Source organism: Moschus berezovskii, chromosome 24 (genome assembly GCF_049115385.1).
Source record: "Moschus berezovskii isolate FMDL1 chromosome 24, NW_MosBer_1.0, whole genome shotgun sequence".
Classification (NCBI taxonomy): Eukaryota; Metazoa; Chordata; class Mammalia; order Artiodactyla; family Moschidae; genus Moschus; species Moschus berezovskii.
The window spans coordinates 8,098,465-8,346,578 of record NC_142483.1 but is presented as its reverse complement, the minus strand read 5'-3'; the positions used below and the strand labels follow the sequence as shown (position 1 = coordinate 8,346,578).

The following is a 248,114-nucleotide window of genomic DNA, read 5'->3' as shown; positions in this document are numbered from 1 at the left end:
TGAAGAGACGACCTGTAGAGCAAGCATTGTAAAATCATGTGTATATTCAGTTCAGTTCAGTTCAGTCGCTCAGTCGTGTCCGACTCTTTGCGATCCCATGAATCACAGCATGCCAGGCCTCCCTGTCCATCACCAACTCCCGGAGTTCACTCAAACTCATGTCCATCGAGTCGGTGATGCCATCCAGCTATCTCATTCTCTGTCATCCCCTTCTCCTCCTGCCCCCAATCCCTCCCAGCATCAGAGTCTTTTCCAGTGAGTCAGCTCTTTGCATGAGGTGGCCAAAGTATTGGAGTTTCAGCTGTAGCATCAGTCCTTCCAATGAACATCCAGGATTGATCTCCTTTAGAATGGACTGGTTGTATCTCCTTGCAGTCCAAGGGACTCTCAAGAGTCTTCTCAAACACCACACTTCAAAAGCATCAATTCTTCGGCGATCAGCTTTCTTCACAGTCCAACTCTCACATCCATACATGACCACGGGAAAAACCATAGCCTTGACTAGACGGACCTTTGTTGGCAAAGTAATGTCTCTGCTTTTTAATATGCTGTCTCGGTTGGTCATAACTTTCCTTCCAAGGAGTAAGTATCTTTTAATTTCATGGCTGCAATCAGCATGTGTATTACCTAGCTTTAAAAACACATAAACTGGAGAATGGTTTGTTAGGGCAAAAGTAGAAGCAACGAAATGAGCGAAATGAGCAAGGAATCTTTTGTAGTCTTCCAGGAGACAAACGTTGTCCTGTTGGGGCAAAGGGAAATGAAACACGGGCAGGTTTGAGAAATGTTTGGGGGGAAAAACGTGGCAGAACTTGGGATGAATGGATGTAGGAGATTGAGAATCTAAAAGATTATTTCCAAGTTTCTAGCTGGTATATACCTGAGTGGCTCCACAGCTGTTTTCTGATGTAAAATAGGGAGGAAGAGGTTTGGAAGAGAAGAACAAGGGTTCAGAACTGTCTGTGTTGAGCTGGATATAGATTCCCTTAAGTCGTTCAAGAGAAGATGTGGAGGATACCATGGTCAAAAGAGAGGGATCACCCACAACCAAGGGCCCAGGTCCCCTTTGCAATCCAGGATCTACCTTCATGCCAGCTGGAGTTAGAGCAAAAGGAAATGCAAGTACACAAATGTTCGCAGCAGCATTATTTATAATATCCAGGAGGTAAAAATAAATCAAATGCCCCGTCAATGGGTAAGGGAGATGTGGTACAGCATACACTGGACTGTCCTTCAGCCTCAGAAAGGAAGGACATTCTGACACATGCTCAACATAAATGAACCGTGAAGACATGATGCCAGTGACATAAGCCAGACACCAAAGAACAAATAACGTGTTAGATTCTGTGTTAGTCGCTCAGTCATGTCCAACTCTGCCACTCCATGGACTGTAACCCACCAGGCTCCTCTGTTCATGGGGATTCTCCAGGCACGAAACTGGAGTGCTTGCATTCCCGTCTCCAGGGGAATCTTCCCAACCCAGGGATTGAACCTGGCTCTCCTGCATTGCAGGCGGATTCTTTAACATCTGAGCTGATTCCAACTAAATCAGTTACCTTAAGAGTAGTCAAACTTATAAGAATAAAAAGTAGAATGGTGACTTCTCAGGGACTGGAAGGAGGATGGAAGGGGGAATTAGTATTCAGTGGGCACAGAGTTACAGGGTGGGATGATGAGAAAATTCTGGAGATGGATTATTGCACAACCATGTGAATGTATTAATACCTAATGCCACTGACCTGTGCACTTAAAATGGAAGTTTGTTTTTTTTAAATGTAAGATCTTGCAGGTAACTTTTTTTTTTTTAAGGAAAAAGAAAATTTTACCAGCATCTTAAAAAACTTGTTTCTGGAGGACCATCTTGGGGTCACCTGCTCAGAGGCAGAAGAGCAGACTATGGTGTCAGCACGGCTGGTTTATCCTGAACCCTTGCTTCTTGGTTTGTAGGTGGATGTCTTCTGCTTGCATCTTCACGTGGTTTTCCTTCTGTGCATGTCTCTGTCGTAATCTCCTCTTATAAGGACCCCAGTCACCTAGGATTAGGGGCTACCCTCATGACCTTAGGTTAACTTAATTATCTCTTTAAAGGTTCCACCTCCAAATACAGTCAGCCTCTGAGGTACTGGGGGTTAGTACTTCAGCACATGAATTTTGAGGGACACAATTCAACCCAGAACACATGGTCTCGGTGACATGAAGGGCAGTTAGCATGAGAGGCACCAAAGAGGCACCAAGGGGCACAGGGGCATGGGATACCAAGACCCTGGGGTGAGGCGGGGCCACTGGAAGTGAGGCAGCAGAAGAGATGTCTCTGGGCTAAGTGCTGCCCTCCTGCTGCTGCTGAGTCGCTACAGTCGTGTCCAACCCTGAGTGACCCCACAGGTGGCAGCCCACCAGGCTCCCCCGTCCCTGGGATTCTCCAGGCAAGAACACTGGAGTGGGCTGCCATTTCCTTCTCCCATGCATGCATGCATGCGAAGTCACTTCAGTTGTGTCCGACTCTGTGTGAACTTATGGACAGCAGCCCACCAGGCTCCTCTGTCCGTGGGACTCTCTAGGCAATACTGGAGTGAGTTGCCACTTCCCACTCCAGGGGAATCTTCCCAACCCAGGGATCGAACCCACGTCTGTTGCATCTCCTGCATTGGCAGGTGCATTCTTTAATACTGCGCCACCTGGGAAGCCCTTGTATGGCACATTTTTCCCTAAGCAAAAAAAAAAAAAAAAGCTCATACATCCTGGCTCCTCCCTTACATCTTTAGAACAGTCCCTCTGAGCTGAGAGACTACATCGCAGGCTTAAGTCTTCAGTAAGGCTTCTGAATAAAACATAATTCTCAACTTTTAGGTAGTTCTTGTTTTTTCAGTTGACAACTCTCCATGCCCCCTGTGGAATTCCTGGGTGGGTGAATATAGGGTATTCAGGATATCTGAACAACTCCTGCCCAGGGAACACCAGGAGGTGTGTCCAGAAAGAAGGGTCATAGCCACCCAAACAGGAAACATGGAGTCCTCCCCCGGGGCCAGCTTTCTTAGATGTGAATCCAGAATCACTGCATTACGGGTGGGGAAACTGAGGCAAGGGTAGGGGAAAGAGGCTGCCCCAAACACCATGGAGCCTCTGAGGGAAGGTCAGAGGAGAGGTCTGGTGTGGCCAGGGAAGGGAGAGGAGAAGAAGGGTTAAGGGAAGAGGGAGGACACCTGGTCTCAGACCTGGCAGGCTAGAGGCTAGAGATGGAAGAATCCCATTATGTCTCTTCTGTCTCAGCCAGCATCCGTGTTCCTGGTGCTCGGGGAGGGGACACTGAGGTGGCCCCCTGCTCCCCTGGTTCAGAAAGAGCAGCAAAGAAGTAGCTGCTCCTCCCTCCAGAGTGTCCAGAGCCCTACAGGAGCCTTCGAGGCATTGGTTACTTTCTCCCTATAGAAAAGATTCCAACAAGACAGGTTTGCAAATATGAAGAAGGTTGGGGGTCTCTGAGGCCCAGTCACAAAACCGAACCTCTCCCGAGAGCCCAAGTTGCTTGGCCAGCAGATGGCAGCAAGACCACAGGGTTGGAGCGACGCAGCTGCAATCCTGGAAGTCACTGACTGACTGCACAAAAGCCCTGTAGATTGGAAATTAGGGACGTGTTTTGTTTTGCTCAGAACCAGGTTTACTTCTTGGGGTGTCTGTGAGTGGAAGGAGGGCAATGGGGGATTCGTTCCTCCCCTGCCAAGGACAGATGTCCTCATTCAGGCGTTGCCAGGGAGAGCCTCAGGGTAGATAGGGCCTTTGGGATGCCCCAGACACACCCTCCCGACTGCATGGTGCCAGGCTGTAAGCAGCAGCACCGCCACATGGGGCAGAACTTTGAGACATTCTGGCCTTGGCAGTGAGAGCCTGGAGGCTGGGTGGCACCCCCTGGCGGGGGGGTGGAGCAGGGCAGGGGGAACAAACCTGCTGGCTCAGGACTGAGGTCACCCTGTGGGACTGAGGCTACAGGCTTCCTAGGTCTCTGTGTCTCTGGGGCAGCTTGTATCCAGATTGCTGGTTCTAGAACATCAGATGTGTGTCCCCGGGAGACCAATGTGGCCACAGCCGCTTTCTTCATACCCTATTGGACTTGCACAGGTCACTTGGGCAAGGGCTAAGAGTTTCTGAAATCTGTGCCCCCTTCCTGACCACCCTGTTACAGCAAGGAGAAAGCTGAGGCCCGTGAAGGGCAGAGCTTGCCCAATATCCCACTAGGCTTCTTTCTTCATTATTTCAGACCTTGTGAAAACTTTTGCTCCAACCATCTTTTCAAGGAGGCACGGAAGCCATGGGGTCATTCAGGAGGAGTCGGGGGGTCTCAGCTGCCTGTGGTTCTGGCCAGTAGAATGTGCAGTGGAAACAGTCACTCGAATGGGATCTCGTACCTCCAGCATGTGGAAGATATTTCCCTGGAGTGTCCACTTCCTGCTCCCTGCACCCCCACTGCCCTCCAGAGCCTCACCCATGCCCTGCTCCAACCTCGGGCCCCAGGGTCCAGTCACAGGCTGGGTGGGTCTTGGAGAGACCTCCTGCTGGACACGTGGAATCCTGCCCTCACCCTCTGCAGCTCAGCTCCCAGCATCCAGGGAATAAGACATGCAGCCTCCAGGCTGAAGGCAGAGCAGCATGGGGGAGGACACGACCCTGGGACCTGGGGTTGGAATCCTGGCACTTCCACTGACCAGCCCTGTAATCAGGGTCTCTCTGCAGAATTGAGTCCCTCTGTCAGAGCCTGGAGGGTTGAGAGCTCCATGCTTACTAATGGTCTCAGCTGCATCTGACTTATCATGGCCTTAAAAACCACACCTGAGCTGCCTCCACTCACATTAGCCTTAATCCTCTCACCGCACTTACAAGGTAAGAGTTGTTATCTCTGCTGCAATGATGAGACATACTGAATACCAACAGTGGTTAAAAAAAAAAAAAACCCACCTGCCAGTGCAGGAGAAGTGGGTTCGCTCCCTGGCATGGGAAGATCACCGGAGAAGGACATGGTAGCCCACTTCAGTATTCTCACCTGGGAAATCCCATGGACAGAGGAACCTGGAGGGTTACAGTCCGTGGGGTCGCAAAAGAGTCGGACACAACTGAGCAATTGACAACAACACTGAATCCCAGAGAGACTGGCCAAGAACCAGTGGAGATGTGGCAGCAGTTGAACCCAGATCTTATGGAATCCTGAAGCTGAGGCAGGGCTCAGACAGCTGTATTCTGCATTGCTCTAGGTCAATTATTGAACACAAATTATTGAAGGATTTTTATGTGGCTTTCACAGAGTGTGACCTTTTGAACTCATACTCTGTAAAGTCTACCTGTCAAAAAAAAAAAATCCCATTTTTTTTTTCCCACTGAGGAGCCCCCAACCTGAGTCCCAGCCCTGACTATGCCATCCAACCTCAAAATTCTGGACATGTCAGTCTTACGATTATAAAGGCTACATAGTCTGTCCCTGTGCCCCTCTCCTGGATGCTGAACCCTAAATTTGTTGCAACAACATATTGCAAGTAACAGAAAAGCCCATTCAAAGTAGCTTAAATGGTAACACCCAGAGGCCCTCCACCTTCAGGCGAGGTGTGACCCAGCAGTTTAGTGATGTCATAAGGAGCTGTTTTTCTCTCCTCTCTGTCTTCTGTGGTGCTGACCTCATCATTAGGGGCCTACCTCACATCGCAAGATGTTTTCTTTGTCACCACTAATCACTCTTCCTAGTTGATTTCCAGGAGGAGGAAAAGTGCCTAGTATTCCCCCCGAAAGTTCCGAGATGCATTCTAAGTGGAGCAGCTTAATCACATGCACACCCCGCATCAACCACCGACAGTGGTGGAGAGATGACAGGCTCTCTCGACTTAGACCAAGTTGAGTTTCCCTCTCTCAGAACCATGCAGATCCTTTAAGGGGAACTGGGCCTGACTGGTAGGGAGAAGCAGGAGGGGAAATGGATGCTGGAGAAGCCAGGTGTCAAGTGACCCTTCAAGTCTCCTACAATTTCCCTGCCAAGTGGTCTTCCAGATTCAGTTCAATGTCTCCCAGGCCTCCTCCACCACGCCGCACTCTAGCTTTTGTCAAGGGGAACTTTCATGGATTTGAGACCTTTCTTGTTGACATGTCTCCTCCTGGGAATCCAACCTTTGGCTCTGTCTCCATCCTCTGAGTCCACAAGAACAGTCTGGTCCTCTTGTTTATGGCAGCCTTTCAGAGACAGAGCAGGGAATCAAAGTCACCCTGTCAGCCCTCTCCTCAAGGTAAAACTTCCCAGTTTCCCATCGTTCTACACAGGACTCAACTGTACCTTGGGCACGTTTACTAACTTTTCCATGCCTCATCAGCTTCACTGATCAAGGCTGGGGACAACTGGAGCTTCTCAGACTGATGGGGAGCCGTGTGATGGGGGTCTGCAAAGTCCCTGAGAAAATATTCTACACATCTAAAGCCTTGGTTTTACTGGAGGTTTTTCCACTCCAATCGAAATCTAAAACATTTTCATTTTAAAAACATTATGTGAACAACTCAGCAATATAAGGACAAGCAACCCAACTAAAAATTGTAGAAAGGATTTGCAGAGACATTTCTCCAAAGAAGATATACAGACAGACACAAAGAGATATTCAATGTCATTAGCTCTTAGGGAGATACAAACCAAAACTATGATGAAATATCACTTCACACCCACTAGCATGGCTATAAGAAGAAGAGAGACAATAATAATTGTTGGCAAAATGTGGAATACCACAGACTGCTGGTGAGAATAAACAGTACAGGCTCTTTGGAAAACACTTTGATAAATCCTCACAAAATTAAACACAGAGTTACCATATGACCCAGAAATTCCATTCCTAAGAATAGGCCCAAGGTAACTGAAAACATATGTCCACATAAAAAATTAGTATGTGAATATTCATAGTAGCATGATTCATAAAAGCAAAAATGTGGAAATAATCCAAATGTCTATCAACTGATGAACGGAGCAACAAATGTGGTTTATCCATATGATGAAACCTTACTCAGTCATAAAAAGGAATTAATCTACAACATGGATGAACCTTGAAAGTATGATGCTAAGTGAACAAAGCCAGACACAAAAGACCACATATTTTATGATTTCAATTACATGAAATGTCCAGTAGAGGAAACCCATAAAGACAGAAAGAAGATTATTGGCTGCCAGGGGCAAAGGGGAAGGGAAAATGGGGAGTGACTGCTAATTGGCACATGGTTTATTTTTAGGAGGATAAAAATGTTATGAGTTGTACACTTTGAAAGGGCAAATTTTATGATATGTGAATTTCATCTCAATAAAAAGAGCTCCATTCATCTTTAAAAAATAACAGTTGAAGATATGGAATAAAACATAGACTCCATATGAGTATTTTAAAAATATTTTTGTTGTTTTCCCACTACAATATTGTAATGTAATTAGGCTCCAATTAAAATTAATAATTAAAAAAATAAAAATATTTTTGTTGTTTTTGTAAAACAAAGATGTTTACTGTAAAACATTTTTTCAAATAATAAAGTTGGAAAAGAAACAAAACCTCAGAATCCTTTGCCAGCTCCATACAGAGAAAGCCACAGTGGTAATCATTACTAACATTTTTGCAAACATCCTTTCAGGCACCTTGCTAGTGATGTTGTCATGGATACTGACCAGTGTACATTTTTCTGTACAAGAAACTGAACCTCACAGTGGGGGCTGTCTTGGTCTGTGTAAGCCCCCTCTCCGCCTTTTTACCCTCCCATACCATTTCCTGCCCTCTCAACCATCATTCATTTTTACCCGTGCCTTGGAGGTGTTGTAAAATGTTTATCAGTTTGAAGGATGTATTCGGATGTATTTTCCACACATATACATGGCTAGAGAGAAGTGGGCAGGGGGAGTTGTTCCATATCTTGTTCTATTTCTTTCCTCTCTCGCCAGGTACCGTGTGTTTAAGATGATCCGTCCGGCTGCTATATGCTCGCCTGGTGTGTTGCTCTATCTCAGGATTTCTCGGCCTCGGCACTGACACTGGGGCTGGACCGTTCTTCCTTGCGGGGGCTGCCCTGTGCACTGCGGTGTGATTGCAGTATCCAGTAGCTGCTAGTTGTGTCTTCTCCCGAGCTGTGACAATCACAACTGTCTCCAGACATTGACAATCATCCTGTCCTGGGGGTCCAGGGGCAAAATCTCCCCAGTTGAGAATCCTTGCTTCTGTTCAACTTGTTGGACCAGAAATAGAATATGTGCTGCAGATAGACATCCAGAAAAAGAGGCCTGGCTATAACAAAATTCCATTCCAGATGTTCTGAGAGTCAGAGAACCTTGCTGCCATCCAGCTGAGCCACACTGGGTGGAAATGTGTGGGGTATGAACTAGTCTCTGAGCTATGCATAAAATTCTTCAAGGGCAAAATCACTTATCCCCTCAGCCAGTGTTTACTGAGCAGCTGCTATATGCCAGATATTCGTCTTGGCACTGGGTAAACAATCAGCTTTCAAGGAGCTTACCCTCAAAGTGGGAAATAAAATAAACAATAAACAACTGTTGCTACTCAACAGCAAGTGCTGTGAAGAAAGCTGTATCTGAATCAGAAAGCAGACGAGGGCGTAGGAAGGCCTGAGGAGGAAGTCCTCCTGAGGACTGGAAAGTGAGATAGGATGCCAGTATGAAGGTTAGGGGAAAGCTTTCTTGAGATCACCAAAATTAAAAATGAACTGTCCTTTTTACCACACAGATTCTCATCGCATTTTAACTCGGAGGGGAAAGTAGGACATTCACGATAGGAGGAGCATAGGATTCTACAGTGAGCACCTGCTGTCTCGCCTTATCACACTTCCCGGGATGGACAGAAGAGCAGCTGCAGCAGAACCTTCACTCTCCAGCTAAGAACCTCTGATGAATGCAATCCCACTGATAACTGGATACGTATTCCAACCAGGAGTGGCAGTATTCCATGAGTAGAAATATCCCAATGCTCTGACTGAATTGCTCTTGAAGCCTGTTTATATTGTTTCTAACTTGTCACCATTATACACCACGGCTGCACGCATCTGATGCCGAGACTCGGGCCTTTGAGGACCTGTTGGGTCTGCCAAGGACTGCTCTGTGCCCTGCCCCCGCTCCCTACTTCCGGCTCTGTCCTCCTCAGCTCCACCCTTAGCTCTTGGAGGAAGGGCGGACTGCTCTGTGCCCTGGTCTCGCCACCGGCGGGCTTCGGTGAGAACACCTGGTAGCCGCTCTCCTCCTCTCAGTTTCTGATTCTCCTGCGGGACAGGGACCCAGAACCAAGGGTGGGCTGGCAAGTCAACACGCCGACCCCAGTAACAGAGGGAGCCCTCGGAGGAGGGGGAGGCTCCTGCGGGTCCCCTTGTGAGCTGCTGCCTGGGGCCGCCTGTGTCAACAGCCAGGGTCCCTCCCTGGATCCTGCTGGGGACAGCCTCCCCTCTTCGCCTGCAGGAAATGGCCTGGGGGATGGGGGATGTGGGCAGCGAGGCTCTCCCTGGAGAGGTTGCTGCCAGCAAACCCAATGAGAGCGACTAGTGAGCCATGAACTGTCAGATCTTAATGATTGTTTTTGAAGTCAGTCAGGCATCCAGATTCTTAAGGATTGACAATCAGTATTTTAGGGCTTCCCTGGTGGCTCAGCAGTAAAGAACCCACTTGCCAACGCAGGGGATGTGGGTTCGATCCCTGGGTGGGCAATTTCCGCTGGAGGAGGAAACGGCAACCCACTCCAGTGTTCTTGCCTGGGCAATCCTATGGACCGAGGAGCCTGGCGGGCTACAGTCCAGGGGGTCACAAAAGCGTTGGACATGACTGAGCAACTAAAACAACAACAATCAGTATTTAAAAATATATGCAACATGGTAGGTGTCAGAAAGAGTACAGCCTTCGACTGGACCGTCTGTCTGTGCTCTTGGCTGAGAAACGGTCACACAGAGAACTCAAGGATCCCAGGCAGCCATTTTGGAACCAAACCACACTAACCAGGCAAGAGATGGCATGGGGTCCTGGAGTGTCAGAGCCAGAGGTGGCCTCCCTGTGGCACAGGGTGGGGGGAGAGACGGACACTGAGGCCAAAGTGAAGGGATGTGCCCAGCATCGCACCGGTCTCCTGCCCCCAGCTTGGGGCTGCCTCACTGCTAGGCCTATTGCCCAATCCTACCTGCCTCTTAGTCACTGGTATTTTGGAATGTTGGCTAACACTGGCTGCCTAGCAAAGGAGAAGACAGGCCCCTTTCAGGAAGGCCTCAGCCCCCGGATGTCGCCAGCAGACCTTGGGCAAGGCTGCGTGATTACCACTTAAAAGGGACCGCGAGTGGCAGAGGATCCGAGGAGGGACGATGGCAGGGGTTTGGAAGGCCCTGGTGCTGGTGGCAGGCTTGGCAGCCGTGGCCTGCGTGGCCCAGCGTGGTCTGAGCTATGAAGAGATTGTCGCCCAGGCCCTGAAGTTCTTCAACCAGGGGAGGCGAGGACAGCGCATCTTCGGCCTGCTGGAAAGCACCCCGCCGCCACCTGATTTGGTGAGTGTCAGGGGCTCAAGCCCGGGGAGCAGGCACCACCTACCTCACAGCATCCCGTGAGGCCAGCAGGCAGGAGCGAGTGCCCCAAACAGGCACAAAGTGCTTGGTTAACAGGAGATGCCATTGTTATTACTATACTGTTTCTCCACTCAGAAGGTGAAACAGAGACTGTAATCTCTCTCCGGCCTGACAGCTGGCTAGCTGATCAATGCCGGGATTTGCCCAAGGATGGAATGTGCAGTCTGGGAGTCCCTTCCACACTCAGGCCCTGGACTTGAAGGCATAAGCAGAGCTGTTTCAAAGGATGGACAGGAGACAGACTGGTCCCACCAGAAGACACCTCACCAGCGCCTTCCAGGGTCCCCCTTCCCACCCCCTTACCTCTCTCTTGGCAGTTGAGCGTGGGAGGCAAGTATTCTAGGTCCTTTGTCACAGAAGAGGAGGTTGAGGTGCAGAGGTGGGAGGTGACCCCTCAAGGTGGTCCAGCCATGAAGTGGTGGCCTCCGCTGGTTTCCAGAAGCCCTGCACGCCTTCAGTCTCTGCTGAGGCAGTTTGAAGCGGCCGCCTCTCTTAGGTGGGAAGTGCAGACCTCGGGCAAACCCTGTCCAACTTGAAACTGTGACCTCTTTCCTCCCTGCCTTTGTTCTCTCCTGTGTAAAAGGGAGATGACCGTGACTCTTCTGCTTCTTTAGAACTCCACCACGATCCCGCTCAACTTCAGGATTAAAGAGACCGTGTGCTTTCTGTTCCGGTACCGCCGAAGGCCCCGACAGTGTCCTTTCCGGGAGGGCGGGGTGAGTCTCCCACCCATCCCCTGGCTCCCCGCCCCAATGAGCAGGACAAGGAACCTCCTCTTTCTCTCACCTCCTTCCCTCCTTCCCGGAGGCCGGGATTGCTTCCACCCACCCACAGACAGGTGCGGTTTGACTGTGGAAGCTTTTTTTAAAAATTGGGGTTTTCCTTATGGCTTTTTCTTACTACAAATTATCGATCCTTATTAGAAAAGCAACAGACGCTGAAGAAGCGACTAAATATTAAAAGAGAAAGAACAAAGGGGGCCATAATCCACCTCAGTTCAGTTCAGTCACTCAGTCGTGTCTGACTCTTTGTGACCCCATGGACTGCAGCACGCCAGTCCTCCCTGTCCATCACCAACTCCTGGAGCTTACTCAGACTCATGTCCGTGAGTCAGTGATGCCATCCAACCATCTCATCCTCTGTCGTCCCCTTCTCCTGCCTTCAATCTTTCCCAGCATCAGGGTCTTTTCCAATGAGTTAGTTCTTCAAATCAGGTGGCCAAAGTATTGGAGTTTCAGCTTCAGCATCAGTTCTTCCAATGAATATTCAGGACTGATTTCCTTTAGGATGGACTGGGTGGATCTCCTTGCAGTCCAAGGGACTCTCAAGAGTCTTCTCCAACACCACAGTTGAAAAGCATAAATTATTTTTCAGTTTTTGTTGATGTTTTTATAATCCACCCAGATAACTGCTGACTTTATTTTTCTGGGCTCCAAAATCACTGCAGATGGTGATTGCAGCCGTGAAATTAAAAGACGCTTACTCCTTGGAAGGAAAGTTATGACCAACCTAGACAGCATATTAAAAAGCAGAGACATTACTTTGCCAACAAAGGTCCATCTAGTCAAAGCTATGGTTTTTCCAGTGGTCATGTATGGATGTGAGAGTTGGACTATAAAGAAAGCTGAGCGCAGAAGAATTGATGCTTTTGAACTGTGGTGCTGGAGAAGACTCTTGAGAGTTTCTTGGACTGCAAGGAGATCCAACCAGTCCATCCTAAAGGAGATCAGTCCTGGGTGTTCATTGGAAGGACTGATGTTGAAGCTGAAACTCTGATACTTTGGCCACCTGATGCGAAGAGCTGACTCATTTGAAAAGACCCTGATGCTGGGAAAGATTGAGGGCAGGAGGAGAAGGGGAGGACAGAGGATGAGATGGTTGGATGGCATCATCAATTTGAAGGACATGGGTTTGCCTTGACTCCAGGAGTTAGTTGGTGATGGACAGGGAGGCCTGGCATGCTTCGGTTCATGGGGTCGCAAAGAGTCGGACATGACTGAGGACTGAACTGAACAGATAACTGCTTTTCTAAAATTAGGAAAATACTATATTATAGCAAACTAACAAAATTTAGAGAAGCGAAGTAAAAAACAAAAAGTCTGCAACCGCACTACTCAGGAGACAACATTGACTGCTGGTGTATCATCTTCGGTACCTTCTGGATGTACACAGGAGTGTTTTAAACTCCCTCTCGGCTAATTTATGGAGACTCTTTCCCGTGTAAGAACTGGCATGAAAGTCCTTAATGCTATCGGGTGCGCACGGAGCCTGCCCGGGCGTCCCCAGAGACCGCTGCTCCCTCCGGCGTCTAGCGGGTGGATTGGAGTTCGGGAGCCGGGGGACCCGGGCGAGGGCGCCGTCCGCTGCAGCCCGTGTGCTTGCTCCCTGGCAGGAGGAGCGGAACTGCACCGGCGCCTTCTTCATGCTGCGGCAACTCCGCCTCCTGTCGCTCAACTGCGTGCCGGACCGTGAGCTGGAGCCGGAGGTGAGCCCCTGCGCCCTTACCTGCCCCAGTTCCCGTCTTGGCGGCGCTCTGCCCGGTGACCGCCAGTGATCGAGGGTCCCTCACCCGGGCCACTGACTTAGGCGCGTGGAACCTCAATTCTGGAGGTCCCAGACCTTAGACCTGGAAACTGAACTGGTCTAAACGCAAGTAGTCGGGAGGGAGGAGGCGTGGCCAGACCTTGATGATTGATGGCTAGTCTTCTGGCAGGAGGGGATGGGGGCCGGAACTGATGGTCTCCTCCTGGAGCTGGGAGGGCACTCAGTCTTCCACCGGCTGTTCTCTGGGCCTTGAGCTCTGGTAACCCGCCTCCCCATTCCACTTTTGGGAAGACAAGCCGGAGGTGGAGCCTCCTGGTAAGTGAGTGCAATAGCCGGGATGGACAAGAGTGGCAGGCGTTCCTAGCCCCTCTGGGCTTTTGGGGGAGGGCCTGACTGGGGGCCCCTCCAGCGCCATCGTAAGGTCATTCTCCGGGCCTCAAGACTCATCCCCACCTGGGGGGGGCGGGGAGGGCGGCGATCGATGAGGGCGCTCACCTCAGCATCACTTCCGCAGCCCCGCCGGGTGAGGCTCTCTGCTGGGTCCTCTGGGGAAGACCCTCCAGAACTTGACAGCTCCAGTCTGCCACCTGCAGCCAGGGACCTGTACGAGAGAACCAAGTACGACATCCTCTCCAACATCCTGAGGAATTTCTAGGGCTGGAGAAGGGAAGGGATGCCCTGCAAGCCCACAGCGACCTGCGATTCCCACCCATTCTCTTCCTCTGCTCCCCTAGCACTCCCTGGCCTGCAAATGAGCCCACCCATACTCCTCTGCCTTTGCATACCTGCTTCCCTCTGCCGGGGGATTTCTGCCCATCCTGTGTCTGTGGATGCTCCATATCCTTCCAGGCACAGGTCCAGAGTCACCTCCCCGGGGAAGTCTCTCTGCTCTTCCCTGAGCAGCACAAGTGTCCTTCCCTTCTCTGTGGTGCAGTCACGATCCTCAAACTATGCTGGCAAGTACCAGCTGCATCCCGGGCTCCAGAGCACTGTCTCTCCTCCCAGCGGGGCACTCCTGTGCAGCTGCAGGTGGCTGGGGAGGGAGTTTCTCTGCCAAGTGCTCCTGAATCCCGGGAGGGCAGTTATTTCTGGGCAGGACCCTGAATGCCCCCATTCCCTGCCCAGCCACTGTGACAACAAAATGTCCCTTCATATATCTAGCACCGCCAAGAGGGGGCCAGCGCATCTTCCACTGAGAGCGAAACTCAATAAAACGTTTCTAAGTTAAACAATTATGTGAATAAGTGAATGAATCAAGTGTCAGGGATGAGCCAGCTGGACTTGGGAGGAAGAGACCAAGGAGGCAGGTCCTGGGGGTGAGATTCCACTGTATACCCTGGGTACACAGATTCCCCATGGTCAGGGCAGAGACAATGACAAGAAACAGGGTGATAATGAGGGGTGCCATCTGAGGGCCATCGTGGGAGCTCAAGAAGGCAAAGTAACCTGTCCCCAGGTTATTCTGGAACCACCTTTCCTTCTTTTCAGCTCCCTTTATTCTTCCTTCTTTATCATAAGGCTCCAGCCAGAACCTCTTCCGGATCCCCAGACTCACATGTCAGATGGCCTCATAGACGCCTTCCCATGGACGTCCCAGGGGTACCACCCACTCAGAATCTTCCCTCCAGACGGCCCTTCTTAGTGCCCATCCCAGCCCAATCTAGCTGATGGCAGCCTCATCCACCCAAGGACCTGAGCCTTGCTCAGACTCTGCTGTTTCTCAGGGAGAGTCTGGTTTTGGAGAGAGTTGGTCTCGGTTCCTGATCCATCCAGCCCTGAGAAGAGGGCCTGGCATATGGCAGTTGTTCAGTAAATACCTGTTGAGTGGACAACAGCCCTTTTCTTCTCACCAGTAGGCCCCCGTTTTCAAGTCTTTGCTAGAGAAATATCTGTGGGAAACTCCCTCATTTGAGTAAAGTGTAGAGCCCCTTGGGGGAATGGGTTTTTTCAGCCAGGGCTTCCCTGGTAGCTCACCTGGTAAAGAGTCCGTCTGCAATGCTGGAGACCCTGGTTCACTTCTTGGGTCAGAAAGATCCCCTGAAGAAAGGAGAGGCCACGAACTCCAGTATTCTTGCCTGGAGAATTCCATGGACAGAGGAGCCTGATGGGCTACAGTCTATGGGGTCGCAAAGAGACAGACATGACTGAGCGACTAAGCACAGTACAGGGAAGCCAAGGACTCCTATTAATGATAATAGCCATGATTTATGAACGCTACTTCCCAGTGAACGGAAACACACTTCTCAGGTCTTAGAGCAGTATTGCAAGGTGCATGCATCACCAGCAACTTTTAGTGAGAAAACTATGCCTCAAGGAAATTGGTTGACTTGACTGTAGTCCACACTCCAACCCCCTTGTAATCTAAATCAAGGAGTGTGTAATCTAAATCTAAATCTAAATCGAGGGAGTGACCCTCGGGTGGGAAACGGGCAGGTTTTCGTGGACCAGGATAAACTAGACCTCAGACCATCTCCCTGTGGTGGGGCGATGATGTTCACCTGGAGAAGGCCCTTGTAGCTTTTGGAGCCCCACAGAAGGTGCCAGCAGCTGAGCCACACCATGTATCACCCCCTTGCCTGACCTCCACCCCGAGAGAGTACTCCCAGGCCTCATCCAGGTCTTCTGTGGGGCTCTGGACACTGATGGGGCTCAGCAACTTCTCCCTGGAAGTTCAGGACTCATCTGTGGTGGTCAATGCTGCATCACATGAGGTCTGGGGAAGCCAGCCCATCATACTGTACCCAGCGAGAGGCAGGCCTATGGGACCAGCCACCAGGCTCTGCTGGGCGGCCCTGCTGTGTTCTCCTAGCCCCAGCATGATCAGGCCCTGAGACAGCACCAAGGCACCAAACACAGCTCAGCCTCTTGGCCTTGGCAGCTTCTGAGTCTTCAGAGCCATCAGAGCAAGACTGAGAAGGGAGAATTCACTGGGGTTGGGCGTGGGAACACAATGGGTGAACAGACCTCTAGGTTAACATCGAAAAGACTGCAGGAATCAACTTTCTCTCCCTGTACAGACACTTGTAGCTCAGCTGATAAAGAATCTGCCTGCAATGCAGGAGACGTGGGTTCAATTCCTGAGTCGGGGAGATTCCCTGGAGAAGGAAAAGGCCACTCACTCCAGTATTCTTGCCTGGAGAATCCCGTGGGCAGAGGAACCTGGCAAGCTACAGTCCATGGCGTCGCAAGAGCTGGACAGGACTCAGTGACTAAACCACCATCACCACAGACAGATACAATGTGAGCTTTATTTTTAAAAGAAAAAATGACCATAGTCATTTTATGTCCCATTTTACAACCAGCTTATTTTCATTTAACCTATCAGCCAATACACTTCAGTCACTATTGGCTCATGTTTTTTTTTTCTTTCCTATCTTATTCTCCATTGGGTGACTAGACCTCCATTTATTTAAATTACTCCTGCTGTTGAAGTTGTTTCCGGTTTTTTTGCTTTGTTTTAAAACAATGTTGAGATAAAAAAAGTTCCTAGAATGGAAATAGTATCAGGGTCTACGAACATGTTAAAAACTTAATGTATTGCTAAATTACTATCGAGGATTGTAGACAGTAGTTAAGCAACATTGCTCTTCTGGCAGTTTTATTTATGCTACTTGGAAACAGGGAGTGGCCTGAGTGCCCAGCTACTAGAGGAATGGTTAAGTAATTTGTGTTATACTCACTGGATTGCATATTGTACAGCCTTTAGGGTAAATCTGAAGACAATGTTATATCAAGGAAAACGCTTGTGTTAGACTCGAGCAAAGGACTTGCTAAGCTGGGTTTGTTCCCACGTGATGGAGACCACAGTGCCCTTGGAGTCCACAGGTCCCCTCATCATCTCGGCCTGAACTGCACCCCAGGATCTGGCGCCCCAGAAGAGACAGTAAATCTTGGGGACTTAGAAGCCACAGTGCAAATCAGTGTCCAACTGTGGTTTGTTTTTTTTAAAACAGCTTTATTGAGCTGTAACTGACATAGAATAACTTGCACATATTCTAAGTATACATTTGATAAGTTTGACATAATGTACATCTGTGAAACCATCCCCACAAGATAGTGCACATACCCACCATCCCTCCAAAGTTTCCTCAGTTCAGTTCAGTCGCTCAGTCGTGTCCGACTCTCCGCGACCCCATGAATCATAGCACGCCAGGCCTCCCTGTCCATCACCAACTCCCGGAGTTCACTCAAACTCATGTCCACAGAGTCGGTGATGCCATCCAGCCATCTCATTCTCTGTCGTCCCCGTCTCCTCCTGCTCCCAATCCCTTTGGGTCTTTTCCAGTGAGTCTGCTCGTCGCATGAGGTGGCCAAAGTATTGGAGTTTCAGCTTTTGCATCAGTCCTTCCAATGAACACCCAGGACTGATCTCCTTTAGAATGGACTGGTTGGATCTCCTTGAAGTCCAAGGGACTCTCAAGAGTCTTTTCCAGCACCACAGTTCAAAAGCATTAATTCTTCGGTGCTCAGCTTTCTTCACAGTCCAACTCTCACATCCATACATGACCACAGGAAAAACCATTGCCTTGACTAGACGGACCTTGGTTGGAAAAGTAATGTTTCCTCACACCCCTTTAAATTCTGATTCCTCCCCAACACCCTCCTCCTCAACCCCGCTGTCCTCAGGCAACCAGTGACCTACTTTCTGTTGCTACATGTTCGTTGACATTTTCTACTTGTTCACTCAGTCATCTCCAACTCCTTGTGACCCCAGGAACCGCAGCACGCCAGGCTTCCCAGTCCTTCACCAACCCGGAGCTTGCGCAAACTCATGTCCATCAAGTTGCTGATGTCATCCGACCATGTCATCCTCTGTCGTCCCCTTCTCCTCCTGCCTTCAATCTTTCCCAGCATCACGGCCTTTTCTAATGAGTCAGCCCTTCCCATCAGGTGGCCAAAGGATTGGAGTTTCAGCATCAGCCCTTCCAATGAATATTCAGGACTGATCTCCTGTAGGATTGACTGGTTTTATCTCCTTGCAGTCCAAGGGACTCTCAAGAGTCTTCTCCAGCACCACAGTTTGAAGGCATCAATTCTTTGGCGCTCAGCCTTCTTTATGGTCCAGCTCTCACATCCATACATGACTATTGGAGAAACCATAGCTTTGACTAGATGTCTGGACTTTTGTCGGCAAAGTAATGTCTCTTTTTAATATGTTGATCACTGCTTTTCTTCCAAGGAGCAGGTGGCTTTCAATTTCATGGCTGCAGTCATTGTCTACAGTGGTTTTGGAGCCCAACAAAATAAAGTCTGTCACTGTTTCCATTGTTTCCTCATCAATTTGCCATGAAGTGCTGGGTCGAGTTCTATATAAAGGGAAATCTGCTACAGACTGGGGGTTTGTGTTCCCTCAAAATTCACATGCTGAACTCCTAACCTCTAAAGTAATGGTATTTGCAGACTGGGCATTTGGGATGTATTGACATTAGGTCATGAGGGCTCTGGGATAACTGATGTTATAAAAGGGACGGTGGAGAGCTCCCATGCCATCCCCGTCACATGAAGACACACAGCAAAAAGGCAGCTGTCTGTGAACCAGGAAGCGGGACCTCACTAGACACTGAATCTGCCAGTCCCTTCATCTTGAGCTTCCCATCCTCCAGAATTGTGAGAAATAAACTTATGCTGTCTATAAGCCAGTTGGTCTTTGGTAATTTTTACAGCAGCCTGAACAGACCAAGACAGAGCACACAGCAACGTCCTCCTCTTTTGACCGGCTTCTTTCACTAAGCATCATTATTTTGAGATTCTTTCACGTTGTATCAAAACATCAATCATTCCAATCTCCTAAGAGAAGTGGGTATCCACCCTCAGGGGACCTGGAGACAAGTGAAAAAACTGAATTAGAAATTTAGAATTATCCTTCAAATAATAGGCCCAGATGGCTTCACTGGTGAATTCTATCAAATATTTTTTAAAAATAGTACTAATTCTTCACAAACTCTTACAGAAATAAAGAAGGAGCAAACACTTCACTCATTCTATGAGGCCAGTACCACAGGCCAAGGACATCACAAGAAAAGAAAACTACAGAATATAGCTCCAGTGAACACAGATGTATTATAAAAAACTACTTTAAAAAAATCAGCAAGCCATTCAGCAACATAAAAAGGATTATACACCATGAGTGACTGAGATTTATTCTAGGAATTCAATGTTGTATCAGTATCTTGAAAATCAATTAATGTTATATACCATATTAACAGCTGAAAGGACAAAAACCAAACCATGTGATAATCTCAATAGGTGCAGGAAAAGCATCTGATGAAATCTAATACCTATTCATGACAAAACCTCAGCTAAGTGAGAATACAATGCAATTTCCTTAACTTGAAAAAGGTCACTGATGAAAACCCCACAGCTGAACACATTCACTGGTGAAGGACTGGGTTTTCCGACCTCAGACTGAGAGCAAGGTAACCATGTCTCTGTGTGTCATTTATGCACTACACTGTACAGCAGGCTCTTTTATATATATATATTTTTAGCCAGGTCATGCAGCTTGTGGCATCTAAATTCCCCAACCAGGATTGAACCCAGGCCATGGCAGTGAGAGCTCTGAGTCCTAACTACTAGGTTACCAGGGAACTCCCTATACTGGAGGTTCTAACCAGTGCAACAAAGCAGGAAAAAATTAAAGGCATCTATATTGGAAAGAGAAAAGCAAAACTATCTTTATTCACAGATGGAATATCATATGCGTAGAAAATCCCAAGGAATACAGATATGTGAAAAATTGTTTTAAAGATAAAAACTTTAAAGGGAATTCCCTGGTAGTCTAGTAGTCAGGAGTTCCCCAGTGGTCTAGTAGTTAGGATTTGGGGCTTTCACTGCCACGGCTCAGGTTCAACACCTGGTTGGGGAACATCCCTCAAGCTGTGCAGCACAGCCAAAAAGGAAAGAAAGAATAACTAATGAGTTTGGTAACGTCACAGGATACAAGATCAATATACAAAAAACCAATGGTATTTCTACATACTAGCAAAAAACACCTCCCCAAATAAAATCAAGTCAGTGTAGTTCCATCCACACAGCACAAAAAACAAAAGCAGTCAGGATCAGCTTAACAGAAGGAAGTGCAACACTTCAAAAATGAGGAAATATTGCTGGGAGAAATCAAGAAAGATCTAAACAAATGACAAACATTCCATGTTTGTGGACTGGAAGATTCTGCACTGTCAGGATGCTAATTCTCCCCAAATTGATCTCTACATTGAACACAGTATCTATTAAAAACCCAGGAAGCTTTTGTAGAAACTGACAAGCTGACCTATAAAAGCTAATAGGAATGCAAAGTACCTAAAATATTCAAAAGGCTTTTTAAAAATAACAAAGCTGGAGGACTTACATTATCTATTTTTAAGACTTACTTTAAAGCTGGAAAACTCAGTGCCATACAATCATCATGGTATTGGCTCATGGACAGGCATATAGATCAGCGGAACAGAACTGAGAGTCTAGAAATAAACCCTTATATTTATGGCTAACTGATTTCAACAAAGGCACCAAAGCAAGTCAATGGAGGAAGAGACAGTCTTTGCAGCAAATGTGCTGGGAAAAATGGATACACACACACAGACACAAAATGAATTTTAAAATTAACTTACATGGATTCTACACCTACACAAGAGCTAAAATTATAAAACTTCCAGAAGAATTTCTTCATGACCTTGGGTTAGGCAAAACTCTTAAGATATGACACCAAAAAGTACAATCCATAAAAGAATTCATAAAACTAAACTAAAATTAAAAACTTCTACAACACTATTAAGAAAATGAAAAGATGAGCCATAGGCTGCGAGAAAATATCTGCAAATCATTATCTGATAAAGGATTTGTATCTAGAATATGTAAAGAATTCTTTAACTCAGTAGGACATATGACCCAACTTACAAAGGGGCAAGTTTCCATTGATATTTTATTACAGATATACAAATGGCTAACAAGAACATGAAAAGATGCTCAAAACCATTAGCCATTAGAGAAATACAAATTGTCATTTTCTTAGAAGGTTCCACATAAGCTTACCGTATGTATGATCCAGCAATTCTGCTCCTAGCAATCTACCTGAGGAATGAAAACGTATGTGCACAAAAACTTGTACATCATAGTAGTACTGTTCATAAAAGCCCCACATTGGAAACAAATATTCATCAACTGGTGAAAAAAAATGGATAAACAAAATGTGGTATTTGCATACAGTGGAATACTACTCACAGGAACAATAAAATAAAAAGAACAAACTACTGATGCCTTCTATGACATCAGTGAGTGTCAGAAACAGTATTCCAAGGGAAGAAGCCAGACACAAAAGACCACATATTGCATGATCCCATTTACATAAAACATCTAGAACAAGGAAGTCCATAGAGACAGAAAGCAAAATAGTGGCTGCCCAAGGATGAGGGTGCGAATGGGGACTAACTGCATATGGGCACAAGGAAACTCTATGGAGTGATGAAAATGTCGTAACATGGGGCAGTGGCAATGGTTGCACGACTCTGAACGTTTACTACAAACTACTGAACTGCACACTTACAGTGAGTGAACAAATTATACCTCAATAGAATTATTTTTAAAAACCCAGTGATGCAAAACAAAGGGAAACTAGGAAGCATGATTAGGTGAACTTTGGATCTGCATATACCTGACTGCCCTCAAGTTCTTCAAGAAAACAATGGTTGTGTCTCTTCTATGTGTCTGGGGCTGGCACACAACAGGGGTGACTCTTAAGGAGCTCACCAGCTCGTGGGTGAGACAAGCACACAGGCCACTGCCCAGCTGGGGTTCAGTTAGAAACAAGCCTGGAGGAGATGTACCAGGCCGACCAGACAGGCCAGACCACAGCAGCCTTCTCTGCCCTGCTGGGTGCTTTGCATTTTTACCCTGAACTGCAAACCGAGAAAAAGAGTTAAACAGGGAACCGAGCTCCATTAGAGAAAAACATTTCATGTCATCACTTGAGATGCAATAGGGAACAGTAAGCCCGGGAGATAACTGGTGAGAACCGTGCAATTCCCCTGCCATTTTTCGGTTGGGTAAAACTATGTTATTGTCAGCAGCAGTAAAAACCAGTGCTGCTGGTCTTTGGGGTGAAGAGGAGTGGGCTCTGTTGCTAGTTGCGAAGGCAGAGGAGTTCAGTGAACAACAAGAGAAATGAAAAGTCAAGCAGATGAGTCGAGCTAGAGCTCCTGGGGCCACCCTGTGCTCCTAGGGTCTTCGGTTCTGAGCAAAGTGGTGTAGGTTACACGGCAAGGGCTGCCAGCACATCACAAGCATTTGACCTTTCTCCCACAGCTAATCTGGTTTCCTGTTTCGACACAAAGGTACCTCTTTCCATAATCCAAACATGGTTTCTTCTCTCTCCCTTGCTGCCCAGCCTGCTTCTCGAAGGCCCGTTGGGGTACTGGGCAGCAGACCTCTACGCTGGGGGCTCGCAGGCTGGATGAATCAGCTGCTCCAGAGGACGAAGACACTGCTCCCCTCAGCTGAACTGGACAGTGAGTGTGGAGATCTGGCCTCAGTTCCTGACAACACTGTTGGTTAGTTGATGAAATCGGGTCAGTTGCTCAGACCTTTGGAGATCATTTCTTTATGCTAAAATGAGTCACGTCAGCTGGTAGTAATAGGCACAAGGGCCTGAACATGGAGGTTACTTACTGAGAGGGCCAAGTGAGGATCCACAGTGCTGGTGGTGTGTTTGTGGGAGTGGCACACCCTTCCAAAAACTTTTAACTGTCATCCGAGAGTGTAACCATTACCCACTGGATGAGGCTGGCTAACAGCTGACTTTAGGAATACTGTGAATGCAGAGTTTCCAAGGACCCACCACCACAGAAACCAGCGTGCAGTCTCAGAAAGACAGATGTGGAATGTGGCTCCATCGGGGCAAGTGGAAACTACACACAGGGGCCCAGTTCTCACACAGGAATGCGCCTATGAACCACGGCGGAGATTTGCCTGCATAAGGACCTGAGCTGTACTCCAGTCCGAGGGAACTGGTCTCTGGGGAGGGGTCAATCTGTGGTTTAAAAAAATTTCCAGTGACTTCCACGTGCACCAAAGCTAAGCACCTCTGCCTTGGAGTATAAAAAAAAAGAGCTGGGTGCTTTGGTTCCAGGCAGTCACAGGCCAGTCACATTCTGCTGAGGAACTCTCATGGAATTTTACGGCAGGGAGTGAAGAAACGGGGGGAGATCCAAGAAAGGGGTGATCTGGACAGGCGCAAACACGCAACATGTTCATGAGGTTTTTTGCATATCTTTTCATTGGAACCCATTCTTATAAAACACACACACGTCTCTTTGAAGACTACGTCTGCCATCCAGTTGGGCTTTTCTCTTATTTTCACAGAAACATTTTCACTTTGTCCAATATTTCACTGAAGTACAATAAAAATATGATTCCCCTCTAATTTAAAAAAAAATCAGAGAAGGGCAAGAAGGTATTAGGAGTGTACTCTTTATTTCTCTTTGGTTTCTTAACACAAAAGACATGCGTTCTATAAATAAAAGGAATGAAGATTTTCTGGGAAACAATAAACTGGGGGGAGGGAGAGTCAGAATTCCTACCTACTCACATCTCCGTGGCCAAGTCAAAAGGCTGGTCTTCAGCTCCCATCCTGGCTGTGCTCTCAGACGAAACCCAGAAGAGAAGGCTCCTTGTGTTATTACCTAAGGGGAAATACCCAAGGATGGCTGATGCCACGGCCCTCTGCTCAGAGCTGGGCTGGACCCCAAGGCTCACTGTTCGTAGTGTCTGTCCCACATCCTTTCCACAGTATCTCTGGGTGATGTCTTTTCATGGTTTTCTTGGAAAGGCTCCAACACCAAAGGGTGAGACCAGCCACCTGTGAGAAGTTATGACCATCAGACTGAGGAACCTACCGTGGAGCGTGAAATGTTGGTGTCGGCTCGCTTGTGCTCAGAGCCCAAGTCAAAGCACTGGCTTCACCTTACTCGGAAACGCTGAGCCCAGGCATGGCAGTGTAACTTCCACGCCGGGAGGTGGGAGTAGGTACAGGAAGGCTACCACAAGAGCCTTGGGATCTTGGGAAGATCATGGGAAACTGAGCTCTCAACCCCAATGGCAAAATCTGGGTCAGCATCCTAAGGACCTGGCGAGGCCCACTTGCTGATTCTTAACACATTCACAACTCAGGCTTGTCAGTGCTGTTGCAAATTCACAAAAGGAAGGGGCTTATAATAAGAAGATGTGCATTGGAAACTCCTCTCTTAACAGGAAACACGGACCCCACCCTCCTTCCGAAGTCTACCTCGAGAGGTAAACAGACAGGGAGTGAGAAATGCTGGAGCTCCACCGTGAGCCTGAGCTTAAACTGGATCAGGTTGTTAAGTATTTTAAAATAAAAATACCATTTTCGGGTGCTTTTAGCAGAGGCCCAGCTCCACCTAAGTGGCAGGTGTCAAAGGTATTTCCTCTGGAAACATGGCGATTGAACACTCTGGTAAACCTCCTGGTCCCAGGGTAGGAGAGATGTCTCAGAATGCCACGTTGTGCCTTTCTGAATGGGCTTCCAGGACACCCAGGCAGAGGCGACAATGGGCAGGAGACCAACCAAGTAGACTGGGACCCTGAGACCCAATCTCGCACTGGAAACGTATCTTAAGTCTCTACTGGAAGAATTTTAGGAAAACCTAATTTTGGCAGCAGCAGTTGAGGAACAGCTCCCCTGCCCAGCGCACTGGTCACAGAAGTGTCCTCCCATCGGTTTCCCGCTGTGCAACGTCAAGGTCCCATCCAGGGAGGGCAAAGGAAGAGCGTGGAGTCTCTTCAAGAGGTTGTTTGCTAAGATCATAGGAAGAAATATAAAATCTGTTCTTTGCAGCAGCAAGAGATTCTTTCGGCTTTTACTTCTTTGGGTCGTAAAGCCGGCTTTGCGAGAGTGTAAAGGTCCACCTTGCTGGTCGGTCTGCCAAGGGCTGGAGGGGAGGCCAGACCCCTGGAATTGGCGAGTGGATGGGGGAGCAGCGGACTGGCAGGGGAGAGGAGGCGGCTGGACCAAGCCAGCCGCGGGGCTGGTGGAAGGACCAAGTCCCTGGTTAGATTCTCGAGGTACAATTGGTCGATGTGCCTCAGAAGCGTCATGATGAGGAAAACTATCCGAGAAGGACAGGCGGGCAAATGAGCATCTGGCCGGACCTGCTGTTTCCTGCTGGTCAAGGAAGGGAGAAACGCGAGTGGGGAGGCGCTCTGCATGAGCGCCATGGTGGCAGCAGGAGGGACCACCGGGGCACGCGGGGCCCCTGGCGACGAGCTGGGAGCTCCCCCCAAAAGGGGGGTGGTAACTTAGCCAACTCGCTAAGCCTACGATTAAAAAAGTCCTCTGACAGTGGGTGTGGAGACGAACCCCGTGAGCACCGTGCTACAGGACTGGGTGACAGTGCACTGGTTCCAGACACGCGGGGGGAGCTCAGAGGGAACCCCGCGTGCCCTGCGAGGCCTCGGGACCCTGGGATCCGAAGAATGTGGGAGCGGATACCACCCTTTTCATGGCAGGTGGCAGTTTTCCATTTAAACACGTAACTGCCTTTAGTGTCTTTTACGTTTTCTTCTTGCAAAAAAAAAAAAAAAATGCTCACTTGAAAAAAGTATGTTTCCTTCCAGTTTCTTTCAAGTGTTGCTTTAACTTTCCTTCAGTTTCCTTCAAGTATCTTTTTTTTGTTCTTCTCCCTCGGTTTCTCTCAAATAAGATGAAAAAGACTTCATGGCAATCCCAAAATTAGACACAGGAAAAGTTTCTGTTCTCCCTGCTTGCTCAGCAATGTAGACAAGAATCCTCGGATGGAAAGAGGCGCAGGGGCCCATATGCAGCTGGCCCTGCCATGCTGCAGGCTTGAAGTGAGGACCTCTGGCCTGTGTCCCCTCTCCCCCGGCCGCATCCTGCAGTTTCCAGCAGCCTCGGCCACTGCAGCCGCCCCATCGCAAACTGGCCACGATACGGCTGGCGCGCGGTGGGCGAGGACTGTCAAGATGGAAAGCCCTCTACAGAGGGGCGGCCCACAGAGCTGTGGCGGCTGGGAGGTGAGCTTGGATGGAGCCCGCGGATGTGTGGACCAACCAAGCTGCCCCATGTCACCGGCGGCGGGACCCAGAGGGGCTTCTGTCCCCCGCTGTGTATCTTGGTCACCCAGGCCTGAAGATCACAAGGGCTGCACAGCGAGGGAGGACTTAAGCACCTGAAAACCTGGACCTCCGGCGAGCTCACATTTCACCCTGTCGTCTGGTCCAGCACCTCTCCCCAGGGGGATGGTCCCCGGGAGGGAGTGCTGCCCGTGTTTGTACCAGATCCCTGCCCCACCATGGCCCACCCCTGCGCCTTAGATAGTGAGCAGAGGGATGCAGCCCACACCGACCCCGCCCTCGTGACAGGCCATGGGGGCCATGAACGTCCAGCGGTCCGTGTCCGGGTCGTACATCTCCACCGAGCTCAGGTTGGACTGTCCGTCGTAGCCCCCCACGGCATAGAGCCGCCCGCAGCTGGCCACCAGCGAGACCCGACTCCGGCGCGTGAGCATGGGCACGATCAGGCACCACTGGTCCGCCACTGAGCTGTACACCTCGGCGATGCTGAGGAAGCCCGAGCCGTCGTAGCCCCCGCACACGAACATCTTGCTTCCCAGGGAGGCGGCCCCGTGGCGGCAGCGCTTGTTGAGCATGCTGGCCGCCGGGTGCCACGCGGCCGTGTGGGGGTTGTAGTGCTCCACCTGCAGCGGGGAGAGGGGCGGTCAGTGCCCAGGGAGAGGCCGGGGGGGCGAGCAGCTCTGCCGGGCTGGGCCTGGCCCCGATGCCCGCGTTCCTCAGCTGCCCACCCGCTCGTGAGAGGACAGGGAGACAGCCTGGCCTCACCAGTTCTGTCGACACCTGCGGGAAGGAACCAAGGAGCTGCCCGCAATGCGCTCACTCTCTGTGGTGGCAGAGCAGCGGGAGTTCGGGGTCTCCCGAGATACCCACTGCGTGTTGCCCCTGCAGCCCTGACAGACGGCGGAATGACCACTCAATGGCTCTGGAGCTCTTTTTAAAATAAATGCAATTTCAAGTCAAGTGGCCGGAAGAACGCAACCACCTGAAAGTTCCCACTCTATGACTACACTTCCTCTGGGCAGGAATTTCACCAGGTCTCATGCACTGTTCACTGAGGAAACGACCAGGGTTGGGGTGAGAGTGCTAAGGCCACACTCTAACCCTCTCTGTGCACACGGCGTCCCACGCTCAGAGGCAGCATTTCAGAGCACGTGGCAGATGGCCTGAGGCCCCAAGATGACACTTTCCCTAGCAGTGGCCAGGCTGAGCCTTTTTCCAAAGAATGTCCTTTCAAAATAACTCTCGCAGGTAAAGGGAGTATAGGTGCGCTTAGCCCAGGAGGAGCCCAGACTCACACTGCTGAAGATCTGCAAACCGTCGTGGCCGCCCGACACGTAGATCCTGCCCTCGAAGACTGTAACCCCTGCGGCACTGCGGTTCGAGCTCATCGGGGTCACCACCGTCCACCTTCAGGGAAGAGGCAAAGGAGAAATGGAGCCATGAGATCTGGGGGTCATGCCCTCCCAAGACAGCGGAGGAGGATCTGGAGGAGCTGTGCTGTGTGCTGTCCCACCCTGGACAATCACCCCAATTCTTATGGCCTCCTCCACCACCTCTGCTCAGGTCACTCTGGCTGCCGCCTTTCGCTTAAGCTTCAGGCCCACGCACTCAAAGTCAGGACGCCCAAGAAAGGCCTCTCTGACAGATCTGCTCCTCCCTGATACCTCTGGTCTTGTGAATGGGACCACCAGCCATCTAGCTGCTAGATTTATAGTTTCGGAATTTTCTAAGACCACTTCTCCATCATCAACATTCTGTGGTCACCATATCTCCGCTGGTTTGCCTCCTGGTCACTGCTTGTCCCCACTTCACTACTGTTGCATTGACTCTGGCCTCTTGTGGGACTGTTGCAACTGCCTGGTTTGGGGGGCCTGGATTTCAGATCATTCCCATCTCAACTGGGCACGGAATGTCCTCTGACGACTCCTATTTCCTCTAAGGCGGACTCCAAGTTCCTTAACGTGCTTCTTTGCCACTGGGTCCTCATCCCCTTTCCAGCTGTACCTTCTGCCACGTGCCACCCACACATGCTCCTCAACCTCACACAGCAGCTCTTTCTTATTTGCAAGCCCCTCTCCCCGCTGTCTCTTCTCCCGGGATGCACCTTTCCCCTTAGAAGGTATCTCTGCAACCTGACTCTGCCCCCCGAGCCGTGGGAAGATGGAAGCCCTCCACACTCTGTACCCAAGAGCTCCAGACACAGGCCCCCAGAGGAAGACCATCGCTGTGTGCAGTAGCCCCACAGACGAGGTGCTACTTAAGCATCTTAGACATCCTGCTCGCTGCCTGACACTTAATAGGTTGGTTAAATGTGTGGAATAAAGGCTTAAATGCTCTGTGATGGATCCAATGTGTTTATACTGTAGGATTCAAATACTGAATACAAGCAGATTAAAATACTGAAATGAAAAGCTTGGGCTAACCTTGCTGGTGTTTTTCAATGAGTGTTACACAAAATGAGACCACAGGATGGTGACAGATACAGTGAAATTAAAGAGGTTTCTCTACTGCATAATTTTTTAGTCTTTTAAAATGTTATGGGAAGATGAGGTCTCCGGTGGTACAGACATCAATGTTTCCCAAGCTTCTTTAACCATTTAATGTGTAACTTTTCCCCCCCGCCAAATCATATATTACCCATTTTGGAAAGTGCTAGTCATCTATTTCCCATGCCCTTTCACCTGCATTTCCATTAAAATGAGTTGATTTATTTAAGTGGTACAGAGGATTAACAAATGTTTCCAAGTACCTAAGCAGACTATTTGTTTTTAAAATTTATTTAATCATTCATTCATTTAATCAAAGGTTATTAAATACCTATTACCTACTACATGCAAGGAAGTACAGGCGCTAGACTTCCCTGGCGGCTCAGACAGTAAAGACTGCCCGGATTCTTTACTGAATGCAGGAGACTGGGGTTTGATCCCTGGGTTGGGAAGATATCCTGGAGAAGGGAACAGCAATGAGTCCCTCCACTCCAGTATTCTTGCCTGGAGAATTTCATGGACAGAGGAGCCTGGAGGGCTATAGTCTTTGGGGTTGCGAAGAGTCAGACACAACTGAACAACTAACATACACCACAGGGGCTAAATAGGATAAATCTTCCTTAACCTTGAGAAGCTTGAGTCAAGCAGTTCTGATTTTCATCCTCTGTCTAGCAAGCTCCAATGCCCCAGGGGAGCTGAACTCCTTACTTGTCTGTCTCAGGTGAGTAGGTCTCCACAGAGCTGAGAGAAGAGTTGCCATCGTAGCCACCACAGACGTAGATCTGTCCGTCCAGCACGACCGTCCCCATGGCACTGAAACAGACACAGCTGTCATCCCGAGGGCTTCAGACTTCCCAGGGCAACCTCTCACGTGCAGAGAAGTAAGTCAGGCCCCCATCTGCCTCCTTTCAGAACAGACCTAAATCCCAGGAATAGTCCTAAGCAACGGTGTAAACTGGAACCACAGGGAACTGCCCTGTGGCTCCTCTTGCCTCCTGCCCTTCCGGCTCGAGGTGCCTCCTCCGCCTCCTCCTCAGTCCTTGATACACTCTTGCCCTGCTGTGCTCAGGGTCGGATTCACCTTTAAGGCCCGGGTCAAATTCCTCCCTCTTCTCCTCCAGAAGCCATCCTGGATCCCTCAGCAAGAATGAGTCCCTCCTGACCCTGCCCTCCCAGCGCAGCTCCTTTGTCACAGCTGTCAGTCACCCATTCGTCCAGCACACCAGGCCCTCACCAGGCACAGCGTCCAGGGCACTGGGTCTAGAGAGCTGAGTGAGCCAAAGGCCCTGCCCAGAGGGGTACCAGATATCAACCTCTTCACAAGTGGGGACCTCCTGGAAGACGGGGGTCCTCACAGTGTGACCCTGACACTGCTGAGTGTGGTGCTTTGTAAGAGCAAGCCCTCAACATATGTGTGACTGTGATTTCTCCACACAATTCACTATAAGGTATGGCAGACATCTTTTTGTTACATACATGGCCCTGCACGTCTGCTAACTTGTCTGAGGGGTGAGGCAACAGCTCCTATTTATTTCACACCCTCTGCACACAGCAGATGCTCTCTACTTGCTATTTTGCACCCTCAGCACGTCCCACGGGAGGCATCACCCCTGCAGAGATGGGCAGCTGTGGCTTGAGGAGACCAGGCGATCTTCTCAGGGCTGCCCAGAGGGGCCTGCCTCGGATTTCAACGCCACAAGCCTGTCTCCCACACTGGTCATCGTGCCAAGCTCTCCTAATACCAAGGAACCAGGGATCTGGTGTAATCATACAGTCTTCTGGTCTCCACAAAGCCTCATGAAAAATCAAACGTGAGGGCCAAGCTGCCTGACTCACTGTGTTCAGACCTGATGCTGAAGAAGACTAAAAACGAATCTCGGTGTCTAACAAACAGTAAAATAAAGGATGCCAGGCCTTACAGCCCCCCGTCAGATGTACACAGCAAATCACAGTGGTCCACGCGATATCCCCGAGTCAGCCTGGAAGAGGATAAGGACTTGCGGGAGGAGAGGACTCTGGGAAGGTCACAGACTCATAGACGTGTTACTGTCCTTCTAGAAGCAGACAAAAGAAACAACTTTGGAATTCAACAAAAATGTGAGAAGAGGAGAGGGAAACTTCAAACTCATGTCCACTAAGAGGTGCCACAAAACCATGTGAGATTAACTTTCAATGAAATGGTAAAGACAGTGTGAAGAGATAAGGGGAACTACCGCACAACTGCACTCATCTCACACGCTAGCAAAGCAATGCTCAAAATTCTCCAAGCTAGGCTTCAACAGTACATGAACTGTGAACTTCCAGGTGTTCAAGCTGGATTTAGAAAAGACAAAGGAACCAGACGTCAAATTGCCAACATCTGTTGGATCATAGAAAAAGCAAGAGAAAGCCAGAAAAACATCTACTTCTGCTTTATTGATTACACAAAAGCTTTTGACTGGGTAGATCACAACAAAATGTGGAAAATTCTTCAAGACATGGGAATACCAGACCTGCCTCCTGAGAAATCTGAATGTGGGTCAAGAAGCAACAGTTAGAACTGGACATGGAACAACAGACTGGTGCCAAATTGGGAAAGGAGTATATCAAGGCTGTATATTGTCACCCTTATTTAACTTATATGCAGAGTACGTCATGCGAAATGCTGGGCTGCATGAAGCACTGACTGGATTCAAGATTGCCAGGAGAAATATCAATAACCGCAGATAATGCAAATGATACCACCCTCATGGCAGAAAGCGAAGAGGAACTGAAGAGCCTCTTGATGAAAGTGAAAGAGGAGAGTGAAAAAGCTGGCTGAAAACTCAACATTCAAAAAACTGAGATCATGGCATCCAGTCCCATCACTTCTTGGACAATAGATGGGGAAACAATGGAAACGGTGACAGATCCAAAATCACTGCAGATGGTGACTGCAGTCATGAAATTAAAAGATGCTTGCTCCTTGGAAGAAAAGGTATGACCAACCTCAGTTCAGTCACTCAGTCGTGTCCAGCTCTTTGCGATCCCATGAACTGCAGCACGCCAGGCCTCCCTGTCCATCACCAACTCCCAGAGCCTATCCAAACTCATGTCCATTGAGTCAGTCATGCCTTCCAACCATCTCATCCTCTGTCCTCCCCCTTCTCCTCCTGCCCTCAATCTTTCCCAGCATCAGGGTCTTTTCAAATGAGTCAGCTCTTTGTATAAGGTGGCCAAAGTATTGGAGTTTCAGCTTCAGCATTAATCCTTCCAATGAATATTCAGTACAGATTTCCTTTAGAACTGACTGGTTGGATCTCCTTGCAGTCCAAGGAACTCTCAAGAGTCTTCTCCAGCACCACAGTTCAAAAGCATCAATTCTTTGGCGCTCAGCTTTCTTTATAGTCCAACTCTCACATCCATACATGACCACTGGAAAAACCATAGCCTTGACAAGACGGACCTTTGTTGGCAAAGTAATGTCTCTGCTTTTTAATATGCTATCTATGTTGGTCATAACTTTCCTTCCAAGGAGTAAGCGTCTTTTAATTTCATGGCTGCAATCACCATCTGCAGTGATTTTCAGTTCAGTTCAGTTCAGTCGCTCAGTCGTGTCCGACTCTCCGCGACCCCATGAATCACAGCACGCCAGGCCTCCCTGTCCATCACCAACTCCCGGAGTTCACTCAAACTCATGTCCACAGAATCGGTGACGCCATCCAGCCATCTCATTCTCCGTCGTCCCCTTCTCCTCCCGCCCCCAACCTTTCCCAGCATTAGAGTCTTTTCCAGTGAGTCAACTCGTCGCATGAGGTGGCCAAAGTATTGCAGTTTCAGCTTTAGCATCAGTCCCTCCAATGAACATCCAGGATTGATCTCCTTTAGAATGGACTGGTTGGATCTCCTTGCAGTATAAGGGACTCTCAAGAGTCTTCTCCAACACCACAGTTCAAAAGCATCGATTCTTCGGCAATCAGCCTTCTTCACAGTCCAACTCTCACATCCATACATGACCACGGGAAAAACCATTGCCTTGACTAGACGGACCTTGGTTGGCAAAGTAATGTCTCTGCTTTTTTAATATACTATCAAGGTTGGTCATAACTTTCCTTCCAAGGAGCAAGCGTCTTTTAATTTCATGGCTGCAATCAGCATCTGCAGTGATTTTGGAGCCCCAAAAATAAAGTCTGACACTGTTTCCACTGTTTCCCCATCTATTTTCCACAGAGAGATCATAACATGGAGGAATTCCTTCCAACTCCCTTGTGTGACTGATAAAGCTAAATCCTCCTTACTCTTCAGCTTGCAAACTGTGATCCCAGCACCTCTTCAACGAAACCTTCCTGATGCTCCCGCCCAGCTTCTCTCCCTCCTTGCGTCTTTCATAATAAAAACCTTCAGTCCTTATCTGGCACTTAAGTTACAGTACAACATCCACACGTCCCTGTGTCATCTCCCTGGGTTCCTCAGAGGACAAGGCCGGGGTTTTACTACAAGCAGACGGGGGTGCTGGTTCCCAGGAGGCATGGGCAGCGGCTGCAGGGATCCCCAGGCCGAAGCGTGCGTTTATTTCACTATGTGTCCTGCTGATCCAGGATGGCGCCCCCATCCTAGACCATGGGGTCCCAGAGAGCGACCTGGGACTGCAGCCCGCTCCCGGAATACCTCCTTTTGCTGTTCATGCTCCTCACTCGCGTCCACGTGTCCGTCTCCGGGTTGTAGACCTCCACGGTGCTCAGCCGCAGCTGGCCGTCGTACCCGCCGATGGCGTAGAGGAGCCCGTTCACCACGGCCACGCCGACGCGGCTGCGGGCTGTGCTCATGGGATGGCACTTCTCCCAGCGGTTGGCGACGGGGTCGAACACTTCCACCACATTCAGGGAGTCACCTGCATAAAAATTTGCTACTCAAATTAAAACAAATGAGACCGCTCGTTTAGATCACGGCTGCTGGGCAATGGTTACATGGCATGTTCGACTTGATCTTATCAGCTCTTCCCACACAATCACTCAAGGCTGGAGGGCCCCATGAGGAACCAGGGGATAACCTCAAACCTACTTCCTCAAGGGAAATCAGAAGCAGACTGGAGGCACTTGCTTCCTTTCTAGACAGGGCACTTTTAAGCGGCAAGGAGGTTCTTCACCCGCTGAAAGGCAAAGGTGAAGGCAAATGGGGTCCACTATTTCCCCGACCTGGGTGGCGTGCCCACAGAGCAGGTGCCCACAGACAGGTGCGACTGTCACTGCCTAGTGGGGGGCCCTGGGCGAGGGGCTTGGCATCCCCATCTTCTGTTCTCACATGTGAGATCATTTCCAGGGCAGAGTTCCCATGAAGATTAAATGACAGAACACCTAGCACAGTTCTAGACGATACCAAGTGCTCAACAAACAGTGACCACAGTAGCCAGGAGTAACTCCAACCCTGCCATTTTCACTGTTTTTTTTTTTAAAAGATCAAATAAAATAACCCTCTACCCGTTTTATTCTGCTTTGGGACACTCAGCACCTGCCACGCTCTACATTCACTAGTTGAGGATTTACCTTTTCCAGGTCATATGTTTAACAAGCAGCAGAGGCCAGGACCCATCTCCCCACTAAGTTTCAATCAAAAGCAAAACTGCCCAGGACTGCCCACCAGCTCTCCACCTCCCATCAGCCTGGCTGACTCTGAAGAGGCCAGGCCTTCACATCCGAGATGACAACTCCCTGTGCCTCTGCACGCAAGGACTCAGGAGTCTCCACTGCCCTCTCCTGGAGTACTCCCGCCCGACAGTGACGCCTGGGGTGGGCAGGAGGGGCACGGGCTCCAGGGAGTGTTCCTAAGAACCTGACTGTATGACACAAGAGCTGCCGAGAACACGAGGGCTATAAGGCACGCGTATTTCACTAGAGGTTAAGAGTTGAAGAGTGAAAAGCACTGACAGCGCAGACCCTGTGTACTTGGAGAATCTTCCTTCTTATGGTGACATGCTCAGAGTCTAAGCCCAGAGGGCCACACGACCCGATGTGATTAGCCTGGTAACAGAATTGGGTCTCTGATTATATCCTATCCAGAGCTGAGTAAATCCCGTAGCTGATGGGATATTAGAGAATGAGTGCAGGCCTAGGAGCCAGGTCCTTGCTTAGCCCAAAGAACTTGTGTGAACACAGATCAAGTTCTCTGAGCCTCAATTTCCTTACTGCAAAGGCAGTGGGTGAGGCCTGCGGGACTTCCAAAGATCTTTTGTGCTCTGATATTGTTTCAAGAGTATTAATATCTGACATGCCCTAACTGCAGAGCGATGATATAAAATCAAGAGGCACCAGGGTGGTGACACACCAGGGGAGGGAAGCAGGGGAGCCAGGCTAGCTTGTTGGGTGCTTCTTCAACCACGGTGGCCAAGACGGGGCTCTACGAAGGGGAGCTGCAAGATACCTGCTGAGTTGAGGCCCCCCACGGCATAGATGAGCCCAGCGATGGATGTGCAGCAGCGTGGCCGAGTTCTGAAAGCCGGCAGGTGGGGCCGGCGCTCCGGCATGAGGTGATAGTCCTTTGCTTCATCTACCAGGTCCCTGGAACAAAGTGCAAGAATCCAGGACAGGATGGCCTCTCTCCTCTTGGCCCACACTTTCAGGTCCCACCCACAACCGCAGGGGACGCCGGAGGAAGGTCTGGTCTCCAAGAACGCAGGTGAGTCCAGGGGAAACTACACACAACCACTGAGACCTGCTCGACACTGGAGGGGCAAGATGAGCGGAGCCCATCTCCGCTAGTTAAATAGAAGAAAAACAGTCCTCTGTAAACCAGCTGGCCTTGGGGAGGCTCAACAAGCTGCCTGCATCCTATTGCCACTCAGACCCAGCTCTTCCTTTTCGTTCCCATAACTCACACCCTGCAACGAACCATCTCACCTGGACTGAGGCGGCAGAAGCCAGCCGCTCCTGAGAGACCCCCTGCCTCCAGCCCCACCCATTCAGGCCGGCCTCCACCCTGCCGCCCAGGTTGGTTTTCTAATTAAGACCCTTCCGTAACGACCCACTGCCTACAGAACCAAGCTCAAACTCACCAACAGCACCCTTGAGACTGCTCATCCCAGGAGCTCAGCTGCCTCCAGCCACACCTCCAGCCTGACCTGACACACACCTTCACGCTGCTTGCCCCCCACCGCTGCCTTCCTCCTGAGCCAGTTGCAAATGTGATGAGCAATCGGAAGGAAGACGCAGGCGCTCCGCTGCTGCTCTACTTTATAACCTCCCCTGCGGCTGGTGTCTCCTGAGCTGTTTTGGTGGCTCTGCTGTCTCTTTGGTTTATTCTGGGTATCATTTCTGCCTGCTCCCAAACGTGCCCACCCAACCCCACCCAGCACTGCAGCTGGACAAATCCACCCAAGGTCAGCACACTGACTAATGTTTACGGAGGAGGACAAGGAGCCCCAGACAGTCATGACTAAGTCAGCTGCTGGTGAGAACAGGGTCAGGGCATGCAGTATAGATGTCTGTAGGCTCATAAACAGCTCGATGGGTGGAGATGCTAGAAAATCCTCAGATAACTTAGGGGAGGAAGACCCTTCTGCCTTGATGCTTCCACGGCGCACATTTCTCTGCTCAACGTGACAGACTCGGACCCTTCTAGGTTCTAGACAGAAAGCAGATGAACCTGTGTGCCACAAATTCGGAATGACCACTCCAAATGCTTCTTCCCCTGAATGAAGCGGCCAAGTTCTCCTCCCCGCTAGACCCTGGGCAGCATCCATGTGCAGGCCCCCCTCCGCTCACCTGCACTTGTGGCAGCAACGCACCAGGTCATCCTGCTGCACGCGGTCCGACAGGAACTGGGGCCGGCAGAGGGGCAGGCGGATATTGGAGAGCAGCTCGGGCAGGCAGGGCCCCCTCTGATCCCGGTCGTACCTGACCCAGGCCAGCACGGCCTCGAAGACCTGCCACGACAGAGAGGGGAGCGCTGGTGGCAACCCCTCCACCCAGAGCCTGCACCCCAGTACTCCCCAGTCTCAAACCCTCCGCTCCCTCAGACCCACCCATCTTTCCTCCAACTTGTCTCCTGTATCCACCACTTTCTCTCCACGTCCCCAGCTACCCCATCCAGTCCAGTCTCTTGAGGGGCAAGCCGAGGCTACTGGGACACCATCCTCACTTTCATTATGACTTCCTAATGAAAACCTGCCCGAGATTCCTTCTTCCTCTCTTTCCTGCAACAAAGTGCTGTCGACCTTAATTCCCGCAGCTCCCGCATCCTCTTCTCTAGGCTGGCCAGCTGTCCCCTTCACCTTCACCCAGAATGCCTGCATCTCTTCCTTTCTATCTAAACTCATTCCCATTTCTTTAAGGCCTGAATTCAGAACCGGCTTCTCCAAGGAGCCTTCCCCAGAGGCTCCAGTCACAAGGATCTCTCCCTCTGAAGCTCCAAGGCCTTTGAAGAATGTATCACAGTAGATACGAGCTGCCCTGGGCCATATTAACTAGCGGATGAACCAGGGACAGGGCCCCTTGCTCCTGGGATGGGGCGTGTTCCTCTAAATCTCAGGGTGCATGTTGCTGAGCTCAGGCTTTGCTTTTCTAATGGTCACTAATACGCAGGGGAGAGGACTCTTCAGACTTTAAGGAAAGGCGCTGAGCTGGGACTAACATCTCTACCGAGCGTCTGATGGAGCCTGCAGCTCCTTCGGCCAAGAAACAGCTGCATGACACCCCAGGACCCGTGACCAGCTGAGCAGAGGCCTTGCTGCCATGGTGCTCCGGGTGTCTGTAGTGCCGGGTCTAAACACACCTCCCCCACCCTGCGGCTGATGCCCTTCACTGCCCAGCCCTCATCACCCTCCGACTCACTGTCCTCTTAAGACAACCTGCACCACACTTTTGTTCTACAGAAAGGATGACCTTCACTCCTCTCTGGCTACTAAAACTGTACGCTTTCATTTAAGCTTTTCTTTTGTCATTAATTAGGCTGCGTGGGATCTTAGTTGCAGCATGCAAACTCTTAGTTGCGGCATGTGGTACCAGTTCCCTGTGGTACTAGCTCAGGGATCAAACCTGGGCCGTCTGCACTGGGGGTGTGAAGCGTTAGCCACTGATCCACCAGGGAAGCCCCTCATTTAAGCTTTTCCTGAGCACTCTAAGATGCTGTCTTTATCTTGAGAGGACCCTATAATCACCCACACCTTGCTTGGCCAGTCCCTTCCATGATTTTAAGTGTACTAGCACCTGACCCGGAGAAGGCAATGGCAAGCCACTCCAGTACTATTGCCTAGAAAATCCCATGGATGGAGCAGCCTGGTGGGCTGCAGTCCGTGGGGTCGCTATGAGTCAGACACAACTGAGCGACTTCACTTTCACTTTTCACTTTCACACATTGGAGAAGGAAATGGCAACCCACTCCAGTGTTCTTGCCTGGAGAATCCCAGGGATGGGGGAGCCTAGTGGGCTGCCGTCTATGGGGTCACACAGAGTCGGACACGACTGAAATGACTTAGCAGCAGCAGCACCTGACCACTGCCTCCAATCCTTCCAGCTCAGCAACCAACTCTACCCAGCCTTGGGCATGGCTCTCCCTCACCCCACACCTCCCTCTCAGGCCCCCCTCCAGCCTATTTCCTTAGCTCTCTCTCACCTACATGGGTTCCATGGGTTGTCATTCCCATGTTAGTCTCCTATTTCTCTTAGTCACACTTACCTGGAAAAAACATGTGTACCCTGATGAGGCCCAGCTCTTCAAATCCAACCCACTCTCTACCCTGCACCAGTACATACAGCTGACAGACAACACACAACAGGGCCGACCAGCTTATGTTAAATTTGTGACTGCAGATCTCACCTGGCCCTGCTTCCTACCCAGCCCTCTCCAAGTCCCGAGCTGTGTCCATTTACTCTCCCCGCTTTCCCTGATGCCTAGCTCGTACCTTTTCAACCCTCCTCAGACGTCTCACATCTGCCTCACCCTCGCTTTCTGCTAAGAACACAGGAACAAACCAGAAGATAACATGAGCAGAATCTCTCAGCACCGCCCTTCCGCCCTGCTGGGAGCGGGCTCTCCTTTCCACTGTGGCCCTGGACACGAGGGGCCCAAGCTCCTCTCAGCTCACCATCCCTGTGCCCTACACCCTGTTCTCATTTACCCCAGGACAACAATCTCCCCTTTCTCCTACATTTCCAATTCTTCCCTCTTCAACAAAATTCCCATCAACAGTCCAACTGTACTGTAATTTCTCTCATCGTAAAACAATCAAGACCCTCTTGACTTCATATCCCCCTAGCCACTGCCCCCATCTCTACTCGCCTTTAGAGTAAGACTCTTTCAAGAAGTTATCCATGCTCATTTCCAGTTCATGGAAACATTACTTCTAACAGTAAATTTTGGAAAATAACCCAAACATTGAAGAATGAGAACCGTGCAGTTGATAAAATCAGCTGAGTATTCTTTAGACACTAAAATGTGTGGGAAGAAAGCTCTCATGAATTGCGCATATGGCATGATAAAGCAAACCCGTAAGAAGCAAGGGGGCCACACACCATGACCTATGCTGTGCTCTGCTTTACCTCTTCCAAAGATGAGAAAGAATAGCAGCCCCCGTGTCACCTGCGGACTCTGCTCTACAGACCTGCTCCTCCGATTTCACGTTCAGCTCATCCCGAGACACCAGCTCGAGCACGTCCTCCAGGGGCAGGGCCAGGAACTCCTCTGACATGGACACCTCCACGAAGTGCTGGTGGATGAAGCTGTTGGCCGCGTCGTACAGCAGGGCGCACATCATGGTCTCAGCAAACTGGCGCACGCCCAGGCAGTTTTTGGGGTGAAGCCTTTTGGCATAGGAGAAGGTGAGAAGAAGAAAGTTAAGAGGAGGAAAGTGATCTCGTGTCATTTTCAAGTTGGTTCTGGGCAGAGCTACAGAATGGGGAAAAAAACACAAGCTTGGCTCCTCAGCTTTGTTGAAAACTCTCTGGGTGACATCGGCCGAGCCTCTCTGCAACTTCACTTGTTAAAGGTATAAAACTAAGGCAGATTCTCCAGGGTGGAGGGAGCTCTTTGGGAAGCCCTGAGAAGCAGCTTTCGGGAGAGAAGAACGGAGCACATTCTGGGAAACTGTGCTTTCCTTCGGGCGTTGACATTCTCGGTTGAAGGTCCACCTCTGGTCACCGGGAAGGCCCTGAAGTTGTAGAATGAGAGTTGAAACCACATGGATAGATGACTTCTCTTATGTCAGGGACGTTTCACTTTTTTCTTTTTAATTTTCTTTTTATAAACAGAAAGAGGCTCTCTGGGCCTGACTGCTCAGAAAACAGTGACACACATTACTTCTGTGGTGCCAGGCCTGCCATACACATTCTCTAGGATCTTTTTTAAAAAATATTGATTTATTTGGCTGGGCCAGGTCTTAGTTGCAGCATGAGGTTCTTTTTCATTTGCAGCATGTGGGATCTAGTTCCCCAACCAGGGGTCGAACCTGGGCTCCCTGCATTGGGAGCAGAGTCTTAGCCACTGGACCACTAGGGAAGTCCCTCTCTAGGATCTTTTAAACAACACACCAAAATACCCGTAATTGCACTCATTTTAGGTGGAAAACTGAGGCTCAGAGAAACAAAGAAATGTGCTCACAGTCTCTCTACAAGCAAGTGGGGATGCTGAGACTGAACATTCCAAGCCCTGAGGCAGACGTGTGCTCACCAGAGCCAGGGAAAGTGAGAGTGAAGTCGCTCAGTCATGTCCGACTCTTTGCGACCCCATGGACTGCAGCCCACCAGGCTCCTCTGTCCGTGTGATTCTCCAGGCAAGAGAACTGGAGTGGGGTGCCATTTCCTTCTTCAGGGATCTTCCCAACCCAGGGATCGAACCCAGGTCTCCCGCATTGGAGGCAGACGCATTAACCTCTGAGCCACCAGGGAAGCCCTAGAGCCAAGGAAACCTGGGGTCAAGTCTGGCCCTGCCACCCTGGGCGACTTGGGGGGAATTCCTTAGGCTCCTCAAGTGTCAGTAGTAACCTCACCTAGAAAAAGGTGGTGACTTACCGCTACCCACCTCCTGGGGCTGTGGCCATGATTAGGCAGGAATGTAGACAATGCACTCAGCATGGTTGTCTGGTATGAAGTCAGCTGCGGGTTTAATCTCTAGTACGCTTGTTTTTCTTACTATTATTGCATCTGAGAAAATTCCCAGTGAGCTCAATGTGGTTCCGAAATCTTGATGGTCCCATAGACCCTGAGGGACAAGGCTTTTCTTATTTTGATTTTGTGACTGATAGTCTTGTGGTGGGAGATGGTATATATTACATTAAAAACTGCCCAGGTTGACCTTTCCTTGTGAGAATGCCTTCTCTCCTCTCCCACCCCTACTGACTTAAGGGTTACAGTAAGCTATACTTACCAACCAATATTCACCACTGCCCCCCATCAGCAGACCTGTCAGGGACTGAGAAGGCAGAGCATCTCAGGAGCCTGGTTTATGACTAAATTCTACATAGTTGTTTTTTGTTCCAGCCTGAGCTGGCTCTGTCCATTGCTTAGTAAAGCTAAGTGTAGTTTCAAAGGCCAAGGAAACATGAGCACAGAGCACGCCTGGGCAAGCAGCATGGCCAGGGGGGAACACAGGGCTCAGGGTCAGAGTGTCAGCTCAGTCATCTGTCAAATAACATTAGCCTTTCTCAGGATGAGACCTGCTCAAAGCGCCTCACACCATTTGGCAGATGAGATACAAGGAGAGATCCCCTGCCCCACTCCAGCCTCTACAAGCAATGCTCACTCAATTCTACTGTTCTGACATCAAGAAGAGGGTTCAAATGCCATGGACGGGGAGCTGGTAGAGTCCACAGACATGGGGAAGGACGGTCCACACTGCTGCCTGGGACACATGTCCAACCCCTCCCTCTGGTCAGGATTCTTGCATCTCACCTTCGACTGTCTTTGACTGTCTTGCCACAATACTGAGTGCAAAACACACCTTGCACTGAAGTGGGTTTTCACATCTAAGAGGATGGGGTGTGGGGAGCCTGTCTGAAAGCCAAATGGTGGGGAAGGAGGCGGGAGAGCCGCCATACAGGAGAGGGGGCCACTCAGGAGAAGGAGGGAGACAAGAGGGACAGTAATCCACAGGGCCGACAGAGGCCCACATCTGTCAAGAGCTGCTTCCCAGCCTCCTTCCTGGCTGACACTGCTCGACCAGGATAAGATGCAATGCTTTATCGGAGGCAGGAAGTGGCGACTTGAATTGAGTAAGTTACTGGCTTAGTTCATGGGTATATCTGATGTTCCGATCCAGTTCTGAGAGGAGATTTTGGAAAATACGCACTTGTAATGTTCACCTAAAAACAAGGAGGTCCATTCATCTGAAGGTTGGAAAAGGGGCCAAGAGAAAAAAATCAACCCCAATCTCATGGGGAAAAAAATATCAGCAGACTACAGACCTCACAGGCAGAGCAGCCTCAGGAACTATTGCTCTAAGAACTCTGATGGCTTCATACCTTCTCTGTGCTCTGTCGAGCCCTGGCCTTTCCACTACCACTCAGGACGGTTGCCCTCAAGTCTTTAGTAATAAGACCTTGAAAGTGAACAGCCCACGTACTTGTCGTCAAGCGAGCAGCTGGGAGACCCCATCACACTGCAGTCAGGCTCAGGGAGAATCACCCCCCAAGAAACTCGGGCAGTGATGGCAGCCATTGAAAAGAAAACAGAGAGGAGGCCAAGCCTCTGGGGTCTGTGGCAGGGAATAAAAAGCAGGAATAAGGTGTGAGCTTAGGCTTCAGAAGGGGGCTCCCAGTGCTGAACAGAAAAATGTCAAGGACGGACTCAAAACATCAGGCTTTGTGTTTAAGCACCTTTTCCTAATATGTCATTATTGGTGCATGTAAAAACTGCAGTGGTCTAAAAATCTTTTCAGTGACACTGTAATAGAGCCTGGATCCAGTGTTGACAGCGAGGATCTCAAAAGCCACTAGGTGGCGATCTTGTCCCCTCATGAGAATGGCCAACTTTCGTCCCTTCCAGAGGGCCTTAGTCAGTGTCCAAGTTCTGTGGGAATATAGGGATGAATCAAGTCCAGTCTGTGTCCTTGAGCTTACACATGATTAGGACAGACAGTGAGTGCCCCACAGCCTGCCACACGCAACCTGACCCAGAAGGCATCTTAGGGCAGGTCAAGTCAGGCTTTGGGGCTGCACTCACTACATGGTCTCCAGCTGCAAAACCCAAACAGGACGACCTACCTCCCAATGAAACCAGCAAAGGGTGCCCCTGCATGTTAGCATAGTTACCACAGTTGCTGAGACCAGCTGCACACACAGCAGTGCTCACTGATGCCCCTGAGCACCACATGGGCAGGACGTGGACAGCAGCGGGCGTCCACAGAGCTGCTAAGTGCTTTGGGCTTGTGGAGCAGAAATGGAGAGGGAGAGGGGGGCTCTCAGAGTGGATGAGGTTCAGGAGGGCAGGTGTGAGGTGAGAGGAATGCTGGTCTTGAGACCAGGGGCCCTGTGATCAAGAGAGCTCAGCTGGAGCCAGACCCTGGAGAGACAGAGGAGTGCTGTGGGGTGCTGTTCTGGTTTGTCTCTGCCTGTGTGTAGCCCAGCACTAACCCTCAGCCCTGAGCCTCCAGTGTTCAAAGTCGGCTTTTACTTTGTGACTAAGATCTCTGCCTCTTGAGGGGGAGGAACAGCCTTTTTATCTGCTCAAGTCCTCAAAAGGTTGAGGCCAAGTGCTGGACATAGGTAAGGCCATAATGCATGGCCCTTACCCTAAAAGCAAAGGATGACTGTTCCCAGGGGATTAAAGGTGAAAGGGGACAGAGAATTCTAGGAGGTGAAATTTGGGTGGAGTCTTTCAGAGCAGAAGGAGAAAGGATGGCTAAGAAATTCAAGCAGGGGAAGGATCCACACAAAGATGGAGACAGCTGTGGAACAGTTAGGCAATGCTGACCAAATCTGGAGGTGGCTGGTCAGACTGGAGAGAGAGGACCAGGAGAGGAGGTACACGTCAGGCCAAGGGAGAGTGCAGGCAGGGCTCCATAAATCCTGCTCCTCAAAGGTTCATCCCAAAGAACTCGGTACTGCTTCAGACTGATTTCAAGAAAGGTCATTTCTACAGTTATCTTCCCAGCTCCTCACTCCCTTCATAAGACTTTCCACGCCCCCAAGACTCAGCAAACTGGCAGAGGATTCCAGAAATGAAATGGTCTGCTTGCCACACGGGCCACGCCCATCACATCACCTCACCGTTCTCGGAGGAACGTGCAGCAGGCATCTTTGATGCTCTGAAGCTGCAGGAAACTCGCCCCCATCAGCAACGACTGCACATTCTGCTGGTCAATGGCGAGGTGGCCGTTGTAGGCAAAGTTGATCAGAGCTTCCAGGGCACTAGAGCAAAGAGGAAAGATGCTCTTCAGAGATGAGGCTTGCTCCCAGGAGACTCAGGCCCTCAGTGCGCTGACAATGCTACCTGAGAAATGGATGACCCCCCACTCGCAGATACAATTAGCCTGAGTCCTTTGAGAATCTACCTGAAAAGAATAGTCATTTCACCATAGCTATAATTCTACTTCTTAGGGTGTCTTTACTGCCCAAATATTTTTATTACAGAAAGTTCTACAAAGAGAAAGCAACAACCCAGAATCTCACTACTGAATGAGTCCACTGTAGTCATTTCTAGGTTCATTTTCACTTCCTACTTGCCTGCATGTTTAAGCTGTATGGATATAATCATTTTGAAGCCCTTTCTGATGTTTCTACACTGTCTTCGTGGTTTTTTGGGCTGCACTGTGAGGCTTGCAGGGTCTCAGTTATGCAATCAGGGACTGAACGTAGGCCATGGCGGTGGGAGCACCAAGTCCTAACCGCTGGATCACCAGCAAACTCCCCATGTTTAACATTTTTAATGGGTGCTAAATAGTAGTCCAACACACAAATATGCTATAATTTATTTCTTTATTGGTAAGCATAATAGTTATTACAAATAATGTTTTCCGGTTATTTCTTTGAGGTAAAATTTCAGAATGAGGCTTTTTCTACCTTCCAATTCACACCAAGAATGAAATCCAAGTTCTGTCGTAGGGCTGTATGTGGTCTGGCCCCTCTCCATCTCTGACCTCATCACCTTCCACTCTTCCCCTTACTCTGTTCCAACATGCTAAACACACTCTGACCTCAGGGCCTTTGCACTGGCGGCTCCCTCTGTTTGGAGGGCTCCTCCCCCGGATGGCTTACTCCCTCAGTGCACCTCAAATGTCATCTCAACACAGAGGGCTTCCCTGATCACCCTGAGATAGCATGGACCCCCACCATCATTCGCTAGCCTTTGTTCTGCTTTACCTCATTTTCTGTTTGCTTCCCGGCTATATCATGCATTTGTCTACTGCCAGATCGCTGCTACTAGAAAGCTAGCATAGTAAGAGGTGCTGTTTCCTCAGCGCTGTGTCTCAGAGCCTGCAGCAGCACAGACCACAGGTGCTCCGTCTACCTGTTAAATGAGGCACTTGGGTGGTGTGTGGTGATTAGCATGGCTCCATCAGACGCAGACCTCAGAGAACAGAGTGTTCAACTGCCCGTGGAGACAGACACACTGCTGTGTCTTTCCTTACGGGTAGCTGGCCTGGGACTGCACCCCTGCAGTGGGTATATAAATCCTCTCCATGTTCTAGGACAGGTCACCTTCTGTTATCCAGAGGACACCGCACGGTCTCCTAGCTCCTCCTTGGAGTTGTCACCACTGGGAGATTAAGAAGTTAGGTGACAAAGGACAGGTTACTGGCTAATATTTTAAAGTCACTGGTTTGTTTCTTGTCTCTCCCCCAACAAGAATTACCCTGTGTGTCCTCTTTGCTGCTGTGTGCCCAGACCCCAGCACAATGCCAGGCAGAGTAGGTGCACCACGGACCTCTGCATGTAGCCGAGGTTATAAACAAACAGCCCTGATTCACAGACTTGCGGTAAACTCTTCAAGGCCCCAAAAAGGCATAAGAAAATGAAAGTCGCTCAGTCGTGTCTGACTCTTTGCGATCCCATGGCCTGTAGTCCATGGAGTTCTCCAGGCCAGAATACTGGAGTGGGTAGCCTTTCCCTTCTCCAGGGAGAAAAATTAAAAAGGCATACTATGAGATATGTCCTATCTAAACGTCTTTCAGAGTCCCAGAAAGCCCTCCATAACAAAGAATCATTGTCCCTCGATGTCAGTAGTGCTGAGGCTGAGAAATTCTGCCCCAGATGAATTTCAGGGTCAGGAGGCAGAACTGGAAACCCTGAGAGTGCACCATTTATGCACTTATTTAAAGTTGTTCTTACATCTAGATTCTCTTCATGGAAAAACTCTCCTGATCAGGAGAGTATTTAAATCACACGCGGCGATTTAAAACTAAATTTATTATTATTTACTTCATTTATTTTTTGGCTATGCTGTGTGGCTTGCAGGATCTTAGTTCCCCAACCAGGGCCTGAGCCTGGGCTCCTGGCAGTGAAAGCGTAGAGTGCTAAGCACTGGACAACTAGGGGATTCCCCTAAAATTAAATTTAAATCACTTAAAATTAAATAATATTTTAAATTCAGTCTCTCAGTCCTACCAGCCACATTTCAAGTGCTCAACAGCTGCATGTGCTACGGGCTACCATTTCGGAGACAACAAAGAGAACATCTCCATCAATACAGGAAGCGCTAACGAACAACGCTGTTCCTGACTGAGGAAAAGAGTAATGAATGAAGGCACTTATTGGAAAGGCTCCTTTCTCCCAGCTTAAAAGGCTGGGAGAAAAGTGAAGAGAATAATACTCCACCAACTCTGTACTGAACCCTAGTTCCTATGAGACATGTTACTCTAAGAGAGGAAAAACACATCAAAACTCCGTATTTTAACCCTGTCTCAGGCCAGTGGCTGAGGTTCGAGCCTGTTTACTGGGCACCTACTATGTGTGTGGAGCTGTGCTAGATACTGGGTCCCACTGGAAGGCCCTCAAAGGGCACCAAACACAAGGCTGAAAGCAGGCTGCGGAACCTGATGGACAAATTTCGTACCTTGGGTCCATTCCTTGCATTACAATCTCATCCTGCTTGCACTCCATCATGTCATTTGTAAACATAGCATGGAAATACGGGATAGAGGCTGCTAAGACGATCCGGTGAGCACTGAATTTGTGGTCCCCGATCTGTGGGCAAAGTAAAATACAAAGACAGACATTGAGCAACGCAAATGTGAAAATCCTTCCACAGGTCAACCGCCTGCCCAATGGAGAGGTACTGAAGGCATCCCAGTATGTGATGGCCGAGGCGTTCCACAGAGACCCTGCAGTATTTTAAACTCAGCATACTCAGTTATAGTAGGAGAATGCAAATAGCACATTTTCAAGAGGCATTAAAGCAGTTAGAAGTTTTTATTTACACAGCAGTCTTCACTGCACCCCTCCAAACATCTCCTAGCAACTCAAAGACCTGACTTCCCGAACCCTTTTTCCTGATCCCAATTTTCAGATGGAAGAGACAAACTAGCCAAGAGCCCTGAAGCACTTAACTGGAGGCTCCTCAAGAAGAGTACACACATGAGAAATAAGACCAGGCTTGAAAAGTGCTGGGGGGCGGGGGGTGCACGTGGGGATCAAGGACAGAGCACGTATCATGGGCACAGATGTTATGGGGTCGCGGGGTGCCAGGCAGGCTGGGGTGGACCACAGGAGCCCAGAGTTCTCTTAGAAATGTGACACTGGCAGCAGCTGGAAGGACTTGGGCTGTGGACTGGCTGGCGCTCTGCACAGCTTGCAGGGCTCACAGGGACAGAGGCAGACTCTCTCTAATCTGTACCAAACTCTCACGGACACATCCTTAATCTTGGGGAGTTCTCCAGAGTGCTTTCCCACTGTCTGCCAAAAGGATACTCCTTTTAACAAGCTTTGCCATTTATAGCTCCAAGACACATAAATATTTCCACTTAAGAACTTTCTACTCATCGGAAAGAGCAAAACAGTCTGGTTTTTTTCTTCCTTTTTCATCCAAGTCCCGCATTAGTGAAATGCCAAAGCCATTTCACTACCTCAAGCTCATCTCTTTGCGTCACATTTACTCAAGGCTTCTAGCTCAGGCTGTGCCACTGTGTCCTCTTTTTCACTGAACTTTAGGTTTATTATCTGTTAACTGCTTCAAGAACAGGCACACCTAAATACCAAAGGATCCTTAATCAGATTCAGAGTCTATATGTTCCTCACATAATCCATGTGCTGTTCTACTACCAGTGTCGGTGATATTATATGGCTGCATGCTGAGGGTTTTTCATAATTAAAAAAAAAATCACACCAATACACATAATATTTTTAAAAATTGTTCTATAAGGCATGTAATGAAAACCAGAAGTTTCTGGTCCCCTGATTCCTGCTACTAAGGGCAGCCTCTTTCTTGTGGTATTTCTCTCCACCTTTCTAAGTAATATGCCTATAATACTATTTCTTGAGGCTTTTCGGGTGACTCAGTGGTAAAGAATCACCTGACAATGCAGGAGATGCAGGTTCCATCCCTGGGTCGGGACGACACCCTGGAAGGGAACATGGCAACTCACTCCAGTATTCTTGCCTGCGAAATCCCACGGACAGAGGAGCCTGGCAGGCTACAGTCCATGGGGTCGTAAAAGAGTTGGACACGGCTTGGCAAATAAACAACAACAATTATTTCTGGAATTTTCACTGTTAGTTATTACTTGTGGTAGTCAGCCTCCGAACAGCTCCTAACTGACCCCTGTCTCCTGACATCCATGTCCCTGTGCAGGCCCCTCCCACAACGTCTCAGGGTCCGTCTGCATGACTGATGGAACGTAGCAGAAGTGATGACGGTAGCTCATGCTCGAGGCTGGATCACAGAACACGCTGGAAATTCTTCTGGTTGTGTCTCCTGGATCACATACTGTCAGGGAACCCAGATAACAACATATCTGAAAGAGAGGTCCGGGATGGTAAAGAATCCGCCTGCAATGCAGGAGACCTGGGTTCAATCCGTGGGTTGGAAAGATCTCCTGGAGAAGGGAACGGCTACCCACTCCAGTATTCTGGCCTGGAGCATTCCATGGACTGTACAGTCTATGGGGTCGCGAAGAGTTGGACATGGCTGAGTGACTTTCACTAAGGAGAGGTCCAGAGGACTATAGCCCAAGGTGACACCTGGACGGCAACCCCATGAGAGCTTCTCAATTCATGACCCACAGAAACTGTGAGGTAATAAATATCTGATATTTTAAGTCGCTAAGTTTTAGGGTAATTTGTTATGCAGCAAAATATAACTATGATGTTATCTATTTAATTCTTATGATGGAAGATTAGGATTTTGTTCTGATGTTTTCGTCATAGACTACTCCGCTTACTCTCAATTTTTCTATAGAATCATGACAAATTTTGGTTAAATGAGCATTAAGAGTTGCATTATCGGGTCTATGTGAATACTACTTGTAGCCAAGCCAAGATGTAGGCTATGATTGCATTTCTTTGTTGGTGTAAAGCCTATTTTCCCTGAAGATAATAAAGTATTGAACTCCCTTTAATATGTTCCATCAACTACTCTATCAGTTTGTTCTTGTCATATCTATACTAGAACTCTTTCTGGGAATTCCTTTCCCCTAACCTGTACTGGTGGAGAAGGCAATGGCACCCCGCTCCAGTACTCTTGCCTGGAAAATCCCATGGATGGAGGAGCCTGGTAGGCTGCAGTCCATGGGGTTGCTGAGAGTCGGACATGACTGAGCGACTTCACTTTCACTTTTCACTTTCATGCATTGGAGAAGGAAATGGCAACCCACTCCAGTGTTCTCGCCTGGAGAATCCCAGGGATGGGGGAGCCTGGTGGGCTGCCGTCTATGGGGTCGCACAGAGTCGGACACAACTGAAGCAACTTAGCAGCAGCAGCAGCAGCACCAACCTGTATTGGAATCCCTGTTTCTTGGATCCCATTTAATTCTCTTTTAAATTAATTGCCTTTTTCTGGTGAAAAGTGTCTTCCAGCAAAGTGTCTTTAAAAAGGGTGTACTATGAACTGTTTTTAACTCACAGTATATCTGACACCAAATATGTTGGCTCTGTTCTCACACCAACCAATTCTCCAACTTTCAGACACCAATTGGTATACTACAGTTCAGTTACTCAGTCACTTCTGACTCTACAACCCCATGTGTGTACGCCAGCTTCTGTCAATCACCAACTCTCGGAGTTCGCTCAAACTCATGTCCATCGAGTCAGTGATGCCATCCAACCATCCCATCCTCTATCATCCCGCTCTCCTCCTGCTTTCAATCTTTCCCAGCATCAGGGCCTTTTCCTATGAGTCAGTTCTTCACATCAGGCAGCCAAAGTATCCTACAACTGAATTAAAATCTGACACTATTTAGAGTTAGTGTGGACCCCTAACAGGTTAAGGACTCAGTTCCACCAGACTGCTCCTGCTTCAGATGCCAACTGCAAGTCTGGGCCACTCGTACTTCTGACCAATCAGTTATAAGGTCAGAAGCGTGGTGGGGTTCCCCACAATCCCCCTCTTCAGGTTTGATAATTTGCTAGAATGGTATTTTTAAGTAGGCATGACTGATTAATTCATTGCTCGCTGGTGATTAACACCATCTCGTCCCTCTCCCCTCTCTAGAGGCAGTGAGGTAGTGCTGAAAGTTCCAAACCTCTAATCACATGGCTGGTTCTTCTGGCAACCAGTTCTCATTCTGAAGCTATGGAGGCGCCCACAAAGAGTTACCTCATTAGCATAAACTCAGGTATGCCTGACTTCTCTTCTTACCCCTATTACTTAGAAAATTCCAAGGGTTTTAGAAGCTCTTGGGTTGGGAACTGGGAACAAAAGGCAAGTATTACAACAGAAGATGCTCTTATCAGCCCTACAACTCAGAAAGTTACAAGGGTTTTTGGGGCTCTATGCCAGGAATCAGGGACAAAGATCAAATATATATTTCTTAGTATATCACAATATCTAAGGGCATATGCACAAAATGTCTGAAAATGTCTTTATTACCCTTAACTGGGGTGGTATTTTAGCTGGCTATAAAATTCTGTGTTGAGAATTTTTTTTTGGGGGGGGGCAGTGCTGCAGGATCTTAATTCCTCAACCAGGGATCTACCACAGGATTCACTGTACCCTTCATAGTGAAAGTGTGGAATCCTAACCCCTAGACTGCCAGGGAATTCCCCTCTTTCAGAATTTCCAAGGTATTGTTCCACTGTCTTCTAGTTTGTTACTTTCAAGAAAGTTAATGCCATTTTGAATACTAACCCCAAGTATGCGATTGTTCCCTCTAGAGGCTTTTGGGACTTTCTCTTTTTCCTCAGAGATCTGAAACCTCATAAGGCTGTAACTTGGAGTCAATTTTCTTTTATTTACTGTGCAGCATCATTCTATAGACATTATTTCAGTTCTAAGAACATCTTTTCAAACCAGTTCTTTGATAATTTCCTCCTGTCTACTGTTTATTTCATCTCATATTCCCATTAGCTAAGTATTAGACCTCCTGGAGTGATCCTCTATAATTTATCTCTTCTCCCCAATTTTTCATCTCTCTTTTGGTTTGTCTTCTGGGAATCTACTTGACTTTGCCTTTCAATATTTCTGTGTGGTATTTTTCATACTTGTTATCATACTTTTAATTTCAAAGAAGTCTTGTTTTCTGGAGGTTCCTTTTATTTTTTAAGAATCTAGTTCATCTTTTATGAATGCAACATTTTCTCTAATCTCTCTCAAGATATTATAATTAAAATCTTTCCTCCTCCTTCTCCTTGCTTTTACTGTTTCCTCTGAGTTCTTTTCTCTTCCATTTGCTTTGGACTCTGTCTTTTATGTCTTTTAAGTGTCTCATAACACCTGGCTATCTGCTCAGACTTTTAAAGCTGCTGGAAAGCTCTGTTTATGAGGGCTAAGCTCATCAACTTGTGCACTTCACATCAGTGTAATCAGGCAAGAAGAATCTGCCATTTTTTGAGGGTCCCTCAAAGTAGGCAGTATCTTTAGGACTTCTTCTCTGAAACAGTATTTATCAGAGAAAGATCTTTCAGTCTTTTGCATGGGGGCACCTGCCTGCAAATATTCTGAAAACTGTGAGGAGGGGAATTGTTCTACTATTCACTATTTATATGTCTGGAAGTCCCTATTCTCAGTTTCGCTCCATACTCCATCCCATCTCCTGTGCTTGCTGTGCCTCTGATTCAACATCTAAGACTAAAATTTCTGTCTCCTGCGAGAGTAGGGGAGGGGATGCAGGCATCTGTTTTTCACACAGACTTTCAACTAATCTTGCTGTTTTCAGTATTTGGTTTCTCCGGTTCTGGAGCTAATCCAGGGTTCCGCATTACAAATCCTCTTTCTTGTTAGTTTCTCTCCCCCCACCTCCAGCAAGAACTTTCAGTTCCTCAGGTCCACTAAGTTCATCACACTTGCTTCTTGGCTTCGGCATTCCAATGACCTCTCATTTGCTGACCTCTCTTCTACCTCTTCTGTGTGCTGAGTCGTGTCTGACTTTTTGCAACCCCATGGACTGTAGCCCACCAGGCTTGTCTGTCCATTAGATTTCCCAGGCAAGAATAGTGGAGTGGGCTGCCATTTCTGCCTCCAGGGAATCTTCCTGATCCAGAGATCTAACTGGGTGTCTCCTGAACTGGCAGGTGGATTCTTTACCACTGAGCCACCCAGGGAGCCCCCTTCTCCCTTTTACTATCATTTTAACAGTATTACAGGAAGGAAGGGAGGATAAAATGCATATTCAATTTGCTGTGTTAAACTCCTGTGCATTTATTTTTCATGTAGAAAGTAAACAGAAGACAAAAGAACAAGCTGCATGTGCACGAACTGGGTGACCTGATTTCCCAAAAAAGCTCAGCTAAAGAGACGACAGGCCTATCTTGGGATATGCTAGCCAGATTACATCTGAATTCCGTGCTCAGTTAATGGGAACAACTAGTTTGTCTTTAGGTGATGGCACCTACATGCATTTGAAAAACAGCTGTACCTACACCTAAACAATATAATTTATCTGGCCCACAGACTGGTGCAGGTGCTGATTTGAGGGCCCTTTGCAACAATTCTGCAGAATCCCTTTAGTGTGGGGAACCCCTGCACCAGAAGTACCTGGAGATCCCTCCTACTTAGTGGTGTCTGAGACCTTGACTGAGCAAATGCAACCAGAAAGCCTGAGCACCTCAGGTCTACCTAAGTTGTGATTTGCTTTAAAACACACACACACACACCTCTTCACACACACACACACACACACACCCCTCTTCCCATTTACACACACACACACACACACACACACACAATGATACCACAAACACTGTCCTGTCAAAGGCAGATGAGATTCAGGATTCAACTAGTTGCTTATTCAGGCAGGAAAAGCAGCAGGGCAAAATCTGAGTTGGGAGTAATCTGAGACAGACATCCCCAAAGAAAGCAAAAGCTACACCTAGAATAGATTTCTGTTTGATGGGAAACATTTTGATACTATTGCTCCTACCTTCAAGGAGCCCACAATAAACATAAATAAAACAGTAAGCAAATAGTTAAGTGCCTTGCCTGTGCAGACAGAATCCCCTTGGGATCAGTGGGGTTTAAGCTTTTAGGCAGTCACAAGAGATGCTGAAATTTCATGACAAGCAGTAATCCATAATTTCACTAAGGCACACATTGAATCATAAAAGCTATTAATCTTGTGGGTAAGGATGAGCCTATAAAAATGAGTAGGCATGGGTTAATCTGTAAAATTCCTTCTGGCTATAAAGTCAATAATTGTCTCTTTAAGAGAGACAGTTATCATGGTAGATAAGAACAGATACTCTGGAACTAAATTACCAGCTAAATTATTAATTACTCTGGGTTCAAATCTAAGTTCTGCCACTTACTAGCAGTGTAACCTTGGGCTAGTCATTTAACTTCACTGCCTCAATTCACAAATCTGCACAAGCTGGGTAAACAGTACCTCCCTCATGGGGTTATTGGGAGGATTATATTGGCATTTAATGTAAGGCATTTAAAACAGTGCATGGCACACATGATGTGCTACATAAGTGCTTGTTAAAGAAAGAAAGAAAGAAAAAGTCCTTATATTGACAATTTCACAGAAGTTATTTTTAATTCCTTTACAGAAAGGGTCAACAAACCATGGTTATGGGCCAAAATCTGGTTTGCCTACCTGTTTTTGTGTTAAGTATAGGTTTTACATTTTTAAATGGTTGAAAAAAATCAAGCCTCACATTTCATGACATGTGAAAATCATATAAAATCCAACTTTCAGTAACCATATATAAAGTTTTTGTTTTTGAACACAGACATGCCCATACAATTGCAAAGCTGAGTAGCTGTGATAGTGACCATTGGCCTGCAAAACCAAAAATATTTACTACCTGCTTCTTTACAGAAAAAGTTTGCTGACCTCTGCTCTAGAGTCACAGGGAACAAATACTATGAAGAGGGAAGTGAACACATTCTCTAGAAAGGGAAAGATGCTGACCACTTATTTAAGACACCACCCCATGCTCCACCCACATCACACCTGATTTTTAAAGACTCCCCTGCTGAACTGGGATGAACCTGTCTACACCTTGTGGAACCCAACACTGAGATACAGTGTCTAATACAAAAACACTCGCTCCTTTCGAAAAGGAAGTGAGCTCAGCCTGAAATAGAGGCATTCACACAGGAATCATGAGAGGCCTGTATGGACCTGCTACCACCAGTTGCCTTTTTTTTTAATTTTAGTTTCTTAACCATAGTTACACAATCAATCATCCTTTCTCCAACACCCCCATGGAGTTTCAGTGCTAATCAGCCTCAGGAAATAATGCAGCCTTGTCCATCAGCAATGCAGGAGGTGGACTGCCTGGAGATGTCCTGAACTACGAGATACCAGTTCACATTCATGAGTATAGCTATTATTAGAAGGAAAAAAAAAAAAGGAAGAAAAGAAAAAGAAAAATCAAACAGAAAATACCAAGCGTCTATGAAGACGTGACAATACTGGGACCCGTGGGCGCTGCTGGTGAGATGCAACATGGCGCAGCTACAACGGAAAGCAGTCTGGCTGTTTCTCAAAAAGGTAAACACAGAATAACAATATGATGCAGCAGTCCCACTCCCAGGTATATACCCGCAAGGACTGAACGCAGAGTCTCAAAGATTTATTTGTACAGTCGTGTCCACAGCGCCAGTATTTACAGTGGCCAAAAGATGGAAACAACCCAGGTGCCCATCAACAGATAAATGGATAAATAAAATGCAGCATATACATATAATGGATCATCGTTCCACCCTAAAAAGGATGGAATCAAGAAAAAGATAAGCCACAGGTTGGAAGGAAATATTTGTAAAACACATGTCTGAGAAAGGACTGTTACCCAAAAGATGCAAGAAACTTTTAAAATCCATCAATAAGAAAACGCTGAATTTAAAAATGGGCAGAAGACTTCAACAGACATCTCCCCAATACACATGGCAAAAATAAGTGTATTAAATAAGCATATTAAGACACTCCACACCATGTCATCAGGGAAATGCAAATTAAAACAATGAAGTAACAATACATATCCACTGCTGCTGCTGCTGCTAAGTCACTTCAGTCGTGTCCGACTCTGTGTGACCCCATAGACGGAAGCCCACCAGGCTCCCCCGTCCCTGGGATTCTCCAGGCAAGAACACTGGAGTGGGTTGCCATTTCCTTCTCCAATGTGTGAAAGTGAAGTTGCTCAGTTGTGTCCGATCCTTAGCGACCCCACTAGAATGGCCAAAACCCAGAGCAGTGCCAACATGGAATGCTGGCAAAGATGTGGAGCAACAAGAATGCTCATTCATCGCTGGTGGGAAGGCAAAGAGGGGCCGCTACTGCGGAAGGCAGTTTGGCACCCTCTGACAAAGCTAGACACATTCTTAGCCTGTAATCCGGCAATCACGCTCCCTGGAATTTTCCCAAAGGAGTTAAGAAAAGAGCTATCAAGTCATGAGAAGACATAGATGACCCTTAAGTACATATTTAACTGAAAAGGAAAAAAAACCTTTAAAAGGTATATACTATATGCATCCAACTCCCTAACATTCTGGAAAAGGCAACAACTATGGTGATAGTACAAGGCTCGCTGGTTGCCAGGGGTTAGGGAGGGACCAACAGGTGGAGCACAGATGGTTTTCCGGGCAATGGAATTACTCTGTGATACTACAATGGTGGACATGTGTCTCTCATTTCTCAAAAACCTTGGAACATACAACACCAAAAATGAACCCTAACGTAAAGTACAGACTTTGGGTGATACTGATGTGTCGAAATAGGCTTATTGATCACAACAAATGTACCACCTGGGTGCAGGATACTGATAGTGGGGAGGCTCTGTGTGCAGCGCAAACAGGGAGTGTATGGGAAACCTCTGTCTTCAGTTCAATTATGCTGCAAACCTAAAACTGCTCTTAAAAAAAAAAAAGACTTCTTTTTAAAAGGGGGATGAAATTCTAAAACACTCTACAACATGGATGAATCTTGAAAACATTATACTAAGTGAAATAAACCAGGCACAAAAGGGCAATATTATATGATTCCACTTATATGAAGGGTGTAGAATCGTGAAAACCACACGGACAAGAAAATACTGGGTTCTGCAGTAAGTTTGTTTGGGTTTTTCCATAAGATGTCATGGAAAAACTCAAACGACCTTTTTGGCTGGCCCTATGGACATGAGTTTGAGTGAACTCCGGGAGTTGGTGATGGACAGGGAGGCCTGGCGTGCTGTGATTTATGGGGTCGCAAAGAGTCGGACACGACTGAGCGACTGAACTGAACTGATAAAACGAAGGAAACCAGGATCTGGGGGGAGGGGCATTGGGGACTTGTTACTTAATGTTTATAGAGTGCTGCTTCAGCTGAAGAAAAAGTTTCTAAAATACGCAGTGGCACTGGCTATACAACATTGCAAATGCATCTAATGCCACTGAATTGTACGCTTAAACATGGTTCAAATGGGGGAAACAGGTAAAATAAGACAAATAAAGGGGAGGAGTAACTCTCCCCATTTCACTCCTTGTCACCCATAAAGCTAGAGTAAGCACAGCTGTGCTGTACTGGGGCAGGGAGAGAGACACTGGCCAATGAGAGAGAATGGAGAACCCAGAAGCAGCCCTATCCGGGACACCCAGCTGATTTCTGACAGTCGTGCAAAAGCATCTGCGCTCCTCATGTGGCAGAAAGACAGTCTGTTTAAGCAAATAGGGCTGGAGCAATTGGACACCCTTAGGAAAAAAAAAAAGAACTTTGACATACACCTCGGTTTTTACAAAAATCAACTGGTATCTTGAGAGCAAGCCAGCAGGTGGGAAATCCAGGAAGCATTTCTATGTTGCAGTCTTGAATAAACGTTTCTTCTTTGGGAAACCTCAGTTTTTGCTCTTAAGACCCATTGACTGATTGGATGAGGTCCACCCCATTTTGGAAGGTAATCTGCTCTACTCTAAGTTTACTTTTTAAACATTAATCACACCTTAAAAAAAATATGCTCATAGCAACATTTAGACTGGTGTTTGCTCAAACAAGTGGGCACCACAGCCTAGTCAAGCTGACACACAAAATTAACCACTGCACTCTAACAAGCTGGCAGGAACGTAAGATGGTACAGTTACTCTGAAAAACAATTTGGTTATTTCTTCTAGAACTGAAACTCAATTTACCACGTGGCATGGCAATTGTACTCTTGGGCATTTATCCCAGAGAAATGAAAACTGACATTTATACACAATCCTGTAAATGAATGTTCACAGCACTCTTTCTCGTAACACGTGAAAACTGGAAAGAACCTAAAGGTTCAGTGAGTGAACGGTTAAAGAAACGTGGTACATCCATCCACACCATGGAATACTTCTCAGATCTATTAAAGAACAAACTATGATACAACAGATTAGATGACCCTCAAATGCATTACGCTGAGTGAAAAAAAGCCAATCTCAAAGGTCACACACTCTGTGATTCCATTTTATACACAATTCTTGAAATGGGAGGTGGGGAACAAATCAGCGGTTGCCAGCAATTAGGGATGGTGGATGGGAAGGGGGTGGATGTGATGATGAAGGGGCAGCAAAAGGGACATCTTTGAGGTCATGGGGCAGCTCTGCACTGAGGAAGCGGAGGTCACCGGTAACCCTGACAAGGGCAAACTGTGGTTCCCTGACATGATGAACTTACCTGTCCCGAGTTCCACCAAAGGAGCAGTTTCTCATGTTTCCTGGGATTGTCTAGCAATTAACACTCCTTATATGTTGAGTGAATGAAGCTTGTGAATAAATCAACTCGATTTAAAATTGAGTCTGGTCATGTCAGTCCCCATTTTGTTGAGTTCCCTACTGCCTGCTGCTGCTAAGTCGCTTCAGTCGTGTCCGACTCTGTGCGACCCCATAGACGGCAGCCCACCAGGCTCCGCCGTCCCTGGGATTCTCCAGGCAAGAACACTGGAGCAGGTTGCCACTTCCTTCTCCAATGTGTGAAAGTGAAAAGTGAAAGTGAAGTCGCTCAGTCGTGTATGACTAGTAGCGACCCTATGGACTGCAGCCCACCAGGCTCCTCTGTCCATGCGATTTTCTAGGTAAGAGTACTGGAGTGGCTTGCCATTGCCTTCTCCGCCCTACTGCCTGAGTCAGATCCAAATTCTAAACTGGCCCCCATCTTCCTAACCAGTTTTATGCCTCACCATGGCCTCTCTTCTGGTCTTCCCTGGTGGCTCAGACAGCAAAGAATCTGCCTGCAGTGCAGGAGACCAGGATTCAATCCCTGGGTAGGGAAGATTCCCCTGGAGAAGGGAATGGCTACCGACTCCAATATTCTCATCTGGAGAATTCCAAGGACAGAGGAGCCTGGCAGGCTACAGTCCATGGGGTCGCGGAGTCAGACAAGACTGAGCGACTCACACTTTCATGCCTCCCGTCCGAGCTGCTGCCAATTCCCTTACATGGCCCTATTCCCTTGCTTGGATTCTTATTCCTTACTTTTCTGCCTGGTGATTTACTCCTCAACCTCTGAAGATCCAGCTCAAATGCTCCCTCCTCTGGGGGGCTTCCCTGACTCCCAGGCAGTAGGCTCCTCTGTTCCTGCAGCACTTGGTATGAGCCTCCAACACAGAATACCACACTATGTTGTCCTAATGAATGTCTCCCCATCCAGGCTGAAGAACCTTCCCACGGAAAGATTGAATCCTAGCACTAAACACACTGCCTCACTCTTGAGTCTGCGGAATGAATCCTCAAGTGATTTCATCCAAAAGGTGGGAGCTCTCAGTCCTTCATCTGCGGTACAAGTTACCCAACTTTTGATGAGTTTCACCTCATCTTTCTGGCTCAGGGCTGGGGGAGCCGGTGGGAGGAAGACACTGGCCCTTGACTAAAGAGAGCGTAAGGAGCGTTACTCTCTGACCTCGTCTGAAAATTTATCAGCTGAAGTAAAAGCCTCAAGATAAAGAGGATAAAGCTTGGGACCAACCGGCAGAGGGCTTGCCTTCCACACTAACAGTGCATCTTGGACCCTAGAAGGAATAAACAAGCCTCTCTGCAGTTGTCCGGTTCAGGGCCATGTCTAACAAGGGGGTGGGGCCGTGTCCCTGGAGGGCTCTGGTCAGGGGCAGAAGGATGCTCATCCCACTGTAAGCAGAAATGTTTAGTCCTCACAAACCCACAGGGCTGGGGATGAGACAAGTACAACAGAACGCACAGAACTGGTTCAGTCTGGGGTTTTGATGCTGTTTTAAAGCACATTCTGTGAATGGATCGCCAATAAGGACCTACTTTACAGCACGTGGAACTCTGGTCAGTGTTGTGCGGTGGCCTGGATGGGATGGGAGTTTGGGGGAGAATGTATGTGTACATGTATGTATAGGTATGTAAGTGTGTATGTATGGCGGGGCTCCTTTGCTGTACACCAGAAACTATAACACTGTTAACTGGCTAAACCCCAAGCTAAAAAATGGCTTCCCTGGTAGCCCCATTGGTAAAGAATTTGCCTGCAATGCAGGAGACCCCAGTTCGATTCCCGGTTCTAGAAGATCCTTTGGAGAAGCGATAGGCTACCTGCTCTGGTATTCTTAGGCTTCCCTTGTGGCTCAGTTGGTAAAGAATCCGCCTGCAATGCAGGAGACCTGGGTTCGGTCCCTGGGTTGGGAAGATCCCCTGGAGAAGGGAAAGGCTACCCACTCCAGTATCCTGGCCTGGAGAGTTCCAGGGACTGTATGGCCCATGCGGTAGCAAAGAATCAGACATGATTGAGCAACTTTCACTTTCACCAATACAAAATAAAAATTAACAACAAAAAAAGCACAGTGTGAAACCCTCTGTGATGAAGCTTGGGTCTCTCCGCTTTAGGGGGCCTCACTGGGTAAGTGATTCAGGAAGGGGGTGAGAGAGGAAGTGGTTGACCAGCTAGCACTAAAAAAAGACCTGGGGCTATGGTCCCACGGAATGAGCCTGTCAAGAGCTGGCCAAACATTCAGGCCTGTCCCCACCTCTTTCAAACCCACCCCCGCCTCACCCGCGTACAGTAGGGAAGGATGGGAGGAAAAAGGCAGATAGGAGGGAGGAGCCCTCAGAAACCACTGAACATCTAACCATACCAACCACATTCGATCTGCAAATGTTTCCCACCAGCTCAGATGCCTGACCGTGAGAATTCAAGTTCAGTCAGCATTCCACCCACCTTTCCAATCGCACCTTCCGCCTGGCTCCCCTATGTCTTATTTGCTCAAGAAACATCCTGCATACACTACTGCAAGCCTGGGCCCTTGAACCGGCTCTCCCCAGGCTCTTCCTACCGTGTCTGTCAAAGTCCTATTCATCTTGCAAGGTACCAACGAGACACCATCCTCTTGACGAAACCATCACAAACCCTCTGAACTGGAAGTAACTGCCATCCCTCAAGCCTCTCGTGATACTGGTGCAGTTACAGAACTTACCACCCTCTGCCGTGTCTCACAGTTAACCAATGGTTATCTATTTCCCCTACCAATCTTTACAGGCCAAAGAAAGGGGCGGACTCCCACTCATGGCAGGGCGCCTCACACACACACAGCTAAATGCACTGCAACAGTATGCTGACTGAAGGCGTATCTCCAACCTAACGCCAGAGGCCCTGGAGGGGCATTCAGCAAACACTTTTCAAGAACAGCGTTAGATAATAGATGCTTCCCATGCTTTCAAAGCTCAACATCTAGTGGGGGAGAAAGACTGTCTCACACGTCTACGTGTTCGTGTGCTAAGCAGGGTGGTGAGGGGGCTGGTGGCAGGTGCAAAGCATGGAGGCAGTGCTTCTCAAACTGTCAGGCGCACAGGACATAGCAATCTCCAGAGTCGACTTCAGAAGTTCCAGGGTGGGGCCTGAGAGTCTGCATTGCTTACCAGCTCTTAGGCAAGGCTGCGGCTGATGCAATGATGCTACTCTGAGTAAGCAGAGGTTGAGGTAAAGTGGGAGACATTAACTATACCTGGAAGGACATGAGACAACTGTCATATTTCACACATCTCCCCACTGTGATAGGGCAAAAGAAAGCAGATGGAATGGGTCTCTGCCATACAGGTTGGCAGGGAGTCAGGTGAGAAAATTTAGGACCACAAGACAGTGCTGAACAGACACAAATGCAAAGTGCTTTAGGAGAAAAGAGGAAGGACTGTTTAGCCGCTTCTCTCTCCTTGAGAAGAGAAAGCTACTAAAGGAGCTGTGAAGCGTGGGTAGGACTCTGCTGGCGAGGGGAGCGGATACTCCAAGCCCCAGGAATACTAGATCGGAGGCCCAGAAGACGGAGAACTGATGTCCTAAGACACAGTCAGCTGCTGAGACCGTGAGCAGCCAGGAGAGAAGGGCAGAGAGGGGCCGCGTTTGAAGCAACTGGAGTATCGAGAACACAGGTGGAGATCTAGAAAAGTTGTCCAGGGCGGCCGTTGACAACCCGAGAACATCCTTCAGCTTCTCCCTCTTAAAGCTCCTAGGAGGCAGCCACGGATTTCTGAGCGCAGCTTAGGATAATCAGAGATTCAGTTAGACCAGCAGCCCTTCCATCCATCCTACAGAAAACCAGCCACCGCCTGCTGCTCCTGCTCTCCCCCACCCCACGGCTCTCTCCACGGCTCGCTGACTGAGAGTGATGGCCTACGGACATGCAGGACAAAAGACGAGCTTCACCCAACGTGGGCAGGAGCCCCTCTGAAACCCACCAAGAGCTGGGCGGCTCTGTTCTACTTTCCTGCTCCGCCGACAAGTTTCCAACCTCTGATTTTCTTTGTGGTGTGGAAGAACAGACGTTCCTTCAAGAACAAGCCAGAACTGGTCTCTCTTGCTCTGGCCATTAGCATTCTCCCTCCTGAACGGGACAAGAAACGATACGGTGTGCCTGCTTCGTGAACTGTGGAAAACGCATCTGACCTTAGATACACCTGCAGCCTTAGATACACCTCTAAGACCCACTCTGCCTTGCCTTCATTGCTCTCTCGTTCATTCGTAGATAAATAAATGCTATCTGGCTTAATTCATCCACTGGCTCATTCAACACGTATCTACGAGCCGTACTGTACTGTGCAAGGAACCATGCTGGGCTGGGGGCTGCCTCTCCAATCCTGTGTCCTTTTACTTTTCTCCTGGGCCACTCTGTTCTTATCACACTAGCTGCCTGCTGTCCCCACAGACGCGAACTATGCTCCTGCTTCACTTGTGCTGATTATTCCCTCTGCCTAGAATACTCTTTCCTCAGATATGCTCATGGATTCCTCCTTCACTTCCTTCAGGTCTTTTACTCAGAGAGACTGGCTCAGGTCCCCCCGAAAAAAACCCAGCACCCAGTCCCCTTACTATTCTTCTTGACGTTTCTCCATAGCACACGTCACCGCTGGACATTTTATACCTGTTCATTTGTTCACTGTGCCCCACTGGGGAAGGTAAGCTCACACCTGCAGGGGCTCTGCCTGCTCGGCTCCTGCCCCGGCACTTTGGACAGTGCTCAGCTCAGGGAAGGCGCTGACATTATCTGCTGATACCCTGTTGAATGAGAATGAAAGGGAGGCCACTCAGGACAGGAGAATGACATGATCAGACCTGAAAACCAATCCCCTGGCTGCACCAGGATCATCCCACAAAGGGTCTGCAGCGATTCTCAGCATGCTGCCAGAGTTAAAGAAACCTCGGATTAGGAAAAGGTGAAGAGGGTCTGAATTGGGACAGTGGGCTTCACTAAATGCTGCACTCACAGCCCCTGTTCTCAAGGTGTTATAATCCTATAGATAACTATGTAATTATCATTACTGATAAATGTCACAAAAGGCATCTGAAAGAGAAAGGATGAGATAAAGCCAACCTGAGAGTTTCAGTCCTACATGACTACACGGATGGTGTGCCATCTTTAAACAAAGAGAACAGAAGAAGAGATGGTTTCGAAGAGGCCTCATATTAGACTTAATGAGCGTAAGGGTCAACAGGACAAATGGAAATGCAGATCCAGTGCTCAGGAGTGAAACAAGAGGCTGAAACCTAGATCTGAAAGGCATTTGTAATTTGTAGACTATGTCAAGAAAGATGCTGTTGGAAGACAGGTTAGCATAATGTGTTTCGCGGATCCTCTAGCTCTGTTAAGATGACATGACTTTTATATTTTACAAATCGCCACAGAAATAAAAAGCTTATAACGTGTGTGCCTCACTTAAATGTACATCTTTTAGAAGTTGATTCCTTTCAAGTGACCATTTGAAGTGCAGTCATGGGGCCGAGCTAATAAAAAATGCAGTTCCTAATGGCTGAAGCGACTTATTGCAAACACTGAAGAGTAAAGAAGAGTACTCCTTAGCAGGACGTGTTTCTGACCAGTGAGTCTAGGTAGAGAGACAAATTCTGTTTATGGTGTCTTTCCAGTTACAAAGCACTGTAAGCAATCTCACTGGCCCACTAGCTAACAAGTCTTCAGCTTATCTCTTCTTTTTAAATTGTAGTAAAATAAACATAAAACTTACTGTTTTAGCCATTTTTAGGTGTACAGTTCAGTGGCACACTGTTGCAGAACTATCACCACCACCTATCTTTAGAACCTCCTCATCTTCCTAAACTGAAACTCAGAACCCATGAAACGCTGACCCCGATTCCCTCCTCCCAGGCCCCGAGAAATTGCCATTCTACTCTCTCTTTTTGTGAATTTGACTACTCTGGTTATCCCATTTAAGAAGAATCATACAATATCTGTCCTTCTGTGACCAGCTTATTTTGAAACATAGCATGATGTCTTTAAGGTTCATCCATTTGCGCTGAGGGTCGAAATTCCCTTCTTTTTTAGGGCTGAGTAATATTCCAGTGGATATATGGAATATTATTCCACTGCATGTATGGAACAAAATGGACCACATCTTGTTTATCCATTCGACCACTGACGCAGTACACTACTGGGTTGCTTTCGTCTTTTGGATACTGTGAACAATGATGCTATGAACCTGCCTGTACAAATATCTGTTCTTGAGCTTATTTTTAAAGAAAAAACTTCTGTGTTCTCATCAGATATGCAGCACACTTCCCAGACATATTGGGCCACACCTGAGCTACTGATCCACCCTGCCTGCCACAAGCCCCAGCTCTGGCCTTTACCTTTCCAGCCCTGCACATAGCCAGTCAGGTCCATGGGAACACAGGAGCCATCACGGTCTCCTCTGGCTTGCCCCTGTGCAAGCAGCTTCCACTGAGACAGAAAGGGACCATGGTGTCTTTGGTTAATACTTCGGAACAGTCAGCTTCAAGCTTCAACAGAGCTGCAAGGCTTTAAAGATGAGATACTGGGACTTCTCTGGTGGTCCAGAGGCTGAGATGCTCCCAACACAGGGGGCCCAGGCTTGCTTCCTGGTCAGGGAACTAGATCCCACGTGCTGCTACTAAAAAGATCCCACAAGAAAGACAGAAGATCCACGTGCCACAACAGAGACCCAGCACAGCTCAATAAATAAATATTTAAATTTAAAAAAAAAAAAAAAAAAGATGTGATGCACAACGTAACAGTAGCTCCTCCTATGTCACTTATCGGTCACAGACCAGGCCAGTCCCTCGATCAACTGCTGTGAGCTGGGGGCCAAAAAAAAAGCTTTTCATTTCTGGTTCACCTGTACTCTTTAACAAGAGCTGCTTCCAATCTCTGAAACCACAGAAGTAGACGCTGGGGCAATAAAGCAAGTGTAACCTACTCCACAAGTCTTAAACTTTACAGAGGCTGTATCGGTATACAGTAGGGGTCAGCCAATGGGTCTGGCCAACACCTGTTTTTATGAATAAAGTTTTACTGGACCACAGCCAGACCCACTCGTTTATGTACTATGTACAGCTGCTCCCGCGCAACAACATCCAGAGCTGAATAGCTGCAACTTAAACAGTGTGACCCACAAACCCTAAAATGTTTACTATCTGAAAATGCTTGCCAGCTCCTGGTTCACACATTTTGGTTCATTCTTTCTTCTCCCCAGCTAGAAACAAGTAATGATGTGATCCGCTGTTTGGGTAGAAAAGGCCTAAACGGACTGTGGGGAAGTTAGCTGGTTTCCATGCCAAGGAGACAATGGGAGTGCCAACAGCCAACAAACCTACAGTAGGAAGGCAGACACCATACCTGGAATTCAGGAGGGGCTGGGAACACATCTTTGGGGAAAGGACATGGTCTCATTTTCCATCAATCAGCCCACAAGTTGAACCAGGTGTGGCCAAGAGGCAAACAATGGGATCTCATGTACAAAACAAGAAAGGAACCACCTGCAGTAAGAAGCATCCCCAAAGACAGGCTTCTGACATTCACCCAGATGGCTGGCCAAGCTCCAGAAGCCACAGGATGAACGCAGTGAATGTTGCTCGGTTAGGAACTGATTTTCCAAGATACCTCAGTAGGGCTGCACACAGCAGGCCTACAAGGCCTGTACGTGCCCAACTTTAAGACCAAAGAAAGAACCTGAAGTCAGCAACAGAGCCATCAATGGTTTAACGGATAGCGGGGATCTCATATGTCTGAAACAAGGTCCTGGAGTGATATCCCACTGTGTGCAGAAGGCAGGCGGGACATGGGGGCAGTCTTCACTCCCAAGTGGAAGGAGGTGACCAGTAGTAGCGAACCTGATATGAGGTGGGCTCATTGGTCACCAGGGAAACCAACAAAGGGCACACCCCCCCTTGCTGCTCCTTTGGTAAGAATAATCATAGGGTGAGGGGGCGGGGAATAAGAGTGTAGAAAGGTCAGTCATGTGAGCAGGATACAGATGAAGCAGGTACTGGTCGGGCAGGAGATGTACAGAGAGCAAGAGAACAGCCATCTTGAGTACCCTGACCATGTAACTCTCTTTCTCTACCTACAGTCAGGCAGCATCAAACTCTTTCATTCATCTAAATCAGTGTCCAAATTCAACAACACCCCAACATTACTCGCAAAAGAAAGAGCAAAACTGACTTTTTGATTGAATACGAATTCATAGCACAGGTGCCCACTGTGATATGTGAACATGTGCTCTAACGGAACACACTCTTCTCCTTAATTTTAACTACTCATCAAACAGAGGCAAGGCTGAAAAGGAAACACAACTGCCTGAAAAAAGTGAGCAGAGAGCCCCGGGAATAAACAATATTCAGAAGCACAGTACTTCCCAACACAGTGTCATTTCCAAATCAAGAGTCAAGAAGTCTCAGGTCCAGAAGACTAGCAGAAAAAGCCCGTGTCTGTCTCCTCTCCTGAAACAGAAGAGTGATTCTGCACCTGGCCATGCACATCACTGTCCTGTGCTCAGAGGACACTGCTGGCAGAGGACAGCTTGTTTCCTGCTCTGCTTTATATACCATTAGCAGGGCAGGTGAGTAATCTGACAGAGGATGTAAAAGCAGTGCTTCCACCAACCAACAGCTGTGCTGGATCTCAGATAATACAACTTTGTGCCTTGGGCAATCCCTTAATATCGCTAAGCCCCGGGGTTTTTTTCATCTGTGAAATGGATGGCTTTGTTAGAAGACCTGATGGCTCCTTTTAACATGATTATGCTAGCTCTCTAATTATACCCGTGTAACTCACTACACGACACATGACATAAAAATGGCATGCACCAACAAGTCCTTATTTCACTTCCTGATATCCTCCTCCACCTACTCTTTCATCACAAAATCAGTACGACAACAAATTAGGCAAGATTCCAGACTCAAATGTGTGGCCCTTGAAGTCAGCTTCAGTGGAAATCGTGTACTTGGGTTTAGTGGGTTAGGGTGAGGGTTATGTAGTCTGACCATCTTACTCCATCACGTCCTTTTTGTGTCTCTGTGTCTTAGAAGCTTTCCCTGGCTTACCCTTACAGCCTAAATCTTAATCCGAAAATTCACTCCCATTATTGCTTTTCACCAGTCTCCACTCACCCCAAGCGTTACTGCCACAAGCAGATCATTCATTCTCTTGCTTACAAATCTCTAGAACCCTCAACACCTACTTCCATGTGATCACCGTGAACAAAAAAACCTCTCATTTATACTTATTCTGTTTCCTTTAGTCCTGCTCATTTTTCTCAAACTGCTTACTCCCCACGAAAGATGCTGTCCCCTTGCTGTCCATTTCACTCCTCTCCTGGAAAACTAGAGGGCTTTTTTTTCCCGATTAAAAAAAATTTTTTTTAATTTATTTACTTTTAATCAAAGGATAATTGCTTTACAATAAATACAGTGTTGGTTTCTGTCTCAGAAGGGGTTTAGAGTGACGAAAACCTTACGCCAGGCATTATGCAAAGAATACCGCAAGTTTCTCATTTAATCCTCATATGAATACTAAGAATTAGAAATCATCCCTATTTTTACATTTGGAAAGCTGAAGCTAAGAGAGCTTAAGTAACTTGCCCAAGAATTTTAATCCAAATCCTTCTATCTCCAAAGCCACACTTCTAACCATTCTACTTCACTGTCTCAGGAGGTCTGACTCAGATACGTGGAAGAGGAAGTTTCCTTAACCTTGCGGAAAACAAGAAGAGCACAAAGATCTCTGCATAGTTTCATTTTTTAAACAGGGTCCTTCGCAGATGCTAACATCCTTTTAGCAAAAGCCCAACAGGGAACAGGATTTCCAGCAGCATCTCCACCTGGAGGGCTCCACCTGGCTCAGCAGCTTGCCCGCGGAGCAGGACAGCATGCCTCTCCAGCAGGAATGGATACAAAAGCACGGGAGGAAGGCTGGGTCTTGTGCCCAGAATGCCAACAAGGAACAGGTGGTTAAGAGAGCCCTGTCCCCACGGGAGGCCATCAGTCCATTCTCCGGGACCTCTGTGGTGCTGGCAGCGTGCCTTCCAGTGTGGGGTCAGGGGAGTGACCCACCTCAAAAGATTTCCAGATCCGATTTTAAACGCTCTTATTACGAGACAAGGCAGGAATCTAACAGTCAAGGGCGAGCAATGACTCCTCAGGAAGAGCCCACACCTCTGTCACACCGCAGCTAACTCGGAAGGGGCACGCCTGTGGTGACAAGAAAAGGTGCTTTTCCGTGGTGCCCATCGGAAGGTAGAAAGAGCCGCCGCCCCCTTCCTCCACAGAGCGGCTGCAAGTCCGTTTCTTTTCCCCCTCGTCTGTGTGACAGAAAAAGGAGGCGGGTACCCCAAGGTCTCCACTCCGAGGGCCTCAGCAGCGCACCTCTCAGCGTTTCCTTCCAAGGTCTGAGACTGCGAGGCTGACCCTGTCCGTCCACCCCGTCAGCCCCAAGCCCCCTCAGCCGCTCCGCACCTCTCTTTCCCCTCCGGTCGCTCGCACTCCCACCACGCTTCCCCACCCCTCAGCGCGTTAGACCTATCTTCCCCGATCCCCCCAGCTCTCTTCCCTCCCCGTTCGGCCCCCGGGCCTTCCAGCCCCGTGCTGCCCGGCCCCTGGGACCTTGAGCGTCACGTCGCACAGCTTGCCCTGCCGCCGGATCTCCTCCATGACGCCGTAGCCGCGACTAGGCAACTCGGACACGGAGAAGTGCACCAGGTCCTCCAGCTCCTCCGCGCCGTCCTCCACCATCTTCCCCGGCCGCCGCGACTGCGCAGGCCTGGCTGCGCCGGCTCGGAACTAAACTGGGCGGGGCGAGGGCGCGGGCGGACGGCGGCCCAGTGCGCTGGGCCGGCGTCGAGTGGCCTGCGCGGCCGCCGTAGTCTGAAGCTGCTCCGCACCGGAAGCCGGGCCTCGCGGTTTCCCGGGTCTTGCGGCTCCGTTTCCCAGCTACCGCGACCCTGGCTTCGTGCCTGCAGCTCCCGCAGTCTTTCTGGATCAATCGGTCCCATCGCTCGTCCTCCTTTTTCGGCTCTGACCTTATTCGTATCGCAACAGAGGACCGCGGACTTTGTTTCCGCCACCACCTCGTACTTCCGGAATAGCCAGAAGCGGCCCGTTGCCACGGCGACCGTATACACAGGCTGGCCGCAGCGCTGCCGGTATACCGTAGCTGCTAATGCAGCGGTCCGGCTGGGAGAGGGCTCCAGCCTCCCGAGCGGTGAGCTGGGGTCACGCGCGCTCGCGATAGGGAGAAGGGAGGCTGGAAAGAGGGGTGTCCGCCCGGTGACGGGCAGCTGCTGGGATCTGAAGACCGCTCCTCGCGGGAGTTCCCCGGCTTGGCTCGCTGGTCTCCTCCACCGGGCGAAGGGTGAGGTGTCGAGGGGATTCTTTCAGGCTTTTTGCCGCTTAGGGCCGTCTGATCTAATATTCCCTGGTTTCACGAAGGTCCTGCGTCGCGCCTGGGGTTCAAGGACCTCTGCTCTTCTGGACCCTTTTTTATTCGTCGGTTTTCTAGCTAGGGAAGCCTTGCGTGCTGCAGTCTATGGGGTCGCAGAGTCGGATACGACTAAGCGACTGAACTGACTTACTAACTAGAAAGGGCTTCGGGATTACCAGTCCCGACCCTTTGCTTTATAGATACAGAAACCGCTCCAGAGAGACACAGAAATGGTCCCAAGGCCCATTGCCTCCCAGACTCCACAGAGAGGTTCAGTCCGTAGGGTTGGAAAAAGGAGAAAGGCCAGTTCGGCTTGGGTCCGAGTTTGGGGACCTAAGATGCTGCTGCCTTTTTGGTGGCTGTGACTGTTCTCCTTGAGAGTCTGTTCTGGACAGGAGCGCTGGAAGACAGGAACCCTCCTGAACCTCTCCTTTTCTCCAGTTTTTAGGGGTGCTGAGTGGCAATCTGTTCATTCTCACCCCTAAAATAAGTGAGGAGACTGTGAGCCTCTAAGCAGAGAGGGCTCCTGGTGACTACTCAGAGGTTCACTTATTTACACCAGAGATATCTAAGAGTGGTGTCCATGAGGGAGAGGCATTCCCCACAAGATCCTAGAGAGAAGGATCCTACTAAAAGGGAGAGCGTGGTGAGGAGCGGAGATGGCTTTTTCCAAATGGTGCCTGGAAACCTAGTGTCCTCCTGGAAGGGCTGTGGGCTCAGGGGTTGGTGGTGGTGAGGGAAGGGAGTGCTATCTTGTGCCCTTTGGGACTCTCTCAGTAGTGACTGAAGATGGACCCACATGTGGAGTTGCAGCCACCCTCTGACTTCCAGCCATGACCACCACCACCAGTCACCATTTCTTAAGCACCTGCTCTGTGCTTGGCACTGTTCTGGACTTAGAGGGGGGATTCAAATGAGATAAAAGGCACCATGCAGTCCTTCAAGCAGCTTGTCATTTAATTTGGGAGCTGAAACTGTCTCAAATGATGCGGTCTAAGAACAGTAACAAGCATTATTTCAGTAAGTGCAAGATGGCATGCATGGGGTCCCTACATGTCTGGTGTTTGAGGGGCTGCTGGCTAATGGACACGAAGGAGGCATGCAGTTAACAGAGGTTTGTCTGAGGAGAATATGGCTCCTGGCATGCCTGAAGCAATGGCGCAAGCATGGGGAGAACTGGGAAGCACAGATAGAATGGCTGCATGTGCATGTTGGCCAATTCCTGGGCAGAAAGGGGGCAGGCTCTGAGGGGAGGGTGATGCTTGGAGCTGGCCTGTGGTGCTCTTGGGCTGTCCGTGGGTAGGGGCTGCCAGGAGGGAGTTTTAGGCACCTGCCCCCAGAACATGCTCCTTTTCAGAGGGCACCCTGGACAGCATCTTAACTTCCCTGAGCAGGAGGATGGGCCCTCAGACCGGTATGGGGAACTTTAGAGAGTGACACTGCTTGCCTAAGTCAGCACACCTCCCTCCACTCTCCACTTTCCCAATAGCCTAGATCAAAGTGAACCTGGAGAAGAGATAATCTCTTGTTTTCTCAATTTGGCAGTCCTGTTAGAGATACTTGGGACTTTTTATTTCTAGAGCTCAATCTTACAAACAAAATTTGCATGATCCTTACTCACCTGAATACCTTTCACATTCATTTTCTAAAAATTGAAAGATTTTTAGCTTTCCTTAGAATTTTGACATTTTCTCTTAGTACTTCACCTTTTGCCATCAGTTTATAAGAGGCACCTAAAGAGCTGATTACATTTTAAGTTCCCCCTTAAAGCAGTAAAAATCAGTGTGATTATTACTTCTATTTAATAACTTTCTTTGCTTCTCCACTCTTGATCAATGTTAGAACCAGAATTTACTAGGTGACAGTATTAAATATATTTACACAAATGTTCTCAAGAGAGAGAGCCTAGTGTGATTTGACCAATGAGACTAGTATCCAATAAAATGTGAGATTTCTTAGTTATCATTTGGAGGATGGTACAATTCAGTTTTTTTAAATGTTTGTGAAATACTTTAGTCATACAAGATATCAGAGATCTAATAACAACAACCCCTTTTCTAGCATCTCTGCTAATTGGTGTCTTGCTTGATTGTTTATGATGTTTATAGTCCTTATTTTGAGTCTTTTCCACTATAGGAAAATTCTACATAATAATAAGGTTATTTACCTAAATTTCCCTTCCTGTCACTTACAGCTTTAAGCCTTCATCCTATTCGATAAAACTACATTCGGTGTTTAACATTTTATGACACATGGTAATTATTCATGATATTATAAATGAAGGAATACAAACATATGTGTGTCTACCTGAAAACGATGAGAATACACATAATTAGGTTTTAGGAGAGGCAGAGGAGGTAGGGGACTGATTTTTCTCTCATTGGAGTGGTGGAGAAGAAAGAATATTTGACTGCAGGCTCCATTAAATATACTTTCAGGAAATCTTTTTTCTGATCTATGTTAGTCTCATGGAGGTAGAGGAGGAGGTGCTACATCTCAGGTAAGGTATGTTAATGAAAAAAAATTAGTTCTAATGCATTTCATAGTAAGTATTTTAAAAGGAAAATACAATGAAGAAGGCAAAGTGTAGGTGGACTCTGATACGGAACATTTCTAGAATCCACATCTAAACTTAGGCCACTGAAGGGAGCATTCTTTTTGTTTTGTATTTTGGTCTCTTAGGGGGTCGGTGGAGAATGGTGAGGCACCTGATAAAGTTGGAAGTACACAGACTTGAAAATGATCCTGTGGGCAGAGCACTGAAATGCTAGGGGGCAAAAAGGAAGGCTGGCTCTCAGTGAGAGAGGAAAACCTGGACCACACGTCATGCTTTCTGATCTTCTTGATCAATGACATCTCCCTTCTAATGGTTGTTTGAGGATGACTACTGAAAATGTTGCCGTTTTCTTCTTTTTAGCTAAAATGGGTTCTAGGAAAAAAGTTCACGCATTTGTCCGTGTCAGACCCACTGATGACTTTGCTCATGAAATGATCAAATATGGAGATGACAACAAAGTAAGTACAGCTGTGTTTGCTTCCATCTGCCTGAGAATCTCTCAGTGCTTTCTCACCAGTTTTCAGACCACCTTGTAAGGACCAGGACAGAACTGGCAAAAGTTCAGATGGGATCTAGAGTCCTTCAAGTCCAGAGCATTCCCCCCACCAATGTGGTCGATGAGGAAGCTCATGAAACTCCCATTTTTATTGCCTTTTTGGTTAATAGTTTACCTTTATCCTTGTATCTGACACTGGAAGATGATAAAACACTCATAAAACTTTCTGGTGATCAGATCTCCCACTGTACAGTCTCCCAGGGAGTAGAGTAGGAATGTCTTCAGTTGATGATTGTTAAACTTACCAAAGAGGGGGAGAAACTCTTATTCGAGAACTGGAAAGATCTATCCCTCCCCGTGTCCTCACCAGCATCTGAGGACTATTCTGAAGCCTGAGACAGATTTAGCACACTGTGAGAGTTACGGAATGTTTTATTCAGCAAACATTTGTGGATCTATGGGCAGCAAGGAGACATTGTTCAAGGGAGCAATTCAGAGGTCAAATTTTCAAGCTTCTAAAGCCCTAGCAGTCAGAAAGAAACTCATGTGAAGTGCACCCTGCTGGATGTGGATTCAGAGACCCTGAGGCACAGAACATTTAACGTATGAATGGACCAAGCCCTGCTCTGTTTTTTCTGCATGTGGCTGTGTCTTGGCTTCTGGATTAAGGCAGCCAGTGTAAGAGTCCAGTGAGAGTCCATTTACATCAGAAGTCCTCATTTCAAAGATTGGAATCTACCATTAACCTAACCCAATATATTTTCTAAGCCAGATGCTGCCACAGAGACTTGCCACAGAGGGGTCTAAAAATCTAAAAATTTTTAGAAATCTTTGCATCTGAAAACATGCTGATTACAAGTCAGTAGGCACGCTTGATTTAGTGCCAGTGAGTTACTATGTCGGAAGAGTCCAGCGCCTTTCCTGCGGCTATCATTTCTTCATTGCTCACCGTGGCCCATACTGTGTGAGGGAGTAGTGGCTCACCACAACACTGAGGGAGGCCTTGCCTCCAGTCACCAAGGAGCTAGGGCTCTAGCCCAGGCCTCCATTCCCAAGCCCACTGCTCTCTCTGGCCTGTTTCAAGGCATTACTGTGCTTATTGGACTTACCTAAAACTTGTTTAATGAGAATGTGATAAATGTGCTTCACCCCATATCACAGATGAGGGAACCAAGACAGACAGCACCCTGTCCACTAGGGTGAGATGTGCTGAAACCAGCGTGTGCTCCGTCTCCTGCTCCTTCCACCCTGAGGGTGTGTGGCCTCCCGGAAGTGGCTCCCTTCCCCACATCCCGGAGGTCATCCAGGATGATGCATGCAAGTCCCTGTTCTTCCTCAAGTTCACCTCCTGTTTACTCCAGGTCAGGCCTTGGCTGCCATTGACTTCTTTATACCAGCTTCTTAACAAGTCTTCGTTTCTTCCTAGACCATTGATATTCACTTAAAAAAAGATACTCGGAGGGGAGTTGTCAATAACCAGCAGACAGACTGGTCATTCAAACTGGACAGAGTTCTCCATGATGCCTCCCAGGACTTGGTTTACGAGACAGTTGCAAAGGATGTGGTTTCTCAGGCCCTCAATGGCTTTAACGGTAATTTAGTTAATTAACTTGTTTTAACGTAAGAACCTGGGGAACATCCCCACCCAGGAAGAGGTACAAGGATTTTATGGTGAATACAATACAACTTCTCTTACTAACTTTTATTTGTCTCCATGTTCTTATGATGGAAAATTCTGGTGACATGGTGGTCATGGCTTGACCCATGGTCCTGGGTTCATACCTTCATAGGACGATTTAACGACCCTGTCTCTCTATAGGTCATGGGGATTCAACTATTATCCTATTTCAAATTGCTCGAATATTAGTTTTGAAACAATGTCTTTATGATAAACATTTTTCTCTTGGCTACCTGCTAGGAGCTATTTCCCGGAGAAGGCAATGGCAAGCCACTCCAGTACTCTTGCCTGGAAAATCCCATGGATGGAGGAGCCTGGTGGGCTGCAGTCCATGGGGTCGCTGGGTGTCGGACACGACTGAGCGACTTCACTTTCACTTTTCACTTTCACACATTGGAGAAGGAAATGGCAACCCACTCCAGTGTTCTTGCCTGGAGAATCCCAGGGACGGGGGAGCCTGGTGGGTTTCCATCTATGGGGTCACGTCAGACACGACTGAAGTGACTTAGCAGCAGCAGGAGCTATTTCCATTTATCCTAGCAGCACAATCAATCTGTTCCATTCCAGTATTAGGTTATTTACATATATCACTAAAAACTTGAGTAGAGTTTGATATTCTTCAGGTAAAAGCTTAACAAAAAAGCCGTTTAGCAAACTAAAATTTATAGGGAAATTTGTAAAATTTGTTCAGTCTAAGATTGTTTAAAAATCTTAAGAAGATTTTAAAATCCTTAGAAAAAATACATCACAATCTGTAGACTGCCTGTCTGGTGGCTCCTGACTAGCATGTTCCCCATTTGCAAGTTTTAGGTCTTCTGTTTAAAAGTCAGTTGAGTGTAGGTGCCCGAACATTGTATTGTAGCCTGTGTGATATATAGGTGTGGTCCTCATTCGTCCTGAGGGAATGTGGCCCTGAGGAAGTAGAGGCAGAGGATCTAAGGCCCAGGGAGGCTGAGTCACGGGCTCTGGGTGCTGTGGAGCCACAAATGGGCTCTGAGATATTGTTTCTGACTCAAGTGCAGATGCTGAATTCAGGCCCCTTGTGTAAAACCTACCAATCCCAGGAAGTAGAGCATCCATGTGGAAAAGGCAGACACTGATTTCCACCACCCAGTGTTGCCTGGGCATTTCTGCTGTGTGAATACCTACAGAAGCAGCCTTTGGGTTGGATCTGGTTCAGGCTGCCCAAGTCAGGAGGAAGAGCAGATGGGAACTGGAGCCCAAGGTGACTGGTTTGTGTCCCACAGCCTGGTAGTGATGGTAGACCTAAAGCTTGAGTGAGGTGTAAGTGAACGTCTTCCCAGAGAGGGCACTGGGACAGATCAGGACCTAGTCACAGTATTCGGTTTCTGAAAGTGGCCTGGGACCAACTTAAGTCTTGTGGGAATGTGCTGTCTACAAAGAATTCTCACCAGTAACAGAAAATGCCCTTCCCACTCCCATCTCTTCCTGGGGATTCTGAAAGCTCCTCTTTCCTTCTGTCTGGGCAGCCTCATGGGGAGACCCAGCCCTGAGAGCCTGGCTGTCCATGGTCTTGCTGAAGAAGGGCTGAGTTCAATGCTCTCATCACCCTCATCTTGCTAGGAAAATTCCCAGGTCCTCTGTAGTCTGGAATTCCCTGCTCTCCTCAGAAGCCCTAGGATCAGATCCCCTCTTGGAAGGGGAAGCAGTAGACCCCTCCGTGGACCACAGATTCAGAGCAGCTGTGTTCTGACCCTTTACATCCTGTTCCCCTGCTCAGCCACTCACCCTATATGGCAGGAATTCCCGATGTCCTTAGCTGCTCCTGATGGCCACCTTCACACCAGGGTTCTGGCTGGTGCTGGGCATGCTGGGGGAGGGAAAAGCTGTCCTTAGATCTATTTTCCTGGATGTCACCAAAATGTGTTTTGAAATGTTTGCAGGCACCATCATGTGTTATGGGCAGACAGGAGCTGGCAAGACGTATACCATGACGGGGGCAACTGAGAATTACAAGCACCGGGGGATCCTCCCTCGCGCCCTACAGCAGGTAGAGTGTAGGCCTGTGGGCAGGGTAGCACACAGAAGCTGCCCATCCCAGGCCAGCTCTTGGAGCCAGTGGGATCCAGGCCTCTAAGGAGCTGCAGCCTGTAGGGGAGACAGGTTATGCATGGTGGAGAGAGAGAGAGGTGTGTGTGTCTGTGTGTGTGTGTATATATAACCTAAGAGTTTGGGTTCCAGACTCTGACCGACTCCCATGCTAAGCTTGTTTCCCATTTGGTAAAGAGTGAACTAGATGTGCAGACTAGCTTCTTGCTGCTCTGTTGGTCTATGGCCCTGTAACAGAAGATATGGAGGACCTAGTTCTGTTCCTTCCTGGTTTTAATGAGGGGGAGGGACCATTGCAGAGCTTCCTTACTGGTGTGCTCTGGCTTCTTCCACCACCATCATCCCAGAAAGAGCAAAGGGGAGCAGGGCACGACATGAACTTTCAGGACCGAGTCAGCCCTGGAGGTCTGGGTAGTGTGAATGAAGATGGGCAGAAGGGCCTTCCTTTGGAGTCTGCTAGCCTGTGTTCTGTGAGGACCCTCGTTTTGGAGGTGGGAGGCAGAGGACTGTTCCTTAAAAAATAACTTGAGGTTTTATAGTCCTGTCCAGTAGGAAGTGAAGTTGCCCCTCTTGTACATAACCATCCATGCTATAATTTTTAAAAGCAATATCCTTAACATCCCACTGTCAATGCCTCAGCATCTTAGACTTTGATAATCTAGCTTGGTGTTGCCCAACAGAAATATAATGTAACTCACATATGCAGTTTTAGGTTTTCCAGTAGCCACATTTTAAAAAGTAAAGCAAGTGAAATGAATTGTGGCTTAACTGGTAAAGAATCCACCTGCAGTGAGGGAGACCTGGGTTTGATTCCTGGGTTGGGAAGATCCCCTGGAGAAGGGAAAGGCTACCCACTCCAGTATTCTGGCCTGGAGAATTGCACAGACTATATAATCCATGGGGTCGCAGAGTCAGACATGACTGAGCAACTTTCACTTAAATGACGTATAATATATAACAATATATTTTATTTAACTCAATATAGCCAAAATATCATTTCCACATGTAATCAATGTGAAAATTATTGAGATATTTTACATTCTTTTTCCTTACACTAAGTCTTTGAAATGTATTTTACATGGGCTTCCCAGGTGGCTCAATGGTAAAGAACACACCTGCAAATGCAGGAGATCCAGGTTCAATCCTAGGTTGGGAAGATCCCCCAGAGAAAAAAATGGCACCCGACTCCAGTATTCTTGCGTGGAAAATTCCATGGACAGAGGAGCCTGGCAGGCTATAGTCCATGGGGTCGCAAAGAGTCGGACATGACTTAGCAGCTAAACAGCAATGTATTTTATACTTACAGCCCATTTCATCCTTTTTTTGGCTGCACTGCATAGCATGCGGGATCATAGTTCCCTAGCCAGGATCGAACCCACACTCCCTGCATTGAAAGCATGGAGTCTTAAGCACTGGACCACCAGGGAAGTCCCCATTTCAGTTTAGACCCTAAATATTCACCAGAACTAGTTTCTCTGTATTTAGATTTCATGAAATTGACAGTTGAAAGGGTGGACTCATAAACGCAAATTGTTCCAAACATACTTAAAAGTTTACCAGTAATTGAATGTAGTATGTTTTAATTATTTAATTAAAATTAAATAAAATTCAATTCCTCATTTGCATGAGCCACATTTCAAGTGCTGAGCAGCCACCTGTGGCTAGTGTCTGGCATGTGGCACAGCACAGATCTAGCCTGTTAGGATAAGGGGGAACTTCAGGGATCATCCAGCCCAGCTCCCCATTTAACAAATAAGAAAGTTAAGGTCCAGAGATGGGGAAAAGACCAGCCCAAAGTCACCTGCTGATAAGCATTGGGGAGGGTAGTAGGAGTTGAGAAGGCTGAGTTCTGGCCTGGCTTTTTCCCTTATTAGCCAAGCCACCACAGATGGGTATGGCCCCTGCCCTGCTTGTCGCAGTGGAGTTACGAGGACAGAATTAAATAATAGATGTGAAAGAAGCTTCTATGTGGTAAAACCCCACAAAAGGATATTTTCACTTCGCAGTCTTTTCCATTCATCACGCCTCTACTTGAGATTGTATAATTATTAGCCAATCTGTAAGTCAGGCCTCAAAAAACTACAAGATGATAGTGAATATCACCCGATTAACTACTAGCTGTTGATGATGACAATCACCATAACTAGACCGTAAATTCTTCCAGGGTGAGGATTCTTTCCTGAGGTAAGAACTCCCCTAATCCTGGCTGGTCGTTGGAGTTCTGCTCTTGGTGACTGCTGTCCAATCTCCCATCTAGGTTTTTAAGATGATTGAAGAACGTCCCACGCATGCCATTACTGTGCGCGTGTCCTACCTGGAAATCTACAACGAGAGCCTGTTTGATCTCCTGTCCACAATGCCTTATGTTGGACCCTCGGTCACACCTATGACCATCGTGGAGAATCCTCAAGGGGTCTTCATTAAGGGCTTGTCGGTCCACCTCACAAGTCAGGAGGAGGATGCATTCAGCCTCCTTTTTGAGGTGAGATGATCAGGACCACAGGTGCCTTCTTCCCAACCTTTTCTCTCTCCCGTCTTTCCTTTTGTTCCCCTTTTCCTCCCTTCTTCTTAGTTTCTTACTTACTTTGATAACCAGAATTAAAGTTAATATATACTTGTTTAGCAAGTTCAGATAATAATGAAAAAATGTAGAAGCAAAAAAGAATTCACTCATCTGTTTTCTACATATGGCAATAATAATGTGTGTGTATATATATATTTTTAAAAATATTTATTTATTTGGCTGCACCAGGTCTTAGTTGTAGAATACAGGATCTTTAGTTATGACATGTGGGATCTAGTTCCCTGAGTAAGGATCAAACCCTGGGCCCCTGCATTAAGAGCGCAGAGTCCTAACCACTGGACCACCAGGGAAGTCCCAATAATGTCTATTTTGGCTTAATAAATTTGGCTTCTAGTCTTTTTTTCTCTTGAAGTTTTTTCTTTATTTAGTTGAAACTGTCCTTTAAAAAGTTAACCATGGGCATTTGTGATACAGAAGAAAATAAAAATTAACATCTTTGAAATATAAAGGCTCTTACAAATCAATAAAAAAAATTCCCTGGGATGTGCTATTCTTTTTAAAATCATGTAGATTAAAATTCTTATGCATTGCTGGTGAACTGTAAAGTGTTGTAGCCATTTTCACAGTTTTCTAGCAATTCTGCTCCTAGAAATCTACCCAAGAAAAATGAAAATCTATGTGTACACGAAGACTTGTACACAGATATTCATAATAAGACTATTCATAATAGCCAAAGACCAGAAATAACCAAAATATTCATCAAATGGAGAATGGATAGCAAAATATTGTACATCCAGACAATAGAAAACTAGCGATAAAAAAGAAATGGAACATTGGCACATGCTACGACATGGATGAAATTCCTCCTTCCTCCTCGGAAAAATGCTAAGGAAAAGAAATTTAAAAGGTCACCTAAAAAAAAATAAAAAAACAAAAGGTCACCTAATGTATGCCTCCATTCATCTGAGCCACAACTATAGAGACAGAAAGCAGATTAGTAGTTGCCTGGGGGAGGGGAGCAGGAAGTGGCTGCAAATAGGCCAGAGAAAACTTTTTTGGAGTGATGCAGCATTTTAAAAATAGAATTGTGGTGATAGTGACACAACCCTGTAATTTTACTGATTTTAAAAATCACTGAACTATAATACTTAAAATGGTAAATCTTAGGGTATTTAAAATATATGTCAAATAAAAGTTTAAAAAGTCACTTAGGTGTCCTCAGAGGTGATTTAAACACAGATCCCTTGCATGTACACAGAAGAAAGAGCCTGCCAGGAGGCAGCAAAAACACATTCTCATCTTATTGCTGCTCCTAACATTTCACCTGGTGGCTCAGAGGTTAAAACGTCTGCCTCCAATGCGGGAGACCCGGGTTCGATCCCTGGGTCGGGAAGATCCCCTGGAGAAGGAAATGGTAACCCACTCCAGTATTCTTGCCTGGAGAATCCCATGGACAGAGAAGCCTGGTAGGCTACAGTCCACGGGGTCGCAAAGAGTCGGACACGACTGAGTGACTGAACGGAACGGAACGGAACGGAACGGAACATTTCACCATGAAGAATGATGTTTGTCAAAAGTTTCTTGGCTTAAGGCTAAAGAAGGTCCAAGTTTGTAAAGAGTTTTATCATGAATAAGTATTTATTCATACCCACAGAAGTAACTGGGCTTCCCTGGTGGCTCAGTGGCAAAGAATCCACCTGCTAATACAGGAGACTCGGGTTCAATCCCTGGGTCAGGAAGATGCCCTGGAGGATGAAATGGCAACCCACTCCAGTATTCTTGCCTGGAGAATGCCATGGACAGAGGAGCCTAGTGGGCTACAGTCCACGGGATCGCAGAGAGTCAGACACAACTGAGCAACTAACACTGGAAGCAAGCACTCTCCTGACTTGTAATCATTTTCTTGGTCTTCATTAGGGCTTAACCACCTGCAGCACAACACTTACATCTCCTCAAATAGTATACGTTAACCTTTTCGGAAATTTATATAAAAGGAGTCATGTAGGATGAATTGTCTCATTTCTTTTACCTACTGTTTGTGTGCAATTCATCTGGTATTGTTCTGTTTTTCACTTTCATTGTATTACATTGTGTGAGTATACTACAGTTTAGTTATCCATTCTACTTCAGATGGACAGTTGGGTTTACTAATTTGGGTATAGATCAGACAATGCCACTAGGAACTAGAACCGGGAACGTTCTTGTATGTATATCTGATGCACATAAGCATGAATTTCTCTAGGTAAAGCCAAGAACTGTAATTGCTAGGTCAGAGAGAGTATGTATCTTAAGCTTTCTTAAACGATACCAATAATGGCATACTCCCTCAACAGGCTGTCAGAATTCCCATTATTCTGATCCTAAAATTTTGACTAGTCTGGCTGGTGTGTAGTGTTTCCCATTATGGCCCCACTCATTGGGTTCTATTTCCCTGATTACCAATGAGATTAGGGACCTCATTATGTGTTTATTGACCATTTGGATTTCCCTGTTCATGTCTTTTGATTATTATCTTTACAGATATCTTTTTTTTCCTCTTTGTATAAATTCTTTATAAATTCTGAAAACTAGTTCTTTTCTGAGTATGTATTTCAACTGTTTTCTATCTCCCGTGACTTGTCTTTTTCTCTTGATATGTCCATTTGATGAAGCAGTATTCTGAATTTTAGGTTGGTTGACTGTGACAGTGAGGCCTTGGGGATGCAGCCTGGGAGCCAGCGGGCCTCCCCCACAGCCCAGGGCCTCCCGTCCTCTTTAGGTGCTCCACTCTCCGCAGGGGAAGGCAGTAGCACTGACTTGGGGTTTCTTCATAGCACTTCTCAGGGTCCTTTAAGGAGACAGGAGTCCCTCCCGTATGAATCTTTTTCTCTAAGTACAGCCATTTCTACCATGTCTCCTTTTAAGTATATTCTGGTCACAGTGCCTAATCCTGTGAACTATAGCAAGGGCTGTCTCTTTAAAGATACAAATTACTGATTTTTCCTAATGTTTAAATGTAATTCATGTTCACTTGAAAAACCATAACCTGTATATATAGAAGACGCACCTATAAACTCCAACGCAGAAGTGACCATTGTTAACATCTTGGTAGCACCATCTGCTTATTCTTTCTTCTGTGAATGCTTCTGCATTCCTCAGACTGTACCATCATATGATTTTGTCCCTCATTTTGTTAATGAGATGTATTACATTGATTGATTTGTGTATGTCAAACCATCCTTGCATCTGGAGTAAATTCAATTTGGCTGTGGTGGATAGTCCTTTTAGTGTGCTGTTGAAGGCAGTTTGCTCCGATTTTTGGATTCTGCATTATTGTTATTAAAAGCGATTTGTTAGCATTCTTCTGGTCACATGACATTGTTCTCCAGACAGATCACTCCCGAATTGTTGGATATGTAGGTTGGTTATGACTCAATATCCATAGACATTTTTTAGGCTCATAATTTTTGTTGCCACTTTGCTTTTCAGAAAGCTATTATACATATTCACATGTTGCTAGCAGTGGGTGAAAATATAAGTCTGGACTCCAATTTGTCTTCTGTTCAACTAGTTTATAAATCAGATTTCCCTGGAAGGCCTGACTGAGTGCTGTGATGTAAAGATCATTTCTGTATAGTTAAAAAATGACTCAAATGCCTCGTTATTTCAATATGTCAAAATGTCTATATGTTTTTTCTCCTCTTCAGGGAGAGACCAACAGGATTATAGCCTCCCACACAATGAACAAGAACTCATCCAGGTCACACTGCATTTTTACCATCTATGTGGAGGTAAGTACAAGATCTTTGAATAGCTTGGGAAGGGAGGTTGATTCCCATGGAGCCTGTTCAGTAAGAAGCTTCTCACTGTGACAGCCTAACTGACCTCTGTTTTGGGTGTTTCACAGGCCCGTTCACGGACCTTATCAGATGAAAAATACGTCACTTCCAAAATTAACTTGGTGGATCTAGCAGGCTCGGAGAGGCTGGGGAAGTCTAGGGTAAGTGGGGGAGCAGGAAGTTCCTCCTCAACAAGCCATGGCCCTGTTTCCAGCTTAGAGTCTGTGTGCGTGGACTGTCCCTCACTGGGCATTCATGAGCACCATTCCTAGCTAGGCGCAGTAACAGCTGGGGGGACAGAACTAGCAGAGGTGAAACAGCTGCATCAGAGAAGCAATTCCTACCTGGCACGACTGTTGTAAACACTAAATGAAATGATGGCTCCTAAATTCTTAGCAAAGTGCCTGGCAGTCAGTGCTCAGGCAGTGCTCCATGCTCATATTAGCATTTCTTTGTGCATGAGTGTTCATATGATGAATATTTGCATGAATTTTTCATCTCACATACATATTCATATGAGTATTAGCATAAGTATTCACAAGAGCATTCAGAAGAGCATTCAGATGAATGTTTGTATTTGTGTGTTGAATGAATGTTTGTATATTACCAGGATTATTTGCTTAAATATCTGCACAAATATTCCCCTGTGTGTTCATAACAGTGTGACTCTTAAGGAAGTATTCATATGAATATTCACACAAGTATTCATATTCATATGAGCATTCACTCATATGAATATCTACATCAGCGTTCCTGGGAGTGTTCTTATTAGCCCAACGTGGAATACAAGACAGGAAGAGAAGGCCCTGCTTCTGGGCAGGAGGCTCTGGCCTGGCGACCGACCTGCAGTGTTTTTTGCGGGGCAGCCTCTCTACTTGGCCTGAAGCAGAACTGACCTTTGGTTTGTAGTCTGAGGGCCGAGTCCTGAAGGAAGCCACCTACATCAACAAGTCACTGTCATTCCTGGAGCAGGCCATCATTGCCCTCGGGGACCAGAAGCGAGACCACATCCCCTTCCGGCAGTGCAAGCTCACCCACGCCCTCAAGGACTCGTTAGGTGAGGGGTGGCTGGTGTGCAGGGAGGAGGGACAGGACTGGCGTGTCTGCTACTGGTGGTAATGGACTTGCTCCCTCCCAGTGGCATGAACTAACCTGCACCCTTTTCACAGTGACCTCAGACACACCTGGAAAGGTAAAATCAAGCACAGTGCCCTTTTGTGTGCCCCATGCCATTCTGCTCCCTCATCAGAGGCTTTGCCTAAGCTATGGCCTCTACCGGGGGCACCCTCTCATGTCCCCCCATCCCTGAACCAGCTGGCAGAATCCTTCATCGCCTTGAAGCCCCAGGTGGAGGGCCTCTCCTGTGAGGTCTTCCTTTCCTTCAGCCTCCCTGATTGAGGAGCAGGGGCTGTGTCTTGTCATCCTGTGTCCCCAAGCCTTTGTGTTGGGCCTGAAGGTGGGTGTGTGATTATTAACTGTGTGCCCCCCATAAGCAAAGCCCTGGCTGCAGGCCTCTGCTCTGCCCCAGCCACCTCGTCTCCGCTTTCTCCCCAGCTCCTCTCTTAGGTACATCTGGCAGCCTCTCCCTCTTCTCTCCTTCTTGCCCTTGCCTCCCAGGCTTGTGCATGTTTCCGTGTGTCTTCTCTGGCCCTCAGTCAGGTTAGGCTGCTAGAACAGAATACTATGGACTGGGGGGGCTTACACTATGCAGACATCCGTTTCTCACTCTCCTGGAGGCTGGAAGTCCCAGATCAAGGACCAGCAGGAATGGTTCCTGGTGAAAACTTTCTTCCTGACCTATAGTTGGCCACCTTCTCCTTGTGTCTTCACGTGACCGAGAGAGAGAGAAAGAAAACAGAAAGATCACAAAGAGACAGAGCTCTGGTCTCTCTCTCTGTTCTTTTAAGGGCACTGATCCTATTATGGGGCTCCACCCTCAAGACCTCATCTAAACTTAATCACTTCCTACAGGCCCCACCTCCAAGTGCCATCACCTTGGGCACTAGGACTTCAACATATGAATTTTGAGGGGACACAAGCGCTCAGATAATAACAGACCACGGCCACCAGCCTCAAAGGAGTGTCTTGGCAGAAAACCCACATGGTTCATGGACCTTCTATGGCTTGCTTTCTGCAGGGGGAAATTGCAACATGGTCCTCGTGACAAACATCTATGGAGAAGCTGCTCAGTTAGAAGAGACGGTATGTAAGGACAGTCAGTGCAGCCGGGTTAGCATCCATCCTCAGGTGTGCCAGACTGGGTAAACTGACCCAGTAGCCACAGACATGGTCAAGAGTGGACGGATCCAGGGGATGAGTCTGAGCCAAAACTACCAAAGGGGCTCTAGCCGAGATCAAGATACCAAGTCCCAAGGGGCAGAAGCTGTGTCAAGGGAGAGGCAAGGCGGGGGGCAAGCTCAGTGTGGGAGCCTCTGTGAGGAGAGGAGGCTATGCATCAGCTGGGTGGGGCAAGCACTGTGTTTTCTGACCCACGCAGTGGGAGGCTCAGGAAAGAGGAAGGAGAAGGTGAGTGGCTGGAGGGGCCCTGGTGGCCATGCTGGGGCCTTGGCTGCTCTCCTGAAGATGGCAGGGGTTATCACGGGGCTTTAGTAAAAGAGGGTTGTGGCCAGACTCGTGACTCAGGGAGATGAACCCAGCAGCAGGAAACAGGTGATCTGAGGAGGTGAGAGGCTTCCGAGAACCAGAGGCAGGAATATGAGCTGAGCTAGTGACACAGGAGAGTCGACACAGCTGGGGCTCCCCGCCTCTCCTCCCAACTCATCATAAGTGAGATAGGACTGGAAATCTCTCTCTAGACATTTTGCTCAAATGTGGATGGTTCAGGGCAAGCTTCAGTCATATGCAGAATCCACTCGGTGAAAGAGGCAAAATGCTTCTGCAGAGCCTCCCAGCTTTGTGCATTAGCGACCGTCCCAGCTTCCAGGGGGAGTTCTGCTGCACCCTCAGTGCCCTGGGACATGGGCGGCCAGGGAGGGGTGCTCCAGCTGACGTGCAGGCAGCATCCCCAGAGAAAGGCTTCAGGACCTACTGGTCTCAGAGTATCATAAAGCGTAAGTGAACCCCAAGAGGAGTCATGTGACTGTGGGCCTCCTGGCTGCCTGGTTGAGAAATCCGTCCTCCTAGACCGTGGAAGACCCTCTCTCCCCTTATGCCCACTTCTGAGATGGTCACACAGGGAGCAGCTCTCCTGGCACCTGCTGTCCCCAGACCAGGTGTCCTCGTACCCACACCACCTGGGATCTCCGCCCAGGACTGAGCCCACAGGAGCCCCAAGGAGCTGCTGGGAAGGGGTATTGGTTGGGACAAAGGCAAATTGGCAGTGTAGAAGGTCATGATTCTCTTCTCCAAATGTTCTAATTTTAAAACAGGGACTGTTGTGATTCGTGTTGCTTTATGCAGTGACCCTGCCTGTGTGTACACGGGAGCCATGGCCATACATGCTGCTGTACTTGCAGCAGGAGTCTGCTTTCACCCCACACAGAAGTAACTCTAATGACAGGGGCCTCTTTGAGGGCTGACTGTGGGCCAGTTCTGTCCAGAGCACATTACACACCTGAGCACTAAGTCTCCCAGTGACCCCGTGAGCCAGATCTTCCCGATTTTACAGAAAGGTTACAAGACCCATCTGAGGATGTACAGTCTGTTGGTCTATGCAGAGCTCTTAACCACTAGGGAAGACTGTCCAGTGGGAGAGCCCTTTCAGGCCTTCCTTAGGCTATTTCTGGGTGACCCATCCCTCCTCTGAGTCTGCCTCCCTGCTTCAGGCCTTGAGTCAGCACAGCGTAGTCTGAGGCTGGGATGTCAGGGCCTGCCTCATGTGCCTCTGGCTGCTCCTCACACCAGGGAGCAGACCCCCACTCCTCATGGAACATCAGTGCACCGGGGCTGTCTCCCAAGTGCCTACCCACGGGCCTCCGACCATAATCACCCCTGGCTGGCTGTGCCCCCGGAGGGACACAGACAAGACCCCCCAGGTGTCACTCCATGGGCTCATGGAGCATTCTTTTCTTTGGGGAGATTTGTTTTCTAGTGGACTCCTTTAGACATTTTAGGAAATGTCTCTAGTCACAAGTAATTTGCCAAGAACATAGAGGTCTGTCTGATCTGTTTTTCAGTTGTCTTCACTGCGGTTCGCTAGCAGGATGAAGCTGGTTACCACCGAGCCTGCCATCAATGAAAAGTATGACGCTGAGGTATTAAGGGCGTAGGCAGGTGTCTCCCTCTGGGGAAGATGTATGGGTTTGCTGCCTGGGTCCCATGGGCCTGGCTTCCCTTCCTGCTTCCACCAAAGATATCCATGCTATCCTGAGTCAGTCGCTTTCTGTTCTGGGGTAGGTCAGTGTTCAGAGTCCCTGGAGACCCCCTTGGGGCTGCCACCAAGGCGAAAGGGCTAGGTCAGGCCCCCACCCAATGCATGGGGCCTCAAGGCTTCTGAGTACCCTGGGCTTCTGCATGGGAGTCCTTCAAGCTGCTCCCAAGCTTAATCCGTGTGGGCTGTCTCTCGGACTCATCTGGCTAGGTCACTACTGAACCGCTTTCTTCCCAGCCTGAGTGATCCCTCTTAGCAAACAGCTGACCAATCAGGAGGAATACTTAGCATCAACGCTAACCAGGGAAATGCAATTTAGTGGAATGGAATTTAGTGGAATTCCACCTTCAGCCTAGCAAAAATTAGACATTTTCTGACAATGCAAAACATGGTATGTGCAGAACAGCAGATCTTATTTATTTCTGGTCAAAGGGTAATTGCCAACCACTTTGGAGAGCATTTTGGCAACATATACTGAAGTAAAAATACATTTACCAATAATTTGCTTTTCCTTTAAGATGTTTATGTAATCGAAGTTATTGGAGAGGAGCACATGTGTGCCCTAAACCCATAACAAATCAGCTAAACTTTCCAGACTCTAAATCCTGAAGGAAAATAACAGTCTCAGGGCTCTGTGTATCTAAACCATGGTTTGGAGGTTGAGGAAGAAGTAGAGCTTAGGGAATTACCCCAAGGGCTCACTGAACCACAGGTCACTGGACCTGTTCCCAGAGTTTCTGATTCCCTTGGTCTGGAGTGGGGCTGAGGGTTCAGACTTCCCTTGTGTTCCCAGTGCTGCTGTTCTGGGACTTCACTTGGAGAATGACTTGCATTGTAGTTAAGAGCCCTGGCACGTGCATTGGGCTGTCCTGGTTCAGTAGCCTGTTCTCTCAGCTGTCTGGCCTCAGTGAGATACTTGTTCTAAGGGGGGAATAACAGAGTCCACCCTCAAAGAGATGTTGTGAAGAGTTAGGTAATGAGCAGAAATCATTCAGCGCAGTGCTGTCATGGTGCAAATGTTTTAGGAAATGGTAGTTAGCCGTCCACTCAGTTCTGCAGACCAGCAGTGTCATTTCCAGGTGTACAGTCTAGTGGCAATCTCCCGTACGCACATAGAGAGACTTACAGAATACGGTGCTGCACTGCTTACTGCAATGGTGAACAGTTAGGAACACAATGAACAGCCTTTAACGGGAGGGTAGCTAAGTGGGTTGTGGAGGGAGGGAGCCAGAGCTTGAGCTTTGAGCATGGATAATCTCTAGTGAGAAAACAACTTGGGGATTGAAATGGTGGCATTTATCATTCATACCAAGTATAAAGAACATAAAAAGCAATGCTGAGTATTCTTAGTGCATATGTGTGCATGCAGTCAAATAAAAAAATGTGTGGGAGTGAAAAGAGCAAACTGAGTTGGGGGTTCCCTCTGGATGTCAGGGTGGGGAATGGATTCAGAGTGGGGTCCAGGGGCTTAACATTTATCTTAAATGTTTTATTTCTTTTAAAAACAAAAAATACCTGCAGCCAGTATTTGGCATGCTGTTAAAAAGTCAGATTTTAGGGTGGTCTTCCCAAAGTTTCATGGCGTTATTTTCTATGCTTTTCTGTAGCTTGGAGCTTTTCTTATCTATTTTTATTATTTTCTTATTTGGTATTCACTTAGCTTAGGACTACCACATTACCACCTGTGAACCTGGCTGGGTGGGCATTGCACCTGATGGCAAGGACTTTCATTTGAATGTAATTCCTGTTCTGAACTCTGCACTGTTGGAGGTCCTGGACAGCTAAATTGCCATGTCGCCAAAAACGAATATGTTTATAATCTTTACGATAAGCCTTTTCCTCTCTGTGCACGAGTTCTTGAGAGAGATCTGGAAAAGTATTTTAGAGACGCTTTTCCTAGACTGTAGTATTAGGTTGTTTCCAGCACCATTTTCAGTACTGATGCCTGCTCTCAAGGGGGTGGAATAGCTTCTGTAGGATTTCCTTGGCTGGCAGTGTTGGTTGAAAGGTGGGAGACTGAGTTCCTGATCTACCTCTGCTACCAGCTCTCTGCGGTGAGTTGCTTAGAGTCTGAGCCTCAGGGTATTCATCTGTGAACTAGGAAGTTGGACTGAAGACCTCCAGTGACCTTCCCACTATGTTTGTGATTCCATGAGGTGGTGGAAGGGTTGTGAGTCATGGGTATAAAGAGACAGCAGAAAGACTTGGGATATCCTAGTCTGCCAAGAAGAAATGCACTTACATGCTGCAATGAGGTCAAAATAGGGCAACTGCTTTGGCTGAGAGCTGTTCCCAGCCTGCTGTGAAATTAAACAGAACTCTCTGAATTATCCTCGTTACATTTATAATGGAAACACCTAATCATCAAGGAACTTACGTGGGGTCTGTGTTGTCACCAAGGCGTTTTTTTTTTCCATTCAGAAAATGCTCCCGTATCTTAAAAGGGAGTTGGTCTGCCAGGAGGTGCTGCCAGACCCTATTCTGTGGGGTCTGCTGTTCCAGCTCTGTTTCTAGGCAGTTTCTTTCCAGTCAGTCAGTAGAAGAGGACAGATAGAGGCCCCTAAGCCTTCCAGGCAGTAAGAGAAGTGGCTTCCATGCTCTCAGAGTGCAGCTTGGAGCCTGGTGACCCAGGGCAGTAGATGGCCTGTTTCTGCCATCACCTGACTGGCCCAGAGGTCTCAGCCTGGCTCCTTGCACCACACTGGACAGAGGAGTCATTGAGCTGGAGGTCCCCAGCAGCTCAGTTTCCCTGGCTGGATAGAGTGCATTTTCTAGAACTGAGATCCCTCAGCTGGGACAAGGGGATGAAGATGAGTAGGGGCTGGCCACCAGTCCTCTCTCAGGCCAGCCCTCTCTCATAGGACTTCCCTCAGTCACCTCAGAGGAAGTCCACCTGAAGGACTATCTTGAGGTTGCCAGAGGGGCAGAGTCAGAATTTGGACCCTGATCATGTGTCTTGAGTTCAGGCTTTGTGCCCTGATTTGCCAGTGAGCCAACAGGACCCTGTGCTACAGACTGGTCACTGCTTTGGTCACCAGATGGACAGAGGACCCCAACAGGCTACAGTCCATATTGCTGCAAAAGAGTCAGACGTGACTTAGTGACTAAACCCAGCTGTCAGCTGTCAAGGGCTCCCTCTAGTGGCCATTTTTGACAAAGGAAGCCTGTTGTTCACACTGAAGGTTCTCAACGTGAAGTCCTGGGCTTATATGAAAGACTCAAGGACAGTATCTATCAGATGTAAAATGACTAAGCAATTCTGCTTCTGTATGTATCATTTATTCATTCTGCTAAAATTTATGGAGTACTTACTATGTGCCGGGCACTTTTTGAAGCACTTGGGACACGTCAGTGGACCAACAGAAACACAAATCTGTTTTGAAGAGCTGACAGTTCACTGGAGATGGGAGAGACAGATGTAATAAACAGAAGAAATCAGTCAGTTCTAGATTCTTCCATTTGGGACAACATGGATGAACCTCGAGGACATTGTGCTAAGTGAAATAAGCCACATACACAAGGAAAAACACTGCATGATCTCACTTCTATGTGGAACCTAACAAAGTCAAATTCACAGAAGCAGAAAGCAGAGCAGTGTTCACCAGGAGTGGGCGTGGGCAGGCTGAGGTGTGGGAGATGTGGGTCACAGAGTGCATGCTTTTAGTTCAAAGAGGAATGAGTTCCGGGATCTCACATAGAGCATGGTGAATACAGTTAATAGCAGTGTGCTGTACACTGAAAATTTGCAAGGGAAGTAGATCTCAGACGCTGTACCACATACGCAAAAAATGGTAACTAGTGGATATGTTCATTAGCTTGACTACAGTCATTTCACCATGTACATGTATGTCAAAACATCATATGTTATACACCTTAAATATATATAATTTTTCTTACAACTAAAATATGTTAGGGTCTAGAGCTTCACTGTCCAATACGGTAGCCACTACTCACACATGGCTTCTGAAATCAGTTAAAAAAAAAAACAAACCACAAAAAAAGCTTTCTTTTTGGTCACACCTCATGCCACAGGGATACTAGTTCCCCAACCAGGGATCAAACCCATACCCCCGGCAGTGGAAGTGTGGGGTCTTAACCACGGGACCTCCAAGGAAGTGCTCTGAAATCAGTAAAATTAAATAAAATTAAAAATTCATTTTCTCTGCCCTACTAGTCACATCCTAAGTGTTCCACAGCTTTATGTGCCTTGTGGCACAAACAGAACCTTTCCATCATTACAGCAAGTTCAGTTAGCACTGCTCTAGGGTATGTTCTATGAAAAAAACTAGAGTGAGATTTCTAAAGAGTGCTATGAGAGTGGGAGGGTGTTGCAGTTTTATATGGGATGACTGAGGGGCACCTAATTTAGCAGTGTTTGAACAGAGACTGGAGGGAGGTAAGCTATGCGAATACCTGGGGGAAGAGTGTCCCAGGCAGAGGGGACAGGCAGCACGGAGGCAGGAGTGTGCTCATTTGGTGGGAGTAGCGTGAGCGGGGCAGACACGTAGGCGAGGAGTAATGGGGCAGATCACATAATGCACAGGTCACTGTTACCCTCCACAAAGACGTCAGAGCAAAGGTGTTCTGCAGCAGTGTTCACAGCAGCAACAAATGGAGGCGGCATACCGGTCAGTGGGGAGTGGTGATGCTTTGTGCAGTGGCTGGAGAGGACGAGGGTGACAGCATCCTGGAGGCACAGGCTGCACGGAGAGGGTGGTGACCCTGGTGGATTGAAGTATGCTGGAGCTCCTGGAGTCGGGCTTTAGGGTGGTCCTAGGGGTGCCCATACTCACTCTGTTCTCAGTCTCCCCTGCAAGTAAGAGGCAAAGGACACAGAACTGCTGAAACCCCTTCAAACCCTAAACTCACCCAGTTGGGGAAATGTCACCAGCTGGGAGGGAATTGTCCAAATGTTGAGATAACACTCCATGGATTACCTGCAAGGGCCAGGATGTCCAAGGACAGGGTGGGGATTTATAAGTGGCTTCTCTGACTGTCCTCCTTGCTACCCGCGCCCCCCCCCCAAATATGCTTCCCTGGCAGAGAATGGTCAAGAACCTGGAGAAGGAGCTAGCACTGCTCAAGCAGGAACTAGCCATCCATGACAGCCTGGTAAGGGGCTAGAGGTGGTGGGCAGAATACTAGAGGGACTGGGGTCAGGGAACCAGGACTAGGTGGGAGGGGGCAGTGGGTCAGGGCAGGGATGGATCAGAGGGTGGGCTGGGTGAGCAGAGGGACTGGGTGGACAGGTGGCCACGTGGGTCAGGGGCTGAGTAGACAGGGGAACAGAGACTGCAGGGGAAGAAGGCCTGGGGATCAGGGATGTCTGTTGGGCAGAGACCCTGGAAGAACAAGATATGGGCAGGGCTGTCAGATGGTCAGGGAGCAGAGACAGGCAGTAGGCAGGGGGATGAAGGGCAGGGGCCACAGGCCTGGCAGGTGGGGGTACAGAGGCAGACAGCCTGATGATGGCTCAAGGTCAGGGAGGTGGACAGGCTGGATTGTTATTAGGGGCAGCAGGGAGCTGGGTGGGGGGCAGGGGTGGGGGGCAGGAGACCTCCAGTGCTGGTCTGAGCTGATGCTCATGGTCCAGAGGATCTCAAGGCAGAGGCGCCCCCTCCCTCCTGTGGTCCTCATCCCACAGTCTGCTGAGACTCAGCCAGCAGAGCCCCCCGGCTTGGAGGAGCAGGCCCTTGTCTAGCAGCCTTTCCTTCCCCACCCCACCTGGTTGTCCCATGCTGACCCGACCACCTGGCCTCTGAGTCAGGCCCTCTCTACCAGGACATGGTGATGAAGGGATTGGAGTGGCTTGGGCAGCCAGGCTCTCTGCCCAGCCTCCCCACTTTGGTCCTCAGAATGGTCCCTGCCATCCCGCTTGGGCTCGGGCGCTTGGAGCTTAACAGTACGTTCCTCTTCCTTCTCCAAGGCCAACCGTACCCTCGTGAACTATGACCCTATGGATGAAATCCAGATTGCTGAGATCAACTCCCAGGTGCGAAGGTACCTGGAGGGAACGCTGGAAGAGATTGACGTAAGGAGCCCCTCAGGACCACCATGTCTGGCTGGCCTGGGCCTCTGTCTCCTGGCCACACCGTGATGTATGCTGCACTAGCCTGGGAACCTCACTGAGAGGGTGCAGGGGGTATAGGGTAGGTGGTGCTGGACTCCTGGCCTCAGAGCCCTTCAGCCCACTGAGGCCTGAGCATCAGTGTTTAGGGTTGCAAGGCTGTGGGTGCCTCACAGAGTGGCCCACGGCCTTGAACGCAGTGGGGGTGGTCCAAGCCTTGACCACATGGGAGGTAGGCCAAGCCTTGAACACAGTGGGGGTCGTCCAGCACGGGGCCACCAGTACAGATCCTAGAGCCAAGCTGCTCTGGGTCGAATCTCAGAGCTCAGCAGTCTCCCTGCTGAGTGGCCTCAGGAAAATGCTCAATCTCCTGTACTCTGGTGACCTGACCTGTATGCCGGGGAGGGAAACCGAGCTGGGATGAACTGAGATGCAACACCTCAGGGGCTTGTCTGTGGCAGGCAGAGGGAGGGTGTTAAAGGATGACGGTCATGCTGGTTGTCTACAAGGCGGACCCCTCCAGGGCCCATGCTGGAGTGGGCCAAGGAGGAATAGAGCAACCACAGAGGGAAGGCTCTCAGGGGGAAAGAGGCGTTCTGTTTTCAGAGCACAGGCTGGCAGACCTCTCATCAGGGGCTCACGGACAGAGCCTTGTCCAGCCTGTTACTGTGAGCGGCTGCCAGAGGCAGGCCTGGGACAGCTGAGGGATAGGCTCTTCTGGTCTTCCTAGGAAGGGCAGCCCCAGAATGACCGAGGCATCAAGGTTAATGCTAGAGGACAATGGGGTCAAGAGAGGCTGAAGGTCTTCCTTCAGCAGGTGTGTGTATGTGTCTGTGCCCACACAGAATGATTCATAATGGATCCTTTTGGAAGCAGGAGAGAGCTGAGGACAGTTAATTTTATTTAGATGTTTTCTTAGTACCTTCAAGAACTAGAGTCATTTCAATTTTATATAAATCTTCAGTCAGAAAAGGTGATTTTTTTTATAGCCTCAGTAAATAGTTTCCAAACTACTAATCAAGGGTTTCTCTGTTCTTGAGGAGGGCTTGACTGCCACTTTGCTGAGAGGGTGTTGGTACATGTCCCCGTCTTGAGACGCATGGTCCAAGGCTTAGTCAATGGGTCTTGATTTCTCTACAGACACAGCCTTAGTCCCGTGGTGCCCCTGGTCTAACCTCTGCCTTGCTCTTCTCTCCAGATAATCAACCTCAGACAGATCCAGGAGGTGTTCAACCAGTTCCGGGTGGTGCTGAGGTAAGGGACCCACCACACCCACCCAGTCCTGCATCAGGCTTTCATTTTCCTTTCCCATGGTCTGGGTGCCGGCCTCCAGGTGCCCTGCCTTCTGTCTGGTGTGCGTGGAGCCACATCAGAGGCCTCTGGGTATGGCAGCCCTGGGTGACCCCCGCAGTCTGCCTCTGAGCTCTCAGGTCCTCCTACCCTTCCCTTCCCCTGGAAGTGGGGAGGACAGCCCCACTTTTGAGGGCTACGCAGAGAGGAGGCAGCCCCTGATTTCCTGAGTTTGTTCACTGGACAGGAGGTCTTTATGTAGTCAGAGCAGGGTGTTTTGATGCTCCTGCCACCCTCTTCCCCACCTCAAGAGGGATTTGTGGTTTACTGGGGGTACAGACATACCTGTAGCCTGACTGGCTCATGCTGGGTGGTATCACAGAAGCTGGGCACGTGATTCCAAAGGGCCTGTTAGAGACAGATGGGGATGCATGATGCAGGCTTGGGGTCCTTGTCAAAGGTCATCATAGAGCATCTGTCCTTCACACATAGGGTGACCCCTGCGGATTTGGGGACTGGACAGTGGGTACATGCTTTGGGGAGTGGGGAGCGGGGAATGAGCGTGTTTTGTCTGGTCTGGTTCACGATGAGGGTGTGACTCTGTCTCAGGGGCCACATATAAACAACTTCTAACTCCAGAACTTGGTGCTTGCCCCAGTGGCCTCAGCTTGCCCCAGGTGTGAGGGGTTCTTTCACTCTGTCTCCCAAGCCAACAGGAACAGGAAGTGGAGTCCACTTTGCGCAGGAAGTACACCCTCATAGACAAGAATGACTATGCAGCCATTTCTGCTGTCCAGAAGGTAAGGACAATTGCCTCTTCTGACAAGACTCACATCAGAGTTTTGCATTCCCAGATCTTACCAGAGGCAGCGAGTGTCCCGCATTAAAGCAGATCTAGGGTTGTAAATGGCAAGCCACTCCAGTACTCTCGCCTAGAAAATCCCATGGACGGAGGAGCCTGGTAGGCTGCAGTCCATGGGGTCAGTCAGTCGGACACGACTGAGTGACCTTGCTTTTACTTTTCACTTTCGCGCATTGGAGAAGGAAATGGCAACCCACTCCAGTGTTCTTGCCTGGAGAATCCCAGGGACGGGGGAGCCTGGTGGGCTTCCGTCTATGGGGTCGCACAGAGTCGGACACGACTGAAGCGACTTAGCAGCAGCAGCAGCAGCAGGGTTGTAAAATGGAATGACCCATGCAAGAGTCAACCACGTATGAATTCAAAATGATCTCCATAAATTGGAGTTGTGCCCAGCAGCAAGCGAAACAGTTCCCACAGTTAGGTTGGAAATGGGCCTCAGGAGTCTCAGAGTATGGATGAGACACCAGGTATGAGAACAGTTGGTGTAGAAAGTGGATATTTGGTGGGGTAGTCAGGGACAGCTGACGTGGGGTCAGCCTGAAGTGACATCCCCAGGAGCCTCATCTCGGTGTGTGGGATGAACATGTCCACCTTTGGTCCATACACACCTGGGTCCCCCAGGGGCCTGAACACTTGATCTGACCTGCAGACCTGTGACTGGCCTCTGTCCAGGCAGGGCTCGTAGACGCTGATGGCCACCTAGTGGGTGAGCCTGACGGACAAGGCTTTGGACTTGGAGTCGCCCCTTTCTCTACCAAACCCGGGAAGAAATCCAAGTCCAAGAAGATGTTTAAAGAACAGCTCAGGTGAGTGACTTTCCTGCCGCTCCCGCTGATCAGCACCTTGCCCTCCTTGGCTGGCGAAGGGGAGGACACAGCTGTCCCTCCCTTCCCCTGGTCTTAGTGATGGGGACAATGGACATCACCCCTGCCAATACTAACAGCGTCTGTGGGGCCCAGGCTGGGACTGCTCACCTGTCATGCTCACAGCGGTTCTGTGAGGTGGGAGTTCACGTCTCTGGTTTACTAATGAGGAAACCAAGGCTCAGAGAGGGGAGGTCATTCCAAGGTCACACTGCTGAGGAGTGGTAGAGTGGGAATCAGATGCTGGGCTGCCACTCGCCCTCTGGTACTTCACATGGAAACCCACCCCAGCACCACATTCCTTCTGTGACCCAGCTAATTGGCACCCATATGTCACCTAAAAACCCCAGCTCACCTTGCAGGCAAGACACATTTGTGGGTGCAGGGTGGGAGGAGTGTCAAGGTTCCCTTAATGAGCCGGCCTCTCTGGGAAGTGCTGTGTTGTGGTGGACAAAGCCCCCACTCTGAGGGTAATTCCCGGGCTCACCTCCTTGCTGTGCACTTCTCTCACCCAAGAGGGTCGCCTTCTGTGAGGCACGAGAGCTTCTCTGCCTTGGTTTCCTCGCCCGAAGTGGGAATAATGATAATAGCATCAGTGAGTGGGGTGGCTTTGGGGATGAGTGCGTAAGCGCCGTCCTCATCCCTGGAGGACCTCCATACCAGCATGTTGTTACCATTATTACCTTTTCCTTGTGATGGACATGGGTCAAAGCTGACGGCAGAAAACTGTCACGGGCAGGACTGGCGTCGGGTGGCGGGCTGTCCTGGCCTCCTCCTGCCTCTTCAGGCGAGGCGGTCACCCCTCTGTCCTGCTGTCAGGCAATCAGTGTGACAGGAGATCGAGGCTTGGTCCCCAGGCCACACCTGTTGCAAGAAGACCAGAGAAGGAAGCAGTCACAGAGGGAGCCATGGCATCCTTCCTTCACTTCAGCCCTGCTCTCATGTGCCTCTCGGGAGGGAGGGCCCTGGGCGCCATCACGTGGAGAGGGATGGCTCCTTCCCCGGGAGCTGGTGTGGGCACTAATGTAGGTGGGCGAGCGGGTCGTGGGCTGGTCAGAGCAGGGGTGCAGACGTGTCTGTCTTTGCTGTTGGGCCTCAGACAGACGTGCCCAGGGTGAGGGCTCTGCTTTCCTTCCCAGGGGCGCCTGTGCGACTCCTGCCTCAGCAGCCAGGATGCTCCTTAGAGCCTGTGGCCCACCCCAAGGTCTTCATGCTTCCAAACTGGAGACTCCCCGTTCCTCCCAGGTTTCTCCTGCCAAGACGGCTGAGGGAGGACCTCTTGTTCTGATAAAAGGGAGACACATGCTCCCCTCCTCCTCCCCACATGCATGGCTTAGGGCTCTTCGCCCTTTGGCCGAGGTGTGTGTTAAGACCGGAGCGGAGTGGGCTGGGGTTCTGGTGTATGAGTGTTGAGCAAGATTACTCCCCTCAGCGTCAGAGACACTGAGCCCAGGGTCTCCCTCCCTTCTCCTTCCAGCTCCTCAGCAAGAAAGGAGGGTGCCAGCAGCCCTCTGAGTGGCAAGGACTTGGATGTTTCCACCTCCAAGACCCAGCTGACCCCGTCCTCCAAGGATGGGGATGTCAAAGACATGCTTGTGCGTGACCGGGAGACCTCCAATACTGAGCCCCTCGCCTCTGACTCCCCAAAGGAGGAATTACGCCCACCCAGGTGACCATCTAATGCTAGCTCCTGCGCCAGATAATACAAAACCAGACTATGACATGGAAAGAGCACCTGCAGATAGAAGAGAAATAAAATAGGGGTAACAGGCAAAGACTAGGAGCACAGTCCCCAAAGAAGAAACACGGTGGCTTACACAAGTGCAAACTGGCTCAACTCAGGAGTCACCCAAGATGCGGTTATACACGACATCATTCTAGACCCTCCAAAGAGCAATTATTTAAATAAATAAATTTGCACATTATGGGTAAGTAATGTATTCAAAAGATACAAAATTCTCAAGTTATGAGACCCTTCCTCCAGCCACCCAGTTCCTCTCCCCGGTCAGTCAGTAATTGAGTTTTTAGGAATTTGTCCTGAGGAAATAATCAGAGATTGAGACAAAAATTTATAAAAAAGATTGCGTCATTAATTTAAAAAGCAAAAGGAAAATTTTTTTTGGTAACACCTCCAATAGTCAACGTTAGGGAAAGGGCACCAAGTGGATGATTTTCTCTGCCCTTGAAATGTGCAAAGATGTGCATGAGGAATTTTCTCCAGCTCGTGAACATTTCCGAAGACTCGGGGAAGCTGAACGGTCTGTATAGCGCACACCCTCTTGATTGCGCTGTTCCTGTGGTATCGCGTCATATGTCTTTCTTCTCCATCATTTCATCCAGTTTTTTTTAACGGATTTCAAAGTAAGTTGCAGACAATCTACTTTCACCTACCCGGCACTTCGTCTTACATCTAGTTAATAATACTCAAAGAGTTTTTAATAGCATGAAAGAAAGTTCTGTGAAAAAGGATGCAGAATTATATATACTGCATGACCCAGATATTAAAAAACTCATCAAATAAATTCCTGAAGGAGATACATTAAAGTGTGGTCGCCAGTAGGTAATGAGTGGTGCTTTGTGTTTTTGTTTTATTTTTCTTTATTTTCATTTTCTGCAGTGGGCTGAATAGAACAGAGATGAGAGAATGATTCCTATATAGTTTACCTCTCATCTAGGGTAGGTGGTGCCCAGGAATTCTGACCTCCAGCTCATAGAAGCCCCAGGGAAGAAATGTGAAGTGCCCGGTGGCTCCAGGACAGCTGCCCCTTTTCTCCCTTCATCTCCCTCTCCATCTTCAGACCCAGCACCCCACCCGCCAAGCCTGTGGCCTTTGAGGACTTTAAGAATGAGCGGGGTAGTGAGATCAACCGCATCTTCAAAGAAAACAAATCCATCTTGAACGAGCGGAGGAAAAGGGCCAGCGAGACCACACAGCGCATCAATGCCATCAAGCGGGAGATCGACATGACCAAGGAGGCACTCAATTTACAGAAGTCACTACGAGAGAAGCAAGGTGAGCATGCTGAGAAGGTAGTTGGGGGACAGTGGAATCTTGTCATCCCGCTTGGGATGAGCGGATGTGGGCACTGGAGGACTGAGTTGGAAGGGGAGCCGCAGGGGATGCCCAGGTGCAGGCTTCATCCCTGGGGTGTCACTTGGCTCTGGTCAGCCCTGGGGAGCCAGAGTCCTTCTTTGTCCCTCTGCCCACACCTTCTTTGAATATGTGCTTAGTTGCTCAGTCATGTCTGACTCTTTGCAACCCCTTGGATTGTGTGTAGTCCGCCAGGCTCCTCTGTCCATGGGGATTCTCCAGGCGCGAATACTGGAGTGGGTTGCCACGCCCTCCTCCAGGTCTTTGAATATGCAAACCCTTATTATATATTTACATATTTTAAATCATATGCATATTATGCTGATATATCACTTACTCCTCAATATGCCTGAAAAATGTATATTTTTAAAGGATGGGAAGAAGAACAAATAAACAGTATTTTTAAATAGTTAAAATTTTATGAATATCAGAAAACATTTTTGCCCTTCCCTACCCCCCAAGTAGTTGTTTCCCCATTGGTTGGTAAAATACCAAGTAAAATAACTTTATCTCAAGGGAACAGATCAAGTAGTTCATTTTTTAAAATACCTGCTAGGTACCTTGACTGGCAGCCACTTGTCAGCCCAGAGTGGTCATTTAATTTGGGACATTAGACATGAGACATGTCTTCCACCAAAGAAAAATAAAAATCATCTTAAGTTCAACTCATAGAAATTTTTTTCTTCGGAGATAATCAGAGAACCTCTAGGAAGTATAAGAGAGATTATCACTCCCTGTCTCAACAGAGTGCTGTAAAGTCTACTCTGTGATGGATTTTTGGGCCTTTTCTGGCAGTCCAGTGGTCCTTCAGTGCTTCCAATGCAGGAGGAGTGGGTTTGATCCCTGGTCAGGGAACTGAGATCCCACATTCCCCATGGTACAGCTCAAATAATAAAAAAGACAGACTTGTGTCTATCAAGTAACCACACTGGGACTGGCCCGCAGTCCGCTGCTCAGGCTGCTCTGCAGTGATGGTGAGGGCAACCCTGGCCTCCTTACTGCAGACACCGTGAACTGGAGCCCTTGCCTCTCCATGAATGGTGTCAGTGATGCTTCGTGTACCTCACTTCCTCCCCGTAAACATCAGCGCAAGTGCTGATGCCGTCCCCAGGTGCTGGGGACTGCCTCATGCACCCCGGCCACACACCGCAGTCACACAGAGGACTGACTCTCCAGGAACCTGGGCTTGGGTACTGACACGATGCCTTTGCTGAACTTTCAAGTGCTATAGGCAGTAGACCTCCAGGTTGAGTGGCTCCACAGATAATTCTCTCCTAACCCAACAACCCTCATCAAACTGACAGACCTCAAAAAGGACTGTGCAAAGAGACCGTGAGTGGAGGACATGACTCATAGGATGACTGACCCCTCCCTCCTGGAGCCCTCTGCCAGCCACCAGACACAATACAGATGTCTGATGCTTGCTAACAAGGTAGCTGGTGAATGCTGAAATTAAGGCGACAATTTGAAATTTGCGTTTACATCTACTGTTAATAAGGAACCTTGCCCAACTGCCTTGTGGTACTAGCCAGTCATGGCAGCTTGTTTATATAACTTATGAAAAAGATAAACGCCTGTATAATAGAGATATTTACTGGATATGCTGGTTATTGGGGTTTAAGATCAAAATAACCATGGAACGTGGGCCATCTGTGCCATTTCCTCTACTCGCCTCTCCTGTTGGTCCTGACCACGCCGTGTGGCCCCCTTACCGGCGCTCCCTCTCCCTGAGGCCTGTCCTGGCAAGTCAGCCTTCTCATGCCGTGTCCACCTCCTCGCTGCAATGCCAGCCCTCCCCCTTGCCCTGTGTTCGTGCTTTGCCAGCACTGCCCCCTTTCTGCCCACCTTCCTTCCCACACCCCAGGTGGGTCCCTCATTCCCTGACCGCCTCCATCCCCTTGCAGGAGAGTATGAGAAGAAAGGGCTGACGATCATCGATGAGGAGGAATTCCTGCTGGTCCTGAAGCTCAGGGACCTCAAGAAGCAGTACCGGATGGAGCATCAGGACCTCCGGGACCTCAGGGCTGAGGTCCAGTACTGCCAGCACCTGGTGGACCAGTGTCGGCATCGCCTGCTCACGGGTGTGCCATTGTGGGGGTTGGCCAGCCACCTGGGGTTCCAGGAGGCTCAGGGCAGGGCCACAGCCTGGATTCTAGAAGTGGCTTCAGAACTGCTCTATGGCAGAGGCAGGGGAACGGGGCTTTAGACGTGTTTCCTGGACTCTGAGGGCAGGAAATGGAGATGGGAAGGGGTGAAACCCACAAGCAGGAAGTGAACAGCGGGCAAGCCTGTGACAGGCACAGGACAGGCACACATAGCCTTGACCTGCTTCCTCGAGACTCCCCACCCTCATGATGCTCTCTCTGCATCTCCCTGCAGAATTTGACATCTGGTACAATGAGTCCTTCTTTGTCCCCGAGGACCTGCAGATGACACTGAAGCCGGGTGGCAGCATCCGGCCAGGCATGATGCCTCTCAGCAAGATTGTGTCTTTGGTGAGTGGCACAGGGCAGGGGTGGGGATGGTGGATGAGCACAGGGCAGTGCCCCCTGCCCCCTGTCCTCTCCACAAGCATGGCAGTGGATGGACTGTGACCTTCCTACAGCTGCCCCAGGCAGGTGGGCAGGTAGAGATCTCTCCCCAGTTTTGGGGGATGAGGACCCAGAAAACACCACATGCCGCTGCCAACCTTCTTGAGTGGCTCATCTTGTCCTGATGGCAGTTACAGGCATCTGTGATGACACTGGGAAACTTGGGGCTGAAGGACTGTGAGCTCTTCTGGTGGAGGTTTGTCAGCCGGATGAGGGACTGCCCTGCTGCCCACCACAGGCCCCGTCAGAGTGGATCCTGATGATGCCAGGTGAAGGGTCTGTGCTGAGTTGGGCTTCTTCTAGGGAGAAGACGACCAGGACAGGTTCGGCCAGCTGCAGCAGACGACGCTGCCCGGGGGCCCTGACTCTGTCTCCTTCTACAACGCCAAAGTCAAGATGGAACAGAAGGTAACTTGGGGGATCCGGGTCTCCAGGAAGGCAAGGCCTCAGGGAGGGACCTCAGGACTGGGACACCCAGGATGGCCCTCCCCACTTTAGAGGCAGAGGAGGAAAACGCCAGCCCAGGGAAATCCAGAGTCACCCCGAGTCAATGGGTATCTTCTGCCAACTCCAAAGTGGCACAGTAGTGGTCCCACAGACCTTGGCCAGGCGTAGACATGGTCAGTGAGTGCCAAGACAGCCCGTGTGTGGTTCACATGCCAGGGCAGGGCCTGGGGCTCCCCTGAGGCCACTGCCTATTGGGGAAAGTCTCTCCGATGGAGGCCACTGTGCGCAGGCCAGTTAGGCTCTCCTTGTGTGAAGTGTGCAGTCTTGGTTCAATCGGCTGTGGCTTGGGGCAGGGTCACCTGCCCATCCTAGTTGCCTGGGCCCACTCCTTCAGCCAGAGTATGGCTTTTCCCAGGCAGCCAGTTAGCCTTATGCTATCAGCATTAAGCTTTACTAATCCTGGCCCCTGAAGGGAGGCCCAGATCAGTGAACAGGGCCCTGCCTCTGTGGAAAGGCAGGGCTCTATGGGAGAAGATGGAGTGAGGTCAACTAGGCAGCCCAGCCTCAGAGATCATTTGACTGTGACCACTATGCAGGAGCTTCCTTATCTGACCACAGAGAAGCCTACCCACTCTCAGCTCAGAGGAGGGGGCATATGAGGTGAGGCAGGGGTTCAACTTTATTCTTTTCCGTATGGATATTCAGTTTTCCCAGTACCAGTTGTTGAAAAAATGATTCTTTTCCTGTTGAACTGTTAGGTACCCTTGTTGAAATTCAGCTGACCAAAAATGTGATTGAACTTAAACTCCAGGAGTCCTGAATAAGTTGAAATTACTTGGTTCCACTTAGATGGAGTAAGTTGAAATAAATGGTTCCACTTACATGAGGTAGTCAGAAATCACAGGGGCATGGAGAAGGAAATGGCAACCCACTCCAGTACTCTTGCCTGGAGAATCCCTTGGACAGAGCCTGGTGAGCTGTAGTCCATGGGGTCGCAGAGTCGGCCACGAATGAATGACACACTCACAAAATTGAGGAGATACTTGATGGTACAAGGATGCACTTCATCTGCTCCCCCGTCCCCTGCAGGAAGCAGGGTGGGGCAGGCAGCACCTGGGAGGCAGGATGGCTCGCTCCCCCGTCCCTTCTAGAGGTCTTGGCACCTGAGTGCCTGCAGCAGCTGGCCTTGGACAAATAAAAAACTAAGTTGTTTACTGGAAAAAAGAAATTGTAGGGGCAGAAAATCTAAATGAACATTTCTCCAAAGAAGACATACAGATGGCCAAAAACCATATGAAAAGATATTCAACATCACTAATTATCAGAGAAATGCAAGTCAAAAGTACACTGAGGTATCACCTCACACCAGTCAGCATGATCATCATTAAAAAGTCCACAAACAACATGTTCAACTCATAGAAACAGAGATTAGAATGGTGGTTACCAGGGAATGGGGGTAGAGTGTGGGAAACAGGGAGATGTTGGTCTAAGGATACAAACTTCCAGTTATAAGATGAGTAGGTTCTGCGGGTCTAATGCATAGAATGGCGATTATAGTTAATAACATGTCAATAGCTGAAAGTTGCTAAGAGAGTAGATCTTAAAGGATTTCACCACAGAAAAAGAAACAGTAATTATGTGAAGTGATAGAAGTGTTAGCTAATGCTATGGTTGCAGTCATTTTGTAATATATGCTGCTGCTGCTGCTGCTAAGTCACTTTAGTCGTGTCCGACTCTGTGTGACCCCATAGACGGAAGCCCACCAGGCTCCCCCGTCCCTGGGATTCTCCAGGCAAGAACACTGGAGTGGGTTGCCATTTCCTTCTCCAATGTGTGAAAGTGAAAAGTGAAAGTGAAGGCGCTCAGTCGTGTCCGACCCTTAGCGACCCACCCCACGGACTGCATTTGTAATATATAAGTGTGCCAAATCAACACATTGTATACCTTAAACTTATGCAGTATTATATATTCTAAGGCAGTTATATCTCAATAAAGCTGAGGCGGGGGAAGTCTACAGACAATAAATGATAAATGCTAGAGTGAGTGTGGAGAAAACGGAACACTCCTGCACTGTTGGTGGGAATGTAAATTGGTACAACTACTGTGGAGAACAGTATGGAGGTTCCTTAAAAAGCTGAAAAATTTAACAATCATGTGATTCAGCAATCCCACTCCTAGTGGTATATACAGAGAAAAACATAATCCAAAAGGATACATGCACCCCAGTATTCACTGCAGCACTATTTACAACAGCCAAGACATGGAAGCAACCTAAATGTCCATCGACAGAGGAGTGGATAAAGATGTGGTACGTATTACTCAGCCATAAAACAAGAATGAAATAATGCCATTTGCAGCAACATGGATGGACTTAGAGATTATCACACTAAGTGAAGTAAATCAGAGAAAGACAAGTATCATGTGATATCACTCATATGTGGAATCTAATTAAAGATGATAAAAATGAACTTATTTACAAAACAGGAACATGCAGATATCAAAAACAAATTTATGATTACTAAGGGGAAAACTCGGGGAGGGAGTGATAAATCAGGAGCTAGTGATTAACATACACAAACTACTATATATAAAATAGATAATCAATGAAGACCTACTGGATAGCACAGGGAACTCAATAGTCTGTGATAACCTATATGAGAAAAGAATGTAGGAAAGAATGAATATATGTATACATAATGTATAACTGAATCACTTTGCTGTATACTTGAAACTAACATAACATTGTAAATCAAGTATTCGCCAGTAAGTTATTTAAAAAAATAAAACGACTGACTTAAAAATCATAAAGGGAGAAAGTATAATAGTGCTTTTCAGGGGAGAGGGGAATGGGGAGTTATTGCTCCACACATATGCAGTTTTAGTTTGGGATGATGAAGTTATGAGATGGGTGGTAGTGATGGTTGTACAACATTATGAATGTATTCAGTACCACCGAACTGCATACTTAAAGATGGCTAAGGCAGAGATTTTTATGTGTATTTTACCACAATAAAAAATAATTCCAGCTTCAAGTGGAAGTTTCAGTTTCAGTTCAGATTCACCATGTGGGGAATCTAGGATTCACCCCCATATTCCAAGTTGGTGGGTTTGGCATTTGCTTGCTCACTGCCCTGCCCACTGATGTTGTTTCAGCTTCCTTTTCCCACCTGCTTCCCAGGAGCCTAGCAGTGCATTAAAAGGTAGGATTTATGAACATCTAGTTGATTTGCAGAGGGAAAGTCCTTCAGAGTACATGGGTCCCCATCCCTCTGGAGAGAAAGCCCTCTTCTTTTTTTGAACCTAATTCTTGTGAGAAACTTTCAAGTGAGCCCTTGAAACATGCATGTCTGCTTTTCAACATTTAAAACATTTTATACACTTTAGGATGAAAGAATGAGAGAGATTGAATGGAACATTTTTTTTCTCACAGAACTGGGACTCATCAAAGGGGGTCCTTGTCCCCAAACGGTGATATCTGCAGGAAGAATGTTGGGGTGGATATAGGTGGTGTGGCTTCTGAGGCCTTGCTAGGTCTGCAGGCCCTAATCAGTTCCTGTTTTCTCCCCCTTTCTGTGTCCAGCACAATCATTTGAAAACCATGATGGGCCTCCAGCAGGCACACAGGAAATAGAGACTCACGGCCAGTGCACTGAAGGATGAGATCCCCAGTGAGTCCTGCCTGGTCTAGAGAAGCTGCCAGCACTCCTGCCCAGACTCCAACCCCTCTGCTCCGAGACTGGGGCCCAGTCCAGGGAACACCACCATGGCCTGCCTGCTGGAAGAGCCTTCAAAGGACACCCTTGACTACCTTCACAGAACGCTTTGGTTTCGATACGCTGTGTTATATGCAGGGACAGGATAAAATAACTTTTTGGTCTTGACTTTCAGTGCTCATCCAAGAACGTTTATTTTTGGTCATGCCACATATCACGTGGGATCTTAGTCCCAATCCCACCCCCAGGGATGGAACCTGTGCCCCCTGCAGTGGAAGCACCTTAACCACTGTACCACCAGGGAAGTCCCCAAATAACTTTATTTCCTATCTGGGAGGATGTCTTCCGTATGCACAGGTGGGGTACTAACAAGTCTCCAGTTAGAAAGTGGACAAGTAGCCCCTGGCAGGCCTTGGTCCCACTGGTCAGCCTCTTTCCTTTCCTGAATGGCCATCCTAGGGTGAGCTGGGTCCAAGGAGCCCTGGTTCTCATGGCTCAGGCCATAGCCCTCTGTTCCTGAGCCAGTTGAAGGCAGGACTCCCTTCTTCAGCAACAGGGAGAAGATGGGGTGTAGGTGGAAATGACTGAAAGGCATGTTTTTATCACAGAATAAGAAGAGGCTTAAAATGAGATCATTCCTGCCATGAAGTTAGCAGTGAGAACCCCATGGTGGGAGGCTATCTGACAAGGAGATTGCAGAACCTGCACTATTTGCAAGGTTGAACTAAATAGTACCTTTCCGATCAAAGGCCCCCTGATTCTGCTCGTCAGGCCTTCAGTGAGCAGCTGGATGGGGGCCTCTGTTGAGAGAAGGCTGAAAGGGTTTCCCTGAGGGCTGTCCCTTCTCTCCTGTCCAGCCCCCTTCTCTTTCACTGACTGGCAGGTCCACAGTGGCCCTGAAACAGATTTCCAGAGCAGCTGTGAAGTCCCCAGACTTCATCCCCTTGATGACACATGGGGGCTGTCACTGATCAGCACTGACAGTGTGCACACAGCCTCGATGGGCAGTCCTCGTGTTTCCTTTAAATGTGGCCAAACAGGCAGATGTGTCCAGGCAATACTCATTGTCCCTGCAGCTGGAGGCCTTAGAGAGTTCAGATTCTTTCCCTTCTCTGGTTGCCCTTGCCATTACCAGTACTTGTTTGGGATTCCTGGGTCTTTAGAACAGCTCAGGAAATAGAACATAGTAAAGGTGACTCAGTGGTAGAAGAATTTGCTTGCCAATGCAGGAGACCTAGGTTCAGTCCCTGGGTCAGGAAGATCCCCTGGAAAAAGAAATGGCAACCCACTCCAGTATTCTTGCCTGGGAAATCCCATGGACAGAGGAACCTGGCGGGCTATAGTCTGCTGCTGCTGCTAAGTCACCTCAGTCGTGTCCGACTCTGTGTGACCCCATAGATGGCAGCCCACCAGGCTCCCCCGTCCCTGGGATTCTCCAAGCAAGAACACTGGAGTGGGTTGCCATTTCCTTCTCCAATGCATGAAAGTGAAAAGTGAAAATGAAGTCGCTCAGTCGTGTCCAACTCTTCGCGACCCCATGGACTGCAGCCTACCCCAGGCTCCTCCGTCCATGGAATTTTCCCACTGGAGTGGGGTGCCATTGCCTTCTCAGGGGCTATAGTCTAGTTGGTCTTAAAAGAGCAACTAAATAACAGCAGAAAACACAGGGGTACATTTTGTTGGTGCCACAGGAAGTAGCCATTTGTAGCATTACAAGTCCCCATGATTGGCTAGAATAGCATATGGCATCCTAAACGTCCATGGACAGAACTCCTGGGCAGCCAGACCTGGGGCCTGCAGGCCAGGGCAGGCTTGGCCTCTGTCATGGCAGTTGGTCCCGTTTGTTTCTAGCTCATTCATCATTACATAGGCCTCTTTGGTCAGTTCTGGCACAAAAGGAAACAAGTAGTCATCAGTGTGGGCAGAGCCACAGGAATAAGCCAGGATGGTGCTCAGTCGATCAGCCTCCACGCAAACTCCTTAGAGGAGCAGGTGCTTCCAACATGACAGGGAGCTAGGGGCATCATGTCCACTCAAATGTGCCTTTTGTTCTAGGAAGTAGTTCCTTCTGAGCTAATCTGACCATCATGGCCATCCCTGAAGGGGACTTCCAGTTCCATCAATGTGACAGTAGATAACCTGAAGATACTCTGACTACAAACAGAGATGCTGTCTAAAGTATACCATTCTTTTAAATGCAAAGCTAAATTTGGAGGAAAGAAAGGGAACGGCCAGGAACTCGAGAACTGAAAACCAGAGTGGTCAGTGTCAACCAGCTGTGTCTGGGAGGTGTGTGAGTGGATGGTTGCTCTTGAGTGTTCCTGTCCACGTAAGTGTGAGAAATAAGACTTGGCCCGTGCCTCATATGAAGATGGAAATGGAACTCCTTGCAGAAAGGTGGCGGCATCTGATAAAGAGGTAAGCTAGAAAAAATTTTCCCACTGCATGGAGAAATAAGGAGAGAAATCCAAAAGGGACATTTTTTCTGTTATTTTAGGAGGCAAAAATGGAACAAGAGTTTTCCAACCACAGAATGGATGATCTTGGTACAAACTGGGCTCCCAGTCCCTGGAGGAGATAAACAGAGCATAGAGCATGTGGTCACAGATGTGGCCAGGCACATGAAATACCCATTATTTATTCCTGTTCATAACTTCCGTGAAAAATTCTCTTTTAACAACAGATAAATGGACATTATTCTTTGGTGTTGGAGAATCAACTGGCTCATGTTTTCTGGAGGACAATTAGGCAGTGTATCTGCCTTAACATGGAGAAGGCAATGGCAAGCCACTCCAGTACTATTGCCTAGAAAATCCCATGGATGGAGGAGCCTGGTAGGCTGCAGTCCATGGGGTCGCTAAGGGTCGGACATGACTGAGCGACTTCACTTTTCACTTTCACACATTGGAGAAGGAAATGGCAACCCACTCCTGTGTTCTTGCCTGGAGAATCCCAGGGACGGGGGAGCCTGGTGGGCTTCCGTCTATGGGGTCACACAGAGTCGGACACGTCTGAAGTGACTTAGCAGCTGCCTTAACAACGTATACTGGTACACACTTTATGCATTAGTATAAACTTTTTGGACAAAAATTTGGCCATATCTTTAACAATTGTGTGTAACAGGTGTTACCATAAACATATTTTGTTTAAGTGCAAATGTAATTTAAATTATTTTATTGTAAAATTATTTCAAAATATTGTAATTATTTATTTTATGATTATTTTATTTATTGCCAGATTTTGTAAGTTTTACATTTTAATACTCATGGGCACCATGATTTCCAAGTACCATGGGCTGATCAATTGCTGTGTGTACTTCTGAGATACTAAATAGTCATTCATTTTCAGCAGTGAGTAAAGAAGCCAGATTTATTTCTGTAGGTTCTACAGTAAAGTGTTCAGCTGACAGTGATGCTGTCATCAAGTTATTAAAGTTTCCTTCCTTTCTAATAGTGAACTGACTGGGTAAAGATTTATCTCCTTTTCAATTCCTGGACTTGATGCTAGGTTGATGATACAATTTCACTGAAGCAAACACACAAACTGAAGCGTTTTGCTTAACTTGAAGGAAACACTAAATATCAGAGGTAACATTGCTGTTTTCACTTATATATTTTTATTTCTGATATATAGACTCCATTGACCTTGGACCTAGAACTGTTGCTGTGGAGCAAAGGGATTTGAGTTTAAGAAAATAGAATTGTCTATGAATATCCATGTGGTACTCAGCTTCCACTGCATACACACCAACTGCAGCATTTTTCCTAGAGTGACAATATAGGAGAATCTTCAGAGCAGGGTTTCTGCCTGCCGATGCAAGAGATGAGGGTTCGATCCCCAGGTCAGGAAGATCCTCTGAAGGAGGAAATGGCAACCCACTCCAGTATTCTTGCCTGGAAAACCCCATGGACAGAGGAGTCTGGCGGGCTACAGTCCATGGGGTCGACAAAGAGGCAGACATGACTGAGCGCACGTGCACACACAGTAAGTAGACTAGCACTCTCAAGGTTACTTCTATTGAGTAAACCTCTCCAAAGGACCCCCTGAAAGTCTGTTCAAGTAAATTTAATAAACTTACAGCATTAAAGAGACTGCCAAAGTGTCATAACAGTTTCTCAGAGTGGAAAGTCATAGAGTCAGCTCTATATATGTACAGAGCTTTAGGGCCCAAACTTGGAGGAGGGCATGGCAACCCACTCCAGTATTCTTGGCTGGAAGATCCCATGGACAGAGGAGTCTGGCGGGCTACAGCCCATGGGGTCACAAAGAGTCTGACATGACTGAGTGACTAACACACACACACAGGACCCAAACTGTAGATTTAAGGAACGTCTTGCAAAGCAGGAAACTGACTGAAATTTGGCAGAGTTTATAACAATAATTTTGGATTGATAGGCACTGTGAGGCAATAGCCTTTAAGCAAGTATTGATGAGTAAAATGCTAGTTTTGACAAGTAAGCTCTCTCTGTTAGTTCACAGTCTTCTAGGATCAAGTATTTACTGAAGCAAAGAGAAACGTTACTTTTGCCTGTTCTCAGTGTGTAAGGACAGGAAAGTATGCCTGGTCCCTTTTTTTTTTTTAAACCCAAAGAGAGGAAATTAAATTGGTTTCAGTTCCCTTTATCAGGTTCCTGCAAACTATTTTTGTTGTAAGCAACTATTGGTTGTTAGTAAGTCCTACTATGCTGGTATTATCAAAAAATAGTGATATGGCTTCTCGTTATCCTGTTGCACCTAATGGCTGCAGTTTCTTGTTTGAGCAACTTGTATATGTGTGACAAGACAGTTCCTGAATCTCAGACAGGTCAAGTAATGTCTTTGCCTGAAGAAAAGTGCTGAAAGTCATCCATTCTCTGCCTTTCACCCACACATCCGTGTGCACTAACGGGACTCTCTGAAGAAACTGCTGAAGGCTACAGACAAAACACTACATGCTCATGACTCTAAAACCACCCCCGATCTTTACCATGTGTGTTCCACTGTCAAGGATACTCATCAGATATTTTCTTCATTGATTTTCCATGCTATACAGACTCACTTAACCAGATTTGCTCTGTTAGACCAGAAACCTCTTGATCACTATATTAGTTTTCTCTTGCTGTTGTAACAAATTGTGTGTGTGTGCTCTGTTGTGTCGGACTCTTTGTGACCCCACAGACTGTAACCTATCAGGCTCCTCTGTCCATGGAGTTTTCCAGGTGTGAGTACTGGAACCAGCTGCCATTTCCTACTTCAGATCTTCCTGACCCAGGGATTGAACCCACATCTCTTGCCTCTCCTGCACTGGCAGTTCAGTTCAGTTCAGTTCAGTCGCTCAGTCGTGTCCGACTCTCCGCGACCCCATGAATCACAGCACGCCAGGCCTCCCTGTCCATCACCAACTCCCAGAGTACACTCAAACTCATGTCCACAGAGTCGGTGATGCCATCCAGCCATCTCATTCTCCGTCGTCCCCTTCTCCTCCCGCCCCCAACCTTTCCCAGCATCAGAGTCTTTTCCAGTGAGTCAACTCATCGCATGAGGTGGCCAAAGTATTGCAGCTTCAGCTTTAGCACCAGTCCCTCCAATGAACATCCAGGATTGATCTCCTCTAGAATGGACTGGTTGGATCTTCTTGCAGTATAAGGGACTCTCAAGAGTCTTCTCCAACACCACAGTTCAAAAGCATCAATTCTTCGGCGATCAGCTTTCTTCACAGTCCAACTCTCACATCCATACATGACCACGGGAAAAACCATTGCCTTGACTAGACGGACCTTGGTTGGCAAAGTAATGTCTCTGCTTTTTAAAATACTATCAAGGTTGGTCATAACTTTCCTTCCAAGGAGTAAGCGTCTTTTAATTTCATGGCTGCAATCAGCATCTGCAGTGATTTTGGAGCCCCAAAAAATAAAGTCTGACACTGTTTCCACTGTTTTTCCATCTATTTCCCATGAAGTGATGGGACCAGATGCCATGATCTTTGTTTTCTGAATGTTGAGCTTCAAGCCAACCTTTTCACTCTCCTCTTTCACTTTCATCAAGAGGCTTTTGAGTTCCTCTTCACTTTTTGCCATAAGGGTAGTGTCATCTGCCTATCTGAGGTTATTGATATTTCTCCCAGCAATCTTGATTCCAGCTTGTGCTTCTTCCAGCCCAGCGTTCCTCATGATGTACTCTGCATATAAGTTAAATAAGCAAGGTGACAATATACAACCTTGACGTACACCTTTTCCTATTTGGAACCAGTCTGTTGTTCCATGTCCAGTTCTAACTGTTGCTTCCTGACCTGCATACAGGTTTCTCAAGAGGCAGGTCAGGTGGTCTGGGATTCCCATCTCTTTCAGAATGTTCCACAGTTTATTGTGATCCACACAGTCAAAGGCTTTGGCATAGTCAATGAAGCAGAAATAGATGTTTTTCTGGAACTCTCTTGCTTTCTCCATGATTCAGTGGATGTTAGAAATTTGATCTCTGGTTCCTCTGCCTTTTCTAAAACCTGCTTGAACATCTGGGAGTTCACGGTTCACACGTTGCTGAAGCCTGGCTTGGAGAATTCTGAGCATGACTTTACTAGCATGTGACAAGACTGACAGATATACTATTAAATAAAAATACTATAAAACATTATGTATAATGTGTGCCATTTCACTCAAATATATACACAAGTAAAAATATTATTATGCAAATATGATCAGTAGCTATCTATATAGGGTGGAATGATGGGTGATTTTTACTTTCTTATGGTTTTTTTGGAAGAGAGGAGGATGTCAGAGATGGGGGCTCTAGGTCTACACTTCTCTCAAGTTGAATTTCCAAGGACAATATGCGTATTAAGGACCCACAGTTTTGAAGTGTGACTCATTTGAAAAGACCCTGATGCTGGGAAAGATTGAGGGCAGGAGGAGAAGGGGATGACAGAGGATGAGATGTTTGGATGGCATCACCAACTTGATGGACATGGGTTTGGGTGGACTCCAGGAGTTGGTGATGGACAGGGAGGCCTGGCATGCTTCATTTCATGGGGTCACAAAGAGTCGGACATGACTGAGCGACTGAACTGAACTGAACTGAGAAATCCTAGAGTAGACACTTTGTCCCGGGTTCCCGGGAGCAGCCATTTAGAAAGCCTGTGCTGCACTCAGTAATCCCTGACGGCCCACAACAGGCCCCCTTCTACCTGGTTCCACTGCCAACACAGTGCTGCATCCAACATGGTACAGCTGCCAGTGTGGCACTCAAACGTGGAATCCCTTTTACATGCTGTCACCACCAACACAGTGCTGCATCACAAGACAGCTGTACCACACAGTGGTACTCTATCCGACATGGTGCTACGTTCAACATGACATCAGAACCAACAAGGCAACTGAGCTGCAGAGTAACTGTGGCGTGAGGAAATCTCCCAGGCAGTGGAGCTTGAGTTCAGCTTCACTGGCCAGCGCATCCCAGTGAGGTGCCAGCACAGAGGCAGAATCCAAGGAATATACATAGGTTAGCAAGGAAAGACCATCCACTCCCCCATTCAAGCTTCCTCACCTAGGATCCCAGGAAGCAGGGTAAGAAGAGGAGAGTCCTTGGGAAGGGGACAAATGCTATAACACAGAGGCAGAGATTTACACACATTTGATATGTGGCTGCTGAGCTTATATACACTACATTTCCCTTTGCCACTCTGGTTTTCTCCCTTTGTGTGTGTGTGGGGGGAGTGTCAAAATATTCAAGCTTATCAACAGCAACAGGTCCTTGGACCTGCATTCTACAGATCTGTTGATTACTCTGGGAGCCTATTACCTTGGCCTTTCTTGAATTTACCCCCAGGAGAGGTGATTTTTGGGTCTTTTCGGCAGGCTTTTGTGGAATACATTTCTTTTCTATAACCAACTCTCCCTTTTATAACTTATGCTCTTTGCCCTTTGAAAGTCCTTTTCTTTACTAATCAATTTTCAAGGGATATTTTAATTTACTCGTTAACAATGATCACTGCTCTTGACATACACTGCGTATTTTTATTGTGTAACACATATTTTAACCACATTCAATAAAACGATTTAAAGGAAAAATTCCTCATGTTTCTCCCAACTTAATATGCTGAATTTTTCCAATTCAACTCTGAACTGAAATAATCTGACTCACTCTAATCAGTGTTCTAGCTTCTGCATTTTTAAGATGCTATTTAAGCTTGGGATTAACATACACACACTACTATATATAAAATAGAAAACCAACAAGGACCTACTGTATAGCACAGGGAATTCTTAATATTCTGTATTAACTTATATGGGAAAAGAATCTGAAAAAGAATGAATATGTATCTCTATAACTGAATCACTATGCTGTACACATAAAATACAAATTTGGCAATCAACTATAAAGCAAAACAATTTTTAAAAAAGATGCTATTGTGCACGTCCATATTGTTTGCCTTCAACACTGCTGTTGACTGCATGGTATTTCATTATGTTGATAAATTAGCATCTCTTGAGCCATTTCCCAAACGTAAGAGTTTAGGTAGACTGAGCCTTTAAAAAGTGTTGGGGGTAGTCTCAATAAAGGAACTTAAAATCATAAAGTGATTACAGATCTTCAAACAAAACAGTTCTAAAGAGTAAAATCAAATTTTGGCTAACTATTAAAAGAATTAAAAGATCTCTCTTATTAATTTTAATATCAAATAAACATGAAAACCAGTGTGTGTGAGCACTAGACATAAATAATAAAAGCAACAGTACATAAAAATCAACAGTTTATTCATGAAAACTATGTACAAACTAAGAAGAAAGGTATTATTAATTACTCATTAAAAAGTCATAGTCCCCTAATGAGGTGGATGAAACTGGAGCCTATTATACAGAGTGAAGTAAGCCAGAAAGAAAAACACCAATACAGTATATTAACGCATATATATGGGATTTAGAAAGATGAAAACGATAACCCTGTATACGAGACAGCAAAAGAGACACAGATGTATAGAACAGTCTTTTGGACTCTGCGGGAGAGGGCGAGGGTGGGATGATTTAGGAGAATGGCACTGAAACATGTATATTATCATATGTGAAACAAATTGCCAGTCCGGGCATGATACAGGATACTTGGGGCTGGTGTACTGGGATGAACCAGAGGGATGGGATGGGGAGGGAGGTGGGAGGGGGGTTCAAGATGGGGAACACAAGTACACCCGGGGCAGATTCATGTCAATGTACGGCAAAAGCAATACAATAATGTAAAGTAATTAGCCTCCAATTAAAATAAAATAAAATAGAAAGTCATAGTCCCTCCCTTTTCTGGCTGACGAAGGGACTTCTCCAACTCCTTCTGAATTTGGCAGTGAAGAGGCAACACCACTTCACCAGTTCCACTGTGACTAAGATGTGTGGTCTTGCAATGCAGGATCTGCTTCCCCTGGGGGCATGAGAAGGCCTTCCTAGGACTCTGATACATGTTTCCAGGTCCTCATTGCCCATAAATTTTCTAACATTGGTCTGATCTAGGTCCGGATCACGAATAGCCCTTTGTCCCTTTATAAGAAAAAGGCATACACTTTACCCTTCTCTACTCTTGGAGGGGGTTTTCTGTCTCTCTGTCTTGGCTCATTTCTATTAAGAGTAAAGTTAAATTAAGAACAGAGCACTCTGCCCCAAGTTCTGAATTCAGATAAATGATCGAGTGAGGCAGTGGGAGTATTGATAACTTTTATTGAATAATTTTGTCTCTTCTATCCCCTGACTATTGCCCAAGAATGCCTAGCTCTTGTTAGATAATCACTTGTTAGCAAACCAAAAAAAGCATGAGTATAAGTCATAAAAGGAGAAGGCAATGGCAAGCCACTCCAGTACTCTTGCCTAGAAAATCCCATGGATGGAGGAGCCTGGTAGGCTGCAGTCCGTGGGGTCGCTAAGGGTCGGACACGACTGAGCAACTTCACTTTCACACATTGGAGAAGGAAATGGCAACCCACTCCAGTGTTCTTGCCTGGAGAATCCCAGGGACGGGGGAGCCTGGTGGGCTTCCGTCTGTGGGGTCACACAGAGTCAGACACGACTGAAGTGACTTAGCAGCAGCAGCAGCAGCATTAAGTCATAAAAAGGAATGAAATACTGCCATTTGTAGCAACGTTGATGGACCTAGAGATTATCATACTAAGTCAGAAAGAGAAAGACAAATATCATATGATATCACTTATACATGAGGACTAAAATATGATACAAATGAACGTATTTACAAAATAGACTCACAGACATAGAAAAAAACTTATGGCTACGAAAAGGGATGGAGGAGGGATAAAATGGGAGACTGGGAAAGACATACACACAGTACTATAAGGGAAAAGAATCTGGAAAGGAATGTATGTGTACATATGCGTGTGTGTGTGTGTGTATAACTGAATCACTGTGTTATGCACTTGAAATTAACATGATATTGTAAATCAACTATACCTCAATTAAAAAAAAATAAATTCTGTCCTGAATGCCAAAAATATCTTTCTGTATTTATGTAATGTAAGCAGGTCTTTAAATGATCATTCCTGAAAGAAAAAAAGCATCAACTATTGACAGTGATTCTTTTCAATATACCTGGAATGTTTTAATGGGACTACTAAGTCTCTTCAGCTACAGTGGATAAAACTCCCAGATAAAACTTTTAAGTGATTTATTTTAGATTTGTTGTGCATTACTTGACTAAGTAGTTAAAATCATTTTTATCAAATCATATCATGAAATATTTGTTATTATGGTAAACCTTTGTTGTTTCAAAAACTGAAGGTTTTTGTTTGTTTGTTTTTTGGCCTGGGGGGAAAAAAGGAAATAAATTATATGCTAGTTTAATCAGTTTTTAGTGATAAATACTTTTCTGCTTCATTAAATAGGAAAAGATTTCTTATAATGAAAATAATCGAGTTATTTACTATTTTCATACTTGATTTTTTATTTTTTTAAAAGCTAAATGCCAGAATTTGCATCACATCCATATGTACATTCTACCCAGGGAAACCATTCATTTATCATATTCTTTGCTTCATAAGTGATTTATAATTTTAGCTATATATTACATTGTATTAGAAATTAGTTAAGAAACAATATATTTATATATTTAAAATATTTTACCCCTTTACTTATTTAGCTGTGCCAGGTTCTTGGTTGGGGCACAAAGAACCTTTGGTGTTCATTGTGGCATGCAGCATCTTTAGAACTCTCAGCTGTGGCATGTGGCATCTATTCCCCGACCAGGGATGAAACCTGGGTCCCTGCATTCGTAGCACAGAGTCTTAACCATTGGACCACCAAGAAAGTCCTAAGAAATAGTATATTAATATATTATCTTGTCTTTAATAATTATAGAATGGACAACTTAATTATATTAGATCTCTATCACTTTAAACTAAACCTGATAGATTTTTAAAATCTTGTAAGATTTATTTCCTAGTGGTTACTGTCATGTTCCTTGAAGTAAGTATTAACATATTTGTTTCATGTAAAAGATAAACTCAGATGTTTTCTGAGAGTAAGTAATTCTGATTTAATGGCAGAGAAGAAAGTTGTTAACAACTGGGTTACATAGCTAACATTTTCCACCTCTTAAAGGAACTAAAGGTGCAGTTCCAAGGTCATGAAGAAAACACACTTCTGACATGTGCTGTATTTAGGTGAACAGGTCAGTGGCATTAAGTACCTTCACATTGTTGTGCAACTATCAGCACTGTTCATCTCCAGAACTTCTACAGTCCAGACACAGAGCAGCCAGGTTTTCGTCTAAGAGCAGGAGAGCTTCCTAAAGGGAAGAAAGCAGATGCCAGGGTAAAGATAAAGGAAATTTTTGCAGCAGTTGACCCGTGATTCTCTGAGGAAGTAAAGGGAGCAAGTGAGTTTACAGTGTTCAAGGATAGGAGGATGATCCGCCACAATTTTAAAGGAGCACCACTGCTGTGATGAGGTCAAGCATGGAGCATGGTATGGAATTTCAGAAGCTCTATGTCCTGTGATTAGAACCCACGGGCTGCTAGTGAGGTAAGTGCCTAGTAAGTCCAGAAGGGGAATTTGGGTGATGTACCACAGCACCCTTTGTGCTGTTCAATCCACCAGCTTCATGCAGTAGATCTAAGCAGTTCAGTGCTAACTTCTCAGTTCTGATGAAAATTCCATAAAATCAAGTTTCAACACACATTATTTCTGTTCCTCCTCTGAATAAGTTCATGCTGTTTCTGTCTCCCAGAGATCTATCAGCCACTGGCGGAGTTCGAAGTGTCTCTCATACTTCTCTCATAAGCAGTGTGGTCTGATGCTAATACTTGGACTTGGGTGGTAGGTGGCCCTGGAGTAGAGGCCAGGTCTGCCTCTTTCTGTGGATCTTCGGCAAAGGTGTCAGTCCTTCTCAGCCTTGACTTGCTTGGCCTTTATTACTGATATTTTTGCATCCTATGAGGAAGGCTGGTTGTCTAAGAGCATCTCCACTGTTAGCCCCAGACTCCAAAGACCAGTCATCACAGTTTTTTCTTGATGCTAGTACCTCTCTCACCTGTGCATTCTTGACTGCTTTGATAAATGGAGTGTCCTCTGGGCTCTCCCATGAACAAAGTTAAATCAGAGGATGGGTTGAGAAAACAGTCCATGGATTAGACACAAGTAGATTCAGCACAAGAAGGAAATGACCTCCATCTGAGATGGGGAGAATACACAAAAAACTTTTGGTATCAAATTTAATAAAGCACTGACAAATCCGTGGTCAAAAAGGCTTACACCTATGTTTTCATCTGAGAGTTTTACAGTTTTATTTAGGTGTTTGGTCCATTTTGAGCTAATTTTGTGAGGCAGTAGTTGAAATTCACTCTCTTTTTTGCATTAAAAAATTTTCATTGAAATATACTTGATTAATAATATTGTATTAGTTTCAGATAAACTGCAAAGCGATTCAGTTATATATACATATTTTTATAGTCTCTTCCATTTTAAGTTATTATAAGATATTGAGTATAGTTCCCTGTGCTACACAGTAAGTCCTTGTTGGTTATCTTCACACATAGTACGACAGTTTGTATATTTTAATTTGAAACTCCTAATTTGTCCCTCACTCCTCTTGCCTTTGGTAAGCTTGTTTGCTGTGTCTATGAGTCTATTGCTGTTCTGTAAATAAGTTCATTTGTATCATGTTTTTCAGATAAAACACATATATGATATTTGTCTTTATCTGGCTTACTTCACTTAGTATGATAACAAATTCATTCTTTTTTTTTTTTTTGAACAGAGGAAAATTTATGCGTCGAACCTGGACTGGTCACTTATGATAATATACATGCTACAATTCCATTCTCCCCAATCATTCCACCTTCACCCTCTCCCACAGAGTCCCAAAGACTGTTCTAAATGCCTATGTCTCTTTTGCAGTCTCTTATACAGGGTTCAGGTTACCATTTTTCTAAATTCCATATATATGCGTTAATATACGGTATTGATGTTCTTCTTTCTGGCTTACTTCACTCTGTATAATTGGCTCCAATTTCATCCACCTCATTAAAACTGATTCAAATGCATTCTTTTTGATGGCTGAGAAATACTCCATTGTGTATATGTACCAAAGCTTTCTTATCCATTCATCTGCAGATGGACATCTAGGTTGCTTCCATGTCCTGGCTATTATAAACAGTGCTGCAATGAACATTGGAGTACATGTGTCTCTTTCAATTCTGGTTTCCTCGGTGTGTATGCCCAGGAGTGCGATCGCTGGATCATATGGCAGTTCTATTTCCAGTTTTCTGAGGAATCTCCACACTGTTCTCCATAGTGGCTGTACTAGTTTGCATTCCCACCAACAGTGTAAGAGGGTTCCCTTCTCTCCACACCCTCTCCAGCACTTATTGCATGTAGACTTTTGGATAGCAGCCATTCTGACTGGTGTGAAATGGTATCTCATTGTGGTTTTGATTTGCATTTCTCTGATGATGAGGGATGTTGAGCATTTTTTCATGTGTTTATTAGCCATCTTTATGTCTTCTTTGGAGAAATGTCTGTTTAGTTCTTTGGCCCATTTTTTGATTGGGTCACTTAGTTTTCTGGAATTAAGCTGCAGGAGCTGCTTGTATAATTTGGAGATTAATCCTTTATCAGTTGCTTCATTTGCTATTATTTTCTCCCATTCTGAAGGCTGTCTTCTCACCTTGCTTAGAGTTTCCTTTGACTTGTACATAGAAAACTATAAAACACTAGTGAAAGTAATCAAAGAGGACACGAATAGATGGAGAAATATACCGTGTTCGTGGATTGGAAGAATAAATATTGTAAAAATGAGTATACTACCCAAAGTAATTTATACATTCAATGCAATCCCTATCAAGCTACCAACAATATTTTTCACAGAACTAGAACAAATAATCTCACAATTTGTATGGAAATACAAAAAACCTCGAATAGCCAAAGCAATCTTGAGGAAGAAGAATGGAACTGGGGGAATTAACCTGCCGGACTTCAGGCTCTATTACAAAGCCACAGTCATCAAGACAGTATGGTACTGGCATAAAGACAGAAATATAGATCAATGGAACAAAATAGAAAGCCCAGAGATAAACCCACGCTCCTATGGACACCTTATCTTCGACAAAGGAGGCAAGAATATAAAATGGAGAAAAGACAGTCTCTTTAACAAGTGGTGCTGGGAAAACTGGTCAGCCACTTGTAAAAGAATGAAACTAGAACACTTCCTAACACCATACACCAAAATAAACTCAAAATGGATTAAAGATCTAAATGTAAGACCAGAAACTATAAAACTCCTAGAGGAGAACGTAGGCAAAACACTCTCCGACATAAATCACAGCAGGATCCTCCAAGACCCACCTCCCAGAATATTGGAAATAAAAGCAAAAATAAACAAATGGGACCTAATTAAAATCAAAAGCTTCTGCACAACAAATTCATTCTTTTGCCTTTGGATATGCAGTTTGTCCCAAGATCAACTGCCAGAATTAATGACCTTTCAGCCTTCTTTTTGTGGTCCAATTTCCAAGGTTTTTTTTTTTATTTATTTTTTTGCATCAAAAATTCAGTCAAAGCTGAATATAGTCACTTTAAGTCTCAACATGAGGTCACAAATTTCCCACCAATTGTACAAAATGTCCCCTAGGGCCAGTTTTAAATTAGGCTCACACAACAAAATGCACATTTCATTTGAAAGCTTTTGTGCAGGTGTGCCCAAGCCATCAAATCCAATTAAAGGGGAGCAAATGCATTAATAGCTGAAGATTTAGTTTTACATCAGGCTGTCTCTAGAGACATTCCAAGCAAATAAAATAGTGAAATCCCAAGAAACCATTTTTTTTTTTAGACTAGCCAAGATAAACTGGTACTAAGTAATTTGGAAGAGGGTCAAGTGGGATTCATTACAGCACTAATTCTGAGAAGAGGGTGCCAACTGCATTTGCCCTTGAAGGTAAGTTGTTCTTTGACTTCTGGCATGAACCTCAGGGTCTTTGGCTGATGGGACAGGGTGGACAATAGCTCTAAAGTAGAAGAGAGTGGTATGCGTAGAGAGTAAGGTGTAGAGGGCCGTTAGGCTTACAAAGGCATGCTGGGACAGACAGGGGTGGGGTGGGATAAGACAGCTCAAATGCCTGGCTTTAGAAACATGAAATGTTAAGAAAAATTACTTGGAAAAAAGGCAAGAAGGTAGGTGGCAGGTACTTTCAATGCATTACTGGGAACTAAGTAATGCATTACATAGTGGTCTCGTCCAAGAGTTATTTCATTACCTAGCCTAAGGGAATAAAGCATTGTTATTACTATCAATTATGAGCTTAGACTTTCAAATTATATGCTTGATATTATCCAGTAGAAAAAATAACCCCAAAGGGTACAGTTTGAATGCTCTCCTCTTTTCTATCAAATCTAACATTTTAATTCTAACATTCCTTTTTTACTCTTCATTTTTTTTTTACAAATCTCTGCTACTACTGCTAAGTTGCTTCAGTCGTGTTCGACTCTGTGCAACCCCACAGACGGCAGCCCACCAGGCTCCTCCATCCCTGGGATTCTCCAGGCAAGAACACTGAAGTGGATTGCCATTTCCTTCTTCAATGCATGAAAGTGAAAAGTGAAAGTGAAGTCGCCTAGCCGTGTCCGATGCTTCACGACCCCATGGACTGCAGCCCACCAGGCTCTTCTGTCCATGGGTACAAATCTCTATGAATACCCAATTCTTCAACATGCTCTTATAACCAGCTTTAACTAACTGGTTCCCTTATTAATAAGTTATTACAATAAATCTTTGACACACATTCATTCTGTATTTGTATGTCATGTTTCCAACATTTTAAAAACTGACAAACTTCAACCGTGATGACCCAAACTATCCTTTAAGCATCCTTTGAGAAAAAAAAAAGCAGCCCTCACTTCACCAAACAGCCCAACTATAAATGATCATTGGATTCCTCAATCTGCACGAATTTGTAAAGGACTAAAAAAATTTTAAAGCTGTGAAAATGTATTCCAAGGGAATAGGAGGCTCATTCCTGATGGCTGTGATACCACAGCACAGTACAAACCCTAGGAAGCCGGACATGGCAGGTGAGCCAGACATTCTCACATGATGAGCATGTATTAATATTTAAGAATGATTTCAGGTAGTGGTAGTCTTTCATCTTAGCGAGCTGCTGCTCCATTGTTCAAAGTCCATGTAAAGACATTCAGATACTCATCAAAGTGAAAGTTGCTCAGTTGTGTCCGACTCTTAGTGACCCCGTGGACTATACAGTCCATGGAATTCTCCAGGCCAGAATACTGGGGTAGCCATTCCCCTCTCCAGATCTTCCCAACCCAGGGATTGAACCCAGGCCTCCTGCATTGCAGGAGACTTCTTTACCATCAGGGAAGCCCTCAGATTCCCATAACCTAGCATATAAAGCTAACCACTGCTTTGGTCCTTTGTAGCAAAGAAAACGCTTCTTCAAGTATGATCCATACTTGGCTTTAAGTATGATCCAAAGTTACTAAGAAACTCGCTAATGGGGCTAACATTCACTGCCTAGATTGCCCTCATCTGCCCTCTTTTCTGTCAGATGATTATTAATCAGTGCTCAGCTTATTATGTCCTTTCTAAACTCCTCTAGACATAAAGAGTTACTTCCTTTTCCCATAGCACTCTGGTCCCATCTTTACAGTACTCTCAATACAGTACCGTCCCTGAACTGTTTGAAGTGTTTCCCCAGTTACTCTGAGAGCCTCCCAAAACCAGAGATTAATTTATCTCTGTATCCTCTGTTTCTACCCACAGGTTTTGGCAGATAGAGAGGAGTCAAGAAATTGCTGTTGAGAGAGCACGTTTTTGAAAAAGTTCTCTAGTGCCATCATAACTGGTAAACCAAAAAATAAAAACAAAGGATGTTCATAGAGGGAAGAAGAGATTACTAACTTATTACTCCAGGCTTGGGATTAATTTCAACTTCCTTAGGTCCTCCGGTTAGATGAAACAGTAGCAAAGGGCACCATTTGTGGAACTCAATACAAATGAGCCTTTTCAGTAAGATCTGAGCATCAGTTCTCTAGACACAAACCATTTCTCAATTTTAAAAAAGCATGGAAAATTACTGCATGAGTTTCCTCTCTGAGTTGTGAATGCTGTCTGATGAGGCAGAAATTAGACTGTATTAGGGACAAAATGACAAAACTCTTTCTACTGCATGGGGTACTTGGCTATGCTGAATTATGTTCAGTCATATGCTAGGGTTAAGTAGTATGAACCAAACGAACAGATGCTCTGCATATCACAATAGGGTTAAAAAACTATAAACACTGGACAATCTCTAATCTCAAAAACAGTTCACATTCATTTGAAATGGACAATGGTGCACATTTACAATTTTTCCCAAAGCTACCTTAACTCTTTGACTCTTTGTGATCAAACTATAAAATGGAGAAATCCAAATAATATGGACATTCTTCAGAATATCACATTGGTCCACTATGTTGATGACATCATTTTAATGGACCAAATAAGCAATAAATGGCTAGCATGGAGGAGTCTTCGTTATGTGCTACAACAACTGGAAGATAAATCTTATGAAGAATTGGGGGCCACCACAGTAGTAAAAAATTTTAGGAGTTCAGTAGTCCGGGATGTCAGCTCCAAAACAAAAGACAAATTATTGCATCTTGAACCTCCCACCAGCAAGAAGAAAGTAAAATGCATCTTTGCCCATATTGGAAATAGTCAACCTTTTAGATGTTAGCTGTTCTGATAGGTGTGTAGTGACATCTTGTTCCATTTTAAATTTGCATTTCCTCAATGGCTTCCCTGATAGCTCAGTTGGGTAAAGAATACACATACAGTGCGAGACCGCAGCTCGATTCCTGGCTTAAGAAGATCCCCTGAAGAAGGGATAGGCTACCCACTCCAGTGTTCTTGGGTTTCCCTGGTGGCTCAGCTGGTAAAGAATCCACCTGCAATGCGGGAGACCTGGGTTCAATCTCTGGGTTGGGAAGATCCCCTGGAGAAGGGAAAGGCTACCCACTCCAGTATTCTGGCCTGGAGAATTCCACGGACTGTACAAGTCCATGGAGTTGCAAAGCATCGGACACAACTGAGCAACTTTCACTTTCAATGACTAATGATGTTGAGCACTTTTCATGTTCTTCTCTGGCATCTGGATATCTTCTTTGATGAAGTGCCTGTTCAGAACTCTTACTCATTTAAAATATTGTGCTATTTTCTTATCGGTGATTTTTGACAGTTCAGTTCAGTTCAGTCGCTCAGTCGTGTCCGACTCTCCGCGACCCCATGAATCACAGCACGCCAGGCCTCCCTGTCCATCACCAACTCCCGGAGTACACTCAAACTCATGTCCACAGATTTTTGACAATTCTTTGCATATTCTGGATTCAAGTTCTGTATTAGATATATGCGTTGCAAAGATTTTTCTCCTAGCTTGTGCTTTGTGTTTTCATTTTCCTAACATTGTCTTTTAAGAAGCAGGAATTTTTAATTTTGGTAAAGTCCATTTTATCAATTTGTTGTTTTATGGACTGAGCTTTTATTACCTAAGTCAAGGTCACAAAAGGTTTCTCCTGTTTTTCGAAGTTTTATAATGTGAGGTTAGACATTTAGGCCTATGATTCATCTAATTTTTGTTTATGGTGTGAGATATGTATCAGTATACTGTTGTGGCTCGCGGGTTCTACAGCGCATGCTCAGTAGTTGTGGCGCATGGGCTAAGCACTCTGTGCATGTGGCATCTTCCCGGACCAGCAGTTGAACCCATGTTTGCTGCACTGGCAGGCGGACTCTTAATCACTGGACCTCCAGGGAGGTGTTCTATAATGTTTTGAGTGTATCTCTTGCACAGATTTTTTTGGGGGTATTTATTCTAAATATTACATTATACATACATTACTTAACACAGTCTACTGGCTTTAATATTTTACCGGTTCAAATTAAGTATAGAAACGGTAGCTCCCTATAAGTCCCTTTACCCTCCCCTATTTATAACTGTCTTAAATACTTCTTCTATAGTCACTGCAAACCAAATCAGATATTATATATTTTGTTTCAACTGTCAAACATAATTTAGAAAACTTGAGAACAGGAAGTATGTTGTATTTAGTAACATTTTGTTCTATTGTGCTTTCCTTTTTCCTGATAGCTTAAACTTCCATCTTTCATTATTTCCTTTATTTTTGAAGAACATTCTCCAGAAATTTTTATAGTAGGTTCAGTGGTGACAAATTCTTAGCTTTTCTAAGTTTTCTTTCATTCCTGAAGGATAATCTTCCCATATGTAGAATTTGGAATTGACAGGGTATTTCTTTTCCCATAGGTTTATTATTATTGTTATTTATTTTGGTCGCACCAGGTCTTAGTTTTGGCATACAGGATCTTTATTTGCCTATGTGGTATCTAGCTACCTGAACAGGGATCAAAGCTGGGCCCCCTGCATTGGAAGTGCCAAGCCTTAGCCACTGGACCACCAGGGAAGTCCCTAACAGTTTTCTTTCAGAAACTGGATAATGTTGTGCTACTTCCTTCTGACCACCACGGTGCTGATGAGAAATCTGCCATCCAAAAAATGTTTCCTGTAGATGTTATTGCTCTTTCACTGTTTTCAAGATTTTTTCTTTTTTCAGTTTTCAGAAGTTTAAATTTGATGTACCTGGGTATAGATTTCTTTGGGTCTATTCTGTTTTGGATATGTTCAACTTCTTTAATCTATAGGTTTATCTATTTTGACAAATTTGTAAGTTTTCAGCCATCATTTCTTTGAATACTTTTGAGCTTTTCTTTCTTCTCTTCTTCTGGGACCCTGAGTCTCTCTGATTTATAGATAGGTTCATTTGTGTCATATTTTAGATTTCACACCTAAGTGATATATGGTATTTGTCTTTCTCTTTCTGGTGTCAGCATCTTTCAAAATTGTATTTTGTCATTCAGTTTGTAATTCTCCTGATGAAAGAATTTTTTAAAATGGTATCCTGTACCATCAGAGCATTATGAGACTCTGGATCTTTTGTAAACCTTCTATTTTAGAATGACCTCTCTGACACTAGGCCAGATGGAATAGAGTGTCATCTCCTAAGTGTCAGGTGGGGGTGAAATTTCAGGTTTCCCATTTCACCTTCTATGATACCCCAGAGGGGAGTGGTGCCTTGTTCTTGTTGGATGGAAGTGCAGATTTCTGGCTTCCCACTAGGCCTGACAATTGATAACCGATACAAGGATAAATGTGCCAAGTAGCTGAGACCAGAAAGCAATATTGCTTCTTAATTTTTTTGTTAATTCATTTAGAAGCTTTCTTTTCATGGCCTCTATGTGGCCACACGCTCCTGTTTGTTATTAATTTCACCTGTGTCCCTTTGCTGGCTTATTATTTATAACTTATAAAGGCTAAGTTCTCAAATGCTCAATCCTGAGTACTGTCCTTTTATCTGCTTTTCTTCTTTAGTTGTACTTTTTCCCTAGGAAATCTCCTGCAGTGCTATAGCTATAAATATCACTTGTATAGTGAGGACTCCAAAATTTTTATTTTCTTATGAGGAATCCTCTAAATTCCTGATGAGTATTTTGAACTGCTCACTTGATATCTACATCTGAATGTTTATCAGCATTTCCTGCCTTAATACATTGAAAGCATAATTATTAATACCAACCTCTTTCTCCTGGTCTCAAGTCTTCACCAGTTATCTAGGTGTTTGAGGTAAAAATTTAGGATTCATCTTTGATTTCTTTCTTTCTCTCATACCCCACATACAAAACACTGGTAATGTTAACAAACTAGTCTGTAGCATCCTGCACCCTTTTCATTGTTTGGATATACTTACACAAGCACTTATTAATATATTAGTATGCACATCTTGGGCTTCCCTTGTGGCTCAGCTGATAAAGAATCTGTCTGCAAAGCGGGAGACCTGGGTTCAATTGCTGGGTTGGGAAGATCCCCTGGAGAAGTGAAAGGCTACCCACTCTGGTATTCTGGCCTGGAGAATTCCATGCCATATAGTCCATGGGGTCGCAGAGAGTTGGACACAACTGAGCCACTTTCACTTTCATGCATATTTTGGTTTAATAAGATATAGACTCCAAATACTTACTTTTTAAAGTTAACACCCCTTTAAGCCAGTAGATACACACTTTTTTCTCCTAATTTCTTAAAGGAACTCTAAATATATACAAACATCTATAGGTCAATATATATTTATCAGGGTATGGTAGTAGTAATTTTTCCTTATTTTTTTCTCACTCTCTCCAACTCTCAAAACAACTTGACTAAATGGCATATATATGTTCATATCTTTCATCATCCTCATGAAATCAAATAAGTATATGCATGTATATATGTATATTTATATATGTCTAAAAATCTTGCTTTTCCCATTCAAAAAATCCCCAAACCTCATGAAAACTCCTCCAGAATATCTAGTACAGTGAAAATTCTTTCTTTTTAATGACAATATTCTTTGGTATGAATAGTCTATGAAGTAGAATTTCAGAAACAGAATTTGCTGAATCAAAAGATACACACTCACAGTTTTTATTAAATAGTGTGCTAAGTCACTTCAGTTGTGTCCAACTCTTTGTGACCTTATGGACTGTGGCCTGCCAGGCTCCTCTGTCCATGGGATTCTCCAGGCAAGAATGAATACTGGAGTGGGTTGCAATGCCCTCCTCTGGGCGATCTTCCCGACCCAGGGATCGAACTCCAGTCTCTTACACCTCCTGCACTGGCACACAGGTTCTTTACCACTGGTACCACCTGGGAAACCCTGTATAACAGCTTGAAAGTGAACGTGTTAGTCGCTTAGTCCTGTCTGACTCTTAGGGACCCCACGGACTGTAGCCTGCCAGGATCCTCTGTCCATGGAACTCTCTAGGCAAGAATACTGGAGTGGGTAGCCATTCCCTTCTCCAGGGGATCTTCCCGAACCAAGGATCAAACCCGGGTCTCCTGCACTGCAGGCATATTCTTTACCCTCTGAGCCACGAGGTAAGCCCATATAACAGCTCATTGATACCCAAATCATGTTTCTATTCTAATGCTAGGATGTACTTGTTTGTAATCATGATTTTATGGTTAATGTGCAACTACAGTAATAGCCAGTTTTGTTTTTTCATTACAAATAATGAAAAATACATTTCTGGAATATGTAACACAATTCCTTTATTTAAAAGTACACTGGGCTAGAAAAAAACAAACTGATGATAGGATCATTAACACTAAGGAATAGATTCAAGGTAATAGATAAATAATCAAGGGAAGTAATTAGGTGTCTTACAAACTGCTGTGATCTTCATAAACCTTGTATTGGCAAGTCTCAACTTTCAAACATTTGATCTTGATATAACCCAGTCTTGTGTATCTTTCATGTATACTCCCAAACTGCCTCTCTGATATTAAATTCAACCTTTTATGCATCAGTGGACCATTATTAACCACAGGCTATGGCCATTAAGAATGGGCTTGATTTGCCACTGTGAAGATATTTGTGGGAGCGCATGGGTAGAGACAGAGTTTCCCACATTACCCTAGCTCACACTGCCCATACTGGATTTGTTGCCACTGCCAACCTTGTCCCCTCTTGGCAAAGACAGGAACTCTGGGGAGCTGTAGGACCGAAGGGCTAGTTCGTGCATGTCCTTCCCAAGCTGGCATTTCTCGAGGAACAGTCTTCTGAGAATCCTCAGGTGGGGGTGGGATTTGGTGAAGGTAGAATGGGATGGTAGGAGGCGAGGTTAAGTAGGCAGCGGCAGCTTCCTCACTCAGCTCCAGCTGTCACTTTGAGGGGGAAACAACCTTTACTCTCTCTCTCTCTCCTAGAGCCTTAGCCAGGTTCTCATTTGAAGCAGCAGAGTTTTGGCCTGGCACACTGAAAAGAGGAACCATCCAGTGGTACCTTAGAATAGCTGGCTGTCTTGATCTTATTGCTTCTGTGTCGTACCAATCCTAAGAACCACCTTGTCAATACATTACTTCAAAAATTATGTTTACACATAGTAGTTCTGGAAAATATGCTCAAGCAATCAACTGGTACTCTCTCCACCTTAAAAAATTATTTTTTGTTTCCCATCCAGGTACCAAGAGCGTAACTGGGGGCAGTGTCTGATCTTTGGCCTTCCACCTCCCCTAAGGCAAGAAATGCCTGAGTCAACTTTGTTTCAGGGTCACTACTGGCTTCGTTTGGGTTCCCTGAGATGGGATGCTCTGGGCCTATAGGCGCAGTAATGGCAGGAACAATGATGAAGGATTTTATGGAATGCCTCATAATGTTTCAAGACTTTTGACATTTTTCCTTCAAACTTATTTGTAGGCAGTCTTAAACAAGAAAGTGGGAGATGGTCAGTTATAGACCAGATTATTCCACAGCTTTGATCAAGAGGCCAGGCCTAAGTATGTGTTCTGTGAATGCATTCTCTTTGAATTTAAAATAGTTGTACAGAGAACTCCTAGTACAGTATAGATGAGGGCATTTAATAGTATTCAATCTTGCCTGTAAAAACTTGGTTCATTTATTTATGTTTGGGGCTTAGTATTTCCCACTGAACCCCACAGCTCAGCATGCTTATCGCTTTGGGTTCTAACCAGACTAATGCTCTCTTAAGACTCGGTATTATAGATATCAACTGCTACCTCCTGCAAGAGAACTATCTACTTTGTTATTTAGGAAACAGGAGACCTGTAACTGACTGCTTTTTTCTCATTTATCTCAGTTTAGTTCTTTGTCACCTCACACTTAACATTATTTCAGCCACCTCCACCTATAATTATAATAGTCCTTTCCAGTCTGTCGAATGTGAAGTGGCTCCCAATAGCCTATGCCTATCCAAGGCATAGGGCTCCAATTTATTCTTTCAAAGCCTAAAAGATAACTTTACGCAGGGAGAGGCATTGTGCAAGCATGTTTTATACAATTTAGTTTAATAATCACAACACTGTGCAGTAGATAATACCTCTATTTTACAGATGAAGCACTGCAAGCATGAAAAGTAACCATGCCTCATGTCACATAGCTAGAAAGTGGCAGGGCGGGTATACAATGCCAGGTAGCTCTTAATCATTGCACTCTGGTAAGTGCTGACATTTATTGAAAGTTTAACACTTTACAAACATTATCTCATTGGATCCTCACAACAGTGAGGTCCTGTCCACATTAATATTCTCATCTTACAATGAGAAAAAGCAGAAAAATTAGGCAATATTCATAGTTTGTAAAGAAGTGGCCATGGGAGACTTGAACCAAGGGAGTCAGATGGGGTCTGGATATGCTGAAAAGCCAAAAAAAAAAAACCAAAATAATCCTCAAGTGAGAAACAATGATGATAAAGCACTAATAGACACTGACAACATAAAAAGAGCTAGTAAAGGCTTTATACGCTCATATACTTTGGTTGCTAAAACAGAATACTATCGACTGGGTAGCTATAAACTACAGAAACTCATTTCTCAAACAGTTTTGGAGGTTGAAAGTTGGAGACTGAGGAGCCAGTATGACTGAGTTCTGACAAGGGCCACCTTCTGGGTTACAGACTGAGTTTTCTCCTTATATCCTCAGAAGAAACAGGAGAGAGCTCAATGGGCTTTTGAGTGAAGTGAAAGTTGCTCAGTCGTGTCCAACTCTTTGCCACCCCATGGACTGTAGCCCACCAGATTCCTCTGTTCATGGGATTCTCCAGGCAAGAATACTGGAGTGGGTTGAACCACTCCAGGGACTGAACCCAGGCCTCCCTCACTGCAGGCAGATTCTTTACCATCTGAGCCACCAGGGAAGCCCATGAGCAATGGGCTCATGAAGAAACAGGCAAAAGACAGAAACTCTGCAAGGCTATAGCAAAAAATCTGTGTGTGCTCAGTCACTCAGTTGTGTCTGACTCTTTGCGACCCCACGAACTGTAGCCTGCCAGGCTCCTCTGTCCACGGGATTCTGTAAGCAAGAATACTGGAGTGGGTTGCCATTTCCTTCTCTCAAAGGGCTTTTTATAAGGGCACTAATCAGCAGATCCAACCAGTCCATTCTAAAGGAGATCAATCCTGGGTCTTCATTGGAAGGACTGATGCTAAAGCTGAAACTGCAATACTTTGGCCACCTCATGCGACGAGTTGACTCACTGGAAAAGACTCTGATGCTGGGAAAGGTTGGGGGCGGGAGGAGAAGGGGACGACGGAGAATGAGATGGCTGGATGGCATCACCGACTCTGTGGACATGAGTTTGAGTGAACTCCGGGAGTTGGTGATGGACAGGGAGGCCTGGCGTGCTGTGATTCATGGGGTCGCGGAGAGTCGGACACGACTGAGCGACTGAACTGAACTGAATCTCATTCTTGCAGGCTCCACAGTCCAGTCCTAAACACCTTCCAAAAGCCCCACCTTCTAATACCATTACCTTGGGGGACAGAATTTCACATATAAATTTAGGGGATGGAGTTCACATTCAGTCCATAACACATACCTCCATCCAGTTGCTTGCTAGTAAAATCCGATTCAAAATTACAGTGGAAGAAATAAAAGTACAAAAAAATCTGATCTTATGAAACCCTCCCCACCCCCTTGGCCTTTAGCTAATGGCTTTATAGACTCTTTATCCTTCCAAAAATAAAACCCACAGCCCTTTCAAGTTATCCTCCTTAGTCTTACTACGTCATTTGGGCAGGAAAGCGATTCATAACCTTTCCTTAAGGTTATGTCCAACCTTTTCTCTAAGGCCTTAAGAACCACGCAGAACACGGGAGCCAGCGCCCCCAGATGTTGGGGTGGAGGGTAGAGCTGACCGGACGCAGCCGGGCGGTGGGCAGACTGGGCCCAGCCGAGCCGGCGGGGGCGGGCAGGAGGGAGGGGCGTCCCCAGAGCTCGGCTTCAGCGCGAATCCCGGGTCTAGCTCTACTTCCGTGCTTGCCGAGGGGACGAGATGAAGAGGCGAGAGGGGGAGAAGGCGAAGAGGAATAAAGGAGCGAGGGGCGAGAGGCTGGGGAGAAGAGGCGCCCGCCTTACCTCAGAGCCCGCAAGCCCAGGGGAGGGGCCCTCGGCGCCGCTGAGGACTCCGGCGCTCCGGGAGGGCAGGTCTTCGAGGGCTGCGGGGCAGGAAGGCTCGTCGAGTCTGGGCGGGCTCGGGCTGTTCGCCCGCAAACAACCCTGAGGCGCGCCGTGTCACACCTCAGCTAGCCCGAGGCAGGGATCGCGGCGCAGCAGCTTTCGGCCCCGAGCTGGGCCAACAGCGCTCGGGCCCGGGGCTTCTTGTTCCGGGCAGCCGCCGGCGAGGTCGGGCCGGGTCGGCGGGCTTCGCACCGCGGCCCCCAGCGCCGCTCCTCCCCGAGGACTACCGGCAGCGGCCGGCGCGCCGACTGGCGGCGGAGGCGCGGCGGGCGCGTGTCTCTTTAAGGGGCCGGGCCTGTGCAGCTCAGGGGCGGGCGGGGTGAGCGTCGCTGGCCGGGTGTGTGGGGGAGAGAGCGGCGGGCGGGCGCCGGAGGGAGGGAGCGAGCGGGCCAGCGACGCGGGCCGCCCCTGCCGCCGCCGCCGCCGCGGTCGGACCAGCGGCCTCCTCCCCTCCCCTCCCTCGCGTCGCCCTGCCGCGGGGAGGGGGCTCGAGTCGCGGTCCCCAGCGGCTCCCGATGAAGCAGCAGCTGCCGCCGCCGCCGCCTCCAAAGATGGGGGATTTCTACGACCCGGAGCACCCGACCCCTGAGTAAGTATCAGCTCCGCGGCCTCCCGCTGCCCTCGGCCGCCTCAGCCCGAGCCGAGGGCGGCGCGTCCTGGCGGATGGCGCGGGGAGTAACGGGCCCGCGGTCAAGTCGCGCGGGCGGCGTGCAGAGCGGCCCCGCGCCGCCGCCACGGGCCCCTTGTCCAGGCCGCCGCGGGCCGCTGGTTGGGCCCGGCGTTGGCGCCGCTGCTCGCGTCGCCGCGGCGGTTGGGCCGGGCCGGTGGGGGAGGGGCGGCGCGGCCGCGGCCGTCGCGTCTGTCCCGATCCGGCCCGCCCGAGGATCGGCGGTCTCCTCCAGATCCTCGTGGCCCACTTGGGCTGCGCTGCCTACGAAAGGGACCGAGTCGGAGAAGCAGCCAGTGCCAGACTCGGCGAGGGGGCACCGGCAAGAGTAGGCCGCGAATCCCCGGGCTCGGGTGGAAGCCCGGCCCGTCGCCCGACCTCCGGGCGACGGCGGCTCTGACCGGAAGGGCCTACGTGCGTCGTTCGGCCCAGGGCGGCCGAGGGGCCCGCGCTGTACTCTCGGTTTTGATTTTTTTTTTTTTCCCCCTCTTCTCCTGGAACTTGATCCTGGCCTGGTAGTGCTTCCGGCTTCACATTCTGCACCTTTGGCACTTCGGTTTTGTAATGGTGGCGAGGTTTGAGTGGCCCCAGTGTGGAGGTGACACCGGGTTTGTTTTTCCGCTCGAAAATGAAAGCCTCCGGAGGGGTATACATTCTCTACCAGATTGTGAGATTTGCACACTTTCGGACACTCAACTTCCTCGGTAACAGCAACCTCTTGCCGTGAATAGATGACTTTCTACTCCTTGTGAAGACTTTGTTAAGAAGCAGGAATCGCTTGAGGATTCTCTAAACAAGACAGTGGTCTTGAAAACCGAAATATCTAGAAACCAATAGTATATTTTAAGCCTGGGACATTTTTACATTGCTGTTGAGGGCCGTATCAGCTACTGTATTGGTTTCTTAAGAGCTTCCACTCCAGAGCCTGGATTCACTTCTTTCCCTACGTCCTCCCAAGACTATTGTTTTGAAAAGTTATCCTTAAACTGAATTTGCTGGTGTTGACTCAAGTGTAGACCTACGAATGTATGGCATATTTGAAACCTAAACAGTTGATAGAGATATCAAATGAAATTCACTTTTATGACCAGAATGATTCCAAGATATTTGTTCTTTTGACACATTTCAGCTTAGTTCTGCTAAGACTCTTTGCAGGCTCTTGGTTTGAGACTTGGAAAACCTCACAAAAAGGAAAATTCTGTATCATGATCCAATAACTGCTCATTGAGCACTTGTCCTGTCCAAACAAACATGCTAGCTCCTGAATGGTCTTAAGTTCTTGCTTTTCAGTTCCTTTACCAGGTTGTTTGGTGAAGTACAGAAGCCTTAAGGATCACATTCTTAAACTTCTTGAAGGAAAATACAGCTTTTCATATTGTATGGAATAATGGACTCAAGTACATCTTTGATGGACATGAATGTGGGGAGGAATCAGAAATGTTATATTTTTTTATATAAAGTCTTGGAGTTTTTTTTATTTTTATTGCTTTTCTATCTGTCCTGCTTCCTAACAGTGGAGATTTCTAATTTCTGTAGTGACTAAGTGCTAAAATATGTGTTTGTGTGTGTGTATATTAACCTACAAGGAGTATGTAGAGAATTACAAAATATTTTATTTCATAATACTGTAAGAACTGGGAAGGGTCTTGGTAGGAAGCATCCTGAATGATATCACCTGCTTTAACAGATGTGAGAAACAACTGAACAAGAACAACAAGTGACAACAAATCCTATGAAGTAGTTTGTATAAGCTAGTAGGGTATATAACCCTGGAGAGAGAAAAGCGATATAGTGGTTAAAGAACTTGGGTTTCAGAGCCAGGCATACCTGGGTTTGAACATTAGTTAAACCTTGAACAAGTGACTTCATCTCTCTAAGTTTGAGTTTTTCTTATCTTTGAAATAGATGTTGTAATGGAAGCAACCTCATAGGACTTTTGGGAGAATCAAATGAGAATAATATATGAAAAGCACTTGACACAGATTGTGACACATGTAAGTGCTTCTAGCTGGGGTCATCAAGGAACACTTAAGAGGTAGGATGTTAAGCATGAAAAGATTAGGTGGGCTAGAGAGGTGGTGTGGTGGCTGGGGGGAGGAATGACCAAGTGCCCTTTTCAGACTGTAGATAGTTTGAAATCCTAGACACATGAAGAAATGAATCATGAAACTTAAATTCAGTTTGATTGAAGTAACAGTTGGAACCTGATGTTCTGTGTTTGTCTCCTACCAACTATTTAATCAGACACAGCTGTAAGACCTAGCTTTTCCTCAGGCATCTAGGTTTATGTTTCAGGTGAAAGTGACTAATCAATCACCTGAGTATCTGTGCATTAGATATCTGCTGTTGAGCAGACCCAGGGCCAGGTGTTGAGGACACTGCAAATTAAATCCATTTGGAGTCTTCAAGGAGTTCTTCTAATGAGAGACACAGGCAAATCCTTTACAGAGATTGCTGTCCTGTGTTTGTATGCATATTTACTTTGTGCCAAACATAGGCATGCTGGGGTGAGTGATGTACAAAACAATTTTGCTTGTGTTTGCACCCTTCCTAGTGAGGGGTGATAATACATAATATAGAATGTTCAAAGGTTATTACTTTGGAAAATGGAGCACAATAAGGGGGGTCCAGAATTTCTGGGATAGATGTTGAAATGTAAAATGAGGTGCGTTGGGTGAGCCTTCTTGAGAGTGATGTTTAGGCAGACTTAAAAGGGAGGAAGTTAGCCCTGTTACTATCTAGGGAGAAAACTAGTAGAGGAAATAGTTTGTTCCAAGGCACTGAGGCAGACCTAGAGAGTTCTGCTCAGTATGGCTAGAATGGAATGAACAAAAAAGTAACAGGATTAATACATTATGTTAGGGTGGGGTACAGATTTCACAGAGCTTTGTAGAACTTTATAAGTATTTTGCCTGGAGTTTTCAACCAATGAGTGACACGGTCTGCTTTCAGCTTCCGAATGATCACTGAAGTTTGCAGAGAGGAACAAACAGTAGAAGCAGGGAGATATATATAATTATAAGGAAGCTGGAAATTGAGAGGAGAGATGCTCATGACTTCTATCAAGGTGAGAACAGGACGTAGTGAAAAATAGTTGAATTCTGGGTATATTTTGAAGATCATACCAATGTGAATTGTTGATAGCTCAGATGTGGCATGTGAGAGAGGAGTCAATCCAAGAGTTTTGGTCTGAGCAGTGAGAAAGATGGGCTTGCCATCAACCAGAATAGGGGTGACTGTGAGAAGAGCACATTTGGGGAATAGATGAATTCAGTTTTAGAAGTGGTAAGTTTGAGATGCCTTTTAGATATTCTGGTTGAATTGATATTCAAGTCTGGAATTTAGGAGAAAGGTCTGGACTAGAGACAAACTTTGTAGTCAGCCACTTAGGTAGTATTCAGAGCCATAAGACTGGATGAGAGCACCAAGGGATCCAATGTGGAGAGAGAGAAGGACACAAGATTATTGTTGTTCAGTTGCTAAGTTGTGTCTGATGCTTTGCAACACCATGGACTGCAGCATGCCAGCCTTCCCTATCCTTTCTCAGTCTCCTGGAATTTGCTCCATTTCATGTCCATTGAGTCTGTGATGATCTAACCATCTCATCCTCTGTGGCACTCTTCTCCTTTTGCCTTTGGTTTTCCCAGTATCAGGGTTTATTCTAGTGAGTTGGCTGTTCGCCTCAGGTGGCCATAGTATTGGAGCTTCAGCATCAGTCTTTCCAATGACTATTCAGGGTTGATTTCATTTCAGATTGACTGGTTTGATCTTCTTGCAGTCCTAGGGACTCTCAAGAGTCTTCTCCAGCGCCACAATTCTAAAGCATCAATTCTTCAGTGCTCAGCCCTTTTTATGGTCCAACTCTCACATCTGTACATGAATACTGGAAAAATCATAGCTTTAACTATACGTTTTGGAGCCCAAGAAAATCTGTCACTGCTTCTACTTTTTCCCCTTCTATTTGCCATGAAGTGATAGGACTGAATGCCATGATCTTAGTTTTTTAAATGTTGAGTTTCAAGCCAGCTTTTTCAATCTCCTCTTTCACCCTCAGCGAGGCTTTTTAGTTCCTATTCACTTTTTGCAATTAAAGTGTTACCATCTGCATATCTGAGATTGTTGATATTTCTCCCAGACTGCAATCTTGATTCCAGTTTGTGATTCATTCACCCTGGCATTTCGCATGATGTACTCTGCATATAAGTTAAACAAGCAGGGTGACAATGTACAGTCTTGATGTACTCCTTTCCTAATTTTGAATCAGTCTGCTGTTCCAAGTCCGGTTCTAATTGTTGCTTCTTGACCTGCATACAGGTTTCTAAAGATGCAGGTAAGATGGTCTCATATTCCTATCTCTTTAAGAATTTTCCGAAGTTTATTGTGATCCACACAGTCAAAAGCTTTAGTGTAGTCAATGAAGCAGATGTTTTTCTGGAATTCCCTTGCTTTCTCTGTGATCCAGCAAATGTTGGCAGTTTGTTCTCTGGTTCCTTTTTCTTTTCTGAACCCAGCTTGTATATCTATAGGGAGTTTTTGGTTCATATTGTTGTAACTTAGCCTGAAGGATTTTGAGCATTACCTTACTAGCATGCGAAATGAGCACAATTGTCTGGTAGTTTAACATTTTTTGGCACTGCCCTTCTTTGGGATTGGAATAAAAACTGACCTCTTCCAATTCTGTGGCCACTGCTGAGTTTTCCAAATTTGCTGACATTGAGTGCAGCACTTCAACTGCATCATCTTTTAGGATTTTTAAGTAGCTCAGCTGGAATTTCATTACCTCCACTGTCTTTGTAGTAATACTTCCTAAGGCCCACTTGACTTCACACTCCAGGATGTCTGGCCCTAGGTGAGTGACCACACCATCATGGTTATCCTAGTCATTAAGACCTTTTTTGTATAGTTCTGTGTATTCTTGCCGCCTCTTCTTACTCTTTTTTGCCTTTGTTAGGTCCTTACCATTTATGTCCTTTATCATGCCTATTCTTGCATGAAATGTTCACTTGATATCTCCAAATTTTCTTGATCTCTAGTCTTTTCTATTCTGTTTTCCTTTATGTCTTTGCTTTGTTCATTGAAGAAGGCCTTCTTTTCTTGCTATTCTCTGAAATTCTGCATTCAGTTGGGTATATCTTTCCCTTTCCTTTGCTTTTTGCTTCTCTTCTTTCCTCAGCTATTTGTAAAACCTCCTCAGACGACTACTTTGCCATCTTGACTTTCTTTTTTTTTTTTTTTGTAATTAATTTATTTTTTATTGGAGGCAAATTATTTTACAATATTATATTGGTTGGTTTTGCCATACATTGACATGAATTCGCACCGGGTTTACATAAGTTCCCCCTCCTGAACCCCCCTCCCACCTCCCTCCTCCCTTTATCCTCCCTCTAGGTCATCCCCGCATGCCAGCCCCGAGTATCCTATAACATGCATTGACCCTGAACTAGTGATTCGTTTCACATATGACAACATACGTGTTTCAATGCCATTCTCCCAAATCATCCCACCCTCACCCTCTCCCACAGAGTCCCAAAGACTGTTCTATACATCTGTGTCTCTTTTGCTGTCTTGTATACAGGGTTATCATTTGCATCTTTCTAAATTCCATATATATGCGTTAGTATACTGTATTGGTGTTTTTCTTTCTGGCTTACTTCACTCCATCTTGACTTTCTTAACTGCAATGCTAAGAGGATTGATAGAGAGGGCAGTGCTAAAATGGATAGCATCCATAAACTTAGGGGGAAAATTATGTCCTCACTAACCTCTAACTAGAAGTTAGCATTTCTTTTAATTACTAATGTAAAAAGAAAACTATAGTATTATTAACCCGTGATTTTATTATCCTGTGATATAGTACCTGAGATTTTACTGCTAGTACAAATCACAGATGTTTTTATATGTTTTGATTATTGTAGATACTTCATTATCTACGTTCATCATTACATAGAAATTTCAGTAGATTGGAGATCCACCACTAGATTGGTGAGAAGCATATACAGTACTGTATCATACATTTGGGGTTTTTGTCCCAAAGGTAATTGGTCTCCTTTGTTTATTTCATATATTTAAAAATATTAAGCTGAAAAGGAATTTGCAGGCTTCACCTGACTCCAGAATGGTCCAAGGCACAAAACATGTTAAACCATTGGACTCTGTATCCTAACTCCTGGTTTAGAATCTCACCTCTCTTACTTGATAGCTGTATGAACCAGGGCAAATTTTGTAATGCCTTGGTGTCCTTGTAGGTAAAGTAAGAATCATAACAGTATTTTCTGCACAGGGTTTTATGAGGATTTAAGAAATAGGATGGTGTTTTTTGGAAAATTTCTTTATTTTTAATTGGAGGATGATTACTTTAAACTTTTATTAGTATTGGCTTAAAAGATGCAGCTAGAAAGAACAGTACTTTATAAGGCACTGTGATATGAAAAGCTTGGTGAAATGGCAAAAATAAAGTTTATTATCTGGCAAAAGTACTTTAGCATGTTCTAATTAAATATAAAGCAGTGCGGATAGTCATGTTCTTATGATGTTCTCATAAATCACCTCAGTTATGGTGGGGTAAGAGATGCCGTAGGAAGCCAGCTGAAAGATTCCACATAGAGTTTGGACCTTTAGGAGCTTTGCAGCCAGTCCATAATTCAGTTTTTGTTATTTTAAAAGAGAAAAATAGCTTTATAGTGATTGAGAGATGTTCTTTAGGCCAAGGTATAGTCTTTGGGCTACTGAGGTACATGGGAGGCCAAACTACTACTCGGAGGGTTTCCTGATGATCACAGTAAGCCTGATGGAACTATTCTGTTGCTTAGGATAGAGTATGTGTGTGTGTGCTCAGTCGTGTCTGACTCTTTGCGACCCTATGGACTGTCCATGGAATTATTCAGGCAAGAATACTGGAGTGGGTTGCCATTTCCTACTACAGGGAATCTTCCCAGCTGAGGGATCAAACCCATGGTTCCTGTATTGGCATACAGATTCTTTACCACTGAGCCACCTGGGAAGCTCAGGATAGAGTATGTCTCTCCAGATTTCATGTCTCTCTTTTTGCTATTGCTTCATCTAGATTTCCAGCCAACAAGTCTTCCTACTACAGATTATGTCTCTAAAAGGGTATCGAGTAACTGTTGTTGAGCAGTTGCTGTGTTTCCCTAAGAAGTGTTCAAACTGCCAAGACATACCTATCAATTGTCCGTTTCTAGTTTTAGTGAAACTTTGGTGTTTCAAATCTTTTCTGCCACTTTTCACTGTAGTGACTAAATTGATTTAATCTGTAAGAGCTGACTCATTGGAAAAGACCCTGATGCTGGGAAAGATTGCAGGCAAAAGGATAAGAGGGCAGCAGAGGATGAGATGATTGGATGGCATCACTGATACAATGGACATGAGATTGAGCAAGCTCTGGGAGATGGTGAAGGACAGGGAAGCCTGGTGTGCTGCAGTCAGTCAGAAAGAGCTGGACGTGACTTAGCGACTGAAGAACAAATTCCCCTTTAAATTGTAATGCATTGTGATTTACTCTTTAACAGATATTGATAATAATCTTTCTTAACCCTGATATTGAGTGTTCTGTGAGCATTGTCAGTTTTTGCAGAGAAGCAAGAATAGTCATATGCTAGAATAAAAAGCTTCATGCTGCTGCTGCTGCTAAGTCACTCCAGTCGTGTCCGACTCTGTGTGACCCCATAGACGGAAGCCCACCAGGCTCCCCCGTCCCTGGGATTCTCCAGGCAAGAACACTGGAGTGGGTTGCCATTTCCTTCTCCAATGTGTGAAAGTGAAAAGCTTCATAGTTTCTGTTAATTCTTGTGAGATACTGTAGAGTTTCTTATTTTGTAATGTATGTACTGAGGGCTATTGTAAGACCCTGAGAGACGATTCATATTAGAAACTGAAACATTTATACCTGTAGTCACTGAAATTCAGGCTTAGAATTCTTTTCCTTTCTGAGAGAGAGCCGCTCTCTAGGGGGAAAGAATCTTTTATTTGGGAGAAAAAAAATTCAAACTTTCAGGGAAGTTCTAAGAATAGCATAGTAAATTCCCATATTTTCATCTGGATTGACCAGTTGTTGAAATTTTGCCACATTTGCTTTATCTTTCTTTATAAAACTATATATACCTGTGTTTGTTTGTTTGTTTTTAATCTATTTTTAATTGAAGGTTAGTTGCTTTACAGAATTTAGCTGTTTTCTGTCAAACCCTGTGTTTGTTTATTTTGGGCTAAACCATTTGAGTGTAAGGTGCAGGCACCATGACCCTTTGCTGCTGCTGCTGCTAAGTCGCTTCAGTCGTGTCCGACTCTGTGTCACCCCATAGACGGCAGCCCACCAGGCTCCCCCGTCCCTGGGATTCTCCAGGCAAGAACACTGGAGTGGGTTGCCATTTCCTTCTCCACCATGACCCTTTACCCCTACCTAAATAGTTCATAGTATAACCTGAGAACAAGAATGCTGTTAGGTATAACCAACATGCAATGATCAAATTCAGGCAATTTAACATTGATAATAGTACACTTGATATATAGTTCATATTTAAAGTGTGCCAGTAACTTCAATAGGGTCCTCTTTTTTCAGCCTGGGGTTCCATACTGCGTTTAATTGTCATTTTTTTTTTAATCTCTGAAGATAGGGCTTTAAATTCAAGGTACTTTACTACTATTAACTCTTTGTACTAAACATAAATATTTTGAAAACAGTAACAATGTCTGGTATTGGTTTGAAATGTTTTCATTTTTTCTTTTTATTTATTTAGGCTGCACCTGGAGGCATGCGGGCAGGATCTTAGTTCCCCTAGCATGGAAAGTTCAGGGTCTTAACCACTGGATCACCAGGAAAGTCCAGAAATGGTTTCTTTCTTAATTACTAGAACAATAAATGCTTATTGCAAAAGGCAAGATAATATACTTAACAGAGGAAAAAGTAAAAATCTACCTTTAGCATCTCTTCTTGGCTCCATCTCTTCAAATCCAGCTCATCCTAGAGGTAACCACTACTCACAGTTCAGTGTATAGCTTTCCAGATCTTTTTGTCTACTACATCATCTGCCTGCTTGCATTTGAGTATAAGATGTGGTTATCTTTTTTAATAGGGAATACTCTATACTATGAATGTGCCATGTTAAATTGCTTTATTTTATATCATGTTAAGTAGTTTAAAAGCCTTAGGACATGAGCTGTATGGAAAGTATCTCCTTCCAAATGTTTTCCCACAGGGTGAGTTTATCTGGTAATTTATGATAGTGTTTTCATGATTAGAGTTTGATTCCTATACTTCTCTCTTTCCTTTTCTTTTTTTAAATTCTATTTTATTGTCCACATTTATTTCTGTTTGTCTTTTCTGGTGTTGATGGATTAAAATAGCTTTTATTCCTGCCCTACTTTGATTAGTTGGTTTTCTCAAGGTATTTAAGAGCAGTCTCTTGAAAGTGGTTAATTTGAAGCTAGCCAACAACGTAGTCAACTGAAGATTCGATAGGTTTGTTTTTTTTTCATAATGGGATTTATATTTGTAAGTGTACTTTCATGAATTCAAATGAGAGGCAATTCTTTTGTGTAATTTTTGGTTATTGTACGCTAATTTGGTGTTGTGTTTGAGTCCCTCAGCTTTGGAATTCATGTATAACTTTGGTAGGTTGTTTTTTTAAATTAAGCTTAATGATTATTTCAATATCTTTTCCAGCTGAGCAAATACTTTGGTCATTTAGATGGAGATTTAGAGTTCATCTGAGGTTCTTAAGCTGTTTTTATTTTAGAATGCCTTTTCTGTCCCATGCTAACATCTCACTAGTGAAAATATCTTTAGGATGGTGTGGGTAGTGATAGGGATTTGATCCTGCTGGCAGGCTTCTACCAGGTCTGCTTACTGGGAGCACTGCTGTGGGTGTGTAAGAACCTGGAGCAAGTGGTGGTTTCTGATTGTAGCTCTTCCTGCTGCCCACTTCCTGCCAAATGCAGTTAGACTCTCTTTGGGGAGGGCTGTACCGTAATCACCACTATTTGCTTCATGATTACCTCTTTGGAGACTCACGGACTAACTTGCGTTTTGAGTCTTTTGTGTGATATTTCGCTTCTTGGTGATTAATTGTTAATTACATATGCTCTACTTTAGTAGGCAGAAGATGTCATATTTAAAATTTTTATGAATTTTTGTATGACTGTAAAGTAGGGCTCACGTTTTTCATAAGTTATATAGATGAATGCAAAAACCCTTTCTTGAGAAGTCCATTTTTCTGATGCTGAATACACAGACTTTCTAAAATTGCCTGGTTAAATGTATATTTCTTCAATTAATTCCGCAATTCTAGTATCTATATCAATTCTGAAACATAAGCTACACTTTTTGTGGTACTGCTTCTGTGCTAAAAGTTTTAAATATTATCTGTAGAAAACAGATGAGTTTTGAGGTATAATAAAACACTTTGTTAGAAATAAGTTAAAATGGACTCCTGAGGTTTTCCTCAGGGTCACCATAATAGGATCTTATTTTTGCTCAAGTTTACCGTATTCATTAAAAAATAAATATGAGAGTATAATTATTTAGGAAACCAGTTGTCTAAATTATGAAAAATACAGTATGTAGTCTTCTTGGCAGATTAACAGCAGTTTGTATAAAGAATTAAGGTTAATAACTAAGTAGTAACAAAGTGAAACAGTGATAGTTAAATATAAAACCAGTATTTCCCCAATTATAGAATACTCTTGTGTATTATAGAGAGACAGTGAGTCTACCAAAAAATATTTGGGGCTCATCTTTCTTTGGCTACTTTTCTTTATTATTGGAGAGGATAATGATAGTGTCAGAGGTTATGAAATTGGAGCAGAAGTTGGAAGCTCTGATAGGAAATTTTTTTCAGACATGCACATGCTAGCTGCTCCGTTTGCTAGTCATGTGCCTTTGTGACATGTATCTATTAAGTATTTTTATTACTAATTTTTCATACAAATATTTTAAAAGGTATATTTGTATGCATGTGTATTTTTTATAATTCTCTAACTTTTAAGATACTTTGGGTGGTTCCTCATACAGACCATCAAGAAAGGCTGACATTTCACTGGAGCCTATCTTAGCATTTATCTGTTCTGTTGCATGATTTAGACATGTTGGTTCTGTTGTTAGGACCTAAGGGATTTTGTAGTCCTGTGCTTAGTTGCTCAGTCATGTCTGACTCTTTGCAGCCCCATGGATTGTAGCCTGCCAGGCTTCTCTGTCAATGGGGATTCTCCAGGCAAGAATACTGGAGTTGGTTGCCATGCCCTCCTCCAGGGGATCTTCCCAACCCAGGGATTGAACCCAGATCTACTGCACTACAGGCGGATTCATTAATGTGTGAGCCAGCAGGGAAGCCCTTTGTAGTCCTAGTTATAGAAAATCCAAGGACGATGATAAGTATGTTTTAGAGACTTATTCTTTTAAATGGAGGAATCCCAGTAAGTAGCATCCAGGAACATAGTCGTATGTGTTTGAGTTGATCTGATTGTTCATAACTCTCTTTATCCTGTTTTCCTCATAGACTGAATGAGGAAAGTTACAATCAATCATACCAACATTGATGGTAAGACTGTCTTAAATAACTATTAGATTAGGAGAGGGGGTGTCAGGGAATTGAGTTGTATATGTTGATCTTATGAAAGTGATTGGTGCTCAAGACAGTTTTTAGGCTTTTTCTGTTGAGCTTGGTGAAAACAAACTAATGAAACCCAGAGATGTGGTGGTTGTGGTCTGAGAGAGACTATGACTGCTGCCTTAGGTAGGACAGTGTATTGTGCTTTGTGTTAGAACTTCACTTAGTATGATAACTTTAGGCCCATCCATTTTGTTACAAATGGCATTATTTCTTCTTTTATGGCTGAGTAGTAGTTCATTATATATATGTATATATAACGTGTATAAATACACACACTACAGCCTCTTTATCCATTCCTCTGTCGATGAACATTTAAATTATTTCTATGTCTTGGATACTGTGAATAGTGTTTCTATGAATATAGGCGTGCCTGTATCTTTTTGAATTGCAGTTTTGTCTGGATATATGCCCGGGAGTGGGATTGCTGGATCATATGGCAACTCTATTTTTAGGTTTTTGAGGAACCTCTGTATTGTTTGCCATAGTGGTGGCACCAGTTTCCATTCCCACCAACAGTGTAGGAGGGTTCCCTTTTCTCCACACCCTCTCCAGCATTTGTTGTGTGTAGACTTCTTAATGATGGCCATTCTGACCAATGTGAGGTGGTAATTGTAGTTTTAATTTGCTTCTCTCTGGTAATCAGCCATGTTGAGCATCTTCTCATGTACCTGTCAGGCATCAGCATGTCTTTTTTGGGGAAAATATCTATATTAAGATCTTCTGCCCATATTTTGATTGGTTCCTTTTTTAATTGAATTGTTTGTATGTTTTGAGTATTGGCCCCTTGTCAGTTGCATTGTTTGCAAATATTTTCTGTGTGAAGAGTTTTATGGTAAATAGATGTTCTCCTTTCATTGTCTTTGAAGTAATTGCAGTACTACTATTTCAGTCCTTAGTATTGTAGATTAAATAGTATTGGAGTTGGTTTTCAAATCCAGTTTAACTGACTTTTCTGACTTTTAACTGACTTAACTGACTTTTGAGAGTCCCTTGGACTGCAAGAATATCAAATATCAAACCAGTCAATCCTAAAGGAAATTAGTCCTGAATATTCATTGGAAGGACTAATGCTGAAGCTGAAACTCCAGTGCTTTGGCCCCCTGATGTGAAGAACTGATCATTTGAAAAGACCCTGATGCTGGGAAAGATTGAAGGCAGGAGGAGAAGGGGATGACAGAGGATGAGATGGTTGGATGACATCTCCAACTCAATGGTCATGATTTGAGTAAGCTCCGGGAGTTGGTGATGGACAGGGAAGCGTGGCGTGCTGCAATCCATGGGGTCGCAAAGAGTCGGACGCAACTGAGCGACTGAACTGATTACTCTGTTATGCCTCTCCATCAGGTGTTTTGGAAACACATAAAGGGGGAAAAGGGGGATTAGAGCATGCCTTCTGAATGAAAGACCCTAGAAAAGAAAACTTTGGCTGAGTCATATAGTGCTTTTTTCATTACACTGTATTAGTTACAGTGTTTACACAGTGTCAGCCTTGGCTTTTCAGTGTTCTCATAGGTGTTGATGGTAGACATGAAAACCCAATTGCCTAGTCGCACTTCTGGATATGGTATTAGTTACTGTTGTTAATTCCAAGTCATATGATCAGTCCTATCATTTTATTTTACTCTTTGTTGTTTCTCTGTGAGGTGAGCATCTCCCTTGTCAATTTGAAGTATTTCTTTGTTATAGAGCATAAGTTTTGACCTCGTACAATAAGCTGTTGATGGCACTCCCTGACCCTCTGTGATGACTAGAATATTTTGGGACTTGACTAGGGCTGTGGACCAACTACATTTTCAAAATTGTAGTTTAGTGTAACTTGACTTTTGAGATACAAATTAAAACTAGAAACACATGGTATAGAAGTTATTATGCATTATTATAGTATATATCTGGAATTTGATATCTGGTAGTGGAAATTGCACTCAAATTTCTCATTTGCAAAATGACATACAGAATACTGTTTTTATTAATAGATTTACTTTGAGAACTCAAGATAATTTTCACAGGAAGTGAAAATTTAGCACTGTGGTGCCTTATCCCAAGAGATTGGCAAATGGGTGGAAAATAGGTTCAAATATTCAGAATATTAGTATTCTCCTTCCCAAACACAAAATTGTTTCATATTCACTGTTGCTGGTCTTTTTTTTTAAGTTTCTCACCTTAACTATTTTAAAATGAAATGACTCTGAAGTCGAACTGTGTATTGATGTTATTTGGCAAAAGTTAATATATAGAAAATATTTCCATCATAATGTTTGCTATGGTTACATAGTTATGATTTTATTTTGGTTTATTACTGGGGAGTTAAATCTTAAAACCATAGAAATAAATTCTAAACCAGATGGGTAAATCCTGGTGATTACTTTTGCTTGGGTCAGGGTTTAGTGCTCAGCCACAGTCAGGTGAATAGGCCCTGATTTGGGTACGTGGGTGATTGGATGGTAATAGGAATACATATCTTTTGCCAGCACTTTCGGAGAAGGCAATGGCAAGCCACTCCAGTACTCTTGCCTAGAAAATCCCATGGATGGAGGAGCCTGGTAGGCTGCAGTCCGTGGGGTCGCTAGGGGTCGGACACAACTGAGCGACTTCACTTTCACTTTTCCCTTTCACACATTGGAGAAGGAAATGGCAACCCACTCCAGTGTTCTTGCCTGGAGAATCCCAGGGACGGGGGAGCCTGGTGGGCTTCCGTCTATGGGGTCACACAGAGTCGGACACGACTGAAGTGACTTAGCAGCAGCAGCAGCAGCCAGCACTTTGCTTGCTACCTGTACACATATGGTTTCTTGTTTGCAGATTGGTTATCCTCTTTCATACTGCAATTAAACATTAAGCATTTTTCATTATGGAAAACTTCAAACGTTCATACAGGAGAGAATGGTATAATGAATACCCTTTGCTCTGCCCAGTGTACTCATCAAGCTTCAGCAGTTATTAATGTTTTGACATTCTGGTTTCATCTGTCTCCTACTCTTCTGTTGTTACTGGAATATTTTAAAGCACCCCAGATAGTCTATCATTTCATACTTACAGAAGTAAGGGAGGCTTTAAAAATAACCACAATATCATTGTCATATCTAGTGCATGCATACATTCTAAGTTGCTTCAGTCATGTCCAACTCTTTGCGACTCCATGGACTGTAGCCCGCCAGGCTCCTCTCTGTCCATGGGGATTCTCCAGGCAATAATCCTGGAGTGGGTGGCCATGTCATTCTCCAGGCATATCTAGTGCAACTGGCAGTTAACTATTTAATGTTATAATGTCTAATTTAGTATACTGTCCCTGCTTATTTTTTTAAAAAAATATCAGGATCTAAGTAATCATGTGATTCCTAGATTTCAAATCTCAATCTGTGATAGTTTCCTTATATGTTTGCTACATTTTTTTGAAGGCTTGTAGTTATATCAGGTTTTCACCCCACCTCCTTCCTGCTAGTACTTTTTCAGTTACATATTGTATCATGTTGTCTGCAGGTAGGGGAGGGCAGATATCTGGTTGTTTTAATTTTAGTGATGTCAAAATTAATCATCAGATTCTAGTGTAGTTGGCTTGATCCATTTGTTACAAAAATTCCTCATCAACCTTTCATCTGCTAGGTTTTGCTGACATTGATGATTATTGCATTTATTAGCTAGAATTCTCCTATAAAGAACAGCTATTACTCACCATCTGTTTGATTGCCCTGAAACACAGACATGTGATCATCAAGACTCTACTTTGAACACTTTTGTTACTCTTTATTTCCTGATGCAGTCCCTTCTGTTGCTAGGCAGATACATTTACTATTACACTAAATCAAAATATGTTTCTCTGAAACTTTTTACTCTTTTTCTCCCAGTTCTGTGTAATAGCTAATAAATATTTGACTTAAAGAGCAAGGGCTCTGCGGTCAAACAGCCTGAATATTTGGCTCTGCCACGTAACTAGCTATAACACGTTTCTTCATTTGTGAAAATGGGAACGCAAATATGTAGTATACCCTTCTTAGGTTTGAGGATCAGATGAACTAGTTGTACGTAAAGCATTTGATGAGATAACTGGAAAAATGGAAAATATTCTATTAGCTACTTATAATGGTGCTGGCAGTCTAATTGGCTGTAAGACAGTAGTATACATAAAGGTGGTCCAGTTACTAAGAACTTAGCCTTCAGCTCTTTCTGTTGTGATTCATTGGCTAGTACTAAAAATGAATTTCAGCATTTATGCATAATGTCTTTTGAAGGTTATTTGGTATGGGGTCGTACAGAGTCGGACATGACGGAAGCGACTTAGCAGCAGCAGCATACCTTCTCCCACAATTTGCTAATGAGGAAAATAAAACAGGTAATTTAAGAGATTTAACTCAAAACAGAGAAAAATGTAGTGAAACTCATTTGTATATAATAAGCCCTAAAATGTTCAAATTAGATTCCCCATTCTGCCCAGTTACGGGTTTTGGAAAACAGATTACCTTAACAGGAGAACATAATTCCGTTCATGCAGGTGTTGCTGGAGTCTAATTTGGAAGACCAATTTAGAAACATTTCAGGTATACAGACTATTGTTAACATTTGGGATGATATTCTTAGCTTTCCTCACTGACTGGAAACTCTTCAGTGATACATTGGAGAGCAACTGTGTTTACAAAGTGATTTCTTGTTTAAAGAAGATGACTTTACTATCTATATAGACACTCCACATTAAAATAAAGTTTCAACTATTGGGGGATATGAGTAATTGATGAATATGACATGGGAGAGAGAAATACTGTTTTGACCTATGTTTATTTATATAACAAGAGATAGCTTTGAAAAGATGTCATACTGTGAGAATATTCCTGCTGTAATTTTAATAACATTTAAAAAATAACATTTAATCTGTATACATGAAACTCTTTACCAGTCAAAACTCTGTGTTAGAGATACTATGCTAGTTGAAGATGTAGACTTTAGGACAAATGAGAAATAGTGCTTATATTTATCAAGTCCGTTGGCACTAGTTCAGGTTAGTATATTCATTCCAAACTGCTTTGCCTAAAGTTTCCAGGCCTTTGATAAAAAGCAGTGGTATTCTTGGCTGTTTTTTTGTCCACATAAATCACATATATTTCTCATCAGTGTTTTTATTCATTTGTCCTCATGAGTTCCATTTATTGGATGAGAGGATGGCAAATGTTATAATTTATGACTTGTATGGCTTGTTTTTTCTACAGGTCAGTTTTGAGGTATTGGCCTCTTTTCCTTTGAGAATTGCTTAAAATGGGCTTCCCTTGTGGCTCAGCTGGTAAAGAATCTGCCTGTAATGCGGGAGACCTGGGTTCGATCCCTGGGTTCGATCCCTGGGTTGGGAAGATCCCCTAGAGAAGGGAAAGGCTACCCACTCCAGTATTCTGGCCTGAAGAATTCCTTGAGCTGTATAGTCTATGAGGTCACAAAGAGTCGGACACGACTGAGCGACTTTCACTTTCACTAAAATGAGAAAGCTAAAACCTGATATTATTGCTAAGAAATTTCTTTGATTCAAAAAGTAATGAGAATTTATGCTAGGAGTGGGACTGGCAAACCCAAGGAGATTATACAGTAAGGACAAGATGTTTTTGATACCTTTGTCTCTTTGTAATTTACACTGTTTTGAGGAAAACAGGCACAGTAAATGCAAGTCAAGGCTGTTTATGTGATTGTCATTCTGCAGAGTTTATGATGTAGGAGGAGGGCGGCTGGAGCGGTGAAATTTTGCTTCTTTCCTAATATTGGAGATTATCCCTTAGTACTTGAGAAGGATTCCTTGCCAGTATTTCCCATGGCTCTTACTTGGGCCTTGGTGTGTGTAGCAAACCAGTTTTCTCCTGGAGAGCTCAGAGTACTACTTGCAGTCAGCCTCTGGGCTCAGATGTCATGAGCAATGTTGTGAAACGCCAGCCTTCCGTTTTGTCAGTTGTCTTCCTTCCTCTTGTTATCAGCCAGTTCTCCTCTCCTTTCTCTTGCGTTTTCCTCTCTTCACAGTACTACCTCTGCAATTTTATACTCTGTTTATTTTAGAGTCGAGTTCAATGCCTACCTGAATTTGAATTTAGAAAGATTTCAGGTAGTGTTTTTCCAGCTGAGGCTCTAGAATCCCCAAGAGTCCATGAGTCTCTTTTAAAAAAAAAAATTCTTAAAGGATGGAGGATTCTGTGAGGATATTTAATCGTTTTTCACATTTTATTATCTTATGTTGAAAAATAATTTTTTGAAATAATTTCAGGCTTATGGAATGATTTCAAAAGGAATAGGGATTTCTTATATAACATTCATCTAGATCCCCCAAATGTATATAGCACAGGGCACTCTGCACAGTGTTATGTGCCAGCCTGGATGGGAGGGGGTTTTAGGGGAGAATGGATATGTGTATATGAATGGCTGAGTCCCTTCACTGTTCACCTGAAACTGCCACACATTGTTAATTGGCTATACCCCAATACAAAATGTTTTCAGTGTTTTAAAAAAAGAAAAGCAAAAAAATCCCTACTGCACTGAATGAAAATTTAATACAGATTCACATGTAATAGAAAAGAAAAAAAAAGAAAAAGAGGCCCATATATCACTCAGATATGAGAAACACCAGCTTTACGTATTTGAGGAATATTTGAGTTTTAGTAAGAAAGCATTAAAGATTAGGAAGGAGTGACTCTTTAAAGCCTTTTCTTATTAAAATCAAGATAAAATGCTGTATCTGATATATGGTTCAGGAAATTCAATAAACTGAAATCCTGGATTGAGACCTTCTAGGGCCTCACTTTTGTAACCTTATATCTAGGGCAAGAATTGTGTCTGATCTTAGGTAAGTTCTTATCCAGATTTTTCTTAAATGTTTCTGATGACAAGGAAACTTAAGTACCCAGTACAGAGGCACATTCCAGTTGCAGCTACCTCATAAATTTTGTTTTCATAAAGCAGTAAGAAAGACTAACAACTCAGTAGGTAATCAGTGGCAAAGGAGCTGAAAAAAGCACTTCCCAGAAAAAAGAAAAAATGCCAATGACTTAGAGATATCTGTTAGGCTGGTAGAACTACAACTGAAGCTATATCTAAGTACGTTGATGTGTAATTATATCCAGGGCTTTCAGCCCAGAAAAGGTAGAGAGGTATAATTTCCATTTGTGTATGTCTTTTCTCCTTTAAAAGCAATGTATATGCCCATAAAAGCACACACTTTTTGGATGGATATGCAAAAGATAACAATAGTCGCCACTAGGTAGATTTAATTTTAGTTGTATATCTTTTTGTAAATTTTATGTTTTTCCCTGTGTGCATGTATTTTTCAAATAAAGAAAACATGTTCTAACTTAAAATGAGGTAAAGTCTGTCGTTCTGTACTTTTGTTGGTGATGCTGGGAAAGGTTGGGGGCGGGAGGAGAAGGGGACGACAGAGAAGGAGATGGCTGGATGGCATCACTGACTCTGTGGACATGAGTTTGAGTGTACTCCGGGAGTTGGTGATGGACAGGGAGGCCTGGCGTGCTGTGATTCATGGGGTCGCGGAGAGTCGGACACGACTGAGCGACTGAACTGAACTGATCCAACTTTTGGAATTGTGCAAAAATAAGGCTATTTTTATCTTCTAAGTTTTCTGATACTTTGAGATAAATCACTATGGTCCTGTAACTTGTCTTTTTCCAGAGTAAATAAAATTATGTCCTTTTAACTATAACCATTTCCTGTGTAAATGGTATCTGAAATACATTTCCTTACTATCTGACTTGTTTATATTTATGAATCTTGTTGATATGGCCGAATCTCTCATTATACGCGTCCTCCCTTTGGAAACTTCCTGTGTTTCCTGAGAAGTTGGTTGATTGGTCGATTTGAATAATCATGTCATTCTTTGGTTCTTTGAGCTTGCTGTGACAAAAACTCTTAATTAAATCTTTTTCCACGTGTGTCCTGTAACCTAACAGAGATTTGTCTTTGTGGTAACATGGATAGTCAAAATTCTTTAAATACAGTTCTTCAGTAAGCTGCAGATCTGCATACTGTACATTTTTGACAGAAAATTGGCTGCATATTCCTCTGGTTTTTCTTCTGTAGTAGCTTTTCCAAAGAAGAAACAAGGCATTCTAGCACGATCTCCTGCTGGAGAGTTAAATGCATGTTTTTACATTATGTTTTTATGTTTTATGGTGAGGGCACAGGAGACTCAGTAGTACCTGTGACTTCTTACCCCTCTTCTATCAACTTTCCTTCAGACTTTCCTGTTCTTTGCTCTTGACAGTATATTATTTACCAAAGCAAGTGTTCCTCTATTAAAAACATTTGTGGCTGATTCCTGCTATTAATTATGGCCTAACAATTTCATTAATGTTTTTAAAAAGATCTTTTAGGAACAGTTCTTTGCATTCCTATCCTTCCACTAAACTAAGTTGCTTATCTTCCTCTTTGCTGTTACACTTGTGCATACTTCTATCCTTGTATTTATTTGCTCCGTTATGTTGGAATTACTTTTATAACGATTATATTTTATGTTTACAGAAAACCATAAGAGCTTCTTGGGGGGAAGGACTCTGCTTTAACCACCTTTTCTCTCCATCACCTAGCACAGTGCATAACACTATCTTCACTGAATATTTGCTATGCTAAATGTAACTAAGGCAAAAGGGACAGATAGCCCATATAGAATATACCTGGAGGTTGTATGTATCCTAAGCTTTTAATAAAAAGACAACTTACATTTCATTCCATTTTAAGTATTTATGATTTCTTTTTTATTCTTTTGCATGCTTTCTTGGCTGGATGACAATAGAGAAGAAGAAAATGAGGTAAGTATAATTTAATTAGGTATTGAGTGATTATGAGATTGAAAACATTCAAAATTTAGCTATCATTTGAATATGAAATGAAGTAATAGTTTTTGCTTAATTTTGTTTTTGGATCTATAATAATTCATTCCAGTGAGGGATGCTGTATATTTCATGAAAATGGTTTTTAAACTTTCGAGCTTCAACAGCTTTTGTCAAGGTAAAGGAAGCTGGCAACTTAAGACAATTTTTACTGTTTTTATGCATTGAGCTTCCGTGTAAGATTTAATTTGAAAAGTGAATTCTCTTTCTTAAGAAGTATTTGAAGACCACTGCTCTGTGATAATGCATGTAAAAATGTTTACTTTCCCATTTGAATGGTTACTGTTTAATTTTTGAAAACTGATTTCAGATTTTTACCATGTTGAAGTGGAAAACTGTTCCCTTAAATAGCCAGAATTGATTAAAGAACATCAATTAGAAAAATGTTATAGATGGCAAGTGTACTATCTTTAATTTAGACTTTAGTTTGTTGCTGTAAACTTTTCTGATGTTCAGTCTACAACCGAGGTTAAGCCTTTAACTTCTGAAGCCCACCAGTTCCTTTGGTGGTTTGGCAAATAATGAAGGGTAAAGTCTTCTTAGATATATACTTTGTAGTTGCTGCTTATAGTAGGAAAAGACTATAAGTCAGCTTGGCCTGGGTATGTATGGGGCCTAGCAGATGTAGTGGTAATGTGCCAGGACAGTAATTTCCAGGAAGGCAGAAAGGCCTGGTTCGAATTTGGTTTGGTTACCTCATCTGTAAAATGAGTGAGGTGGGAAACTGCTTTGTACCAGCGGTTCCCCACATCTAGGAAGTCCCTCAGAATTGCCTGAGATGCTGTTTTCAAAAAACACAACAAACTTCTTGTTCACTTTAGAGCTATTGAATTGATATTTCCTGGAGTTTTGTCGCAGATCTATATTTCTACCAAGTACCCAAGCGACTCTTTTTTATATATATCTGTTTATTTGTTTGGCTGCTCTGGGTTTTAGCTGCGGCACATAGGATCCTTAGTAGAAGCATGTGAACTCTTAGTTGTGGCATGTGGGATCTCGTTTCCTGATCAGGCATGGGACCCAGGCCACCTGCACTGAGAGTGTTCAGCCCTAGCCACTGGACCACCAGGGAAATCCCCTCAAGTAGTCCCTTCAAGTGATGATTCTGTGTGATGCCAGAAGACCACTAGTTGTAATGACTTAGAATGTTTCTTACAGGATAGGGACAAGAACAAAGTGTTTTCATTATGGAGATGTTATCTATGCTGTCTATCCACATGTCCTCTTACAGTGTATGTTGAAATACACATCAGATTATTTTTAAAATTCTGCTTAGAAAATAGTTCTAAAACTGTAAAATCCTTTAAGAGACAATAAGAGTAGAAAAATATGGATAATTGTTGAAACTGGGGATGGGTACTTAGAGGTTTATTAAACTATTTTACCTTTGGGTATATTTAAAATTTTCCATAATAAACAGGATTTTTTTAATGCTTTTATAGCTTAATGAAATTCATGCTGTTTTTGTCATTAAAAAGGACTTTTCATTTCTCTGACATTTTAAACTGTGATGCTAGCCATTTAAAAGTAACTTTATTGTAGTAGTAACTGCTCTTTTTGTTCATTCATAGGCAAAGATTGAAAATGTGCCGAAAACAGGTTTCATCAAAGGACCAATGTTCAAAGGTGTTGCTTCTAGTCGGTTTTTGCCCAAAGGCACCAAGACAAAAGTTAATTTGGAGGAACAGGGACGACAGAAGGTGTCATTCAGCTTCAGCCTTACAAAGAAAACTTTACAGAACAGATTTCTGACTGCACTTGGCAATGAAAAGCAAAATGATAGTCCAAATTCCCCAGTTGTACCTCTTCAAGTAGACTCGACCCCTAAAGTTAAGACGGACATTGGCGATACATTATCTACTACAGAAGAATCTTCGCCACCAAAATCAAGGGTAGAATTGGGCAAAATCCATTTTAAGAAACATCTGCTTCATGTAACATCCAGGCCACTGCTAACTGCTACCACAGCAGTGGCATCTCCATCTCCTACCATGGCACCATTACCAGCAGTCATAGCAGAATCAACAACTGTAGACTCGCCACCCTCATCTCCACCTCCACCACCTCCACCTCCCCAAGCCACAACACCCTCATCACCAGCACCAGTAACAGAGCCAGTGGCCTTGCCACACACACCAGTTACAGTTCTGATGACAGCACCTGTAGATGTAGCTGCTAGAGCCTTGAAGGAGCCACCAGTAACAATTGTACCAGAATCGTCAGAAGTGGACACTAAGCAGGACCCTGTATCTAATAGTTCAGAAGAACACATAACTCACAATTTGAATGAGCAAGCAGATATTCCTTCACAGAAAGAAGATTCCCATATTGGGAAGGAAGAAGAAACTCCAGATAGTTCCAAGAGTAGTCTGGGCTCTAAAAAAACAGGTTCTAAGAAGAAATCCTCACAATCTGAAGGCACCTTTCTTGGTTCAGAATCTGATGAAGATTCTGTACGGACTTCCTCAAGTCAAAGATCGCATGATTTAAAATTTTCAGCAAACATTGACAGAGAAAGAGATTCAAAAAAGAGCTTAGCAACTTTAAAAAGTGAGGATTTAGGAAAATCTTCACGATCTAAAACAGAGAGAGATGATAAATATTTTAGCTACTCAAAACTTGAAAGAGATACTCGGTATATATCTTCTCGCTGTAGAGAGAGAGAGCGAAGGAGAAGCAGATCTCGGTCTAGATCTGACAGAGGCTCTAGAACTAGTTTATCTTATTCTCGGTCAGAACGATCCCATTATTATGACTCTGATCGTCGCTACCATAGGAGTTCCCCCTATCGAGAAAGGACTCGCTATTCTCGGGCATATACAGATAGCAGGGCGAGAGAGAGTTCTGACTCAGAAGATGAGTATAAGAAGACATACTCAAGGCGCACCTCATCTCATTCTTCCTCTTACAGAGACCTAAGGACATCATCATCCTATTCTAAATCTGACCGAGACTGTAAAACTGAGTCCTCTTACTTAGAGATTGAGAAAAGAGGAAAGTATTCTTCCAAATTAGAAAGAGAATCCAAAAGGACTTCAGAAAATGAAGCAATGAAAAGATGCTGTTCTCCCCCCAATGAACTCGGATTCCGACGGGGGTCATCATATTCCAAGCATGATAACAATGCTTCCCGTTACAAATCTGCCCCTTCAAAACCTGTATCCAAGTCTGATAAATTTAAAAATTCTTTCTGTTGTACAGAATTGAATGAGGAAACCAAACAGTCTCATTCTTTTAGTTTACAGACTCCTTGTTCAAAAGGTAGTGAATTAAGAGTGATTAGTAAAATTCCTGAGAGAGAGAAGACTCCGTCTCCATCTCCATCAAATCGATTAAATGATTCACCTACTTTTAAAAAGCTAGATGGATCGCCTGTTTTTAAGTCTGAATTTATAGGACATGATAGCCATGATAGTATTAAGGAAGTAGATTCTTTATGTAAAGTGAAGAATGATCAATTAAGAAGTTATTGTCCCACAGAATTAAATATAAATGGATCTCCAGGGGCAGAATCTGATTTGGCAGCATTTTGCACTTCTAAACATGACACTGTTTTGATGTCTTCTGATGATAGTGTGACTGGATCAGAGGTATCCCCCTCGGTCAAAACATGCATGCTTTCATCAAATGGATTTCAAAATATTAGTAGATGTAAAGAAAAAGACTTGGATGATACTTGCATGAAGCATAGTAAGTCAGAAAGCCCATTTAGAGAAACAGAACCTCTGGTGTCACCACACCAAGATCAGCTCATATCTTTGCCAGTTATGACTATAGATTATTCCAAAACAGTTGTTAAAGAACCAGTTGAGATGAGAGTTTCTTGCTGTAAAACCAAAGATTCAGATATATACTGTACTTCAAATGACAACCACCCTTCTTCATGTCATTCCGGAGCTGAAAATACTGAGCCGTTAGTAACGAAGATGTCTTCAAATAGCTTTATGAATGTGCATTTGAAATCAAAAACAGTTATATGTGATAATGGAAATCTAACCGATCAGCAGTCAAAATTTACATGTGGAGAATATAAGCAGAGTGTTGGTAGTACTAGTTCAGCTTCTGTTAATCATTTTGATGATTTATATCAGACTCCAGGGAGCTCATGTATCACTTCATCTCTTCAGAGTCTTCCCCCAGGAATAAAAGTGAACAGTTTAACTCTCTTGCAACGTGGAGAGAATATATCTCCAGTTTTGGATGCTGTGCTGAAGAGTAAAAACTCAGAGTTTTTAAAGCATGCAGAGAAAGAAACAGTAATAGAAGTAGGTAGTGGCCTTCCTGATTCAGGAAAGGGATTTGCTTCATGGAATAACAGGCATAATAATGGACTGTCTGAGAAGTGTGTGCAGGAGGCTCACGAAGAAGGGAATTCTCTATTGCCTGATAGAAGAGGAAGACCAGAGATCTCTTTAGATGAAGAAGGTGGAAGAGGACATGCACATACTTCTGATGACTCAGAAGTTGTATTTTCTTCTTGTGATTTGAATTTAACTATGGAGGACAGTGATGGTGTAACATATACCTTAAAATGTGACAGTAGTGGTCATGCCTCAGAGATTGTATCTACTGTCCATGAAGATTATTCTGGTTCTTCCGAAAGTTCAAGTGATGAGAGTGACTCAGAGGATACAGATTCTGATGACAGCAGTGCTCCAAGAAACCGTCTTCAGTCTGTTGTGGTCGTCCCAAAGAACTCTACTTTGACCATGGAAGAAACTAGTCCTTGTTCTTCTCGGAGCAGTCAGAGTTACAGACACTATTCTGATCACTGGGAAGATGAGAGATTGGAGCCAAGGAGACACTCATATGAGGAAAAATTTGAGAGTATAACAAGTAAAGCCTGTCCTCAAACTGAGAAGTTCTTCTTTCATAAAGCAGCAGAGAAAAATTCAGAAATTTCTTTTATACAGCCCAGCCGAAAACAGATAGATAATCACCTGCCTGAAATTGCTCATCCTCAGAGTGATGGGGTTGATAGTACAAGTCATCCAGACATAAAATCCGACCCTCTAGGTCATTCAAATTCTGAGGAAACAGTGAAAGCTAAAATAGCTTCTCAGCAGCAAGAAGAGCTACCAGTTTATTCTTCTGATGATTTTGAAGATGTCTCAAATAAGTCTCGGCAACAGACTACTTTTCCTAACAGGCCAGATAGTCGACTGGGAAAAACAGACTCAAGTTTTTCTTCTTGTGAGATCTCCCGAGTGGATGGCTTCCGTTCATCAGAGGAGCTCAGAAACCTAGGGTGGGACTTCTCTCAAGAAAAGCCTACCACCACATATCAGCAACCTGACAGCAGCTATGGAGCCTGTGGTGGACACAAGTATCAGCAAAGTGCAGAACAGTATAGCGGGGCACGCAGTTACTGGCAAGGCAACGGCTACTGGGATCCAAGATCAGCAAGTAGGCCGCCAGGAGCTGGGGTTGTATATGATCGAATTCAAGGGCAGGTACCAGATTCCTTAACAGATGACCGAGAAGAGGAGGAGAATTGGGATCAACGTGGAGGATCTCACTTTTCAAGTCAGTCCAGTAAATTTTTTCTGTCCCTTCAGAAGGACAAGGGTTCAGTGCAAGCACCTGAAATAAGCAGCAATTCCATTAAGGACTCTTTGGTTGTGAATGAGAAGAAAGATCTGAAAAATTTAGACAGAAATGATATGAAAGATAGAGGGCCTCTTAAAAAAAGAAGACAGGAATTGGAGAGTGATTCTGAAAGTGATGGTGAGCTTCAGGAGAGAAAGAAAGTTCGAGTGGAGATAGAGCAGGGAGAGACAGCAGTGCCTCTCGGCTCAGCGCTGGTTGGGCCTTCCTGTGTCATGGAGGACTTCAGGGACCCCCAGCGGTGGAAAGAATATGCCAAGCAAGGGAAGATGCCTTGTTACTTTGATCTAATTGAAGAAAATGTTTATTTAACAGAAAGGTAAGCCAAATTAATACTTGTCTGAGAAGTTTTAAACTCTTTTTGTTGGAAAAAACTTAGCTTTCGAAAGTTAATGTATGAGCTCAATTGCATGAAATATAGTTGTGTGATAAAATGTAAATTAAAAAATCTAAAAAGTATATTTGCCTATTTAGCTTTGGTGGTGTTAGAGTCCCTCCCTCATTTTTTTTCCCCTCTCAGGAAGGGGATGTCTTCTTTTTTTCCCCTCCCTTTACCTCTTTGGTTCTAGAAGTAAATTAAAACCAAAGTATATAAAGCAGGTCAGTTTTTCTTAAATTTTTCTTTTTACATGTGAACCTGGAATAGAAAGTGGAACAAAACTCCAGCAAAATAGTCTGCTCTTAGAGAAGAAGAAAGTTATGTTGAATTTTTTTTTCTTCATTGTGAGGATTTTTTAAAAATATCTTTAGGTACTTTACAAGCTAGAACTAGATTGAAACACAATGTTCTTTTGTCATGTTTTAAAATCTGATGCTAATAGATTAAACTTGGCAATAAGATAACGAGTTTTTAGGAAATAAATGGTAAAAATCCCTCACATGAAATAAGGTGTAATGAGAATAGGCTAATGAAAACATAATGCTCTAGAGCAGAGCTTCTTGGTCAGCTTTCTTTCACCTCTTTCTGACAGTCTTAATTTTCTCGATGTAAATATATGTTGAATATGTGTTTAAAAAGTTTATAGTCTCCTAATCACCTACCTCCTTTTGGAAATTTCTCCTCTAGTTGAGAATCAACTTAGCCATCATCCCTTTAAGCATTCAGAATTTTTTAAAATGAAGACATTTTCCACTGTGGAAAAGGTAAAAGACTTCATCTTAACGTTAGACCCATCAGAAGTTTTTCCTATTTAAAAAAAAACCCACTTTTTTTTTTGAAGGATGAAAAGAGCCTCTTATAGTAACATTCATTTGTATCTAGTTGTAAATTAGGTTTGACTTCAAAATATTGACTATTTTAAGTAGTACTCCTTAGGTATTTTGTGAGTAGAATCATGCAGCTTACATGATCTTTGTACAGGAATAGAAATAAAATTAACCCAACTCTGGATTTTATTTAGCAGTGAGTTTCAGATACATATAAGACTATGCACAATAAATTTGGTTGGTGCAAGGCATTTGAGGGCCTTTTGGAGGGGGAAGCATTTATATATATACAACATTTTAAATCCAGGAGAAGGGCATGGCAACCCACTCCAATATTCTTGCCTGGATAATCCCTTGGACAGATGAGTCCGGCAGGCCACAGTCCCTAGGGTTGCAAAGAGTTGGACACAACTAAAGCAACTTAGCACATATGCAGCATTTTAAAGTGCTTGACATATGCTGGGCATTTGTAGAAGCCACTGAGAAGACAAGTTACTGTCAAGTATGAGCATTCTTATGTCTAGTGAAAATAGGCTTAACCTGAAAGAAATCTGGGCTCATTAGTCCTTATCTGGCCTTCTGGAGCAATACAAAATAAAGCTACTGCTTTTGAATATAGCTGTTAAGTACTTACAAGAAGGTATTTTGTTTATCTTTAGTCATCTTTCTTCAGGCAAAGTATATTCTTAACGTGTATTAATGAATTATATCTTTAATTGATCCAGATGAATCATTCTTATTATTGCAACTTGGTGAAAACTCTCAGACCCTGGTTGCTGCTGGTTAGGTACTTTCTAAAACTGGGACTGTAGAAGAACTAATGTTGAAGGTGAAAGCAGATTAGTTAGGAGATTAAGACAGTCTCCTAGAGCAGCAGCTGTGCTCTTCACTTGTCTGTTAGTTGAAGAGTAAGTCATGGTTCCCTGATCTTAAGAAGGGGAACTTATTCATCTGTCCTTGAATTTTTTTTAAACAGGATTTAAACAAAAATGATGCTGCTGAAGGAGTCTCTAAAGGGTTTGAGTTAGAGACTTGATTAAAAACTCCTATTTTTGTTTTTGTTTGTTTGTTTTTGTTTTTTAGCAACCCCTTATCTTCCTCAGCCTAGTATCTTAACTATTTGTATAACTATGAGGACTGATTGTGGGTTTTTTTGACCATATGGCAGCATACAGGATCTTAGTTTCCCTACCAGGGGTTGAACCTGTACCCCCTTGCAGTGGAAGCTGAAGTCTTAACCACTGGACCAGAAAGAAGTCCATAAGGACTGATTCTTAAACTTAACTTTAATTAATCAGCTGTGTTATTACCTGATACTCATGCGTTTTCCAATTTTCCTCTGGAGCCAAATATGAGTACTAATTTGAAACTGCTCAGAATTTGAGGCTTGGATGACAAGGACTAGGAAAGAAGGCTGAGTCCAAAATGACAGACTTGAGCTTATCCCATCCTCCCATTTGCCAAAGCTGAGGTTGCCTCTCATCTATTTTGCAACATAGTTCTTAGTGTTTTCAGTCTCATAAATGCTTAGTGGTTCGACATTTTTTCTTTTTAAATGATTGACTTAACCAAAATCATTAAATGGAAAACAAATGAAATTTGGCATTTTTTGACAGTGTATATTGTATCATTGCTAGGACATTTATTTAACCAATTTTAATAAAATTTTACCTAATAGAAAGAAGAATAAATCCCATCGGGATATTAAGCGAATGCAGTGTGAGTGTACACCTCTTTCTAAAGATGAAAGAGCTCAAGGTGAAATAGCATGTGGGGAAGATTGTCTTAATCGTCTTCTCATGATTGAATGGTAAGTAAATTAAAATGCTCTGCTTTTGCCCAGGTATTTTATTAAATGTCTCTATTGAGAAGAATTATTAAGCAGAGTAAAATTTTGACTTTTCCCCTCCTACTTGCTGTTGAGTATTTATGAGCCATGAGATCTCCCGTGTGAAACTGGAGGTGAAAACTCCAGTCTCCAGTTTGTGAGGAGACAGAGTTCCCTCCCATGGTGCGTTAGGTAAACACTGAAAGTGCTCTGTAACGTAGCCCCAGTGCTGACATCACGATAGTAATGTTTACCCAGTCTCCTTTTAGCTCCTGCAAGCTTCATGTCCTGAGAAGTCAGTGTTGGTATTGTTAAATTTTTACTATAAAATGAACTGAAATCCTAACATTTCAGAAGTGCTTAAAGTAAAATGTCTTGTTCTCTTAAGCCTCAATCTCTCTATTTGTAGTCTTTCCAGATAATTTTTATGCCTGTAGCAGCAGAGGTAGATATTTCCTCTTTTTAGCTGTAAAAATGAAATTCTTACTGTATGTACTTTATGAAACTTTGTTCCCCCTCACCTGCCACACACACTTTTAATATGTTTTGGAGACCTAGTCAGAGCTACATATTTTGACCTGCCCAAATCTTTCCTTTGACTATATTGTGTATTCTATTCATAGTTAACGTGTAATAATCTTCTATTGATAGACATTTGGTTCAGTATTTTTCATATAAATAGTAAATATCTTTACATTAAAAAATATGATTTTAAAAAAACAAGCAGAATGAAAATTGTATCATTTTTAACCATCGAAAGATTATTAAGGTGCTTTATAGTATAGGTGGGCTTCCTGGGTGGTGCTAGTGATAAAGAATCCACCTGCCGGTGCTGGAGATGCAAGAGATGCAGGTTGCATCCCTGGGTCAGGAAAACCCTTGAAAGTAGGAAATGGCAACTCGCTTTAGTATTCCTGCCTGGAAAATTCCATGAGCAGAGGAGCCCGTCAGCTTTGGACTATTAAGAATTCAGTAAATTTTTTATTTTATTCCAGAGTCCATTATGGAAGAGCTTTGCAACTTCATGTTGTGCTTACTCTGAACAAGGATATGTTTAATGATGACTTTGGTTTTGCTTACATGTAGCTCAAGTAGTTAGCTACATTCAAAGATGAAATTAGTGATGATTGGAGTGGAATATAAGAGAAGGTGCACCGATTGAAAATAAGTTAGCTCTGCATAGTTGTCAAAGTGCCGCAGGCTTCCATGCAGTCTGGAAATGTATCTTAACACTCTGAGGGAGCGGTAATGACTAGTTGAGAAAACTGTATTGGGCACCATGTGTTTAACTAACAGTGTAGGCACTCAGTTCTAAGGAATTCCTTCATGATGGAAAGAATTATTGAGGAAGGCTCACTTGGAGGTTTACCACACATATGCTGATTATGCCATAAAGATACAGATATATTTACATAATTCTAGTGAACATGTTTTTGGTTCTTTTGCTGCTTTGAAGAATTAATTTTCTCCCTGTCTCTTTTCAGTTCTTCTCGGTGTCCAAATGGGGATTATTGTTCCAATAGACGGTTTCAGAGGAAACAGCATGCAGATGTGGAAGTCATCCTTACGGAAAAGAAAGGCTGGGGCTTGAGAGCTGCTAAAGACCTTCCTTCGTAAGTTAGGTTTTAATCACCTTTCATTTCATTTGTGTTGTTGAAGTTGATTAGATACCTTTTAGGAAAATAATTTGCCCTATTACACTGAAGTTTAATAATGATTATTGTGCAGAATGATGCTTGATAGCTAGTTTTTTTTTTTTTTTTTTTTTTTAGGAAATTAAATAGAAGTCTCTTCCCTATATATATGAGAGAGCAGTTTGTCCCTTGTGATGTTTGAAATAGGCAAGTCCTTCTTTGTCTGATAGTCACGTTACCTTTAATTCCAAGAAATTACAAGTGTTTGTGTAGACCCCCAAAATCCCCATGAAATTCTGTAAAAAGGAGTTAGGACAGAATCTATAACAGTGAATCTATATAAAATTGAGTTGGGATAAGAGTGGTGGAGAGTGTCTAAGGATATTAGAATAGAGAATTAAAGCATACTTGATAAAACAGTAAACATTTTGAATGAATAAATGTTGCCTTTTGTCTAACTCATGTTACTTTTATATGTAATGCAATAAAAGATCAGTTTATTTTCTACCATATTCAGTATTTCCTTTAGCCACTCATTTTTTTTACATAGTATATTTAAGTATTCTTACGAAAGTTGACTGTCTTTTTCTTTAAACTTAACTATATATAGATTACATGTGTTTATGATAGAAGAACTTTAAAAAATACATCAAAGGAATAAAGGAAGAAAATAAAACAGTTGCTGGCTTGTGGTGACTAAAGCACAGCTATTCTTTCAGAATCCTAAGCGTATGACCACACTTGAATGGGAATTGGAATGGGGTGAGGGGTTTTAATCTTTTTATTGTGAGGATTCCAAACAACCAGGTACTTGAGTTTTCTGACAGGAATCCTCATGTATCTTTTGAAAGGTCTTAATTGATATTCATATCACTCTTATCTTTTTGAGAACCAATCAGAAAAACATGTTTCATTTTTTAAAAAAAAGTAAACGGTAAAAACGTCATATTTCCCTTTTCTGCAAAATATTATCACAATATCTTAGTTCATAACCATTTTTAAATTGTTTCTTTGAAACATATCTCACAGATTCATCTAAGTATATTCCATATCCAAATTCAGTGGGTCCTTTATAATATTTTAAATAAATAATAGACAAGCTTCCCTTGTCTATTATTAGACACCACACTCAGTATTTTCCAAGTCAGTCCAGTGCGTTTCTAAAATCACTAACTCTGATGTAGATGCAGATTTTATTCTACTGAAGCTAACCAGGTTTTCCTTTTGGAGAATCTTTTTTTAAAATGTATTTATTTTTTAAAGAAACTCCAGTTTGGACATAAACTTCTGTTACGGGGTAGTAATGGATACTATTGTCTTTTGACAAAGTCTGCACTAACATAGCTTCAACTTACGTATAAATTCTTATTATATGCAACAGAGACTATTCGTTGGCTCAGAAATCTGTTTCTTTTATGAAGAAGAAAGTAGGCGAGGAGAAAGTGCGTTCACATAGCAGGTTAAAATTTCCTAACACTCTTGAGCTTTCCTCAGCTACTCGCAAAGAACCCTGCTTTGGTAAAATATACTAGGACTTAATGTTTCCATGTTTCTGACACCTTCACTTATGTAACTTCCATATGCTGATGGTAATACCAGTTTTATAAACTTTTGATTCCAAGCTATTTAGATGTTCACTTTTAGAGTATTCCCTCTTAACAAGGACATACTGTCAAATGTGCACAGTGTTAAGTAGGTATTTGGAACAAAATACTAATTAGTGTTAAAATATGACAGACTCCGCCAAAAAACCAAGCAAATCCCTACCAAACCCTCCAGTTTTAGGTTGTAGGAATGGAAGGCAATGCTGTCCAGGTTGAACTAATATTGTTGTTGTGTGTTTAGTTGCTCGGTCATGTTCGATTTTTTTGTGACCCTTTGGACCGTGGCGCGCCAGGCTCCTCCATCCATGAGATTTTTCAGGCGTGGACAGAGGAGCATAGCAGGCTAGAGTCCAAAGGCTTGCAAAGAGCCTGATACAACTGAGCAGCTGAGCATCAGCAGATGTTGGGCAGGTATCACCTTTGTCTGCTAAGTCATTTCAGTCGTGTGTGACTCTGTGTGACCCCATAGACGGAAGCCCACCAGGCTCCCCCGTCCCTGGGATTCTCCAGGCAAGAACACTGGAGTGGGTTGCCATTTCCTTCTCCATCACCTTTGTCTAGTTACAGAAATTTCTATCACCCCAAAAGGAAACCACTTAACCCAATCAGCAGAATCTCCCTGTTGCTCCCTCTTCCCAACCTTTGGCAACCTCTGAATCTGCCATTTCTGTGGCTTTAACTATTCTAAATATTGGCTTCCGGCTTCTTAAAGAAAGTTTTAAGCATAGCATTTTTTTTAGCATGGCCCCCCCTCCAAAAAAAGAAATATACTGATTTTTATCAGTATATCATAACAAATACAAATGATTTACATTTTTACATTTAAAATTTCTCTTGGGTATTCATTGTAGTTCAGTCACTTAGTCGTGTCTGACTCTTTGTGACCCCATGGACTATAGCCCACCAGGCTTCTTTGTCATGGGATTTCCCAGGCAAGAATACTGGAATGTGTTGCCATTTCCTACTACAGGGGATCTTCCTGGACCAGGGATGGAACCCATGTCTCCTGCATTAGCAGGTGGATTCTTTACCACTGAGCCACCAGGGAATGCCAGTGATTAATGTTAGGGCATGTTCGTTTATTTTTTTGCTGTGTGTCTTGGGGGAATCTTAGTTGCCTGACCAGGGAGTGAATCCCAGGCTATAGCAGTGAAAGACCAAGTCCTACACACTGGCCCAGGGAATTCCCAGGGCATATTTATTTTGCAAGAATTGGAGAAAACTTCCAGGTAGGTTCTTTCTTGTCAGAACTTGGGAGTAAAGCATAGAGAAGTATTTGTTTACATGGAGGTAATACTTGAAATCATTGGTGAGAATGAGCTTTTATAAAGGGAGAGAGAAGAGACTGAGAATTAATATCTTCAATAGAGAAGAAACAGATAAATAACTAGTAAAGAACAATCAAGGGTAGAAGCTAACTGAAAGAAGCCAAGAAAAGAGCTTAATCGTGATTATTGATAAATGTTAGAGAAAACTAACAGACTTCTTTTTCTTTTTTTGGCCAGGAACACCTTTGTCCTGGAATATTGTGGAGAGGTACTTGATCATAAAGAGTTTAAAGCCCGGGTAAAGGAGTATGCACGAAACAAAAACATCCACTACTATTTCATGGCCCTGAAGAATGATGAGGTAAGTGTCGTGAATGTGTTTGCTTTGAAGCAGATCTGGAAATTGTTGAGTTTGAAAGGGATCATTGATATGGACTGATCTCTGAAATATAATAAGTTGCAAAAATAAGGAGCTGAACAATGTATATAGTTTTTTTTTTTTATTTGTTTAAAAAAAGGATGAGGGAGAAGTATTTACATGTATATGTACATGTAAACATGCATGTTTCATACTACAATTCTTAAAAATCATTGATGTCTCCTAAAGAGCTTTTGTTTATGTGGATTATATTTATCAATGTAGTAAAAGCTGAGAAGTTGAAAAATTTTTTTATTAAGCCATTTAAAAGTGACAATAAGTCTATAATGTATTGACACAAATATGCTTTTATGAAAATTGTTTTCCAGAAAAGTTGTTTTTTAGTAAGGAGCACCATTTACAATTTCTTTAATGACTGACTTAATAAATTTAGCTAGATTCTCATGTCTGCCTCTGTTCAGTCTGGAAATGCAAGTTGTAGGGACTTATCCCTGGATCTGCTGATTCTCACTGTTAGAGTGGACCCAGCAAGAGTTTTAACAAGCTCTCCAGTGGATTCAGATACATACCCAAACTTGAGAGCTACATACTGTGGTATTTCATACATGCATTTTAAAATGAAGTTTTATACACGTGAAGTAAGATTGCAGTATACTAGGCATGTAAGAAATAGCTAAAAGAAAATGAGACATTGATCAATATGGAGATAATTTGACCCAGAGGTGAAATGTTGATAGCAGATCTCTTCAGAATTAAGAAGCTGGATATTTGACACTGTGATGTGTAAAGTTATATGAGAGAATTCTCTATAAAGGAAGAGGAGGTTAAGGGTCTTAAATTTGCCAGATACTTTTCTTTTGCAAAATGCACATATATTTAAGGTCTCATTTTTAACTCTTAAATTATCCTTTTCCCTAGATAATAGATGCCACTCAGAAAGGAAATTGCTCCCGGTTCATGAATCACAGCTGTGAACCAAATTGTGAGACTCAAAAAGTAAGTTGAGGTAGATTTAAGAGTTTGAAATATTTGTTCACGACTGCTGTTCTGACTATTAATTTTTAGATCTGTATCAAAGATACCCTTGGATATTATTTTGAATCATTTTTTCTTACTCTGTTCTTAAAATTTATTTTGAAATAAGCTTAGATTTATAGAATAATAAATAGTGAGGACTGAGTTCCTGTATGCTATCCTGCATTAGTTTCCCTAACTGTCTCCTGAATGTAACCATAGTACAGTTACCCAATCCAGGAAATACTATTAACCATTAACTAGTTTAAAGACCTTGCTTAAATTTTGCCATCTGTCATTTTTCTGGTCTGGGATCCCATCCAGAAGCTCCAATTGCATTTAATTGTCACATCTCTTTGCCTATAAGTTTTATATATTGTTAAGGTGCCAAAATGAAAAACTTAAATTTTAATTTTGATGAAGTCAAATGTGTAGTATTCAGATTTTATATCAGTTATATGTCAGTCTTATCCAGGTGCCAGATTTGGTGGTTTTAATATTTGTAAGGCACTGAATGGCTGCAGATGAGAAAGATAGTATGTGGTGTACATGTAGGTATACTTCTCACCCTCAACAAGGCCAGACTTTAGGTCTTGGTTATCTTTAGGTCCCTGTGCCTGGCACATAGTTGACAAACTTGATAAATCCATTTACTGAATTTGATAAAACATTTTGAGATAATTAATGATCTCCATACTCTCTGATTTGTGTTTTCAGCTTAGGAAACACACACACACGCACACACGCATGTGTGTATGTATATGTGTATATATATTCACACACATACGCATTAGAATGTTGTGGTTCTGTTTTAGGTTAAGAAAGCTATGGATCCACTCCCTAGAAAAATATATCAGTAATTTCCTCTCATATTGAAATAGTGGTTTTGACTCTTGGATATTTTTTGCTGTTTGATCTCTGTACTAATAGATGCAGCTCTCCTAAGAGCTGAAACATATAATGAATAGGAGAACCCAGTGTGGAATTATTTAATTAAGTTCTGGTTCTAGTTTTGACTGCAGCTGGTGGCCACATGTCTAGCCGTGAGACTCTAGTTTTATTGTGTCCCTTCACCTCTTTAAGCCTGGGTTTTTCATCCGTAACATGTTCAAATGGTCTGGACAGGAGCTCTCCAGTCAACGTACATCTTAGATATTTTGGAATTACAAGGTCCAATTCTGGTATATTTACCCCCATTTTAATTGTTGAGTTTTATGCTCTTTTCTGATGCTTCATTTTCTGTACACTCAGCATTATAACCACTGCTTCACGCAGTTAAACTTTTGGCATTATTGTTTTCCTATTTCCAGGCCCCATCTTATCTTAGAAGATAGTTACTTTTTACATAGTATAAAGTAATACAAATTTGTCTGGTGATACCAAACATTCCCTATATGCCTGTTTTTAGTACAAGTGAATCCTTACTGTATGGAAATATGTTTTAAAATAAGTTAAAATAGCAGTTACTTTTATTAGAGATAAATTATAGATGATACTCAACTGTTAGCTCATTAAATAAGATTGATACTTTTTTTTTTAATTCCTCCATTTGCTATTTGGAAAAGCATTTATTGTCCAAAGAGACACATACATAATTAAGGCAGATAATGATGATCTTAAAAACAAAGATTAACCAGTCACTAATTTATTTTCTTTTAAAAACAACACCTTAGTGGACTGTGAACGGACAACTGAGAGTTGGGTTTTTTACCACCAAACTGGTTCCTTCAGGCTCAGAATTAACATTTGACTATCAGTTCCAAAGATATGGGTAAGTATTGACTCTGTTCTGTTTTGCTGCTTCTGATGGGGAAATACTGTTTAGATGTAGAAGTCTAAAACTTAGATGTGAATTACTAAGAAGTTATATGTACCTTTAGTTCTTATCTATAGTGTTCTCTTTTAGTATTTTCCTTTCGCATGTCACATCAGGCCATTAAGGGATATTGTACAGGAACTGCATATTCCTCTGAACCTCATTTATATAATTTCGTTTCTAATGTAATTTTAACACTTTTTATTATAGAAATGTCAACAGGGCGTGGATGTGTATAGAGAGAACAATATAATAAATCCCTGTGTAGCCATAATTCATCTGTCAATTATCAGCTCATGACTAATCTTGTCTCATCTATATCATATCATACTCTGAAAAAATGTTTTTGTTACCTAGTTCTGTCTACCAAAACCTGATGCAATAGCACTGAATACCCCTTGCATTTATATTGTGGTTTTATAAAACCCCACTAAAAGAAAGGTGTCAGGTTTGTGACAGGTATTGAACAAGATGACTCTGGATTATCTCCTCATGCCAGAAAACCAGCTATAAAAGATTATGAGGGTCATGTCCAAAGGATTCAGGACTAGCTTGAATAGAATCTCACTTACTGAAAATGGGAGAATTTTTATTTAGACTTAAGCATCAATAAGAATAATAACTACCAGTGGTTTGAAACACACTATATAAAATCCATGAGTTTAACGATTCTTTAAAACTGCATTAGTCATAATTGAAAGGAACCAATTTGTGATTTTGAAAATTAATTTATGGTTTTTTAAATTGAAATATAGTTGATGTGCAATAGTACAAAAGTTAACATGTATACATGTGTTAAATCACTTCAGTCACGTCTGACTCTTTGCTACCCTATGGACTGTAGCCCACCAGGCTTCTCTGTCTGTGGGATTCTCCAGGCAAGAAGACTGGAGTGGATTGCCATGTCCTCCGCCAGGGTATCTTCCCAACCCAGGGATCAAACCCTCATCTCCTGCGTTGGCAGGTGGAGTCTTTACCACTGAGCCACCAGGAAGCCCTTGTAGCCTATTTATTTTATGCATAATAGTTAGTACCTCTTAATCCCCTATTCATCTTTTGCCCCTTCCCCTTTATCTCCCCTTACTAGTAACCACTGATTTAAAAAATAGGGGAAAAAGTCAAGCATTTATCCTTCCTTTCTAATTCTATTTCAGATTCAAGCAGTTGGTGAGAGGAATTCTTTATAGAGATATTTTAGCTAATAAATGAGGTAGTGATGGTATCACCATTTTACAACACCTAATGAACTAATCGATTTAGGCGATAGTCAGATATGCTGAGATTGACCAAGTTCCATGTAGGTCTCCTTTTTTTTTTTTCTCTTGTATTTGTACTGTCCCCTTTGAAAGAAGGGAAACTGGAAATTAGACGTTTGTGATTCCCGGCTGTATTTATCAAATATTTTTGTGCCTCTGATTATTACTGTTAAATACTAAAATCTATCAGTTTGCTTTTGGAATAGCCCTTCGCGTTTTCCTTGGGTAGCTCGTTGCCAAGTAAATAGTTGGCAGAGGTGATTTATACCCAGGGCTGTAAACTTAGGCCTGTTCTTTCTTCCACTTTTCCTTGACTCCATGGTTACATATATTTATTACTATATGTATTAGTAGTGTCTCATCCTTATGTAATGATAACTTTTAATATCCACATGTTTCCTAAGTGTCCTTTACTAATTATGCATTTTATTATCTATATATATATTCATAATAATACATTTTGTTCTGTGTGCCAGTTAAATAGTCACGTATAAGTAATAGGTACTGATCTATTTAACTTATTTTGTTCTTAGCCCAAATAGATACATGATTTCTTATTTTCATACATTAGTAGGAGCTCTCATAAATGGAGAAATTACTTATTAACTTCTTGGCTAGTTTTGTCTAGCTAATAAAAGAAGATTGGGAAAAAATGAATTTTTTTAAGAGCAATTTTCAGGCATTTCCATTAGCTAGTATCAGATTTGTTGGTATCTCTTGAAATAACTGGTTTTTTTCTTTGGTTGGATCGACTTCTCTCTTGTATGTAATTGCTATACTACTATCAACATTTTCTATGGTTTACCTTCACATACCAGACATCTTTCATATGTTCCTTGCACAGGAAAGAAGCACAGAAGTGTTTCTGTGGGTCAGCTAATTGCCGGGGTTACCTGGGAGGAGAAAACAGAGTCAGCATCAGAGCAGCAGGAGGGAAAATGAAGAAAGAACGATCTCGTAAGAAGGATTCAGTAAGTGTTCCATTCTTCTTTCAGCTTTCACCATACACATTTCAAGAAGGAAGGTAGCTTTCCTTATTGAACTTAGAAAAGTTAAACTACAGCCAGAGAAAGTCAGGGTTAGATGAGGTAATTTTGGAAAAGTACAGTTGCTATTTTTATAGAGATTACACTTGAATACTAAGAACTGTTGAAGTCATCCTGAAAACACATGGGCTAATGGTTTTTAAAAGCCTGTAAAATTTGTAATCTTACATATAAGTAACTTGTTAATCTGTCATGTTAATCTGCTCACATAAGTCTGATCTACATTCCTAATCTTTTAATACTAGTTTTCTCATTTGTTTGCAAGTGTTCTTAAAATCTCTAATCCCCTTTGGGAGCATAAGGTGAGTTTTAAGAAGTAACAGATGACTCAGGAGTGAGAAAGGGATAGTCTCAGATAGTCTTTTTATTTAAGCCATTTCACCAGTGGTTGATAGCCTTTTTTCTACCTCAGTTCACACCTGAGACACTACTGGAGGTGAGTGGTATCTTGCTACTGAAGGGACTCTTAACTGGGACAAGAATTTTGTGTTGTTTTTCAAACCTCCCCTGTCTTTTTCTGAGGATCCCTTTGTGAGAGCAGTGTTTCTTCACCTCAGAACCACCTGCAGGGTCCGTCCTAAAGATGCACATTTTGGGACCTAACCCTAGACCTGCGAATCTTCAGGGAGGGCTGGGTGAAGGAGCCAGGGAGCCTCAAGTGTCAGCCAGCAAATCTATCTGTGATTCTTTCAGCTAGCTCATTCCTATGCTTTTCAGAAACTCATACTACTAAGAATCATAGATGATAGCCATCTTACTATTTAGATGAGCAGACAACATACATAAGACAGGGAAGGGATAATAGTTAAAAGGTGATTTCAGTAAGTCAGAATTAATTGGAGAGAATGAATTGAAAATCTTAATTCTATAAGAAGATTTAGATAGCAGGAAGTATTGGAAAGGGCCATTTAAAAATTCCTCCCAAAAGCGTCATTTAAAAAACGTAAAAAAGGACAGTTTATAAGAAACATCTATGCTTGTACCACCCAGGATGAACAACTGCTGTTTATTATATTTTTTATTTTTTTTAACAACTGCTGTTTAGAGTATTGTCATTCAGCTCTGTTTCAGAGAGCATACGTGTTGTAACTGTGTGTCAAGCACTCTTCTGATCACCTGACACATTAACTCATTTGATTCTCATGAAAGGCTCTTTTAAGTTAGGAACAAAGATTTTTTCCCTCTTACAGATGAGAACACTAAGGCACAGAGAGGTTACAAGGTCATTCGGTAGGCAATAGAAAAGAGCTTGAAAGTGAAAGTGAAGTCTCTCAGTCGTGTCCGACTCTTTGCAACCTCATAGACTGTAGCCTACCAGGCTCCCTCTGTCCATGGGATTTTCCAGGCAATAGTACTGGAGTGGATTCCATACTGAGTTCCTTTGTGTAGTTTTAGAAATGATATATATGTATTTCTGTGATTTGTTTTTACTCTTTAAAATTTGATCCATGTTGAGATATATACACGCACATTTAACTGTTGTAAAGTTTTTCCTCATATAATTGTTCATTTACATATATTTGTACTCATGAATCCTTGTGTTTTCAATTTTTTACTCCTCATGTCACAATTAAAGTCTTTGCACATGTCTCTTCTGTATGTTTCTTTAAAGTGTATCCATGGAAGTGGGGTCACTGGGTTATAGCCTTTTAGCTTCTGGACTTTACTGTTACCAGGAAATTTTTCTTAAAACTTCACTGATTACTTTTATTATTAAGGCTTATTTTGTAGAATTGATAGTTTACCAGAACAATCACAAAACAGTCATTAAACATGTTTGCCTAAGCTAAAGTCTACATAAAGGCTTTCATTTGGCTATTTTGTGTTTCTAAAACTTTACTGTCTTGTTGGTGGGGAGTGTTCTTACAATGTGATGGTCTCTTGGGTGGTATTATGCTGTCATCATAGTGATAGCAGATGACTTTATGCCTTCCTGATAAGATTCAGGAACAACTCCAAGAGACCGAGGTGTAGGTATTCCTGGTTTTTTGCTTGCTTGTTTTTATTCTTATAGTAGTGTGTGCATATCAGTGTTTTGTATTACTGTAGACTAAATTAGATGTAACATGAATCTAGTCATTTGGTGGGTTGAAGTCATGGGTTGCTCCAGATGTGAATTTGAAGCTATTCTTGAACAGAAATGTTTTGGATGAAACTTTACCCTGATAGAGGAATGACCCAGAATGAATCTGAATCCTAAAAAGGTCATCTGTCCTTGACTCTCATGAAGAGCTTCACTCTGCTTTTGGTTGGTTTGTCTCTTACTGAAATTCTGGATGAATGCCCTATTCGATTCTGAATTCTGGTCAGGTACAGTTGAACAGAATCACAAAAATAGCACCTCTTGAAATTTCCAAATGTTAGGGCATTCCCTGGCAGTCCAGTGGTAGGACTCAGCGCTTTCACTGTCATAGCCCTGGGTTCTATCCCTGGTTGGGGAACTAAGATCCTACAAACCACATGGTACAGCCATCACCCCCTCCTTGCCCCCAAAAAGGAGAAAGAGAAATTCCCAAGTGTTTTTGGAATTCTTTTGGGTAGGGGATACCAAGGAGAGGGAAAAAGAGGAGCAGTTTCAAATATAGTTTTGTCTATTTTAACTGTTAACCAAGGATATGTTAATGGCACTGTAGTCTGTACCTGTCCCCCCCATATTAGCACTTGATTGGTGAACAGTTCTTATTCCTTGTTTTTATGATTGCCGTTATATACATATAGTTTATCTGCTTAACAAAACTGTAAGCTTTTCCAGAACAAATGATTGCCTTCTTTGGGTGTGTCATAAACTGCTGCTGCTAAGTCGCTTCAGTCGTGCCTGACTCTGTGCGACTCCATAGACGGCAGCCCACCAGTATCCCCTGTCCCTGGGATTCTCCAGGCAAGAACACTGGAGTGGGTTGCCATTTCCTTCTCCAGTGCATGAAAGGGAAAAGTGAAAGTGAAGTCGCTCAGTTGTGTCTGACTCTTAGCGACCCCATGGACTGCAGCCTACCAGGTTCCTCCATCCATGGGAGTTTCCAGGCAAGAGTACTGGAGTGGGGTGCCATTGCCTTCTCCGGTGTCATAAACTAGTACTACTCAATTAAATACTTAGTTGATGGAAGTATAATAAATACCTGTTATTATCTGATGTTATTTGTGATTTGTAGTTTGTAAAGTATAAACAGAAAATATTCTGAAACTTACCTTAATCTCTTTTGAGTTTGTGAAACAAATGAGCAATAGCTAATTTACACAATAAAGAGCATAATAAAAAGCCATGTATTTCCACAGACACTTCAGTATTCCAGATAGCCAGGAAACATGAAAAGATGTTCAATCTCATTAGTAATCAGAGGAGTACAAATTAAAACTACTCTCAGTTGTTTTTTGGGTACTCACCAGATTGGTAGAAAGTAATCCTGATGATACACAGGAACAACAGATCTCATAAACTAGTGTTGGAGGTGTAAATGGATTTAGTCAGTTTTGAAACACTTTGGTATTGTTACTGAAGGTGAATGTGCGTATACTGTATGAGCCAGCAGTTGCACTTCTAGGTCTATAACCAGAGAGAGATTCGTTTAGAATGCACATCAGGAGCCACAGCAGTGCTACTTATATTAGAAAAAGTAAAACAACTCAAACTCTCATTAGCATTAGTATGACTAAATTAAAATGTAGTCATGTGATGAAAAAACTAGTCATGAAAATAATATGGCTACATGCAACAGCATTGACTCTTAAAATGTAAAGTTGATTGCAAAAGGATCATGGCACAAAAATTTTGTCCAGTGTGATTTCGTTTCCAAAAAGTTAAAAATAGACAAAATTATAATATTTAGTGATTTATATTTATGAAGAAAACCTATTTTAAAAATCAGTGAACTATTTCCTGAAAAGTTAGGAGACATTAGAGTGGAGAAGAGAAGGTTTTATAACAAGGAAGCGGCTCGCACAGCCCTTCAGGAACACTGGTAGTGTTCTCCCCATCACCCCACCCAGCCCTTTTACCTGAGTGTTGGTTGCTGTGGATGTTGCCCCACTGCTTGTTTACCTATTTAGTTGCTAATTGTTTATATCTTAGGTTGGTGCAAAAGTAATTGCGGTTTCTTCTGCTGTTATTGGTATACATTCTTAAGTGTGGTTATGTTATACATCATTTTTATGAGCGTTTCTCACTTTTTTTTTTTTTTTTTTTTTTGCTGATGACTTATTGCTTGCTCTTTATTTTAGACTATGGAAATGATTTTAGACAAAAAGCAGATTCAAGCAATTTTTTTTTTAATCCAAGTTCAAAATGGGTCATAAAGCAGCAGAGACAACTTACAATATCAGCAACGCATTTGGCCCAGGAACTGCTAATGAACAGTGCAGTAGTGGTTCAAGAAGTTTTGCAAAGGAGACGAGAGCCCTGAAGATGAGCAGCATAGTGACCGGTCATTGGAAGTTGACAGTGATCAGTTGAGAGTAGTCATTGAAGCTGATTCTCTTACAACTACACGAGAAGTTGCTGAAGAACTCAGTGTTGAACATTCTGTAGCCATTTGGCATTTGAAGCAAATTGGAAAGGTGAAAAAGCTCAATAAGTGGATGCCTCGTGAGCTGACCCTAGATCAACAAAATTGTCGTTTTGAAATGTCATCTTCGCTTATTGTACACAACAACGAACAGTTCCTCTGTCGGATTGTGATGCACAACGAAAAGTGAATTTTCTACAACAACTGGCAAATACCGATTTCAGCGGCTGAACTGAGAAGAAGCTCCAAAGCACTTCCCAAAGCCAAAACTTGTACCAAAAAAAGATCGTGGTCATGGTTTGGTGGTCTGCTGCTGATCTGATCCACTACAGCTTTCTGAATCCCAGCAAAACTATTGTATCTGAGAAGTATGCTCAGCAAATCAATGAGTTGCCCTGAAAACTGCAATGCCTGCAGCCGGCATTGGTCAACAGAAAGGACTCAATTCTTCTCCATGACAATGCCTGACTGCCCGTTGCACAACCAACACTTCAAAAGTTGAATGAACTGGCCTATGGAATTTTGCCTTATCTGCCATATTCACCTGACCTCTTGTCAACCAGCTACCACTCCTTCAAGCATCTTGGCAACTTTTTGCAGGGAAAGTGGTTCCACAACCAGCATAAGGCAGAAAATGCTTTCCAAGAGTTTGTCGAATCCTTAAGCATGGACTTTTTTGCTATAGGGATAAACAAACTTATTTCTCGTTGGCAAAGATGTGTTGATTGTAATGGTTCCTATTTTCATTAATTAAGATGAATTTGAGCCTAGTTATAATTTAAAATTCGTGATACAAAACCACAATTATGTTTGCACCAACCTAGTACTTTTCTATGTATATTTTATCAGAATGTATTAAAAATGGTGCCTGGGCCCATTAAAGATAGTTCATATCCCAAAATACTAAAGTATTAATAAAGAATAAGAACTTACAAATATTGATAAATTGTGTTGCATTTGGCTGCACTTGATTCCTTTCATTGTGGTATATTCCAGTATGTGAACATGCCAGTTTATCCAGACTGGCCATGGGCATTTGGGTTGTTGGCAGTGTTTTGCTCTTATGAATGGCTTTTCAGTGAACATTTTTCTGATTCTCTGATGCATAAGTGCAGAAGTTTCTTTTGGGTTTAGTCATAGGTGTGCAACTGCTAGGCATAGAGGATACAAATATTTCATTTTTCAAGCTAATGCTTTATTTTTTTCTGACCTACTTTTCACCTGATAATTTTTTTTTTCCTCCCATAAAGGCAGATTTTTTTGTTTTGCTTTCTTGCAGTGTCTTCAGCACCTAAAACTGTACTTGACATATAAGTGCTTGATAAGTATTTGATGAGTGAATGAAACTTTTCAAATTGATCATACCAGTTTGTTTTCATTATTAGTGTATAAAAGTTCATTTTTTAAATTTAAAGTTCATTTTGATCCACATCTTTGCCTAGATTCGATATTATCAGACTTCTTACAGTGAGTATAACATGGTTTCTTACTGTGGTCTTAATTTTGTTTTCCTTATTACTGGTGAGGTTGAGCATCTTTTCAGATTGATTATTAGATTAGTTGCAGTTTTGTTGTTGTTCTTGTTCTTGTTTTATAACCAGATTTTTTCCCTTGCTGTGGCAGGTGGATGGGGAGCTAGAAGCTTTGATGGAGAATGGCGAGGGTCTCTCAGATAAAAACCAGGTGCTTAGCTTATCCCGGCTAATGGTTAGAATTGAAACTTTGGAACAGAAACTTACCTGTCTCAAGCTCATACAGGTGAACACTTTGATATTACTTTATTTCTGAATGTGAGGTGGGACATTTAAGCTACAATCCAGAATGATGAAAAGGAATAATTCTACTAAGAGTTAATTTTTAGAATGGTTTTGCAAGTTCTATATGACATTGAAAACTTGTACTCTGAAAAACTCTTAAGAGTTCAGCATCATTTACTCTATTAGTAGATATTGTTTTCTCTCTAGTCAAAGAACATGGTGAGATTTTTGTGTGTGTGTGTGTGTGTGTGTGTGTGTGTGTAATAGTTCTTAATAGAGGTCTCCCCTCCTCACTTGATTATTAGCATGCCAAGGCCATTTTTACCACATGATCTCAAAGCAAGGAATTTTAACAGGAATATATTTATTCCTGTTTATTAAATATTGCACAAGAAGTTGGATCATAAAAATTTTTTTTAAGTTTATTTTAATAGTTTTAGCTTTTCCAGTAAAGATGGTGAATGTAGTTTTTTTCTTAATCCTTCAAAATTGAACTTTAGTCAAGTCCAGGTTAAAATTTTAGGTATCAAAAGAGATTATAATCTTACTCTAAAGCATGTATTAATTGCACAATTCTAATTGAGTTAATCAAAACAGAATTTCTAGGTTTCTTTTTGAATATAAATGAACTTTTCAGTCCTCTCTATGGGCCCTTTTTAATGGTGTCTTTGGTATTATTTGTCTCCTTCCTCCAACCCCCAATACCCTGCATCCTGCTTCCCTTCCCCCATGGAAGAACACACACTCACAGTCTTGTCTGAAGTCCTTTCTGGAACGTCACGGGCTGTCTTTGTTGTGGATCTGGATGGCAGAACTAGGTGATGGCCGGGAAAGTAACCAGAAGCTTCAGGAAGAGGTCAGTTCACATTCAACCTGCTTGTTTCTTAACTAAATTTATTACTTAGGTTGAGGGCACTATGATAATACCAGTGATAGTGAATTTGTTGTTGTTTAGTTCCTAAGCCGTGTCTGACTCTTTGAGGCCCTATGAACTGTAGCCCTCCAGGCTCCTCTTGTCCATGGCATTTCCCAGGCAAGAAGTTGGGAGTGGGTTGCGATTTCCTTCTCCAGGGGATCTTCCCGACTCTGGGATCGAACCCACCCGTGTCTCCTACAGTACAGGTGAATTGTTTACCACTGAGCCACCTGGGAAGCCAGATGGATGATGAATTTAGCTCTGTAATTATCACCCACATTAAATGACTGAATAAATTTTATCATCTCAGTATCATTTCTGTAACTGTAACTTTACACACACCTTCCTTGATGTGAGTTTGCCCAGTGGTTTTCCTAAGGTATCTTTTAAAGTTTAGTACAGCATAGTTGGGAACTGCAAGAGCAAGATACAGTAATATCACTGTTACATGAAAGAGCCAGTGGGTTGCTAAAACCATAGTTTTTAAAAGTTAGGAAGCTATATGGAAGTTGAATTCTGAGGTTCTAAAAAGTTAGTAAAGAGCTGAATTTTGATTACAAGAGGAAGAACATTTTGAGGAGTAATTAAGTGTTTTTAAAGATCTAAATAAATGTTCATTGATAGCATCATTAGTAGACTTGTTATATTTATACCTTTCCACACAATATTTTCTAACTTGGCTTAAATGTAGTTCTTTTTAATCATAAGTTCTAATATAATCCCAAAGTCATTTAATAATATACTTTTAAAAACAGAGATATGAGAGTGGTGACTTGAGTGATTGCCTTGCCTCTATCCTTCTCGCAAGAGATTCAGCAATAAATAGGATTTGGGGAAGCCTTGGGGTTTCTATAAAACTACAGCGGGGAAATACTTTCGAAAGAATTCTTGAATTTCAGAGAGTGGGGTTGGATGATGATCTTGGAATGAAGAGAGAATTTCTTTGCTATACAGCGGTTTGTCAAAGACTAAGGAAGTTAAGTAATATCTGTGTTTTTGTGTGTATATAAGACATTTAAATGTATATTTTTTTGTTGCATAGTCTCCAAGCATTTATCACAGTTACTTGGGAAATTTTTTAGAAAATCATACCTAAGATGAGGTCTAGTAGTGTTGATATTTTTTAAAAAAATCTATTTGGGTTTGAGAACTACTGGTGGAGAATATTAATCAAATTAGTCCTAATAATATGTGAACAGTCACCTGCTCCACATTATATTTTTGCTGGTCAGTCTTATTAAAACACTTCTTCAGGACTTCGCTGGCAGTTCAGTGGTTAAGACTTTGAGCTTCCACTGCAGGGGGCACAGGTTTGATCCCTGGTTGGAGAACTAAGTTCTTATATGCCTTATGCTGCAGCCCAAAAATATTAAAAAATAAAACCTTTCTTTCCATACTAGAAGAAAGTAATATTATGACATTTAAATCGGTCTGTGATTATAAGACTTAGATCTTGATTTAATAAGACAGTAAAAACCACTGTTTCTACAGAGTTGATCTGAGCCTCATGAAAAGTCAACTGTACAAAGTGATTTTTTTTTATTGTGTTTAATTAGATTATAAAGACTCTGGAACATTTACCTATTCCTACTAAAAATATGTTGGAGGAAAGCAAAGTACTTCCTATTATTCAACGTTGGTCTCAAACCAAGACTGCTATCCCTCAGCTGAGTGAAGGAGATGGGTATTCTAGTGAAAATACATCACGTGCTCACACACCACTCAACACACCTGATCCTTCCACGAAGCTGAGCACAGAAGCTGACACAGACACACCCAAGAAGCTCATGTTTCGCAGACTTAAAATTATAAGTGAAAATAGCATGGACAGTGCGATCTCTGATGCTACCAGCGAGCTCGAAGGCAAGGATGGCAAGGAGGACCTTGACCAGTTAGAGAGCGGCCCCATAGACGAGGAGGAGGAGCTGCAGCCACAGCAGCTGCTCACACAGCAGCTGCCCCAGCCTAAAGTGGACAGTGACATTGCAGTGGAGGCCAGCAAGCTCCCCACGGCTGAACCGGACGCTGACCCTGACATAGAGCCTAAAGAGAGCAGTGGCACAAAGCTTGACGAACCTATCGCTGAGGAAACGCCATCCCAAGACGAAGAGGAGGGCGTATCCGATGTGGAGAGTGAGAGGAGTCAGGAGCCGCCGGACAAAACAGTAGATATAAGTGGTTTGGCCACCAAGCTCCTGGACAGCTGGAAAGACCTAAAGGTAAGAGAACATTCCTGTTCGTTTTAATCTGAAGTACCCAGGTTTAGAGTTCCATAAACTTTCACTTGAATTACCTACTTCTCTAACTGTATGTACTTTTGAAAAATGGAATGCTATCTCTCTGTCAGCCAATTATAAGCGTTTCTATAAATAATGTCTTTTAAACTTTGACCAGAGATATCAGTCAAATACACAGATATACCAATACACAGATATCCCCTTTTTCCTTGCTTGCAAAAGTATATCACAGTAGTAAACTCATTCAAGTGGTCTTCACATTAAAAACAAAAATCCTTTGAGTAACAAATGTGAGTCTACACTTGAAGAATCTATGTGAAAAAAAAAATGAATGTTGAAAATAGTTGAAAATTAATTTCTTGGATTAACTAGAAATTAGTTAAAATTAATTGGAAAGCCAGGGTACTCTAGCAAGTTCTCATCAAAAATGACTGAACATAAATTATCTGTTCCAGTAAAACAACTTTATATGGAGCTAATTCATATCAGTTTTATTATTGTTTCTGAACTAGGCCTAGTTTTAAAAGCCTGTTTCTTTGGCCAAAAGGAAAAAACAGAGTTCTGGAACCGTTCCATCTAACACGTGTATAATCGTTTGTTCAAGTGTGTAGCGTGATGTGCAGGGTTTTCTTTGCAGAGAACCCAGTCTGGGTCTCGGATAAAACACAGACGTGAATAACAGGATGAGCCTAGGAGAGATGTGGCAAATTCTGATTGTGAGTGATTTGGATCTGGGACCCAGGTCTCGTGGACTCTGGGAATAGGTTACTACCTTGCCACTTTTTCTGTTCCTCCTTTCTTCTGCCAGAGGTGAACAACCAGATAAACCAGGAATACAGATTTGTAGCCAAATGGACACCTGATCCTCTCAGTTCCCAATTTTATGACTACAAAACTCACTCGTTACATCCTACCATTGGGCCTGTAGGGAACTGTCCTTAACACTGAGCAGAAGGAGTAGTTGGTTGGTTGTGCACTGTGCTTATTTTTGCATTTGTAATTTACAGTGTTGAGACCCTTCTGTAAGTATGGTGTAGTTTCAGCTCTCATTTACCTATTTGAGCTCTTACTCATGCTACTCTCTTTGATCACTTAGAGTTCAGCATAAACTCAGCCTTCTTAAGCCTTATGAAATCTGACCTTTTATAAATACAAAAGGAAAGATTTCAAAGGTAATCTGTTTATGATACTGCATGTGAACACAGGGACTGGAATTGCAGTTAATTGAAAGAATTCCTGGGACAGTCGTATGTGTGAACCTTTGTTTAAAAGGCCTGCTTTGTTGAGGGCAAAGGAGTCCCTGGAAGAAGTCCCTCCTGTGTTTGGAGACTACTATTAGAGCCTGTATTAAGACTGACTCAGTAAGGGAGGTGGAAATGGAGACAGGCACACAGGTGAAGATAGAAAAGCCCTGACAGACATAGCTTTGTGAGAGTGGAGTTGTAGACCTAGTAGTTCACTTTTGCCTGAGGAGGCTCTGATTGACATAATTAAAAAAAAAAAAGACATAATCATCTTAATTTCTTAAAAACCTGTCTCTTCTTAAAATCTAGAATAGGTGTTTTGTTTCTTTATATGGTAGTTTTTTTATTATAATCATAATGATACAAATTATTCTCTGGGGTATCTTTAACTGAGATATGACTGGTACTTTAAACTCATACTCCAGACATAAATTTTTTTGAGTCCTACCAAATTATTTCTTCCCCTGCTTGTTGTCCTCCCATCTGAAAGATCAGTATGGTTACACAGTACTATCTGGATTGATCCTCTTGACTTGAGATTCAAAATTTTACTTATATCTAAAGCATATCCTTCTTCACCTTCATACTTTGGATTTATCCCAGTTCTTAGCATCAAGGAAGTCATTAAATCTTCCTTCTTCAAACTTTGTAATTTGCTCTGGAATCATTACCCATCTAGAATTGCAATACTGAGAAATGTTCTTGCTTGACTGAACTGTGATGTTGTGTTATGCATTGGTACTGGAGTCCTTAATTCATCTCTCATTCTGATTAACGTTTACCATGGTTCTAATTTCAAAACTGATTATAGTTGTCCTTAAAATATATATACTTTAGCTCGGGACCCATAATTTCAACATGTTTTAGAGAAACACCTTGCCTTGATGTGATTTGTATATATCCATCCTATTCCCGGCATTGAGAGAGTTAACTACTTCTGTCTGACTTCCACCTATGTGTTCAAGTAAACATTGGCAGAAAAGAAAATGTTATTCAACCAACCTTTTTTAAACACCTGTTGCCAAGCACGTGTTAGTTGCTGGTGTTAATTCCAAGATTACACTAAAAAGCCTTCCTCTAAGACTGGTTATGTTAGCCACTCCAGGCTTCCTTGACCTTCCTGGGCCACTGTAACATTGCTGGACGTGTGTTCCACTTGGCCTGTCTGCGTCCTGGATGGAGTGAAGAACTCAAAGAGGTTGCCTCAGGTTTCTTAGCCCTTGCTTTAGCTGTGAAGGCAGACAGTAGGGACCCCCAGGGAATGAAAGAGGGTGGGAGGGAAGGGAGTGGAGCTTCGGGAATGACTCTTTGTCCTCGCAGGCCTGATGATGACCCCCCTTGTAACCTGAACCTTTCCATCCAGCTTCTCAGGGCAGCACGGAGCTTGTTAACATCACCAGCTGACCATGTGTCTCCTTTTCTCAACTCCATTTCCAACTTCGTGCTGAAGAAACACAAGAACCTAGCGTGCATTCTGTGAAGAAACAGGAAGATGGTTGGGAAGTTGGATGATGCATGAAAAATAAAATAGGTGAAAAGAGGACAGAGGTGGTTAACTCACTGGCGCCGGCGTTATTTTGGTGCGTCCATTGCCGACAATGGATGTCGTTCTGAGAAAATCCCGACTCCTGGCGAGAAAGGATTAAGTGAGCTACTTTTTCTATACCTCTATACACAGGACCACTGCCTTGGTTCCACAAGGCTTACACATTTTTGACTCCTAAAGTAGACCTCAACAAAAACCATCACTTAGCACATTGCTACACATGAGCATGTATTCATTTTCACATGCAGATCAACTGGGCGACATTTTCAGCAGGGGCATGTGCATATATATCTTTTGTAAAAGGAATTGTACATCACCCCTCCTGCTGAAAATACACCCTACACTTCACAGGGCAAAACGGCTGGTTATAAGTGATGATTAATTATAATTTGACTGGAAAATCTTCATTCATTTGGATCATGAGAAGAAGAGGTAAGGTTCCTGTGCATTTGGCAGTTGCAGTTAAACAGCCGAGAGACTGTGATGGCTAGTGATTCTTCCAGAGCCTCTTTTATGAACACTTAGGTCACAGGATGTGTGTCTCTTTATGGTGAAGTTTGAGTAGTTAGTTACCTCTGGATTAGATGATTAGATGATTTTGTATATTTGATAAGGTGGACTTTGCTTGAGGACCATTCTTATTACCTTCTTTATCTCAAGACATTATCTTTATTTGTTTATCTTTTAAGTTTTGGTTTTCTGGCCAAGAGGCATGTGGGATCTTAGCTCCCCACCCAGGGATCAAGCCCACACTCTCTGCATTGGAAGGCGAAGTCTTAACCCCTGGACTGCCAGGGGAGTCCCTCAAAACATCTTTAATTAAACATTGTTTTCCTAGAAAGTTAAGCATTGAACTCTCTAGAGAAGTTTTAAATAATATAGTTACCCAACTGAAAAGTTTTGAGCTTGGGGGAATTCCCTGGCAGTCCAGTGATTAGAACTCCGTACTTTGACTACTGAGGGTCCTGGTTTGGTCCCCAGTCGAGGAACTAAGATTCCACTGGCCTTGCAGCCCAAAAAAAAGGTTTTGTCACTGTTTGTAATATTATACGTGAAATCTACTCTGCAAGATTTCAAAATGAAATGATATGCCCTGAATTTCTATAAATTTCAAAATCCTTAGTAAAGATTATTCTGTATCCATAAGGATCAATATTAGTTATCCTTTTCATTAAAATTCAGAATTGCCCCCAAAAAGCACTATTTTGGATACCACTGTGTTGAATTTTTGTAATAAATATCTGACTTGATAAAAGACAAGCATGGTTTAAAACTTATTAGTAGTCTGGGTTTTTTATTATCAGATAATTTATCTAAATTATGGGTTGGCCCAATCTGCCACACTGCTTTTTTTGTAAATAAGTTTTATGGAGAGCAAAGCCAAATTCATTTATTTACATACTGTCTGTGGCTGCTTTTGCACTGCACTGGTAGAGTTAAGTAGTTAGTTGCACCAGACTGGATGGCCAACAAAGCCTAAAATATTTACTGTGTTGTTCTTCACAGAAAAAGTTTGCCAACACCTAATCTAAATGATACAGAATCTGGCTGCTCTAAACATTCCAATTTTGAATGAAGTCATTTTGACAGTTTATTCTTTTATGTGAGCTCTTAATTCTATTTCCCTAAAGACATAATGATCATGTTTCCATAGCCCGTGAAGTTACTTTTTTAAAAAAAGCCTTGCCTCTGTTTAGGATAAGTTACTTTGAGTGATTTGGATGTAGGACTTACCTTAAGAAGATTATATACGTTATAGAATCTCTGGGCTAGAAGAAACCTGTAATGAATGTTGTTTTTTCCCCAGGACCATGATCAAGTTAGTCGGAAACTTAAGAAGTTTTTCGAGTACAGATAAGTTGGTATAATCCAGTTTTATATATAACCATAATGAGACTATATAAATTTTCCTTCTTAATGTTCTTTTAATTCTGATGTAATTTCAGATTTATAGGAAAACTGAAGGAATACTATTCTTTATGTATTCTTCATGTAATACACATTCCAGTGACAAATGTAGCTAAAAACAGTAAAACATTCCTCTAAACCTTTCATTCAGATTCCCCAATGTTAGCATTTTACTAAATTTACCTCCTTATTTTCTCTTTTTTTTTTTTTTTTAACTTTTAAAGAGTAAGTTCACAGATCTGATGCCCACTGTGCCTGGATATTTTTAAGTGTTTATTTTCCAAATACAAGGATATTCTTCTGTATAACTTCAGTGTGCTTACCAAAATTAGCAAATTGCAGTCACGCAATACTATTAATCTTTCTCAAAGGCCTCTTTCAGATTTTGCCAGCTGTGCACATACTGTTCTCTATAGAAAAAAAAGAAAAGAAAATTTGTGATTCAGGATGTAACCTGAGATCAAGTGTTACGTTGAGTTTTATCTCTTTAGTATCCTTTAATCTGAAATAGTTCCTCAATGTTTGTCTTTTATAAATTTCACATTTTTGAATATTCATAAGTTTTTCTAGAATACCCCTCAATTTGGTTTTGTCTGGAGTTGTGCTTGGTTCATGTGTCTCATGACTGGCCTTGTCAACTTGACATCACTCGGTTAAGGTGGTGTCTCCAACGTAAAGTCACTATTTTCCCCTGTATAAAAAAAGCGTCATATAGGAGCACCTATAGAAATTACAAATACTTTGTTTTTTGTGAAATTTCTCCACCCACTGATTTGGCCTGAACCTCGTGCAACTACGATTTTTAACAAATGGTGATTTTCTAATCCAGCCTTCCTTTTTCTGTATTTCTATACACTGGTAGCAGATTTACCAGGTTTCTAGAATTGCTTGCTTAGATGCCTGTTTGTCCTCAAGGACCATGCGATCTTCACGGGCAGAGACTGTGCTTTAATTCTTTGATAAGAGTTCTTTTCGCATGGTGTCTTTGTAGTAATAGTTGTAATAATGTTCCACTTAAGAACAGTGAATGGTACTCTGTGCCCCTCCAGTCTGCTGCATTCAGTCTGCAGAGTGATCATTTTGGAGATACACCTGCGTTCATGTCAAAGTTGTCCTGAAAACTTTGAAATGGTTCCTCACTACCTTGTTAGAGTTGAGTCCGTTTTTCTTAACAGAGCTTGCATACCGTGGCATCATCTGGTCCTTCTTTGTTTACACATTCGCACCTCAGGTGTTTCTGGTCTGCCAGTGGGACAGTGCTACTAATGTCACGCGCACACACACACTCATTCTCTGACTCACTTCTGAGAAGACTTATTTAGATGGCTCTTCTCACTTCAGTTTCATCCTTTCCCCTGAAAGTCATTCCTTTTCCTCGAAGATAGAGTATTCTGCCTTTTCTTTATGCTCTCATAGAGTATTCTGCTCTTTCCAGTCACAGCAGATAACATTTCATAATTGTACATTGTGCAGAGGCAGAGACTGGGTCTGTCATGGTCGCTCAAGTCTCCCCAAAGCACTGAGAGAGTGTAATATGTAGTTTGGCACTTCATGAATACTTGAATGGTGAAGGTCCTTCTTTTTCCATGGTACCACACTGCTTCTTGAATCCATAGTGTGTATATTTTATTTGAATAACTGGAAAATGGAAAGAAACATGCCTATGAGGTTGTAATTTAACTTTAAGCGACATAGTTAAAAATTCAGGTCTTCTGATTTAAATCCTATATTCTTTCCACTCCTTTTTCTGATCCAAAAATAGTGATTGCTATAGCCTTCCTAGACAACCCATGTTGTGTACCTTTACTGAATACTTTTCAGATTTCCTTCAATCTGTTTCTGTTTTAGTAGCTGATAATTACCAAACTGAAAGTGTTAGTCATTCAGTTGTGTCCAACTCCTTGCAACACCATGGACTGTAGCCAACCAGGCTCCTCTGTCCACAGAATTCTTCAGGCAGGAATACTGGAGTGGGTAGCCATTCCTTTCTCAGAGGATCTTCCTGACTCAGGGATTGAACCCGAGTCTCCTGCATTGCAGGCAGATTCTTTACCATCTGAGCCACCAGGGAAGCCATTCTCAAATCATAGAAATGACTGTTTTAGTGTTTTGTTCAAGAATCTTTTTTCCCTTAATGCTGCAGAGATCAACCTATGATCCATGATTGAATTTGAAGGGATTTTTCTTCCCTTTCCCTTTTCTTTTTCTCTCCCCTTTTCTCCCTCCCTTTAAAAATGTGAAAAGCCATTCTTAGCTGGGGTTGAAGGGATACTTAAAGAACCAGGTTGCAGGTCAGACTTTGGGGTGAAGTCAGTAAAAGTAATATTGAAGAAGTTGGAAAAGAAGTACACAAGGATACTAGTATATGAGAAGCATTTTCAGAGAAAGTAACGAAAAGATTCTCGTGTCCTCTTGGGTAAGTGTGTTGCATCATGTTATCAGATAATTATTTGGAAAAAGTATAACAGAAACATCACCAGTTGACTCATCTTTTGGGGGGAAGAGTTGTTGAAGTTTTCTCTCAACATAATGATTTCGGAATTACAAATAAATGTTAGTGAACTGGTGAATTTGCAATACAGAATGTCTGGATGAAGAGGATAGATAGCATTATGAAATATGTGGCTTTTTGTGTCTGAGTGCTCTTACCCAGCATAGTGTTTTCAGACTTCATCCACTTTAGCATGTTCAGTTCAGTTCAGTCGCTCAGTCGTGTCCGACTCTTTGCGACCCCATGAATCACAGCACGCCAGGCCTCCCTGTCCATCACCAACTCCTGGAGTTCACTCAGACTCATGTCCATCGAGTTGGTGATGCCTTCCAGCCATCTCATTCTCTGTCGTCCCCGTCTCTTCCCACCCCCAGTCCCTCCCAGCATCAGACTCTTCTCCAATGAGTCTCAGTAGTTAATTCCATTTTATGGCTGAATAATACTCCATTGTATGGATGCAGTTTTCTACTTATCTTAATATGAGCCAGAATGAGATTCGGGTGGAGAAGGCAGTGATAAACCCAGATGCAGACTTGCTAAGTCATAATATTTTTGTTGCCTATTTGATTTGTTGTTCAGTCGCTCAGTCGTGTCCGGCTCTTTGGGACCCCACGGACTGCAGCATGCCGAACTTCCCTGTCCTTCACTATCTCCTAGAGTTTACTCAAACTCATGTCCATTGAGTTGATCATGCTATCCAACTGTCTCAACTTCTGTCGTTCCCTTCTGCCTTCAATCTTGTCCAACTTCATTTGATGTTCTTTGCCTTTTTAATCAGAAGTATTTTATATTTCTTTAATCCTGAAAAAAATCACCTTGATTATTTCTCAGAGTAGTTCCTTCTCTCCCAGAATTGCTTTTACCTGAAGTTGGCACTTCTAGCCTCCAATCTCATAACTTTGCTTTCACATTTTATTTTTGTGTGCCCTTCCATCAATAAAAATGGCACCTTGCTCAGTCTTTCCCTTTTTTGTTTAATCTTGCCATCATTTAGGAAGAAAGATTTGTTTGATGCATACTACACAATTCTGTCTGTACTTGCTAACAGGGAAAAATAGTCTTAGTTGTAAAAAAAAATCTGTTATTACAGAATATATAATTTGATATCTATATAATAAAAGGTAAAATTTAATTATACTCTCATTGTAAAGTATTTTGTTCTCAAAGTCTTGTTTGGCTAAAGAACAGTCTATAATCAGTGCTAAATTTTTATACTTTCCAGAAAAAGTAATCTTACAAAGTATTGTTTTGTAATTTTGTTCTAATCCTTTTTCTACAGTCTATTCTGTGAGTTCATTTGAAATGTGTTTAAAAAAAAAAAAAACGTGCTGGAGTGCTTTGCCAACAAACTTCCCATGCATACTATTTGAGACTGTTGGAAGAAAATATCCCAGTTTAGACCCACTCATTGACCTATTGGCAGTAGGTAACTTAGTCAAGGAAGAGGGGATAGGTTGGAACGTGTAGTCTTCTCTATACAACGTATGGAGTCCTCTCTGTAGGCAGATGCAGTCCAAGAGGAGAAAGCCCAGATGGAGCTGAACTGAGGATGTAAACATAGTTCTTTTGTCAGATTCTCCCTTATGAGGAAGAAATGAGTGAGGCCTATTAAGAGAAGTCAGTAGTTCATTTGTTGTTAACCTTCTCTGGACTTGAGAATCATCTGGGGAGCTTCTGAAAATTACAGATGCCTGGGACTCATTCCCAGAATTTTAGGTTCAGTTTGTTTGGGATAGTATATCCATCTATAAGTGTCCTGGAGTGATCTAATAATGCTGCCAGAGTTGAGAATCACAGCTCTAGTGGAAATCCTACATAGGAAAGACTAGATGGATGGTGGATTTTTACTACATTTGTGCATAAGTCCACAAAACGGCACTCCTTTCCAGAGTAATGCTACTTCTTCATCTGGACAGATGTGCTCTGGAGTCAGAGCAAAAGTGCTCTGATAGCATCAGTTGCTAAACTTTTTAAGTAAGTTTTCTCATTTGTAAAATGCAGATAACAACCTATGAGAGCTGTTTTGAAACTCAAATAAGATTATGCATTTGAAATGCTTGGCATGACTCTGGCACACAGGATAAGTGCACATTTAATAATGTCACTATCTTTATATTAGATAATTTGTCAGCACGCATGGAATATTATTGAAGGGTTCTTTTAAAAATCTATACTCATATAGATTGCCATGTATGTGTATAGTCCACGTTTGGCATTTTTAATGGCAGCTGAATATTACATCTTGACCCTTCTTCAGTTGTGTGATATATGGGTTATTTTCATTTTCCACAGATGTTGCTAGAACCAAAAATCATGTAGAAAGATTTTCCTTGGAGTACAGTTCCTTAAAAAATGGGATTACCAGGTCATATTGTATGTGGTCAGTATTAAAAAAAAAAACTCTAAAGCAAGGGTTTTGTGTGATGTACTATTGAGAGTGTGTAGGTGTGCTGTTGCCCACTCAACCAGTTGATGGGATAAGGAAGAACGTGTCCAAGAGCTGCTTGATGGACTTAAAACAGTGAGAGATTTTTCAGGAAACAGATTCGTTTCCAGGCTTTAGGTTCATACAGCAAGAAAAGTTACCTCAAGACTTATTTTCTATTTCTCAAGAACAATCTTGATAGAGTATTAGATGGTGTTTGAAGAGCCACAGTGATCTAAAACTTATCTCTTTAAAAATAACAGCAGCAGTGTAAGAGTAAATTACATTTAGCGATTAGCCAAATTGATTCTGTATTTGTAGGAAAATATACTGAAAAGCATTATACTGTGAAGAATTATCTTTACATGTGTTATTTTTCTGAGATATGAAGCTGTTATTACTAACCTTTTCTTTCTGTAAGTAGTGATGGGAAATGAGATGTTCGAATTGTTCATATGAATACTCAGTGAAGAAACTATAGATGACTTCATTTTATATGCAGATAGCTTATGGAAATTAAGATTTTTCAGGAGGTGTATTCCTGCCAGAAATAATGCCCTAGTTACTTACTCTGCTCCTTGGCTAATGAGGTCGTGCAAGCCTGGTAGATGTTTAAAAATAAATATGTATTTGTGTTATATATTTTTTAAGGGACCAAGATCTATTCTTATTTAATATAAGAATATAAGTAAATTTTTGAAGAATAATTAAATACCAGACTATTCCTTCCCATTTCTTTTTTGCCAATGTGGAATCAAAGCAATTATCACTTCCACTCATCACTAATAACTCTTCTTTTGGTTTGTGTTTTTGCAGGAGGTATATCGAATTCCGAAGAAAAGTCAAACTGAAAAGGAGAGCACAAGTAGGTATTCAGATAATTTGTGCATGAAAAAAGTGAAGTGAAAGTGTTAGTCGCTCAGTCATGTCTGACTTTGCAACCCCATGGACTGTAGCCTGCCAGGCTCCTCTGTGCATGGAATTTTCCAGGCAAGAATACTGAAGTGGTTTGCCATTCCCTTTTCCAGGGATGTTCCTGACCCAGGGACTGAACCCGGGTCTCCTGCATTGAAGGCAGATTCTTTACCATCAGAGCCACAAGGGAAGCCCATTGATTTCCTGTGTTACCCCTCAGTATCAAGCAATTAAAAAGCTTAGAACTTTTAACATTCAGAAGAATTGTGAAATAATTTGGGAAATATGTAGTCTAGCTTTTTCCTCATTTTAAAATATGAGGAAATCACCTTCTATATATAAGATGATATCTCTGCTTCACATATTCAAAAGGTACAGAGTCAAAATATATACTACTGGTATGATTCCTTTTCTTATTTTACATATATATAGTGAAGAAATAGCCACATTTTAAGGAAATGAACACAAGGGAAAGGAACGTAAATTTGAAGGAGGAAATAGTCATTGGGCAGATCAAAGTGAAACTAGATAATAATAATACTTCTGAGTAGTACTTTAGGGCAGCTTTTGGAGCAGTGGCAGTGGAATTGGGTGAGAACCATTATAGGTAAGGAGACTGAGTGAAGAAGGTTAGCTTCCATCTTTGAATAGGAAGCTGGCATTTGTTTTTTTGAGGTGTAGCTCTTTGATAACTTCCTTAGTTACTGCTAATTTTTTTTTTAATAGACTTTTCTATTAAAGCTGTCATGCTTTAGCATGCCAGGCTATTCTTCTACAAATTGTAAATATGCAGCATTATAAGGGCAGTGGAAGGCTTTTGCATTTTGAATTGAAAAGCCTTATTAAAGGTATCGGGAACATCTTACATGTATGTGTTCCACAGAACTTGTTAGAAATGATGAAAGCTTGAACTGAGGCTTTGGTGGAAAACGGTAGAAAAGGGCATTCATGGAAGTCTTTTAGGGAGTAGAGCACACAAGCATACAAGACCTTGTGTTTCGTCCAACTTCAGGACTGGGTATGTGAAGGAGAGTCCATCAGTCCATTTGTTGGGTAGAGATTTTATTATACAGTTATACACTATCATGTGGAGAACAGTCTTCAAGTAAATTTTTAAAAACCCTTTTCCCTTAGTGACCGAACGAGGAAGGGATGCTGTAGGCTTCAGAGATCAGACAGTTGCCCCGAAGACTCCCAACAGGTCAAGAGAGAGAGACCCAGACAAACAAACTCAAATTAAAGAGAAAAGGAAGCGAAGGGGCTCCCTCTCACCACCTTCTTCTGCCTATGAGCGGGGAACCAAAAGGCCAGATGACAGGTAAGTGGCCTCTGGGAGTTATTCTCTGTTTTGGGCAAGTCATTTTTTGAGAGCCCAGGCAACACACTTCTGATTTGGGGCAACATGGGCTTTTGTAATAAAAGTATTCATAAATATTGAGATAGTCTCTTTTGACAGTAATAATATTGTAAAGACTAATATATTTTTGTTACTCGAATGGCTTCAACTTCATAACATTTAAGTGCTATTTGAGTAGCCAAAGAGTTGTTCTTTAAAGGGGTGTATCGGTTGATGGGAGATAACCTTTCAAAGATAACAGTATTTCTTCCAAAGTCAGAACTTTTGTTTTCTAGTGACTCTTGTGCCATACTTGTTCAAAATGTTCGATCCCTGTGGCAGAGGCTGTCTTTGTCATGCTGGTAGAAAAACAGGCCACATGATCACCTCCTGGAAACTAGAAAACATTTGTTCACAAGAAGTTCTTTTAAAATTAAATATACTTTTTAAAAAAATTGAGATGCAGTTGTTATGTAATGCAATTGTCAGGATTTTTTTATTATGTGTTGTTCATTAAATTTTGTCTTTTTAAGCTCTAGGGGTTCTTTTTCTATAGTCTAAATATTCTACAAGTATATTTCCTTAGTTTCTGACTTATGTTTTGATTCTTACTGTGTATTTAAATATTCAGGATGTATTAATTATGATGTTATTGAATATATCATAGTATTGTATGTTTCTTTTATAGTTAATGTTTACAGTATTTTAAGAAATTCTTCCCTACTTTTAAGATGATTCTCTGTGTGTGTACTTTTTTTTAAAATGAGATTTAAGTCCTTAATCCATTGGGAATTGATTTCTGTATATATTTTACTGGAGGGACCTGGTCTCATTTTTTTCTAAGTGAATACCCAGTTGCCCCAGTATCATTTACTTCTGAAAGCTCCTCTTTTTCCCACTGAGCTGCAAGTACCACTTCTCTCCTAACAGGTCTTCACATATGGGAGGATCTGTGTCTAGGCTCCTATGACTGTCTTATATTTAAGTCTTGATAGCAAGTAGGACAAATCCTTACTTGATCTTCTGGGATGTCCCTGTCTTTTTCTCACATTTATTCTTCCTTAGAATCTGCTTTGAGTGTTTGCATATTCTCTGTCTAGTTAGGTATTTAATATTTTTAGTAAAGGTAAAGTTTTTCATTAATGTTTTTAATTGTTTATAGTTTTCTTTAGGAAAACTTTAAAAATACACATCTTTTGGTGTATTTATTTCTGAGAAACATACTTTTTGTTACATGTTCAATTTGGTTTTAGTGTTCAGATCTCCAGTTGACCATTGCATATGTTGATCGTATGTTTGTTCAGCATGTGAAATTCTGACTCTTAAAGAGTGTTGCATTTTTTTGCCCCACCCTCTCCTTTTTTGTCCTTGTCAGCAGTCTATATCATACGAATTCGTTTTGGTTTTCCTTTGTAATTCTTATGCCTTGTTCATGTTACTGTGCTCGTAATACCCACTCCAGTGTTCTTGCCTGGAGAATCCCAGGGACGGCGGAGCCGTCTATCAGGTCGCACAGAGTCGGACATGACTGAAGCGACTTAGCAGCAGCAGCAGCAGCAATACCTTCAATGCAAATCATAGAATGAAAGCATTTTTTATCTTGGTAATTGATTTCTACTCATATTTATCATGGACTGTTTTTTGTATGATTTTTAGCCAGTGCCAAATTGGAGTTGGTGTGGTTATTAACTTTTTAGCATTGAGTGACATAACATTTACTAGTGCTTTGGTTATGTCTCTGATTTAGGGAAAAACTTCTTGTGGTGCTTTATTGTTTTCTTTCTAGATATGATACACCAACATCTAAAAAGAAAGTACGAATTAAAGATCGCAATAAACTTTCTACAGAGGAGCGTCGGAAGTTGTTTGAGCAAGAGGTCGCTCAGCGGGAGGCTCAGAAACAGCAGCAGCAGATGCAGAACCTGGGAATGACGTCTCCACTGCCCTATGACTCTCTTGGCTACAATGCCCCTCATCACCCCTTTGCCGGCTACCCACCAGGTTACCCCATGCAGGCCTACGTGGATCCCAGCAATCCGAATGCTGGGAAGGTGCTCCTCCCCACGCCCAGCATGGACCCTGTGTGTTCTCCTGCTGCTTATGATCACTCTCAGCCCTTGGTGGGACATTCTGCAGAGCCCCTTGCGGCCCCTCCCCCCGTGCCAGTGGTGCCACATGTGGCAGCCCCTGTGGAAGTTTCCAGTTCACAGTATGTGGCCCAAACTGATGGTGTGGTGCACCAAGACTCCAGCGTCACTGTCTTGCCAGTGCCAGCCCCAGGCCCAGTCCAAGGACAGAATTACAGCGTTTGGGATTCAAACCAACAGTCCGTGAGTGTGCAGCAGCAGTACTCTCCTGCACAGTCTCAAGCAACCATATATTACCAAGGACAGGCTTGTCCAACTGTCTATGGTGTGACGCCACCCTATTCACAAACAGCTCCACCAATTGTGCAGGTAACTAATTTTGGAAACCCTCTTTTCTGTAAATCTGATGAAGGTGGGTGTCCTGCCTTTGAGCACTTTTAGGTTGCTAATTTTGAATATACTAATTATCTGTTTTGTCACAAGTTATTTAACAGCTTAAGACAATAAGTAATTATCTCATAGTTTCTGTGGGTCAGGAAGCACTTTTGCTGGATGGTTCTGGCTCAGAGTCTTTGATAGAATTACAGTCAAGCTGTTAAGCAGGGCCGTAGTGATCTGAAGGCTAGACAGAGGATGGAACGTTCACTTTCAAGCTCACTCACATGTTGTTAGCTGGTCTTGGTTCCTTACTCCACTCTAAATAGGACTGCTGACAGTATTCCACTGGTTTTCCCCAGAGGGATTGAGGAGGGGGTGAGGGAGGGAGGGAAGATGACTATTTTTGTGGTTTTTAATCAAGTTTTTAAAAATTTTTTGTAAAACCAATACATTTTAAGCTTTTCTAAAAAACAAGACTGTTTTAAAGCATCATCTTCTTCACATTCCTATGTCCCTCCCATCATTTCTCATCACCCCTTAAAGGTGAATTGTTTTGATGGCAGAGACTCCCTGAGATGTTTCCTATATACATTACTTAGTATTGAAGTAAAAGAAGTAATTTTTACTTCTGTTAGTTTTTTTGTGTGTGTGGTGAAGCTGTACCAAAATTTTGCTCAGAAGGCTATGACAAAGTATTCTGCTTTTTTTTTTCCCTTTTTAAAGTGTCCTGCTTTGATTCTGAAAACCTAAACTGTATTAACCGCCTTCATTTTTTATGATCTCTTATACCACATGTTTATATCTTTTAAGTATTTTGAATTTAGAAGTTTTTTTTAATCATGTTTTTCTGTGTAACGTGATTCTTAACCATTTTTCCAAATTATTCTGTATTTTTATGTGTATGTGTTTTGATGGCTGTATAATACATTTGCCTGTAAGGTTATTGTTTATCCATTTTCCTGGAGTAGTTGTTTAAATTGAAAGTTCTTTTTCATAATTATAAATATCACTGCATGGGATGTTCTTATGCTTAGTTTTGTATGTGTGTGATTTTCCTTTCATGTTTGGCTTAGAAGTAATGTTACAGTGCTAAATACGGCTGGTAAGAGAATGGGCATTATTGGGTTTTGGCTGTCAGTTTTCTTAGCTTTTTACAAAAGATTGTTTTACAAATTTATAGTAAAATATTCACATTGAAAGTTTAAAAGAGTTAATGGATGTTTCTTCCCATCAAGATCTGTGTCAACTTGAAGTCAGATACTGCTTAAGAGCTAGAAATGTATGAATTGTGAATTTCTTCATTTTATCTTTTAGAGTTATGCCCAGCCAAGTCTTCAGTACATCCAGGGACAACAGATTTTCACAGCTCACCCACAAGGAGTGGTGGTACAGCCAACCGCAGCTGTGACTACGATAGTTGCACCAGGGCAGCCCCAGCCCTTACAGCCAGTAAGAGATATTTTAGTTGATAAAACTGTCATTGGCTACCTGTTGGCTTAGGGCCCCATTCTTATGACCTCATTTAACTTTAATTACCTATTTAAGGGCCCTGTCTTCAGATACAGTCACATTGGGGGTTGGGGCTTCATATGAATTTGAGAGAGGCAGAATTCAGTTTATAACACGGATCATTAAGTTTTTGGGCTTCCGGGTGGCTCTTCGGTAAAGAAATCCTCCTGCAATGCAGAAGATGCAGGAGACACCACAGGTTCGATCCCTGGGTTGGGAAGATCCCCTGGAGGAGGGCATGGCAACCCATTCCAGTATCCTTGCCTTGGAGAACCCATGGACAGAGGAGCCTGAAGTTTTTATGTCTTTTCATAATGTAGCATTAAATTTTTAAAAGCTATCTGTTTAGAAAAAATTTTAAATTAAACTGGGGGAAAAAACAAACCACCAACCTGGTCACTCATATCTATATTTTTTAAATGTAAATATGAGATTTCAAACATAAAAAATAAATAATGGATAAATGTTAAAATTCTATCACATTTGTTTATGTCCTAAGTCCATTCAGCTAATCAGTACCCTGGAGTTGGTTATATGCCATTTAGCATTGGTTTTTTTAAGGTCAAAAAATATTGTTCTAGATAATGAGCTTTTGAATATTTTTAAATATGATGCATTGGATAGTGAACTTGGAGCCTGCTCTAAATTTTCTGATAGATTAGTAAAAGCTCTTCATGTAAACCATCTCTAATCATTTCCCAGATTGTACCCTTCTTTTTTTTTTTTTCAAGAAGTATATATAATGTTTTTATTGAAAAATACTGCTTAAGGTGACTATTTTTGTCCTTTTCAGCCAAATTAAAAGAAATGTCACTGGGACTTCCCTGGCAGTCCAGCAGTTAAGGCTTCACCTTTCCACTGCCGGGGGTGCCGGTTTGATCCCTGGTTGGGGAACTAAGATCCTACAAACCGTGTGGTGTAGCTAAAAAGTGAAAGGAAAAAAAAAAAAGTCACTGGTCAAGACCTTGTATGTGTCTTTCTTTTTAGCCTGAAATGGTTGTGACAAATAATCTCCTGGATTTACCACCCCCATCTCCTCCCAAACCAAAAACCATTGTCTTACCTCCCAACTGGAAGACAGCCCGAGACCCAGAAGGAAAGATTTATTACTACCATGTGGTCACCAGGTAAGAAAAGCTGCTGGGCATCCCAAGTCAGCTTTTAGTTGGTCAAAGAAACTGCCTCCCACGAGGGGAGTTTTATGTTTATAGACTTGTTACTAGCTGTTAACTGTGCTTGAGGGCTGCTGGCTTTCCAGAAACACATCATAAATGTTAGAATATACGTTAGACTTCTGTCTTTTTTAGTTACATGCTGGTGTTCTTAATCTGCAAGACTCTTTTGAAGAAAATTAAGGAATTTTTTTAAAAAATGGTAATGACTTCATCTGGCATAGTAGATTTCTCGGGTTATGGGCAGACTTTTTCTGTAAAAGGCCTGAGAATAAGTATTTTAGGCTTTACATGCCTAACAGTCTTTGTCACAACTGTTCAATTCTTCTGTTGCGTAAGCAGCTGTAGACAGTACATAAATGAATGGGCATGTCTTTGTTCTGAGTAAACTTAATTTGGTTCATGAGTCATAGTTTGACCCCTGCTGTATATAAAAAACCTGATTTATCTTATTCTTAGAATTTAAAAATATATTTTAAGCAGATAGCTTTATGTAACTATATATGTGTTCTGTATACATTGGAATATAATGTGAGTTGTTGGGGTGCTTGTTTTGTCATCTGCTTTATTTACCAGTCTATTTATAGAACTTCCCTTATCAATTAATATAAAACTACATTATTTTTAATACTTGCTTATTTGTTGCAGGGGTCAGTAGACTATGCCCAGCCCATGGGCTACTTGTTTTGGCAAATAAAATTATTTTTGGTTTTATTTAGGAATTGTTTACGACTGCTTTAATCCTCCAGTCACAGTACACTAGTTGTGACAGAGATCGTTTGGTCCACAAGGTCACAGATGCTTTATAGAAGAAGTTCCCCTAACCCCTGCTCTTCTGTATGACTATACCAAATTTTATTTAACCCATTCCTATGGATGGATTTTCACTATTTTATATTTAGCTCTAAACCTAGACATTCTTATAGACACTAATAATAATTTTAGTACTTTCTTCAGGCAGATTCTTAGAGGCAAAATATTTGGTCAGAAGTGATATACATTTTAAATTAACATGTATTGTCAGCTTACCATTTAAAGAAAAAAATCACCAATTTCGACTCCCACAAAATGTATATAGAAAGGTAACTTTTTCTTCCTGTAGGTTCTTTAACTCATGTAAGATAGTAGATAAGAAATCTTACTTTCATTTACAGTTCTTTTATTTTTGAGATGGAAAGTCTTCATTAGATTATTGACCATTTTTATCTTTTGTGAATTGATCTCTTAATCCAAGAATATTGCAAGTTCTTGTTGGTAACGTCTTGTGACAGAAGGAAATGAAAGCTTCATACAGTCAAGTATTTTCCCTTTCTGCTTAGGTCTTCATTACTCCTGTAAAAATATCTTTATAAAACAAGCCCTTGTTACACTGCTGACTGAAAGTGTTGTGACTTTAAAAACCAGTGTCTGCAAATTTTACCAGAACTTTTTTTTTTTTTTTCAGTACCAAAGCAAACTTTATCACTTTTTTCCAGGAAGAAAAAAATTGTATTTCTTATTTATGTCTGCACTTTTCTAGCTTTTCTTTTAGGTTTTCTTCCACTAGCACCTAAGAGCATAATACCTCCCTCTCTGTTTAATTCCTAGCCTACAACTGCATGTGGTTCTTTGATTACAATAGAAATCTTGAGCCCATTTTTTAAAATTAATTCTGTCGGTTAGAGATATTTTCATAATCATCTGCAGAACTGATTTACATCAAATGCTTTTAATGTTGCTGACTAAAAATTGCTGTGGTAGAAAAGCACAGGACTGTAATGACAGGATAGACCTGTCAGGTATGTTGCTAGCTTCTTGGAGGCTTTTGACATTTTAAGTGATTCCTCTTAACAGCACTTCTTGTGACAATTGACTTCTGACTCTTGAATATGAGTTTCCTTACTTCTACTTGTTACTTCACAGATCTAGGTTTTTTTTAAAATAAAAAAAAAGCCACTTTTGCCTGCTTACCTTCAAAACAACCATAAACATGCAATGAGGTAATTTCCTGGCAATCCAATAGTTAGGACTCTGGGCCAGGAGCCCAGGTTCAGTCCCTGGTTGGGGAACTAAGATCCCTGCAAGCTTTGCAGTGCAGCAAAAAGAAAAAACATGCGAAGGGTTAACATAGTTGAAATTTTTTTTTTTTTCTTTTGTAGTCAGTTGAGGCTATTTTTCACTTTTACACATTGGAGAAGGAAATGGCAACCCACTCCAGTGTTCTTGCCTGGAGAATCCCGGGGATGGGGGAGCCTGGTGGGCTTCCATCTATGGGGTCACACAGAGTCGGACACGACTGAAGTGACTTAGCAGCAGCAGCAGAGGTTATTTTTAGCAGAGGGCACAAGTTTTTAACCTGTTCATCACATCTTTTCCATTTTGTCAGTCATCAAACCAGAGGAGCACAACTATTATTAATAATACAAACAAGAAGACTCCTAAAGCAGTAAAGAGTTTTCTCACATGATCAAGGATTTTGAGGAGGGTGTTGTGATTTCTTTTCTCTTGCTCTAAGTGCATGCTCGGTACAGTTATGATTGATCTCTTCACCTGCAAAGGGGTGGCATAGGGAGGCACCTACTGCACGTGCTTTCCTTAACCTTTGCTGAATCCTGTTGGTAGGACATTAAGAGCCAGATGAGAGCCAGACGGAATATTTGGTTTTACTGTTGTCTTTGATATCTAGTAAACATTGCCACAATGTTGGCTGCAGAAATACAGTGGCCTAAACAACATGTCTCTGGGATAGAGTTATTGCTGTTGTGAAGAATGTCCCTCTCATGGAGCTGACTTACTCTGTATTTCATTGTGTGTTATATTTTTATGAATATATGAGCAGAGATACCTGTGCCAGAGTCCTCTGTTTTCTGGCCATGACATCATGGCTGTTCTTACCTTCTTCTAGGCAGACTCAGTGGGATCCTCCTACTTGGGAAAGCCCAGGAGATGATGCCAGCCTTGAGCATGAAGCTGAAATGGACTTGGGAACCCCAACATATGATGAAAATCCCATGAAGGTGAGTGTGGCTTACTTGTTTTGGGAGTCTTTGTCTTGTCTTTTTTTAGCACTGTTAGCCATGTTATCTTGGAATTCTGTTTTCCTTATTGTTCTGGAGAATTAGGCATATGAAACATGCTTGGAGGTAGTAGGAGATCCACACAGGACAGAAGTATGGTAGAACAAAAAATGAAAACCCTTAATTTCCTTTAATTGCTCCCCTTTCGTCATATTCCCTCTCTGGAGATAAATGCAGGGGTTCTCAACTAGGAGCAGTTTTGCTCCTCAGGAGACTTTTGATAATATTTAGAGACAGTTGTGCTTGTTAACAGCTGAGGGGATGCTCCTAGCTTCCAGTTGAATTAGGATTAGAGGTCATGTAAATCAGTGTGGCTCTCAGCAATTGAATTAACAACGTTTATCCTTTTTCACTTGGAACAGGACTTACTGTCTCCAAGGAGGTGGTATCTTGAATGAAATCAAAGATAATATATCTGTGTTCTAAGATTTGAATAGTATTTAATTTTGAAAATAAGAGGCACTTAACTGGTTAGGTCAGTGGAGAAACATGGGAGAGGAAAGTAGGGAAGGAATTGGAGTGAGAGAGAATTAAAGTGGAAACAAATCCATACCTCATATTTTATATTTTATTCATTTTAGGGGATATGTTTTTCTTTGTTCAGTGTTATAGTTAGCATTCCTTTAGTCTGAAGAATTTCCTTTAATATTTCGAGTATTTCAGGTCTAATGGTGATGAGTTCTTTTGTTTCTGTTTGTCTGAAAAGGTCCTTATCGTAACTCTTTTTTTCTTGGTAGATTTTATTTTTCAGCGTAGTTTTAGGTTCCTGTCAGCATTGAACTGAGAGTCGAGTTTCCATACATCTCGTGTCACTACACATGCAAGCGTCCCCACTGTAACAGCCTGCCAGGGCGTGATGCACTCATTGCAGTCTGCATCTGCATTGGCACATCGTTATTGCTCAGTCTGTAGTTCGCCTTAGGGCTCTCAGTACTTCCGTGGGTTTGGACAAGCGTATCAAGGCATGTGTCCACTCTTAGAGTGGACAGCATGGTCTCACTGTGTTGCAAGTCCTCTGTTCTCCCCTGTTCATCATGTCCTCCCTCCCCAGCTCCCATCCCCCTCCACGACAACCTCTGAGCATTTTACTATTCTCCAGTTTTGCCTTTTATAGAACGTCGTATATTTGGACTTTGTAGCCTTCAGCGGAGAAGGCAATGGCACCCCACTCCAGTACTCTTGCCTGGAAAATCCCATGGACGGAGGAGCCTGGTGGGCTGCAGTCCATGGGGTCACTAAGAGTCGGACACGACTGAGCGACTTCACTTTCACTTTTCACGCATTGGAGAAGGAAATGGCAACCCACTCTGGTATTCTTGCCTGGAGAATCCCAGGAATGGGGAAGCCTGGTGGGCTGCTGTCTGTGGGGTTGCACAGAGTCGGACACGACTGAAGCGACTTAGCAGCAGCAGCAGCAGCCTTTTCAGATTCACTTCATTCACTTAGCAATATACATTTAAGGTTCTTCCATGCTTTTCCATGGCTTGGTAGCCTGGTAGCCTTGGTAGCCTTCTTTTTAGCACTGACTAAAGCAACTGAACTAAACTGAACTGAATATCCCATTATATTAGATGTGCCACATTTTATTTATCCATTCACCAGTTGATGGACATTTGGGTTGTTACCACTCTGACTGTTATGAATAATGGTGTATGAACAATGGTGTACAAGTCCTTGGACATACATGTTCATTTCTCTTGGGTAGATACCTAGGAGTGGAATCGCTGGGTCAGTTAGACAATCTGTTAATTATGTCCGTCTAACTTCTTAAGAAACTGTCAAACTGTTTTCTCAAGTTGCCGCATCATTGTACATGTCTACCAGTAGTGTATGAAGTTTCCGTGGGAGAGTTTTTATAGAGGCAGTGCATGTGTGCTCAGTTGTGTCCGATTGTGACCCCATGGACTGCAGCCCACCAGGCTCCTCTGTCCATGGGATTTCCCAGGCAAGAATACTGGAGAAGGTTGCCATTTCCTTCTCAAAGGGGATCTTCCTGACCCAGGGATCAAACCCGCATCTCCTGCACAAGTCAAAGGCTTTGGATTTCTTTCAAGACCATATTCTTTATCATTAGGACCTAATCTGATTTAGATAACCAGGAACTTATTTGGATCTCACCTTCCTCACCAGTGTCCTACTGTATTCGCCCAGGTGGCATCTCAGACAGAGGGATGCCTGATCTTCAGGGTCTTCATTTCTATTTTAAAGCCCTTGGGAGTGAAGACCATAATATTTTAAATTTTCATTAATTCATAGGCATTGTGTGAGGTATTACACATAAAAGGAAAAACAAATCTGAGTACTAGTCTTCATGAAGTTCAGTCTAAGAAAATGGCCACATCTATAAACCTGAAATGCAATGGGGTAATCGCTGTAGTTGAAGAGTGTACAGATGCTGTGGGACACAGTGACTAATGGACTGAGAAAATGTGCCAGTGACACGCCACAGAAAACATGAGTGACCTACAGCCATGTTGAGCAGGAAAGAGGATTCTGGGCAATTACAGTAGTTTTGCAAAGTATAAAGTCAGTACAAGACAGAGCATATAGAGAGAGAACGATAAAAATAATGTGATTACAGTGAGAGTTTGGGTACATGTGGGGTAGTGAGCCAGAAAAAAATATGGAAAAATATGTCAGATTTAAATGGTCTAAGATCTTGGTGTCCTCCCACTGTGATTACTGTATGATTGAAAGCCCGTGAATGCCTTTAAAGCAGTGAGTCCGGCAGTCAAGTGTGTCCCCTGAGTGAAACAGGCCCGTTTGAAAATATGAGATTGGCAGGAGTGGAACCCAGATTGAGGAGTATTGTCATAGTGTAGGCAAAGTGAGGAACTCAGAATGCAGATGTTGAAGATTCATGCAAAAGCATCTGAGAGGCATCACTTGGGGCTGAGGACACAAGTGGATATGAAAAAGGCCAGGAACAGCCCCTATCTGTTGAAAGTGCTGTGGAAACTGTTTGTTTCTGTTTCCCCACTTCCTGCCCTCCTCCCCCGATGCCTCTTTTTGGTATATAGTACCTGGTCTAGAACCAAACTGAAGTTATTTTGCTCTTTTTGTTACCAAAGGTGGCAGGAACTTCAAAACAATATACTGAGTTTTTTATTATTTTCAAGGATGTTTCTTTCTTAACCTTTGAATTGGCCTGTACAGGTTCGTTTGTTGCAGAATTTAGGTTGAATCACATGCAGTGTTTCTGATAGCTCAACTTCTTTTGGACCAGGCTCCTAGACAGCTCAGGCGATTGTGCTCAGTAACTGGTTTTAAAGCCCTGCAGCCTCACCAAGTCAGAGATTAAATTAGAAATGCACTGAAATTATTTTGCTTTCTGAACACATACCCCATTCAGAGGGAAGCAGGACGTGCCTTTTTACACAGTGCCCTCACTGAGAGCCTGGGCTCCTCTATAGGACCCAGAGCCTTGAGGTAGTTGTCATACCTTGAAGGGTTTTCTGTTCTTAGTGCTGTTGCTACTCCTTTCTGAGCTCCACAGGAGAGAGCTTAGGGGGTGATGAAATTATCTTGGCTTACTCAGGGTGTAGTTGATCCCTTGCTACATGAGGTCTTACTGTGGAGCACACCCATACTCTCTCCTGCTAGAAAAAAATAACCACAAAATCTCAAAGCAAAACATTTGAAAATTTGCGTTTTGTTTTCTGAAATCAGAGATTGAATCTGTGTGTTCTTTCTACCCTGCCCTCCCTTTCCCGATCCCACAGCCACAGAAGGTAGAAAAGGGGGAAATATGCAAAGCGTTTATAACAAGTCAGAGAAAGCTGATTTACAGAAGCCACCTTTTTCTGGAGCCAGTCCAGAGCAGAGGGAGTTGAACTGTCCCTTCTTCACCAGCACCTGCATACTGTTGATGGAAAAAGAGGAATCAGAACTGGTGATAGGCTGGGACTAGAAAAAACTGTGCTCTAAGCGGCCTGCAAAAAGCTGAAGTACCTGTAATGCCAACTGCAGCTCCTACATCCACCTGAAGCAAGTTGTATTCGAAGGGGGGTGCTCATAATCTTTTCCATGGACAAGTACCCTTCTAGGAAGGGGTTTGACTTGTGGTGATCAAAAATGTGGGAAGATGGCCTTGCCAGGCAGATGCTCTGAATGCCAGGGCTGCCAGCCCCTTCCCTCTCTGCAGCGCCTGATTTGGGTGGGGTGGGGCAGGGACTGGCAGCTTCCCCACTTGCAGTGCTGAAGGAAAGTATTCCTAAGTGTGTCATCATTTCAGCATCTTAAGACTGAGGATCTTCTGTCTTTGAATCTAGTCATCTGGTCAGCGACTTGGATGACTCTCATCTCCTCCTATTCCCGCCCCCAATACCTTGATACCTCTTCAGTCTTTCCATTCCTGGACTGAGGCTACCAACCTTGAAGGAGCCTCTCCTGCGTGCTGAGACTATCTCCTAGTCTAGGAGACTAGGATGCAGAGCATGGTATTTGGACCATGATCGGGTGGGAAGCGCATTCTGCCTTTGTCCCAGAGTCCTGGAATGTCAAGAGATGGGAGAGGTGGAGTTGGTGAGCCTGGGGCTAACTTCACAATGTGGGGTGCTGCATCTCACAACAGGGACCTGAGTGGTCCAAGTCACACAGCACATTCCTTTGCAGAGGTAACCCAGAAACAAATGTTTACCAGCTATACCCAAGATCGACTTTCTCTTAGGATAGAGAATTAGAACTTGCTGTAAAGAAATCCAGATGGCTGGATTTAGACATGAAGTGAGAGTGGTAACAACAGCTCGGCTGACTCCAGGTTGTGTCCCGTTAGGATCCTGTAAATGATACCAAGAGTTGGGTATCCCATTGGGGGGCATCACTGACCTGACCTCTCACCCTTGCACCATGGTGTTTTCTTTACCATTTCCAGACCTCAAAAAAGCCTAAGACAGCAGAAGCAGACACTTCCAGTGAGCTGGCTAAGAAAAGCAAAGAAGTTTTCAGAAAAGAGGTAAGGTTGGCTGGGATGTGGGCACTAAGCTTGGAAAACTTAAACTTGAGCCCCATTCCTTCTTGTCCCAAGTGGGCACAGCTGTTGCAGTACACTGCAAGCAGTGTACTGCACCCAAAGGCCCTGCCTTTGGGTGTTCCCTTGCTTCTGTGACTGGACTGTGCAGTTGTTATTTGGTGACACATGGGTATGGTCCTTCGCAGTTGGATAATAAGCACTTTCATGTCCATTTTATCATTTTACCCCCACAACAGCACTCAAGGTAGAAGCACCAGAATTGTCATTCCTCTTCTGCTTGTGGAGGAGCTCTTAAGGTTTAGAGCATACAAGCTGTCGACAGAAGACTTGAACTTGGGCCTTCTGGCTCAGAGTCCCGATCTCCATGATGGCTCATTTGGTGGCTGCCTACTCCTCCAGTGATGGAGAGAAAGCAGCTCCTCTATATGCTATTAGAAGTATATGTATCCAGTTCTCAGAACACTAACCTTTCCTGCCTCGGGGCATCCAGATTCTAAATTCCAGTCTTCATTCATTGAAGGGGCTCATACATAGTCTACTAGAGGAAGCAGACCTGCAAAGAAGTGATGGGGCTCGGAGGTCACTACCCAGGGTGTGAGGAAGGGCTCTTGAGTCAGAGGTCGGGATTGACCGGATATACAGTGCAGGCAGAAGGCAGCACCCCTTTCCTGGACTCTGGGAGCTGTGCTTCAGGCGGGGGTGGGGGAAGATGAAGCTGAACAGTATCTTGCTGCTTCATCCTGAATTACAGGGAACCACCGCAGGATTTTTAGCTGGGAATAATGAAATCCCTAGTTGTACTCAGGGAAATGGATTGAAGGGAGAGAGTATGGAAGCAGAAGACCACAGAAAAACTTTTGATCAAAAGCCTTCCTTCAGGATAAGACTTAGTGTTTCACTGTCGTGTAAAATGATTGGCATTTCAGCTCAGCCAGCTAGCAGCTGTTTGTTTAGTGCCAACCTGGGGATACAGCCTTGTCGTTTGAGTGTCTGAAAGCTCACTTTCAGGGATGGGCAGACGCTGTTCATGGTGCTCCCCGATGAAGCGACTCACCTCTTCTCTCCCTTTGTCCTCTGGAGTCAAGTTTGTGGCTTAGTGCCCCAGATACTTCCAGAGGTGCTGTGCCTAGATCACTCTTGAGAGCCGCAGGCTAGGACAGACAGTACAGAGACAGCTCAGGAAGATGTGGGAAGTTGTGTACTGACCGGTCTTACCCCAGACAGTCTCCAACCAGTTGCTCTAACATGTGACCATCCATTTGCTTTACACTGATGTTGTGTAAATCCCATGAAGTGCAACACTTAAATAATCTAAGCTGTCTTCAATAACAAAACGCCTACATTCCTGGGGTCACTGAGTCTCCTGGTAGCACAGAAAGGCCCTCTCTGCCCTGCCTCCAGGAGCCAGAGAAATTAGCTACAGTCTCTTTATGAGAAGGACAGGAGACCTCTTAGCTGAAACCTGGGGCTGCCATGAGGGTCAGCGTGGAGTCCTGCTCTTCTGTCCCTCCATTGCCCAGTCCATCCGGGGGAGCACTTTGCCTCTTGGGGCTGCCCCAGATCCTTATCTCTTGTCCCACTGGCATACTAGCCTCCTACTACCCACACCAGCCAGCCCAAGTGAGGGAAAGGGAAGGACGGGCTGGCTCTGCTTGCTGCCTTTCTACATTTCCTCAGTACAGCGTTCTTGCCTTCTCTTCCCCCTGCCTGCAGATGTCCCAGTTCATCGTCCAGTGCCTGAACCCTTACCGGAAACCTGACTGCAAAGTGGGAAGAATTACCACAACCGAAGACTTCAAACACCTAGCCCGCAAGGTATTCTCCCCTGCTTGTGGTCTGACAACATCCTCAGTACAATAGACCTTCCAAAAAGGTCCGTTTCCTTGCCACATGCCCAGGCTGGAGACCCAGAAACATAGAGGGAAGATTTGGGAAGGGAGGCGACCCTCCTGGAGGGTAGCGGTTCTCTAACAGCTGAGCCTCCTGTTTCTGGTGACCTCAGCACCAGCCTGCCCCAACCTCCCTGCACTTAATTCACCTCCCAGTCTCACTGAGAACAGGGTCCTGGGGCAGAATACTGCCTTCCCCCCTGAATCATTTCCACTCTGATCGGTGGCCTGTGGTTTCTTTCTGTGTCCTGGACAGCTGACTCATGGTGTTATGAATAAGGAGCTGAAGTACTGTAAGAACCCCGAGGACCTGGAGTGCAATGAGAATGTGAAACACAAAACCAAGGAGTACATTAAGAAGTACATGCAGAAGTTTGGGGCTGTTTACAAACCCAAAGAGGACACGGAATTAGAGTGACCTACGGGGCCAGGGTGGGAGGCCGGGCAAGCTGGTAGGAGAGGCTGTGGGGAGAAGACATCCTGTGGGCCCTCTCCCCACCCCACCCTCAGGGCTGTGTGCTACTGGTGACACAACACCCTGGGGACTTCAAACCTGCGGATTTCAACTGAGAGCCACACACTGAGCTCCATCTACAACACGCGGTCCCTGGTTGCGAGCTGTTGGTAGAGGCCATCAGAGGCGAGGGGTTAGGCCCTTAAGACCTTCCCTCCTGAGACCTGGTCAGCCTGACCCCACTCCAACCTGGGTCTCCTCTTTGGCGGTGCTGTCAGCGCACAGGCTCATGCGCATCCCCACCCACAACCCCGACCCTGACCATCTGTATTATATTTTAATGTATATGTGAATATATTGAAAATAATTTGTTTTTTCCTGGGTTTTGTTTTTTGTTTTGCTTTTAAGCCTCTATGTGCTAGGATCACAGAAGACTTTGTAAGGATGGTTTAAGTTCTCCTGCAAGGTTTAATTTGTTATCATGTAAATATTCCAAAGCAGGCTGCCTTGTGGTTTTGGCCAGCCTTGTGCTATGTTGATAAGATTGATTTACTGCTTAAAATCACTTTACTTTATCCAATTTTTACTGAACTTTTTATGTAAAAAATAAAATCAATTAAAGAACTTGGCACATTTGTATATAGTGTTGGCACTGAGAGAGAAAGGAGATGGTGGCCATAGGTGTGTGAAGTCCAAGGTTAATCCTTGAGATTAGAGTTTATCCCAGGCCTTCCCCACAGGTCCTACTGTGACTGAGGTAAACATCTTACCACGTGCATTTCTGAGCAAAGGAAGTAGACCTGCCACCTCTCTGGCGCTGGGCTTCTTAGGTTAATAGGCCACTCAAGAGAAAGGCACTTGTCTTTGCCTTTGTACCCTGTGGCTGGCGAGAAGTAACTTCCCAGCCATTCTCATCTGACGTCTGGGTTCCCTGACTCACCACCATGCCCCCCGCCACTGGGCTTGGGTCCTAGAGGGAGCCCCCATCAAAGGGGTACAATCGCTGAGGTGATTGAGTACACAGGGCTAAGTGGAGACACACCCACCCTTGATGGACCAGATGCCCAGGCTCTGAGAAGGGCAGAGCGTTCAGGCCAGCCTGGGGCCCAGCCCCTCTTTGCAAAGAGGCTGGTCCCACCTCTTCCTCACTGGGGTGGTTTTGCTCAGTGCAGCAATGCCCTTGGGGAAGAGGCTGGGGCCTGCCACATCTTGGGGGCGTGGAGCAGTTGGAACACTCAATGCCTGCTGGGCACTTAGCGCTCTGGTTGGGCTCCTTCAATCCTCTCAACCCGGAAGCACAGGAATTGGCACTTTCTCGGATGAGGAGCAGGTTCATAGAGGCTCAGTAACTCTTATCTTTGTATCAAAGATTGTGAAAAGAGACCAAAAAAACACCTATTTTAAAGGCATACCCATTAAATATGCTGTTTAACAAGGTAGCCAAAGTATTTCCCGTGGGGCTACAGCCTTAACACCGTTAACCCTAATTCAAGCATATTATTTTATCAGATGGAGGAACCCTGATTTAACCCTCTTAACATTTTAGTGTTATTAAGGAAGATGTTTCAGCTAATGTGTTTGAGCACATTAAAAACAAGTGTTTCTCTTTGGGGTAGGTTTCCCATGCAGAGGTGCAGCCATATGCACTGCAACCAAGCCCAACTCATGCTTTTACACAAGGCTCCAGGTTTCACATTTTCCCAGGAAATCTAGCCAGCCTTTTGTTAAAGGGTGGTGACCAGGGAGTTGCCAGGTTTTTAGAAAGGACCACTTTGAAGAGAAATTCTGTTACTTCATTTCCCCTGGAGTGTTTTTTGTCAAAATCTTTCCCTTCCAGTCACCCTTTGAAACCTTTAGGCTCAAATCCCCTCAGTGGTGATGAGGGTTACCAGCCAATTCAGGGCCCGTTCATTCCTCTCAATGCAGGATTTCACACTCATTGCCGATTTAATCCTCCACAGTCCTCTGGCCAACTTCCTGCTGGTGTGATATCTCCAGTGCTTTGGCCTGTTTAAAGCTGACCAAACACCAAGCCTTTCTCTCCTGGGTTATTGCCCAAGGGTCATCTCCGGATGAGGGTGGCTCCAAACCTGCCCTGATCTTAAGGATAAGAGTTACAGGGTTAAGCAGCCCTGGTAAACTCTGAGGAACAGCAGCTGTGCCAGTCTCCCAGCACAGCCAACACCGGACACATCTCAGCAAGAGGATGGGGTCTGGCCTGGGCACCTGGACGGTGACCGGTCCACGTCTGCTGAGTTTAGGTGGCCGTGTTTCTTCAGCACTCTGATCCTGGTGGAGCCAGGATGTAGCATTGTTCATTCCTAGGCAGGGCCTGTCTGCTGTAGCAACACCCTGAAAGCACAGTGACGGACCTGCCGCTCCAGTATTCAGGGTGGCCATATGCGAGGAGTGCAGGTGGTCTGGCTGCAGCTGCCCTGTCCTCAGGTAGGTGGGATGACCTGCCTGTCCTTGGCTTGTGCGGAAGCATCTTTGGACCTCCCTCTCCTGAGTCTGGAATGTGGGTCCTGAAAGGAGAACACTTTCTTCCTTTTTCTCACCTAAAGATGTCCGGAGACCCTTGGTAACACAGTCCTAGTTTCCCAGGACCAGTCTGTCTCTTACTGCCTGCCCAGGAGTGGGGCAGGCTTCCAGCCTCCCCTTGAGGCTAGTCACAGCCCAGATGAGGAAAATGGTCTCAAACGAGAGTCCATACAGGTGGGAGGCTTCTGAAGGTGCTAGTCTATTGTTCTCTAGCTAAGGAAGCTGAAGTTCAAAAAGGAAAGTGTTTCCTAACACACTTCAGCTGGGGAATGGGAGATGCAGGATATGAACTCTACTCTGCCCACAGAACTCACCCATCTTCTGCGGGTGCACACTGCCTGCCAATTCAGGGGTGCCTTTCACTTTAGGGACCCCAGCCTTTTTCTGGGCCTCTGCCACATTAGCTACCCAGCTGTCTCACAGGCCCACAGAGCCAGACAGCCAACAACAGTCCAGAGTTGCCTTTAATATGGGGTACAAAAGTAGAAAAAACAGTTGAGGCTAAGTACAGGGAGGTGGAGTGGGGATCGGGCGGGGGGCAAGACTGCTGCTCCCTGTATGGCTGTCCCCTGCCCACGCCCTGATCCCTGTCCTGGAGGAAGGCAGGGGGAGGGGAGGTGACTGGTGCCAGGATCTTGTGTGTCCCCCCAAAACAGAACAAGCCGAGGTCACCAATGCCAGGAAGCCCGTGGAACGGAGGGTGTATGACGTGGGGGTGTTGGGGAGCACCAGAGCAGGTTCCCTGAGAGGCCAGGCTGCAGAGCCACGACTCACACCATGGAGCAACCCTCGGCCGGGGGGCCCAGGGCCCAAACCACATCTTCACGGCCCACAGCAGCAAGGGCATCTGCTAGCGCTCTGAGGGTGGCGCCACTGCCTTCCTGAGCAGCCCAGTCCCTCAGCAGGGCAGAGGCAGGCCCCGGGCTCCGAGCCATGGTCTCCACTGCCTCAGCCTGGTAGCCCAGGCGGCCCGCCAGGCCCCGCCATCCCTTGTCTGGTTCACCCGACACCTCCAGGAGCCGTTCCACTTCCTCCTGCTGCTGCCGAGGAAGGTGGAGGTAAAGCCGGCAGCCAAGTTCAGGAGGCGGCCCTGGGATGGGAGACGTGAGGGGCACATGAGGGTTAGACAGACTCTGTGGTACGATGGGGCTGGGCAGGTCTAAAGGACGACAGGTAGGGGAATGGGCTCACCTTGGCTGGGGGCACAGGGCTCCAGGTTGGCTGGAAAGTCCCGGAAGACACTGCTGTCCCCATGCAGCTGGTCCCTGCTGAGGGCCCCCAGCTCTGCAGTCCGAGCTTTGGCCAGCTGCTGCCTTTGTTTACGTGAGCGCCAGCTGTGGGGAGCAGGGGGAATCTGCCAGCCTGCTCCAACCTTCACTGAGACGGCGAGCTGGCTGGGAGTCCAGTCGGGGAGGGGGTACCCCAGGGCAGTGCCCAAACCACCTACCACTTGAAGACCACGTAGGCGACCAGACCAAGGACCACGGTGGCCAGGAGGGCACAGTAGACCGGGATGATGCTGCCCGAGGCCCCTGGAGGCTCAGGGGAGTATGGGGAGGAGGTACTGGGGGCCAGGGCTCCCCCTGCCGCTGCCCACACCCCTTCCCTGTCCTGCTCCCTCCGGGTCTTATCTGTGGAGAAAAGGACAGATAGCATCAGCGGCAAGGAATCAAGGCCAGGGGTTGATTTTGCTGCTAGAAAGGCTGGAAATCATAGCCCCCTACTATGGGGCGACAAAAGCTCATACCATGACATCAAAGGCTGACTGGCTCACTGCCTACCGTCGCCTCCCACGGCCTCCCGTGGCTCGCCGCGCTTGGACACTTAGCCCTGGATGTGCCTTCGCCAGGCTTGCAGACGCCTGCTCGTGCTGGTTTGCTGTCGCTCTCAGACAGAACGGGCAGGCACCTCCTGCGCTGGGAAGTCATCCTCTGTCTCTCCCAGTCTCCCTCGTCGGGCTCCTGGTGCACCTCCTCTGTCGACAGCGGCACTAAACGCTGTCCTGTTGCCCCCACCGAGTCTGGTCTGTGCAAGCACAGTGATTCATGCTAGTCCCTGTGGAAGCATCTGTGCACAGAAGACCTTGCAAATTTTTACAAAATAAAATGGAACCAGGGGCTTCCTTGGTGACTCAGTGATCAACAATGGGCCTGCCAGTGCAGGAGGCATGAGTTTGAGCCCTGATCCAGGAAGACCCCACGTGCCGCGGAGCAACTAAGCCCACGGTGCACCACTATTGAGCCTGCATCTAGAGTCCGTGCTCCACAAGAGAAACCATTGCAATGAGAAGCCCACGCACTAACACGAAGAGTAGCCCCTGCTCGCCACAACTAGAGAAAAGCCCTCACGGCAACAAAGACCCAGCACAGCCAAAAATAAATACAAAACTGAACCGGAAGGCAAGTAAATGCTGCTGTTCGCTTCTGCCGGCAAGTCAGTTGTCCCTACAATCCAGTGCAGGCAGGGCACAAGAAACAAGACGCTCCAGAGCTGTGACTAGACTTGTATGTGGTCTGCAAGGCCAGGGGCCCATGGATACCTCCCATCCTACCCAGTGCCCAAAATCTGGATCGAAAAGTACTTACCCACATGGACCATGGCTTCCCTGTGGCTGGAGTTCTGCAGCATGGTTCTACTAGCTAGCAGTGCTCCCAGTGGCTGCACTTCTTAGAGAAGGTTTTTGGAGTGTCGTGAGCAGCGAACAGAAAAAGGAGCTGGGAGACCTCTTCTCTGAGTCCAGCAGGGGCTGTGTGTAGGAATAAGAGGGGAATCCCTCAGGCTGCAAGTCAGGAGTCCCTTGGGGTAGTCTGCCCCCTCTGCTGCCTCATATCATCCTGATTCATTCCAGGGCTGTGTACCTCCCCATCTTCCCACTCACCAATCTGGACCAGTTTCCTCCAGTGTCAAATGGGGTGGAGCTGATACTGCTAGTCCCAGCTGGTGAAAGCTGGAGGAGACCAGAGTGCAGCTGTCTCAAAGACTTTGGCAAACCCCAGGTCTGAGTCCAGAGCCAGCACAAGAAGACCAGGGGGACTCCCGTCCCCCATAAGCCAAAGCCAGGCAGAGACTCACTGGCTGATGGAAGCTCCCCAGTTAGTTCCTGGGGTGACTAACTCCCACCTCTGCCTCTAGGGTCAATGTCCAGCCCTTACCTCCTGGTCAGGGGCAGGGTGGGAGGCTTCCTTGGTGGGTTCAGCAAACACAGAGGGCATGTGGGCCCAGAAGTACCCGGGCCCTTTCTTTTCTGGGAATTTGGAAAGGGCTTGCAGGCTGGAAATCTGAAGAACACGCAGTCCCAAGACCCACCTGCCCTTACAGGGCTGATTCTGCTGGGACCTCCCTCCTGAGGCCTGGGGAAGAGAGACCCTGGACTGGGCAGAGAAGGGGAGCTTGCCTGGAAAAGGGATGGAGATGAGACCTGGGCGAAAGTCCTGTAACTCCCCAACATCCACATCTGGCCCAATCCCTGCACTGCAAACTCACTTCCCTCCATAAGACCACGGGCGGATGTGGACAGCAAAACGCACACTAGACAAGTGGGTCTGGCATGGAGCCTGTGGCGACCTTTGAAACATAAAGGATATGTATGTACAGTTGTGTCGCTTATCACATAAGGAACCCTGCCTGGATCGGGGTTGGCGGGTGAGCCTGTGACTAACGCTAGCTCGCAGAGACAGCCAGGCCTTGTGCCCAACCCACCTCGAGCTGCGAGACTGAAGCCTCTACCAACCCCTCCTCCACACACACCCATCTGGAGGCCCACAAATATGCACACATGCGCACACAGCAACACTCTAAACGCCCACACTACCCTGATTTCCCACAGGCATCCCAACCCAGATGCTGGCACCACAACCGCGCAGGATTTTGGGTCCGGAATGGGGGAGGTACAGAGTTCCAGGAAGAACCGACGCTGTGTCCCCAGCCCGCTCCTGACCTGTGGTGGCTGACCCTCCGTCGGTCCCAGGATCGGCTCTGCCTGCAGGATGGGGCCTCCCGGCCTTAAGCCAGCAGGGAACACGCAGTGGAGTCCCTGGAGAGGCCAGGTTTTCACCGGCGGAGATGAAAGCCGGCGGCAGAGGACTGGACCCCGAGGGGGCGGGGCGATGATGGGGCAGGGCCGCCCACGGTCTGGCCCCGCCCAGCCCAGGAACGCGCACATGCGTGGAGGTGAGCCTGAAGCCGGACTAGGCGTGAAGCTGCCAGAGAAACTGAGGCCGGGGCCCCTAGGGACAGGGGCGGCGTAGCTGGGGGCCTAGGGGCACGGTGCGGTGTGGGTGCTCATGGACCAAGAGACGCCAGCCCAGGGCGGTGGCCAGGGCCAATTGAGACGCACGCACACATGCTCTGAGGCAGAACAGCTACAAAACTAGTCCATGTTTATTGCTGAGATGCGAGAGCGGGGGCGGGGGCCGCCCTTAGGATTAAGGCCACAGCCCGGCCCCTGTGCTCCGCCGGGACCGGGGATCGGGAGCCTGGGCTCCCCACCCCAGACTGTGCAAAATGTGCTGTGCGGCCGCTGGGGCCAGTGCTGGGACTCCCGGCGGCCCCTCTGCCGGCGAGGGGCAAGATTTCCCGGAGTGACATCGCCCGCCAATCCCTGAGCTGGGCAGAGGTGGGGCCCCGCCCACCCCCGCCTGAGTGTGGGCGGGGCGTTCCGCCCCCCGCGCCCCTGCCCGGGCCTGCGCGGGCTCCCGGGCGGGGCCTACTGGGACGAAGCCCGCTGGGGGCGGGGTGGCGCGGTGGGGCGGGGCGGGCTGTCAGCGTGCTTCTCCAGGGTTGTACTCTGTCTCCCCAGAGGACACCTGGGAGATGCGCCGGGAGGAGGACCGCCACAACTTCCGCGCAAACTGGCTGCTGCGCACCTAGTGGGAGCAGGCATGGGTCAGCCAGGATCAACGCCCCCACCCCGTGCAAGGCCCACCCTGCCCGCATCCTCACCTCTGAGGGCTGCCCTGCGCCCACCACGATAAGCTTGCCGTCTTCCAGCCCCACGAGCACGTGGCTGCGCTCCTTGGTCACAGCCACGCTGCGGATCGGCACCTTCATGGGCAGGGGAGGAGCGGCTGGCAGCAATCTGGAGGGAGGGGAGGAGGTGATATATACAAACTCGCAACTGCAAGGAGTTTTGCATCCAGCACATAGTTGTCTCTTCATTCTCCCATCCACCTCCCAGTCCTCATTTGAAGGATGGCTGGAGGAAAATCCTGACAAATAAAGGGGTCCTGCACAAGTGCGTGCCTAAGGGAGGCCCAGGGCAAGATCTCCCCATTGCGGGATGGGAGGACAGAGACAGGCCTTGAAGAATGTGTCCACAGGCATGTAAAGCAGTTAGGGTCCATGGGGCACCTCCTAGTGTCCCTCTGACCACCACCTGAGGGATCATGTGACCAACCTAGACAGCATATTAAAAAGCAGAGACACCACTTTGGCAACTGAGGTCTGTCTGGTCAAAGCTATGGTTTTTCCAGTGGTCATGTATGGATGTGAGAGTTGGACTATAAGGAAAGCTGAGTGCCAAAGAATCGATGCTTTTGAAATGTGGTGTTGGAACACTCTGGAGAGTCTCTTGGACTGCGAGGACATCTAACCAGTCCATCCTAAAGGAAATCAGTCCTGAATATTTATTGGAAGGATTGATGCTGAAGCTGAAACTCCACTACTTTGGCCACCTGATGCTAAGAACTGACTCATTGAAAAAGATCCTGATGCTGGGAAAGATTGAAGGCTGGAGGAGAAGGGGACGACAGAGGATGAGATGATTGGATGGCATCACCCACTTGATGGACATGAGTCTGAGTAAGCTTCAGGAGTTGGTGATGGACAGGGAGGCCTGGCGTGCTGCAGTCCATGGGGTTGCAAAGAGTCAGACACAACTGAGCGACTAAACTGAACTGAACTGAGGGATCACAAACCCATAAACAGTGAGGCTCACTTGTTCAAGTGGAGGATGTGCAGGGCACACTGGGCCGTGCCCAGCAGAACAAAGTCCTCTGTCACCGCGAGGGCTGTGGGCTGCTCCACCAAGGGCAGTGAAGCCCGCAACCTCCCATTCACTGAGTATAGGTGCAAGGAGTAGGTGACCTGGAGGAAGCAGGACATGTTAGCAAGGACAGAATCCCAACCACCCCTATCTTGGCTGGGTGCCCCTTTCCCATACCTGAGCCCCCAGACGCTCCCGCGCTGAGCTCTGCACCACAATCTGGCCCTCAGGCCCCAGCACCAGGTGGGACACAGGTCCAGGCAACATACTTCCCAGAGGGCTGAGTGTGGCCACAAACTGGCCACGGCGTACAGTGTGGATGATCACAGTTCCATCCTGCAGGAAAGTGGCTTAGGGTGCTGGGCACAGGTGTCTGGCTCCAGGGGCAGGGCCCAGCAAACAGCTTCCCCTGGGCACAGGCAAACACACACCTCAGATCCGGACACCGCCATGTCAAGTTCAGTGCTGATGGCCACACAGCTCACGGCAGCCTCATGCCCATATAGGACCTGCACAGGCTTTGATGCCAGCCCCACCGAGAGACCACTCTGTGGGGAACACCAGGACTGGCTCAGGACTGGGGCACCCCACCACCTTGGCCCCAGAGTGAGAAGGCTAAAAGCCCAGAAAAGCGAAGGTGTGCTCCAAAGTCAGACCGTTGAAGCCCCAGACTCGCTCACGGTAGCAGTAGGAAGGGGAAGAGAGCAGGGTAGGACTGGAGGCCCACTGAGGGGCAGATGGGCCACAGATCTGGACCAAGGGGGCCCCACAGGGCTGCCACCCAGCACACCTGCTGCGTGAGCCGCCACACCATGCATGTCGTGTCTCGGGAGCCTGAAATGAGGTAGATGCCGCAGGTGTCCAGCGCGAGGCAGGTTACTACATCTGCACGGGAGAGAGGAGGAGAGGGAGGAGACGGGACAGGGAAGAGGGAGGGGAGGGGAGAAGAGGGAAAATAGAGCAGTTACCCCTCCCTGGCCAGCCCGGGAGCCCTGCTCCCACCCGCATACCCTGAGCTCCCAGGCAGCACGTACCGAGGTGGCAGCGGAGCTGGCTGAGCAGCCTGCCCCGGGGCAGCGCAGTCACTCGCAGGCTGCCATCCCAGTGGCCACCACTGAACAGCAGCTTTCCGTCCGGGGCCACTGCCAGGGCTTGCCCACTCACACCACCACCTGGAACCCAGGGGCCGCTCAGCAGTCGCTGCATCCTGACCCAGTGAAGAGGACCACAGGTGAGGCCAGGCTACACAGGAGACCCTCACCTTCAGAGACCTTGGCCAGAGCATTTAGAGCCCACCCTGGCCCACAACCCTCTGTCCTACTTGGGGTTGCCCATGGTGGGGTCTTTGCTGAAGCTGAAGTAGTTGCTGATGTTTCGGTCATAGGGCAGCCAGCTGTGGGTCCCCAGCAGCCCACTGGCACTCACGGTCACCTGGGCGGGAGAGGACAGAGGTGGGCTGGGGCAGAGTCGGGGGTGGAGCCGAGGTGGGGCCCCAGCCCGGTGCACTTACCAACAAGTCTGCGGAGCCCTGGGTGATGAAGGAGTGAGGCTGCCGGTGGGGCACCAGGGCCAGCACCAGGGGCACGCCATCACTGATGACCTGCAGGGGCAGGGCGGGACTGGCTACCCGAGCAGCTGGCCAGAACCCCCACCAAGCTACCTGCTTCTCGGCCCTCAGCCCCGGGGCATCACGTTACAGAGGCACAGGTCACTCTGAGAGACCAGTGGGCCTTCAGGGCATGTCAGGAAGTGGGTGAGAAACCAGAGGGACAAGGAAGACCCTTGGAGCTGGGTCTCGGCCTCGGCCATCCCACCCCCGGCTACTCAACTCCGAGCAGAGCAGAGCCTCAGCACCTGGAGCTGGGGGCCTTCTGGGATGCAGGCAGGAAGGTGAGGAGAGTACTGAGGCCGGATTCCCTCCTGTTCTTCCTCAGGATGAGCAGGCGAGTCAACCTGGCCTGACCCTCCCTCCTGAAGATGGCACCCAACTCTCAGTGATGTTTCCCTCTTATTTCTAACATGTCTTAATATCAGGGACTTTGATTTAGGTTTTCCATCTCCAAGAGATTGGCAAGGACCATGGAATTAAATGAACTTCACCGGGGAGGAAGTTGAGACCCTGCCTCCTCTCACCTCTGCAAAGAAGGCCTTCAGCTGGCCCAGGTGCTGGAATATGCTAGGTGAGTTAGTGTCCAGACGTGCAAGGCGCTGGGCTGCTTCCTCAACAGAAAGCCGAGCCGGATGGGGCTCCTGTGGGCAAGGAACCATTCAGCACTGCAGCCAGGGCCTCCCTGACCACAGTCTTCCCAGCCGGCCTTACCTTCAGCAGCTGACAGGGCGTCTGCCCGAAGTTGCTGATGATGCCCTCCAGCGCCTTCCGCTCCCGCTCATCTGCCACCTGGTCCAGGTCCACAGCCCCTGAGCATCAGCAGGTGGGGGGTGGGGAGGGGCGGGCAGTCAGAACTCCTTCTGTGCCCCCTGCACGCCCCCTCCTCTGCACTCCGACCCCCACCGGCGTCCAGGGCACCACTCACCCTCATAGGTGCAGTAATAGAAGACATTGAGGGCCTCCTCTGCAGCTGGCCCCCGCTGCTTGTAGCCAAAGATGAGGTCGATCCACTCGTGCAGGTGGGCGGACACATACTCTGACTCCTGGAGGCAGGCAGGCGTCCGTCAGTCCAGGAACGACGGGCCCTCCGGGCGGCCCTCCCCCATGGCCCCCCGCCACTATGTGTGCGCAAATCTCACCAGTGCCCGGCGGTGCTGCTGGATGAAGTCCTCAGGAGAGCTGGCCCATGGGGGTAGCACCACATCACCCACCTTCTCGTTGGTCAGCTGCAGGCAGCCCAGGTCAAAGCCTGGCACAGAAGGCTGGGTCAGCTGTCTCACTGTGCCTTCCTCACCGGCTCCCCAGCCACCCTCCATCTTCACACCTCCCGCCCCCACCCAGCGCCTACCGTTCTGGTTCTCCAGGAAATCGGGGAAGTAGAAGAACTCTGGGATGAGCTCCTTCACATCAGCAGGGCTCTCCAGGCGGGCCTGCCAGGCTGCTGCCACTGAGTGGAACTGCCGGTCCGAGCAGTCGAAGCTGGGGAGGGGCACGGGCCAAAGTGAGGCGGCAAGAAGGGAGACAGGGAAGGAAAGGTACAGCCCTGGGCAAGCAAGGGAGACAGCCTGTCCAGGATGCCTGGAAGACCCACCCTTCCCTCATCCACCCTGCCCGCCGCCCCACACCATCTGCCTGCCCCTTCTCACCGGCCACTCTGCAGCTGGACATGCAGGGAGGTGAAGGGCTCCACGCGGATGAGGTAGTGCATCACGCCCGCCGCATTGGAATAGTGGGTGCCATAGTGGAACTTGTCGATGGTGCCTGCTGGGTCCTCGAAGCTCTCATACCTAGAGCCACGGTTGGAGGGAATCAGCAGAAGCCCTCCCTGGTCCACCCCAACCCCGAGCCCAGCCTCGCTCACACACTCACTTCTCCTTCACAAGCTGGGCGTGCTTGGGGTTCACCACACCGATGGGCTTGGACAGGTCCCGGAAGACGGCTGGGTTGCTGAGGTCCAAGGTTGGGGACACGTAGTCCTGTAGGACCCAGGGGAACTGGCCGCCCACCCGGGCAGGAGCTGCATGAGGGTCCTGATGGCCTACATGGCCAGCCTGCCCTACCCTCACCCTCACCCTCAGGAAGATGGGTGGAGCCCACAGGTGGGAGGGGCTTCAGGGGAGTAGGAGGGACTGTCTGAGACAGGATTTCCTTCAAGAACAGAGGCCAGGAGGGGAAGGGAGTGGGGCTGGATATGCGTGGGGGCAGCAGGGCGTGGGGGACTGAGTGGGGAACAGAGGCCAGGCCTCAGGCAGCACCCGCCCAGGAAGGAGCTCAGGGCTTGGCCCGCCATCAGTGCCCACGCTTGGGTGGACCAGGGCTTGCGGGGCAGAGGGTGGGTGGAGGGGGAGCAGGCCCTCACCACAGGGTACTGAGACAAGTCGTTGTAGGTCCGCCCCGCGATGGTGTTGAGCTGCATCAGGTACTCGAAGTTGGAGATCTCTCGCTGCACCCATTTCTGGGGGAGCAAGGATAAGGGGTGAGCCGGTGGGCTGCCAGCAATCTCCCCAGGGGTGGGGCTTTGACCTCACCCGACCCCCACCCTCCAGGGCTCTCACCTGCGTAAGACCTGAGGCGCGCAGCATCTCCTGGGGGGAGCGGCTACTTAGGTAGCCTCGGGTAGGGGGCCGCAGACGCAGGAGCCAGGAGTACACCTGGTTCCGCACCTGGGTGTGGGGTGGGATGAGGGAGGCCTGGGGCCTGGGCACCTGGGAAGGAGATGAGGCTGCGGCCCCGGCCGTCTTGCACGGGAAGTTGAGGAAGTAGTTGGCCTGATCAATGAAGAAGAGCTCGAGAGCTGAGCGGCGCAGGTTGAAACGCCGCAGGTGGACCTCGCGCAGCTGGGCCAGTGGGCGCCGGAAGTCATGGCCGATGCCTGTGGGGATGGAGAGCGGGTGCTGGAGCCACCCGCCCTGGCCCCACGAGACCCCAGCCCCCAACCCTGCCGGCCCTCCATCCTGCTCCAACAGAACACACCCTCCTCAGTTTCAACCCGCTCGGCACTGCCATCGTAGAAATACACGTGCTGGGTGGTGACCTCCAGTAGCCCTGGGACCACAGCCACCACGGTGACCAGTTGGCACTCAGCAGACAGCACCAGATTCTCATGCTGCTCATCCAGCTCTGCAGCCTCCAACCTGGGGGCCAGCACCCACTTTAGGCACTAGGTTCTGGGACCCCCATTCCCAATCAACCCAAGGAGCACACTCTCAAACTACCACCAAGTCAGGAGGCACACTGCTCGTGATCCAATAGAAGGAGGAGCTGCCCATGGTCCAAACTGGCCCCAGTCCATACCCTGAAACCTGGGCTTCTGAAGTTCCTCCCAGGACACCAGCCCCTGTCCCCAGCTTCCCTCCACTCAGCATCTGCCCACTCCCATGGGCCCACATCCTGGTCTGGTTTCTCAGTCCTGCTCTGGGGTGCCTGGCCATCAAACAGCAACTCTCCATCCTCTTACAGATCTGCCTAACCCTCCCACCTGATTTTGGACCATCCCTTCAGGGTGGTTAGCCCCACAGCAGGAAGGCAAGTACACTGAGGAGTCAATCCCTCTGCCACTGGCAAGCACACATTGGACAGGCCCCCTTGCCCTGGGCAGCTCTTTCCCAGCCCCACTCACGGGGTCTCCAGTGCAGCCAGCTCATCCTCGCCCAACTGGTCTTCCTGCAGCTCCTCAGGCAGGCTGCTGACTTTGGCCTCTTTGGTCACAGCGAGAGGCAGTGAGGCCTCCTCGGTGGGTGTCAGGGGGGCCTCACCTGCAATGGGCCCAAGGGTGCTCAGCCAGAGGTGGACAAGACAGGGCTATGAGGTTGGGTGGACTCAGCTCGGCACACCCTCTCACCCAGGTTGTCGCGTAGGGCACTGGCCTCCAGGTGAGGGTTGAAGTGATGGTTGGGCACCAGCTTCAGACGCATGCGCGAGTAGGTCTCAGCACTGGAGAGCTTCCAGTGGGGGGTGGGCGGATCCCTGCAGATATGACCCCACTTATGGTCATGAGCGGGAGGCAGAGGGTTGCAGACCTCTCTGCCTTCCTCCCAGGCTCGTCCTCAAAGACACTCTCCTGGCCCCTCCCTCCAAAAACCCCACCCACCCACCAGACTCCGCCCCGAGCCCCGCCCACCTCAGGGCCCAGGCCCCACAGGGGCTGGTGAGCTGGCGCCACAGCGCCCCCCAGTGCAGCAGAGCGGTGGAGTGCTGCGCTGCCTGCTGCTTCAGCGCCGCCGCGTATCGCAGCCCCTCGAAGCGCGCCCGCCGCTGCGCAGGGTCCAGCACCAGCTCCTGCGGGGTTGGGGTGGAGGAACAGGTGAGGCGCGCGGGTTGCTTCCGGCTCCTCTCTATCCTCTCAGTCCCAGCAGCCGTCCTCTGGGCCCAGAGAGGGCCCACGTGTGGAGCTGCTCCCGGCCCCCAGGGTGGGTCACACACCTGGAAGGCCCGACGGCTGTGCGCGCGCTCCCGCTGGCGCCGTTGCCCACTGCTCATGAGCATGTCGTAGCAGGCGTTCCAGAAGCCCGACATGAGGTCGTGGCTCTTAGCGTAGGTGTCCATTTCGAACTGCGACATGGTGGGCTGCACCTGGAGGGCCGGACAGGGAGAGACCGCGCTCGATGTGGGCCCCAGGCCCCACCTCTTTGCCCGTGCCCCTGGCCCCAGGCACCTGCTTGTCAATGAAGTGACGCCATTCGGGGGTGGCACAGAAGGCCTGGAAGTCCTCGAAGAAGGTGGGGCTCCCGTTGGTGGGCGGCAGGGAAGGCAGCCCCCACTGTAGCCCCAGTGGGCCATAGGCGCGGTCCAGCAGCGTGCGCACCAGCGGCACCAACCACGAGCAGCGCTCGGCAGCAGCGGCAGTGGCTGGGGGCTCCCCGTTCTCCGTGGGGGTCTCTGAGGAGGAGGTGTTCAGCGCCCGCGCCAGCGCCGCCTCCAGCTTGGAGAGCACGTAGCAAGCCTCCTCTCGGCGCATGGGCACCGCGGTCTGCAGCAGTGCATGGAGCTTCACGTAGGCTTGTGCGTGCAGCTGCGGACGGCCGTGTGGGGGTGTCACCAGCTACTCCCCGAGCTCCTTAGACCCGCTGCGCACCCTCCCCCGCAAGCCCCCCTGCGCTCACCTGCGGGTCCTCCAGCAGGATGTAGCCGAGCACCAGGCGCAGGCCGATCTGCGCCATCTCTCGGAGGTCCGCTGTGCCATTGGCCAGGTGTGGCCAGGCTCCCAGGCGATCCAGCAGGCTACACACTCCTTCGAAGAGCTGCCACACACCACATATTCCAGGTGGCCATCACCAGATGAGGCCAGAAGCCCGTGAGGAGAGAGGGAGGTAAGGTTTGGGCTGGGGGCCAGAGCGGGTTTGCACATACAGATAGACCTCTGCTCACAGATACCAGAGCTAAGGTCCCCATGACTGCACATGTATACTCAGCCCCTTTACAGACCAGGAGCCCTCGGGGCACGTGAACACAGTGCTCCTGCCCTGAGCTGTCATACCTTCTCACTCCACAGCTCCTGGTTACCGTGGCCCTCGGCGCACAGGAAGTCCTGCAGCAGACGCAACAGCCAAAGTGCCTGCTGGGTGAGGCTGGCCAGGACCCCAGGGGGGGCCTCTTTGATGTCGGTCAGGGCTGACTCCAGCATCATCTCCAGGAGGCTGGAGGGGAATGAAGGACTCTGGTGTCTACCTGACTGCCTTCTGGGCCCCCAGTCTTCCCCGCGGCCCTGCTCCCTCACCTGCGCTTGATGCAGTCTGGTGGGCGCACCAGCGTGGCTGAGGCCCCCAGCTGCGTGAGCACAGAGAAGACCTGGCCACGCTCCCGCCAGGCAGCCTCATCACTGCCATCCACACCCCGCCACGTCACCGAGAACAGCACGTTGGTGAGCAGGTTACAGAGCTCCTCCTCACAGGTTTGCTGCGGACACAGAGGGCGTATGTAGTGCAGGCTTGGGAGGGAGGGAATCACTGCCCCACCACCATCCCTGTTCAACACCTCCACCCACCCACTAGTAGGGACAGCAGGAGGCCGAGCCTTTGGCCAACGGCCAGCCAGTGTGCTGCTGAGGGCCTAGACGAACGGTGTGGGACTCGACCACCGCCTGAGTTCAGGGGAGGGTCCTGGGGTTCCAGGACTCCTAAGAGGAGATGAGGCGGTTCACATGGTTACCTCACAGGCCTCAAGGACTGTCCTGGAACCCTCTGGAAGAATGCCATTGAATAGGCAAAGGCCCCTCCCCAGATCCAGAAGCTCATCAGCTCTGAAAAGCCCATGTCCCACAGGCTCTCAAGGGCCTTCCAAAGGCTCTCAAGGGCCCCCAACTGTCTCAGCACGACTTGCCCTGTTCTGGAATATCTGCCACCCCTCAGAGAACACAGTGCAGAGGAAAGTTCGAGGGGGCAGTGCGGGACCCAACTGGCCGTCACAGCCCTGATGTCAACAGTACCACACCTCTGGAAAGGCTCCACTGGCTGCCCTGGGTTCCCGAGGAGCCCTACCTCAGGGCCCGCCTCACCTGAGGGTTGCTGGTATTGGAGGTGTCATCCCCACTGATGGGGGGCTCTGGCAGGCTGCCATCCTCCAGCACGTTGGAGAGACTGGAGCTGTGGCGGCCCTGGGCCATAGGGAATGGCCGGGGTCCGTCGAGCGGGGACGGTGTGCCAGGCTGGCTGGCTGGAGTGACAGTCCCGCTGCCGCTGCCACCACCAGCAGTATTCCCTGAGCTCACACTGGCCCGCTCCAGGCCCAGCTCAAATGGGGTGGCGAATGGGGAGAGGGCATGGTAAAAGGCGTCAGGATCAGGGGCCTCTGGGGGCAGGAAGACGTCCGAAGACTCAGGCGACTCGGTGGGTGGCTTATGTGAAGCTGGCTCCGGGGAGGTGGGTGGCTCAGGTGTAAAGGGCAGGGGACTTCCGGCTGTGACGGCTTCCAGGACAAACAGCCGGGTCAGCACATCCTGCCAACCGGCCTGGCGGGCCAGCAGCCGCACTATATCTGGCTGTCCGTAGATGAGGTGGAAGAGCTGCCGGGCCAGGGCACAGGAAGTGAGGGACTCACTCTGGACAGCCTGCCCCAGCCCCTCCTCCGGGGGCCTTTGCACGGGAGGCCTATAGAGACCCCTCATCCCAGGTAGGCAAAGCCCTCAGGGTGGAACACAACCCCCAACAAAGCTTTCACTTTCCACTCACCTGACGACAAATGTCCAGGCGGACGCTGAGGTCGGCCTGGAGGGACAGCTGCACCACAGCCAACAGATCAGAAAGGTTCAGGCAATCTGGGAAGATGGCCAGAAAAGGCCTGAGGGACTGACCCCAGAGGGGGACTGTGCCACACTGCTGGCTCAGCCTTGGCCCTTGGACCAACACCTTCCCGATTCCCACCTGCCCTGTCTCCTGGATCCATGTCATCCCTCTACCTGGCCTGCCTCTTGGCCCCACCCAGGTTGTACCTGCCCCCAGGAACAGCTTGTAGAGGCCCTGGCAGAGCTGGGGGGAAACGGCGCCCTCTGGCAGGCAGGCAACGAGGCCCTGGAGACCACACTCTCGCAGCCGGAGCCGCTGACGGCTGCGCTCAGGTAAGCGCTCATTCTGTTGCAGTCTGCGCAGGATCTGTGTGGGGGTCGTCATCAAGGGGAAGGAGTTACTGTAGGAGGGTAAGCCACCACATAGGGGTGGGACTCCAAGAGAGGCCTGCAAAGAAAGCTCCACCCACCAGCCCGGGGCCTTCTGCCCCTCCCTGGACTCAGGCAGGGGCCCCAGTGAATGAGAATGCAGGGCTTGGGGGAGCTAGATGTACCTTGCAGACTCGGTCGGGCAGCAGGGGCATGGGCCTCGGCCTCACCAGCAGTGCCAGCAGCACCTCAAGGTTCCCGGGCTCCAGCAGGAAGACAGCCAGAGACTCCTGTGCTGGGGAGCCCTGCAGCAGAGCCAGCAGCAGGTCGAGCGTACCCAGGACCTGGGGACACAAAGGCTTACGCTGAGCCCGCCCCTCCACCCTCCCGCAAGGCCCGCAGCATGGTCTACGCTCCACCCCTCATCCAGGCTTCACCTCTGCCAACCTCCAGCCTACCTGGCCATCATCACTCGAGGCCGCCAGAAAGTTTAGCACCACCTGCAGGTCATCAGCGGTAGAGCTCCGCACCAGAAACTCCCGCGCCAGGCCCAGGAGTGACGTCTGCACTGTCCGCAGGTCGTCGGCGGCTAGGGGGCGCTCGCGCTGCGGACTGGGCAGGGCCCAGCAGTGACGTCACCCAGGGCCAGGAAAACCACAGGGGCACGGAAGGGAGGCGAGAACAAGGAGAGCCGGCAGGTGAGCTGGGGGGCTGAACAGACCTGCCCCCAAGGCCGGAGGCTGCAGCGTTCAGCACCCCGGCCCATCTGTCCCCGCCAGCCTCACCTGTAGTGGACACGCACGGCATCAAGGATGAACTGGACCCCATACTTCTTCCGCAGCTTCTGTCTGTGCTCACGGACTATGCTAGACACGTACTGGATGTGGCCTGAGCGGGCATCAGCAGAGGGCTCAGGCCACCAGGCTGAGCTGGGTCCCTTCCATCCTCCAGGACAGGGCCATGCCACTGCCAGACCCCCCACCCCCACCCTGACCAGGGGAGGGTCATCGTCCCCTCAGATCAGCTACAGGGCTATAACCTCTGAGAACGTCCACCGCCACCCTGGCTGGTGGCACCCCCTCACCCAAGTTGGCACACCTACCCAGGCGCACAGCGAAGTCGCTGAGGGTCCAGAGGTGAAAGTTGAAGAGCAGGTGCTGGTAGAGCAGGTACAGGAGGGGCCCACTGCCCTCGGCTGCCACCTGCTCCATCAGCAGCTGGGCGGACATGAGCACATTCATGTCCATGGCCCAGCTGGGGACCTGGGTGGGGACAGGAGCTGGGGTGAGATGTCAGGCCCTGTCCACCCGCTGTCAGGCAGATGGACACAAACACCCTGCCTGCTCCAAACCCTCTGGCGGCTCCCTGCCCTCTGAAGTACAAGCTCCTGGCCTCCTGTGTGGGTGTCCCGCCCCAGCCTGTGCTGGTACCTCCCTAGACCCTCTCAGCCCAACCCTGCCCTGCCTTTCAAATGCCACCTCTCCCAGGAGGCCCTCCCTGACTGATGGCACCCCGGCTTGGTCCCGCCAACCAACACCACCTTGGTCAGATGAGGGAATCCCCTCCCCGCCTGCCCCAGCAGGCCTCACCTTGCGCAGGAGGGCCCCAATGATGGCAGGCCCCTGGCAGTGCACCAGGCTCTCCTGATTCACGGTGTGGCCCTGCAGGAAGTTCCGCAGCATCAGCAGAAAGGCAGCCACTGCATTCTTCTCCATTCGCTCCTCTACCACCACCAGGAAGGGGACAGGTGTGTGTCAAAGGCCTGTCAGGGGCTGTGAGACCTCAAGCACTCCAGCCCCCTGCCAGGCCAAGGTCTTCTCTCACCAACACAGGCACCAGGGACACTTTACCTGAGGACTTGCCCAGTGGGAGAAGCAGGCCCTGGGCATTGTGGCCAGAGGTCAGTTCGGGCCCCACAAGGTCATGAGTTTCTGCTGGACCTGCCTCGGCTTCCTGGGGTTGTGCAGCCACTCGCTCCAGCAGGGGCAGCAGGGCACCCATGCCTCCCACGCAGTTCACCACATCCTGTGGGCAGGGGGCCTCCATGAGGGCAGCACCCCATCGTCTGCTGCCCCCTCCACCCGAGCAGACCCTCCAACCTGGAATCCTGGGTCTCCTCAAGACCTCCCAGGGCACGGAGCCACTCCCCAGCCCATCCTGCACACAAGTGCCCGTGTTCACACTTCCTGCACACACTGTCCACATGGCACCATGGGCACACACCTTCACATCCCAGGTCTCCACTCTGTGGCCCGTAAGGCGGCCATCCAGCCCATGGCCAGGGGACAGGTCCAAGCAGATGTTGTTCTTACAGGCCTGGGAACGGGGTGAGCAAGGCTCAATGTGGGGTAGAGGGAGGCAGAAGATAAGAGGGCGGGAGCCAGGGGGAGATTGAGCCAACTGCCCAGGCCCCCATACCTGAGGTGAGTAATGGAGGAGCAGTTTGGTGCCAAGTTCATGCAGTTCACCCTCAGGCTTGAAGGGTGCTGTCTCATTGGGCCCTGGAGGTGGGCAGGGGGCTTCAGACCTGGCTGGGTTTCCAGCCAGACCCCACCCAGAGCCTGCCTCTTCTCTGCCTGATCAGAGGACAGACCCTTGGGGATACCTACTCCCCACTGGAGCCCTACTTTCGGGCCTGGACACTTTATGAGACCCAACCTCTTGGGTCCTGGGAACAGGGGTGGGGCTGGGGCGGGGCGTGGGGAGCATGCTGCATACCCAGGACACACAGGACGCGCAGGGCAGCCGCCTGCAGGGCTTCATGGAAGATGGCCACAGCCCCCAGCTCGCCCTCCAGGGAGGTAGGGCTGCCCCACCGAGTATCCTGCGTGCCAGCAAGGGTGGAGCTGATGCTGCCCTCCTGCAGGGGGGCCACCAGCCCGGACCCCCAGCCAAGCCCTGTGGTGGCTGGGACTGACTGGGAGCGGGTGAGCGAGGGGTGAGTGTGAGCCAGGGCGGTGGGGCCCGGTGGCGCAGGCAGCCCCGTGGTGGTGGTCGTGGTGCGGTGCCCAGCAGACCCGATACAGCAGGACGAGAAAGGCTGTGGGGGCCAGGGTTGGGGGGCGGTTGGTCAGGTTATGTTTCAGCCTGGGTTTCCACCTTCCTCAGGGACCCCCAAGGCTGCCCAGACCCCAGAGGCTGAGGCCTGTGGGGTGGGGGAAGGTTAACAGGGGCTCCAGGGCCCACCCTGGCCAAGGACCCCCAGCTCCCCAAACCCCCCCAAACCCCACCTGGCACACCTCACTAAGGGAAGGGCAGCGAAGGGGCGCCGTCTTGACCAGATGGCCGTCTTTGTAGACATGGACCAGGTTCTGGCTGAAGGGCCGGCGCCCGGGCACGTGGACTATGGCCACACAGTGCTACAACAGAGGTCACGAGATCAGGCGAGGACCTGGTGGCCCCCGCACCTCCCCGGGCCACGTGAGGATGGAGGCTCACCCAGGCAGAGTCGGCGAAGGACACTTCAGGCAAGCTCATGGTCAAGTATTCCTTCCGGGTGCACACAGCCACCACCAGGGTCCCAGCCGCCGTGAAGAAGGCTTCAAACCCCGAGCCACTGCTGGTGAAGAAGCTGAGGGCCAGCCAAGCCAGTTAAGCCTGCTGGTTCTCCCGCTCACCCTGGCAGTGTGCCCTGACCCCTGGCAGTCACCTACCTGTACAGCTGTTTCCGCTGGAGTGGCCGGGTGGGGGTGGGGGCGGGGGCAGGCGCTCCAGCCATGGGGTGCAGACAGAGCCAGGCATGGAAGGTGAAACCAGGGCCTGGCCAGCGCTGCACAGGGGGGACCATGATGCCCGCCATGCTGGGTGTGAGGTCAAAGTAGCGCAGGGCTCGTGCTGGGCCCTGGTGCCGGGCCATGCCAGAGAGCGCGCGGATGATGGCACCTGCGTGGCGGGCCTGCCCAGCCTCTGCTCCGCCTGACCCCGAGTCCAATCCTGGCGGCGGGCGAAGCAAGCAACGCAGCTCAGAGGGCCTTAGCGACACGTGGCCCAGTGCTTGCAGCAGGGCCAACAGCTGCTCCTGGCAGCGGGCCCCCAGGGCTACCCCCTCACTGAGCGTCTCCAGAAGGCAGCCCACCAGACCAGCCTGCACGCATGTGGCACGGCTGGCAGGGCAGCTGTCACAGAGCCACCAGAGGCGCTGCGCTAGGAAGAGCCGCAGCTCAGCCGTGGGCAGGGTTGGCAGCCACCTCATCAGCATCAGCACCGGCTGCTCGTTGCGGATCGGCGGTGGGGGACACGTGCTGTGGTCGCCCTCCACAGCCTGTAGGGGGAGAGGATGGGCTAGCCCCCAGGCAGCTGGCATGGAACAGGCCACCCTCACGACAGTGGGACTTCCTGCATCGTCCTGGGACTTGCTAACAGGCAATAGCTTATGGACCCCATGCAGCTCGGAATCCTTGCTCCAGTGACCCTGACACACAGGGTCAGGACACAGGTCACACTGTGTACAGGCCACAGCCAGTATGGTCCCCAAATGAAAAGCTCACTTTCCGTGCTTGCCCTGACTCTGTCCTGGCTGCCCATGGGGACCCTGACCCCCAGCCCTTGCCCTCACCATGTTGAGCAGCTCTTGCAACAGCCGATGGGTGGGGGGACCGTGACTCTGAAGGACCTCATGCAGGTGAGGGTAGCCGATACGCTCCTTAAACACCTCCTGTGCCAGGATGGGTGGGAAAGGAGCGAGCATGGATGTGGGCCCCAGAGCACGCTCACAATCCATGGGAACCTTGGAGGAGGCATCACCGTTCAGGGTTCCCTCGCCCAGCTCTGACTCTGGATCACGGTGATAGTAGGGGCTGGGACCCATGGCGGGATGGGGGGAACGGCTCTGCCTTGGAGGACTGCAGATGGTGGTCGGCCACAAGCATCCATTCCCCTCCAGCCAGGACACCCAGATCCCAGGACTAATGATGAATGACCATACCCGCCCCATGGGCTGATCTGCACCTCAAAGGGCAGGATGGCCACATCCCCAGCTCGCTTGCTCTGACAGCCATCAGCCAGACCTGCTCTATTTAACTCCACCCCACAGCCCTACTGCAGTGCGACATCAGCATCCTCACCTTGGCAGAGGGGGAGCCGCTCATGATGCAGGTCAGCACTCTGACCACATGGACCGCAATGGCGTCTGTGTCCTGGTCCAGTACCTTGGGGTGGGGAGGGGCAGTCAGGAGAGGCAGGTGCCAGGATGTCACAGCTGGCAGCACCCTGCAGTGAAAGGGGTGCAGGGACAGGAAGAGATGCCCCCAGGCCAGTAGCTGAGTGGGCTTGGGGCCCCAAGAGGGTGGCACCCTGACATGGACACCAGTGTGCCTACCTCTGCCCAAACTACTGTGACCTTCACCCTGACTTTAGGGCCCCCTCTGAACAGCTTGGCAACACCCACTCTGACAGAGAGGCCGGAAGAAGCCAAAGCTGGGAAGATCACCAGTGAACACAGCCCTCTGCCCACCACTGTCTGGTGGGTTCACAGGCCTCGGTCTCCACCCATCCCCACCCAAGCTAGATACACATGCAGGCAGGCTGGTGAGTGCCCCATCACCCATGATGATTGACAGTGGGGGCAGGGGATTTAGGGACAATCAATCACAGGATGTTAGAACCAGAAGAACCTTCGAGACCTTTAAGTCCTACCCTGCCCCTTTCCCCTAGATCCAGGTGGGGACAGAGGCTCAGCCTGGACAGACCCAACAGCCCGAGGCATGTTACTCCTTCACCCTGCCCTACTGAGGCGGTGAGGGGTTAAGAGAGCTTGAACAGTGTGTCAGCAGGTGCTAGACTGTATTTCAGCTCCATGGGGCCCTTGGCCCCAGCTCTGCCCGACACCCCAGGGGATCTCAGGCCATCTTTTTCCCCTGTCCAGGCTTCAGATTCCTCATCTGTAAAAAGCAGGGGTCTCACCAGCCTCGCCTGCTCTGTAGAGGAATGGATCTGCAGGTTCTCAGAAAATAGCCAAGTGCAATAAACACACGGGGCTGCTTCATGAGGCCAGAGCCAGGGCGGGGCTCCGGACATGGGGGCCCAGGTGTTGAGTCACAGAGGGGGTGCCCCATGAAGAGCCCCCAACCGACACCCTACAGCCTCCTGGAGCCCCCAGGTGAGGTGAGCAGGGAGCACGGCATGAGGTCATGAGGGGATGGGGAACTCCCAGGGACCTGCTTACAGTAAGCACAAGGATTCAAGCAAAGAAACGGCCCCATGTGAGGGACCCCCTCTGTGAGTGCCCACAGTCAAATCCCTGAGTATCTGGCCTCTTGTTTCTGCTTTGGTGCAATGGAGGTGGGTGGTTGAGTATCGAAGGTTCCTTCCGGCTCAGCAAAGCCAAACCCCAGCTCCCAGGACTAACACGAGGCAGGGCACAGATCCCTCCTGTGCGGCTCCCTGGGCTGGGGATCTGGAAGGCTGGTGAAGAGAGTGTGGGGGACCCAGCCCCATCGCTAGGCTCCACCAGGCCTCACACAGATCTGCTTGCTCTCCCTGCAAACTGCAGAAAGGCTCAAAGAGGGAGCCCCAAGGAGTACATTCCCAGGGACATGCGTGTCTGAGGTGGTGTCAGCCTGAGGGTGGTACCTTCTGGACATCGGGCTCAGTCAGTAACCGGGTAGCCAGGTCACTGTCCCCCTCGGGGGGCGCCCGGGCCTGCAGGTACAGCTGTGGGGATGGGGGAGGGCACAAGGTGGAGAGGGCAGAGGAGAGAAAAGATGGGGGAAGGGTGGGGTTAGAGCAGGACCTGGGGCGGCTGCCAGGACTCCCCCACAGGCAAGGATGCGCCCTGAGCCCCAGGCCAAGTGCCCCCCGGCACGAGGGCAGAGCAGGAAGCTGAGCCACCCACACGTGCCCAGAGGGACAGCGCTGGGGGCAGATGAGTGGGCAGGAGTAGACACTGCATCCAAAACAGCTGAACCTTCCCTCCTGCCCGACACCTGGGACTGGGGAGAAGGGAAACAAGGGGCCAGGGCAGCTCCCGTTCTACGACACCCTCTTCCTATGGGGTCCAGAGCATCCTGACCCCAGGCGCTCCCACTGAAGAGCAAGCCACTCCACCAGCCCCAGCCCATCCAGCCTGTCTGCTCAGCATCCACAAGTGGTGCCCCCAGCCTCTGGTTCCAGGCCCCTGACCTGGGCCCCGCCCACCTTGCTGTTCTGGATGAGGCGAATCAGGTGTTCAAAGCAGTTGTTGCTGAGGAAGGTAGCCTGCAGCACTGGTCGGTCCTCGCACGCCAGCATCATGGGGATGGCATCTGTGGAGGGGTCAAGGGTCAGCCCCGCCAAGCCTCTTGCCAGCAGCACCTCTGGTCAGCCTGAAACCTTCCTCCCATGCTGCCCAGGCCAGTCTTTCCATCACCACTTGGGGCTCCCCCTGCTAGTGCCACCTCCCCAAGAGGCCATACACACCGAGCATGCTGACCCGCAGGGTGACGTGGGCCTCTTCAGGGTCTGGGCTCGGCCCGGCTGGCCAGTCGGTATTAAGGACGCGGAAGTAGCCCTCCAGCAGGGCTCGGAGCTCTGGCCCCCGCGGGGGTGCGCGGCTGGTGTGCAAGACGTGTATCGCACCCACCAGCACCTCCAGGGCCAGCGGCACCAGGCGGGGGTCCAGGGCTGGCCTGTGGCCCCAGCCCCGCACCACACCCAGCAGGCCCTGCACAGAGCCGGCGCTCATAGCCTTCTGCCCGTTCTCCTGCAGGCGTGGGCAGAGATGGGCTCAGCAGAGAGACCCCAAGACCGCCACTCCCTGGCCCTCAGGCTCCTCCTAGCCTACCTTCCCTCCCGCGAGAACGGCTCCAAAGAGGTGGATGAGACGCAGCAGGAGCACAGAAGGCAAGCGGTCTGCATCTTGCAGGCTCTCTGGATGGGGGTGGGGGCGAGACAAGGTCAGCAAGCCTGCAGGGCTGTGGGTCCAAGGGCCACACAAGAGGTGGGTGGCCTGGGGTGGCCGGGGGAGGCTGGGCCACAGAACAGAGGTTGGGAGATCACATCTCAGGGAGAAGACTGGTTCTGCGCTGGGAGTCTCTAAAATGTCATGACTCTGTGCCAGGGGTTCTCAGGAGGACACAGTCCTTCTTTGGGGAGCTTGTAAGGGGCATGGCCCTGCCCTGAGAGCCCAGCCAGATCCCTAGATCCTCAATCCTGAAAGTGAGGACCCCAGGGTGAGTGCCCCCCATAAACACTTCCCCACGGCAACCTAAGGTTTAGTTTCTTAGATGCAAATCTCCTGGTCCCTCTGCGCTGTGACGGTTGGAGCTTGCCGTGAGCAGCTCTGGGGGCCCTGCAGTGTCTACTACACAGATGCCCCACACACCATCCCCCACACCCGCACTGGGACTTCTAGGGGCTTTCACAGCGTCATATCTGGGAGGCCCACCTGGCCCTGCTCCAGCCAAGCTGGACAGGATGCCAGGACATGAACTGAAACCCAGAGAGCAGAAAGGACCAGCTCTGGGTCACATGAGTGTGGCGGGGGCTGGGGCCACGCAGGGCTGCCTTGACCAGTGGGATGGGGTGGGAGGCTTCCCCAGGAACAAGACCATGGCTGGAAAGTAGAGAGTGAGTGGGGCCAGAAAGGGAGGCTGTGGGGAGGAGCAGGATGGGATTCTGAGGGTGTCAGGCCCCCAGAGAGGAATTTACAGCAGAGAACAAAATCCTGCGTGTATTAAGAAGAGTACTCAGGCTGTGGAACAGCAGAGCCAGGGAACTCCCCAGGGGCATCTCCCCTCTTGGAGGTGTTGCCCCCACTCCAGACCCAAGCCCGCGGCTCCCTAGGGCAACCCAGAAACACTGAGATATTTTCTAGCCCAATACGCCACCACCTTCCCAAGCTGGCCTGCCCCTGTCCACGCAGCACCCTGCCCTAGTAGTGGCTTAGTGCTAGTCACTCAGTCATGTCCAACTCTTTGTGACCCCATGGACTGTAGCCCACCAGGCTCCTCTGTCCAGGGGATTCCCCAGGCAAGAATACTGGAGTGGGTTGCCATTTCCTTCTCCGGGGGATCTTCCTGACCCAGGGATCGAACCCAGGTCTCCCACATGGCAGGTGGATTCCTTTACCATCTGAGCCACCAGGAAAGACCCTGCCCTAGGCCCATCTGAAATCCTGGCCAGTCTCCCTCCAATGAGAGGAGAGAGGAGACCCAGGGGCATAAGGTGCCCAGGGAGAACAGGTGCCCAGAAACGTCCTGAGGGGTTAGCAGGAAGAGGGGACACCTACTGTAGAGACTGTCGTGTGGAAGTGAGGAGGCTGGGTGGAGCTACAGGGACAAAAAGACTGGACCAGACAGTTTGAAGACGGTCCAGTCCAGAATGGGGTACAAGTCATTGAGGGGATCCAGGAGATAGGAGAGAAGTGGGGAGGCAAATCAATTCCACCCTCAGAAAAGAAATTACTTGTTTTGTGCAGACATGCCCTTCCTGTCCTCTCTGCCCTTGAACTCCCATTCCCCTATAGAGGCCCATTCACATTCCTTCTCCCAGCACCAAGTGCAGCCGCTGTAAGTGGGTCCTTACTGCGTGTGCAATGGGGAAACCACAGGAAGGGGCTCAAGTTTGAGGGCGGGGCCAGATGGAGCGGAGTGGGATGGGGGTGGGGCCTGACCTTGGAAAAAGGCGCTGAATTCAGAGGGCAAAGCAGCTGGAGGGAACTTGTATTTGCTCTTCTCCTTGGCACTGATGACTTCCCTAGGGACGCGGGGATGGGGTAGGGGCCAAGGTGAGGCCAGCGCTCCACTCCTCCTGGGTCACATCCTCTCAGGGGGCCTGCACCCCAGCCCCTCCAAGCCATGCACCTGGGCCACCCCCATCCTCTCCCCGGCCTTCTCTCGGTCCTCTGCCCGTGGGCCGCCTCTCACCCCCTGTGCTGGCGCCGCCAGGTCTGGTATGGGTCGAAGAGGCCCTCACAGAGGAGCAGGGCATGCAGGGCTACATTCTCTAGCTGGGGCCTGCGGTCCTCCTGCGGTGGTGGGGGTCCTTTCAGCTATAAGCAGACAGAGAGGGTGGAAGGGTGTTAGCTGGGCCGTGGCTACCACCTGCCACCCCCCAGGGTAGAGGCCACCTCACCTCAGCCACCAACTGGGTCAGCAGCGCCAGCACCCGAGGCGCCAGCACCCGGCCCCAGCCCGCCTCTACGTTCTCGGGGTTCCTGATGAGTGAATGATGGGAGAGGTCCCAGTGATATGCCAGCCCCCACCCCGGGCCCCAGCTCCATGCCCTCCCACTGTGGAGAAGACAACAGGGACCCACCTACAGAGGATGACGAAGAGCTTGAGCAGCAGCAGGGCTTGTTCCAGGTCCCCAGCGTTCAGCTGCTCAGCCAGCACTTGCAGCGCGTCCAGAGGGAGCAGTGGCACCTCGGCACCCCCCTCCTCTGGCCTGCCGGGGGCGGGGGGGGAGGGGTCACTGGGTGCCGAGGACCCTTCAGTCTCCCGCCCTCTGAGGAGCTCCAGCCTCACCTGCGTGGCTCCAGAGAGGAGAGTGAGATGCTCTTCTCGAAGGCACCCACAAAGGCCTTCAGCCACTGCTGCAGGTAGCCCAGGTCCTTCTGCAAAGGAGGGCGCAGGAGGGGCACAGTGGACAGAGGCGGGGAGTGAGTGGGGTGGAGAGAGATTGCAGGCAGAGCGGGAGGGGAGGTCGGGGGGTGGGGAGAGAAAGGGGGGAAGACAGGAAGTGGAAGGTCAGCATCAGAGGACTGCCCTACATACTGACCACTCTCCCAGGCACCCCTGTCTGCACTTCTTGGCCTCCCAGTCTCTGCTCCCTCTTCCTAAACTCTTGGGGATCCAGACAAGCCTGACACCAGCAGGGGAGGAGCTTAAGTGTGTACATGTCTAGAGTGTGGCTGTGGCCCACAAGGGTGCTGGGGCTACAGGTCTCCAACCCACTAGCCTCCTTGAACCCAAAGCTATGGGCTGGGCACTCGCTTGCTACCTTCTCCCAGCTTCACAGGCACCACCTCCAGGAAACCTTCCTGGACTGTACATCTCAGGATGCATGTGCGCCATCGACTAGGCACCCCACCCACATGTGCAGGCGCAATGCCTGACCCCGCCCCAGGAACCTCCACCCACCCTGGCTGGTTACCTGGACCCCGGGTCCCAGAGCTGGTTCCATGGGCAAGAGCGACAGCGGCTGAGCCCACGTCTGGGCGCCACCAGCCAGGGAAACTTTGGTGTGAACGGGAAATGTCCCCTCCCACCCTGGCCCCTGGGGCAGGAAGCGCAGAGTCACGGTGGGGGAAGGGGGCCGCTTCCTCCCGGCAGACCGCAGGGATGTGGGGGGGCCTGGGGCACCCAGGGCCCAGCAAAAGAAGCTGCGAAGGACCCAGCCTAGCGCTGGGGGTGGGGCCTGCAGCACAAAGGGGCGGGGGTCACACTGCCCTGGGTGGAGTTTGTGGACAGAAACTAGTTCTACAGGCATGAAGTCCGGCCTATCTAGGGACAGGCTGTGGTCCCTACTACAGCCGTGCCCTTCATTCAGGGCACCCACAGCTCCCTGAGCAGGGTCTGAGGCCTCTGGCCCAGGAAATGATACCTTTGCCCTGCCCTCAGGCCAAGTCTTGTCTTGGCTCCCCGTCTGCCCTGCGGGTCTCTGCTTCAGGGATACAGGTAAGCCCCAGACAGCCCTGACCTCTAAGCTCCTCCCAGGGCATAGAGTGGGTGGTGGCCTGGAACTAAGCTCCTCCTTCCATCCCTCCACCTTCCCTCCTTCCACACTGGCATCATCTGGAGCTCCCAGTAGGGCCCAGAAGGCAACTTTCTTTCCCAGGGGCAGAGGGGAAGGACAGGGACTAAAGTGGAGAAACTTTACGGGCCAGGGACTCATCACAGGCAACAACCCGAGACTGTTTGCCGGCTGCCAAGACCTCAACTCCAGGACCTGCACAACTATCTTTGCATGGACAGCTCATTTTTTGGCCACTTGTGGGCCTCAGACCACAGGGCCAGGACTGAACACCTCAGACCACAGGGCCAGGACTGAACGGGCCCCAGGGAAGAGGGCCTGACCCCAGCAGACTGGGCCAGGCCCCCCAGAAACTGCAGCAGAGCAGCCCTCCACCCCGTGGTTGAACCCTCTCATACATTTTGTCACAGACCTGAGGCCCAGGCGGCTCAGAGAGGGTGCGGCCAGCTGGGTGCACACCACCAGGACTTTCTGCCGGTCAGCTCTCTTTGGTGACCTCGACACCCTATGCTGCTGGCCGCCTCCCTGCTCACCTACCTCTGTCCATTCCATACCTCTCCTCTCCACAGACCAGCAAGGACACCAGCATGCCCAGCCCTAAAAACACCAGAGCCGGCCAGGGCTCTCAAGACAATTTCTTCTGAACCTTCCCATGGCAGATGGGAAAACGGGGGGCCCTTGAGGGGATGCCTCATGCACCACCACAGCTGCAGCTGTACCTCTGAGGATGCTAAAAGCCAGACCCATGTTCTAGGCCAGGCCCACTCACGGTGGCTAGAGTCAGTCAGCCCAGCTGACCACAACTCACGACTCTGCCTTGGTGATCCCACAGATCCCTGTCTACCTGCAGAACTGTCCCAACAGCATCCTCCCTTCTACTCCTAAACCACCCCTAGTCAAGCCACCATCTCTCCCACCCAAAACATGAGCCTCTTTTGCCCGCTGTAGCTCTGATGAGCACTCGTAAGCCACACGTGATCATGTCCTCCCTTCCTGGACCAAAGATAAAGGCTCAGTTGCTAAGCCAGGCACCCTGGGCCCCTAGTCCTACCGGGGCCTGCTTCTCCAGCCTGTCTGGCCTTCATATCTGTGATGCGCACTCTCCGGTGCAGGCCTCTGCTCCCCAGCCAGGCCCCGCTGCCGTCTGTGACTTGCGCTTGTGGTACTGAAGCAGGAATCCTCCACCCTCTTCATGTCCGCTACCTCGATCGGCCCTCCCAGACCCGGATGGGCCCCCTCAGACTCTGCACACCTCCTGCTTCCTGTCCCCAGAACCATATCCTCTGCCTGTCCAGTCTTGCAGACTTCCAGCAGGTCCAGGCTGGGCTGGGTTCAGGGCTGAGACAATGCAGGCAGCAGCCTTGGTGGGTTCTGGAGGGGTCTCTGAAGCACAGGACTAGGCAGGGGAAGGGGTAACTGCCTGTCTTGACTCTGTGGGTCTCACCTCTTCACCCCCGGAGGCCTCAGCCAGGCTGTAACCCAGGTCCTATGACTTGAGGCTGCAGTGCTGGGGACTGGGAGGCTGAGCAGAGCAGGGGCCTTGTGCATGGAGGCAGTACCACGTGCAGAAGGTTCCAGAGCCTGAAAGAGGCGGCTGTGCTGCCTGGGCTCCCACACTCCTCTCAACGCTCCGCCTTGCCAGCTCTCCCTTCCCGCTCCAGCTCTGAACAGGAGCATGGGCAGGCCAACCTGCTCCCCATCCCACCTGCCTGGCCCAGGGTCCAAACCCTGCCCCTCCCATCAGGAAGGTCAGAAGCAGCCATACTCCGCCCTGGGCCCTGCAGCAGGGAGAAAACTGTGGGTGTGGGGGAGGTCAGTTTCCCGGGGTTGGGGTGGGGGGCAGTTCTCAGAGTCACTGCTGTAGGGACCCCAATTTATGACCCACCAGCCTTGAGGGCACTCGGTGCTGAGGGAGGGGAGCTCCCGAGGGCTGGTGAGGCCCTGGATGGGCAGGGAACCACCACTTCCTCACAACTCTGAGGTAACCGGGAGGATGGGTGGGCGGAGCTGTCTGTCGGGGGGACAGGGACCATTGAGCGCCTGGCACCATGCTGCCTGAGACCTGCCTGCCCTACCCCAAGCCTGACAGCCGCCCCAGCTTGCTCTGTGTCCTAGGGCCCAGACTTTGCCCCAAATCCCCCATCACCATCAAACACAAAAGTTCCTTCAACAGCACCCAGCACCCCCCAGGGCACATCAGTTACACCACTGTCGGGGCAGCCGGCCAGCCGCCCTACCACAGGCTCAGGGTATGTCCACTGCCTCCTCCCCCAACTGAAGTCCCACTGGCGTGGTGCCCACCTCACCTCCAGCCTCACGTACCACATTCACTGGATGCCCCACTGGATACTACTCACTGTCCCCACCCCCGAAGGTCTGCATGTGCTTTGCTTTCCGTGTTTCCTCTGCCTGAACGTTCCCTACCAGAGTCAGCGCCTCCCGCAAGTTGCAGCTCTGTCTGGAACTTCAGAGGTCAGGGGTCCCACACTGAATCTGGGTAAGGGCATGGGTTCTGGAATCCAGTCCCGATTCTTATACTTGGTAGCTTACTTAACAGTAATCTCTCAAAAGGGAACCCTCCTACACTGTTGGTGGGAATGCAAATTGGTACAGCCACAATGGAGAACAGTGGGGAGGTTCCTTAAAAAACTAAAAATAGAGCAATCATATGGCCCAGCAATCCCACTCCTGGGCATACATCTGGAAAAAAACCATTCTTTGAAAAAAATACATGCACCTCAGTGTTCACTGCACCACTATTTACCATAGCTAAGATAGGGAAGCGGCCTAAATGCCCATCAACAGAGGAAAAAATAAAGAAGATGTGGTACATACATACAATGGAATATTATGCAGCAATAAAAAGGAACAAAAAAATGCTATTTACAGCAACATGAATGGATCTAGAGAACTGTCATACTAAAAGAAGTGAGACAAAAAGACATATTATGTGATATCACTCATGTGGAATCTAATTTAAAAAAAATGATACGGATGAATTTATTTACAAAACAGAAACAGACTCACAGATTTAGAAAACAAACTTATGGTTACCAAAATGGAAAGGTAGAGGTGAAGGATAAATTAGAAGGTTGGGATTAACATACAGATACACACACACACACATATACACACAAATGCTGCTGCTGCTGCTGCGTCACTTCAGTCGTGTCCGACTCTGTGAGACCCCATAGACGGTAGCCCACCAGGCTCCCCTCTCCCTGGGATTCTCCAGGCAAGAACACTGGAGTGGGTTGCCATTTCCTTCTCCAATGCATGAAAGTGAAAAGTGAAAGTGAAGTCGCTCCGTCGTGTCCGACTCTTAGCGATCCCATGGACTGCAGCCCACCAGGCTCCTCCATCCATGGGATTTTCCAGGCAAGAGTACATACACACATACATATATATATATATAATAGATAATTATAAAGGAGGACTGTATAGCACAGGGAACTTTACTCAGTACTCTAAAATAACCTATATGAGAAAATAATCTGAAAAAGAATAGACATATGTACATGTGTAACTAAATGACTTTGCTACACACCTGAAGCTAACACAAACTGTAACTCAACTATACTCCAATACAAACAAAAATCTAAAAAACAAAAACATTTCTCTGTTTCAGCTGCCTCTTTAAAAATCATTGCTTTGTTTAGCAGGTAAGGCTCCCCGACTACACCCACCACATGTGGTAAGGTGAGTGGGCTCTGCCGTTCCAAGCCCTTGACATTCTACAGCATCACTCTCTTCTCCCCACCCACCTCCATGAGTGACAGATGAGTGGCAGACCTTGGTTCACTGGCTGAGCCAAGGTCCCAAGGGCTACTCCCCAGCTGGGTTGTCCAGGAAAGTGGAATGGGAGGATCACGGTGGACCCTGGGTTCGTGTTAGGAGCACGGTAGCGAGACAAGACTGAGGCTCCACAGTGGTGACTCCTCCCAGTCAGCACCCCTTCTCCTGGAATAGGCAAACAGAAATGGGACAAGATGGGATGGAGCCCAATCAGGATGACCTCTTTCAGGCCTGGGCATCTTCCCAGTCAGCATCAGGGGGGGATGGCAATGTCAAGCTGAAAGTGGCTTTGGGTTACACCAAGAAGACCGGAGGTCAGACTCGGAGGACCTCAGGCCAAGGAATGAAACAGGAAGATGGGGACTTCTCCAGGGCCAAGGCAAGTGAGACTAGTGGTCCAAGGGCCTAGGTGGCTGGGCCAGCCATTCCCCTTACCTGGGGAGGGGTTCTTGAAAGGCATGAACCTTCTGGTCTCCGTAATACCACTTAGGGCTTAACCTTCCCCTTGTCCTATCACTATGGAAACCAAGAACTTCCTTTCAGGGTCCCCATAGTAACCGACTTGTTTCCATGGGGACCCCACACTTGCACATCAGCTCCCCAGTTGCCATAACAACTCCAGTGATTGCCAGCCCCTCCCCCAACTCTGGGCTCTGTGCCACTCTCCCTGTTACCTCAGTCTCTCCCTCTTCAATTGCCTCAGTAATGAAAGCAAGAAGGAGGAAACCCTGGTTGCCCCTATGAAATACGGAAAGGGATTGGTGCGGCCAAGCAGCAAGGAGGTCCTTTTCCTCATCTCAAGAGGGTAAACTGAGGCACAAGAAGAAATACGGCCCAGCTGAGGTCCCAGAGGGAGCAGAGGGTCTGACTAGGTTTCCATGATGCAGTAGAGCTCATCGGTCAGGGTGGGGGACCAGGACGGGTGGGCAAAGCAAGGTCAGCTGGAGTTCTCACCTGACCTCTCTGGAGCCCTGTGTCCTCAATGACATAAATGGAGTTCAGCCTGGGCTCCGCACCTGCACCGTCAACATCTGTCCCGACCTTTGGGTCCCCAAGTGCCCCTCAGCTCTCATGCACCCCAGTGCTCCCTTTCACTGGAGGGCTACTGAGCAACGTCACTGCTGCAGCTGCAAGGGGGCCGCTCATCTGCATATTCTGCATCACCTTCACACACTAATTGCTAGACTTTTGGGTGCTGTCCCCAGTCCCCTTATCCTTACACCCACTTCCTAAGCCCTCACTGGGGAAACCCTGCTGGGGGAGTCTTCTGGGTGTGCTGCCACCCCTCCCTCTCACTCCTGACATCCTGCCTCTCATATTTCCCACGGCCATGTGCCTGATCCTCCCTGTCCTGCGCCCTCAGATCTCAAGGCCCAAACTCCGTCCTCGGCACCACACTGCTGACCAGTCACTGCTCTGGGGCCGAATGCCTCCATCCAGCTATTCAGCTAATACCCAGGGGGTACCTACTAAATGTGAGTGAAACCGTGGAGTAGCAAGCACAATGAAGGTGCAAACGAGGACATGCCTGGGCTGAGGTCCAGCTCGGTCGGGGTAGCAGCGGACAGGGGAGGAAGGCCTCCTCAGACCGGAGGGTGAAGGCTCCAGGTGGAGGAAACAGGGTGCAGACCCACCTGAGTTCCCCTGCCCATGGGACTAGACCTTTCCTGGGTAAAGGAACGCAGGATGGAGGCTGGGCTGGAGCTCTGCAGGACAACCTTGGTAAGACCCTGCCTTGGTTTCCCCAGTAAGGCCCTGGGAGGCTCAGACTGAGTGATGTCTACTCTGGTCCTCCTTTAGTAGCCACCCACAGCCCCCTCACCCACTCGTGGCCCCCAGAGGTACGGGGTGAGTGGGGCTGAATCTGGGGTCTGTGAGAGGAAAAGAAGGGCAGAAATGGGGGTGCTCTCTGGGCGGGTCCAAACCCACAACTGGGGAAACAGGTTTGCCAGCTGATGTCAGCTCTCACTGCTGAAGGGAGGGGTGAAAGTATTGGGGGACCTACTGGCTGGGTGGCTGGCCAACTCAGGGTTTCTTAATAGCCTCTATCGGTTCAACCCCTTACCTATCTTCCCCTCCCCTGAGCACACACACAATAGGTCCCGGCAGGGCTCTGACGCGGACAGCCACCAACCGCTCCAGCCACTCCCTGGGAGCTCAGTGCAGAGGGTGGAGAACATGTTCCGGGAGCAGGAGCAGGACCAAGCCGGCAGGAAGGCCGTGCTGGGAGGCTGGCTGGAGCTTCCTCTCCCCAGGAAACCTGGCCCCTCCCGGCTCCGGGGTTCACACTCATATCCTGGATTTGTTTGCCTGGCCCCAGGCTGTCCCCTGTCTGCCCAGGCTTCCAAGGCTACAACCAGCTAGCCTGTGCCCCACACCTCCCCAGTGAGGTGAGGAGCGGGAGGGGGAGAAGGGACTCAGCACAGGTGAATGCTAAACACCTGTGAGGGACTGACTGCCTGCAGAGCTCAGTTAGAAGGGGCAGCAGGAGGCACCCGTGTTGGAGGTACAGTTCTGGGAAACCAAGACACACCGTCCCCCAGCAGCATGCCACCTGCCCAAAGACCCACCATTAACAGCCCTCAGACTCATCACCTCGTTCAAGCCCTTCACCTGATCACAAAAGAAACTCATGACCAAGAACCCACCCACGACCACGGGGACAATCAGAAGCACAATTAACATCCCTCAGATGCATCACCTCATCAGAGCCCCCCTTCACCAGGTTACAACTGAAGGAAGTAAAGATCAAGAAAGAACCTGCCCACAACCACGAGGGCAAGCCTAAGGGCCAGTGGCAAGTTTCCTCCTAAAGCTTTTCTCCATCACAAGGACCAGTCTTTGGACATAGAGCCAGAGAAGCTGGGGGAACGGGATCCAATGGAGCAGGGAAGAAAGAAACTTCTCTGGCCTGGACCAGTCATACTGGCTACCCCAGTCATACTGGCTACCCCTCTACAGAGTCCAGGCCACTCCAGGCCAGGACTGTGCCAAATTTACAGATATGGAAAGGGAAACTCAGGGTGTAAACAGCATGCATGCCCTGAATCACATCAAATATGGACTCTAATCCATTCACTGCCTCCTGCCAGATGCCTGGATTTCTCACCACCTGAGCGGACTCAAGAAGCTATGGCCTTTATGGCCTGGATTCCTGGTCCCTGGGGCCCCAGACCTAGCCTGCAGTCCCGAGAGACAGTGGGCTAACCTCTTCTCAGTGGGCCGGCTGATATGAGCATGAACTTCCCCCCCAGTGCCCAGATCAGGAGCACACAATAGTCCATTGTGCCCAAGGTGTGCCTGAGCCAGGAGTGTGATGCCAGGCAGGTGCAGGGAGGAAGGTTGGTGCTGGGTGAAGGGCAGAGGGGTGTTGCCCTGGGTTCTCTCCCTGCTGTGGATACAGAAGGAAAGTGGGGCCCTATGTGTTCGATACAGTTTGGGGGACGTCTGGGTTGCTCCCATCACCTAGAGGCCACTTAAGGTAGTCAATGAGGCAGGACGAGAATCTCAGGAGAAAATGGGGTCCCTCCATCCCTTTCAAACATCCCTCCGAGCTTGCTGCATTCCCCGTCTCCACCCTCAGCATCGAGAGAAAATCTTTTCTTTGGGCTGGACCCCTGGTAACCTACACCCTCCTCCGCGCCCGGGGTTGGGGTGGGGCCGCCTGGAGTCAGGAACTCACCACAGTCAGTTTGTTGCAGCGGATCTGATGAGTTGACCCAAGACCGAAGTAGGGACCTCCCACCCAGCCCACTCTGACCCGTCGACCAAGACTACCCAACTGGGCGCAGCCGTCAGGAGGAGCAAGCCCAAATGCAAAATATGCCTCCCAACCCAGCCAGTCTCTTTCCCGCCCCCACCGGGGCCTCAGTTTCCCCATCTGTAAAAAAGGTAAAGGCCGGCTTGGTCCAGGCCCCTCTCCTCCGGCACAACCGATGCTACCCAGTCCGCACCCAAGAGGCTCCAGCATGGCGCGCGCCCGCGAGGACCGACCCCCAGGTGTAAACGCCAGAGGCACCAGCGGGCCAGGGGCGCACACGTGCGTGCGGAGCCGGAGCAACCCCGGCTAGCGAGCAGATACGAGGCCCAGGTTGCGCCGGGCGCAGGTGCAGCAGGCGCCGGGCGCGCGGAGCTGGGGGCCCGGCGGGCGCGGGGCGGGGCGGGCTCACCTGCGCGTAGTAGAGCAGCCACAACTCGTAGAGCCGCTCCGAGGCGGCCATGGCCCGATCGGGCTCCGGCGCTGCTGCACGCCACCTGCCGCCACCGCCTCCTCCTCCGCGCCGCCCGCCGGTTGCCCTCGGCCAGGCCCATGGGCGGAGGGCGTCACTCCAGGGCGGAGCGGCGCGGTACTACTGGGGGAAGTAGTACTGGCCCCCGCCGCGCTCCTCCTCCTCCCGGTCGGCTGCCGCCCGGCTTCCTGCACTTCGGCGGCTGCCACCGCCGCCCCGCCCCTCCCGGGACCGAGCAGAGGGCGGGGAGCCCTGCGGGAGGAGGAGCCTAAGGTCAGGGCGGCCCGGAGGGCGCCCAGCGGCCCCGCCCCCCGCCCCCAATCCGCGCCCTAGCAGTGCCTCGGACAGGGCCAATCTGACCCTTCCCTACTGGGGTCGGGGTCTGGGATTCCAGACTTGCCCCAGGTCTAGACCTGACCGGTACGCAGTCCACCTGGCTGGAACGGCCACCATTCCTGCAAGGGAGAGGCTCGCGGGCTTGGGGGCAGGGGCTGCGAGCCGCGTGTAGATGGGCAGTGTCCTTCAACAAGTTGTGAGGACAATAACCGTGACAATAACCACTTGTAGAACTTACTACGTGCCAGGTGCTGGTCTAAGTGCTTTATGCGGAGACCGAAGTGCCACCTTTTTTTAATCCTATTGTTAGTGAAACAGGATAGTGTGACGGGAGTGTGGTGTGGGGCGAGGGGATATGAAAATAGTAGGACAAAACTCAAATTGCTCTGGGCGAGCAGTTTCCTTCACCTGTTTAGCAGTAGTCTTCACCTCGCCCGGATCCCCTCCTTCAGGAAGCCTTCCTAGATGCTCCAAGTGGAGGCAGCCTCCACTCCAGGGTTCAGCACTTGGTTCACATCTTTTATTTAACTTCAAGAGGATAAAGGCTAAAGGGTGCCTCATGCCTCTGTTTGACAGGCAGAGAAACTGAAGACCCGATGGGCCAAATGAGGACCATTTGGGCAGCATGAACAGGGACAGATGCCGCGCAGTTTTCAGGACCAGTGACACCATCACCCCTGGGCCTCTTTCTTTCCCTACTTCCCCCACCCCCAATCCCTTAAAGTGAGGAGGGCCCTTGTTGTTGGCCAAGGGTAAGGCCCTCTATTGGGGCGGTGGCGGGTGGGGTTGCAGGACCTAGAGAGTTACCATCAAATTGGAGGAATTGACTAGTCTGGAGCCCACTAGACCCTTGGGGGCCAAAAGGAGACAGACTCTGTCTCCATACCCATCCTATTCTGCCTCGTGGGTTCACGGGCATCTCCTCCACTCTGGCTTTTTTCCCTGCCCCATCCATCCTACTTCTGACATTTCCTGAACACTGACTACCTTCATATTGTGTGTCACCTGGGTACCTGGAAGGGCACCCCACACAGTGCAAGGGAGAGGGCACCCAAAGGCCCAGGTTACAGAGGTCAAGAGGATCATTTGTGGGGACAGGCTAAATAGGGTTGTGTGGCCCTGGAGATCTCTGTTGGGAACTGGAAAGGAAGGAGTGGGTGTCCACCTGTCAGACTGGGAAGGGGGACCGCAAGCAGAGAACAGCCTTGTTGAGACAAGTCACCGGTGTAGCGGGGTAAGAGAAGGGCATGGCCTCCTCTCCTCAGGAAGTGGGAGGAAGTGTGGCTCTGGGAACCTGGATACTGACTTCAGCCAAAGAGGTCCGTCTGTTGTCGGTTGTCAGGGCATGTTAATTAACTTGGGAAAGGATACCATGGCAGCTCCAGCTGCGGAGCGGTGCACCTATTGGCCAAGGCCACACCAACTGTCAGCTTAGTTCTCAGGAACTAAGCTCAGGATGGTCTCTTGGGGCCCCCTGGGCCCAAGTTGGGATTTGCTCTTCTTCAAGTTAGGTAGTCTGGCTCTGGGT

At 46.6% G+C, this 248,114-nt stretch overlaps 6 protein-coding genes and 1 long non-coding RNA gene across 45 annotated transcripts; 3 read left to right on the top strand and 4 right to left on the bottom strand.

Moving 5' to 3' along the window:
- The first annotated feature begins 10,263 nt into the window (after positions 1–10,263).
- LOC129547585 (15 kDa protein B-like) lies at positions 10,264–14,366 on the top strand. The gene is made up of 4 exons (XM_055413325.2): positions 10,264–10,512; positions 11,205–11,306; positions 12,983–13,075; positions 13,649–14,366. Exons 1-4 carry the CDS (start codon positions 10,333–10,335, stop codon positions 13,787–13,789), a joined length of 516 nt encoding a protein of 171 aa, XP_055269300.2. The 5' UTR covers positions 10,264–10,332; the 3' UTR covers positions 13,790–14,366.
- A 1,778-nt stretch (positions 14,367–16,144) lies between these two features.
- On the bottom strand, positions 16,145–68,778 carry KLHL18 (kelch like family member 18). Of its 8 annotated transcripts, none has more exons than XM_088831774.1 (12): positions 68,493–68,650; positions 67,944–68,081; positions 46,661–46,791; positions 43,876–44,016; positions 39,277–39,475; positions 36,440–36,600; positions 35,100–35,236; positions 33,351–33,588; positions 29,433–29,537; positions 27,534–27,645; positions 26,511–26,861; positions 16,150–23,983 (listed from the first exon to the last, which is right to left on the bottom strand). In XM_088831774.1, the coding sequence occupies exons 3-12, from the start codon at positions 46,723–46,725 to the stop codon at positions 23,852–23,854; spliced, it is 1,641 nt and encodes a 546-aa protein (XP_088687900.1). In that variant the 5' UTR covers positions 46,726–46,791; positions 67,944–68,081; positions 68,493–68,650; the 3' UTR covers positions 16,150–23,851. The 8 variants fall into 8 exon arrangements, 6 of the variants coding, with proteins under 6 accessions (XP_088687901.1, XP_088687900.1, XP_088687898.1 ...); XR_016036214.1 differs by lacking the exon at positions 67,944–68,081 and having other exon boundaries at positions 16,193–18,953; positions 22,465–23,983; positions 68,493–68,778; XM_088831772.1 differs by lacking the exon at positions 67,944–68,081 and having other exon boundaries at positions 16,154–23,983; positions 68,493–68,778.
- A 111-nt stretch (positions 68,779–68,889) lies between these two features.
- KIF9 (kinesin family member 9) lies at positions 68,890–105,874 on the top strand. Of its 11 annotated transcripts, XM_055413681.2 has the most exons (22): positions 68,993–69,090; positions 70,087–70,329; positions 72,227–72,324; positions 73,789–73,954; positions 75,945–76,051; positions 78,368–78,592; positions 82,321–82,404; positions 82,521–82,613; positions 83,362–83,509; positions 84,590–84,654; positions 86,589–86,666; positions 91,826–91,894; positions 92,709–92,813; positions 94,048–94,103; positions 94,849–94,939; positions 95,674–95,807; positions 97,342–97,533; positions 98,663–98,877; positions 100,860–101,036; positions 101,335–101,450; positions 101,850–101,954; positions 105,574–105,874. In XM_055413681.2, the coding sequence occupies exons 2-22, from the start codon at positions 70,293–70,295 to the stop codon at positions 105,622–105,624; spliced, it is 2,412 nt and encodes an 803-aa protein (XP_055269656.2). In that variant the 5' UTR covers positions 68,993–69,090; positions 70,087–70,292; the 3' UTR covers positions 105,625–105,874. The 11 variants fall into 11 exon arrangements, 5 of the variants coding, with proteins under 5 accessions (XP_055269655.2, XP_055269656.2, XP_088687896.1 ...); XM_055413680.2 differs by lacking the exon at positions 70,087–70,329 and having other exon boundaries at positions 68,890–69,090; XR_016036208.1 differs by lacking the exon at positions 105,574–105,874 and having other exon boundaries at positions 100,860–100,984.
- On the bottom strand, positions 73,706–132,534 carry LOC129547781 (uncharacterized). Of its 11 annotated transcripts, none has more exons than XR_016036224.1 (9): positions 132,139–132,522; positions 117,356–117,454; positions 96,548–96,728; positions 94,485–94,547; positions 91,409–91,592; positions 90,095–90,179; positions 84,155–84,276; positions 75,790–75,871; positions 73,706–73,784 (listed from the first exon to the last, which is right to left on the bottom strand). It is a non-coding gene; the product is annotated as an uncharacterized LOC129547781 (long non-coding RNA). The 11 variants fall into 11 exon arrangements; XR_016036219.1 differs by lacking the exons at positions 73,706–73,784; positions 75,790–75,871 and adding exons at positions 95,976–96,075; positions 96,220–96,425 and having other exon boundaries at positions 83,503–84,276; positions 132,139–132,534; XR_016036218.1 differs by lacking the exons at positions 73,706–73,784; positions 75,790–75,871 and adding exons at positions 95,976–96,078; positions 96,220–96,425 and having other exon boundaries at positions 83,503–84,276; positions 132,139–132,532.
- Positions 132,535–132,567: 33 nt separating this feature from the next.
- On the top strand, positions 132,568–209,463 carry SETD2 (SET domain containing 2, histone lysine methyltransferase). 7 transcript variants are annotated; one of them, XM_055413676.2, is made up of 21 exons: positions 132,568–132,829; positions 153,290–153,305; positions 154,958–159,312; positions 161,878–162,009; positions 163,512–163,640; positions 166,771–166,894; positions 167,831–167,908; positions 169,600–169,697; positions 171,843–171,969; positions 178,167–178,301; positions 179,037–179,156; positions 180,773–181,435; positions 191,884–191,932; positions 193,117–193,300; positions 195,105–195,774; positions 197,098–197,232; positions 198,280–198,419; positions 201,349–201,460; positions 206,394–206,474; positions 208,206–208,307; positions 208,638–209,463. In XM_055413676.2, the coding sequence occupies exons 1-21, from the start codon at positions 132,756–132,758 to the stop codon at positions 208,797–208,799; spliced, it is 7,686 nt and encodes a 2,561-aa protein (XP_055269651.2). In that variant the 5' UTR covers positions 132,568–132,755; the 3' UTR covers positions 208,800–209,463. The 7 variants fall into 7 exon arrangements, 5 of the variants coding, with proteins under 5 accessions (XP_055269651.2, XP_055269649.2, XP_055269652.1 ...); XM_055413674.2 differs by having other exon boundaries at positions 132,568–132,830; positions 153,267–153,305; XR_008684134.2 differs by lacking the exons at positions 195,105–195,774; positions 197,098–197,232; positions 198,280–198,419; ... (2 more) ...; positions 208,206–208,307; positions 208,638–209,463 and adding an exon at positions 184,061–184,228 and having other exon boundaries at positions 132,568–132,830; positions 153,267–153,305; positions 193,117–193,203.
- A 2,359-nt stretch (positions 209,464–211,822) lies between these two features.
- LOC129547780 (death domain-containing membrane protein NRADD-like) lies at positions 211,823–215,584 on the bottom strand. Of its 3 annotated transcripts, none has more exons than XM_088831776.1 (5): positions 214,255–215,584; positions 213,962–214,122; positions 212,824–213,007; positions 212,568–212,710; positions 211,823–212,466 (listed from the first exon to the last, which is right to left on the bottom strand). In XM_088831776.1, the coding sequence occupies exons 2-5, from the start codon at positions 214,002–214,004 to the stop codon at positions 212,147–212,149; spliced, it is 690 nt and encodes a 229-aa protein (XP_088687902.1). In that variant the 5' UTR covers positions 214,005–214,122; positions 214,255–215,584; the 3' UTR covers positions 211,823–212,146. The 3 variants fall into 3 exon arrangements, with proteins under 3 accessions (XP_088687902.1, XP_055269667.1, XP_088687904.1); XM_055413692.2 differs by having other exon boundaries at positions 214,771–215,584; XM_088831778.1 differs by having other exon boundaries at positions 215,314–215,584.
- A 154-nt stretch (positions 215,585–215,738) lies between these two features.
- On the bottom strand, positions 215,739–246,439 carry NBEAL2 (neurobeachin like 2). Of its 4 annotated transcripts, none has more exons than XM_055413671.2 (54): positions 246,191–246,439; positions 236,999–237,087; positions 236,790–236,918; positions 236,607–236,688; positions 236,399–236,523; positions 236,146–236,228; positions 234,316–234,401; positions 233,952–234,234; positions 233,691–233,797; positions 233,127–233,207; positions 231,620–231,703; positions 231,112–231,210; positions 230,210–230,817; positions 229,995–230,127; positions 229,796–229,915; positions 229,275–229,596; positions 228,975–229,057; positions 228,780–228,872; positions 228,407–228,581; positions 228,146–228,279; positions 227,659–227,818; positions 227,342–227,444; positions 227,015–227,168; positions 226,742–226,900; positions 226,395–226,554; positions 226,135–226,220; positions 225,462–225,968; positions 224,685–224,863; positions 224,445–224,604; positions 224,071–224,208; positions 223,623–223,979; positions 223,391–223,540; positions 223,089–223,246; positions 222,810–222,934; positions 222,588–222,723; positions 221,942–222,102; positions 221,524–221,840; positions 221,328–221,423; positions 220,838–220,962; positions 220,615–220,755; positions 220,317–220,447; positions 220,108–220,217; positions 219,894–220,011; positions 219,680–219,777; positions 219,493–219,609; positions 218,870–218,959; positions 218,681–218,790; positions 218,394–218,566; positions 218,150–218,244; positions 217,791–217,907; positions 217,537–217,695; positions 217,312–217,460; positions 216,318–216,453; positions 215,739–216,241 (listed from the first exon to the last, which is right to left on the bottom strand). In XM_055413671.2, the coding sequence occupies exons 1-54, from the start codon at positions 246,239–246,241 to the stop codon at positions 216,137–216,139; spliced, it is 8,247 nt and encodes a 2,748-aa protein (XP_055269646.2). In that variant the 5' UTR covers positions 246,242–246,439; the 3' UTR covers positions 215,739–216,136. The 4 variants fall into 4 exon arrangements, with proteins under 4 accessions (XP_055269646.2, XP_055269644.2, XP_055269647.2 ...); XM_055413669.2 differs by lacking the exon at positions 246,191–246,439 and adding an exon at positions 237,627–237,746; XM_055413672.2 differs by lacking the exon at positions 233,127–233,207.
- Between the last annotated feature and the right edge of the window lie 1,675 nt (positions 246,440–248,114).

What these genes read in the sequence shown, in the direction of transcription:
- KIF9 (XM_055413681.2), top strand. Translation starts at nt 70,293, where the DNA reads ATGATGCGGTCTAAGAACAGTAACAAGCATTATTTCA. An exon ending in AATATGGAGATGACAACAAA is followed by an intron (nt 72,325 to 73,788) that starts GTAAGTACAGCT and finishes GTTTCTTCCTAG; the next exon opens with ACCATTGATATTCACTTAAA. An exon ending in GGCCCTCAATGGCTTTAACG is followed by an intron (nt 73,955 to 75,944) that starts GTAATTTAGTTA and finishes AAATGTTTGCAG; the next exon opens with GCACCATCATGTGTTATGGG.
- LOC129547780 (XM_088831776.1), bottom strand. Translation starts at nt 214,004, where the DNA reads ATGCTGCAGAACTCCAGCCACAGGGAAGCCATGGTCCATGTGG. An exon ending in GCCTACGTGGTCTTCAAGTG is followed by an intron (nt 212,711 to 212,823) that starts GTAGGTGGTTTG and finishes TGCTCCCCACAG; the next exon opens with CTGGCGCTCACGTAAACAAA. An exon ending in GCCCTGTGCCCCCAGCCAAG is followed by an intron (nt 212,467 to 212,567) that starts GTGAGCCCATTC and finishes CTCCCATCCCAG; the next exon opens with GGCCGCCTCCTGAACTTGGC.
- NBEAL2 (XM_055413671.2), bottom strand. Translation starts at nt 246,241, where the DNA reads ATGGCCGCCTCGGAGCGGCTCTACGAGTTGTGGCTGCTCTACTACGCG. An exon ending in TCCTCTCTGGAGCCACGCAG is followed by an intron (nt 236,919 to 236,998) that starts GTGAGGCTGGAG and finishes CGCCCCCGGCAG; the next exon opens with GCCAGAGGAGGGGGGTGCCG. An exon ending in CTGGCTGCACTGGAGACCCC is followed by an intron (nt 222,103 to 222,587) that starts GTGAGTGGGGCT and finishes GCTGGCCCCCAG; the next exon opens with GTTGGAGGCTGCAGAGCTGG.
- KLHL18 (XM_088831772.1), bottom strand. Translation starts at nt 68,621, where the DNA reads ATGGTGGAGGACGGCGCGGAGGAGCTGGAGGACCTGGTGCACTTCTCC. An exon ending in TGTGCGACGTGACGCTCAAG is followed by an intron (nt 46,792 to 68,492) that starts GTCCCAGGGGCC and finishes CTTTGCCCACAG; the next exon opens with ATCGGGGACCACAAATTCAG. An exon ending in GTTTGCAGATCTTCAGCAGT is followed by an intron (nt 26,862 to 27,533) that starts GTGAGTCTGGGC and finishes TCCCCGCTGCAG; the next exon opens with GTGGAGCACTACAACCCCCA.
- LOC129547585 (XM_055413325.2), top strand. Translation starts at nt 10,333, where the DNA reads ATGGCAGGGGTTTGGAAGGCCCTGGTGCTGGTGGCAGGCTTGGCAGCC. An exon ending in CCCCGCCGCCACCTGATTTG is followed by an intron (nt 10,513 to 11,204) that starts GTGAGTGTCAGG and finishes CTGCTTCTTTAG; the next exon opens with AACTCCACCACGATCCCGCT. An exon ending in ACCGTGAGCTGGAGCCGGAG is followed by an intron (nt 13,076 to 13,648) that starts GTGAGCCCCTGC and finishes TCACTTCCGCAG; the next exon opens with CCCCGCCGGGTGAGGCTCTC.
- SETD2 (XM_055413674.2), top strand. Translation starts at nt 132,756, where the DNA reads ATGAAGCAGCAGCTGCCGCCGCCGCCGCCTCCAAAGATGGGGGATTTC. An exon ending in AAGAAGTTTTCAGAAAAGAG is followed by an intron (nt 206,475 to 208,205) that starts GTAAGGTTGGCT and finishes CCCTGCCTGCAG; the next exon opens with ATGTCCCAGTTCATCGTCCA. An exon ending in TCAAACACCTAGCCCGCAAG is followed by an intron (nt 208,308 to 208,637) that starts GTATTCTCCCCT and finishes TGTCCTGGACAG; the next exon opens with CTGACTCATGGTGTTATGAA.